The sequence below is a fragment of the Martes martes genome (assembly GCF_963455335.1).
Source record: "Martes martes genome assembly, chromosome: 4".
Taxonomy (NCBI): Eukaryota; Metazoa; Chordata; class Mammalia; order Carnivora; family Mustelidae; genus Martes; species Martes martes.
The window spans coordinates 128,939,948-129,172,239 of record NC_137891.1 but is presented as its reverse complement, the minus strand read 5'-3'; the positions used below and the strand labels follow the sequence as shown (position 1 = coordinate 129,172,239).

The 232,292-nt window shown below is 36.6% G+C and overlaps 3 protein-coding genes and 2 pseudogenes across 6 annotated transcripts; 2 read left to right on the top strand and 3 right to left on the bottom strand.

The window, feature by feature from the left end:
- The first annotated feature begins 10,126 nt into the window (after positions 1-10,126).
- Positions 10,127-18,503, top strand: RABGGTB (Rab geranylgeranyltransferase subunit beta). Of its 2 annotated transcripts, none has more exons than XM_080802993.1 (9): positions 10,127-10,210; positions 11,281-11,388; positions 12,470-12,667; positions 13,489-13,594; positions 14,439-14,491; positions 14,574-14,684; positions 15,549-15,674; positions 17,675-17,824; positions 18,187-18,503. In XM_080802993.1, exons 1-9 carry the CDS (start codon positions 10,142-10,144, stop codon positions 18,325-18,327), a joined length of 1,062 nt encoding a protein of 353 aa, XP_080659119.1. In that variant the 5' UTR covers positions 10,127-10,141; the 3' UTR covers positions 18,328-18,503. The 2 variants fall into 2 exon arrangements, with proteins under 2 accessions (XP_080659119.1, XP_080659120.1); XM_080802994.1 differs by having other exon boundaries at positions 10,132-10,210; positions 14,472-14,491.
- Positions 18,504-20,416: 1,913 nt separating this feature from the next.
- MSH4 (mutS homolog 4) lies at positions 20,417-119,067 on the top strand (the record flags this gene model as incomplete). The annotated part of the gene is made up of 20 exons (XM_080801809.1): positions 20,417-20,651; positions 24,559-24,741; positions 31,415-31,575; positions 33,359-33,469; positions 37,199-37,314; positions 38,324-38,497; positions 44,094-44,266; positions 52,488-52,555; positions 81,377-81,451; positions 88,421-88,485; positions 89,829-89,998; positions 92,449-92,585; positions 93,580-93,683; positions 95,045-95,169; positions 97,116-97,316; positions 101,062-101,180; positions 102,549-102,677; positions 111,388-111,562; positions 113,141-113,229; positions 118,876-119,067. The coding sequence occupies 20 exons, from the start codon at positions 20,417-20,419 to the stop codon at positions 119,065-119,067; spliced, it is 2,802 nt and encodes a 933-aa protein (XP_080657935.1).
- LOC308340722 (tripartite motif-containing protein 60-like) lies at positions 61,683-72,333 on the bottom strand (annotated as a pseudogene). The gene is made up of 3 exons: positions 72,291-72,333; positions 63,428-63,640; positions 61,683-62,895 (listed from the first exon to the last, which is right to left on the bottom strand). The product of its transcript is annotated as a tripartite motif-containing protein 60-like (transcript).
- LOC308340721 (endoplasmic reticulum membrane-associated RNA degradation protein-like) lies at positions 105,897-106,848 on the bottom strand (annotated as a pseudogene). Its single transcript has one exon. The product of its transcript is annotated as an endoplasmic reticulum membrane-associated RNA degradation protein-like (transcript).
- A 5,788-nt stretch (positions 119,068-124,855) lies between the features above and the next one.
- ASB17 (ankyrin repeat and SOCS box containing 17) lies at positions 124,856-143,833 on the bottom strand (the record flags this gene model as incomplete). Its single annotated transcript, XM_080802128.1, has 3 exons — positions 124,856-125,062; positions 126,580-126,859; positions 143,433-143,833. 3 exons carry the CDS (start codon positions 143,831-143,833, stop codon positions 124,856-124,858), a joined length of 888 nt encoding a protein of 295 aa, XP_080658254.1.
- Positions 143,834-232,292: the final 88,459 nt, after the last annotated feature.

Here is a 232,292-nt window from a genome sequence, read left to right as displayed (position 1 = left end):
ATAGAATATATATATTCAATTTGATATATATGTATCAATTGATACATATATAATATAAATATATATATTCAATTTGATATATATGTATCAATTGATACATATATAATTTAAATATATATTCAATTTGATATATATGTATATCAAATTGATATATATATATATTCAATATCACATCTTCTTTATCCATTCATCTGTTGACAGATACCTAGGCTTTTTCCCACAGTTTGGCCATTGTGGACATTACTGCTATAAACATTGGGGTGCCCATGCCCTTCAGATCACTACATTTGTATCTTTGGAGTAAATATACAGTAGTGCAATTCCTGGGTCATAGGGTAGCTCTATTTTCAACTTTTTGAGGAACCCCCATACTGTTTTCCAGAGTGGCTGCACCAGCTTGCATTTCCACCAACAGTGGAGGAGGGTTCCCTTTTCTCTGCATCCTCGCCAGCATCTGTCATTTCCTGACTGGTTAGTTTTAGCCATTCTGACTGGTGTGAGGTGGTATCTCATTGTTGTTTTGATTTGTATTTCCCTGATGTCAAGTGATGTGGAGCACTTTTTCATGTATCTGTTGGCCATTTGGATGTCTTCTTCACAGAAATGTCTGCTCGTGTCTTCTGCCCATTTCTTGATTAGATTATTTGTTCTTTGGGTGTTGAGTTTGATAAGTTCTTTATAGATTTTGGTACTAGCACTTTATCTGATATATCATTTGCAAATATCTTCTCCCATTCTGTCAAGTGTCTTTTGGTTTTGTTGACTGTTTCCTTTGCTGTGCAAAAACTTTTTTTCTTGATGAAGTCCCAATAGTTCATTTTTGCCTTTGCTTCCCTTGCCCTTGGCAATGTGTCTAGGAAGAAGTTGCTATGGCTGCGGTCAAAGAGGTTTCTGCCTGTGTTCTCCTCAAGGATTTTGATGGATTCCTGTCTCACATTTAGGTCTTTCATCCATTTTTAGTCTACTTTTATGTGTGGTTTAAGGGAATAGTCCAGTTTCATTCTTCTGCATGTGGCTGTCCAATTTTCCCAACATCATTTGTTGAAGAGACTGTCCTTTTTCCACTGGATGTTCTTTCCTGCTTTGTCAAAGATTAGTTGACCATAGAGTTGAGGGTCCATTTCTGGGTTCCCTATTCTGTTCCATTAATCTATGTGTCTGTTTTTGTGCCAGTACCATACTGTCTTGATGATTACAGGATTTTCATAGAGTTTGAAGTCCAGAATTGTTATGTCACCAGCTTTGGTTTTCTTTTTCAACATTCCCCTGGCTATTCAGGATCTTTTGTGGTTCCATATAAATTTTAAGATTATTTGTCCAAATTCCGTGTATGAAGTTGTTGATATTTTGATAGGGGTTGCATTAACTGTGTAGATTGCTTTAGGTAGCATAGACATTTTCATAATATTTGTTCTTCCGATCCATGAGCATGGAACATTTTTCCATTTCTTTGTGTCTTCCTCAATTTCTTTCATGAGAATTCTATAGTTTTCTGAGTATAGATTCTTTGCCTCTTTGGTTAGATTTATTCCTAGGTATCTTATGGTTTTGGGTACAATTGTAAATGGGATTGACTCCTTAATTTCTTTCTTCTGTCTTGCTGTTGGTGTATAGAAATGCAACTGATTTCCATGCATTGATTTTATATCCTGACACTTTATTGAATTCCTACATGAGTTCTAGCAGTCTCGCAGTGGAGTCTTTTGGGTTTTCCACAAAAAGTATCATATCATCTGCAAAGTGAGAGTTTGACTTCTTCTTTGCTGATTCGGATGCCTTTTATTACTTTTTGTTGTCTGATTGCTGAAGCTAGGACTTCTAGTAATATATATATATATATATATATATATATATATATATACACATATATATATATATATTTTAAGATTTTATTTATTTATTTGACAGACAAAGATCACAAGTAGGCAGAGAGGCAGGCAGAGAGAGAGGAGGAAGCAGGCTCCCTGCTGAGCGGAGAGCCCGATGCAGGGCTCGATCCCAGGATCCTGGGATCATGACCTGAGCTGAAGGCAGAGGCTTTAACCCACTGAGCCACCCAGGCACCCCCTTCTAGTACTATAGTGAACAGCAGTTGTGATAGTGGACATCCCTGCTATGCTCCTGACCTTAGAGGAAAAGCTCTCAATTTTTCCGCATTGAGAATTATATTCACTGTGGGTTTTTCAAAGATGGCTTTATGATATTGAGGTATATATACCCTCTATCCCTGCACTGTGAAGAGTTGTTTTTTTTTTTAATATTTTATTTATTTGACAGACAGAGATCACAAGTCGGCAGAGAGGCAGGCAGAGAGAGAGGGGGAAGCAGGCTCTCTGCTGAGCAGAGAGCCTGATGTGGGGCTCGATCCCAGATTCCTGGGATCGTGACCTGAGCTGAAGGCAGAGGCTTTAACCCACTGAGCCACCCAGGCGCCCCTATTGTGAAGAGTTTTAATCAAGTAAGGATGATGTACTTTGTCAAATGCTGTTTGAGAGCATTGAGAGGATAATAATCTATTGAGAGGATAATACGGTTCTTGTCCTTTCTTTTATTAATGTAATGTATCACACTGATTGATTTGTAGATGTTGAACCACCCCTGCATCCCAGGAATAAATCTCACTTGGTTATGGTGAATAATCCTTTTAATATACTGTTGGATACTACTAGTTAGTATCTTGGTGAGAATTTATGTATCCATGTTTATTAGGGATTTTGGTCTTTAAATCTCCTTTTGGGTGGGGTCTTTGTCTGGTTTGGAGATCAAGATCATGTGGCCTCATAAAATGAATTTGGAAATTTTCCTTCCATTTCTATTTTTTGGAACAGTTTCAGAAGAATAGGTATTAATTTTCTTTAAATGTTTGGTAGAATAGGGAAGTTCTCTGCTATAATTTGCTCCATATACCTTTTGTTCCTCTATTTCTTATTCTGGGATCCCAATTACTCTAATATTGTTTCACTTTATGATATCACTTATCTCTCAGATTCTCCCCCCATGATCCAATAGTTTGTCTTTTTCTCAGCTTCTTTATTCTCCATCATTTGGTCTTCTATATCGCTAATTCTCTCTTCTGCCTCATTTATCCTAGCAGTTAGAACCTCCATTCTTTACTGCACCTCATTAATAGCTTTTTGATTTTGACTTGGTTAGATTTTATTTCTCCAGAAAGAGATTCTCTAGTATCTCCCATGCTTTTCTCAAGCCCAGCTAGTATCTTTATAATCATTATTCTGAACTCTTGTTCTGACATCTTACTAATGTCCATGTTGATTAGCTCCCTGGCAGTTGGTACTGCCTCTTGTTATTTTGAAGTGAATCTTCCATTTTGTCATTTTTTCCAGAGAAGAATAGATGAATGAGAGAACAAAATGCTAAAAGGGTAACAAGGACCCCAGAAACATATACACTAAAAAAATTAGAAGAGACCCAAAACCGGGTGGAACAGGAAAAAAAAAAAAAGAAAGAAAGAAAAGGAAGAAGAATATGATCAGGCTGGTGAATAGAAAAGAGCCATACACTAGATTTTTGGTGTATTTTGGTCTGTTAGAAGAAACTGCCTCTCAAAATTTTAAAGAAAGAAAAACTTATATATATACAAAAATAAGGTTAAAGACAATGGAGGAATGGACTATGAAGTTAAAAATGAAAATTTAAGAAGATTTTAGGAAAAGATAAGTTGGTTGAAAAAATAAAGAAGAAAAAATAAATTAAAAAAAGAGAAATATTATGATCAAGCAGGTGAATAAAACAAAGTCATACACTAGACTTAGGGCATATTTTAGTTAGAGGAATCTGTATCCCAAAATTTTGAAGAAAGAAAAACTTACATATGTACAAAAAATAAGGTTAAATACAAGGAAGGGTTAGAATATGACTGTAAGAATGGAAAAAAAAAAAAAGATGTTCACTTGATCTTAGCCAAAGGCCGAGAAGCGATGAAAAAAAAAGATTTTAAAAAAAGGAATTGATAAGTTGGTTGAAAAAGGAAAGAAGATAAATTAAAAAAAAAAGAAATAGAACAAGAAAGAAATAAAGGAAAGTAAAGTAAGAAAAAAAAAAAACTTTGAAAGACTAAAGGATCGTGGGAGGGAAGAGTCATGAATTCTGTGTGCTGTATTCCCCTAGCACTGGAGTTTTACAGTTCTCATTGATTAGTAAACTTGGTCTTGGCTGGATGTTTCTGATGATCTTCTGGGGGAGGGGCCCACTGCAGTGATTCTCAAATGTCTTTCCCCAGGGTGGAATTGTGCTGCCCTTGCCAGGAGCTGGGCTAAGGAATCTGCTCAGTAACTTTTGTCCCCTGGGGTCTTTCTGTATAGCTTTAGAGGTCAAGAATGAAAATGGTGGCCTCCCAATCTCTGGCCCTGGAGGAGCAAGAGTTCAGGGCCCCAGTCATCAGTGAGCCCTCAGAGAAAAGCAATCACTCCTCTCTTCCTGGTCTCTGGTCACACTCCATGCTCACCAGGCCTGTGACTGAGCATTTGTATCTCTGGCATATGGTCCTGTTTGGAGTCTCCAAACCATGTAGATTCCTTCAGTGCACTCTCCTACCACTCCTCCTGGGAGAGGAAGGATAGTCTCCCCAATCTGTCACTGTTGGGTCCCTGCTCAACAAGTAGTGGTCTGACTGTGCTGCAGATCATGGTTTATGGCAACCCTGAGCTGAGAGCCCACTCCTTGGCTCACTCTTTGCAGCCAGCTTGGCTCTAATACTTGGGAGCTCTGCTGCACTCAGGTTTATGGGTCTTTCTGTGACCCTGAGGATTCTGAGGCCACACTGTCCCGGGGGGGTTCCATCCCACCTCCCATTCCCCCCCAACCTTCACCCCCGCTTAGCTGCTGGAGTGACATACCTCACCAGAGTAGACTTCTAAAAGTTCTGAATTTGTGGTCCGCTGCTCTATCACTTGCTGGGAGCTGGCTGATGGAGGCTCCCTCCCCTTCATGGTCTATCTTCCCATATATCACCTCAGAATCATTTCTTGGCACATCCTACCTTCCAGAAAGTGGTCGTTTTCTGTTCGTATTGTTGGTGTTATTCTTTTCTTCGATCTCCTGTTGAATTTGCAGGTGTTCAGAATGGTTTGATACCTGTCTAGCTGAATTCTGGGGACCAGAAAAAATTTAGGTCTCCTACTCCTCTGCCATCTTAGATCCAAGTTTTTCCATTTCCATGTTTTTGGCAATGTTTCTTTCTTCTTCTTCTTCTTCTTCTTCTTCTTCTTCTTCTTCTTCTTCTTTAAGATTTTATTTATTTATTTGGCAGACAGGGATCACAAGTAGGCAGAGAGGCAGGCAGAGAGAGGAGGGGAAGCAGGCTCCCTGCTGAGCAGAGAGCCCGATGCAGGGCTCAATCCCAGGACCCTGAGATCATGACCTGAGCCAAAGGCAGAGGCTTTAACCCACTGTGCCACCCAGGTGCTCCTTGGCAATGTTTCTTTTTCTTTTTTTTTTTTTTTTTAAGATTTTATTTTTTTATTTGACAGAGAGAGATCACAGTAGACAGAGAGGCAGGCAGAGAGAGAGAGAGAGAGAGAGAGGGAAGCAGGCTCCCTGCCGAGCAGAGAGCCCGATGCGGGACTCGATCCCAGGACCCCGAGATCATGACCTGAGCCAAAGGCAGCGGCTTAACCCACTGAGCCACCCAGGCGCCCGGCAATGTTTCTTGACTACCTCTTCCTTATGATCATAAATAACCTGTCAAGATTTTCCTTGATACAAAAATAGAGATTTCATTATGTTTGGCCAGATTATTGCCACAGTGTTAATTAACTATGTTAGCTTCCTGGAATTTACTTTGCAAATCCAGACATACTGTGCTGAATAATTACCAAAGGTGCAGGACTAACTTCTGTCTGCAAGTTTTCATGAGGACACGAAGTTAGACTTTTAAAACCTCTATAGGGGCACCTGAGTGGCTCAGTCAGTTAACTGTCCAATTCTTGGTTTCAGCTCAGGTCATGATCTCATGCATCATAAGATCAAGCTCTGCATCAGGCTCTATACTCAGCAGGAATCTGCTTGTATATTCTCTCCCTTTGCCCCTTTCCCTGCTCTCTCTCTCTCTCTCCTTCTCTCTCTCTGTATCTCATTCTCATTCTCTCTCAAATAAATAATTTTTTTAAAAAATTAATAAAATAAAAGCCCATATAGTTTGCTATATTAAGGCTATGGAACCAAACCCAGGAAACTCTGCACCAGGATTCTCTACTAGTACCTAAGATTTTGGGTGAATTTCTCTCCTCAGCATCTCTAAAATTTACTAACATTCCTGGTTTGCCAAAAAGGGCCCTTCCTTACCACCTATAAGACTGGAAGCCTGTGCCATTCCAGTTTTACGGGAACAGTGTTGTAAGCATTGACTCACCATACACAGTCAACTTGTTTGTGTGGGTTTTTTTTCAATAATGTGCTTGCCAAACATGTTTACATGATAATTATTCTCAAATATGACATTCCAGGTATAGCCTTGGTTACATAACCAATTTGTTTAATTATATCCTAGTAAACAGGAGTACAATTTCATTTTGAATATTGCCATAAAGTGTAAGGAGGTTCAGAAAATGTTTCTTAATTCTAGGGAGACAGTGAGAATCAGACACCATTTTAAACTTTTGGTTTACAAAAGCACAATCCACTAAATTGAGGAGAGCCTAAGAATGAAAAAGGGCTTCCTCATATATCCATAGAAGCAGAACATCACAAATGCATGAACAATATTCCAAATTATGTAACCCTGATTAAGCTCCCCTCATTGGCTCATTCGGTTCTCTATAATTGCTGGCTCTTGAGTCAGTAAACTGCTTTCAAGAAGCTTCTCCTTCCAGACTAAAGAGTCTTAAATCCTGACAGTCTAATGGTATGTTGTAAAATTTGTCTAAGCTATGTCCACTTGGAAGTCTGTACCCAAAAGACTAATCTTAGAAGTAGCTATCAATTGTTCAAAGTAATGGATTTTTCCATGAGGCTTTAAGACTCTCCCTGAATGTACAAACTTTGGCCTGTAGCTTATAGTAGATCCTTCAAGCTGGCATCAGAGTAAAACAGAAACTATCTGCAGATGACTGTCTTAGCTCAGGCTGCTATATTAAAACAACAGATTGGCTTCAACCACCAATGTTTGGTGTCTCAAAATTCTGGAGGCTGGAAAGTCCAATATGAGAGCACCTGCCCACATCTGTGCTGTAGACTGTTAACTTCTTATATCCTCACATGGCAGAAATAGGGTCAGAGAGCTCTCTGGGGTCTCTTTGTACAGGCACTAATCCCACCCATAAGTACTCCACATTTCCATGACTTAATTGCCTTCCCAAACCCTCACTTCCTAATACCATCACATTGGGGACTAGAATTTCAACATAAAAAGTTGGGAGGGGGGACAGATACATTTACTCTATTGCAATGACTAAGACTGAAGGTTATAGGTAATAATATATCCAGTAATAGAATGGAAGTAGAAAAAAAAAATCTCTATGAAAGCACAGTGCATAACTGTTTCACAAGAATTTAACCATTATTTCCCCTGAGGGAAATGACATTGGCATATCTCCAGGTCCTCTTCATAAAGTATACAATTTTGGCTATGTTTATATTAATAACATTTTAACTACACAAATATTTAAGCTAAGGAAGAGTGAGTTGATCTGATTTATTTATCAACTTTTCCTATGTTGCTCACACAATAGTGCTGATAATTAAAAAATAATGGAGCACATAAAGTAAACTTAATTATTTCTAACATCTTTTCATGTTTTAAAGCTTTTATTTATTTATCTGACAGACAGGAGATCACAAGTAGGCAGAGAGGCAGGAAGACTGAAAGGAGAACATTTTTTAATTTTTAAAATATTTTATTTATTTATTTGACAGAGAGAGAGAGATTGAACAAGCACAAACAACAGGTAGCTGCAGAGGGAGAGGGAGAAGCAGGCTCCCCACTGAGCAAGGAGCTTGATGTGGGTCTTGATCCCAGGATCCTGAGATCATGACCTGAGCCAAAGACATATGCTTAACCAACTGAGCCACCCAGGTGCCCCTAATATTTTTCTTTTTATAAAGTAAAAGAACAGATTCCCCCACCCTGGTTCTCCCTCCCCCAGGAAATTTCAAAGAAATATTTAGGTGTAAAATAGATCCTGGTCTCTGGGTCCTTGGGATCTAGCCCTGCATGGGAAAGCCTGCTTTTCCCTCTCCCTCTGCCTGCCACTCCCCTTGTTTGTTCTCTCTCCCCTCCTGTCAAGTAAACAGATAAAATCTTAAATAAAAAGAAAAAGATTGCTGCTTTGAATATTCATGCACATAAGTCACTTCATACTCAAAGGACTGTATGTATTTGTAGGATAAATACCTAGAAATAGAATTGCTGAATGTAATTACAAGAATTGCTAGAACATACACTTCCTTTACAGGTAACATTTTATTCACCATTGTACCCCTAGAACCTAGAATAATATTTGGCACATTCTAGACATCCAATACTTATTTGTTGAATGAATTTATAAAGTAGGAATTGAGGCTTGTTTTTTCATTCTTTCAGCAGTTACTGATTTAATCTGAATGGTACTTTTTGGATCTGATGCTTGTATTATTACTTTGAGCATTTCTTTTTTAGGAAGTCTGACCACTCCTTTTCTCCCTTGTTTTTCCTCCCTCTATCACATCCCTCCCCCATCTGACTTAGAGGCAAAACAAAGCTGGGGAAATTACACTAATATTTAGGGCAGTTTTGGTTTTTTTTTAAGACTTTTGAGAGGTATTTGAGAGATAGTGGGAGAGAGATATAGAGCACATAAGCAGGGGGGAGGACAGAGGGAGAAGGCTCAGCGGACTACCAGTTTAACTATGCTCAGCAGAGAGCCTGACAGGGTACGCAAGGCAGGGCTTCATTCCAGGACCCTGAGATCCTGACCTGAGTCAATGTCAGAGACTTAGCCCACTGAGTCACACAGGCATTTAGGGCAGACTTCTTCTTCTCTTTTTTTTTTTTTTTTTAAGATTTTATTTATTTATTTGACAGGGAGAGATCACAAGTAGGCAGAGAGGCAGGCAAAGAGAGAGAGGGGGAAGCAGGCTCCCTGCTGAGCAGAGATTAGGGCAGACTTCTTAAGACAAAAAGTATTAGGGCTAGAGACAGTCATCACTTAATGGTACAAGGATCAATTCACCAGAAATAGATGCTAAACTTACATGCATTTAATAAAGTAGCTTCAAACTATAAATGAGAATATCGATTACAGGGAGAAAAAAAAGAAATCACCATAGCAGATTCAACACTCTTAATTATTGATAGCCCGTATACGTCATTGTGTCAGAACACTTCTCCAAATCGTTACTGAATGTAATACACTGTAAGAGTATAGGGTGCCAATATTTTCTAATGGGTGCTCAAAATACTTAAGTATGAAAGTTCCAAGGAAGCACAAATGAAAATACCTGTTATAACACCCCTAGCAAATCTGAATGTAGTGGGAAGTTTGTGAAAAGAACATGGATAGTTTTATTTATTTATTTTTTTTCAAAAGCAATTTACAAAACTTCCGGCTAGTAGCACTTGCTGAAGAAGTGAAGGGAGTGAGAGAGCCACATTCGTAACAGAAAAGGCAAACAGGAGGGACATGTAAACATTTTCCTTAATATTTTACTTATTTATTTGACAGAGAGAGATCACAAGTAGATAGAGAGGCAGAGAGGGAGGGAAGCAGGTTCCTCGCCAAGCAGAGAGCCCAATGCGGGGCTCGATCCCAGGACGCTGAGATCATGACCTGAGCCAAAGGCAGAGGGTTAACCCACTGAGCCATGCAGGTACCCAGGACATGTGAACATTTTAACATTCACTCAGAAAACATTGAGTACTTCCTACATGCAAGAATTCTACTAATTACCATCCACTCCAGATCTGCAGAGTTCAAGAGCCTCAGGAACAAATTATTTTTTAAAAGTAATTCAGATACATATTACTTAAAGCTTTTTGACACATCAAGGTCACCACAGGACAAGAAAATGACCGCCAGAGAACTTGGGTTCAGGCAGCGAGGACAGCTATGAGCATTTGGCGGGGTCCTAGGGTAGCCAAGCAACTGCTCCTTCCTACAGGCGGGAGTGTGGTCAGCTATGCCGGGAAGGGGCCTGGGGGGAGCTCATGCGCAGGCGCGTGCCGCCTAAATCTACCCAGGAACGGAGTAAAGTTCTCTTTTCTGTCTCAGACATGGTGAGTGCGGCTGTCTCTTACTGTGACTGCGCGGGTGGCGTTTAGGTGGAGTAATACTAAGCAACTCAGTCATTCTAATTGTTTAGCAAGTATTGGAGAACGCTTGGGTTAAGACACCGGCCGTGAAAGGGTTTTGTTTAGGGTTCAGAGAGAGTGAAGTATTACTCAGCGTTTTCTGCAGACCTCGCGGTCGCACGTATGGCTTCTAATTTTATCTAGGCTTCCTCCTAAGAGGCAGGCCTCAAGATTCAACCGCCCGATTTCTTAATTTCTGAAAAAAGCCGGATCAGTCGGTGGTTCTTTTTTTTCCCCTTTCCTTTTTTCCCTATATTTTATGGCTCAAAGTCATTACTGATACATTTTTTGAAGATGCAGTAAATTTTAAGTGGGATCTGATGGAAATTCACTAAATTTTTTTCGGTAATGGTCATGACCTACTTAGAATGAGTTTTAGCTGTCTTGATTACAGTAAGAAATGCGGGGAACCAGAGCAGTATCCTCATTTCCTGAGGGCTTGTTGCAAATGAAGAAACTAAGACTAAAGCTGGATAAGATGAAACTAAAGGAACTTATTGATAAATTGATAACCTAGGATTAGTAAAATTTAGTTTAAGAACTTAACTGCGAATTATGGGCTAGCTGTATTTTATATATAAATATTTTACATTTTAATTTTAATGCTTCAGTTTTCTGCTGCATGTAAACTAAGTTCTGAATTGGCAAGATGGGCTGTTTGTGGTGTTTATTTTACTTTAAGTGAAAGATGAGCAACAACAGATGAGGGTAATAATTTTTCGGGTCAGTGATGAGCTGGCATGTATTCTGAATCCGAAACTGATTATTACTACTTTAGCTCTAGAATTACTCTGAGACCTGAAAAATACCCGAATCTTTAGAAGGGCTTTAGTGCCTAATTTCTTTCTGGTCAGATATCTAGTTTTTATATAGAAAGTTCTGTGTGGCAAGGTGGAATTAAAGTGAAAAGTTCAGATGTATGTTGAATATATACACTGGGGTCAAGCAATAAAAAAATGAACAGTTACAAAGTCACTGCTTTTTTATTTTGAAAGGGCACACCGCAGAAGGATGTTATTATCAAGTCAGATGCACCTGACACGCTGTTGTTAGAGAAGCATGCAGATTATATTGCGTCCTATGGCTCCAAGAAAGATGATTATGTATGTATGATTTTGTGTTGAAAAGTTCGTTTTATTTTGAAGAAATGACATTACGCATGAACAGTAAATGGGTCAGTATTTGTGGCCCCTGTTACTTAAAAACGGTAACTCTTCCATGAGGAGGACTGAAGTTCTCTCCATGAGTGCAGTGAGTGTACCTTGGTATCAGAATTAACCATAGTTCTCAGAGGCTTTGACAGATAAAATAGATTCCCCATCTGCCTAGATTCTTAAGAGGTTTGAGGTAGAGAAGAGATTTGTATTTTTGTCCTTGAGGTATTACTTCCAAGGTCAGTGATGTGTTGGCATGTATTACCTGAATATATGGCTGATGTGTAGTAACACTTTAGCTCTAGAATTACGCTGAGACCTTGAAAAAGTTTTACCTTAAGTTTCAAACCTTGAAGAATAGTTATCCTCTCTGGGGCCAAGTAATGAAACTGAAAGTAAATTTTTCCCTCTAGTATCCAAACAACTGAATTAATTTACCATTTTGGGAAACATTGATGAATTGGTGACTTGTTAAATTCCCTAAGACTTACTCACCAGACTGAAACTTTAACATGTATTGCATTGGTGACTAGCAAAAATTTATTTCTGATCTAGTCTCTGTACCAGTTTTTATGCTCTGAGTAGCTACTGTTAGCTATTTAAACTTTTGCATGCCTTGGCTATTTTGGTTTCAAGTTGTTATACCATTTACTAATAGGTAGTAGATAGGCTTTGTACATAGTCCATATATTAATAGAATTGATACTTGATAAATATGATGTAGGTACTCTGAAAGAAATACTCTGTTCCCAAACTTGAAAAAAGTTGGTATATTTTTTTACTTATACGTCTGGTTAGATCTTAAGAGAGATTAAAGTCCTGTTTGTATTGTTAGTTGCAGGTGAATTTATCATATGCATTGCAGATACTACCCCCTCCTAACCCCCAGTATTGATAGCCACAATTTAAAATTAACACTGATGTTAGGATGAATTGAATTAAACAAGTATGGCTAGTTTTTACGTGTTCCATCACTTTAATAACCCTGCATCAATTCAAACTGGCACATTAAAATAATTGTGTATTTTAGGAATATTGTATGTCTGAGTATTTGAGAATGAGTGGTATCTATTGGGGTCTGACTGTAATGGATCTCATGGGACAACTACATCGGATGAATAGAGAAGAAATTCTGACATTTATTAAGTCATGTCAACATGAGTGTGGTGGAATAAGTGCCAGTATTGGACATGACCCTCATCTTTTGTACACTCTGAGTGCTGTCCAGGTAAATACTAAAATTTAACAGTCTTGGTAGTGTATTCTCTTACCTGAGAATGGAGAAAGTGAACTGGGTATTAGGAACATGACAGAATTGGTATCTGTCAAAAAAGTTTTCCCTAATCTTTTCAAATGAAACCTGTATTTTACAAGGTCAATGATGTGATGGCATGTATTAGCTGAATCCAAAGTTGATGTAAATTGTAAAATTACACTGAGACCTTGAATGATAAAATGTTTATTTTCAGTATATGTAAATAATTTGAAAATCACCAGGTAGAGCTAAGTGGTTTAATTTTGATAATAGTGAAGATCCACGATTATGACTTGAAAGTCTACTTCTGGGGGCGTCTGGGTGGCTCAGTAATTAAGTGTCTTCCTTTAGCTCAGGACTGAGCCCTGCTTTGGACTCACTGCTCAGTGGAAGGCCCACTTCTCCCTCTCCCATTCCCCCTGCTTGTATTCCTCTCGCTGTCTCTAACTCCTGTCAAATAAATAAATATAATCTTCTAGAAAAATACTATAAAGTCTACTATATATGTAAGTTAGTATATTTAAAAGTTTGGAATATGAAGTTAAAATTTATATGGAGGAAATAAATTCTTTGTTACTGGTTTGGGTTTGTTGATAATGCCTGTGGCATAGTAGAAGATAGTCTGCACCTTTGCAAAAAGGTCACAATTTGCATAGACAGAGGACATGCTTGCTTGACAGTTTAAAAGGTAGTTGAGGAAAAAAAAATAAAAGGTAGTTGAGGAAGAACATCATTAGAACAAACATAGCAGTGTTGAAGAAGTATTTACTTAATTTGTTTTGTTTTTGTTACAGATTCTTACTCTGTATGATAGTATTAATGTTATTGATGTAAATAAAGTTGTGGAATATGTTCAGAGTCTACAGAAAGAAGATGGTTCTTTTGCTGGAGATATTTGGGGTAATGTCAGTCTCATTTATGCTACCCAAAGTACCAATATTAAAACCTGTTTGGGTGTTTATTGTAGTGATAAGATTTGTCGAAAGTTTTTAAGTACAATGAGTTGGAGGCTTGCTAATAATGATAAGGAGATTTTTTTTAAGTTTTTGATCTTTTCAGGTCCCACTAAGCAGCTGGTCTTACGGAAGTTAAATGGTCTGCTGGAAGTTCCAGCATGCACTGTGTTAGTTTTATCAGCATACAAGAGAACTGGAACAGAGGGGGCCAGTCTAAAATTTGAGGTAGGTGAAATTTTTTCCCCCAGTATTTGGTGGCTTTGTAAAGTTTTTTTTTTTTTTTAATAAACTATTTAATGAAGAGGGAGAGATATTCAAAAAACTTTACAAACTTACTGGATATTTGAGTGGAGGGAGGGAATAGTACTATACTTGATAAATGTAGATAATCTCTGCTTTAGGGCTGAATACAGTGCAGGCCGGAGAGACCAGCTGCTTCATGGGATGTGAAAATCTACTTTTATATAATAGGGTAAGTTTATTGTCATTGTTAGAAATTGAGTTGTCTTTTTGATTTCTGTGTTACCTTCCCTTTCTGGGTACTCTAAGCAACTTAAGATAATTTTGCTGTATTTTTGGCAAATTTTCTAGTTCTTGGATTTCTTAGAAGTGATTTCACTTCAGATTCAGCTTTCGTCCTGCTAATTGAAGAGTAAATGTTAATCTTGAACTCATGGAAATTTAAACATGGTAGTTGTACGGTTTGTTTTCAGTTAATTGGCATTATATATTAGGATCAGATGCCTCTGGTAACACTTAGTTTTTATTTAATTTCCTTTTTCTTTTAGGAGAAATTGATACAAGATTCTCTTTCTGTGCAGTGGCAACCTTGGCCCTGTTGGTAAGTTTTGAATATTGTATTGGAGTAATTAAGTTCCCATGATTATTCTGGAATTCAGTTGGCTTATTTTTTTTGTTTGTAGGGGAAGCTAGATGCTATTAATGTGGAAAAGGCAATCGAATTTGTTTTATCGTGTATGAACTTTGATGGTGGATTTGGTTGCAGGCCAGGTTCTGAATCCCATGCTGGGCAGGTAATTTATTAATGCAGATTAAAATATGTAAGTTTTGAGGGGGTAAGTGAAAAATTGGGAAAAAATATTAATAGCGGTTTCAGTGTCTGTTACATATGACTGAAGTTAATTTAAATGTAATATGGGATGTTACATAAGAATTGCTTAAATGCAGATAAAGAAAAGCATTTTTATAGTAGTTGTGTATATATTCCCTGTTGGTGGAGGCCCCTGGCCCAGGCAGCATAAGTAGGTTTATTATCATGAAAGATACGTTTTTACTTTCCACTACTTAACTGCCCCCCCCAAACAAAGTTTTGTTTATTTAATCTCTATACCCAGCGTGGGGCTCAAACTCATAACCCCGGGATCAGGAGTTGCGTGTTCTTCCAACTGAGACCACTTTTATTTTCCATTAGTTTTTAACTAAGTAGATGGAAACATTCTTTTCCCTGCCTATTCTGAATACCTGTTTGCTTGTGCCAGAGAGGCAGTTGTATTTGTAAGTAGTATTTGTACTATTGTGCATTGTATCTGTAAGTAGGTGTCCAATAGGCTCTGTAGGTAGAGCATAAGATCTTCATCTTGGGGTTGTGAGTTTGAGTCCCATGTTGGGTATAGAGATTACTTAAAATTTTTTAAAAAAATTTTTGCTTTTTAGCTATGAAGAAATGTTGACAATAGTATTTCATTATAGAATTGGATCCTGGAATTAGTATGTTTGGATTTGTTCAGTTAGGTATGTGATATTTATGTGTTTGCAATTCTGACTTGTTAATAGAAAGCAAGTTTTTAGATATAAATGGCATTTTAATTGAGTAGTTTTTATTATTACACTACTGTTGAAAATTGTTATACACATGTACTTTATGTCTGTAATTTTAGATCTATTGTTGCACAGGATTTCTGGCTATTACTAGCCAGTTGCATCAAGTAAATTCTGATTTACTCGGTTGGTGGCTTTGTGAACGACAGTTGCCATCAGGTGGACTCAATGGAAGGCCAGAGAAGGTATTGATTCATAAGATACTATGTTCTAATAGCTTTATAACTACTATAGCTTCTTGTAAATTGATAATGTGCTTTTACCCCTCCCCCAATTGCAATTTTTCAGTTGTACTTCCTAAAAAATGCTCTTGGCAAAAGTAAAACAGCTGGAATGGAGATACTTATTAATTATGGTATCCATTTAAAAGACTTGAGGAAAAGATGTGTATGCTGCCTTCTGATGTTCTTTCTATGACAAAGCTGTCTTCTGGTCTTTCCAATCATGAAGTGGATTCTGGAGTTACCTGAAGGAAAACAAAAAAATAGCAAATATGCTAGCTTAGAAATACATTTATATTCAGACATAGTATGTATTCTTAAAGGGTCTTTTTCCCTATCCTGAGGATCTTATATTTTCCAGCCATTGAAATGAAGCTGTTTCTTTAAACTTTTAGTTATAGACCTATACCAGGGAAAATTAGTCCTGCATTAAAAGCTTTCTTTAGGGGCACCTGGGTGGCTCAGTGGGTTAAAGTCTCTGCCCTCGGATCGGGTCGTGATCTCAGGGTCCTGGGATCGAGCCCCGCATGGGGCTCTCTGCTTGACAGGGAGCCTGCTTCCCCCTCTCCTTCTGCCTGCCTCTCTGCCTACTTGTGATCTCTCTCTCTGTCAAATAATAAATAAATAAAATCTTGGGAAAAAAAAGCATTCTTCATATCTGGGACCCAATGAGTAGTGTTAAATGAATACATGTATTTTGTACAGAAGTCTCTGTGTCTACTTCGTGGGTGTGAAAGGACAATTAATTTACCAAATCAATGACTTTTAAAAACTACATTGCAAAATTTTTATTTAAAATCCTTATTAAAATTTTTAAGAAAAACTCAATTTTTGACATTTTGATTTGGAGAAAAGGGAATCAAATTTCCCTTTGCACATCAATAGTTCTTTTTCGCTCTCACATACTATGTTCTAAATTGGGTCTGTAAGGGCCAGGTAGTAAATGTTTTCAGTTCTGTAAGATCTGTGAGTCTTGGCAAGTACATAACTACCCTAAAGAGTAGATGGTGCCATAAGAAACCAGTGGGGATAGCTGTGTTTAAGTAAAATAACAGTGGTTACATTTGAATTTGATGTGATTTTCCTATCACAAGACTGTGTTTTTTGTTTTTCTGGGGGTTTTTTTGTTTGTTTTTGTTTTTTAGACTATTTTTAAAAACGATTTACACATATATAAAGAACTTCTTCGGTTGTAGTCTATGTTAGACTTCAAGGGCTATAGATTGCTGGATCCTTGACAGAAAATAAGATAGGGCATGGTGGTGCTTTTGTCTGGGTCATTGTATTTTTATTTTAGATTTGCTTGTTCAATATTTATGAATAAGTTGGGTAGGGAAATACCCACAGGTGGTTTCTAGCTACTTACAGTTCAGTGAAAAACCTGCAACAGTTAGAAAATGGGTCAGGGTTGGGATTGCCAGGAATCTGCACTTACAGTGTAGGACAGTTTTTTATGTGCTTATGAATCACCCAGTGATTTTGTTGAAATGATTCTTCAGTCGAAGGTGAGATATTCTGCATTCTTTAAACCCAAATGACCTGTGTTTGAGGAGCCAGGCTTTAGGTTATTTTTAAGCAAATTACATACATACATACAAATTACATACCTTCAACATAAAGCACTTGTTGAAAATGCTCTGACTAGGGAAATAGAACATATATCACCATGGAGTTCATGAGTGTTAACCACCAGCTTTTTGGATAAGGGGCATTCATTGAAGATAAAATAAAGGTACAGGGATAGTTGTTACTGAGTGCCTAAACTCTGAAACATTTAGTGTGGGTGTCTGTGGATTGAAATGTTTGGTCTTATCCCAGTGATTATCTTTAAATCCAAGTAATTGTATTTATGAATTTTAGCATCTCTAACTGTATGTCAGTATATCCCTTAGTCTCCTCCAGCACCCCATGTTTGGACTAGAGAATAAAATTGTGGCAATTGCTTGTGGTTTTTTCCCTCCTAGTTACCAGATGTATGCTATTCATGGTGGGTGTTGGCTTCCCTAAAGATAATTGGAAGGCTTCATTGGATTGATAGAGAGAAACTTAGAAGTTTCATTTTAGCATGTCAAGATGAAGAAACAGGAGGATTTGCAGACCGACCAGGAGATATGGCAAGTATATTTCTGACATGTTCATGTAATAGTTACATTGCTTTGAGTTACCTTTATGTCATTTCCAGACTTAAAAATGGATGATATTCAGCGTTTTACTTTTTAAGCAGGATACTTTCTAGGTAACTTTTGAGAATATATGAAGGGAAAACAAGTTTGCAGAAATTTCTCATCACTTAATTGTCAAAAAAATTATGTATGGTAAAAGGTCCTATGTTAAAAAAAGTTTGAAGTCATTTTAGAAAACTAAGCATTTATTCAAGTTAAGAAAATACAATGGAATCCAATATAACTTGTTCAGAAGTAGGGTTTTAGAAGTTTTCATTTTTGTAATACTCTATAAATTCTTATTTTTTAAATAGGTAGATCCTTTTCATACTTTATTTGGAATTGCTGGATTGTCACTTTTGGGAGAAGAACAGATAAAACCTGTTAGTCCTGTTTTTTGCATGCCTGAAGAAGTACTTCGGAGAGTGAATGTTCAGCCTGAACTAGTGAGCTAGACACTGATGGAGACGTGAGACATTGCTTAGTATAGTTTTGCCATCTTAACATTCCTGTAAAGTGCTTAACAAACTTAAAAATGACTACTGTGTTAACTATTTTGTACATGAATTGTATTAATTTTAATAAATTAATTATGCATAATGTAAAATAAAGATCTTTATCTTCAGCTTTAGATTTCCTTCCGCAATGCTATTTTTCTGAGTACAGTATTTCATTTCTGCTTCATTGTATTTATTTGTATGTTTCCTTAACAGCAAACTCAGTTTTAAAGAACTATCAAGAAGTCTTTTGTTCTACTTGTTTTTCCTATGTGCTTCTTTCATGTTATATGATAATGGCTAATGTAAATTAATCTATATCAGTGAGAATGTTAATTGATTAAAAATTGATAAACCCATCCATAAATGAATTAAAAGATGCACCAGAATAAACGGCTGTTGAAATTTGGGACTGTTTCATAAGTTTATGGTTACTTTGAATTGATCACAGTAATTTAGGTAAATGGCACATTGCACCATTTTAGAATAGGACAGCATTCTGGACTACATCTTATTTTTTAAACATTTCTATGTCAGAATGCCAGCAACCTATCCAAGGAATTGTTGGCCTTTAAGGAAATAGAAGTTCATAGTTTCCACAATATTTTTTGAAACTTCCAAAAGACTGGAATGAGCACAAGTATTCCGGTACTTTTACATTCTTGATGAAAATAAAGTATCTCAATGAACATTTTTCTTGAAATGGAAGTTGAAATTTTCTCAAGCATGTTGGCAAATTCTAGAAGTTGTTTCAAGAATGATGATCAGTGGGGCTCTTGGCTTGCTCAGTTGGTAGAGCATGCCACTCTTGATCTTGGGGTGGTCAGTTCAAGCCCCACAGTGGAGGTGGAGTTTACTCAAAAATGAGTAGTGGTGGTTTGCTTAGAGAAAATGCTTACATGAGATTCTTGAAATGTCTACCATTATTTTGACAGTTTACTGAAGAGTTTAGGCTGAATTGCCACTATTTTTCTGAAAGTTTGGAATTGGATGGAACATAATCTTACTTAAATGGTATCACTGGAAGTATTTGAAGGAATTTTGAGGATTCCAGTCATTGCATGTGGGTGAACTGTGCTGTTAGACACCTGACTTAGGTAACTCAGCAATTGCATGGATTCAGTTTATCTTACTATTGAAGTATAGTTGGCAGTGTTCCATTAGTTTCAGGTGTACAACATAGTGATTCCACAAGTCTGTTAAGTTACAGTCAGTAATGTTTGAATATATTCCAATAGCAGTATCCAGAGTATTTTCTCAATCCTAGTTTCTCTGGGAAGATGGTACTATTTCTATTTTCAAGAAAATAGGCACAAAACTTAATTTCATGGAGGTAATTTGTTGCAAAGCTAGAGTTTGGATTTATATAGTCTGTTCTTAACTAATTTGTACCTACAGTATGAGAAACTGGGAGCTGTCCAAGAGAGATCTCATCCATTGACCTGCTTCTTAGGTTATTGCAGATAACAATAATATGCTTAATGGGTGAATATTATCTTGTGATAAGGACAACATCCTTGTGGATATTTAAACTGCAGGAGGTTAATGGCTCCTTTTTGTGTCTGCAAGAGCAATGTTAGGTGGGCTGAACACTGACATTTGTCTACACCATCATAGGTGTTCCGTGTCTAGTGGTGGACAGTTTGTAAACTTAAAAAGCTAAGTGTATTTGGGGGTGTGGGAGATGTTCAAAAGCAAACACCCTTAGTAAAATACAGTGCCGTGAGACTAACGGGGCTACCAAATTTGATGGTCATTGATAGGCTCTGCAAAATTCTATTCAGCTGATCGCTGCAGATGGAGGAGAGCTGTACTTCAGATTAAGCTCAAAGCCAAATCCTGTGGTGGGTGAAAGGACGGGGCACCGGTAGGAGTAGGGCCCCCAGGCATGGGTGGGGGAAAAGCTGGGGCTCGCTGCGCCTGCGCACGGGGGCTCTGTGCGTCTGCGCGCCGTGCTCGGGCCTTTTCCTGCGACGCTTCTCTTAACTTCGGGTCAGTGAAGGGACGCTCAGCAATCTCAAACTTCTGCTTGGGAAGATTGGTGAGAATGCGGAGGCCTGAGGTCTCAACAGTCTCGCCGTCGGTCCCTGCGGCTTCCCTCGCTTTGGGAGAACCTCGGTCTCAGGGTCCTTGCTATAATTTCGGACTCCAGGAGACTCCTCAGAGCGGGCCTTCAGCGCAGGCCTCTGCGTCCACGCCTTCTGGCACATCTGCAGCAGCCGGCGACCGGAGCAGCAGCACAAGCCTCCCTCGCCACCCGCCTGGCGCCGGGCCAGCACTAGGCAAGGAGTATTTGGACGGATTCACGGGTAGCTAGAGCGCTGCAGCTCCGGGAGGTTTCCCAGCGCGGTGGCGGCTGTTACTTCAGAAAAGTTTCACTTGTGATGTGGTTGAGAGGATGGGAATGGGGTGCTCTAGGAATTTGATGGGTTTGAGTGAGTGAAAGCCCGGACTCCTCAAGTTGGTGTATGGTTTTTTTTTCTTTCCATTTATAAAGCATTTTTAAAAATTATTTTTTAAAGATTTCATTTATTTGACAGATCACAAATAGGCAGAGAGGCAGGCTCCCCGCTGAGCAGAGAGCCCAACACAGGACTCAATCCCAGGACCCTGAGATCATGACCTGAGGCGAAGGCAGAGGCTTAACCCACTGAGCCACCCAGGCGCCCCTAAAATTATTTTTATTAACATATAATGTATTATTTGCCCCAGGGGTACAGGTGTGTGAATCGTCAGGTTTACACATTTCACAGCACTCACCATACCACACACCCTCCCCAATGTCCATAACCCAGCCACCCTCTCCCTACCCCTCTCCCCCAGCAACCCTCAGTCTGTTTTGTGAGATTAAGAGTCTCATGGTTTGTCTCCTTCCCTATCCCATCTACAAATTGGTTTTATTACAAGGTGGGGATGGTAAATGGCTCAGTTCTGAGGAAGGCTGCAGTAAAACCTTATTTAATACCCGTCTGTCTCCCTCCCAAAAGTATATGACAAATGACAGAATTTGTGGAGTTTGGTGATAGGAGTGGTTCCTCTTGGCTTCTGAACTAGGATGAAATGAAAATAGATTCAATCCAGCATTTCATCTAATTCAGTTGAATAATATGTTTAAGTATTTAACAGTGTATGTCTTTCAATTCAAGTTCAACCCTTTTATTTTATATTTGGACAACTCCCCCTTTGTGGAAAAACTATCACTGTTTTCACACACCATTTTAGCACAATAATAAGGTAAATGCCAAATCCAGTGCTCACTTTTCAGTTCACCTGTGTTTAATGTTCTTGACCAGTCTTCTCTTGAACTCTTAATTTGGTTTCCCTAATTCTACTCTTCCCTGTTTTTCTCCTGTCTTTCAGAGAACTGCTTTGCCTACCGTTATCCGTTCCCAAATTATGGTTTGTCCTTAGAGTTTGGGGGTTTTTTTCTAGGTCACTTCTTGGATGTGATTATCACTGCTGGGATCTCCCTATGCTCCAGATTCCTATTTCAGACTGTCTTCTGAAGTTTCTAGGGGGAGAGACCAATGCACAACTCAGACTCACTATATGATTAGTTGAATTCATCTCTCTACAGTTCCTTGAGCTGTTTCTTAACTCTGTCCCTGGATTGTCTAAATCTTAAACCTGTAAGACTTCAACAAATTTTTGCATCATCCAGTTAATAAGTCCTATCTTTTATCTTTTAAATAATTCTTTCCTCTCTGTTTCTGTGGCGTTATAGGCTCTCATTATTTTATGTGTGAATTATTGCATCAAACTCTAGCATCGGTGACTGGGTAAATGGTAGTACTACTTCCTGATAAAGTGGGTTTTGTAGGAGAACCAATTTTTAGAAGGAAAATGAGTTCTGTATGGACATTGTAAATGTGAATAACCTCTAGGATATCCATATGATCACTCTGAGGCAATTGAATATATGGATCTTGGATTAAGAAGAGAAACTTAGGAGAGATTCAGACTTGAAAGACACCAGTATATTTGAGGCCAGAGGAGAGAAGATAAAGAAGACACAGCAAAATAGAGGTCAAGGAAATTGGAGGGCAACTAAGACAAGTGATTAAGTTTCCAGAAGGAGCTTAAAATCTAAAAGTAACCTGAGGACAAGAAACATCCCTCTCTGTCTCTAGTTCTGGTAACCACTCCCTTCCTTAGTTGCTTTAAGTCTGTGGTGGAGCACACGGGTTTTATATGCTTCTTTATGATGATATCTTTACACTGTGTCCACATCTTTGTAAATACTTTCTTTATCAAACTTCTCAAAGTATCCTAGTTTGAATGTGTCATCCGGTTTCTGCTGGTACCTGTGTAAAGGAGTCTGATTTTATCCCATGGTGGATATGGAGAGACAGTGAGGAATTGTGAGAAAGGAAATTTCTTTTTTGGAAAGATCATTGGTGATTATGTGAAGAATGGATTAAAGAGGCATAATACTAGAAGCAAGGCCTGAAGAAGATACAGGCTTAAGATGGGCCAATAGGAGTAGAGATGGGGAGAAATTTTAGTGGTATTAAATTTTTTTTTTTACTAGACTTACTGATTGGGTGTTAAGATTGATGAAAGTGAAATTAAGAATGGTTCCTTAGTTTATGACTTGAGTGACAAGGTGCAAGATGTTATAGTTGGCCACAACTGGTAATAAATAAGCTTTGAGGAAAAGATAGAGTATATTTTTGAACATTTAAAAGTCTGGAAAGAGGGGCGCCTGGGTGACTCAGTGGGTTGAGCCTCTGCCTTCGGATCGGGTCGTGATCTCAGGGTCCTGGGATCGAGCCCCGCATGGGGCTCTCTGCTTGGCGGGGAGCCTGCTTCCTCCTCTCTCTCTGCCTGGCTCTCTGCCTTCCTGTGATCTCTGTCTGTCAAATAAATAAAATCTAAAAAAAAAAAAAAAAAGTCTCGAAAGATCTCTAAAAGTTTGTATCCAAAACGTAGTTAGATTGAGGGACCTAGAGCCGCACTGATAGAACTTTCTGTGATGACAGAAATATTTTATATCTGTGTTAATATGGTAGCCAATAGCCAAATGTGGCTTTTGAGCATTTAAAATGTGGCTAGTGGGTCAGAGTTTTTAATTTTAGTTATTTTTTATTTAAATAGTTACATGCAGTCAGTAGCTACTGTATTGAACAGTGCATTTATAGACCTAAGAATGGGTCTTGCATTTTTAAAGGGCTGAAAAGTAAAAGAAGAATATTTTGTGATGTGAAAATTATGAGAAATTCAGATTTTAGTGTCTGGAAGTAAAGTTTTATTGAAACATAGCCATGCTTATTCATTTACTGTTGTCTATGGCTGCTTTCCCAATATAGTGTCTGAGTTGAGTAATACCAGCAGAATGTATGGCCCACAAAGCCTAAAATATTTACCATCTGGCCCTTTATTTAAAAAGTTTGCCAAAATGTGCTTTACAGTTTAAGAGAAGTTAGGGCTTTATATGAAGGTTGAAGGGTATGAGTAACTAGAAATAGATATTACTAGAGACCAATATAATAGATGAGATGCCCAGAGAAGATGTGTAATGCTAATTTGTGAGCGAAGGTAAAAAGTTGTGGAACCTTGGGAAGCCAACAGTTAAGAGGCAGACAGAGGAAAAAGAATCTGGCAAAGTAACCTAAAAGCAAGTGGTATAAGGAGAAGCAGAGTTGTCATGGAAGTGAAGGGGAATAGGAGAAAAGAACCCCAATATATATTTTTAAGAACTTTTATGTGCCAGGACATTAAGGTAGGCTGCTTCATGTATATTCTTTCTGATTTTAAGGCAATTCTGTTAAGTAATGTATCAGTAGGAAAGTGCCTGGACAGGGAAATGAATCCAAGTGAGTCTAAAACTCTTTTTATACATTTGTATGGAAGGAAGGAGTTTCAATGAAGTTAAATCAAACGAGGAAAAGAGGTCTTGTAATTGCTATATACAGTAAACATAAATGATGTATTTGAAGATTTAGAAGGTAGTTTATGATTCTATCAAGAGTAGTCTCCATTTGAAGAAGCATATTAGTAAGCGCTTTTCCTTATATTTTAGTACAAGATTATTTATCAATAGTACCATTAAATTTGTCATAATTTGCTGTATTTTTAGAAGTCATCAGATAAAGTTTTATAGAAAGTAAACATGATATAAATTATATTGATTAAAGTATTGCATAATTCTGAAACTTTAAGAACTGATATTTAATTTTTTGAATTTAGGTTCACACTTCAGGAATAAAAGATCTAATGCAGAAAACACATTTGCATCAAATTTTAATTTTGGTACAAGCTCATCTTCCACACGAGATAGTAATTATCCTCATCTACTGAAAACTCCATTGTCTGCTGGAAATCCCCAGAGATCAAGTTATAAAAATTGGACACCACAAATGGGATATTCAGGTAAAATGAAAATGAGTGGAATGTTGATTGAGATGACTTTGAGACCTTTAAGACTTGTCAATTGTAAATTAGGGTGGTTAAGTTCATTTGAAGTTATTTGTAACTAATACAGATGGCTGAAAGAAAAATATTTAGTTTACCCATATCCATAATTGGAGGTTAAGTTAATGCTACATGTTTCTGATATTATTTGTTAACAAGTGCAGGTCTGCATTATTTTAACTATTCTGACAAAAAAAAAAACACAAAAAGAGAAAACTCTCCCTTTTATACATAATATTTACTGAAATCTAGAAGTTGATCCTGATAGTACTATTGTACAGGATTTTTTTTTTTAATACTTAAATTTCAGTTTTTGTCTGAATCTAGTTTCTCTTGAAGGGAAAATGGATGAAATAGTTCTTCATGTGTAAGTATTCTCTAAGGTACATGCAGTGGAATTTCTTGGATACAGGATATATGAATGTATACATTTACAAGATAATAACAAATTGTTTTTCTAAGTGCTTTTACCAGTGTACACTATTACTAGCAACATATGAGAGTTCTTGTTGGTCTGCATCCTCTCCAACAGTTGGTATCATCAGACTTCTTAATATTTACCAGTCTAGCAGTTGTAAGACACTAACTATAGTCTGAATTTGTATTTTCCTGGTTATTAATGAGGTTGATTACCTTTTGTGTACTTTTTGACCATATAGCTTTCATTTTTGTGTGTGTGAAATGACTGTTCATGTGTATTATCTACTTTTCTTTAGGTTTATTTTTCTGGGTTTGTAGAAATTCTTTATATATTCTGAATATATATTCAGAGTATATATTCTTTTGATAAGTACATATATTGTGTATCTCTTCTCTAGGTTTGTGACTTGTCTTCCTCCTTTTCTTATGATGTTCTTGGATGAACAGAAGTTCTTAATTTCATACATTTTTAGTAAATGTTCTGTCTCCACTTCTTAAAAAACTTTTACAGTTGTGTTTTTTTATGCCTATTAGGTTTCTTTCTTTCTCCCTTCCCTTCTCCCCTTCCCTTCCCTTCCTTCCTTCCTTCCTATTTCTTTCTCTCTTTCTTTCTTTCATAAATTACACCCGTTGTGGGGCTTAAACTCATGACCCTGAGATTAAGAGTCATATGCTCTACCCACTGAGCCAACCAGGTACCCTATTAGGCCGTTTCTTTCATTGTGTTGTTTACATCTGTATCACTAAAGACTTTTTTGTACTTATATTAAAAACCCCCAGTATGATTGTGGACTTGTCTGTTTCTCTAGTAGTTCTGTTAATCTTTTGTTTTGCATATTTTGAAACTATTTTAGTAGGAGCCCAAAAATTTAGCATTGGTATGTTGTAGTATGAAATGACTCTCTTTGGGGCGCCTGGGTAGCCGGCTCAGTGGGTTAAAGCCTCTGCCTTCAGCTCCGGTCATGATCCCAGGGTCCAGGGATCGAGCCCCGCATCGGGCTCTCTGCTCAGCAGGGAGCCTGCTTCCTCCTCTCTCTCTGCCTGCCTCTCTACCTCCTTGTGATCTCTGTCTGTCAAATGAATAAATAAAATCTTAAAAAAAAATTATTAAAAAAAAATTACTCTTCATCTCTAAATATACTTTTTGCTTTAAAGTTTATTTTGTCGGCTATTAACATAGAAATTCCTTTTCTTTAGGTTAGTGTTTATATGATACATATTTTTGAAATTTTTGACTTCCAAACTTCCAGCCTTTGTACCTGGTATTTCCTATGCTTAGGAACACTCACTTCCCCTTTTCATACAGTCAATTCTTATTTATTCCTCAAGTTTAAGCTTAAATGTTATACCTTTCAGAAAGCTTTCTGTAATCCTATAAGTTTAGGTTGAATCTCTCTGCTGCCTGCTCCCATTTCACTTCACATTTTACTAATGATATTGGTATTTTAATTGTCGTCTTTCTCCACTGCACTGTAAAATCCATGAAGGCAGAGACCGTAGCAGTCTGGATCTAATTTGAAAATAGAACCATATAATGATTTAAACAAGGGTGATTTAATATAAAGAATTATTAAACTATGATAAAAGACTCACTGTAGGATAGAAGAAAAGTCTGTAAAGTACTCTAAAACTGAGGGGAGGCCCAAGAGGTCATATTTGGAAGCAGGCTCTTTTCAGGACTCATCTCCAAGTCTGGGGTAGAGATCTCCTTGGAGAAAGTGAAGTTGAACCTACTAAATGGCAGAGGCTGCAGGTTTGCCATTTGCTCATTTTACAAGATAGTAACAAATTGTTTTTCTAAGTGCTTCTACCAGTGTACACTATTACTAGCAACATATGAGAGTTCTTGTTGGTCTGCATCCTCTCCAATGGTTGGTATTGTCAGGCTTCTTAATATTTACCATCTACTGACCTCCCGGGAACTGTTGCTACATGGGGAATTTAATGTTGATCTCTGCTGTTGGTAGGTTAGGTACTCACAGTGTGGTTGACCAGGTCAGCCTTGGTAAGAGGAGGTTCATGATGTTGAGCCCATGCATATCCTTGCCACCATGGCTGCTTTGTTCAAAAATTTACTAAAGAAGCACTGGGTTGGCTGGGAAAAGAGGCTGGTTGACATCCATTGAGTGTATCATTTTGTCTACCTGATTATTAAGAGTTCCCTCTATAATAGTTGCCCTTTAGTGGGCATTCACATGAGACACAAATATTTTCAAAGTTTATGCCCATTCAAAGAGGTCCATCTGCATACTTTCACCCCAGCTTTCCTTCTTATTACCTTCCAATCCCATTTCTTCCAAGTCCCTGACTATCCAGGTAGACCATTACCAACTGCTTATGAATGAGTCTAAATCTGTACTTCTGGTATAGTACTACCTTATTCCAGACATGGTAGATAACCAAAGGTACTGGTCAAAGTTCTGCTCAACAAAAGATCAAAGTGAACGAAACAGCTAAAAAAAATTAGAATAAAATACTAATGCATATCAAATATCTCAGTGAGAGAGTTTTATAACAGAAAAGCAAAGGAAGAAATTATAAAGTAAAAAGATTATCTATACAAAAGCAGAAATCTTCAAGCTATCAGATCAAGATTGGTAGCAACTATAAATCATTTTCATTGATTTACAAAATTTTCATAAACAGATGGAAAACATGTAGATTTAATAAAAACTGTAGAAAAAGACATGAACATCTCAAAGAAAATATAGAAAATGAATGGATATGTTAAATCTGTTCAATTTTGACAGTAATTTTCAAAAATACAAATTTAAGTGTCAGTAAATTAAATTAGGACTATAGGGGAGGGGAGGGAAAACTGGGAATAAATCAGAGAGGGAGACAAACCATGAGGGACTCTGGATTCTGGGAACCAAACAAAGTTACAGAAGGGAGAGGAGTTGGGGGATGGGGCAACTGGGTAATGGGTATTAAGGAGGGCACTTGTGATGAACACTGGGTTTTATATGCAACTAATGATTCATTGAACATAATAATAATAATAAATAAATACAAGAGAAATGAATTAGTAATAATAATACAATACATTTCAGAAGTTAGTAATGGTAAAGACATAGTAAAATTGATTTTTCTCATATACTACTGATGGAATCAAAAATTGGAAAAAAAAAAAAAAGAATTGATACAGGGGCACCTGTCTGGCTTAGTTGGTAGAGCATGTCTCTTAATATTCAGTGTTGTGGGTTTGAGCCCCACGTTGGATGTAGAGATTATTTAAATAAAATTTTTTTAAAAATTGGTATAATTCTGAAAGAAATTTGGTAATACATATGCGATCCTTAACAAATGGTTTTCTTTTGTTCCAATAATTGACTTCTAAGAATCTACAGTAACGAAATAATAGATCCACAAAAAGCGTTAGGCACTAGAGTGCTCCTTATATTATTACTTACATCAGGATAACAGTATAAGCATTCTTTTAGAAGTTTAAGGGAGATATCTTCTGAGTCTACTAAATTTCTATTGGAACTTGGTATTTATTTTCCTATTTAAAAATAGGAAGGTCATATTTTACTGCAGAATTTAAACTGCCTTAGCTCTAATATAAACTCATATATCTAATATAAACTCAATCATAATGTATAAATAAGATGGCTTTCATAGCAAAGAGGGTTTGGAGATCTAGACATAATTTTTTTTTTTAAGATTTTATTTATTTATTTGACAGAGAGAGTTCACAAGTAGACAGAGAGGCAGGCAGAAAGAGAGGGAAGCAGGCTCCCTGCTGAGCAGAGAGCCCAATGTGGGACTCGATCCCAGGACCCTGAGATCATGACCTGAGCCGAAGGCAGCGGCTTAACCCGCTGAGCCACCCAGGCGCCCCTAGACATAATATATTTTTAAATGAATTCTTAAATTGACTATTCACTAAGATTACATAATTGTTTAATTTTGTAGGCATTATAATAGAAGAGTAGGAAAAAAGACGAATCTAGGCCAGGGAGGTAGAAGAGAGAAGAAATGGGTTCTGTTGAAAGATTGACAAGGGAATCAAAAATAAATTTGCTTTTTGACAATAAAATATTAGGTATTTTTGTCTGACATTTCTGACATCCATGAATAATGCCTCATATTTAAATAATTTCATATACTTTACCAAAAAACCCTTTTATATTATTGCATTTCATTCTTACAACAACTTTGTTAAAAAGGTTTGGTATTTCTACTTTCAAGATGAATAAATGGTAGCTTTATAAAGGTTTAACAGTTTACCTGAATATTCATTGTTTGTAAGGCATAGATCTCAAAATTGGTAATAATATGTAAAGGTTAGGAGCACCAGATCTGGTGTCAGGCTGCCTGTGTACAAATTCTGACTTTACTAGCTCCATCTGTGCTTCAGTGTCCTTGTAGGTAAATGGAGTAAATAATGATATCTATTTGATAGAATTGTGACAATTAAATGAGTTAATTCAAATAAAGAATTAGAACATTCTTAGCACTTTAATAAAGTATTATAATAAATATATAATACACATAATTATATATAATATATAATAAAGTATAATATATAATAAATTATATATATATAAAATAAATAAAGTATAATAAAGTATAAATTATATATAATATATAATAAAGTATATAATTAAGTATAATAAATAAAGTATTAAAATATAATATATAATAAAGTAAAATATATAAAATATATAATATATAATAAAATATAAAATAATATAATATATAATAAAATATTATATAATATATAATAAAGTATAATGAATATTATATAATATATAATAAAGTATATATAATATATAATAATATGTAATATAAAATAAAATATAAAGTAATAATAAAGTATAATAATATATAATAAATATATAATAAAATATATAATATATAATAAAGTATATAAAATATAATATATAATAAAGTATATATAATAAATTATATGTAATATATAATAAAATAAATTATATAAATATATATAATATAATATATAATAAAGTATAATATATAATAAATATATAATACACATAGTTATATATAATATATAATAAAGTATAAATAAAGTATATAATATATAATAAAGTATATAATATTATAATAAAGTATAATATAAAATATATAATAAAATAGTATATAATAAAATATATAATGTATAATAAAGTATAATATATAATAAAGTATATATTATAAATCTATAATAAAAATAAATTATATATGATCTATAATAATATAATATATAATAAAGTATAATAATATATGATAAAACATTACACACATAGTTACATATAATTGGAATTTATAGTTACATAATACTTTATTCTTTTTTTTTTCAAGATTTTATTTATTTAATATGAGAGACAGAGGAAAAGGAAGAAACAGGTTCCCCGCAGAGCAGGGAGCCAAGTGTAGGGCTGTATCCCAGAACCCTGGAATCATGACCTGAGCTGAAGGCAGACGCTTAACCCACTGAGCCACCCAAGTATCCCTATAATATTTTATTCTTTATAAAATGCATTCATATATATAATCCCATTTGATCCTTTCATACCAGTTCTTGAGTTAGGGCAGTTATTATATTTTGTGATTTTTGATTATTTATTATGAAGTAATTTGCTCAAATTCATATAGCTTTTAGATCCTAGAGTAGGATAAATAATCTAGGTTTTCTCATCCCAAATTCAGTTTTCCTTCATAACTCCATTCCAATAAAATGCAAAATAGGACAATGTATAAGTTACTTCTAATTTTGAAGTTAAGTTTTGGCAGAATACTTTGAGAATTAATATTGTTATTTGGTCTGGATATGAAAAGTTGTTTCCTGATGAGGAAAAAAGGGTTATTTCCTTGGATATTAAGAGCCATGTCCTGAACTTGATGCTTGAGATCTTATTAAAAAGAATGAGATCAATTGCGGAGGACCACGGGAAGGGAAGGAAAACTGAATGGGAAGAAATCAGAGAGGGAGACAAACCATGAGAGACTCTGGACTCTGGGAAACGAACTGAGGGTTACAGAAGGGAGAGGGGTTGGGGGGATGGGGTAACAGGGTGATGGGTATTAAGGAGGGCACCTTGTTATGAGCACTGGGTGTTATATGTGACTAATGAATTGTTGAAAACTATGTTAGAAACAAATGATGTACTATATGTTGGCTAAGTGAACATAATAAAAAAAAAAGTAAGAATGAGAACACACTGTTACTAATGTTTATACATTTCTTTTAAAAAAAACTTAACAGCTCCGTCGTCATCTGCAGTTTCAACAAACTCCCCATCAGTTGTTGCAGCTGTTGTAGAAGGTAGAGGACTTGCCAGAGGTGAAATAGGAATGGCAAGTATTGATTTAAAAAGCCCACAAATTATATTATCTCAGTTTGCAGACAATACAACATATGCAAAGGTAAGTATGTATACTCTTAGAAAATGGTTGACCTAGTGAGCACTATGTAGATTTTCAAGTCCCTGCTTTCCTAATTAGTTTACTTTTTCATGGAATAAAAGTTATTTACAATTGCACTAATGTAGGCTACTCTGAATTAAAATTGTTTTACATCTGATTTTAATTTTTGAATGTATTTTGTCCTAAAAATAATGTGCTTTGCTGTTATATGAATGTTTCAAATTACTGTTAATTTCTAAAATTAACCTCTTCAAGTTAATAGTTCCTGCACTCATTCCAAAGATTATATATTAATAATGCTATTGCCAAAGGGTTGTTTCCACTGAACAGTATTTGAATTTTATTTTCCAGAGTTCAGGGAAACTGGTCTTATAGGCCAGTCATAATTTAGCCTCTTCTTCCTTTCACTTCCTATCACTTTATCATTAATTTGGGCCACTAGCCTGTTGTCATGGAAATTTCTGTCACTTACCAGGTAGAAGTAATCTGCTTCTAATCTCTATACTCTAAAAAGTTATTTGACCCAATTTCTATTATTAAATATGTATATGCTATGTTATTTTTAGCATTTTATTGTTTTTTTTTTTCCTTTTCCTAATTCTTCTTTATGGTTTCTCAGTACATTGGTTTCCTTTTCCTACCTAATAATTAATTTTTTAACATAGCTATCAAACTACATGATACTAGTACTGCGTGTAACTTTATCTCTGGGTATTTCACATTTTTATGCAATTTAAGAAAACATAGGAAAAGCTTTTTTAAAAACAAATGTTTGGGAGATTGACTAAGAATTTCTGTGTCTGGGGCGCCTGGGTGGCTCAGCGGGTTAAGCCGCTGCCTTCAGCTCAGGTCGTGATCTCAGGGTCCTGGGATCGAGTCCCGCATGGGGCTCTCTGCTCAACGGGGAGCCTGCTTCCCTCTCTCTCTGCCTGCCTCTCTGCCTGCCTCTCTGCCTACTTGTGATCTCTCTCTGTCAAATAAATAAATAAAATCTTTAAAAAAAAAAAAAAAAAGAATTTCTGTGTCTGGGGTGCTGGGTGGCTCAGTTTAAGCATCTGCCTTTGGCCTCAGGTCATGATCCCGGGACCCTGGGATCGAGACCCACATGGGCTCCTTGCTCCGTGGGGAGTCTGCTTCTCTTTCTCCTTCTGCTCTTCTCCCTCACTCGTGTTCACTCTCTCTCTCTCTCTCTCTCTCTCTCAGATAAATAAATAAAATCTTAAAAAAAAAAAAAAGAATTTCTGTGTCTGGGATAGTTCCAAGAAATGCACCTGTATTGTGAAAAGAATAAGTTGTAAAATATGAGTTTCTCATCTGTGTTTCTATACTGTTCAACTTCTAAGCTTTATCAGTGTGGTCATATTGACTGAATCACCGTAGTTACACTTTTGAATGTGTTTATGTTTTTTATGGAGATGGATAAAATACCAAATAGAAGAATTTATTTTAAAACATCTTATTTTAGGAATATATATCTGATAAGTTCAAATTAATTTTTGAGCTTAGAGCTGTTACAAATTATTGTGAGGTAAAATATAGCCTATGTTTATGATATTTTATTTATATGAGATATATATACGAGATATATATACATATAGAATATATGTTTAATATATCACTATTAGAAATATATTTTAACTGACATATATAATTAGAACCATTGTAATTTTGTGTATCTGTGAGTTAATTTTAAGTACTTATCTCTCAGAAAAATATGCCGCTTGTTTGGTTTTGGAGAATCCTAAGCTTACATTGAAGGAATTATTTATTCAAATGATTTTAGGTAATCACTAAACTCAAAATTTTATCACCTTTGGAAATAATAATGTCAAATACTGCTTGTGTTGTGGGGAATTCAACTAAGTTGTTTACTCTGATCACAGAAAATTTCAAGGTAAGTGATTTTCATTCTCTATAATAACATTCAAATCTTACCTTATTTAAAATCCATTCTATATTAGCTTTCTGGAGAACAATAATTTGTCTCTAGGAATGCATCCATTTCTTTCAGATTGTCAAATTTGTTGGCATAGAGTTGCTCATAGTATGTTCTTAAAATTGTTTGTATTTCTTTGATGTTAGTTGTGATCTCTCCTCTTTCATTCATGATTTTATTTATTTGGGTCCTTTCTCTTTTCTTTTTGATAAGTCTGGCCAGGGGTTTATCAATCTTATTAATTCTTTCAAAGAACCAGCTCCTAGTTTCATTGATTTGTTCTATTGTTTTTTTAGTTTCTACTTCATTGATTTCTGCTCTGATCTTTATTATTTCTCTTTTCCTGCTGGGTTTAGGCTTTCTTTCTTGTTTTTTCTCCGGCTCCTTTAGGTGTAGGGTTAGGTTGTGTATTTGAGACCTTTCTTGTTTCTTGAGAAAGGCTTGTATGGCTATATATTTTCCTCTCAGGACTGCCTTTGCTGTGTCCCACAGATTTTGAACCGTTGTGTTTTCATTATCATTTGTTTCCATGAATTTTTTCAGTTCTTCTTTAATTTCCTGGTTGACCCATTCATTCTTTAGAAGGATGCTGTTTAGTCTCCATGTATTTGTGTTCTTTCCAACTTTCCTCTTGTGATTGAGTTCTAGCTTCAGAGCATTATGGTCTGAAAATATGCAGGGAATGAACCCAATCTTTTGATACCAGTTGAGACCTGATCTATTCTGGATGTGATCTATTCTGGAGAATGTTCCATATGCACTAGAAAAGAATGTGTATTCTGTTGCTTTGGGATGAAATGTCCTGAATATATCTGTGATGTCCATCTGGTCCAGTGTGTCATTTAAGGCCTTTATTTCCTTGTTGATCTTTTGCTTGGATGATCTGTCCATTTCAGTGAGGGGAGTGTTAAAGTCCCCTACTATTATTGTATTATTGTTGATGTTTCTTTGATTTTGTTATTAATTGGTTTATATAGTTGGCTGCTCCCATGTTAGGGGCATAGATATTTAAAATTGTTAGAATAATTTGAACAATTATATATTTATCCTAAAGTACTCACTAAACACAAGTCTGAAGCTAAAGAACAATTAGTACATAAAATAAAAATGACAGGGCTTCCACTTACTTGATTTGGCACCCTCGATCTACCTTAAAAGGGAAACTGTTAGCACTAATAAGGAGGCTTCTCAGACTATACAGGAGGCAGACTCTTAGCAAAAACAGATTTCCTTAGGTATAGCTGTGTGGAAACTAGATATTGTGCTACCAGACTAGTTGAAATTGAAATTTTTGTTCTAGGAGATAGCACTATCAGCAAGTACTTTTTTTTTTTTTTTTAGGGAATTTGATTTGTATTACAGAATTGTCTTAGCTTCCCCTGGTACCATGTGTTCTTTACAGTCAACCTACTATTCTAAGCCTCCGTATGTGGGACTGTGGCAGGTTAAGTGTTCTGGAACTTTATCTAATGAATGTTCTCTCTGCAAGTGAGAGCTTTTCAAACATGCAGTTTGCTTCTTTCCTCTAGCAAATGTTTTGGGCAATGGGGGCTGTAGTTCCAGACCAAGTAGGCAGCATGGCAGTTGGAATAACCACCTGAGGAGTGCAACTTATTTTCAGAATATACTATACTTTTTTATGTTGGTAGCCTTAACTTTAACACATTTGGTATCAATCTGAGATTTAGAATCCAATGAGTTCTTTATTGTTCTTAATATATTCAGCATTTGCAATTATATAAGATTTCTTGTTGTGCTCTTAGAGATCCTGTGTGGTTCAGCTGTCTTTGACTTATTGCTAAAAATGACCCCTATTGTCAATCTCTTATTTCTATGATACAGGTCTCTTTATCTGTTACCTCTTTTATTCATTACTTCAAACTTCTTTTCATTACCTTTATTTATGTATACTGTTTCAACTTTTGTTATTTTGCTTTGCTTAAGCATTTTAAGTCTTGGGTTGTAACAGTAATTCAACTTAAACTAGCTTAAGTTAAAAAAAAAAAAAAAAAGAAAGAAAGAAAGAAAGCAAACAAACAAACAAAAAAAAACCCCAGAAATGTATTGGCTTATGTAACTGAGAAGCCAAATTGTTGGATAAATCTTACCTTACTCATTCCCACCACTTCTTTTTTTTTTTTTTTAATTGTAGGTAGGTTATTTCTGTGAAGCTTAAGATAATTATGATGGCTACAGATTGATATGATATCATCTTATCCAATTCAGAGAAAAATGTATTCTTCCTTCCAGTTTCCATATATAAATTCCAGGGAAGGACCCCCAATGGGCCCTGCTTTGTTCATATTCCTACATGTTAGACTAATCACTATTTCTCAGGGTAGAAGCACTATGATTGATTAATCCCTGGTCATTTGTTTTCTATGGGACACAGCTCTGTAATCGACAGTTACGAAAACCACATGGAGTGTAAAATAGATGAGTCCTTCAAAGGCAAAAATAGCACATATTCACTACACTTGAGATGTAGGGCAGTATGGCATAGTGCTTAAGAATAGAGGAATCAGACTGCTCGTTTCAGAATCTTGACTCTAAGTGATCTTGTGCAAGTTACTTAAGTTTTTTTTGTTAGTAAAATAGGGACAATAATCTACCTCCTAGAGAACTGGTATTTTATATAATGTAATTAGTGAGATGACCTCATTGATTAAGGTTACATTTGGGCAAAGTCCTAAAGCAAGTAAGAGACAGAGCCATAGAAGTATTTGGATTAAAAGTATTATAAGCAGAAGGAAAAAACTAATATTATTATCATTATTACCACACTTACAATAAAAAAAAACCTTCATTAAAAGAGAATCACTATGAAATGGAAGGACTTTGTAGCCAGAGAAGTCTAAATTCAAGTCTCAACTCTGGCACATATCAAATGTATGATGTTAGAAAAACTACTTGACTTTTTAGAATTTTACTTGTAAGAAAATTGTAGTTAAAACAAGACTTACATTATGGAATTATTGTGAAGATTGACTGAGATAACTTAAACACTCTTGGTGCATAATAAATTCCCTGCCTCCTCATGAGTTGTTTTTTTTTTTGCTGTCTTATAGCTCTTTCATAGTTCATTGCTACTATATTATTTTTCTTATGTATTATTTTTATTCAGAGTAGGTAAACCTTTTATTCTATAACTTCATGCTTTTTCCCCCTACTCCTTTAAAAAAGTTCCATTATCTCTTTTTCTTCTAAATAAATTTACCTCATGTATATAGCATCTTATAGATTTGGTAGCTGGAATTGATGTTTTCTTCCTCTGCAGCTAATACATTATAAAGATCTGCTCTACCTCAATTATGATGGAATATGTAACACCAAATATATAACCTGGGTGGTGGTGGAGCTGTAGAATAAAATTAGTAGAAGGCAGAGACTCTCGTGTTTATTTTTTATTATTGTATCTACCACATCCAAATAAATATCATGTGACTATGGTCTAATAAGAGCTATAGACTGCCATAATTCACTTAGCAAAACAGATAATCATTCTCTTTTTCTTAAATCATTAAGCAAATATTCTGTTTAACTTTGGAAAATAATAAATAATAAAAAAGAAACTTTATACGATATGAAGCCACCTACACATGTACCTGCCTGCATGTGTTTAAGAAAGCAGTTTTGGGCAACTGCATGAAACTTAAAATTTATTTTGGAATTAAAACTTTTTTTCAGAATGTTAATTTTACTACTATCCAAAGGAAATATTTCAATGAAGCAAAAGGACTAGAGTACATTGAACAGTTATGCATAACAGAATTCAGCACTGTCCTAATGGAGGTTCAATCCAAGTAAGTTATCATTTAAGGAAAGTAATCTATAGAGTGAGTTCCATGAGGACAAGGTCTTTTGTCTATTTTGTTCTCTGCTGTATCCCTAGAAAAGTGCCTGGTTTATAATACATAGTCAGTAATTACTGAAATAGTAAAATAGTTAACAAAATTTATATACAAGGCATATTTTGCTAACTTAATTTATATAGAATTTTTCCAAATTGGTCATAATCTATTGCTGTTGTGGTTGCTGCTCACTTTACTCAAGTAGCCATGGTAACCTAGAAATGTGAGGTACAGAGCTGTAGTCCTGTTATTTCATGCATGTACTCCTAAGAGATTCAGCTAGGACCTGGAATGATATTTTCAAAAAGGATATGTTTTTTTAAGATTTTATTTATTTATTTGACAGAGAGAGAGAGTGAGCATAAACAGGGGCAGCAGCGGGTGGATGGGGAGAGAGAAGCAGGCTCCTGGCTGAGCAGGGAGCCCCGCATTGGGCTCCATGCCAGGACCCTGAGATCATGACCTGAGCCAAAGGCAGATGCTTAACAGGCTGAGCCACCCAGGCATCCTGGAAAGGATATTTTTTAGAACATACTAAATAGATACTTTCTTTGAGTTAGGTTGTACTAGTGACTAAGCTCACCAAGATCCTAACATACTTTTCTATACATAGGAACCTCCTAACTCTGTCAGACCTTTTCAACATTATTTGAATTCTTAGAATGGTGTATTGACACATACTACCACTGAATATTGTTTGCCAACATGTGATTTATTGGCATTCTTAAGTGTCAGACTTCAGAAAATTGTCTGTTCTATGAACTTTTATGGTTTAGAGGTTATTTAGCAAGTTTTCAAAAGTAAAGAGCACTGAGTGTGTGTTTTCCCTTTGAATTTAAGCAGTGCTATGCAAATATTTATAATTTTCCTAATAATGAGGTGAAATAAATGTTTTCTTTTCTAGCAATACTTTTTATTTATTCTAAAGATTTATAGTGATGTTTCATTGGTCACCTTTCAGGTATTACTGCCTTGCAGCTGTTGCAGCTTTATTAAAATATGTTGAATTTATTCAAAATTCAGTTTATGCACCAAAATCACTGAAGATTTGTTTCCAGGGTAGTGAACAGACAGCCATGATAGATTCATCATCAGCCCAAAACCTTGAATTACTAATTAATAATCAAGACTGTAGGTAAGATCATCTAATTTTTTTCTTACAAAATGTATCAGTATATTTTATTATGTCCTGTTTTTCTATGAATAGTTACTTTACATTTCTTTAAGTTGTTTGATGTAGAAATAGTGAATAAACATACCTTTAATTATTGTACCATTGTTGCTGAACTGCTTAGATGTTTCACAAAAGTCAAATTTTAAAAAGATATTTGTATGAAACAACAAAAAACAAACAGTCCATTTCAAAATAGGCAAAGACTTGAATGGACTTTTCTGCAAAGAAGATATACAAATGGCCAATAAGCACAGTCATTATGGAAATGCAAATCAAAACTACAATTAACTACTTCACACTCATTAAGATGGTTATTATCAAGTAAGTAGAAAATAACTATTGGCAAAGATGTGGAGAAATTGGAACCCTGGTACATTTATCATGAGAATGTAAAATGGTACAGTCATTTTTGGAAACAGAATGGTGACTCATCAAAGAAGTTAAGCATAGAATTACCATATGATTCATCATTCCACTTCTAGGTGTATATACTGAAAAGAATTGAAAGCAGAGACTCAAAGAGATACTTGCATACAAGTGTTCATAGCAGCATTATTCACAGTAGCCAAAAGGTGGAAATAAACCAAATGTCCATCAATGAATGACTGACTAGATAAACAAAATAAGGTATATACATGATGTACAATGGAATATCATTCAGCCTTAAAAATGAATGGAATTCCAGGGGCACCTGGGTGACTCAGTCTGTTAAGTTACTGCCTTCAGCTCAGGTCATGATTTCAGGGTCCTGGGATCGAGCCCTGTGTTGGGCTCTCTGCTCAGCAGGGAGTCTGCTTCTTCTCCCTCTGTTCCCCCTGTTTGGACTTTCTCTCTCAAATGAATAAATAAAATCTTAAAAAAAAATGAGTGAAATTCTGATAGATGCCACAAGATGTATGAGCCTTGAAAACATTGTACTAAGTGAAATAAACCAAACACAAAAGGAAAAATATTTTTTAATTCCACTTAGATATCTAGACTAGGCAAATTCATAGAGACAAAGTAGACAAAAATGATCACAAACTTGGAAGAGTAGGGAGTGAGTTGTTACCGTTTGGTGGATTCAGAGTTTCTGCTTGGGATGATGAAAAAGTTCTGGAAATGGGCAGTGGCAGTGGTTGTACAATATTGTGGGTGTATCTAACAACACTGAATTATGTGCTTAAAATGATTAAAAAGGTAAAATTTATGTTATGTGTGTTTTACCACAATAAAAAGAAGATATTGTATCTAGATTACCACAAAATTAGAATAAGCATCTTTAAAAGCATCAAGTCCAGGAAATTTAAGGGGCTATGTAATTATTTGAGAAGGTAAAAATAGTTGAATCAACTTGGTCTATGGTATGACTAGATTGCTGGTTTTATTGGTTTCTTATTAACTTTAGTTAGAGCACCAGGAATATTGATGGTGGGCACAAGAGATAAAGAGATAGGGAGAGGCGCGCGCACACACAGACACACACACGCATGCACACACACAGTGTTTGTAGATTTCATAGTGGGTTACTTAAAGTAGAATTAACACGTTAATAGAAAATAATCAACATGGTGATGATCAGGCAGAAATGCATTAATAAGGGGTCAGTTTGGGACAAAGAATTAATGAGCTATGATTTTTCTCCTTGAGGAATTACAGTCTAGAGGAGGAAACACAAAGACAGTATTATTAACGTGTACTAAGTATGGTGATAAAATTTGCATAAAAATGATGGGATCATAGCAAAGAGAGGGTTAAGGGTAAAAAGGAAGTAATTAGGAAAGGCTTTCTAGAGGAGATAATACCTGAGGTAAGTTTTGAAATATAAAAAGTCATCCAGATGAAGTAGAAAAAGTGAAAAGTTAAGTCTTAAAAGCATGATTTTCTTTCCTTTTTTTTTTTTTTTAAAGATTTTATTTATTCACTAGAGAGGGAGAGTGAGTGTGAGAGAGAGAGAGAGAGAGAGCACAAGCAGGAGCCCGGGGGTTGGGGGGTGAGGGGAGAGGCAGAGGGAGCAGCACATTCCTTGCTGAGCAGGGAGCCCAACATGGGGCTCGATCCAGGGATTCTGAGCTCATGACCTGAACTGAAGGCAGACACATAACCGACAAATGCACCCAGGCATCCTGAAGGCATGACTTTCTTTTCTTTTTTTTTTTTTTTCTTCCAGATTTTATTTATTTATTTGACAGAGAGAGAGATCACAAGTAGGCAGAGGCAGGCAGAGATAGAGGGGAAAGCAGGATCCCTGCTGAGCAGAGACCCTGATGTGGGGCTCGATCCCAGGACCCTGAGACCATGACCTGAGCCAAAAGCAGAGGCTTAACCCACTGAGCCACCCATGCACCCCATGATTTTCATTATAACAGTATGATATGTGCAAGGAAACTAAAGCTATTTAGTATTATTTATTGGTAAAGTGCAACTTCAGAGTAAGTAAGCTTGGAATAAATAATCAGCTTCTGGTAATTAAATATAACATTAGACATCAATGAAAGGGATAAAGTGATTATGATTTTTAGTATTAAGAATATTGAAGGGAATAACAAGCATTTTAGAGAATTGAAACCTTAAGGTGCTCCGTGCAAATTTAGAGCCATAGTTGTTTCAATATCTCTTGTTACTTTGTGTATTCTTATCTTGGCTTTACTTTGCCATTATGTGGAATTGCCAGACATTATTTGCTGTTGCAAACTTAGAAACAAAAGCTGTCTAATTTTGTTAATCACTTATACTGTAATCATCAAGAGCAGTTTAAATCTATCTAGGTGCTGTTGATACTATTTTAGTAAGATTATTACTGTATATAATGCTTTTAGTTATGCATCAGTATAGTGGCCTCAGTTTCTTTGCAGTTCCATTGAATAATGATGGTCTAAAATTACAGCTGTAATTTATATTTAATTGTAGCTTTATTCCTTTTCAGTTTAGTGAATAATATTCTTTTCTTCTTCCTACTTAAAAAGAATTAAAATAATATTATCTGGAAAAATTACTCTTGGCATTTACTTTCTATGTTATAATAACATAGATTAAGATAGAGAGTCAGCAACCAAGGCTGATAATTACCACAAAGTGTTTTATAACTTTTCCTCATTTCATAGTTCATCATTATTTATTATTATCATTGTTAAGCATTGCTTGAGTTCCTGCTATATATTACATGATAGGATCTTTGACCTCTAAGAGTTCATATTATTGTTGAAAGTGAAAATTGAGAAGTCTTTTCGCAGATTTGAACCAAAGAATATCAGGTTAAAAGATGGATATTCGACCTGCTGAACTATCTGAATAGCTCTAACACTCCTGTAGACTTGTCACCTACCTGTTCAGAGCAGTTTCACCCTTTGATTTCTATAGCAAGTGGCAGGTTTGGGTATGTTGCTCACTTCCTTAGTTCCTGTAGATGTCCAGTTCTCAAAAAGTGAATGCCTGTGATGACCCCACCCCCACCCCTGAGCAGGACTTGATTGGAGTAGTTTTCTAAAAATTTGTTTAAATTGATATACCAGGGGCCCCTGGATGGCTCAGTTGGTTAAGCAACTGCCTTCAGCTCAGGTCATGATCCTGAAGTCCTGGGATCGAGCTTCCTACTCAGCTGGGAGTCCACTTCTCCCTCTGACCCTCTCCCATCTCATGCTCTCTCTCTGTCTCATTCTCTCTCTCTCAAACAAATAAATAAAATCTTTAAAAAAAAAAAATTGATATACCAGGGCACCTGGCTGGCTCAGTTGGTAGAGCATATGACTCTTGGTTTCAAGGCTGTGTGTTCGAGCCCTAAAAGTTTACTTTAAAAAAATTGAAATACCAAAAATCTGCTAGTCTGATGACTAAGTTAAGAGTTATTCTTGTTTTCTACCCTCTCGCAACCCATATTCAGTCCACTAGTAAATCCCCTTGACTCAACCTTTGGAATACATACCAATTCTGGATCACATCTTACCATTTCCAAGGCTACAACCCTAACCATTACCTCCATCATTTTAGCCTGGACTACTATAATAGCCCCTAACTTGTTTCTTTGCCTTCTTTTTACCCTCCTACACTTAGTCTTTTCTTGATCCAGTGGGCAGACTGTGATCCTTTTAAACTAGAAATCAGATGTTGGAACTCTGCAGCTGAAAATCTTCCAGTGGCTCCATTACATGTAGAATAGAGTCCAGACTCTTTACCATGCCCTACAAGGACTTCTGTGTCCAGGCCTCTATCAGCTTCTTCATCTTCCTCCATTTCCTTTCACTTGCAAAGTCCACCAACCTTGATCTTCTTTCTGGTTCTAGATCCAAAAAGCCTTCCTGGGCTTAAATTACTGTTCTACTTGCCCCCCTCTTTTAAAAAAATTTTATTTATTTATTTGATAGAGAAATCACAAGTAGGCAAGAGGCAGGCAGAGAGAGAGGGGGAAGCAGGCTCCCTGCTGAGCAGAGAGCCCAATGCGGGGCTCAATCCCAGGACCCTGAGATCATGACCTGAGCCGAAGGCAGAGGCTTAACCCACTGAGCCACACAGGTGCCCCCATTTGGCCCCTTTTAACTACTAACTCTTTTCTTGTTATTTAATTATGAGGAAACCTTGGACAAGTTAGTTAATTTCTTTGCACTTCAGTTCCTTATAAAATGTGGTTAAATATAACATTAGCTTCACACTGTGGTTATTAGAATTAAATAAATTAATAAATGTAAAGTGCCTGGATTATTGCCTGGCACATACTTAGTGTTCAATATGTTACCTACTCTCAACATTGTTGTCAACATCATTTGCATCCCATCATCATCTTTGCATGGATACCTTTTGAACTCAACTACCAAATGTACATATAGGTCTCTCTCAACCAGCTTAACTAAAGAACCCTCCTAGTCATGCTCTATGCAGTCCTGTTCTGTTTGTTTGTTTAACACTTTCTGTACCTGAAATTATTTTCTTTCTCTTTGTTTGTAATTCTCTAACTTCTTCAATTAGAACAAAGTGACTATATTAAATATTTATTTTTTTCAGTGTGAAAGCTCTTTGCCCCTATAAAGGATACATTACTGATATCTTGCTATTATTGATGGAATGCCATGGACTACAACATTTTATATTAGTCTGAATATTCTAGCTGATCTATGAAAAAAATCATTTAATACAAAAAGATATTGTCTACCCTTTGTTAATTAAAGCATTGTCCATTGATAGCATACTTGGGAGCTTATTCGAAATACATATTCTTAGGCCTCATCTCAGACTTAGAATTCCCTGTGTGATTTGTATGCACATTATAATGTTTGAGAATCACTACTGTAGATTAAAGGATTATTTAGAAAGTTAAATGGTCGGGGTGCCTGGGTGGCTCAGTGGGTTAAGCCTCTGCCTTTGGCTCAAGTTATGATGTCAGGGTCCTTGGATCAAGGCCCATATGGGGCTCTCTGCTCAGCAGGGAGCTTGCTTCCCTCTCTCTCTCTCTCTCTCTCTGCCTGCCTCTCTGCCTACTTGTGATCTCTGTCAAATAAATAAAATCTTAAAAAAAAAAGTTAAATGGTAACTTCTTTGGATTTTATTTTTTATACTTGATGAAATTTCCTTATTTGTGTTTTCAAAGGAATAATCACACACTCTTTGGTGTCCTAAATTATACTAAGACTCCTGGAGGAAGTAGAAGACTTCGTTCTAACATATTAGAACCTCTAGTTGATATTGAAACCATTAACATGAGATTAGATTGTGTTCAAGAACTACTTCAAGATGAGGAACTCTTTTTTGGACTTCAATCAGGTAAATGAATATCACCTAATTTTATGAATATGAATTATTAAAAAATACATTGTCTTTTTATAAGAATACTAGTCATTTTGGATTAAGGCTCAGCCTAATAACATTATCTTAACTTGATTACATCTGCGAAGATCTAATTTCCAAAAAAGATCACTTTTAGATACCAGGACTTGGGACTTCAAAATATCTTTTTGGGGGACACAGTTCAACCCCCATAACATCAGGTAAGAGAGTCGCCTTTGGCACATGGCGATTTGTTCACTTGCATGGCAATACAACTCTCTTCTTAAATCTGTAGGTAGAAGGACAGTAGATATGCACTGCTCCTAGTTCAATTCCTGGTTCCTAGCAGTTTGATCTATCTTTCATACCTCTACTTTCCCAACCATTCCACCTGGTATTCTGGTACATGAAAATCTAGGAGGCATTGAGCAAGCTACAAAGAGGCCATTTTTTTTAAAGTTTGTTTTCTAGTAATCTCTATACCGATCATGGGGCTCAAACTCACAACCCTGAAATCAAGAGTTGCATGCACCTCTGGAGGACTAAGCCAGCCAGGCACCCCACAAAGAAGACATTTTTAACCATATTCCTTTTCTTGTTCATAGCAACATCTTTTTGGCCGACCTATACCTGGCATTCCATGTAATACATAAATGCCTAAAATATGAAGTTATTTAATTATGTAATATCAGTCAAACTCCAACAATAATTAGCTTTTTAAACTTTCTGCGACCAAATATGCAGTTGCCCTTCTCCTGCTTGTAGTTAATTGCTCCACCTATGTTCTGGATACTGTCTTTGTACTCATTTGTCTCCCATATCTTTAATATTTTTCCTCTCTTCCTCCTGTCTTTCCTATCTTTGTAAAAAAACAAAAAAAAAAACAAAAAAAAAAACTCACTGGACTTTACCTTCTCCAGCTACCACCTTATTTCTCTGTTCTCCCAATTCATAGGTAAACTTGTCGAAAGACAGATTTTCTGCAGTCACTATCTTCTTTTCACAATATTTCAATGTACTGTTTCTGTGCTCACTCTGTGAGATTCCTTTAGTCAAGGTTACTGTAGCAAATGTTACTGGTTCTTTGTCAAGATCCTCTTGTCTTTTTACCTTTCTGTGTACCCCTTTTCTTGCTCTGTGTGGCTTTTGTTTCTCCTGGCCCACACTTGGAGTCTCTTTGGAATCCTGCCCCCAGACTATTAGCATTTTGCTTTCAAGAAGCATGCCAAAAGAGCCTTGCAGCCCTTAAATCCACAATTCTTCTATAGGATCAGTTGAAGTTATCTTCCATAGGACTTTGCCTGAAATTATACTTCTGCTTGACTTTTTTTTCCCTTCCCCATCCTTCTCTCTTCTCCCATTTTCTCTTGGAAGCATTTAAAAAAAAAATTTAATTTTAGTAACATACAGCGCAATATTGATTTCAGAAGTAGAATTCAGTGATTCATCACTTACATACAATACCCAGTACTCATCACAAGTGCCCTCTTTAATACTCATCACCCATCTAGACCATACCCACCTCCCTCTATCAACCTTCAGTTTTTCTCTGTTGTTAAGAATCTCTTGGGTGCCTGGGTGGGTCAGTCGGTTAAATGTCTTTCTTGGCTCAAGTCATGATCTCAGGGTCCTGGGATAGAGCCCTGGGTCATGCTCCCTGCTCATCACTCCTTGCTTCTCCCTCTCCCTCTGCTGTTCCCCACCCCATGCCTGTACGCGTGCTCTCTCTCTTTCTCTCTCTCTCTCAGATAAATAAATAAATAAAATCTTAAAAAGAATCTCTTAGTATTGGTTCCCCTCTCTCTTTTCTCCCCCCTCCCGTATGTTCATCTATTTTGTTTCTTAAATTTGGAAACACATTCTTTTTTTCCCCTTTTTTCACTTGCACTTATGACCCTGAGATCAAGACCTGAGCTGAGATTAAGAGTTGGACATTCAACCGACTGAGCCACCCAGATACCCCTGGAAGCACATTCTTGATAAATCACTTGCACATCAACCCTCATGTCAGGATCTCCTTCTGAAGAACTCAGCCTAAGACAGTCACCTAAAGATTCATTGTTAAATTTAATGGACACATATTAGTTCTCTTATTTGAGCTCCAACTTACATGATACTGCTAAATATCTCTTTTTATTGAATTACTGCCTTTCTTTGTTTTTGCAATTATACAGTCTCCTGATTTTCTTCCTACTTCTTTGGAGTTTCCTTCCTTTTTAGCTCTGAAACTCATTTTTTAAAAAAAAGTTTACATGACAGGAAACAACAAATATTAGCGAGGATGTGGAGAAAGGGGAACCATCTTATAGTCTTAGTGAGAATGCAAGCTGGTACAGCCACTCTGGGAAAATCGTGTGGAGGTTCCTCAAGATGTTAACAGTAGAGCTACCCTATGACCCAACAATTGCATTACTAGGTATTTACCCCAAAGATACAGATGTAGTGAAAAGAAGGGGCACATGCACCTCAGTGTTCACAGCAGCAGTGTCCACAATAGCCCAACTGTGGAAGGAGCCAATGTCCTTCAACAGATGAATGAATAAAGATGTGGTTCATATATACAATAGAACATTATTAAGCCATCAGAAAGGATGAATACTTACCATTTACATTGACATGGATGGAACTGGAGGATATTATCTCTAAGGAGAGAAAGACAATTATCATATGGTTTTACTCATATGTGGAACTTAAGGAATAGCACAGAGGACCATAGGGGAAGGGAGGGAAAACTAAATGGGAAGAAATCAGAGAGGGAGACAAACCATGAGAAACTCTGGACTCTGGGAAACAAACAGAAGGGAGAGGGGGTTGGAGGAATAGGGTAACAGGGTGATGGGTGTTAAGGAGGGCACGTGTTGTGATGAGCAATGGGTGTTACACACAGCTAACGAACTGTTGAATACTACATCAAAAATTAATGAGGTACTATATGTTGGCTAATTGAATATAATTTTTAAAAAAAGTTTATGTTAATATCCAGTCAGAACCAACTGGTTATCTCCCTCAAACTTATCTATAGGGATTTCCAAATAGACCTCAGGACTGTATACTTACTGTCTTGGAATGTCCTCAGAAAGCTCCGTCATTGATCAGGTAACAGAGTAAAAACATTAGAGTCCTTTCTTTCAAATGGAAAAGGGAAAGACTTATGAGCCTTTTCTTTTCTCCCTGCGTCGTCTTTATAGATTTCTATTCCTTTGCTTATTCCCTAAATGCTAAGCCTCTTCAAAGATTCGTCTTAGGGGGTGCCTGGGTGGCTCAGTGGGTTGGGCCTCTGCCTTTGGCTCAGGTCATGATCTCAGGGTCCTGGGATCAAGCCCCGCATCGGGCTCTCTGCTCAGCAGGGAGCCTGCTTCCCCCTCTCTCTCTGCCTGCCTCTCTACCTACTTGTGATCTCTCTCTCTCTGTCAAATAAATAAATAAAATCTTAAAAAAAAAAAAGATTTGTCTTAGGTTGTTTTTTTACCCTGTGTATTCAAATATGACTTACCTTCCTGGTTTTATAATTATCACTCACATATTCATGACTTCCTAATCTGTATCTCATACCCACGTATCTCTACAGACCTTTAGCCCCATCTGTCTTATTGCCTACTGGGCACTTATTAGATGTTCCTCTATCATTTCAAATTCCGTGAACCCAAACTGTACTATCTTCCCTTCTGAGTCAGTCTTCCCGATTTCAGTGAAGAGCTCTACATCCAGCCTCTTTATCAAGCCACATACCTGGAAGTCCTTCTTTTTTTTTTTTTTTTAATTTTTAAAAAAGATTTTATTTATTTGACGGAGATAGCACAAGCAGGGGGAGTGGCAGGTGGAAGGAAAGGGAGAAGCAGGCTCCCAGATGAGCAGGGAGCCCAACTCAGGGTTCAGTCCTAGGACCCTGAGATCATGACCTGAGCCAAAGGCAGGCACTAAACCAACTGAGCTACCCCCCCGCCCCGGAAGTCATTCTTAACACTTCTCTTCCCTGAAATCAGTCATCAAATTCTGCAAAGTTCTTTCTGTATATCTCTTTTTTCCTCCATTTTATTTTATTTTATTTCTTTTCAGTGTTCCAGCATTTATTATTTATGCATCACACCCAGTGCTCCATGCAATATGTGCCCTCTTTAATACCCACCACTAGGCTCACCCAACCCCCTACCCCCCTCCCCTCCAAAATCCTCAGTTTGTTTCTCAGAGTCCACAGTCTCTCATGGTTTGTCTCACCCTCCCAATTTCCCCCAACTCACTTCTCCGCTCCATCTCCCAATGTCCTCCGTGTTATTCCTTATGCTCCACAAGTGAGTGAGACTATATGTATATCTCTTTGAATGCATTGCTTTTATCCCCAGTGCTGCTGGGCTGGGAAAAATTTATCTATATTTTGATTTATTGCAATAACTTCCTATTTGATCTCCCTCCTCCAGTCTTTCTTTTTATGGTGTCTTCTCTATACTGCAGCCTGAATGATCTTTTGAAAATATAATTCTGAGAATATCACTCTGTATTTATTTCTTATTGTTAATATAACAAATTACCACAAATTTAGTGGTTTAAAACACCATGAATTTATTATCTTAGGTTCTGGAAGTCAGAAATCAGTTTTACTGGGAAAAATCAGTATGTTAGCAGTCCACATTCCTTCTGGAGGCTCTATGGACAAATCTATTTCTTGCCTTTTCCAGTTTCTGGAGTCCGTGTAGATCAGTTGATGGCTCATGGGCCTTCTTCCATCTTCAAAGCCAGCAGCATAGTATCTTTTCTACTTTCTGACCTCTGCTTTTGTCCTTGTATCCTCTCTTTGTCACTGATCCTCCTACAACCCTCCTCAAAGGACTCTTGTGATTACTTAGGGAACCAACAAATAATCCAGAATAGTCTCTCCATTTCAAGATGCTTAACTTAATTCCATCTTCAAAGTTTCTTTTATCGGGTAACATATTTGCACATTCCAGGAATTAAGACGTAGATATCTTTGGGGGCTACCACATAAACACTTGCATAAAATTCTTAAATTTCTTTTCATTACTTTTAGGATAAAATCCAGACTCTTCTCTATGACTCTTTCCTTGTCATCTCCCACAGCATGTCTTGCTACTCCTCACTTTCCATTCTGCCTTTTAATAGAATTAAACTTCTTTCAGTTACTTGAGCAGATTCTCTCATGTTTTTAGTCTTAGTCTTTAGTCTGTACATTTGCCTAGACTCTTTCTTCTTCCTTCCCTGTGACGCCTCCTCCCAAGCACTCCTTAACTAACGACAGTTCATCCTTTACCATTCCAGCTTAGATGTCACTCATGTGAGAAGCCTCTCTGACTCCCCAAGTTTGTGTTAGGTACCTTTTCTACATGTTTCCTGTAGTGCCTTGCTATGCCACTTATCTTACTGGATTGTAAGTGCATGCTTTGTTGGAGAATTCCTGTACAAGGCTAGGATATAACGGGTATTCATATTTGTTAAACTATTGATTTGTTGTTGAACCTCTTGAAAATTGTATTTTATTGTTCCCAGGGTTATGTTTTATAGGGTGTGATATTAATGAAAAACTTGAATTTTCTTTGAAACTTTAATTTTGATATATTTTATAATTTCTTTTAACTGACAGTTTTAAATTTGCCTCTACAAATGTTAAACACTTGTATGTTTTCTATATCTTGACAGTTTATAATTTATCTCAACATGTAATGAAGTAGGGGAGCAGGAACAGAGCAAGGTGGGAGCGTAATTTTTATAGCTTATTAAAATAGGAGAATCTGAATCTCATTAAAACAACAACCTAGGAGCACCTGGGTGGGTCAATCAGTTTAAGCGTCTGACTCTTAGTTTTGGCTCAGGTCATGATCTCATGGGTTGTGAGATGGAGCCCCATGTTGGGCTTGATACTCGGTGGGGAGTCTGCTTCTCTCTCTCACCCTCTCCCTCTGCCTTTTCCCCTGCTTCTATGCATTCTGTCTCTCTGGAATAAATAAATCTTTAACAAGAACAACAACAAAAAACCTCAACAACCTAGTACTGACTTTATTGTAGGCATTCTATAGGTATTAGTGACAAAAAGATGAGGAAGATTAAGCTATAAGCTTCTGTCCTCAAGGATCTTACACTCCTGTTAGAGAACAGAATTCTAAATAAATAATTATGATACAGTGCTATCAGTGCAATAATAATTGAGTATTTTATGGGAACACAAAGAAGTGAACTGGGAAAAAGGCAGAATACAGGATCCGTAAATAATATTTCAGTTCTTTTTTTTTAACATTTATTTATTATTTATGTAATCTCTACACTCAATATGGGGCTTGAACTTGTGACCCCAAGATCAAAGAGTCACGTGCTCTCCCGACTGAGCCAGCTGTGTGCACAGATAATATTTCAGTTCTATATTAGGGAATGGGTAGGATTTTGACAATAGGAGAATCCTAGAAATGATATTCAAAACAAAGGGAACCTGCCTGTGCAAGGTATGCTGATGCACATAGGGCAACAACAATGTTTTTTTGGATGTAGTGGCTGGGATAAATATCTGATATGTTGCCATTGGCTGTGATCTTGAGCAGTCATTACTTTCTAGGGAACATTTTTTTTCTGGGAAGGTGGGGAAGATAGACTGAACATAAGCTTCTGCCATCGTATTTAATATTGATATGAAAGAGCTTGTTGTATTCAAGGCATGGCCAGTAGTTACTTATGACTTGAAGCCTGGCAGAAAATGAGGACTGGGGCTAGCTTGCGAAGGGCTTTTATATAATGGTAAGAAATTTGGGATTTTATCCTGTATGCAATAGGGAGCTGATGATATTAAATCAGGAGAATAATGTGATCAAACCCTTATTTTAGAAACATTATTCTGGTTGTTATGATAGACTTAGGGAGGTGAAGAAGAAGAGACCAAAAAAGAGAGAGGCCAATCTATATGAGGGCTTACGAGAGTCTGGTTAGTGGAATCACATGTAAAATGTCGTAATAGTATTATGTCTTACTGAACAGTATAATATTAGTATACTCAGTCTATTTACTGTGATTTTTTAAACATTCTTTTAACATAGCTAATTACTGTAGAAGCAGCAACTTAGAAAAGGACAGAGTTCTAGAGGTAGGCAAACTGAAAAATACCACAAGATACTTGGCATTTGAACAGGAAGAAAGTGACATAAAATTTTTGTCTTTGTGGATTTTTTAAAAGTAGCAGGTTGAAAAACAAAAAAACAAAAAAAGTAGGAGATTGGATCCATTTTGTGGAAGTATCAGTTAAGTCTATACAAAACTTTGAGGTCATACACTTCAGTGATGATAATAATAATGAGTTATTAAGAGAAAATTAGTATAGCTTACTGTATTTTCAGTATGAGGAAATAAGTTCATCCTTAAAAGTTCTGTTAAATGGCAAGATCAGAAAAAACTGGAGATACTTAAAAGGAGTAGATTACAGTTATCTATGAATTTGTTTTTATAGAATACTTTAAGCTAGAAAATGAGTTGAGAAGAACAATAGAACAGTTTTGAGCTCTAGTGTGTGCCAGGTACTTTACACATATTATCCAACTTATTCCTCACAACAACCCTGGGAGGTAGATGTTACTATCCACATTTCAAAAATGAACACAGCCAAAGTTCAGAGAAGATAAGTAAATTCTGGTAGGTTACATGGTTAGTGGTTGAACTGGGTTTTTAAATTAATCTTAAGTATCATGAAGAAAAGTTACAAATCAAAAAGGTGGGAAGAAAATTATAATAACATCTAAAGGCCAGAGAAGTATAGTTTTTAGAAGGAAAAGATGATCAGCAGTGTCAGATTTTTGAAGACAGCTTATAACTAATAAAATTAAGAAAAGACCATTATAATTTATTGTTTTATTCTTGACATATATAAGATAGATAAAGACTATTTTATTTTTATTTGTTTTTTATTTTTTTAAAGATTTTATTTATTTAGTTCTCAGAGAGAGAGAGAGAGAGTGAGCACAGGCTGAGTGGCAGAGGAAGAAGCAGGCTCCCTGCAGAGCAAGGAGCCCGATGTGGGACTCGATCCCAGAACGCTGGGATCATGACCTGAGCCGAAGGCAGCCGCTTAACCAACTGAGCCACTCAGGCGTCCCAGATAAAGACTATTAAAACAGATAAAAGTTTATAGGTAGAACTGTTCTGTTTTATTTTTTGAGGATAATATTTTACATAGTTTATATTTTGAACTGTAACACAATGTTTAAATGCACATGTTTTTTATTTGTTTCAGTTATATCAAGATTTCTTGATACAGAGCAACTTCTTTCTGTTTTAGTCCAAATTCCAAAGCAAGACACGGTATGTATATATGTGTTATATTATTATACTTTATATAATTTGTCTTAATGTGATATAACATTTGGAATATATAAAAATATTTTGGAAGAGTATTTCATTGTTAATATCTGGAGCATTTTTATGCCTTTTAAAGGAAACGTTTTTTTCCCGAATTTCCTATTCTTATGTTATAGGAAAAAAAAAAAAGTTTCCTAGTTGAGGAATTGGCATATTTTCATTAATCAAATATTTATTTAAAAAGTTTGTAATCTTTTTAAAACTTATATAATACTTATAGTATTATACTTATAAAACTTATAAAATACTTATATATAAAATAACTTATAAAATACTTACAGTATTTGCTTCATAAATAACTAGATAAAAATTATGTTAGATCCAAAGATTATGGGTGCTTCTTAAAAGTGAATATTATGTGACGTTTGATTAGCCTTCAAATATGGTTAAACTTTAAGATGAAACAATGTCTTTGGATATTTTTCAAAATTAAATAGTGCTTATGGGCACATCCTATGAAGAAAGTGATAGGTGGTTTTTATTCTTCTCTTTAAGGTGAATTGAAATTTGTTACTCTGGAAATCCATTGAAATCTAACTAATTTGTTTCAGAAGTGTTTCCTTATTGTAGAGATAACACTCTTGAGGTTCATTTATAATAAAAACACCATCCAATGGATGGAAAAGCTTTGGCTGTTGGATAGGCACAGAACTAGAAGTTTTCTTAAATAATTGAAATACCTTATATACATCTAAGAAGTATATATATATATACACACACACACACACACACACACACACACACATATATACAATTCAATATATACATGTAAGAAGTAGCCAAAAACAACTGATGTCTGGAACAAAATTAGTTATGTTCGTAACATGAGTTTCAAAGTATTCCATCCTCTTTAACTTCCTACTAAGTTTGTGTGGAACTGGTATTATTTCTACCTTAAATGTTTGGTAAAATTCACAAACGAAGCCATTACAACTTGAGATTTTCTTTCTAGGAAGGTTTTTGACTATAAATTCCACTTATTGACAGATATGATACTATTCAGATTACCTGTTTCTTGTTGAATGAGCTTTGGTTTGGTAGGTGTCTTTCAAAGAATTTGTCATTTCACCCAACTTGTTGAATTTATTGACATTACATTTTTATAATGACCTCTTTACTATCCTTTTATATTTGTACAGTCTGCACTGATACACCTCTCTTATTCTTGATGTTGGTAATTGAATGTTTGTTCTCTCTTTTTTTTCTTAGTCATTCTGGCTAGAGGTTATCAATTTTTTTGGTGTTTTCAAGAGACCAGTTTTTGAGGGGTACCTGGGTGGTTTAGTGGGTTAAGCCTCTGCCTTCAGCTCGGGTCATGATCTCAGGGTCCTGGGATCGAGCCCCACATCAGGCTCTCTGCTCAGCAGAGGGCCTGCTTCCTCCTCCTCTCTCTCTTCCTGCCTCTCTGCCTACTTGTGATCTCCCTCTCTCTCTGTCAAATAAATAAATAAAATCCTTAAAAAAGAAAAAAAAGAAACCAATTTTTGATTTAATTGATTTTGTCTTTTTTCCTTTTTCTCCATTTCATGGATTTCTGCTTTTATCAGTCTTTTTTTTTTTTATTGAGCGAATATTTATTTGTTTGCTTGTTTTCTTCCAAGTTTTTATTTCAATTCCAGTTGTTAATGTACAGTGTAATATTAGTTTCAGATGTGCAATATAATGATTCAGCACTTCTATTCAACACCTGGTGCTCATCACAAGTGCAGTCCTTAATCCCCATCACCATTTAACCCATCCCCCATCAACCTCCCCTACAGAAATCCTCAGTTCTCTATAGTTAAGAGTCTGTTTTATGCTGTTTTATGGTTTATTTTTCTCTCTCTTTTTCTTTCTTCTGCTTACTCTGTGCTCAATTTTCTCTTCTTTCTCAGGGTTCTGAAGGTAGAAGCTGAGACGGTCAATTCGAGACCTTTTTTCTTTCCTAATATGGTCATTTAGTGTGATAAATTTCCCTCTGAATAATGCTTTAGCTATATGTCACAATTTTTTTTTTTTAAGAGAGCCAGGCAGAGAGAGAGGGGGAAGCAGGCTTCCCGCTGAGCAGAGAGCCTGATTCGGGGCTCGATCTCAGGACCCTGAGATCATGACCTGAGCTGAAGGCAGAGGCTTAGCCCACTGAGCCACCCAGGTGCCTCTATATTTCACAATTTTTAAAAAAGATTTTATTTATTTGAGAGGGACTGAGAAAGTGAAAGAGATAGAGCACAAGCAGGGGGAGAGGGAGAAGCAGACTCCCTACTGAGCAGGGAGCCTGATGTGGGGCTCTATCCCAGAACCCTGGGATCATGACCTGAGGTAAAGGCAGATGCTTAACTGACTGAGCCACCCAGGTGCCCCAGTATTTCACAGTTTTTGATATGTTGTGTTTTTTATTCAAAAAAGTTAAAATACCTTCTAATTTCCTTTTTAATTTCTTCTTTAACATGGGTTATTTAGAAGTGTGTTATTTAGTCTCCAATATTTGGAATTTTCCAAATGTAATTCTGTTGCAGATCTCTAATTTAATTCCATTGTGGTCAAGGATGTATGTTGTCTGATATGGATCCTTTGCACTCTATTGACTCTTGTTTTTATGGCCCAGAATATGATCCTTCTTGGAAATATTCCATGTATGCTTGACAACAATGTATATTTTACTGGTTTTGGATGGAGTTTTCCATGAATGTCAGTCAGTTCAAGTTGATTGATAATATTCTTGAGTCCTTTTAGTTCCTTTAAGATTTATTTATTTGTTTAATTTTTTAAAAAAGATTTGTTTATTTAGTTTAGAGAGGGAAGTAGAGAAGAGAGTGCATGAGCTGGAAAGGGAGAGAAGCAGACTTCCTACTGAGCACAGAGCCCTATGAGGGACTCAATCCCATGACCCAAGACCATAACCTGAGCTGAAATCAAGAGTTGGTCACTTAACCAGCTGACCCATCCAGCAGCCCCCATCTCTCAAGCAGACTTCCTGCTGAGCTCAGAGCCCACTGTGGGGCTCAATCTGATGACCCTGAAATCATGACTTAGAGCCAAAATCAAGTCAGACGTTTAACTGACTGAGCCATCCAGGCTCCCCTCTTTAAGTCTTCTATATTTTTATTGTATTTTTTTGTCTATTTGTTCTATTAGTTATTGAAAGAGGGTGCTGACAACTCCAACTATAATTGTGGATGTGTCTATTTCTCTTGGAAGTTCTTTTTTGTTTTGTTTTGTTTTTTTTAGTGGACACTCTGTATGTACTATTAATTTGCTTACATAAAGTTCAAAACCATTTCCTCCTCCATCATTCATTTTTTTTTTCTTTTTCAAGTTTTTATTTAAATTCCAGTTAGTTAGCTTAGTCATTAAGCATCTGCCTTCAGCTCAGGTCGTGATCCCAGGGTCCTGGGATGGAGCCACACATCAGGCTCCCTGCTCAGCAGGGAGCCTGCTTCTCCCTCTCCCACTCCCCCTGCTTGTGTTCCCTCTCTCTCTGTGTCTCTCTCTGTCAAATTTTAAAAAATACCAAATAAAAAATAAATAAATTCCAGTTAGCATACAGTGCAATTTTGTTTCAGGTGTAGAATTTAATGATTCATCATTTACATACAATACCTAGTGCTTATCACAAGTGCCTTCCTTAATAACCACCACCCATTTAACTCATCCCCCTGCCCACCTCCCCTCCAGTAACTCTAAGCTTGTTCTCTATAGTTAAGAGTCTGTTTTATGGTTTGCCTCTTTTTTTCCCCCTCTAGATTCATCTGTTTTTTTTACATTTCACATAAGAGTGAAATCATATGGAATTTGTCTTTCTCTGACTGTTTCACATAGCATAATACTCTCTAGCTCCAACCACGTTATTGAAAATGGCAAGATTTCATTCTTTTTTTATGGCTGAGTAATATTATATTTTGTGTGTATATATACACATATATATACACCAACTCTTCTTTTTCCATTCTTCAGGTGATGGACATTTGGGCTTTTTCCATAATTTGGCTATTGTTGATAATGCTGCCATAAACATTGTGGTGCATGTACCCCTTTGAATCAGTATCTTCATATCCTTTGGGTAAATACCTAGTAGTTTAATTGCTGGGACATAGGATAACTCTATTTTTAACTTTTTGAGGAACCTCCATACTCTTCTCCAGAGTAGCTGCACCAGTTTGCATTCCCACCAATAGTGAAAGAGATTTTCACTTTTTCCATATCCTCAGCAACACTTACTGTTTCTTGTGTGTTAACTTTAGCCATTCTAACTGGTATGAGGTGATACCTCATTTCATTTTAATTTGTTTTTCTATGATGAAAACTTATCCTGAGAATCTTTCCATGTGTCTTTTAGCCATTTGTATGTCTTCTTTGGAAGAATGTCTATTCATGTCTTCTGCCCATTTCTTTTCTGGATTATTTGGTTTTTGGTTGTTGAGTTTGCTAAGTTCTTTATAGGTTTTGGATACTAACCCTTTATCAGATATGTCATTTGCAAATATCTTCTTCCATTCTGAAGGTTGCCTTTTAGTTTTGTTGATTGTTTCTTTTGCTGTGCAGAGCCTTATCTTGATGAGGTTTCAGTAGTTTATTTCTGCTTTTGTTTCCCTTGCTTCAGGAGGTAAGTCTAGCAAGAAGTTGCTACTGCCGAGGTGAAAGAGACTGCTGTCTATGTTTTCCTCTAGGATTTTGATGGATTCCTGTCTCACATTTAGGTATTTCATCCATTTTGAGTCTATTTTTGTGTGTGGTGTAAGGAAGTGATTCAGTTTCATTCTTCTGCATGTGGCTGTCCAGTTTTGCTAACACCATTTATTAAAGAGACTATCCTTTTTCCATTGGATATTCTTTCCTACTTTGTTGAAGATTAGTTGACCATAGAGTTCAGGGTCCATTTCTGGGTTTTCTCTTCTGTTCCATTGATCTATGTGCTTGTTTTTGTGCCAGTTTCATACCGTCTTAATCATTACAGCTTTGTAATATAACTTGAAGTCCAGATTTGTGATGCCTCTAGCTTTTTCTTTTTCAAGATTGCTTTGGCTATTTGGGATCTTTTGTAGTTCCATACAAATTTTAGAATTATTTGTTCCAACTCTGTGAAAAATGTTGGCAGTATTTTGATAGGAATTGCATTAAATGTGTAGATTGCTTTGGGTAGTATAGAGATCTTAACAGTATTTATTCTTCCAATCCATGAGCCAGCAAATGTTTTTCCAATTCTTTATGTCTTCCTCAACATCTTTCATCAATGTTTTATAGTTTTCAGAGTACAGATCCTTTACTTCTTTGGTTAGGTTTATTCCCAGGTTATCTTATGGTTTGGGGTGCAGTTGTAAATGGGATCAGTTCCTTGATTTCCCTTTCTTCTGTCTCATTGCTCATATATAGAAATGCAGCTGACTTCTGTGCATTGATTTTATGTCCTGCCATGTTGCTGAATTCCTTTATGAGTTCTAGCGGTTTTTGGGTAGAGTCTTGGGTTTTCTGCATAGAGTATCACATTGTCTGTGAAGTGGGACAGTTAGTCTTCTTTGCTGATTTGGATGCTTTTTATTTTGTTTAGTTGTGTGATTGCTGAGGCTAGGACTTCTAGTACTATGTTGAACAACAGTGGTGAGAGTGGACATCGCTGTCTTGTTCTTGATTGTCAAGGAAAATAACTTAGTTTTCCCCCATTGAGGATGATATTAGCTGTGGGTTTTTTGTATATGGCCTTTATTATGTTGAGGTATGTTCCCTCTATTCCTACTTTGTTAAGAGTTTTTATCATGAATGGATGTTATTCTTTGTCAGATGCTTTTTCTGCATCAATTGAGAGGATCATATGGTTCTTATCCTTTCTTTTATTAATATGGTGTGTCATGTTGATTGATTTGTGAATATTGAACTACCCTTGCAGGCTAGGAGTAAATCTCATTTGATAGTGGTCAGTGATTCTTTTAATGTACTATTGGACTTGGTTTGGGAGTATTTTGTTGATGATTTTTACATCTGTTTATCAGGCATATTGGCCTTTAGTTCTCTTTTTTAGTGGAGACTTTGTCTGGTTTTGGAATCAAGGTAATGCTGGCCTCAAAATAAGTTTGGAAGTTTTCCTTCCATTTCTATTTTTTGGAATTGTTCCAGAAGAATAGGTATTAACTCTTCTTTAAATGTTTGGTAGAATTCCTCTGTGAAGCCGTCTGGCTCTAGACTTTTGTTTGTTGGGAAATTTTTTATTACTGACTCAATTTCTTTGCTGGTTATTAGTCTGTTGAAGTTTTCTATTTGTTCCTGTTTCAGTTTGGTAGTTTATACGTTTCTAGGAATTTATCCATTTCTTCCAGATTGTCTGATTTGTTGGCTTATAATTTTTCACAATATTATAATTTCTGTAGTATTAGTTGTGATCTCTCCTCATTCATTTGTGATTTTATTTATTTGGGTCTTTCTCTTTTCTTTTTGATTACTCTGGCTAAGTTTTTATCAATTTTATTAATTCATTCATAGAACTAGCTCTTAGCTTCATTGATCTGTTCTACTAGTTTTTTCTATATCATTTACTTCTGCTCTAATCTTTATTATTTCCCTTCTTCTGTTGGCTTTAGGCTTCATTTGTTGATCTTTGTCAACCTCCTTTAGGTATAAGTTTGGGTGGTTTTATTTGAGATTTTGCTTGCTTCTTGAGGTAGGCCTGTATGGCTATATACTTCCCTCTTATAACTACTTTTTTCCCCATATTCTGAAACATTTTTAATTTAAATTCAATTGATTAACATGTAATATATTATTGGTTTCAGAGACCTGATTCATCAGTCTTATATAATATTCAGTACTCGGGGCACCTGGGTGGCTCAGTGGGTTAAAGCTTCTGCCTTCGGCTCAGGTCATGATCCTAGGGTCCTGGGATCGAGCCCCGCGTCAGGCTCTCTGCTCCTCGGGGAGCCTGCTTCCCCTCCTCTCTCTCTGCCTGCCTCTCTGTCTACTTGTGATCTCTGTCTGTCAAGTAAATAAGTAAAATCTTTTTAAAAAAATAATAATATTCAGTACTCATTACATCATGCACCTTCCTTAACATCAATCACCCAGTTACCCCATCTCTCCACTCCCCTCCCGCAACCTTGTTTCTTCCTATGATTAAGACTCTCTTAGGGTTTGTCTCCCTCTCCGGTTTCATCTTGTTTTAGTTTTTCCTCTCTTCCCCTATGACCTTCTGCCTTGTTTCTTAAATTCCATTCATCAGTGAGATCATATGATAATTGTCTTTCTCTGATTGATTATTTCGCTTAGCACAATACCCTCTGGTTCCATCCACTTAGTTGTAAATGGCAAGATTTCATTCTTTTTGATGTCTAATACTCCATCATATACACATACATACAAACTTCTTTATCCATTCATCTGTTGATGGACATCTGGGCTCTTTCCATAGTTCAGCTATTGTGGACATTGCTGCTATGAACACTGGGGTGAAGGTTCCCCTTTTTTTGTATCTTTGGGGTAAACCCCAGTAGTATGATTGCTGGGTCATAGGGTAACTCTATTTTCAACTTTTTGAGGAACCTCCATACTGCTTTCCAGAGGGACTGCACCAGCTTGCATTCCTGCCAACAATGTAGGAGGGTTCCCCTTTTGCCACATCCTTGCCAACATCTGTCATTTCCTGACCTGTTAATTTTAGCCATTCTGATTGGTGTGAGGTGGTATCTCATTGTGGTTTTGATTTGTATTTCCCTGATAATGAGTGATGTTGAGCACATTTTCACATGAAATTGCTGTTGGCCGTTTGGATGTCTTCTTTACAGAAATATGTGTTCATGTCTTCTGCCCATTTCTTGTTTGGACTATTAGTTCTTTGGGTGTTGAGTTTGATAAGTTCTTTATAGATTTTGGATACTTGCCCTTTATCTGTTAATGTTTTTTGCAAATACCTTCTCCCATTACGTCGGTGTCTTTTGGTTTTGCTGACTGTTTCCTTTGCTGTGCAAAAACTTTTGATCTTGATGAAGTCCCAATAGTTCATTTTTGCCTTTGTTTCCCTTGCCTTTGGAGACATGTCTAGCAAGAAGTTGCTGCAGCCAAGATCGAAGAGGTTGCTTCCTGTGTTCTCCTCTAGGATTTTGAAGGATTCCTGTCTCACGTTGAGGTCTTTCATCTATTTTGAGTCTACTTTTGTGTATGGTGTAAGGAAATGGTCCAGTTTCATTATTCTGCATGTGGCTGTCCAATTTTTCCAACACTATTTGTTGAAGAGACTCTCTTTTTTCCATTGGACATTCTTTCCTGCTTTGTCAAAGATTAGTTGACCATAGAGTTGATGGTAATCATTACTGGGCTCTTTATTCTGTACCATTGATCTATGTGTCTGTTTTTGTGCCAGTACCATACTATCTTGATGATTACAGCTTTGTAATAGAGCTTGAAGTCTGGAATTGTGATGCCACCAGTTTTGGTTTTCTTTTTCAACATTCCTTTGGCTATCTGGGGTCTTATATGGTTCCATAAAACTTTTAGGATTATTTGTTTCAGCTCTCTGATAAAAGTTGATGGTATTCTAATAGGGATTACACTAAATATATATATTGCTTTAGGTAGCATAGACATTTTAATAATATTTGTTCTTACAATCCATATCATGAAATGTTTTTCCATTTCTTTGTGTCTTCCTCAATTTCTTTCATGAGAATTCTTTAGTTTTCTGAGTAGACAACCTAACCTCTATGGTTAGGTTTATTCCTAAGAATCTTATGTCTTTCAGTGCAGTTGCAAAAGCACTCCTTAATTTTTTTTTTCTTCTGTCTCATTATAACCACATCTTTTTTTTTATAAAAAAAGTAAACTCTACCCCCAACATGGGGCTCAAACTTACAACCTGAGATCAAGAATTGCATGTAGTGCTGGCTGAGCCAGCCAAGGACCCTATATCAACATTGTTTAGAAGCTGCTGAAACTAGGATAAAATCATTCTGGTTGTTTAAAGGAAAAACTAAAACAAAACAAAAACAAAAAGTCAACAACAAAATCACAACAGAATTGTTGAGACTAGATTCACTGGCTTAGTTTTGTCCACCACCTGAATAAAAGAAACAAACAACAACAACAGCAAAAACAAGAGTTTTATAATAATTCATCATTCAGAATCTGTTAGTGTATAGATTTTAAGAGGTTTTGAGTCCATTTCAGTATAGAAATAAGGCCAAAGTGTTTCCATAAAATAATAGTTAAAAATACAGAGAAGGGATCAACCACTCAAATTATAAAAGGAAACCTCATACAATTCACAGTCTAAAAAAATGCCAATCTTTCTAGGTGTTACTTTTGGTAGAAGATTAATTTCTTTAGAACCCAATGCAATCTAATTATTCTGACTACATTGTCCAACACCCCATAATCCATCCTGTGCTAAAATTGGTTGCATCTTATTCTTTCTCCTTCTGGGAAGAGTGTCTTCAAGATCACTCATGATCCATTCAGGCTTGTCTTTCAGTTTCACCTCCCAATATTGTCTGCCAGAATTAAAACCCCTAGAACTCAGAACAGCTGGGCAGAGATAGAATCTCCTTGGGTTATGAGGTAATTTATGCCTTTTATTTCCATATTGCACATTATTTCTATCTTCTGAGACAATAAGCTTACAATGTGCTGTTTCAGGGTCTAGAATTAGATCTAGAATTAGGTCTACTCAAAATCTGTTGTTTCTTTTATTTAAGCCAGAATATTGTGAAAAAAGATGGTAACCATATTCCTTTCGTTGAAATGAAAAAGGTTCAGGGGTTTTTAAGATTTTATACCTATGGTAGATACTTTTAACATCTGTCAGTAATTCCAGCTCTGACATCATAGATTTGCCCTCTATCTCCTTTGATATTTTAATGTGGAAAGATGACTTGAAAATGTTGTTAATTTTTCATTTCGTTTTGTTAAAATATCCATTTTTTCATCTTGTAATTGCTGAAGAACAATTTCTTGCTGGTTTTTGAGAAACAACAAAATTTGCTCAAATTCAGACTTGATTTCTTCTCTCCACATTGTACTTTCTTCTTCAGTTCCAGTGATTTTCTGCTTTGCATAGTTACCACCTTTTCAACTTGTTCTACTCTCTCCCTCCATGGTTTAATGCAATTCTGCAGTCTTTTCCTAAAATAAGGAGCAGCCTTCTCTAGGGCCAAATACAGTGATTCCGGTGATGAGTGGAGAAACCACACTGTGGACATAAAACTTCTAGGTCCTTCTGGCAGAAAAAGGTCAAAACCTATTTATGTTTTCACGTATAAGCTTCTCTTTCTTCCTCTTCCTCTTGCTTCTTCTTACCCATAGTAGCTTAGCAATTTCAATTAAATTGCAAAGATACAGATGTAGTGAAAAGAAGGGCCACCTGTACCCCCTTGTTCACAACAGCAATGGCCACAGTTGCCAAACTGTGGAAAGAACTAAGATGCCCTTGAACAGATGAATGGATAAAGAAGATATGGTCCACATATACAATGGAGTATTATACCTCCATCAGAAAGGGTGAATACCCAACTTTTATATCAACATGGACGGGACTGGAAGAGAGTATGCTGAGTAAAATAAGTCAAGCAGAGAGAGTCAAGTATCATATGGTTTCGCTTACTTGTGGAGCATAAGGAATAACACGGAGGACATTGGGAGATGGAGAGAAGTGAGATGGGGGAAATCGAAGGGGGAGACAAACCATGAGAGACTGTGGACTCTGAGAAACAAACTGAAGGTTTTGGAGGGAAGAGGGGTGGGCGTTTGGGTGAGCCTGGTTGTGGATATTATAGAGGGCACGTATTGCATGGAGCACTGGGTGTGGTGCATAAACAACGAATTCTGGAACACTGAAAAGAAATAAAATGGGAAAAAAATTGCCCAGTTGGGGATTGTTCATGAATTTCCTTTCTGGAGAGTAGTAGTGGCAAAAGGGGCAGGGGAAAGTATCATTTAGATCCTTCCAGAACATACTGATGCAGGAGAGACAGAAGTTATACCCACAGTTGATGGTCATTGGCTCTTTCAAGTAGTCCAGACAGATGGGACAGCTAGGTCCTGTTTGGAGACCTATCAGGACTGTCACAAACTCCACTGAGCCATGAATAAAGGTGGTAGGTAAGGTAATATGTCCTTTAGTAAAGCCTGGCTCTCTACCACACAAAACCCAGCGAACAGTGAATGATATCCTCCCATAGACATTGAAAACTGACCAGCTTTCAGTTTCACTGGATTGGCATATTGATAGCCTATATAAAACTGTTTATCCCCCTACACCTTAGCTCTAGAGTCTGTTGCCAAAAATACTCCACAGACTGAGGTCTGTTGCATTCTAGAACATATTAGCTGGGCTACTGTTCTTCCCACTCAATGTTGTAGAGTCAGGCTTAATGACTTTCCTGTTCAAGAAAGCAGCTGTAGTACCCCTGGAATCGATGACTCATTCAGCACCTCTCCGGCCAGAAACACTGTGGCCCCTCTTATGACTACTTTTAATGCATCCCAAAGGTTTTGTATTTTCATTTTCATTTGTTTACATGTATTTTTTTATTTCTTCTTTAATTTCCTGGTTGACCCATTCATTCTTTAGTAGGATGTTCTTTAACCTCCATGTATTTGTGGTCTCTCCAAATATTTTCTTGTGGTTGACTTCAAGTTTCATAGCATTGTGGTCAGAAAACAGGCATTGTATAGTCTCTGTCTTTTTGTATTGTTGAGGCCTAATTTGTGACCTAGTTTGTGATCTTTTCTGGAGAATGTCCCATGTGTGCTTGAAAAGAATGTGTATTCTGCTGCTTTAAGATGAAGTATTCTGAATATATTTGTTAAGTTCATCTGGTTCAGTGTGTCATTCAAAGCCATTGTTTCCTTGTTGATTTTTTTGCTTAAATGATCTGTCCACTGATATAAGTGGTGTATGAAAGTCCCCTACTATTATTGTATTATTATGAATGAGTTCCTTTGTGTTTATTATTAATTGTTTTATGTATTTGGGTGCTCCCAATTTGAGGGCATAAATATTTACAATTATTAGATATTCTTGTCGGATAGACCCCTTTATTATAATATAGTGTCCTTCTTCATCTCTTGTTACAGTTTTTGGTTTAAAATCTAGTTTGCCTGAGGGGCGCCTGGGTGGCTCAGTGGGTTAAAGCCTCTGCCTTTGGCTCAGGTCATGATCTCAGGGTCCTGGGATCGAGCCGCGAGTCCGGCTCTCTGCTCAGCAGGGAGCCTGCTTCTCTTCCTCTCTCTCTACCTGCCTCTCTGCCTACTTGTGATCTCTGTCAAATGAATAAATAAAATCTTTAAAAAAAGTCTGGTTTGTCTGATATAAGTATGGCTACTCTGGCTTTCCTTTGATGTCTACTTGCATGGTAAATATTTCTCCATCCCCTCACTTTCAATATGCAGTTGTTTTTAGGCCTAAAATGAGTCTCTTATAGGCAACATGTAGGTGGATTTTTTTTAATCCATTCTGACATGCTGTGTCTTCTGATTGGAGCATTTAGTCCATTTACATTCAGATTAATTACTGACAGATATGTATTTAGTACCATTTTATGGTTTGTTTTATTGTTGTTCCTGAAGATCTTCTCTGTTCCTTTCTAGTCTTTGTTGCTTTTGGCCTTTCCTTCCCACTCAGAGACCCCTTTAATATATTTTATGAGGCTGGGTTAGTGGTAATGAACTCCTTCAGTTTTTGTTTGTCTGGGAAACCATCTATCCTTCTATTCTGAATGATAGCCTTGTGAGATAGAGTATTCTTGGCTACATATTTTTCCCATTGAGCACATTGAATATGTCATGCTATTTTATGTGAAAGATCTGCTGCTAACCTTATTGGTCTTCCCTTGTAAGTTAGGGACTTCTTTTCTTATGTCTTACTGTTTTTAGGATTTTTTTTTCTTAATTAGTATGTTTTGCAAATTCAACTACAATGTGTCTTGGTGTTGACCTGCTTTTGTTGATTTTGATAGAAATCTCTGTGCCTCATGGATTTGGATGTCTGTTTCCTTCCCCAGATTAGGGAAAATTACAGCTATAATTTCCTCAAATAAAACTTCTGCTCCCTTCCCTCTCTCTTCTTCTTCTGGGATTCTTATGATATGAATGTTATTATGTTTGATGGAGTCACTGAGTTTCCTGTATCTGTTTCCAAGATCCAAAATTTTTCTTTCTGTTTTGTTCAGCTTCATTATTTTACATAATTTTATGTCATATTCTATTTCCTCTAGAACTAAAGCTTTGTAGAACCTTGTAGTCAATAGACACGGTGTGTGTGGAGGTTTGTGTTGGTCTTCTGGGGGAGGGTTGTTAGGCACACTTGCCTGAGAAAGGCAGTCCCAGCAGAGCGCAGGATGGTAGGACTTGGGATAAGCAGGTTAGGCAGCCATTGTTGGTGCTATACTGTTTACTGAAATTGGTTTATGGTGAGGGGCAAGGGGTGAAAAATGGTGTCAGTCTTCCTCTTTGTCCCTGGAGAGGGGAGTCTGTGCTTACTACTTTCAGAGGAGTAAGTAATTTCCTCTTGTGTGTCACAGATATTTTTCAGAGCACTGATTTCACACTGTCTGTCTTTGGGTCGCTTGCCTGCCTGGAGCAGCAGAAAACACCTTGGGCTCCGCCCTAGCCAGGTCGGCTGAGTTTTAAAATTTCAAATTTTAGGGATCTGGTGTGGCAGACATCTGCTCTTTTCCTGTAGGAAAAGGTCTCACCATGCTAGGATTGATGCAGGTTTGATCCTGAAGAGCCATTGTGGCAGAGTGCAGGACTGTGGATTTTGGAGTAAAGCACAGTGAAGTTCCAATATCCAGGTTAGCCACCCTCAGCAGGTGTCTCTGCACCTATGCTGAAGGATGAGAGAGGAAGATGGTTCCTGCTTGTTCTTTTGTCCCTGGAGAGGCAATGCTGCCTCTCACAGATGCTCTCCAAAAAGTACAATCTTTCCCTATGGCTCTTAGGCATTCCTCAGATCATGCAGTTTTCCCCGGGGTTGTTTGCCTGCCTCTTCTCCAGGAATAGTATAGTTTCCTCAGGTCTCTATCCCACTTAAAGCTGGGGACCTCTAAAACTGAAGTCTTTGAACCCTGCTAGGTGTAAAAACTTAGGAAATTCAGTCCCTTTCATTTTTCCAGCCAAAGGCTTTGGGCAAGTGTTCTCTTTGTGTTTATCCCTGTGCACTCCACTCTCTCTTGACTTTCTCTGTGACAAGGGCTCCCTCCCCTTCACAACACCTGCAATCATTTTCTCTCCTAAACCATGGCTCCATACTTGCTATCTTCCTCAAAGGGGCTTCTTCTCTCCCTCCATTGTGCAGTATATTCTGTCAGTCCTCAGATCAATTTCTTGAGTATTCAGAATGATTTGATAGTTACGTATCTGTGTTCAAAGGACAGGGCAATCCTAGGGCCCTCCTACTACACTGCCATCTTAATTCGTTATCCCTTCTCTTTGAAGTTATACCAGTTTTTATCTAAAGTGTTTTAGACTCACCCAGATACTAGCTAATAGGATCCAACAGCACATTAAAAGGATTCTTCAGCACAACCAAGTGGGATTTATTCCTGGGATGCAAGAGTGGCTCCATATCCCCAAATCAATCAACGTGATACACCACATCAATAAAAGAAAGGACAATAGCCATATGATCCTCTCAATTGACATAGAAAAAGCATTTGAAAAAGTACAGCATCTTTTCTTGATTAAAACTCTCCACAGTGTAGGGATGAAGAGAGAACATACCTCAATATCATAAAAGCCATATGTGAAAAGCCCACAGTGAATATCATTCTCAGTGGGGAAAAACTGAGAGCTTTCCCTCTAAGATCAGGAACATGACACAGATGTCCACTCTCACCACTGTTCAACATAGTACTAGAAGTCTTAGCCTCAGCAATCAGACAAGAAGAAGAAATAAAAGACATTCAGACTGGCAGAGAAGAAGTCAAACTCACTCTTTGCAGATGACATGATTCTATATGCAGAAAACCCAAAAGACTCCACCCAGAAATTTCTAGAACTCATATAGGAATTCAGCAATGTGGTAGGATATAAAACAATACACAGAAGTCAAAGCATCTCTATGCACTAACAGTGAGACAGAAGAAAGAATAACTAAGGAATTGATCCCCTTAATAATTGCACGAAAAACCATAGGATAGCTAGGAATAAACCTAAACAAAATGGTAAAGATCTGTACTCTAAAAACTATAGAACACTTGTGAAAGAAATTGAGGAAGACACAAAGAAATGGAAAACATTCCATGCTCATGAATTGAAAGAATAAATATTGTTAAAATGACTATGCTACCTAGAGCAATCTACACATTCAAAGGAATCCCTATCAAAATACCATTGACATTTTTCACAGAAGTGGAACAGATAATTCTAATATTTGTATGGAATCACAAAAGACCCCAAATAGCCAAAGCAATCTTGAAAAAGAGAACCAAAGCTGGTGGCATCACAGTGCTGGACTTCAAGCTATATTGCAAAGCTGTAATCATTAAGACAGTATGGTACTAGCAGGAAAACAGATACATAGATCAGTGAAACAGAATAGAGAAGCCAGAAGTGGACCGTGAACTCTATGGTCAACTAATCTTTGACAAAGCAGGAAATAATATTCAATGGAAAAAAGTCTCTTCAAATGGTGTTGGGAAAATTGGACAGCAAAAGAATGCAAAAGAATGAAACTGGGCCACTTTCTTACATCATACATGAGATTAAACTCAAAATGGATGAAAGACCTAAATGTGAGACAGGAACCCATCAAAATCCTAGAGGAGCACACAGGCAGCAACCTCTTTGACCTCAGCCACAGCAACTTATTGCTAAATATATCTCTTGAGGCAAGGGAAACAAAGCAAAAATCAAGTTTTGGGATTTAGTCAAAATAAGAAGCAAAGGAAACATTCAATAAAACTAAAAGGCAACCTATGGAGTAGGAGAGGATATTTGCAAATGACATATCAGATAAAGGGCTAGTATCCAAGATCTGCAAAGAACTTAATCAAACTCAACACCCAAAACCCAAAAAATCCAGTCAAGAAATGGGCAGAAGGCATGAACAGACATTTCTCCAAAGAAGGCATCCAAATGGACAACAGACATTTGAAAAGATGCTGAGTTTCACTCATCATCAGGGGAATACAAATCAAAATAACGATGAGATAACACCTCACACCAGTCAGAATGGCTAAAATTAACAAGTCAGGAAGCAACAAATGTTGGCGAGAATGCAGAGAAGGGGAAACACTCTTACTGTTGGTGGGAATGCAAGCTGGTGCAGCCACTCTGGAAAACAGTATGAAGGCTCCTCAGAAAGTTAAGAATAGAGCTACCCTATGACCCAGCAATTGCATTACTAGGTGTTTACCCCAAAGATACAGATGTAGTAATCTGAAGGGGCACATGTACCCCATGTTCATAGTAGCAGTTTTCACAATAGTCAAACTATGGAAAGATCCCAGATGTCCATCAACAGATGAATGGATAAAGAATATGTAGTATATATATACAATGGAATATTACTTAGCGATCAGAAAGGATGAATACTTACCATTTACATCAATATGGATGGAACTGGAGGGTATTATGCTGAGTAAAATAAGTCAGAGAAAGATAATTTATGGTTTCACTCATATGTGGAATATAACAAAGAGTGCAGAGGATCATACTGGGATGGAAGGAAGACTGAATGGGAAGTCATCAGAGAGGGAGAAAAATCACAAGATTCTTAACTATAGGAAACACTGAGGGTTGCTGGAGGGTTACTGGTGGGGGTAGGGTAATTAGACATTAAGGAGGCAGGTGAGGTGATGAGCACTGGGTATTAAATGCAACTGATGAATTATTGAACTCTACATCTGAAACTAATGATGTACTATTATTGACTAATTGAATTTAAATTTAAAAAATAGTGTTTTGGAGCTCTGTTATTAGGTGTATAAACATTTAAGGTTACTGTGTTTTCTGCTTTATCATTATAAAATGACCTTTTTCCCTAGTAATATTTTTTTGCTCTGAAATCTGCTGTGTTTAATATTAATATATCCACTCCAGCTTTCTTTTGATGTGTTGGCATGATACAACTTTTACCTTTTTTTTTTTTTTAACTTATTTGTGTCTTTATATTTAAAGTGGGTTTCTTATATTTGGAATATTTCTTATATTTGGATATATATTTTCTTATATTTGGAATATTCCAAATAGTTCAAAGATTTGGATCTTGTTTTTTATATACAATCAGAAGATATCTTATTTGTAATTGGGGTGTTTATTTCATTTACACTTAATGAGATTTTTGGTATGTTTTGATAAAATCTGCTATCATATTACTTCTTTTTCTGTTTATTTCATCTATTCCCTTTTTTCTTTTCTCCTGCCTTCTTTTGGATTGAGTATTTTTTATGACCCTATTTTGTATCTTTTGTTGATTTATTAGAATTCCTTATTTTGATATTTTAGTGGTTGCTTTAGGAAGTATACATCTTTAGCTGAATTCAGTCCCCCTTCAAGTAATATAAGATCACTTCACATATGGCATAAGAACCATACACTCTTGGTAGCAAAAGCAAAAATAAACTAAAAATCTTTCTCACAGCAAAAGAAATGATCAACAAAATGAAAGGCAACTACAGAATTGGAGAAAATAATTGCAACTCATATATCTGATAAGGAGATAATATTAAAAATATGTAAAGTACTCCTGCAACTCAGTTGCAAAAAAAATCTTGATTTTAAAATGGGCAGAAAGACTGACAAAGCAGACATTCAAATGGCCAATAGGTATATGAAAAGGTGCCCAACATCAGTAATCATCAGGAAAATGCAAAAGTACTCTGGTGGAATTATCACCTCATACTTGTTGGAATGGCTCTCATCAAAAAGACAAGAGATAACAAATGTTGGTGAGGATGCAAGGAAAAGGGAAACGTTGTTCACTCTTGGTAGGAATGTAGATTGGTATATGGAAAACAATGTGGAGGTTCTTCAAAAAATTAAAAATAGCACTACCATATGATCCAGCTGTCCCACTTTTAGGTATATACCTAGAGAAAGTGAAAATAGGACCTCAAAGAGATAATTCCCATGTTCATTGCAGTGTTATTCACAATAACCAAGATATAGAAACCATCCAAGTGTTCACTGATGTTTGAATGGATAGAGAAAATGTAATACACACACACACACACGCATACACATAAAGATAATGGAATATTATGCAACCATGAGAAAGGAAATCCATCAGCAGCATGTATGGACCTTGAGGGCATTATGCCAAGTGAAATAAGCCAGATAGAAAAAGATAAATACTGTATATTATCAATTATATGTGAAATTTAAATGCATGGTGTCAGTTATATATGAAATCTGAATAAGTCTATACATATGTGCATACATAGGTACATACATACATACATGTGTACTGCACAAACACACACACAAAGACCAAACTCATAGATACAGAGACTAGAAAGGTGATTGCCAGGGACTGGGGTGTGGGGGAAATAGAAGTTGGTAAAAGGTTTAACTTTCAACTGTAAGCTGAATAAGGTCTGAGAATCTAATGTAATACGTGGTGACTATAGTTGGTAATACTATCTTGTTTAATTGACATTTTCTTAGAGAGTAGAACCTAAAAGTTCTTACTCCCCCCAAAATTGAGGAGCTGGATGTGTTAAGTAACTAATTGGGGGAATCCTTGCAACGTATGTGAGTATTAAATCACCACAATGTGGGACGCCTGGGTGGCTCAGTTGGTTAAGCAGCTGCTTTCGGCTCAGGTCATGATCCCAGCGTCCTGGGATCGAGTCCCACATCAGGCTCCTTGCTCCGCGGGGAGCCTGCTTCTCCCTCTGCCTCTGCCTACCACTCTGTCTGCCTGTGCTCGCTCGCTCTCTCTCTAACAAATAAATAAATTTAAAAAAAAAAAAAATCACCACAATGTATACTTTAAATATCTTATAATTTTATATGTTCATTGTTCCTCAATAAAGCTGAAATAAAAAGAAAAGAACTTTACAATAGTATGCAGCCATTCCCCGTTCCTTCTCATTGGGCTATTGTTGTCATATATTTTACTTCTACAAATATTGCACAGTCCATTATTTTTTAAAAATATAACAGCTTAAGATAGAATTCACAAATCATATATTTCACCTATTTAAAGCTTAACATTTAGTAATTTTTAGTGTGTTCACAGAGTTGTATCACAATTAGTACAGTCAATTTTAGAACATCTTCATCACCCTAAAAAAGCAACACTGGACCCATTAACAATCACTTCGCATTCCTCTCAAACTTCTTCCCTGCCTTGTTCTTGGCTTTTAGTAATCTATCTGTCCCTATAGATTTGTTCATTCTGGATGTTTCATATAATTGGAATCCTACAATATGTAGTTTTTTGTGACTGTCTATTTAATTTAGCGTAATGTTTTTAGGGTAATTCATATTATAACATATATTAATACTTGATTATTTTTATTGACAGATAATATTCCATTGTATAGGTAGAGCACATTTCATTTATTCATCAGTTGAACATTTGAGTTTCCACTTTTGATTATCATGAATACATTGTTATGAATATTTATGTACAAGCTTCTGTTTGGATGTAAGTTTTCATTTATTGTGGGCATATATATAGGAGTGCAATTGCTGATATGATCATTCTATGTTTAATTGTTTGACCAACTGCCAGACTGTTTTCTAAAATGACTGTATGATTTTGCAGTCCCACCAGCAGTCTGTGAGGTTTCTGATGTCTCCACACCCTTGTCCATACTTGTTATTATCTCACTTTTTGATTCCTAGGCATCCTAGTGTGTGTGAGGTATTCTCTCTCATTTAAAATTTTCATTTCCATGATGATTAATGATGTTGAGCCTCTTTCTGTGTGCTTGTTGGCCATTTGTGTATATTCTTTGGAGATTTGTTTATTCATATGCTTTTCCAGTTTTAAAAAAGATTTTATTTATTTATCTATTTTATTTATTTACTTACTTATTTTAGAAAGAGAGAGTGCAGGGAGGGGCAGGGGGAGAAAGAGAATTTCAAGCAGGCTCTGTACCAAGCCTGGAGCCAGATGTGGGGCTCCATTTCATGACTCTGAGATCATGACCTGAGCCAAGAGCATGACCTAAGCCGAAATCAAGAATTGGATGCTCAGCTGGCTGAGCTATACAGACACCCCACATTTTCCGAATTTTAATAGGTTGTCTTTTTAGTATTGAGTTTTGAGAGTTCTTTATATATTATAGATATAAGTTCCTTATTTTGGATATATGATTTGCAAATATTTTCTGTTGTTCTTTAGTTTTGTTTTGTTTTTTTACTTTCTTGATGATATCCTTTGACATTCTGTGTTAATTTCTTGGCAGGAGGATGAATATTTAGCTCTCTTTCTTCTCTTCTCCCATAAACATGGACATTTCCTTACCTCTCCTTATCCAGTAGGGTTACAACATAATTTTAGTTCGATCAAAATTATTATGATTATCCATTCTACACAGAGTTGAGCTTGCATAACTTTCTGTGTGTTTTTTTCTCCAGAATAAATAACTGTTCTTATATTTGTACGGTTTACTGTGTGCTTTCACTAATTCAGGCATAGATATTTCCACCAGTTATCTAAATATCCTCTCAGTATTATGTTCTCAGTATATTTATTCACTGCAGAAAATCAAATTCAACCTCTTGAAGATGTCTCCTCCATAAGTTTATGAACTGTTCCAATCTGTACTGGTTGCCCCTCTTTGTTTAGTATACAGCTGTGATCCCAAATTTCTCTTCAGCATTTTTCCTGACTTTCTTATGTTGGATCTCTTATTTTTTGTGTCCCTACTAATCTTCTGTTTTGACTTACTCTCTCCTTGTGGAGCACATTCTCTACCAACTTTCTGAGCAAGAGTAGGACTGCATTTGGGTGCCTGGGTGGCTCAGTGGGTTAAAGCCTCTGCCTTTGGCTCAGGTCGTGATCCCAGGGTCCTGGGATCGAGTCCCATGTGGGGCTCTCTGCTCGGCAGGGAGCCTGCTTCCCTTCCTCTCTCTCTGCCTGCCTCTCTGCCTACCTGTGATCTTTGTCTGTCAAATAAATAAATAAAATCTTTAAAAAAAAAAAGTAAGACTGCATTTCTGAAATGTTTTATTATTCTCTCTTAATTTATTGATAGCTTACCTGAAAACAGAATTCTAGTCAGAAAAGAATTTTTCTTCAGAATTTGGGAGACACTTCTCCACTGTCTTGTAACCTATAATGTGCCTATTGAGAAGTTGAAACCATTGAGATTTTCTGAATTTTAGATAAGACTGACATTCCCCCTCGCCCCCCACCATTCTCTGGAAACATGTAAAATTTTTTGGTTTCAACCTTTTTAAAAAGTGAAAATAAAATTTAAATAAAATCTCAAGCCTTCAGAAAATTTGCAAGTATATTACAAATAACTTATTTTTTTTTAATTTTAAGAGTAAGTTGCCAACATGATGCCCTATCACTCCCAAATAAATGAGGATTTCTTAGAAACAAGGATATTCTATTCAACCATAATAAACCTTGAAAGTAAGGAAATTAACAATGATAATACCATTTAATCCTCAGATCCCATTCAAGTTTTGCCAGTTGTGCCAATAGTCCTTTATAAAAAAGGATTCAGTTGAGAATCAAGTATTACCTTTAGTTTTTTGTCTATTTAGTCTTCAGTCATGATCTTGACATTTGAAAAGTATGGGTCTGTGTTGTTTTCTGTCAGTATGGGTTTATCTGATATTTTTCCTCATTGTTATATTCTGGTAATGTATCTTTGGTAGGAATATCACAGAAATGGCGAGTGTTTTTATTATACCTTATCAGATGGCTCATGATTTTGATTTGTCCCACTATGATGTTAACTTTGTGCGCTTGATTAAAGTGGGGTTCTCTAGGCTTTTGCACTGTAAAATTACTATTTTCCTTATATAATTTTAAGTATTCTCTGAGGAGGTAATTTGAGACTCTGTAAATACACTGGTTCTTATCAAATTTTCATTTTATTTAATCTCTATGGACTCCTGGTTTCATATTTATTCAATTGGTTACAGTCCTTTACTACCAACATTTATTTTGATTCTCAAATTGTTTAGATTTGACCAACACAAGCCCTTTTTAATTGGTCTTTCAGTCCTTTGGAAATACGCCCATCATTCCTTGAGAGCTTTATCACTTTTGGCTCAGAAAAATGAACCAGGCTTTCCTTTTACTTTCTCTGCCTAGCCTTTTAGTCAGTCATTTCTCCCAGGAGCCTTGGTTTGTTTCAATGGCATATGGTATTTAGAAATCAAGATCTGGGCACTGGGCACACTCTTTGCTGTTGTCACTGCTCCCAAACCTTCACATGGCTAAGGAATAAGTGTATGTCTATGAGTAAATGGATAAATATATACATGTTTATCTCCATATTAAATATAATTATATATATATATATATAAAATATTTATGTCCATCTGTGCAGTTGAAAACTGAGTCCACACCAGTACCTTCTATTTCAATTCAACATCCCAAGGTTCACTTTAGTCTTCTAACCTTCAATATTAGTATCTCCCTTCTCTGACAATGAGAAACCTGGCTCTTAGTATCCTTAATATATTATCATATTTGACCCCCCGCCATGTGACCAGTCTTTGATTACTGCCACTCTCTATCTTATGCATATGTCATCCTCACTCTTGCCTGTGCTCCAGCATTCCCTGCTAAATCATCTTCCTATCCTCACCTGTCTCAGGCTATGATACTCTGCAGTAACGTGGCCTCCCACACACAGACTTTAGGGTTCTAAAACCTACACCAGACTACCTTGTCTCCTCTTGCCTGGATACCCTCTTGACCTTGTTCAGGTTCATATAATCTGTGCTGGGAAGCCCTTCATTATGGTACTTTCCTTATCCTTCTGTACCACCTCTCCATTCTCGCCATGTTCTGATTTTGCTTCTCCCATACCAGTGATGCTCTCTTCTTCCAGTTTGGACCCTGACAACTGATATTAAATCACGGTGTTCATATTAAAATAAAATTATTTCTGAATATGTGGGAAGAGTTCTTCATTTTACTTTTGGATATACTTTTGCTAGTGTGTGTTATTGACCTTTCTTTTTTAGTTTTTTCTTGTTTAGCAGTCTTTTTGGAGCCATCAAATGTTTTAGGACTTTCAGAGACTTAAAATGAATAATCATTTATGAATATAACATAAGCCACACAGTTAGCCTGACTCGAATGATGTTTTCAAGTGAAAAATATCTTAAATAACTTGAAGAACAGTTTTACTTATGAATGACATATTCTACACAGAAAAATGCAATGTAGTATAGGAATAGGATGTGGCCACTTTATAGTGATAGTTAGTATATATTATAGTTCCCTATTGTTTGTGACAAAATACTATATACACTGTGTGGCTTAAAGCAAGATAAATATATTGTCTCACAGTTCTGCATGCTTGAAATCTGACATCAAGATATTCATAGGGCCATGTTTCCTCTGAAACCCATCAGGGAATCTTTTTATTTTTTGCCTCTTCCTAGCTTTTGGTGGTTTGTTGGCAGTCTTTAGTGTTCCTTGGCTTGCTGCTGCATAACATGCAGTCTCCCTGTGTGTCTTTTGTCTTCACATGGCTATCTTTTACATGACACTAGTCATATTGAATTAGGAGTCTGCCCTACTACAGTGTGATATCATCTTAACCAATTACCTCTGCAATGATGCTATTTGCAAATAAGATCACATTTTGAAGTACTGAGTTTTTAGACTTCAACAAATATTTTTGGGGGGGATACAGTTCAACCCTTAGCAGTACGTCAAAACTTTGTTTCACTTTTATTATAGGAAAGAATCACGAGATTATACCCGAGAGCAGTCTCTTTGTTGTCAACTCATTAATGTTTAGTATTATAGTCATACAACTTCATAATTTAGTGTCACTAGCTGTAAGAATTAGAAACATACATTTTTTTTGCATTAGACTTTTTCTGGTTATATTGAGAAGGAAACATCAGTTTGGCCAACTAGCTCTCTCAGAAATATCTGTGATAAGCCAGTTTCTATAATCAGTTTGACTCTCAGACTTTAGAAAAGTCGTCTGGGGCAGGTTTAAGATAATTCTTTAAGCTGAGAATCTGGAATCCTTTTTTCCTGTCCAAAAAAGGCAATCTATAGCTACTTCCATAAGATTCTTAAGGATCAGTCATAACTGATCCATAGCTGGTAGTCTGTTAACTTCCCATCCTTTTTAGTTTTGGAGGGACTAGTCATAGCTGTAAATACTTTCCTACTTAGTATATCTGTCCTTTGTGGAGGCTTTTAAAATACTTTTCAGATTAACTAACTTCTGAAGAACCCTAAGCAATATATTGACTTCATACATGGTTCATGAATTTCAGAATTCCCTATACTGTTTCTTAGTTGCTGTTTTCTTAACCATCTGGAGATCTACTTTAAATTAGGCTCTTTCCCCATTTGATATAAGCGTATATCTCTTAATTAAACACAATATTCACTAAATTAGTTCAGATTTGTACTGGTTAAATTGCATAATTTGCTAAAACTTGTGAATGAACTAAATGTTTTGTTGGCTGAATTATATGATTATCTTAAACTTCTAAATGAACTAAATTTTCTCTAAAAATTTCCAGTATGGAATTGTTTGCTTAAGATGAATTCTTATACTTTCTTCTTTAGAATATTGATTTTAGAAAATGCTGTTTTATAGGTCATAAATATTCTCTGAGAATAAAACTTAAATTTCTTATTTTTACTAATCTGAAGGTCTTTTCTTATTTATAACCTTACTTCTAATATACTACATTAAGAATGCTTGTATTTTCTATTACAAACATTCAAAATACTTCCTTCAACATTTGGAAATTTTCGTATTAAACAGGTTTTTCTGGGGCATCTGGCTGGCTCAGTCAGAGCATACCACTCTTGATCTCAGGGTTATAAGTTCGAGCCCCACACTGGGTATAGAGTTCACTTAATTAAAGAAAAGACTATTTAAACCTTTTTATTTTTTATTTTTTAAAAAGATTTTATTTATTTATTTGAGAGAATAGAGAGAGAGCACAAGTAGGCAGAGCAGCAGGCAGAGGGAGAGGGAGAACCGGGCTCTCTGCCAAGCAGGGATCCTGATGCGGGGCTTAATCCCAGGACCCTGGGATCACAACCTGAGCCGAAGGCAGCTGCTTAAACAACTGAGCCAGTGAGGCATCCCTCATGGGTATTTTTAATATGTGGCTTCATCTCACCAACATTGTTTGTGAGACTTAATTATATTATTGCATTTAGCTGTAGCTCATTTATTTCTATTGGTATATAATGTTTCACCATATGAATATGCCATTATTCATTTAACTGTTAGACTTTTGAGTTGTTGACAGTTTCTAGAAATTAGAAATAATATTGCCAAACAATATTATAATTGTTTCTTAGTATAATTGTGCATACGTTTTTATTGGGCACATAGTTAGGGTGGAATTTCTGGGTCATGGGGAATGAATATCTTCAACTTGAGTAGATAATGACAAAATATTTGGAAAATGTTTTTCAGAATTATCATTTCAACTTATACTCCCATCAGCAGTGTATGAGAATTCCCATTACTCTTCCTCCAAACCTAATATTATCAGTTATGATATTATTATTATAAAATATTATTATTATAAAATATTATCTCGGCAGAGAGCCATAATGTTTGGTAGCTAATGGTATTTCATTGTGGTCTTAATTTCGCATTTTTCTGTTAATAATTAATGAGTTTGCAATCCTTTCGTATATATATTAACTATTTGGATACCTTCTTTTGTGAAAGTCTTGTTCAACTCTCTTGCCCATTTTTCTATTGGGTTATCTTCTTTTTTGATTTGTAAAGCTTTCTTGGCTCCTTTTTTGATTTGTAGAGCTTTTTATGACTCCTTTATGGTTCTCTGTGTTGCACATATCTTTTCCTACTTTGTAGTTGGATTTTTTACTCGGTATTGTGGAGTAGATGCTTTTGCTGTGCCACCCACATCCTTTGGCATTCACTTTTGTACAGAGAACTCTTACTGTAAGCAGTTGAAACTCTCCACCTGAGGACTTTATCTAGCCACATGAGAAACTGGAGGGAATTCAGGAAGTGACTGCCCAGCAATACTGAACCAATACTTTAAACCAATACTGAACTGGAGTTGGTTAACAAATACACCATTTCCTTACCTCTGGAGATAGCTTCTGAAGTTTACTCTATACCATCTCTGAGAGGACTCCAGCAGGAATGAGCCACAGTACCAAGTAGCAATATCCGGATCATCAGTGTATCTTGTATTGCTGCCCTTTCCTATTCTCTTGCCTGTACTTACTGGAATTACTTTTCAAATAAATTATTTGTCCTCAAATTCTAATTTCTCTGAGTTGGCTTTTGGAGAACCTATCCTAGATCAATGCTGCCTTTTGATAAATAGAAGTTCTTTTTTTTTTTTTTTGAAAGATTTTATTTATTTATTTGGCAGAGATCACAAGTAGGCAGAGAGGCAGGCAGAGAGAGAGAGAGGGAAGCAGGCCCCCTGCTGAGCAGAGAGCCCAATGTAGGGCTTGATCCCAGGACCCTGGGATCATGACCTGAGCCGAAGGCAGAGGCTTTAACCCACTGAGCCACCCAGGCACCCCAGAAGTTCTTTTTTTTTTTTTTTATGATTTGTTATTTGTATGTATTGTAAAATGATTGCCACATTAAGTCTACTTAACACCCATCCCCATATATGCTTAATTTTTTTTTTTCTAGTGGTGAGGACTTTTAAGATCTACTCTTCTCAGCAACTTTCAAATATGCAATATAGTATTATTAACTGTACTCACCATGCTGTCCATTAAATCCTCATTACTTATTTATTTTATAGCTGGAGGTTTGACCTCCTTCCATTTTACCCACCCCCTACCACCTACTTCTGGCAGCCCCATTGTGTTCTCTGCATTATGAGCTTGTTTTTTTGTTTTTAGATTCTACATATAAGTAAGATCCTCATTGTCTTTCTCTGCCTTATTAGAAGTTCTTAATCTAAATGTAGGCTAGTTTATATTTTTTCTTTTATAATGGTTGTTGTATCCTGCATAAGAAGTCTTTACCTACCCCAGTGGCTTGATTGTACCCAGGGGATTTTAATTTACGGAAATGACTAAGTGATGACATGGAAAGGCTGAGGCCATTAAAAGATTTTTATTACTTATAATTTTGAGAGGAGAAATCATGCCACATAGGGTCACACGGTCAGGAGTCAGAAGGAGTGAGGGGAAAACATTACTACAGTAGTGGGTAGTTATTAGGTGGGAATGTCCCCTACTGAGTAGGAAGCAAAACACAGACGTTGGAGTTTGTGATTGCAGGGCTTGTAATATGGTAATCTGTGCATTGACAAAAGCCAGACCATAGGAGAGTTATAAATAACTTTGGCTATTAGTTTGGCCCTGTAATTAATATATGTCAGATCATTAGTTATCAAATTTATTAAAGTTGATAAGACCACCCAGGATAGTGAAGATACTTTTCTTTGTTATATTCCAGATGTTTTATTGTTTTACCTCTTGTATTTAGACCTATAATCCATATGGAATTGGTATTTGTGTTTGGTGTGAAGAAGGGACCACATTTCCTTTTTTTCATACAGATTCATAATCTAACTGGCACCATTTGTAGAAAAAACTGTCCTTTCTCCATTACTCTTTAGTCAACCTTTGTTATAAATGAAATGTTTGGCTGAAATCATATGTTTGAGTCTGTTTCTAGATTCCTTATTCTGTTGCATTGATTGTTCTGCCTCTCCTTATGCTGATACTACCATTTCTTAATTGGTCTAACTTTATTATAGGCTGATATTTATTAGAGTTAGTCCTTCTATCTTGTTCTTCAAAGGTAAAATGGAATTTTTGTAAGATATTCTCCTTTGGTAACAGGGGTGATAGTTGTCTTCTGTTTGGTGAACATTATTTATTTTTAATCTTCCAGTTTCAGAGATCCATTGTAAGAAAGTTTGCAGTAACTTATTTTGGGGCTAGCAAAATTCTTTTTGGTATTTCTTCTAAATTGGTTCATGTAGTCACCAAACAGTCTAGGTATTGTGCAATAGGGATATAGGTCAGGAGACTTCAAAAAGAAAGAACACTATATCAAGTACATTATTATATCATAATGTAATATCCTAAAACTCCTTGTCAGTATTGGTAGATTTGTCCATTCACAAAATATTCTTCATTTCCCAAGGTTTAATACCACTCTTTCGTTCTAGAGATACTACAATCTAATTTTTTTTAAGTTTATTTATTAAATTTTAAATGTTGATATTGCTTTATTTTGAAAACCTAATTAATTTGGACAACTGGAACTCTGAAAATTGTTTTACTCATGCAAACAGGAACCAGTGAGGGAGATTTGTGTTGTTCTGTAACTGCCTGGGAGTTTCAGATTAAGCTTTTCAAATATCATCTTTCACAAATACCGTTTGTGCCTTCTTCAATTAACATTAGTCTCTTAGTACTGCTCAGGATTGAACTCTACCTCCTATCACCACTGTAGGTTAAGCTGGACCCGAGGGGCTGAAGTAGAAATGGAAGTTGAATACAATGAGGTGAACTCTTCTCATTGTCAGACTTCCAGGAAAATAGTGCACTAGGCTTATTGTGATGAGTCAGTAACTGTAACTACTGTCTATGCTGGCGTACTGGGTAGGCTGATAAATAAAAATGTATGAGCATGGTAAGTGTAGAATGTTCAAGAGAAAATCCATTCTTGTATATTTATGGTGTCCACATTTGGATCTTTATTTTAATAGGTTAATGCAGCGGAATCAAAGATAACAAATCTAATATACCTGAAACATACCTTGGAACTTGTGGATCCTTTAAAGGTAATTTATATGGTGTATATTGTACAAAACGTTGGTAGCCTTAATTTTTTAAAAAAAACTTTTTATTTCGAAAAATTTCAAATTTAGGTAAAGTTACAAGAATAGAATAATGAATTCCCAAATTCTTTCCATATACACACAGCACTCACTACATATTATATTATATACATATTATATTATATTACTACATATTATATTATATTATATACATATTATATTCTTCTTCTTATTATTATTATTATTACTCTTATTCAACTATTTGAAAATTGCAGTACCTAAATACTAACATGTGTATATCCTAAGATCAAAGGTGTTCTCTTACATAACCACAATATAATTTAAAAATTTAGGATATTTAAAATTGATCCAATATAGTATATATAGTCCATACTCAAAATTTCTAATTGTTTTACTAATTTTTTTAATGGATTTTTTTTCTTGATACAGAGTCCAGTCCAGGACCATACATTGTACTTAATGTCATCTTTTAACATCTTAATTTAATTTTATTTTTTTCAGTGTTCCAAGATTCATTGTTTATACACCACACCCAGTGCTCCAGGCAGTACATGCCCTCCTTAATACCCACCACCAGGCTCAACCATCCCCCCCTTCCAAAACCCTCAGTTTGTTTCTTAGAGTCCACAGTCTCTCATGCTTTGTCTCCCTCTCCAGTTTCTCCCAATTCACTTTTCCTTTCTTTCTCCTAATGTCCTCCATGTTATTCCTTATGCACCATAAGTAAGTGAAACCATATGATAATTGACTCTCTCTGTTTGACTTATTTCACTCAGCATAATATCCTCCAATCCTGTCCATGTTGATAGAAAAGTTGGGTATTCATCCTTTTTGATGGCTGCATCATATCCCATTGTATATACGGACCACATCTTTATCCACTTGTCTGTTGAAGGGCATCTTGGTTCTTTCCACAGTTTGGCAATTGTGGACATTGCTGCTATGAACATTGGGGTACATATGGCCCTTCTTTTCACTACATCTGTATCTTTGGGGTAAATACCCAGTAGTGCAATTGCAGAGTCATAGGGTAACTCTATTTTTAATTTTTTGAGGAATCTCCACACTGTTTTCCAAAGTGGCTGCACCAACTTGCATTCCCACCAACAGTGTAAGAGGGTTCCCCTTTTTCCACATCCTCTCCAACACTTGTTGTTTCCAGTCCTATTGATTTTGGCCGTTCTAACTGGTGTAGGGTGATATTGCAATGTGGTTTTGATTTGAATTTCCCTGAGGGCTAATAAACTTTTGGGACTTCATCAAGATAAAAAGCTTCTGTACACCAAAGGAAACAGTCAACAAAACAAAGAGGCAACCCATGAAATGGGAGAAGATATTTGCAAATGACACTACAAAGGGCTGATATCCAAGATCTGTAAAGAACTCCTCAAACTCAACACCCAAAAAACAGATAATCATGTCAAAAAATGGGCAGAAGACATGAACAGACACTTCTCCAAAGAAGACATGCAAATGGCCAACAGACACATGAAAAAATGTTCATCATCACTAGCTATCAGGGAAATTTAATGTCATTTTAAAAAAAGATTTTATTTATTTATTGAGGGAGAGTGAGTGAGCAGGAGAGAGCATGAGCAGGGGAGGGGCAGAGAAAGGAGAAGCAGACTCCCTGTTGAGCAGGAAGCCTGATGTGGGGCTAATCCCAGGATCCTGGGATCGTGACCTAATTGGAAGGCAGATGCTTAACTGACTGAGCCATCCTGGAGCCCCTAATGTCATGTTTCTTTATACCTCTTTTCAGCTTAAAGTTTCTCATCCTTTCTTTGTCTTTCATGATATTAACATCTTGAAAAGTATCTGTTATTTTATAGAATATTCCTCAATTTGTGTGGTTATTTTCTCATGATTAAATTCAGCTTATTATATTTAGCAGTAATACTCTATGAGCAATGTTGTATTTTTCTCAGTACCTCACATCAGGATGCACATGATGGCATTCCCTATTCTGGTGATATTAACTTTGATCCATTTCTTCACTGTGAAGTTATTAAGTAATCTGTGGAGAGATACTTTGAGACTATGTAAATATCCTGTTCCTCATTAAACTTTCACTCAGTGATTTCATTCATTGATTACTCTTACCTGAAATATTTCTGATGTGATTTTCTAATATGTTTTTAAATATTCTACTGTGCAAAACCTTTTTTTAAAATTTATTTATTTAAGTAATCCCTTTACCCAACATGGGTCTATAACTCACAGCCCTGAGATCAAGAGTCCCCATACTCTGCTGACTGAGCCAGCCAGGAGCCCCTGTGCAAAACATTTTTTAAAACTTAAGGTGACAAGGAAGAACTGCTTTTTTAAAAGAAAAAATAATGAAAAATCTGGAAGAATTTGTTGTAGATTTCATTCTAAAAAATATATAACTAAAGCAATTTGACAAAAGATGTAAAAAATGTCATCTTTCTTAGAATGAGAGAGGTATAATAAATCATCCCCCAAAATTGATAGATTCAATAAAACACAAATTTGAAGCTTTTTTTAAAAAAAGATTTTATTTATTTATTTGACAGACAGATCACAAGTAGGCAGAGAGGCAGACAGAGAGGAAGAAGCAGGCTCCCCGCTGAGCAGGGAGCCCAATGCAGGGCTCGATCCCAGGGCCCTGGGACCATGACCTGAGCCGAAGGCAGAGGCTTAACCCACTGAGCCACCCAGGCACCCCAAATTTGAAGCTTTGATATGTCAAAGGAAAGTAAAGGCCAAAGAAAGTTAGGAAAAATTTGTAGCGTTTGACAGATAAAATATTAATTTCTGTCATAAAACTCACATACTTTCAGAAGAGAATACTGGAATACCAATAGAAATACAGAAAATGCCCCCAAAATGAAAATCAAAGAGGTTAATAAATAGTACCAAACATGTTCAACCTTACTATTAGTCAAAGAAATACGAATTAAAGTCATTATTTTAATATACAAAAGAAGCAAAGTTTTAGGTTTTTTTGTTTGTTTGTTTTTCCCCTTAATGGATACAATTTACTGCTAATGAGAGAACAGTGAGGCAGACTTCATAGACAGCTGGTAGGAGTACAAATTGTACATACTTCACAGGGAAGTTTTACAACATCTATCTTTTGATGGTGTTACAATACTAGAAATCTGTCCAAAAGAACTCAAGAAATACTGACCATGATTTATGCCCAGTTATGGTCATTGCAACATGATTTATATTAGAAATTCTAAGTAGTATAGACCTCTAATAATTAGGGGAAGAGACTGTTTTCTAAAGGGTAAAATATTATGACTTATTAAAATCTATGCTATTAAAAGTTTCTAATTCTTGTGATGTAGTATTAAGTAGGGGAGAAAAGGAATGTGCAATGATAATTTTTTTTAATTTGAGGAAATGACAGGAAATATACCATAATATTTAAGTAATTTATTTGGAAAGGTGGTAGAATTATAAGCAATTTAAATATTTTTCTTTATGCTTTTATGAATTGTATAGCTTTTATTAGTATTTAAATATTTCCTGTTCATAAGCAAAAGAAAATTATTATTGCCGTTGCCTCAAAGCAAACTAAAATAGTAGGTAAAAGTCAGGTTAATTGACTCTGGAAAACAGTATGGAGGGTCCTCAAAAGTTGAAAATAGAGCTACCCTATGACCTAGCCATTGCACTATTTTAATGTGGTTTTGTTTTGTTTTTACTATTGTAAAAAAAAATTGCACTATTTTACTTTGAAAGATACAAATGTAATGATCCAAAGGTGCATGTGCACCCCAATGCTTATAGCAGTGTCCACAATAGCCAAACTATGGAAAGAGCATAGATATCCACCAACAGATGAATGGACAAAAAGATGTAGTAGATATAGATGATGGAATATTATGCAGCCATCAAAAATGAAATCTTGCCATTTGCAAGATGTGGATGGAACCAGATCTAAGCGAAATAAGCCAATCAGAGAAAGACAATTATTATATGATCTCACTGATATGATGAATTTGGGAAATGAGACAGAGAATCATAGGGGAAGGGAGGGAAAAATGAAACAAGATAAAGCCAGAGAGGGAGACAAACCATAAGAGACTCTTAATCTCAGGAAAAAACCTGAGGATTGCTGGAGTGGAGGGGGTTGGTGGAGGGATGGGGTGACTGGGCGTTGGATATTGGGAAGAGTATGTGCTGTGGTGAGTGCTGTGAACTGTGTTAAGACTGATGAATCACAGACCTGTGCCCCTGAAACAAATAATATGTTAATTATACGTTAATTCAAAATGTCAGGTTAACTACATATGAAAAACCCATGGTGAATATCATTCTCAGTGGGAAAAACCTGAGAGCTTTTCTCCTAAGGTCAGCAACATGACAGGGATGTTCACTCTCATTACTGTTATTCAGCATTGTACTGGAAGTCCTAGCCTCAGCTAGGACAAGAAAAAGAAGCAAAAAGTATCCAAATCAACAAAGAAGAAGCCAAACTTTCACTCTTTGTAGATGAAATGATACTCTGTTGAAAACCCAAAGACCACCTAAAAATTACTAGAACTCATATAGGAATTCAGCAACATGGCAGGATATAAAATCAATGCACAGAAGTCAGGTGCATTTCTATACACTAACAATGAGACAGAAGAAAGAGAAATCAAGGAGCTGATCCCATTTACAATTGCACCAAAAACCGTAAGATAACTTAGGAATAAACCTAATCAAAGAGGTAAAGAATCTGTACTCTGAGAACTATAGAACACGTATGAAAGAAATTGAAGAAGATACAAAGAAATGGAAAAGCTTCCATGCTCATGGCTTGGAAGAATAAATATTGTTAAAATGTCTGTGCTACCCAAAGTAATCTACACATTCAATGCAATCCCTACCAAAATACTATCAACATTTTTCACAGAGCTGGAACAAATAATCTTAAAATTTGTATGGAACCAAAAAGGCCCCAAATAGCCAAAGCATTCTTGAAAGAGAAAACCAAAGCTGGTGGCATCACAGTGCTGGACTTCAAGCTGTATTACAAAGCTGTAGTGATCAAGATGGTATGGTGCTGGCAGAAAAACATACACATAGATCAATGAAACAGAAAAAAGAACCCAGGAGTGGACTGTGAACTTTATGGTCAACTAATCTTCAACAAAGCAGGAAAGAATGTCCAGTGGAAAAAAACAGTCTTTTTAACAAATGGTGTTGGGAAAATTGGACAGCCACATGCAAAAGAATGAAACTCAGCAACTTTTTTATACCTTACACAAAAATAAACTCAAAATGAATGAAAGACCTAGGAATCCATCAAAATCCTACATGAGAACACAGGCAGCAGTCTCTTTGACCTCGGTTGCAGGAACTTCTTGCTAGACATGTCTTCAAAGGCAAGGGAAACAAAGGCAAAAATGAATTATTGGGACTTCAAGACAAAAAGCTATTGCACACCAAAGGAAGCAGTCAGCAAAACTAAAAGACAGCCTATGGAATGGACGAAAATACTTGCAAATGACATATCAGATAAAGGACTAGTATCCAAGGCCTATAAATCCAAGAACTTATCAAATGCAACACCCAAAAACCAAAAAATCCAGTCAAGAAGTGGGCAGGAGACATGAATAGGCATTTCTCCAAGAAGACTTCCAAATGGCCAACAGACATATGAAAAGATGTTCATCAGGGAAATACAAATCAAAACCACAATGAGATACCACCTCATACCAGTCAGGATGGCTAAAATTAACAAGTGAGGAAACAACAAATGTTGGTGAGAATGCAGAGAAAGGGGAATCTTCTTAAACTGATGGTAGGAATGCAAGCTGGTGCAGCCACTCTGGAAAACAGAATGTAGGTTCCTCAAAAAGTTAAAAATAGAGCTACCTATGACCCAGCAATTGTACTACTAGATATTTTTCCAGAGGATACAAACAGTGATTCGAAAGGGCACATGAACCCTGATGTTTATAGCAGTAATGTCCACAATAGCCAAACTATGAAAAGAGCCCGGATATCCACCGACAAATGAATGGAGAAAGAAGATGCAGTGTATATACACAATGAAATATTACTCAGCCATCAGAAACAATTAAATCTTGTCATTTGCAACTGTGTAGATGGAATTAGAGGGTATTACCCTGAATGAAATAAGTCAGTCAGAGAAGGACAAATATCATATAATTTCATTCGTGTGGAATTCATGAAACAAAACAGATGAACCTAGGGGAAGGGAAGGAAAAGTAAAATAAGATGAAAAAGGAGAGTGAAGCAAACCATAAGAGACTCTTAACTACAGGGGACAAACTGGGGGTTACTAGAGTGGAGCGGATTGGGGGAAGGGATAATTGGGTGGTCGTTAAGGAGGACACTTGATGTAATGAGCACTGGGTGTTACATGCAGCTGATGAATCATGAAACTCTACCTCTGAAGCTAATAATACACTGTATATTAATTAATTGACTTTAAATAAATGAAAAAAAATTAAGTTAAAAAAAGTTAACTGTTTTCCTCTTGTTTCTAGTTATTTAAATAGTGACCACTTATAGTTTCCATTAAGCAAAATTAAACTTCTACTTTTGCCATATGAGAATGGAGAAATTGCTCTATTTATAAATATACAAAGCACTTTTTTAGTTTAATGCATATTTAAAACCCACATTTTGGAATGATATGCAGAATACTCTAAATGTACAATGATAGCTGTTTAAATTCCTAACTTTAATAAGTAGTTGAATGCTAAAAATTAGTTGAAAGACAGGAAAAACTAAAGTCATAATTGTAAAGCAGTGGATGCCCTTTATTAGGTGCACTTTATCTGGAAAATGGAAAAGGTACCATCTGTCCTCACCTACATACCTAAAATATCTTTTATGAGTATACAAATGAGATGAAGCACGAAAACTCTTGGTAAACTGCAAGTGTTAAATGTAAAATGTTATGTTTGAATAGTGTTATAATTTATTATTTTTAACCAACTTTATTTTATTTTTTAACAGATTGCTTTGAGGAACTGTAGCACACCTTTATTAAGAGCTTACTGTGGTTCCTTGGAAGATAAGAGGTCTTTGTCACTCAACTGTTAATTAAATACCCATGCTAATTATTCCTTTCTTCCTGATCATGAATGATTTTAAGGACTCTAACTGTAATCAATAGAACAATTACTTGAATTCTGGTTAACAATCTTTATTCATCAAAGTCCTAATTATACATTACATCTTATAAGTACCCATAAATAGGGTAACAGCACATTGAGTTTTTGTGTTAATAGGCAATTAGAATAATATTAAAAATTGAAATCATACACAATTTTGATATTTCTTCTTTTAGCCATTCCCCATGGAAAGACTTGCAAATATGAAAGTATGTATTTCTCTTGTAAATCATAAAGGGCTTGATGTAACCAAAAAATAGTAGGTATAAATATTGAATAAGAGATCTAAATACAGTTTAATTTTAATATTGTTTTTAGCAGTGACATCTAGCTTCTGGACCAAAAAGACTTGTGATACTTAAGAACTGTTATTTTACCGATTCAGGATTCACATCTTTTGTGAGCCACAAACTGAGGTTAATAATAAAACAGAATTACAAATAACATACAGAACAGGATAAAACAGAAGGTTAGGAAAATAGGTGTTACCAGAGTTTTGGTTTGCATGATCCCTGTACTTAATTACTGATTATTGTGAGGTTTCTGTTATACTGTCTTACAATATGTGTTTAGTTTGTCTGGCCCCACCTGAAGGCAAGAACCAAACACTTAATCCTTTGGATCTGTACACCTAACACAGTGATGATCATATATGCTATAAGTAAATGCTGACTGAGTTAATGAACACAAAGCCAGAATTTTTATAACAGTTCTTCAGGGATATATTTTATACTCATAGGGACAGTCAGGGGTATAATTTGGGAGATTTTTTAAAAAAATATTTTATTTATTTGTCAGAGAAAGAGAAAGGGAGAGAGCAACAGCAAGGGGAGCAGCAGGCGGAGGGAGAAGCAGGCTCCCTGCTGAGCAAGGAGCCTAATGCTAGACTTGATCCCAGGACTCTGGGATCATGACCCGAGCCAAAGGCAGATGCTTAACTGACTGGGCCACCCAAGTGTCCTTGGGAGAGCTTTTTATTAGCCGTTACAGAATTGTTCCTGGTGACTTCATGTTACTTTAAGAGACCAGTCCTGATTGACAGAATATTTTAAAATTTTTATAGTCACGGTTCTAATTTATGTAATGTAATATACATATATTGCTAAATTATTTAAATAATTTTCAATAGATTTCAAGAAAAAGTTGTTATATTTAAAATTGTTTATTCCAAGAAAATATGTCATTAACTGTGACTCAAATTACAAATTAAAATAATCATTTGCCTTATTGCCTATAATGTTCTTTTTTAGGTTTGGAATCATACTTGAAAAAATTAAAACCATAATTAATGATGATGCAAGATACATGAAAGGATGCCTGAACATGAGGACTCAGAAGTGCTATGCAGTGAGATCCAACATAAATGAATTTCTTGACATAGCTAGAAGAACATATACAGAGATTGTAGATGACATAGCAGGTAATTTAATTACTTCACTGTATTTTTCTGTTTTTTCTTAAATTAAACCTTTTTAGAACATGTGCTTTTCTGCTGGTGATAACTAGCCACGCATATTTTTAAAATTTTATTACCAAAAGAGATAAGGTTAACACTGTCATTTAAAATATATTAAAATAGGATTTTGAAAATAAGTATCTCTAAGTGTTAGAATGTGTCTCTTTTTTTCTCCAAACTTAAATATAGAGTTTCTTCAAACTTAGAGTTACCTGAAGACCAGGACGTGTTTGTCTACCTTCATATAACATTGTATATAAATTATATGAAAAATGCAGGCTGTCAGTACTAAGTGATTTGAGAGGAAGAGATATATTTGTCTAGAAGAGGTGGCATTTGAGCAACTACCACTGTATTTAATTTCTAGTTAAGTACTACTTCATTTTAACAAATTTATGGAATTTCTTGTAAATATAGACACTGTTTTGGGTACTAGGACTATATTGTGAACAGGATAAAGTCCCTGTCATCATGGAGTTTATGTTATAGTAGGGAAGACAGACAAGAAAGAAATGCATGTGTGTGGAATGTGTTATGTGTGAGTGTGTGTGTGTGTGTGTGTGTGTTCGTATGTATAGATAGATGCGTATATCAGTCACATAGATCGTATAATATCAATGGGTATAAGATACATGATGAAAAATATAGCAGGTTATAGGGGTCAGAGAGTGATTGGGTGTGGAAGCATAGAGGATGGGAATGTTTTTAGTAGACAGAATAGCCTAGAAAGGAATCCCATATACTGGCAATGGTACAAACCAAAGCACAAAGGCTAATGAAACCTCAACGGATGAGGAAGAAAATTGGTTAGGATGGAATGGGGCATTCCCTGACAGAACTTGCAAGAGATAAGATTGGAAATGTAGGCTGGGGACCAGAATTTGTCTTTGAAGACTGGGCGTTTGGGTTTTTTTTTTTCCTTAGAGAATGCAGAAGCACTGAGATGTTTTTGCTCTGTAGAGTGAAATTGATCAAGATTGGTTGAATGAATTTGAGTAGAGCAATGGAGACAGGGAAACCATTTTAAACTATTACAAGCTAAAACATTTGAGTGATAGCAGTGTATATGAGAGAAATGCAAATGTTGAAGGAAGAAATGATGAGTTAATAATTGAGTAGTTATGGCCATAGTAAAGGGAAATGTAGCTATTGGTGCTAATTGAAATTTCTAGCCTGAAAGTGGTGGTATCACTGAGAGAAGCAGGAAAATTGTTGGAAGAACTATTTTGAGGAATAAAAATGTTAATTTTCACAAGTAATTGTTCCAAGCATTAATGATCATCAAGTTAAAATTAAAATTTACAGGGCACCTGGGTGGCTCAGTGGGTTAAATCCTCTGCCTCAGGCTCAGGTCATGATCCCAGGGTCCTGGGATCGAGCCCCGTATCGGGCTCTCTCCTCGGCGGGGAGCCTGCTTCCTCCTCTCTCTCTACCTGCTTCTCTGCCTACTTGTGATCTCGTCTCTCAAATAAATAAATAAAATCTTTAAAATAAATAAATAAATAAAAATTTAGAACTCTGTGGTAAGTTTGAAGTTGATAGGAAAAATTGGATTTTTTAAGTATTTGTTGTATCACCATTTCCTTTTTGGAATATTTTGTTTTGCAAAATATGTTTTGTAGAGAGAATTTCTTACTCTGAACTAATGATTATAATAATTTACATGACTATTTATATTTTAAAAAGTTGAATGAAAACATATTCTAATAGAGTATGAAATAGTTTAATTTTTAAGTGTTTTTTTTTTTTACTTTCAAACTACCTATAAAATGACGATCTTTGTACTACCAATTTTTTTCTTAAAAGAATACTTGACCACCATATGTGTTAGACATTAAAAATCTTTACAGTGGATAAAGAAGATATGGCCTATGTATACGATGGAGTATTATGCCTCCATCAGAAAGGATGAATACCCAACTTTTGTATCAACATGGACGGAACTGGAAGAGATTATGCTGAGTGAAATAAGTCAAGCAGAGAGAGTCAATTATAAGGTTTCACTTACTTGTGGAGCATAATGAGTAACACAGAGGACTTTGAGAGAAGGAGAGGAGAAGGGAGTTGGAGGAAATTGGAGGGGGAGATGAACCATGAGAGACTGTGAACTCTTGAGAAACAAACTGAGGGTTTTGGAAGGGAGGGGGGTGGGTGGTTAGATGAGCCTGGTGGTGGATATTAAGGAGGGCACGTATTGCATGGAGCAGTGGGTGTGGTGCATAAACAATGAATATTGGAATGCTGAAAAAAAGAAAATAAAGTTAAAAAATGTGTAAATAAAGAAAAAAATCTTTACAGTTTAAAAGAGTAGCAAGACCTTCCTATTTACATAGAAAAAAACAAAAAAAGTGACTTTTTAAAAACAGTAATGTTCTCATTAAAATTCTTTCTGTTTTTCTTGTTTCTGGTACTAGGAATGATATCGCAGCTTGCAGAAAAATATAGTCTTCCTTTAAGGACAAGTTTTAGCTCTGCTCGAGGATTTTTCATTCAGATGACTACCGACTATACAGCTCTACCCAATAATCGACTTCCTTCAGAATTTATTAAGGTTCATTTTAGAGTTTTGGTTTGGAAATTATTATTTCTGAAATGCATTTTACATTTTTCAGACATTCCTTGAATTTTACATGCCAAATTTTTCAAATGTTCTGTATATTGCTTTCCTACTCCTGTCAATCTAACAGTTATGCTAATTTAAGAGTGAGTTAGAAACTTCTAATTTTCTTATTTTTGGGGGGAAACACCAAACAGTACATCCCACAGTTCTTGAAGCTTGGTATGTATAAAAAAAAGGAAATTAAAAAAGTCCAAAAGATATTTTGATCAAAGGAATTTGGAAAATATTGTACCATCTCCTGTCTTAGGTATTTCTCAATGCACATTTGCCTATTAAAGGTTTAAAAATCCTGAAATAAAGAAATCTGCTAACTTTTTAAAATCCAATATTGCCATACCTTTGAACCAGGGAAATATCTTTTCTTAAATACATACCCACATCTTCATGATATACCAGTTTGGGAAAAGTCTAACCCACTCTAATTTGTTTTCTCTGCTCTCAGGGGGTAACTTCTGACAAAAACAAACCATTTAACTTTTAGGGCTTTTAAATACACACTGTATTAACAGGTAATGGAGGATGGAAAAAGCAAAGAATCGGTTGAGATATGGTAATGGAATTAGAAATTGAGTGAGATTCAGATATGGGGCAAGGGCTAAGATGGGTCAGAGATGGAGTGAAAATTACTGATATCTGTCATGTGTATTACTGGGTAATAAGATGTACTGTCTGACATTTCTGCAGAGCTATTTTAAGACCTGTTCAAATAGTTGTGCCAAAATACTGTAGGTTAACTTTGAGTGCTTTAACTTTAGAAGTGTTCTTTTCTTTTTTGCAGACATTATTTGAGACTTTATTTGTGATGCTTTATCTCCAAAATTAATTAACCTAAATATCTATACTGTTTAAAATCTGTATGTTTTATTTTATAGGAGTGTACACACATCTTGATAGTTTTAAATTTTGTTTATTAATTTCCTAGCAGATATCTAAAGTGAAAAGTTCTTATACCTTTACATCAGCAGACTTAATTAAAATGAATGAAAGATGTCAAGAATCTTTGAGAGAAATCTATCATATGACTTATATGTAAGCCCATTTGAAATTTTTGGATATTAAATTGGTTCAACTTGAAGCATTATAATAAATTTTCATTAATTGACTTTTTGTTTGATAGTAGAAAATTGTAAAATTACGATTGTTAGCAAAGAAAGAACATTTTCTGGAAGAACAGTTAAAACTTTTAAAGTCTGTCATTGCGATTGGGATTGCTCAGCCTTACAGAAGATTCAGGGCAAATCTATTGCAAAAACAAAAACAAAAAAATCATTATACTTAATACTTCTGTAGTATGCATTCCACCATGATGTAGAATTTGGCACATGATGGGCTTATCTTGGCCTTCATTCAGTTATTCATTTCTTATGGTATGCAAGCCTTGAACTTCATTTATATATGTATATGTATATGTATATGTATATGTATATGTATATGTATATGTATATATGTATACATATATAAAATTACAATAGTGCCAGTCTTTTGCTGATCATGAAACAGTAGCAGTATAGCTGGAAATAAGAATAGATCACTCATGGGTGGGGTGAGGGAGGGCCTAGCAAAATAAAAAATGATCATTCATAATCAATGAGCTGAGATGATAAAGACAAATGTTGGACTTTCAAAACAATTTCAGGCCATAGACCACAGAGATTATGCTTGGGGAACATATTTCTCCTTGTAAGGGAAAAACCAAGACCTTAAGCTAGTATCAAGAGTCAGATGCTTAACCAGCTGAGCCACCCAGGCACCCCTTAAAACTTGTTTTTTGTTTTTTGTTTTTTTTTTAAAGTAATCTTTACACTCTTTCTCTTGAACTCATAACCGGACCAAAAGTCACATATTCTACTAACAGAGCCAGCCAGGTGCTCCAAGGAAAACGTTTTATATTATGTCACAGTGTAACACCTCTGCTACATAAAAGCTTAAATAATTACATTGTTAGGGTGTGTGTGTGTGTGTGTGTGTGTGTGTGTGTGTGTGTTGTGAAAGAGAGAGAATATAGTAACTTTTATGTTGAATTTAACATTTACAAAAAACACAAAGTAATTAGCAGGTGGGGTCTGTTCAAGTATATTGAGGTCTTGTTTGACCTATAAAATAATTTTATTAATGAAAATTAATTTTATTAGTATTTAATAATAGCAGTCATTTCTAAAACATGATGTTAACATACCAGAAGATGCATTCTTGCTACAAATTCCTTGAACTCAAGGAACTTCAATTTCCTAATCTCTAAAATGAGGCAAAAGAACAATAGATTTACCTGTGGAATACAACTGAACTGTGAATGGTATTTTACCTTAGGCAATACATTTGATATTGTTTTACAATTATATTGTATGTCCCTCTTTAAAATCAATACCTGACTTCCAAATGTATACTTTCAGGATAGTGTGCAAACTGCTTAGTGAGATTTATGAACATATTCATTGCTTATATAAACTATCTGATACTGTGTCAATGCTGGATATGCTACTGTCATTTGCTCATGCCTGCACTCTTTCTGACTATGGTAAGTTACTTTCTTTGGAATAAATATGTTGTGTACTGAAATTTGTATTTCATCCAAGCAATTTTATATAACAATTATGGATGCTTTACATTTTTTTACCTGAAATATAGTCTCTTGCCTATGGTCTTAGACTAAGACTTAAAGTAGAGGAAGTAAAATTACTCTTAAAATTTATTTATTTATTTATTTATTTTTAAAGATTTTATTTATTTATTTGACAGACAGAGATCACAAGTAGGCAGAGAGGCAGGCAGAGAGAGAGGAGGAAATAGGCTCCCTGTCAAGCAGAGAGCCCGATGCGGGACTCGATCCCAGGACCCTGGGATCATGACCTGAGCCAAAAGCAGAGGCTTTAACCCACTGAGCCACCCAGGTTCCCTAAAATTTATTTTAAAAGTAAGAAAATTGTTTACTGAGAAATTGACAAGTGAGAAAGAAAATACTGCAAGAAACTTTAAAGTTTCCCCAAATAGGAAAGACTGAAAAGCTTCCTCCTTGGTGGAAATAACAATGATCCAAACTGATAAAGTTCAAATCTGAAGACTCTCCTGAGAAGTAGTGTGACAGAAGCAGATGAGAGAAATGAATCTCCAAGTGAACATTTTCTAAACTAGCTCTTTAGATGTGAGCATCTTAAGATCAGGGATTATATCATATATTTTTAATAGTTTTCTTAGCTATTAAGATATTTGGTGTTGCAAAAAAAAAAAAAGATATTTGGTGTTGCTCCATTTTAATTTGAGAGGGATCATCCTGAAACTCCAAACTTATAAATAATAACTTCTGGTGTTAAAAATACTTTTAAAGTAGTTTAGAAATTATTTTCTAACCAACCTCTCTCTCTTATAATGAATGCTTTTGAGTTTATCCATGTGTTTCCTCTAGAAGCATATAGGATTTTTTTTTTTTTAGAAGCATATAGGATTTTAGTGTTTCCTTGTCCCCATGTCCTGTCCCTTTACCGTGGAAGGTATTCATAGAAACCTGATCTTTATTTATTTCTATAAATTAATCATGTATTTTGTGTCTGTTTTGCCTATCATCTGGGTATTCTTTTTAGACAAAATTTCTGTAAGTTTCTGGACATAAAATTATATTTACATTTGGTTCTACTTTATATCCATACATTACTTGAAAAGCTAAGTATGCCAAATTTGAAAAAAAGCCTAAGATGGGAATTAAGTAAATGTGTAATTTTGTAGTACTGGTAATTAATTGTTATTTTAAAAGTCCTGATAATTCAGGATGCCTGGGTGGTTCAGTTGTTAAGCGTCTGACTCTTGATTTCAACTCAGACCATGATCCCGTGGTCATAAGACTGAGTCCCATGTTGGTCTCCACAGTCAGTGGGGAGTCTGCTTGAGATTCTCCTTCTGCACCCCCCCCCCAACCTCACACTCTCTCTCTTTCTCTCAAAAAAAAAAAAAAAAAAAAAAGTATTATCAAGGTGCCTGGGTGGCTCAGTCAGTTAAACGGCTGCCTTCAGCTCAGGTCATTCATCCCAGAGTCCTGGGATCAAGCCCCACATCAGGCTCCCTTCTTGGAAGGAAGCCTGCTTCTCCCTCTTCTGCTCCCCCTGCTTATGCCCACTCTTTCTTTCTCTCTCTCTCTCTCTATGTCAAATAAATAAAACCTTTTTAAAAAGGTATTATCAATGGCTAGTTGACTCTTTTTAATCTATATAAATGTGGAAATGTTACACAGACTATTTTGGAGCTCAGGACAATGACAAAGAACTAAATCCTAGGGTTCCCTGGAAGTGAATAAAAGTTGTGATGGTGATTAGAATGCGTCAGTTACAATCTAGAGGAATTTTGGTAGAGATTTAAGATAAAATAGTACCTTAATGCTTTGTCCCAAATTGACCCTAGTAAAATCACACATACACACCACACAGACCATTAAACATAAATATATTAATCTTATGAAACCGTTCTTTTTTTTAGTTCGGCCAGAATTTACTGATACTTTAGCAATCAAACAAGGATGGCATCCCATTCTTGAAAAAATATCTGTGGAAAAACCTATCGCCAACAATACTTATATTACAGAAGGAAGTAATTTTTTGATCATAACTGGACCTAATATGAGTGGGAAATCCACATATTTAAAACAGATTGCCCTTTGTCAGATTATGGCCCAGATTGGTAAGTTATGGCTTTACTTCATACTTAGCAATTCTGTTTCCCATTTAAAATGCTTTGTGCCTAATATTTTAGATCCAGGTACCTTAATTAGTTTGGAGTAGGTTTCCTTACCTAAAAATATAATAGGGTCTATTATGTAGATCATAACTTTTACTATTTGGTAGATTAAGCTCCATCCAATTTGGATTGCATTGTACTAAAAATTTTATGTATGATGTAACAGAAGTAAAAACTACCTTACTATAACTGTTAATGTTGTATCAATTATTACTAAACTGAATCATATGTTTATTTCTGATTCAAAACCAAACTTTGTTGTGAGAAAAAGTAAAATAAGTAGAAAAAGCTGCTGCCTTTAATAACTCATTTAAGATTTTTCCAAATTATAACATTGGGGAAAGAAACATCTTTTACTTAACTTAAGGGCTACCAGTAACTCAGGCACAGCACTTGATACACATTATGTGTGCATACGTACACATTGAAATAGCTGTCATTGGCGCCACAATGTCATGTATTTCTTGGTGTAGGGGTGTAACTTAGCTCTGAAAACAAGGTTTCCTTGAGAACTCTATGAATCAGAAATGAGATGATTTGTTCTAATGTAGTGGTTCTCAACCAGGGATGATTTTGGTTCCTCCGCCACTGCACTCCTGGCCCCCAAACTTGGCAATGTCTGGAGACATTTTTAGTTCTTAATGCCGAGGGAAGTATAGAGTCCAGAGATGTTGCTGAACATCCTACAATGCACAAGACATTACTCCTCCCTCTGACATATGTAAGAAAGATTATCTAGCCCAAGTTGTTAGTAGTGTGGTGGTTGAGAAATCCTGGCCTAATGTAATAAACTGTAAGTGGAATACAACAATAATAATATTGGTGATACAGTGCAGATTTACCCTTACTACTGGGAAAGAAAATCAGAGGTGAACGGGTGAAGAGTAACTATTTTATTGGGTTTATAGTTGTACTGGAATGAAAAGGACATCTAATTTCCCTCCTCTTATAAAGAAACTGATTCATATGTGATAATAACCTTATTTCTATTTTAATTTGTGAGTAGCTCTGTCCTTTTAAAAAAAACAAGCTATGCAATTGTTGGACATCTGTAATTGTTAGAGCACTCATTATACTGACGTGAAATCTGACTTTCTATAACTTCTGCTCAGTAGTCCTAATTTTTATCTTCTATGCATCACAGAATAACCTAATCTCTTTTGATAATAGCCCCTCAAATATTCGAAGAAAATTATTCTACTTCCCTTGTCACTCATTTTAAACTTTTAGAATACCTAAAAGTATATACAGTATCTCATATAATGTGGTCATAAAGGAAACAGTAGAATTTGAAAGGCATGGAAATTAAGACCATAGGCTTTGGAGCTAGACCTCGTTTGTCTAGTTACTAGCTCTGTGATCTAAGGCAAATAACTTAACTTCCTTGGTGTTCTTATCTGTAAATGAAAATTATAATAGTACCCAATTCTAAGAATTGTTGTAAAGACAATGAGATAAGGTGCCCTTTGGCTCAGGTCATGATCCCAGGGTCCTGGGATCAAGCCCCCCATGGAGCCGCATCTGGCTCTCTGCTCAGCGGGAAGCCTGCTTCTCCCTCTCCCATTCCCCTGCCTGTGTTCTCTCTCCCTGTGTATCTCTCTCTGTCAACTAAATAAATAAATAAATGAAATCTTTTAAAAGAATGATTAAGTGAGATAATTATATAAAATACTATGAATGTAGGGAAGGGTATAGGAAAGAAGGAGATTTTCCAGGCAGAGGTAAGAACATATTCTTCTTTTTTTAATAATTTTATGAATTTTTTAATAAACATATAATGTATTATTAGCCCCAGGGGTACAGGTCTGTGAATTGCCATGTTTACACACTTCACAGCACTCACCATAGCACATACCCTCCCCAATGTCCATAACCCCAGCACCCTCTCCCTACCCTCCCTCGCCCCCCCCTCAGTTTGTTTTGTGACATTAAGAGTCTGTAAGAACATATTCTAAAGCAAAAACAAACAAAGACAAACCAAAAAAAACCCAGTGTGATGTGCCCACAGAAGTACACGAAGTCCAGATTCCTTTGTAGAGCAAACAGTGTCTGAAGCCAGAGACATGGGCAAAAGCCAGATCATGAAGGCCTTAGGTACTTCACTGAAGAGATATAAACTTTATCCAAAAATCTGTAGGGAACTGTTGAAATTTAAGTAAGAGAATCCCATGATTGTATTTGCCTTTCACATAGATCATTCTGGCTGATATATTGTTAGAGGAGAGCCAGACCAGAAGCAAAATATCAGTGTGTGTGTGGCGGGGGTGGGGGCGTGCTTCTGTAATAATTTTTAGATTTAAAAATGTCAGAGGGCCTTTTTGGTGGCGGTAAATACAAATGAACTAAAGAAAAAGTACGAACATCTACCATATATGCTATATCCTCTCCTTGGTACTTTCACATTTATTTTCCCATTTAATCCTTCCAGAAATCCTGTGAGAAAGTTGAATTTAAGAGATCTGCTTGTCAGGTGCCTGGGTGGCTCAGTGGTAAGCCTTTGCCTTCCACTCAGGTCGTGATCTCAGAGTCCTGGGATCGAGTCCCATGTCAAGCTCTCTGCTCGACAGGGAGCCTGCGTCCTCCTCTCTCTCTGCCTGCCTCTCTGCCTACTTGTGATCTCCCTCTGTTTGTCAAATAAATAAATAAAATCTTAAAAAAAAAAGAATTAAAAAAAAAGATCTGCTTGTGAGGTTACTATTGCTATTATTGTTACTTTTATTTTTATTAACATTATCCTGACTTTTGCTTTCTTTTCCTGCTGTTTCCTTAGATGTTAATGCTACTCTTCATCCTTATCTTGGTTTTAAATCCTGGAATAATCAGGGGTTTGTTTCCTTTATTCTCATTATTTCACCATTTTGTTCTATATGATTGATAATTTTCCCATTCAACTATTTGTGTATTTTTATCCTTATGACTTTAGAATGCCTTTTATGTCCCATTCTGTATAGAGATAGTTGTATTAATCAGATTGACTTGCTTTCAAAAGGTAAATATTTTAGATTATTTAGTATGATAACTTCTCAAGTAGAAAAATCCTCAGAGATGAAAACTCACCTTTTTAAAAAAATTCAATGTTTTGCTTTCATTCTAATTCTGAGTGTTTTGACACATTTCTTTTTTTTTATAATTTAAAAAAATTTTTTATAAACATATAATGTATTATTAGCCCCAGGGGTACAGGTCTGTGAATCGCCATGTTTACACACTTCACAGCACTCACCATAGCACATTTTCTACACATTTCTAATAGATATTTCCTAATACATCATTCTGTAACAGTTTTATCAACTTGAACTTCATAAGCATTTCCTTCGAATTTTCCTATTTTGAGTTTTTTATCTAACCATATTATTTAACATTTTTGTGAAGTTTATAGTAAATCTTTTTAATGTACTTGGATTTATACTGTCTTACTTGAACTTCCAGATAACTTTGTACAATAATAAAGTCAAGTATTTCCATTTATATGTGAGAAAGATGAGACTGGGAGAATCTAATTACTGCCCAAGGATATATGATAAGTGACAGAGCTGGCGCCATGTTGTCTGACTGTATATCCAGTGATCTTTCCACTATGTAATCCTTAGCAAGGCTAATAAATAATCTAAGTCGGTGAAAAGTACAAAATATTAGTACTTATATTTTATAAAAGCATTTCAGTTTACATTGACCTTATATTTTACAGGATCATATGTTCCAGCAGAATATTCTTCCTTTAGAATTGCTGAACAGATTTTTACAAGAATCAGTACTGATGATGAAATTGAAACAAATTCATCAACATTCATGAAGGAAATGAAAGAGGTACCCAAACTAAACTTTTCCTTATGTAAAATACACGTTAAATTCCTCCACTAATGGTCAATTATTATGTAAGAAAGTATCCTTATATTAAAACATGCAGATGTGCTTATGTTCCTCTACAAGAGCCAGAGGGCAGTCAAAGACAGCTTCTAATTTCTTTCTTATGTGGAAATGGGAGAGATGGTTTTATTGAAAAATACAGTTTTAAGGAAAAAGCTAGTATTATTGAACAAAAAAACATGCTTTCATGTTTTTGTATGGGATATATAAAAGACTTTCAGAAAACAATGACCTGTTCAGGACCATTGCATTGTATCTATTGTTCCTGTTAGGTTTGATTTTAAAATAATAGATCACTGTGTTAGAATGCTTTTAAAAATCATCCTCTTGTGTGCCCCTTTAGAATCTTCACTTTGTATAACAAAGTATGTGTCATCACCTTTTTCTGATCTGGGCAAATATCAAATAGACTTGAAGGACTAAATGTATTGAATATAGCTCTTGGGCTGTCTTCAGTGGGTAGGAATTAATGGATCACTGTAGAGTTGGATAACTTTTTGTAAAAGGGCGAGAATAGTTATTATTTGTGCCACCATATGTGACTTTTACATAATTATTTAGTATGTATTGCAGATTTTGGCTCTCTGAGGTGTACTGGGGTAGCTGTGGGAGAATATAGCAATGTACTAGGTGCTCAAGGTATATTTTTAAATGGTCCCAGCTCTCAAGAAGCTTAGCCATATAGAAAGGTAAAAAGCCATGAAATTTACTATTGTGTCAGTACATAACAGGTGTAATTATAATTTTTGAGAAAGAAGTTAATACTCTTCAGTGGAGAAGGAACATTTCTGTCAATTAAAGTCTTGGTCTTTGTTGAGTATGGATTTATATTTACTTGTTTAAATAGGAATCAATGGACTTGGATACTTTTTTCTCAATTTTTCTTTCTTTACTGGCTATCGAGATGTTAAAATAAACCTGAGAAATAGTTTTGAGTATAATATGACGATTAGTCATTTGTGGAGAAGAAAATGACAATCTTTGTGCATTATTTAAACATTTAATTCATTGCTTAGTTTTATTTCACTGTTTCTAAAACATTAATATTTTAGATAATGGTTATTTACTCTTTGTTGTCTCATACACATATGCATGTGTCTGTTACATACATATCAGCTGTTCTATTGAAATTATTAGTCATGAGATTTTTTAAAAGAAAAGCAATGTGCTAGTTTCTACTTAGCTGGATAGCTTTATAAAAATAAGTTTCAGATGAAGTAATTAAGAGACTGGATTTTTCCTCATTTTTTAAGTTGGTAGTGACAGCTGTTTGGTTATAATGAATAATATTAAAATTATATTTTTCAGATAGCTTACATTCTGCATAATGCTAATAACAAATCACTCATATTAATTGATGAACTTGGCAGAGGTACTAATACAGAAGAAGGTATTGGCATTTGTTATGCTGTCTGTGAATATCTGCTGAGCTTAAAGGTATTCTTCTCTGTTTCTTTTAAGTGTATTAATTTTGAGCCCTTTTTTAAAAAAGATTTATTTATTTGAGAGAGAGAGCTCACACATCCCTGAGCAGGAGGAAGGGCAGAGGGAAAGGGAAGGGGAGAGAGAAATTTCCTGCAGACTCCCCACTGAGCACAGAACTTAAATATGGGGCTTGATTTCACAACTATGAGATCATGACCTAAGTGGAAACCAAGAGCCTAGTGCTCAACTAACTGAGCTACCCAGGCACCCCCTTCACGTATCCTTTATATATGTATCATGATTGGATTTTATTGGCACATACAAATAGTTCTTTAAACAATTTTAGGTAATAAAAGTATACCATAGTATTTATATTTTTGTTAGTTGCAGGAACAGCTAGTATGATAGCCATGTAGACAGCTAAAGGAGGAAATCAAGAAATACAAATAATATCAAGACTAGTCACTTGGCTTTAATTTAATCAAATTAAAAGGCAAAACATGAAAGCATTTCAATAATTGTCTCCATGGATAATAACATTGGCTATGATGTTACAACATGAAGTGAAAAACTAGGCATCTGAGGTCACTTTGTGGAAAATTATTTTACTTACCCACCTAAGAGTCATTCCTTTAAAGAAAACAGGTTTTCACAAGTCAAGTAAAAGAGACTATAATTTTTGCTGTTTTATTAAGCTGATTTGTAAAATATCTTTTTAGATAATCTCTCAGAATATATGCAGGTGTGAAAAAACTTAAAATTTTTTTCCATATTTAAAGTACTTTGAAATAGGGTTCTGGGATCGAGCCCCACATTGGGCTGTCTGCTCAGCAGGGAGCCTGCTTCCGCCTCTCTCTCTGCCTGCCTCTCTCCCTACTTGTGATCTCTGTCTGTCAAATAAATAAATAAAATCTTTAAAAAAAAAAGTACCTTGAAATATCCCTAAGATGATCTTCTTTACCTTAAGTGACAGTCCATAATGATTTATTATAAAGAATGAGAAAAATCTTATTTTTGTGATAGATATGTGATAAATCAAAAGTAATATTGAGAGATAACATTAGTCTTTGTAATAGTGAATCTATGTCAGTTGATCTGTGTCAGTTGATCAGAATTTCTCATAAAAATAAGATATATATATTAAGTGTTAGGATTAAAATCTAATTTGTGTCTGTGATGGTTAATTTTGTATATCAGCCTGACTGTACTACAGAGTACTGGATATTTTGTCAAGTAAGATTTTGGGTGTATCTATCAGGGTTTCTGAATGAGATTTGTATTTGAACTGGTAGACCCTTCCTAGAGTGAGTGGGTCCCATCCAGTCAGTTTCTTTGTATGTTTTTTGTTTGCTTTTTTTCATGGGCTTGGTAAATATCAGTTCTTTTTATTTCCTCTGTTCCATTCCAGCTCTAACATAAGGAGGGTTAAGAGTAGTTAATCCTATAAATCATCATTTAAATTAGAGTGCAAAGGAGACACTGCAAAAGAAAATGTCCCAGGAGCAGAAACACAACATATGAGAACTGGGGTCTACACTTGGACGAGAGAAGTCTATATTACAGGGGCAAAAGCTTAGTGCTCTGTTTTTGCATAAGAGTTTAGTTTAAAAGGGGGTGGTGGGTGTTGAGTTGGCAAAGGGATGGATAGAGTGAGCTAGAATGTCTGTTATTGCACAGAACCACCCCTTCCCTTTGAAGTCTCCTTGGCACTATTCTCTGACAGCAGAGAAGCCAGAAACACATATGGTGAATGGCCTTCCTTGGAGAGATGTGGGCTAGAACCTGCCAGGGAGGTTTGGAAGGTAGAGAAGGGGCTGTAATTCACTGTGTGCAGCCTAGAGCATACACAGACCTGGGGTCCAGGACAGCCTCAGAGGGGTTCCTGAGAGCTTCTGGCTATGCTGCTGCCCCCTAAAAGAGATGTCAGGGGCTTTCCAGCTGTTCCAGACAATTGCAGTGGCCCAGTGAGCTCTTGAGAATTGCAGATTTTGGCTCTCCAAGGTGTACTGGGGTAGCTGCAACCCTGACCCTTGCTCTGCCAGCTCTCCCTCCTCCTTTACAAAACCCTCCATACCCAGACACATGCCAGGGCTCCTGTTTTGCTGGCTACAAACGGACCAGCAAACCGGCTGCCTGGTACCACATCTGACCACCATACCTTCCAGGAGCTGTTCCTCTTCAGCTCTGTCCTATGGGATCTGGATCATCCAACCTTATTTTCAGCTCCAGGGATGAGGCCAGACTGACTCAAACTTTTTCTCTGTGCCTCGGTGATGGCTCAGGAGTGGATGCCTACCCAGACTGGCCAGTGAGTATAGGAGGAGGGTCCTGGCCACAGTGACAGTTTCCAAGAGCTTTCTGGGTGACATCTGGGTAAAAAGTTCCCCCTCCTCTGGACACTGTGTCATGGTGGAGGGACCAAGCTGCTGTGGCCACTTGGTTCCAGGAGGGCACGCAACCGGAGGTTCACACAAACTCAGGAACAGCAAATGAGAAGGCTATCGAGAAACAGAACTTGATCCTTAGTCAAACAGACCTTGGAACCCACCCTGCCACTGGATTTTCAATTTCCATGTTGTTAAAACCCATTCAGCCTGGGTTTTTTGATGTAGCCAAAAACATTCTTGACTTATTAAGTATTTTCATAAGACACCTTTACTTGTGGATTTCTTGGCTAAATGTATTAACATTTGTTTCTTCTCACTAAAGGTCAAATTTTCAACAGGGCTGTCCATGTAAGATTGATAGTTTTGTTCCATTTGTTCTTCTGTTGGCTGATGTAAGCCACCAGGTTCTCCATGTACTGCAAGAACAGCTTAAGAACTTTAGATACTCTTAAGAATTTTTTCCATGAACCACATGAATGTTGCAATCAGCGATAAAATTGGACAAAGCACAGGATACAGAAGCTTAATATTACTTCTTTTGCCTGGAACACAACCTTCTTTCTACCCACTGCTGATGTCTCAATTCCGTGGAGTCAGTAACTTGGCTGAACATGGTGTGCAGTGTGTGCTGATGTTTCAAAGCATGATGAGCACTTCCAGAATGGTTCTAGAACTGAAGAGTTAGGATGGGGGTGCCACAGAGTTCACAGATTACCTGGGCCACTTCTCAGCAGGAAGACTGTCCAAGTCACTAACAGCACAGTGATTCTCAGACATGTGGTAATGCAACTCTTACATGATTTTTGTAATTAAAGAGCTGTAGGCATTTGTTTCAGAATTCCTTCTAATCTGGCTGCTTCCCAGCTTCTTCAGGCAAAGGCAGGAGAGGCCAAATGCTTATGATGCTCTTCTCACAGCTTAGCACATTTTTTTTTTTTAAGCTGAGAAACCGGATGGAAGGAAACACTCTAGCCTGCAAGACCAACTAATGATTTTATTACTGCTTTTTCCTTAAGCCTTGATAATGGATCTTCATCAGTGAAGATGAATGAATGAGTAAAAGTACAATGGAAGATGCAAGCAATTGATTTGTTGCTTCTTTTGGAAATTTGGATAAGTTGATTTCCCCATGGCTTAAATGACCTCTTCTATGGAGACTCTCCCGATGGTTCAGGAAACCCCAAAGAAATTCTATTGCAGGAATTTGATTTTTACCATCATTCAAGTGTTTTGCCAGTATTTCCTCACAGGTGGTATAAAGAGCTGTTGACTCAGCAGTCAGAAGTCTTTGCAGACATTTGTTAATGGCAAAACTCTCCTAAGTCTTGTCTCTAGCTGTGTCAATAACAACATGGCACAGTTGGCAAAGCTGTGTAGCTTGAACTTGATTCATGTGACTAATCAGTATAGGAAGAGGACTTTTAATATAACAGTGTATTTCTTCATCACTTCTTCTATTACTGTAAGTACCTCAGAAGTAGCAGCAGGGAAAACAGCCAAATCCTCCAGGTTTGTAAGAGCTAGGAAAGGTCAGTGTGCCAGTGCAAGATTAGTTTGTTGCAGGTAACTCTTCAGCAGCTGACCCAATCCTGCTGTCAACAGTGTCATTACTGAACAATAGTTTGGAAGTATTTCTTGAGGGGACACAAACCCATGCCACAAGATGTTATGTAGATTGAGTCCACGTGGAGATCCAATGAAGATTCGTAGTATATCTGCTATATATTGGCAAGCTCCTCAGATGCAAGCAGATCTCTTAAAAGGGGGTTTCCTGGGGTACCTGTTTCATTGAGCATCCAACTTGATTTTGGCTCAGGTCATGATCTTAAGGTCTGCGATAGAGCCCTGCATGGGGCTCTGCACTCAGGGCAGAGTCTGCTTGGAATTCTCTCCCTCTCCCTCTGCCCCTACTCCCCCCCCCCACATACACCCCGCTGCATGCCCTCTCTCTCTTAAAGGGGGGACATTCCTTCCTGTTCAGTAAAAATATATCACCCGAAGCCTGTTGTAGACATGCTGTCAGTTTCATTAAGCTAAAAGAAATAGCAGGAGATTCAAGGCTTTCCAAAGCATCAGATGTTTCAGGAAATAACTCTACAAAAGCTGTCCACCTCAGCCATGGTGTATATTGAATTTCAAACTGCACCTTGGTCCGAGATAACAAATATGAGTGGACAGCCTCACACACGGCCCAGCAGCCTCACACTTCCCCAGTAATCCAGACTCTGGGCTGATTCTTTGTAAACCACATAGTCTGTGATTGTCTTCTAACATACTTAACCTCTCTTACAGTGCCATTGATAATCACAGTTTTCTGTGACTTCAAACCTGAGTTTACAGATCATATCATAGGACTGAGGGAGAAAGATAAGTGGTAATAGGATCCTCTGTTAGCATACTATATGTTTGGGAATTACAGCCTGGGACCTGGAAGATAAGGGAACTGGCCCCTGGACAATCTGGGGGTAGGTTCAGCACCAAGGAGAGGGAGGGCAAGGGGTATGTCTTTGGGGTCAGGGTCAAGGTGCCTTCTGTAGTTGCCCACTAGGGGGCTGGTAGGCCTACCTGCTTCTGCAGTGATGCAGTCATAGTGGAGGCCGGGGAGTGGTGGCCTAGAGCCCAAATCAGGGCCTGCCTTCCAGCTCACTGCCAGGGCCATCCTGTCAGAAGGGTGTGGCCAATGCCGCACCTCCTCCCACCCTTACTGTACTGGGCCTAAACACACCAGGTGAGTGCTCATGTGTGCATAGGCACCCTGGCTCCCATCTGCTCTATCTCCATGACTTCTAGCTCCGCCCATCCAATCAGTTTTGCATGGAGCCCAGTTGAATACCTGAATAAAACAAAAAGGCTGACCTTCCTGGGAGTGAGAGGGTTACTTCCTATCTGAGTGCCTTCAATATAGAATCATTTTTCCTGCCTTTGGAATAGAATTGAAACATCAGCTTTTTCTGGATCTTGAGCCTGCCAGCACTTGGACTGGAACTATACCATTTGCTCTCCAGTTCTTAGGTCTTAAAGACTCACACTGGAACTATAGCATCAGCTCTCCTGGGTCTCCAGCTTGTTGATTGCAGATCTGGAATTCTTAAGTCTCCATAATCATATGAACCAATTCCTAATAGATAATCTCTCTCTCTCTAGACACACACGCACACACGCGCACACACACACACACACACACACAGTATTCTATTTCTCTGGAGAAGACTGACTATTACAGATTTTGGTATTGAAAGTGGTTCTAAAGCAACAGAATTATTTTTAAATAATTTTTTAAATGTTTTAATAAACATATAATGTATTATTAGCCCCAGAGGTACAGGTCTGTGAATCACCAGGTTTACACACTTCACAGCACTCACCATAGCACATACCCTCCCCAATGTCCATAACCCTACCACCCTCTCCCTACCCGCCCCCCCGCCCCCGCCACAACCCTCAATTTCTTTTGTGAGATTAAGAGTCTCTTATGGTTTGTCTCCCTCCTGATCCTGTCTTGTTTCATTTATTCTTTTCCTACCCCCCAAACCCCCCATGTTGCATCTCCACTTCCTCATCTCAGGGAGATCATATGAGAGTTGTCTTTCTCTGATTGACTTATTTTGCTCAGCATAATACCTTCTAGTTCTATCCACGTCGTTGCAAATGACAAGATTTCATTTCTTTTGATGGCTGCATAGTATTCCATTGTATATATATATATATATATATATATATATATATATATATATATATACTTCTTCTTTATCCATTCATCTGTTGATGGACATCTAGGTTCTTTCCATAGTTTCGCTATTGTGGACATTGCTGCTATAAACATTCGGGTGCACGTGCCCCTTTGGATCACTTCATTTGTGTCTTTAGGGTAAATACCCAGTAGTGCGATTGCTGGGTCATAGGGTAGCTCTATTTTCAACTTTTTGAGGAACCTCCACACTGTTTTCCAGAGTGTTTGCACTAGCTTGCACTCCCACCAACAGTGTAGGAGGGTTCCCCTCTCTCCGCATCCTTGCCAGTATCTGTCATTTCCTAACTTATTAATTTTAGCCATTCTGACTGGTGTGAGGTGATATCTCATTGTGGTTTTGATTTGTATTTCCCTGATGCCGAGTTATGAGGAGCACTTTTTCATGTGTCTGTTGGCCATCTGGTTGTCTTCTTTGCAGAAATGTCTGTTCATGTCCTCTGCCCATTTCTTGATTGGATTATTTGTTCTTTGGTTGTAGAGTTTGATAAGTTCTTAATAGATTTTGGATACTAGCCCTTTATCTGATATGTCATTTGCAAATATCTTCTCCCATTCTGTCAGTTATCTTTTGGTTTTGTTAACTGTTTCCTTTGCTGTGCAAAAGCTTTTGATCTTGATGAAGTCCCAATAGCTCATTTTTGTCCTTGCTTCCCTTGCCTTTGGTGACATTCCTAGGAAGAAGTTGCTGCGGCTGAGGTTGAAGAGGTTGCTGCCTGTGTTTTCCTCAAGGATTTTGATAGATTCCTTGCTCACATTGAGGTCCTTCATCCATTTTGAGTCTATTTTCGTGTGTGGTGTAAGGAAATGGTTCAGTTTCATTTTTCTGCATGTGGCTGTCCATAGAGCAACAGAATTTTAACGATTAGTTTTCTGAATCAGTTCTGGGGTTTCTGGAATTGACTCTTTAATCTGATTAGATTTACTTTATTTTTATTACTTAACTCAAAGACTTGTTTTATTATAGCACATGGGTTGGGACCAATGGGAAGGGGTAGATATAGTGGGCAACTATGGCCCTAATTAGTATTGGATGCCCATCCTGATGGCCGTGAATGTGCTAAAGATGCCACCACTCTGCATTATGGTTTTCCTGATGCCACCCATCAGCTCCCAACCCCACATTCCAACCCTGAGCAAAAAAAAGAACCCAAGAGCACCCCAGCTGCCATGCCCACTGCATAGCCCATCATAAAGCCCATCTACACGTGGTTGAAGCAGCTTGGCTTGGTGTGTCTGTAGGGCCCTATAACCACTGGCATCCTATTAGTGTTCAGGTCCCTGTACCATGGTGCCCCCACCTCACCTCTAATCTGATTAAAGATACTAATGACTCTATTTCTAGTAATAGAGTATAATAGTTTTGTTTGAACCTAAATTTTTTTTTAAAGATTTTATTTATTTATTTGACAAACAGAGATCACAAGTAGGCAGAGAGGCAGGCAGGGGATGGGGGGAAGCAGGCTCCCTGCTGAGCAGAGAGCCCGATGCGGGGCAGAGAGCCCGATGCGGGGACCCTAGAATCATGACCTGAGCCGAAGGCAGAGGCTTTAACCCACTGAGCCACCCAGGCGCTCCTGTTTGATACATAAATTTTGAGGACATTAATGTTATTATGAACATAGTCCTTACTATACTAGTTTACTGAATTTCTTAATTTTTTCTGTTGCTTTATAAATTTGGTTTTATACCCCTTTTAATTTATTAAGTAGTTGAGCCTTTTCATTTTTCTGTCCTGTACCTCTTGCCACACCCCCTTAATGGTTGATGCCATTTGCCAGCCCAAATATTTTCTTTTTAATGTCTTAAGACTTTCTTTTTCCACCAATCACATCTTTAAAGGTTTTTTTTTCTGGTAATATCTTAAAACATAACCAATTATGCAAATCTCTAGTTTAGTAACTCAGGACTGGAAACCATGTGCTGGTCATGTCACTTGAACCATCTGCATCAATATCACCTAAAATACTTCTGGAAAATGGAGTTTTCTGGGACTCCATATTACAATAAGTACCAAGAATTTGCATCTTTAACAAGCTCCCCAGGGGATTACTAAAGTTTGAGAATCATTGTCCTAAGCATTATTCTCTACCTTTTCTTTCTTACTTTTAAGTACCTAACCTAAACACAATGCAAATCTAAAACCTGAAAATCTTTGTGATTTTGAATACCTAAGACAAACCATTGATTCCACTTTCCAAAAAATAGTTATATGGAAGGAAGCTACTTTTAAAGTAAGTTTTTTTAAAAGTTGAGAGAAATGTTATGATTTTATTTGTAGATTACTTTTCTAATAAATGATTACCTCATTTAGCAGCTTTATTTCTGGTAAATCTCATCTTTTGAATATCTTCAGTTTTTTTTAGGATTTTATTTTTAAATTTGTTCTCGTTTTTGTAATATAACATATGTGTGATGTGTAAACATAATAAAATGTCTCTTTCATTGAATATAAATTTGCAAAACATTTTGAAATGAATTGACCAGTATTAGTTTCATTCCTACACTTTTGCCAAGATACCTGAAAAATCAAACTAATTTTTTTTCTAGTTCATTTTAAAAATACATTCATTGTTATATATTCTAGGCATTTACACTGTTTGCTACACATTTCCTGGAACTATGTCATATAGAGGTCCTGTATCCTAATGTAGAAAACATGCATTTTGAAGTTCAGCATGTGAAGAACACTTCAAGGAATAAAGAAGCAATCTTGTATACCTACAAACTTTGTAAGGGACTCACAGAAGAAAAAAATTATGGTATTGCATATGGAAATTATATCTATGTAATATCTATTGAAACACTACATATTCTCATAATTCTTTTCCCCTTTACTTGGCTCTTAATCTAAGCAACTTTTCCTGTCATTCTTTTGACTGTTTATGCTCTAAGACTGTATTTTCTTTCTTTTTTTTTTTTATTTTTTTTAAAGATTTTATTTACTTGACAGACAAAGATCACAAGTAGGCAGAGAGGCAGGCAGAGAGAGAGGAGGAAGCAGGTCCCCTGCTGAGCAGAGAGCCCGATGTGGGGCTCGATTCCAGGACCCTGGGATCATGACCTGAGCCGAAGGCAGAGGCTTTAACCCACTGAGCCACCCAGGCGCCCCTAAGACTGTATTTTCTATGTCAAGCTCACATTTTATGTATATTAAGTTTATATTTAAATTTATATTAATCAGTACTTATGTAGAATTACAACACATTAAAGTCCCAGAAGTATTAGTTTCTATTCTGAGGAAAATGTAATTTAGGTTATATTTGCAAGTTATAAATGAATTGAAAATTGTATATTTCTTATACACTTTTTCAGTAACATCTGTTTTCTTCAGATGTAAGGAACTTGATCATCTAAAGTCTTAAAAGGGAATGTATTACCAAACCATATGATGCTTGTAAACTGGGTTAGATATTTTCTACCTAAATCATTATATGACGTGTAAAATCTCATGGATTCAGAAATTTTTAAATTGATCCATAAATATAAATTTCCTAAAATAATTTTAGCTATGAATGTGACCCTCTGTGGGGCGAGAAGCATCTTTGTTTTGCTATTTGGAATGAGAAATCAACTGCATAACTTAATTTGTATCAGATACTCTATTTTTATAAGCTTTAATTTCATCTATTACATGGGGATAATTTTCCATATATGTAGGGCTTATGAAGATTAAATGAATTATCAAACATCTGTTTAATATAGTACCTAGCAATTAGCAACTTCTCAGTAAATGTGCTAGCGTTTTCTATTGCCTCTAAAGTAGTACATACAATAAACTGTTAACACACAGTAGAAAGCCTATGTGGCATTTATACAACAAAATTAGGCCCAGGGAACATGAGAATACTAGGTAGTACTTTGAATTGCATGAAGAATAGTCATCTATAGTTATATCTTGTGAGAAATCCCTCTCTCAATGATCTGCTAGACAGATGAATATTCAGCTCTAGGGTTATCTCTGTGACTAGGGTTATCTCTCCTCCCTTGCAAAGCTCATATTCTTTGACCTTCTATTAACCAACTGCATTTGTAGTTGGAATTTCATTGTTATTATTCAGTTTTCTAGTTACCTCTTTTCTTTTCCCTATCATGTTTTCCTGTCTCAGATATATGTTGAGAGGTAATTGATATTCTAATTTGTCATACATCTTGGACAACTAATTAAATCTTATGATTGGTAAATTGTCATCCAGAACTTTGGAAAACTTAATTTTGAGAATAGCTAAGTTCTTCATAAATGCCTATAGGATGGAAGTTTAAATCTGTGAAGAAAAGATTATTACTGCTTAAAATAAACATAATACCTGCCATAACAAGCCCATTGTCTATAATTTTAGGATTAAAAGCTGCAGAGGTGTCATCACTCCCATCATCAATTGTCTTGGATGCCAAAGAAATCACAACTCAAATTATGAGACAAATTTTGGTAAGAAACTTTTTAACAATAAGAATTGGTTTTCCAATTCAGGAAAATACTTTTAGTGTACATTATTATAATGGTGTTGTACCTAAGTATATAATAATATTAATGATTAAAACATTTAAAATAAAACCTAATTTAAAAAAAAAAAAGATTTTATTTATTTATTTGACAGAGATAGAGAGCATAAGTAGGCAGAGAGCAGCAGGCAGGGAGAGACAGAGAAGCAGGGTCTCCACTGAGCAGGAATCCCGATGTGGGGCTCAATCCCGGGACTTTGGAATCATGACCTGAGTCAAAGACAGCCACTTAACTGACTGAGCCACTCAAGCCCCTAAAAACCTAGTTCTAAATAAGGCAAATCTTTTTTTTACTTCTCACAATTTTTTTGGTTTGGTCTATTTCAACCTTTCCCAACAAATCAACCAGTAAATTAGTAGACAAAAGTTAAACAGTTCAGTTCCTATAATACTTACTGCTACACTAACTTTATGATGAAAAAATAAGTCTATATAAAGTAAGCATTAAAAATAAAAATCACTCTGATGAATCACAGACCTGTACCCCTGAAACAAATAATACATCATATGTTAATTAAAAATAAAAGAAAAAAATAAAAATCACAGGTTGCCTGGGTGGCTCAGTCAGTTAAGTATCTGACTCTTGATTTTGGCTCAGGTCATGATCTCAGGGTTGTGAGATTAAGCCCCAAGTTGGGCTCTGCACTGGCTGTAGAGCCTGCTAAAGATTCTCTCTCTCCCTCTCTCCCAACCCCCACTCATACTTGTTCTCTCTAAAAAATAAATAAAAATAAAAAATAAAAATTACTATGCACCACACTTTAGCATCTTTTTTTTTAATACTTTATTTATTTATTTGACAGACAGAGATCACAAGCAGGCAGAGAGGCAGGCGGAGGGAGAGGGAGAAGCAGGCTCCCAGCTGAGCGGAGAGCCCGACGTGGGGCTTGATCCCAGGACCCTGGGATCATGACCTCAGCCGAAGGCAGAGGCTTTAACCCACTAAGCCACCCAGGCACCCCACTTTAGCATCTTTTAAAATAGTATTTAAGACTCTTATCCATTATCATATATAAGCCTCCTGACTCTTCATGAAGCAGTTAGGTCTGTCTAGTATAAGATTAATAAGCTGTTACTTATACTCATGTTTTTGCAACTGAGGTTCACAGAGGTTAAGTGTTTTGCTATTGAACTCAAATCTATTGACTCAAAATTTGGAAATATTTTTTTTAATATGTTTGCTTTATGTTTTAAGAATACAGTGTGTTCAGTAAACTAAGCTATGTTCATTATGAAATTTTCTTCAGTAGTAACAGTTTCCTTTGTCTTTCTCTCTTAACCTGCTTTTAATTTTTATTGTATCCCGTTAGTCTCTTGAGCTTCTAGACTATCTTCATGACTTTACTTACCTAATCCTCCATTTGAATCTCTTCAACAATTTTGGCAACGTTGGCTTCTGAAGAATCTCTCATTACCTAGTTCCTTAGTCTTCATCTTGCAAGATTCCAATTATGTCAAACCTTCTTGAGTTGCCTTCTAGGCTTTGGCTTTCCTGATAATGATTCTCAAAATATATTCTAGACAAACTAATCTTATCTACAGCAAATTGATATATTCTACCTTTAGTCAAATATTTTATTGGATAGTTTTTTCCTCTTTTATTGTTCTGTATAGTTTCTTTAACTCTCAAAACATTTCTGCTCTTCCCTAACTTTACCCTCAATGTCCTCCCTCTACAGAAAATTCACTTCCTATATTTTTTGAGAGATTTGAAGTTATCTTGATGAATCCTTGAACTTCTTGAAAACTCTATTTTGGAATACCTGTTTTTCACCCAGTTCTCTTCTTTTCTATCTCAGAGAAAAAGATTATCTTTCAATTTATTCAAGGCTAACTTTTCTACCTTCTTTCCATATCCAATAAGATATAACTTCATCAGATTCCTTTCTTCTCTCTCTCTCTCTTTTTAAAGATTTTATTTTTAAATAATTTCTATACCCAACATGGGGCTCAAACTCACAATCCTGAGAGCAATAGTCACATGTTCTCCTGACTGAGCCAGTGAGGTGCCCCATTTTTTTAAAAAGATTTTTTAAAAGTAATTTCTATACCAAACATGGGGCTTGAGCTTACGATCCTGAGATCAAGAGCCATATGTTCTACCAACTGAGCCAGCCAGGTAACCCTTGTTCCCCTTCTTCTCTTTGCATCCTTAGTGTTTGTTCACTGGCTTTTCCTTTTCCTATGAATATGCTTAGGTTTTTCCTAAGAAATCCTTCTTTATTACCTTACTTCTCAAAAGATATTTCTCTCTTCTTTTTTTACTGCCAACTTCTTAAGAGATTATAATAATGATTTACTTCTTCCGTTTTCCACTTGCAAACTAGATCTTGTCATCATGCCACTGAAACTTTCTTTGTGAAATACCAACTAATGATTAACTCTTAAGGCCTCTTTTTTTTTTTTTTTCTCTTTTCATCTTCCCTGGTCTCTGTGATATTTGATACTACCCTTCTTTCCCTTTTCATAATTCTTTTCTGTCTTGGCTACTGTGAAATGGTCCTCTCCTGGATGTCTTCATTTTCCTACCTCCAATTACCCCTTTTTTTCTTTTTTCACCAGTGCTTTTTTTTGTTCAAATTTTATTTAAATTCTAGTTAATTATACAGCGCAATATTGGTTTCAGGAGTAGAATTCAGTGATTCACCACTTACTTACAATATCCAGTGCTCATCACAACAAACACCCTCCTAATACCCATCACCTATCTAGCCCACCCTCCCTACCTCCTTCTATCAACTGTCAGTTTTTACTCTATTGTGACTAGTCCCTTATGGTTTGTTTCCTTCTCTCTTTTTTTCCCCTCCCTCCTATATATTCATCTGCTTTCTTTCTTAAATTCCACAAATGAGTGAAATCATATTATATTTGTCTTTCTCTGACTGATTTATTTTGCTTTAGCATAATATACTCTAGCTCCATACATCCATCTGTCTTGCAAATGGCAAGATTTCATTTTTGGCTGAGTAATATTCCATTGTATATATATACCACCTCATCTTTATCTGTTCATCTTTCGATAGACATCTGGGCTCTTTCCATAGTTGGCTATTATTGATAATGCACATAGCCCTTCAAATCTGTATTTTTGTATCCTTTGGGTAAATACCTACTAGTGTAATTCCTGGGTCATCGGGTAGTTCTATTTTTAACTTTATGAGGAATCTCCATACCGTTTTCTAGAGTGACTGCACCAGTTTGCGTTCCCACCAACAGTGCAAGAGGGTTCCCCTTTCTCTTCATCCTCACTAACATCTGTTGTTTCCTGTGTTGTTAATTTTAGCCATATATGGATTTTAGCCAAATATATGGATTCATATATTTTTCTTTGTATTTCTTCTTGAAATCTCAGTTTATGTTTTCATTCTTTAATAGGACCAAAATTAAATTCATAATATGAAAAAATCTCATTTTTTTGCTCCTAAATTTCTTAGCGACCCATTATAATCATCTTTGAATCCTTCTTAATCACCTCTCATTAACACTATGCAGTACATTCTCTTTTTCAATCCATCATATATACATATACCAGATTATCTCTTAAGCATGACTTTTATCATGTTTTCCTGTTCAGAAACTTTTGGTTGTTTCTTACGAAATTAAAGTGAAACTCCTTAGCCAGGGACCATCCTAAATTTTTGAGGATTTCCTGTGGCTTAGGGATTTACATTTTTAACCAGTCTTCAGATGATTCTTAAACACACTAAAGTTTGTTAACTACTGCTTTATGATCTCCCTTTGTTTACTACCCCAACCTTAGATAACATTTCTCAATTTAACTAAAACCTACATTTCTGCCACATTGAATTACTTGTCATTTCATCATTTTGACCTGTGTACCAGGATTTCTAATGTGTCTGCTCTTGCTCTTTCCTCCATCCAGAATGCCCTTACTTCTCTGTTCTTCTGTCCATCAAGAGTCATTCCAGGGGCGCCTGGGTGGCTCAGTGGGTTAAGCCGCTGCCTTCGGCTCAGGTCATGATCTCAGGGTCCTGGGATCGAGTCCCATGTCGGGCTCTCTGCTCAGCGGGGAGCCTGCTTCCCTCTCTCTATCTCTCTGCCTGCCTCTCTGCCTACTTGTGATCGCTCTCTGTCAGATAAATAAATAAAAAAATCTAAAAAAAAAAAAAAAAAGAGTCATTCCAAATATTCTATCCTACTTAAGCTTTTCTTGACCTGAGCTGGGAATGAGTTCTCCTTCCTCTAAACTTTGAATCTCTCTCCTGAGACTTATCATAATTACCTAAATCAGCTGCTTATGAATATGTCTCTTTCACTATAATAATATGTCTCTTTCTTTGAGCCTCTTGAGTTCCAGTGGCATGTCGGATAGACATTTTTGTATCCCCAGTAGGCATAAACACAAGGTTGGGGGCCTGGAATATAGATGATAGATACTCAGTAAATGTGTATTATTTAGATAATAAACTGATTGTTGATCATTCAATGTATCAAATAGATGGGTGAATATATGATAATATGATAATTTTACTTCATGGAGTTGGATTCATTTTACTTACAGGGAGAGAAGAAAAATATCTTGAATTGCTTTCTATTGAGAAAGAGTTGGAGGGATTTTATTTCCCTTAGTAAACGGAAACTCACTAACTTTACATTAACAGTTAAGACTGAAAATGGTAATTCTTCTTTTTTTTTTTTTTTTTTTTAAAGATTTTATTTATTTATTTGAGAGAGAGGGAGATCACAGGTAGGCAGAGAGGCAGGCAGAGAGAGAGGGGGAAGCAGGCTCCCTGCTGAGCAGAGAGCCCGAAGCGGGGCTTGATCCCAGGACTCTGGGATCATGACCTGAGCTGAAGGCAGAGGCTTTAACCCACTGAGCCACCCAGGTGCCCCCTGAAAATGGTAATTCTTCTATCTAGCTCAGAAAACGAGGTGGATGAAGAATTTTCCAGCTGTATTCCCATCCCTTTGAATAGTAATTCAAAGACTGACTGAGTAAAGACCTTCTAAAATATTAGAAAATTCCCCTTTTAAACATTATTTCTTGGGCATCCTAACTATAGATTGTTAAGAATTGGCATAATTTCAAGTAGCTATTTATAGCACTTATTTTCAAAATGTAATCTACTCCTCGGGCAATATATTGTCTTAGACTCTAGCAGTTTCTATACATTAAATCTCTCCGAGGGACAAGCAATTTACTGTTGACCCATTCTGTCTACCAGTTTTATCTATTGGGGAATTAAAGTAGGAGATAGCAGAGTAGTACTCTTGGGTGACATTTAAAATGAATACTGAATAGCAATGAGCAATTATGTTGAGTGAGAAATTTGACCTATTTAGCAGATCTTTTTTCATTGAAAAGCGATTTTCAAGAATATAGGAATCCATGATAAAGTAAATACTCATGAAAAATTTTATTCTTTCAAAACAATATTTCTTTATTTTTGCTGGTATGTTCTTTGCTAGTTGAATGGAATTGATGTATCCAAAGGAATTAGTTACCTTTGAGTTCTGTATTTCTATGAAAGGAAAGAGAAAATTGCCAAAATTTTAAAACAAAGTCATACTAATCATATTTTAATTTTTATCTATATTTTTTCAATAACAGCAAAACCAAAGGAGTACCCCTGAGATGGAAAGACAGAGAGCTGTGTACCATCTAGCTACTAGGCTTGTTCAAACTGCTCGAAACTCTCAGTTGGATCCAGACAGTTTACGAATGTATTTAAGTAATCTCAAAAAGAAGTATGAAACAGATTTTTCCAGGGCTGAACAAGTTTCAGGAAAGACTGAAGAATAGTAACAATTTATATCATGTACAAATCAAATAGTATATGTTAATGTAGGGAAACTAGGATTCATTTTTCCTAAGAGCAAAAGAAAATATTTGCTTAATTTTATATCTTAATGGAAAATTATATTACATTATACTAACCTCAGAATTATCATCTATCTATTGTATATAAAAAATATTTGTCATAACTTAAAATATGAAAACCATTGAAAGGACTTTGTTATGTTAGAAAAATGTCAGTATAACATTACAGTTTTTCTCATTTATGAAAATTCATGTTATTAAGTCTTAAGTGTATTTATACCAAGTTATGGTTTAAAATCTTATTGTAAATGCCTTAGTTTTTGGAAAAGAAAAAACCACCTTTTTCTTTTTTCCCAGTCTGGAAATTTATGTGAGTTATTTTGCACTCTCTTTTGAAGCAATAAGACCCTATGGCTCAATAATTGCTTAATTAGTACCCCCAAATTCCAACACTGGATACTTATGAAGTTTATTAAAATGATATTGGAAGTTTTAAAGTATTTTTTTTTACATTGAGTATAGTTCTAAAGGGTGAAAATAAACAAATAGATATTTTGTAATGCAGAGAATGTTTTTGGAAGGGGGAGTTGTCATCACTCACCCTTTCAGTTTTCCAAATATAAGGCATTCCATTTTCTACTCACCAACCCCTTTTCCAAGTTTCAGTTTTGGCATCTTTATTAGGTGAGTAACCAAAGCAGCAAAAAGGTAATATTGATTCATTTGCCTCAGGGAGCATTTTATAGAACTGTTTTTCCATAGGCATGTGGCTTACACCATCATTTCAGAGCTTACCTGAAGGTCATTCTTGTTTCATAAATGGACCAAAAAAAAAAAAAAAAAAAAGGGAAGACAATCGGTTGGTCAGTAACTATAAAGAGCAGGGCTATTGTCTTCTCAAATACCTTATTTCTACAATTCCATCTCATTAGATGACTTATATATATAATCTTAGCACAAAGGCCCAAAATGGGGAAGTTATTCTTTTCTTGGACAATTAAGTATCTGGAACTCAGGGCATACATTCAATAAGCTGCGGAATTCATACTAATTTGGCCAAAAAAATATATTCACAGACTGGTTAGGGCCCTATTTTTTTTGTTAATGTATTTGTATTTTGTAAAATCTAATATTTTTTACTTTATTAAATTCTAAGTAATAGTGAGATATATTGAAAAAGTATAATTCAAATGACATACGTTTTGAAATGTGAATGTAAATTGGTGTTCATATTTTAATTTGATACATGTTAAACATCCCATTAGACTACTTATATTCCCTATTGTCATGTTTTAGAGAGTACCACAATATCTGAATTTGACCATTAACCATGTTTTAATTCACAGTCTTTAAAATGAATTATATTGTATGTAGTCATTCCTAAAAGCAGCTTGATAACTTAGGTTTGCCCCAAATTTCTAAAAGGGACTGAGGATGAAAAGGGCGTGGCAGATTGGGAAGAAAAGGGAAGAAGCAATAAAAGGCAGAAGGGGAGTATGCAGTGGGAGAAAAACAGGCAAGCAGAGATAAGAGCAAAGTATTAAATATGCAGAATATCATTTCCTTAAATATATTAATTTCACTTTAGGTTTAACCCTAATATTAGATTCTACCAGACTTTTAAGAAATTTTTCATGATTTAGAACTTTTGGTGCAGAAACTGTAGCCAACTGATTAATCCCTTTTGTTTTAGTTTAGAATACTGAAATAAAAATAGGTTTATATCTTCTTAAAATTAAATTTTTTTCTTCAGTTGTTTTGTGTGTAGCCCAAACACAAAAAAGCAAATTAAATGAAGATATAATTATTATGTTATGGCACTATAGAATAGAAATGAGTACTAGGGAGATAATTCATTCTTTAATTTTAAGGTCTACTTGGTCTCCTCTTCAGTACCTTTTTGCTTTGCCTTTCTTTAAAATTATAGATCATTATCTCATAATCCAGCCTTTTAAGAGAAATATTCATTATGCTGTAAAAAACTCCTTTAATTTCCACCTCAAAGCCATTCTTTTAATCTGTTCCATCTTTCTCTTCACATAAAGTTGTCTTTTTCAAGTCTAGGGTTAAGGTATGTGGGAGTAGAAGAAAAAGGCAGCTTATACTCATGCTTAGGAAATAGTGCATTTGTTTGTTTTAAAATTTGCATATAATACAATTAACTCTTTTTTTGATGTAAAATTTTATGAATTTAGCACATTTATGGATTCAGGGAACCAGTATGACAATCAGTTTGTTCACCTAACAGTTCCTTCACCTTCACATCATTCCCTTAGTACTGTCCCTTTGTTGTCAAATCCATCCCTGACCCCTAACTTTAACCCAGCAATCACTGGAAATTAAGCATTCCATCCCTATAGTTTTGTTTTTTCCATAATGTTCAACAAATGGAATCATATAGCATGGGATCTTTTGATACTGGCTTCTTTTACTCAGCATAATACTTTGTAGAATTTGTCCATGTTGTTGTGTCCTTTTATTGCTGACTATTTCGTTGTTTGTATGTGCCATAGTTTACCCATACACTCTTTGAAAGACAATTGGGGTTCCATTTTTGGTGATTAAGAATGGAGCTGCGGGCGCCTGGGTGGCTCAGTGGGTTAAAACCTCTGCCTTCGGCTCGGGTCATGATCCCGGGATCCTGGGATCGAGTCCCTCATCGGGCTCTCTGCTCAGCAGGGTGCCTGCTTCCTCCTCTCTCTCTGCCTGCCTCTCTGCCTACTTGTGATCTCTGTCTGTCAAATAAATAAATAATAAAAATCTCAAAAAAAAAAAAAAAGAATGGAGCTGCTATAAACATTCTCGTATAGATTTTTGCATATTAAGTTTTAATTTACCCACGTTAAATAGGAGTAGAATGGCTTTGTCATCTTGTAAGTGTGTGTTTAACTTCATAAGAATTTGCCAAACTGTTTTCTAAAGTGGTTCTTAAATTTTGCATTCCCATCAGCCATGGCTGAGAATGTTCCACATGTTCTCTAACACTTGGTGTTATCAGTTTTTTTTTTTTAAATTTTAGCCATTCCAATATGTATATAGTGAGTAATGCATTTTTAAATTTTAAAGCTGTTCTGCTAATTCTTTAGCAAACAAAAACTATTTTGACTTTTTAAAAAATATTTCATTTAATTATTTGACAGAGACATAGCAAGAGAGGGAACACAAGCAGGGGGAGTGGGAGAGGGAGAACAGTCTTCCCACAGAGCAGGGAGCCCAGTGTGGGGCTCAATTCCAGGACCCTGGGATTGTGACATGAGCCAAAGGCAGACATTTAATGACTGAGCCACCCAGGCACCCACCTATTCTGACCTTTTTAAGCAAATTATATCACTGTCTTATATGCTAGTGTTAAAAAATATTCAAATGTCAATAAATTGTGTGTAGTATGGACTTCCTACATGCTTATTTATGAGCTTAAAATGTGCTCAATTATAATTAAATATACTTTAGTTAAATGTATGAATTCAATTCTATAACGCATTTCTACCTCACAGGAATGAAAATGGAAGGAAAAGAAAAGCAAATGATCTAGTTATATTGCTGCTTTGCTATTTCCATTCTATTATTTAGAAATTTAAATCACACAGTTGTTTATCTTACTATAGGACCAGAATGAAAACCCATTTCGTATAAATTGTCAAAATTTTGAATAGTCCCCAGATTGCAAGTAGAGAGTGAAAATGGCTACTAAGTGCCATAATCTACCAAAATTGATCCTAGAACAGACAGTGATGAGGTGAGAAACAGATTTTATTGTCAAGAACTGTGAAGGTGTAACTATGTATGGTGATGAATATTAACTAGACTTATTGTGGTGATCATTTTGCAATACATGCAAATATTGAATAACTATGTTGGATATCTGAAACTAAAATAATGTTGTATGTCAGTTATACCTCAACTAAGAGAAAAAAAAAAAAAAACTGTGAAGGGTCTGGGATTTTTACCTTACTTGCAAACTAGCAGTTTAGCTTACCACAGTTTCATGTGTGCTATCAGAAGGCAAAAGATTCTTGGGTCAGAAACAAAAGACTTTCTTGCTAATGGCACATCATGCATTGTGAGTTTCATGTTTGTGTTGATTTCAGATATCCCCATCCTCTAAGATATGGAGTGGTCCAGTTAGATATGTACAGAGTGGATTTACACTATAGCTGAGGAACGCAAAGCTAGGGGACCCTTTTATTATATTGAGCTTCTAGCAAACCTGCTTGACTTTTCTTTCAGAGGAAGACATAAGCTTTATTATATTAGACCCTGAAGAAATTTGCCACTGCTCAGAGGGAGACACTATCTCTGTCTTGCAAGGCTGTTCATTATACAAACATCCTTAAAAAGGTAGTCAAATATAAGACAGTGCCTCTACTCAAAAGACAGACAGAAAAGTGAGACACCTGTGGAAAATTGTCTTCCAGTTCTCTTCTGTGTATTGTAGCAGCTTGACCACCTTGTTATGTAGAGAAGTCTAGTACCCTACAACTCGAAAAGAGCTGAAAGATTGCAGTAGAATAAATTTTATTTTTTAAGATAATAAATTTCTTTGCAACTAAACATACAGATTTAATTAATATTTTCATTTTGATGTTATGTTGGATCAAAACTATTCTTTGCTTTCTTTGTATCAAAATCCATATAGTTTAGGCATAGGTGAAATGGGTAAAGGCAGTATACAGGTACAAATTTCCAGTTATAAAATAAATAAGTTCTGGGGATGTAATGCACAGCATGGTAACTATAGTTAATAATACAGTGTTGCATATTTGAAAGTGGCTGAAATTAGATTTTAAGTGTTCTCATCACAAGAAAAATATTTTAACTATGTATGTTGATGGATGTTAACTAGACTTATTATGCTGATCATCTTGCAATATATACATATATTGAATCATGTTATGCACTGGAAAGTAATATATGTCAATTATATCTCAACTTAAAAAGCACTACTGATCTAGTATTTAGAAGTATCACACACCAAAACACTAAAGCTCCATATTGTTTTGGGGGGCTAATTATTTCCAAATATTATCCATTTCTGTCCTTTTACTACTGACCCCTACCCTTTAGGTGACTAATTCTTCACCTTGTATTTGTGACTTCGGCTTCTCAGGGAAGGGATTGCATCTTAATTTCCTTGGCTATTCCTCACCACCAAGCACAATATTTTATTTGCAAAAGAACTCAATAAATACTTGTTAATAGGAATACACAATGTAAAATAATATTTACCTAGCTTAGAACATATAAATAAAAGGAACTTCAGAACATCAATATGACCAAAATTTCCACAGGTAACAATTATGCTGTAACACAAAATAACTTTTAAGAGCAGAGTAAAATGGTAAATCTCAAATATAACAAAAATCTCATAATTTGTCCCATTGTATAGAAAGGTAATGGGCAGAGTCATATATTGATTTAAAATGGATTCATTTAGGGTGTCATGTGAAATTATATATATTTTTTAAGATTTACTTATTAATTTTAGGGAGTGAGCATGAGGGGGAGGACCAGAGAGAGAGGGAGAGAGAATCTCAAGCAGAATCCTGCTGAGCGTGGAGTCCAATGCAGGGCTCAATCTCATGACCCTGAGATCAAGACTTGAGCTAAAACCAAGATTCGGACACTTAAATGACTGTGCTACACAGGCACCCCTGAAATTATATTTTCTAATGAAATATCCAATGCAATGAAAATTTTCATGAAGTTAATAGTTTATTAACTTCTAAACCATACAATGGTGAGTATCCTTAACTCAGGACAAAGATGTATATTAACTTTCTAAATGCAGGTAGTTCTGTAGACGAACCGGTATTAAAAGTGAAAATATTCCATTTGGGAGCATATTGTTGGTCAATAGTTGAGCCCTGATGGTTATTCTGCAAAGATGTAATAGTTCACATGGATCTTTGTATCTTGTTGAAGGAATGTAGTCCAGCCAATTAGAAATAATTGGACGTCTTCCTAAACTTAGCTGCGTCTGAAGAAAGGGGAAATATTTTAATTTTGTAATACTAATCACTGGTTAGTCCAAATTATTAGCATTTTTATTTTGTATTTAAATTCAGAAAATAGATCTTAAATTTATATAATGCTTATAATATTTTTTACAAAGCTTTTTAACGAGGCAATATTTTTATTCCCCTTTTATTCTCACAGTGATACATAAATTTTAAATATGTCTAAGGAAAAAACATTATTTCTTACAACTACGAATCTGTATATGTTTTTCATTTTAGACAGATCACACACTTATGTTTTATCAGCTTCTCCTTCCAGAGTAGTGTTGTCAACTTGGCTATATACCAGAATTATCCAGGGGACTTTAAAATATACAAATGCTAAGGTTTTACTCCAGAAATTTTGATTCAATTCGTCTGAGGTTGGGTACAAACAACATAAATCTTAAAAGTCCTCCCAGGTGATTTCAAACATTGTAGAACAAAATTTCATACTGCTAAACTGTGAGAAGTCTTGATAGGAACCTATCTATATGAAAAGATAAATTTTCAAGTTTTAGTTACGATACCCTTTTAAAGATTTGATTCTAGAAGCTAAATGTTAATTAAGTTGATTTAAGAATAAAGAATACAGACATTTCTGTATTATAGAGATATTTCTCCAGTAGAACCTGTAATCTATAGACTATATGGTACTTTTGCTTAAATGATATATAACTTTATTATTTATTCCATATTTAGCTATTCAAAGAATATCTGGTATTTGCCTTAGCACCTTAGCACCAAGCATTTAGCTCATTGCTTGGGATCATTGCTAGGGTATAAGAAATAGTCTCTGCTCACAGAACTGAGGGATATATATATGTATATATACATATATATACATATTCAAGATTTTATTTATTTATTTGACAGAGAGAGACACAGCAAGAGAGGGAACACAAGCAGGGGGAGTGTGAGAGGGAGAAGCAGGCCTTCCGCTGAGCAGGGAGCCCGATGCGGGGCTCAATCCCAAGACTCTGGGATCATGACCTAAGCCGAAGGCAGACGCTTAACTGACTGAGCCACCCAGGTGCCCCAAGGGATAGATATTTTTAATCGCACAAATATTTTAAGCCTTTATATTTTTATTTCCTGGCATGTGATTATATTTGTGAGGAGAAATGTAACTCATTTTCAAATATTCTGTAAAGAATTCTGTTAAATTTTTCGTTTATGATGTTCTTAAGACATAGAAATCCTAATAAACACTACTGTGTAATTAGAATATAATAATGACATACATCTACTTAATTACTACTAAAAAAACTATAACTTTTTAAATAATTTATTTAGAAGACAAAGTCATGAAATGAAGGACTAATGTTCAACATAATTTAGATTTTACCTATTTTAATTTGTAAGCCTACACTCGAATTTTAATTTTTCACTGGATATAATTCATAGATAAAAAAACAAATTCAATCTTGTTTCACAATTTTATCTTAAAATTATTGTTCAATATTTGAGCCCAAACCCAAAGAACTATTTTGCTTACCTCTATTTCCCTAATTGAAATGGCAGAAAGCACTCTGGAACATAGCACTAAACATGTTTTGGCATCTTCCTGGATGTCTACCAATTCATGATCAATCATTATTCTCACTCTTGAAGGGTAGAGCAATATTGTTATCACAATATTGATGGGGTTTTTTTCTCTTTCTAAGATTCCATATTGCAGGAGTATTTTCAAGATATTAGATTGTCTTGTCTGAGCTACATAGAGTAGAGGTGTGATGCCACTTAGTGGACTTGGACAGTATACTGGTGTGAAAGTTCTGTAAATCAAACAAATGAAAGCTTCACTGAATACAGAATTAAGAATTGTGGTAACCACTTTGTCTTAATAGTAATGGGGATGTAATAGTATTATCTTAAATATTAAATGTTTTAAATGACTTTTAATGCAACTTTACCTTTATGTATGTCTTAAAAAATGAGTTTTCTATTCTATGAATCTAGACCAAACTGAAAGTTAAAAAAAATAAGAAAATTCCTATTACACATTTAAACTTTGCACTTGTAAAAACAAAGATTTAGATGTATGGAAAGTTTATTTTTACTTTTTTTTTCCAGAATATTTTTGTTGTGTTATGTTAGTCACCATACAATACATCATTAGTTTTTGATGTAGTGTTACATGATTCATTATTTGCGTACAACACCCAGTGCTCCATGCAATCCATGCCCTCCTTAATACCCATCAGGCTCACTCATCACCCCACCCCGTCTCCCTTCTAAAACCCTTCATTTGTTTCCCAGAGTCCATAATTTCTCATGATTCATCTTCCACTCTGATTTCTCCCCGCTTCATTTGTCCTTTCTCCTAATGTCCCCCATGCTATTCCTTTTGTTCCACAAATAAGTAAAACCATATGGTAATTGACTTTCTCAGTTTACTTTTACTACTAAACATAATTTTACAATTATGTTTCTCACTGGAGAAATCCTATTGTTATCAGAACCAGTATTATAAAACTGAGGTAGCTCTGGAAAATTTAAAACAGAAAAGGTAAAAAGGCTCTTTTTAATTTCACTTTATTAGTAGAATAGTTATGTGACCATTTTGATACCTTTTTATTTGTTTTCTTCTTGGTCAGTCATGAATTGAGTTTGGAAATTAGACGAGAAAGGAATAAGTGCAACTAACGTAATTTTATTTTTTTCACTTAAATAAACTTAGAATTAGTATTTGTAGGTTTAAGCAATGAAAATTTTATTTTTTTCTAATTTTATGTAGTCCTTTCAATTGAAATAGATATGTTTGCTAATGAATTGGTCTCTATATGTAGATAGGACATGGTATAACCAACCACAGGGATTTTATATTATCAAGTCTTGATTTGGCCGAATAAAAATGTCTTTCAGTACTAAAGAAAGTGAAGTTTTATTCATAATCCTTTGTTTCTGGAATTCTCTTGATTGGTCTAATAAAATACTAATATGTTTTGTAGAACATCATACAAACTATAAATACTGGTTTTGGACAACTAGGAGAGCATTATTCAAAAAGAGGAATTTTAAGATTTCATATATTTAATTAATGAGGGAGGCAACACAGTACAATGTGCTACATTGCTACAATGCTACAATGCTACAAACAATGGAGATTTAGGGGTTCTAGATTCGAGGTTTGGTTTTTCCTAACTAGCTCTATGATGTTGGGTTAGTCAGCTTCTTTGAGTCTTAGTTTCTTTATGCACTTATGTTTTCATTTGCTGATTAATTAATTAATTGAACACTTGCTTGCACAGAGTGTACTGAATACTAGATACAGAGAGATGAAGGATACAGTCCTTTATATCAAGATGCTTATTATAGTCTAGTAAATGAAATGGACAAATAATTCAATGATACAGTACAAAATTATAATTGCTATGATAGAAACATGCTTGGTGACTGTAGAAGCACTGAAGAGAAGCACTTAACTCTACCTGGAATAACCATTGTTCAGAGATTATCTTGGGGCTAAGATTTGAAGAGTTAGTAGGTTTTTATCAATAAAAAAGTTAGAAGTAATGTCTCATTTACAAGCATATAGCAACATCAGAGGATTGTTGAACTACCTATATAAAAAGAATGTTTTGTATTAGATATGTTCTCTGTTGAACTGTATTTAGAAGTCCTAAAACCCCCCCCTGTAGTGATTCCCTTGTCAGAAGCTCCAAAGAGAACAGTTTGAAATCCTTAGACCAACTAGTTTATCTCCAAAGCTTCATTGAGTGTTGAAATGCCAAGATTTTGTGATTAAAAAAAAATAGTGTGGTGTAGTGAAGAGTAGCATCTTAGAAATTAAGAAGTTTAGTTTTTGTTGTAACTCTGCCAGCGTTACTATTTATATCTTTCTAAATTCTGTATATAAATATACACATTCTCTGTTGGAATAATCTCCAGATCAGTATTTCCCCAGACATCTCATCTTTTTCATACATACTTCCAATATATATCCCAAATTGAACTCCTAAACTGCTTCTCCTTCTGCATTCCCTGTCCTGCTTATTGGTATTCACTTTCCCAAACCACCATTGCTTCCAACTTTTTCACAGTTTTTGATTTGTATATGTCCTTTCCCTCCCTTTTCAGTTCTGGCAAGTCTTGCTCATCATATAAGATTCCAATAAAAGACTGCTTTTGACCTGATCTTTCTTTTCTCATGGTACTGTGTACATTGCTCTAGTAAGCCCATACCATTTTGGACAACTTAAAGTCTCTAATCTTTCATTTTCTTATCTTCAAAATAAATGGGTGAGCAATATGTGCAATAAAAATTTAAGCTCCAAACATGCTTTAAAAAAAAACTTAAGCTCCACAAGGACAACAATTTTCATGTGTTTAACCTACTATTATATCCCTAAATGCCTGGAATAATGCTTAGCCCAGAGAAGACACTCAAGTATTTGTTGATTTTTTTTACTATTTCCAGAAAAATATATATATATACATAATTAAATTTATTTTGTGGCTTTTGGACCTAACAAGACTGTTAGTGAAGTGCAATCATTTAAATTTTTCAAAGACAATCTAATTTATTCATCTTGCTCATTCTTTTTTTTAATCAGATATGTCTTTTTATTGAAGTATAACTGATATAACATTATATTAGTTTCAGGTCTGCAACATGATAATTCAATATTTATATACATTGTGAAGTGGTTAATATAAGTCTAATTACCATCTGTCCTCATAAAAAGAAAAAAAATTTTTCTTGTGTTGAGAACTTTCAAGATCTACTCTCAGTGCCTTTCAAACATGCAATAAAATATTACTGACTATAGTAATCATGCTGTAAATTACATTACTATGAGTTATTTGTTTTACAGCTGGAAGTTTGTACTTCTTGACCCCTCTTACCCATTTGACTTAGCCTCAACCCACCTTCACTCTGGCAACCATCTTTTCTCTGTGTCTATGAGTTTTTTGTTTGTTTTGTTTTTTAGATTCCATATGTAAGTGAAACCATGTTATTTGTCCTTCTGTGACTTACTTCACTTAGCATAATACTCTCAAGATCATTCCATGTTGTCACAAATGGCAGAGCTTCATTCTTTTTTCATGTCTGAAATATGTATATACATTGTGTGTATGTATATAAAATCACATCTTCTTTATCCATTCTTCCATTGCTGGACATTAGGTTGTTTCCATATGTTGACGATTGTAGATAATGCTGTAGTGAACAGTGGGATGCATGTATTTTTTGTATTAACATTATTTTTTTTTCAGATAAGTACTCAGAATTGCTGGATCATATGGCAGTTCTGTTTTTAATCTTTCAAAGAAATTCCATATTGTTTTCCATCGTGGCTGTACCAATTTACATTCTCACCAATATTGCATAAGGGGTTTCCTTTTCTTTATACCCTTGACACAACTTGTTATTTTTTGTCTTTTTTTTTTTAAGATTTTGTTTATTTATTTGACAGAGAGAGAGAGAGATCACAAGTAGGCAGAGAGAGAGGGGAAGCAGGCTCCCAGCTGAGCAGAGAGCCCGATGCAGGGCTTAATGCCAGGACCCTGAGATCACAACCTGAGCTGAAGGCAGAGGCTTAACCCACTGAGCCACGCTGGCGTCCCTATTTTTTGTCTTTTTTATAACAGCCATCCTGACAGATGTGAAATGATATCTCGTGGTTTTGATTTGCATTTCCCTGATTACCGATGTTGAGCATCTTTTCTTTTATTTTATTTATTTATTAGTTATTTTATTTTATTAATTTTTTTTTAGAGAGAGAGTATAGAGGGGGAAGGGGCAAAGGAAGAGGATGAGAGTATCTTAAGCAGGCTCCATGCCCAGCATGGAGCCTGATGTAGGGCTCTATCTCACAACCCTGAGATCATGACCTGAACCAAAATCAAGTATTGAATGCTTAACCAACAGAGCCACCTAAGTGTCCCCTTTTCTAAATTTTTAATTTTTAATTAATTGTTTAAGTAGATTTCATGCTGGGCATGGAGTCCAATGTGGGGCTTGAACTCACAAACAAGCCATCCAGGGCACCCCTTGAAACATCTTTTTACATGCCTGTTAGCCATCTAGAGATCTTTTGAAAAATATCCATTCAGATCCTCTGCCCATTTTTTAATAGGATGTTTTTATTGAACTGATGAGTTCTTTATATGTATTTTGGGTATTAGCCCCTTATTAGATATATCATTTGCAAATATTCTTTTTCCCATTCAGTACCTTGCCTTTTCATTCTGTTGATGGTTTCCTTCACTGTGCAGAAGCTTTTTAGTTTATTTTTGCTTTTGTTGCATTTCTTTGGAATCAGATCCAAAAAATACTGCCAAGAACAATGTCAGGGAGCTTACTGCCTATGTTTTCTTCTAGGAGTTTCATGGTTTCTGTCTTGCATTCACGTCTTTAATCAATCTTGAGTTAATTTTTGTGTGTGGTATAAGATAGTGGTCTAGTTTCATTCTTTTGCATCTGACCAGTTTTCCCAACATCACTTATTGAAGAGACTGTCCTTTCTCCATTGTATATTCTTGTCTTTTTAAAAAATAATACTAATTAACCATATATGCATGAGTTTATTTCTGGGCTCTCAATTTTGTTCCATTGATCTGTGTGTCTATTTTTATGTCATACTGTTGTGATTACTATCTTTTAAATATAGTTTTAAATCTGGGAGCGTGATGCCTCCAGCTTTGTTCTTCTTTGTCAAGACTTCTTTCGTTATTCAAGATCTTTTCTGTTTCAGCACAAATTTTAGGATTGTTCTAATTCTGTGGAAAATGCCATTCAAATTTTGATAGAGATTGCATTGAGTCTGTAGATTGCTTTGGGTGATATCAACATTTTAATAATGATTCTTTTATGCTGGCGAGGATGTGGAGAAAGGAGAACCCTCCTACACTGTTGGTGGGAATGCAAACTGGTGCAACCACTCTGGAAAACAGCATGGAGGTTCCTCAAAAAGTTGAAAATAGAGCTACCCTATGACCTAGCAATTGCACTACTGGGTATTTACCCTAAAGATACAAACGGAGTGATCCAAAGGGGCACGTGCACCCGAATGTTTATAGCAGCAATGTCCACAATAGCCAAACTATGGAAAGAACCTAGATGTCCATCAACAGATGAATGGATAAAGAAGAGGTATATATATACATACAATGGAATGCTATGCAGCCATCAAAAGAAATGAAATCTTGTCATTTGCAATGACGTGGATGGAACTAGAGGGCATTATGCTTAGGGAAATAAGTCAATCAGAGAAAGACAACTCTATATGATCTCCCTGATATGAGGAAGTGGAGATGCAACATGGGGGGTTTGAGGGGTAGGAAAAGAATAAATGAAACAAGATAGGATCAGGAGGGAGACAAACCGTAAGAGACTCTTAATCTCACAAAACAAATTGAGGGTTGCTGGGGGGAGGGGGGAAGGAAGAAGGTGGTGGGGTTATGGACATTGGGGAGGATATGTGCTATGGTGAGTGCTGTGAAGTGTGTAAACCTGGCGATTCACAGACCTGTACCATGGGGGCTAATAATACATTATATGTTTATAAAAAAATTTTTTTTAAATTATTGAAAAAATGATGATTCTCAGAGAAAGACAACTATCATATGATCTCCCTGATATGAGGAAGTGGAGATGCAAAGTGAGGGATCTGGGGGGGTAGGAAAAGAAAAAATGAAAGAAGATGGGATCGGGAGGGAGACAAACCATGAAAGACTTAATCTCAAAAAACAGACTGAGGGTTGCTGGGGGGAGGGGGGACGGGAGAGGGTAGTTGGGATATGGACATCGGGGAGGGTGTGTGCTATGATGAGTGCTGTGAAATGTGTAAACCTGGTGATTCACAGACCTGTAACCCTGGGGATAAAAATAAATTATATGTTTATTAAAAATTTTTAAAATTAAATTTAAAAAAGTAAAAAAATGATTCTTTTAGTCCATGAGCACAAAATATCTTTCCATTTGTGTCTTCTTCAATTTCTTTCATCAGTGTCTTATAGTTTTCAGAGTACAGACCTATCACCCCCCTTGGTTAAATTTATTTCTAGGTATTTTATTCTTTTTGGTGCAGTTATAAATGAGATTGTTTTCTTCATTTATTTTGCCAATAGTTCATTGTTAGTATATAAAAACACAACAGATTTTTGTATATTGATTTTTTTACACTGCAACTTTCCTGAATTTATTTAACTATTTTGGTGGAGTCTTTAGAACTTTCTATATATAAAATAATGTCATCTATATATAGTGACAGTTTTCCTTTTTCCTTTCCAATTTGGATGTATTTTATTTTATTTTTTAATTTATTTCAATTTATATTTTATTTGACTAATTGCTATGTCTAAGACTTCTAATACTATGTTGAATAAAAGTGGCGAGAGTGGGCATCCTTGTGTTCCTGATGTTAAAGTAGTGGCTATATTGTTAGTTGTGTGTTTGTCATACATAGTATTTTTGATGTTGAGGTACCTTCCATCTATACCCTTCAATTGATGGTTTTTATCATAAATGGATGTTAAATTTTGTCAAATACATTATCTTTATTAAAATGATCATATAACTTTTATCCTTCATTTTTTAAATGTAGTATATTATGTTGATTGATTTGCAGGTATTAAACCATCCTTACATCCCTGTAATAAATCCTATCATGGTGTATGATCCTTTTGATGTATTGCTGAATTTGGCTTCCTAATACTTTGTTGAGGATTTTTGCATACATGTTCATCTAGGATATTAACCTGTAATTTTATTTTACTTATTTTTTGCAGTGTCCACATCTGGGTTTGCCATTAAGGTAATTCTGGCCTTATAAAATGAGTTTGGAAATGTTCCCTCCTTTTCAGTTTTTGGAAGGGTTTGAGAAGTATGGGTATTAAATCTTCTTGAAGATTTAAGTATTTAAGATTTGTTAAAGATTTAAGATTTGGTAAAACCCACCAGTGAAGCTGTCTGGGCCTGGACTTTTGTTTGTTGGAGAGTTGTTTGTTTGTTTTTTTTTTAATAAAGATTTTTATTTATTTATTTGACAGACAGAGATCACAAGTAGGCAGAGAGGCAGGCAGAGAGAGAGAGGAAGGGAAGCAGGCTTCCCGCTGAGCAGAGAGTCCGATGCGGGGCTCGATTCCAGGACCCTGGGATCATGACCTGAGCTGAAGGCAGAGGCTTTAACCCACTGAGCCACCCAGGTGCCCCTGCTGGAGAGTTTTTGATTACTGATTCAATCTCTTTACTAGTAATTGGTTTATTCAGACTTTGTATTTCCTCACAGGTCAGTCTTGGAGGATTTTATGTTTCTGGGAACTTATTTCTTTTAGGTTGTTGGATTTTTGGTGTATAATGGTTTATAATTGTCTCTAATGATCTTTTTTTTTTTTTTTGGTATCAGTTGTAATTTTTCTTTCATTTCTGATTTTATTTGGACTCTTTCTTGATGAGTCTGGCTAAAGGCTTGTTAGTTTTATCTTTTCAGAGAATCAGTTCTTAATCTCATTGATCTCTTCTATTTGATCTTTTGTTTGTATTTCATTTATTTCTGCTCTGATTTTATTTCATTCTTTCTACTAACCGAGCTTCATTTGTTTTTCTAGCTCCTTTCAGTGTAGTTTCTTTTGTTTGTTTGTTTTAAAGATTTTATTTATTTATTTATTTAATTGAGAGGAAGAGAGAGCACAAGCAGGGGAAGGGGTGGAGGGAGAAGCAGACTCCTGGCTGAGCAGGGGGCCTGATGGGAGGCTCTATCCCCAACCCCTGGGATCATGACCTGAGCCAAAGGCAGACACTTAACCAACTGAGCCACCCAGGCATTTGTAATTTTCCAGTATTATTCTTATTCATTTCTAGTGTCATACTATTGTGTTTGGAAAAGATAGTTGATATGATTTCAGTCTTAGATTTATTGTGAGTTGTTTTGTGGTCTAACATATAATCTATCCTGGAGAATATTCAGGGTGCACTTGAGAAGAATGAATACTTCACTGTTTTTATATGTAGTGGTCCACATATTATATATATTAAGTCCATCTGGTCTAATGTATCAGCTAAGGTTAATATTTTCTTACTGATTTTCTGCCTGAAGTATTAATCCATTGATGTAAGTAGTATATTAAAGCCCCTTTCTATTGTTTTATTGTTGTCAATTTCTCCCTTTAGGTCTGTTAATACTTGCTTTATATATTTAGATGCCTCTATGTTGGGTGCATAAATATTTACAAATGTTATATCTTATTATTGTATTGACTCTTTTATTTTTATATAGTGCCCATTTTTTGTCTTTTATTACAGTCTTTATTATTTTTTAAGATTTTATTTATTTATTTGACAGAGAGATAGAGATTACAAGTAAGCATAGAGGCAGACAGAGGGAGAGGGAGAGAGAGGGAGAAGCAGGCTCTCTGCTGAGCAAGGAGCCCAATGTGGGGCTCGATCCCAGGATGTGAGGCCATGACCTGAGCCGAAGGCAGAAGCTTAACCCACTGAGCCACCCAGGCACCCCACAGTCTTTATTTTAAAGTCTGTTTTATCTGGTGTAAGTGTAACTACTATAGCTTTTCAGGAGGAGGGAGTTCCCATTTGCATGAAGCATCTTTTTCTATCACTTTACTTTCAGTCTGTGTGTATCCTTACATATGAAGTAAGTTTCTTGTAGGCATTAAGGTGGAGGGGTAGTGCAAAGATGGTACGTATCATGCCAGCACTAGCAAAGTAGAGGGAGAATGCTGAAAAGATGTCCACTGGTGCCTTGTTACTGGAAAGTCTCAAAAGGATCTGTCCCTCCAGCAGATACCTTAAGGTTAGCAATGATTCTCTTTCATATATGGTCTAAACACTTTTCAATCTGCTGCTTTTGTACTTGGTCCCAAAGTGAACGTGTTTGCTTGCAAATCCTCTAAGAGTGGATCTCCATTTCCTATAGCACTATTTTTTTCTGAATGTAAGTCCTGTTGGTTTTAAAGCCAGGTGTTTTGGGGCCTTATCTCTCCAGTGCAGGTCCCAAGGGTTGGAGTGGCTGATGTGGGTACAAAACCCTTGCTTCTCAGCGAGAAGCTCTGTATTTGTGAGATCACTCTCGACTCCTTCTGTTTGTGGGCTGGTGTGCCAGGGGTGTGGTTTTTGGCAAGACCATGTCTTTGCTTCCCCTACCCATTTAATGTGGTTTGTTAATTTTTTTTTTAATTTGTTTTTTTGAGTGGGGCTGGAGAAAGGCAGAGGATGAGGGAGGGAGAGAATCATAAGCAGGATCCAGGCCCAGCCTGGAGCCCAGTTCAGGGCTCTGATCTCACAACTTGGAGATCATAACCTGAGCCAAAATCAAGAGTTGGGTACTTAACCAACTGAGCCACCCAGGGACACCAGTCTTTTAATATTTTGCTCTGGATGATCTGTTCAGCTAATTTGGGGTTTTTTTTAAGGGGGAATTGTTGCATATATAGATACAGATTTGTTGTGTGCATTGGAGGAGGTGAGTTCAGGATTCTTCTATACTACTGTCTTGAACCACCTCTGATCTTGTTCACTCTTAAGATATTTGACTAAGAATATTGTTAAGTATAGGCATTCAGGAGACTTGGGGGACAAAGATACCACAAATGGTCCTTGGTAAGATTTGGGGGTATTAGTTGATTTTAAAATATTAAGATTGATACTACCTTTAGAAGTAATTTTGGACCAAAAATGTTGAAAAACATAACTAAAAGTCAAATAGGCTTAAAATGAGATTTAAAAGTCTAATCTGTACCCAAATGACATGATTAATCCTCATGTTTAAAGAGCATGTTACTGTAAACCAAAATTTGCTTAATCTGTACTGACAGTTAATTATAATGGTACTTAAATGGATGGAGTAAGGCAAGCACAGCAAGAATTAGTTTTTAAATGTGAAGTTAATGAACTGAACCCTCTGTATCTGAAAACCTGTCATATATGCTTATGAAATGGGGCATAATATTTCCATATAGACATGAAGAGAATGATTCAGTTTTGTAGCTATACTAATTATTTCTATTTTTCTACTCCCCTTTTAATTTTTAACCACCAAATTTAAGGGATGCTTCTCTATAATTTTATTTCTGATATTTAAGACAGTTGACTTTCTTGGAACCATGTTTTATGCTAACTTAGTAAGGCTATTTTCTCTGTTATCCACCTACCTCTTTGGCTGTTCCTTTTCAACCATCTTTTACTGGTTTCTCTTTCTCTGCCCTTAACATCTAAGTAAAGAAGATTTGGCCTTTTGACTAATTTTCTTTTGACTTATTGTTCTCAGGCAATTTCATCCATGACCATAACTTCCATTACTGTCTATTAATTTATTCAACAAATATTTATTGAATGCATACTGTATACCAAGCTCTGTTTTAGGAGCTTGAGATATGTGAATGAACATAACAAAGATGGCTGTTCAAATTTTAGCAAGGTAAAACAGCACAGAATGAAAATAGGGGAAAAAAAAGCAAATTTTATAATATGTTAGAAGATTTGCTAAGAAAAAAGAAAAAGTAGAGCAGTATAAGAAGTTTGGAAATGCTAGGGGTGTATATGAGGGCATTTTCCAATTTTAAATAGGATTATAGGAGAGGACATTACTGAAAGGTGACATTTGAGTAAAGAAGAAGGAGATGAAGAAGTTAACTATTTAGATATTTAAGGATCCTAAGGCAGGAGTGTCCCTGGAGTGGTGAAAGAGAAGAGTGAGGTAGCCATTGTGGCTGAAAGAGTGAAAAGGGTGAGGACCAGCAGGAAACAAGGACAAAGATAATGGGATGCCACATCATGTAGATCCATGCAGATCACTGAAAAGACTTCCATCTTTTACTCTAAATGGAATGGAGGAGCCATTGGAGATTTTGAACAGAAAAGCAGTGTGATCTTACTTCTGTTGAGAATTTGTTATGTGATAGGCGGAAGAAAATTACTTAGTACAAGGCAATAACAGTAGAGATGGTCGGATTCTGTATATTGTTTGAAGGTAGAAACAACAGATATCCTGACAGATAAGATGCGAATGTAAGAGAAAGACACATCAAGGATGATGCTATCTAGGTATCTACTGTACATGGATATCCCTTAGGCCATGTAAACTCTTATGTCCCAAACTGAATTTTTAGGTCCTTCGTTATAATGTTGATAGATTTGTGGCATGACCATTGTGGTAGGCTGGATAATGGCCTCTCAAATTAGCAAAAGTGATTTTGCAGATGTAATTAATAAAGGTAATGATCTTGAGATGGGAGATTATGCAGGTGAACCCAGTATAATCACAAGGACCCTTATATGATGTGTCAGAGAAAAATAGAATCAGGGTCAGTGAAGGAGCTATGAATCTACAATGCTGGCTTTGAAGATGAGGAAGAGGTCATGAAACAAGGAATGCAAGAAGCCTCCAGAAGCTGGTAAGGAAACCCATTCTCCCATACAGGCTCTAGAAAGAACTAGGCCTGCTGACCTCTTGATTTTAGCCCAGTAGCTTCATTTTGGACTTCTGACTTCCAGAACTAAAAAATAATACATCTGTATCATTTCAAGCCACTAAGTTTGTGGCAATTTGTTACAACAAGAGGAAACTAATATAACTATCAATCAGTCTTAAAATTTAGAAATTCGAAATTAACTCTTTCTCTGATGGTCTGCTTCTAATCACTCACTGTTTTGTTATTCTATTTAATAATATCTCTTCCTTCTCCTATTGTTATTTAGGTTTTTTTTTAAAGATTTTTATTTATTTATTTGACAGAGATCACAAGTAGGCAGAGACAGGCAGAGAGAGAGGAGGAAGCAGGCTTCCTGCTGAGCAGAGAGCCCCATGCGGGGCTCAATTCCAAGACCCTGAGACCATGACCTGAGCCAAAGGCAGAGGCTTAACCCTCTGAGTCATCCAGGCACCCTGCTATTTAGTTTAAGTTCTCATTATGTCTTACCTGAACAGTTGTGCTATCAAAGAATAGTCAGAGTAGGAGAAGATGGTGACAGAGAAGAATTAGTTCTTTCTCTTAAAACTATTATAGATATACATGGAAAACTATTATAGATATACACAAAGAGTGCCTAGTATGCAAATTCAGTTTCAAGCAACTTCTCCAGTCACCTACCTCTTTTCAATAAAATTTTTTCCATAACCCTTTTTCTGTGGAAGTTCTGGAGTTGCTAATGTACCTGGAGTGTTTGAGCAGTCTACTGACTGGTCTCCTTGCTTCTAGTCCCAGCCTCCCTTTCCAGTGTAATCTTCAAATGGGAGCTGATGAATCTTTTCATACTACAAATCTGACTTTCACTGGTTAGGCATCACTTATGGTATAAATTTTAAATTGCTTAGCATGGCATTTCAAGTATTAAGTATTTCAAGATTTCACTTCTAGGCTTCATCTTTAACTATTACCCAATTTCCTATCTTACTTTTTAGCAATTGCAGAATTATCTAGACAATTATTGTTATAGACAATTCTGATAATCACTGGATGCAACATGTTGTTTGTATCTCCTTTGGTTTTAGTCATCTGCCTCTGCCTAGATTACTTCAAGAGCTAAAGGAAGAGAAAACTTCATTTCATCTTTTAAAAATCAATTTAAGACATCTTCTGTTCTGAGAGCTTTCTTAGGTGTCTGCTCCTTTCCAATAGTGTTAACTTCTTTCTCTGTTCTACCTGCACATGCTTCTAATTTTGCATTTATATAGTATATATAATTTTTATGGTTCACTTACTAGTCTGTGGACTTTCCAAAATCAGGAAATATGGCTATTTGGCTTTGTATTCCCCCAAAATAACACAGTGTTTGGCACTTAAGAAAGTGCTTAGTAAATGATTATTGTTATTTTAGCTGAATGGTATCATCTCTCTTTAACCACTTATGGTCTGTCATACAGTGGCATTTAGATTATTATTGCAGTTTTGTTGTAAAAATGAACAAACTTAAGTTCCTTTCCCTCGTGAGTTCTATCTCCTCTCCTCCAGGGACCTATTTACACACTTCATTATTATAATGGCGAAATTATCATGTTGGAGTGTATCCTGGAGATGGTGACCAAAAGATGCTGCTGCTGTAAGAATAAAGAACAGCAGATAATAGGAAACGTAAGGTATTCATTATGGGGACATAATAGCTGTGTTCAAATATTTGAGAGGTTTTCATGTAGGAGAGAAAATAAATTGACTTTGTTCTCTGTAGCTCAGGGTGCAGAATTGGAGAAATGGAGACAGATTTCTGTGCATGATGAATAAGAAGAATCTAATAAAGCTACATAAAAATCCACTTTCTATTTCAACAAAATCTTGATTGAACTCTTGCAATGTATCTATATAGTTCTAGACACTGAGGGTTCAATGTTGAGGAAGTAATCAGGGTTTTTCCCTTCATGGACCTTACTTTTAATGACAATGGATAGTGAGCAAACAAATCAATGAAAAAAAAGAAAACAACAGCAGCAAATGAACATATAGTGATCGATGCTGTGCAGAGAATTAAAATAGTGTGACAGTAATGAATGAGTGGCTTCTTTAGATGAGACCAGAGAAGGCCTCTTTGAAGAGATGACACTTATACTGTATTCCACCTTATAAAAAGGAACTAGTTATAGGAAGATCTGAGTGAAGAGATTTCTAGGTAGAGAGACCAGTTATTATTATTTTATTATTTCTTAATTTTAGTTTTAAAACTTTGAGTATAGTTGGCACACAATGTTTCATTAGTTTCAGGTGTACCACCCAATGACTCGACAAGTTTATACACTATGCCGTGCTGACAAGTATAGCTACCATCTGTCACCATACAATGCTGTTACAGTATCATTAACTATATTCCCTACCCTGTGCCTTTTATTCCTGTGACTTATTCATTCCATAACTGGAGGCTTCTATCTCCCATTCCCCTTCACTCATTTTACCCATCCCCTTAACCCCCTTCCCTCTGCATCCATCAGTTTTTTCTCTGTGTTTATGGGTCTGTTTCTGCTTTTTCTCTATTTATTCATTTGCTTTGCTCTTGAGATTCTACATGTGAATGAAATCATATGTTATTTATCTTTCTCAGTCTGACTTATTTTGCTTGTAGGTAATCGTCATTACAGGACCATCAGGCAGGAATGAAATTGAAGATATTCAAGAAACAGAAAGGTCTGGGTGGCTGGAATATAGTGTTTAAGGGGAAGAATGACATGAGATTGGATTTGGTTGATATAGTGAGAGACCAGATTATGTAGGACTTTTAAAAAAACGGGTATTGAGTTTGAATTTTATTTCACTTGTAGTGGGAAAGATTTGGAGGATGTTAAGCCTGGGTGATATAACATATTTCACATTTTTATAAGGTTGTTCAGGCTTCTGAGTCACGAATAGATTATCGGGGTTGAGAGGGAAGAGTGGAAGATGAAAGACTCTTTATAGTCTATAGCAGTTGTACAGGTAAGAGATGAATGTGGCTTCATCTAGGTTAAAAATGGAGGAAAGAAAAGTGTAATTGGGGTGTGTTTTAGAGACAAAGTCAAAAGGACTTGCTAATATGTTGATGAAAGAAAGAGATGAATCAAGAATAAATCCTGGATTTCTGTCTTGAGTGAAGGATAGAACAAAAGGGACCATTAGTCAGGTAGGGAATTCAGGGGAAGGAGCAGTTTGACAGGGAGAGAGTGAGTTAGATTAATATTCTGTTTTATTTCTGTTAAGTTTGAGATGCCTTGTGGAGATGTTGAGTAGACAACTTTATATAGAAGGAATCCGGAGCTCAGAGGAAAGGTCAGGGCTGGAGAGAGAGACTGGGGTCATTGGCATACACATAATATTTAAAGTCACGGGACTGGGTAAAATCTTTGAAGGAAATGGAACAGGCATAGCTGGGAAACAGAAGGATCCCTGGGCAAAGGAATGGTTTACCTCACAAAATAGGTAACTACCACTAGAATTATTCAAGTAGAGACCATATTAGCATCAGACAGAGATGTTCAACATAGAAATGCTGCCCAGGGTGGAAGTTTGCTAATGAATTCATAGATCCTATCTGAATCTAAGTAAGATTCCATGATTCTGAAAGATTCAGATGATGTTGTGGTCCATAGAATTGGATAGTAATGTATTTTACTGTGTGGATGTATCTAAGTCAAGATTTCTTGATTTTTAAAACTGTCACTTAAGATAGTTGTTAATGGCACTGTCTCATATCCCACTGTGTGTTTCTCTTCATTTCGTTTTCCTTCCACTCCTTTCAGTTTTCCCCTTTTGCTTCCCATTTAAAAGTTTTAAAAATGTATCTTCTCTTCCTCTGTTTTACTCCATTTTTCTTTTCCTTGGGCCTGCCAGGGACACACATAGGCATTACTTAGCCCAGCTAGTGACACTAGAACCTGCTGCTCTTTGCAAAAGTTACAGATATAATGGTCCTTAAGACAACCAAAAGGTGTTATTTGAGGGTTTTATTTACTGATATTCCAGACTGCAGCTATTAGTTCGTGTACTTGGGTGATCATTAAGCAAAGCAATCTAGTGGTTCTCCGATATCACAGTGATACACAATCAAGAGAACAGCTGCTTCAGGCAGAATCTAAATTGGTTTAGACTTTAACTGATCTTATCTGTCTTGTTTTTTACTGCATTCTTGCTCCTGTCATTGTGCTTAGCTAGTATAGTGCCTTATACATAGTAAGGTGGTATATAAATAATTTGTTGAATGAGTGAACAAATAAATGCACATTGGTTCTAATCAAACTATTATCCAATACCATAGAGTGAGTTAGAGATACTGCAAACTAAGTAACTTTAGAATCTATATTATGGAGTTTCCAAAGAGTACATTGAATATTTAATCCAAAAGATCCTCAGTAGTATTCATTAGCTAGCTTGACATTTCAGAGTACGTGAAAATTTTGTTCTAGGACAGACTTAATCAGGTATTTGACTTCATTGTGCACACTCTTGAAGAATTTGGAGTTAAATTTATCAATGTTTAACATACGAAAGGGAATTATTATGTTTAATAACTATTTCTAAGTGAATATATGTGTATATTCTGAATTATACTTTGAAAGTCATGTTATATATACATATATATATGTTATCGGTATGCTCAAGAAGAAGAGATCACAGTATTACCCAAAATAGTGTCTTTGTCTAGTTAGAGAAATCTAAGTTGTTGAACATGCCATTACCTTGAGCACTAACGTGTAAACTTTATATAGCACAGAACCTCTAGAAATTTATTGGTACATAATAATGTGTGTAGAGGGGGAATTATTGAATCAATAATGAAGGAATGAAGGAGCAAACAAATGAATGAGCAATCAAGTCAGGATTCCTTATCCATATATATCCACTATGCATATTCATTTTAGAAAAAAAGAAGTAAAATAATCTCCTAAGGAGAAAATTTCTCCTTTTATGGTGAAAACATGAGATTATTACCTCCATATCAGTGCCAGGTTACAACTTCTGTCTTGAACATAGTCCTTTGTCTTCTTGAGAAGCAGTTCCACAAAGTCAGGGTTACCTTTTCTGGCAAAAACCCAGTACAGAATTGTATTCACACATATTTCAGTAAATTCAAGATTAAAATTTAGTTCAAAACGGTATCCTGATTTTTCCACAAATGCAATATAATCTGAGAGTAGTATGTCAAACCCATCCAAATCGACATACCTCAGAATTTTTGCCAGGGTTCTGTAAATCCTAGGTTCATAACAGTGATATCCCCACTGACCCAAAAACTGCAAGGATGGTCGTTTAACAATTTTGTCAATGAGATTGCAGAATATATTGCTTCTTGGACAAGAAGTCTTACGGCATAATTTAGAAGATTTACTCATTGCTATTTATGGCAACAATATAGAAATAAAATCACAGGCAATCATACTGTAATCCTTCAGTTACATATTTTGATAATGTGATAGGCTTTACTCCGTAGACAGGAAGTGCCCCTTAAACTGTAGCCAGAAAAAATATCATAAGAAATATTACCATAAAGTACTGGCTGACATCACAATAGATGGTGATCTGTCATCAACATAGGCCAGAAATTTGGGATCTTGTATGTGACTGGTGACAATTGAGAGAGACATATTGGACATAAATGGCATGTGTAATAGCTAAGAGCTAATATTTTTAAATCTAAAGCTTCAGCTCAAGCCAGAATATATTTTTGTGAAGTACTGAAAGCACGGTCTATACATTTGACAAAATATTAATAACCAGGTTCATTATTCCTTTTAGGCTGTCATGTTCAGCATGAGTACTGCATGTTCTCACGTAAACCTCATAGGATATTTTCTCTACTTTATAGCTGAGGAGATAGAGACATAGAAAGTTTATGACATCTGCCAAAATGCACTATATTTCTTCTCAGAAAAGCTGCCATTTAATACTAAACAACATTTGGAAACTTTGCTTTAGAATTTAGAAATTTATAGAACTTATTCTTTTAAAAATGAGGCAGAATATACACAGCTTGGACATCAAAGGTGTTTCAAGCTTGATGTGGCATGTGGCATATGGTTGTTTTGTAGTTTGTGCTTCAGCCACCTTTCTGTTAAATTTAATAACTTTTGGTGTATTTATTAGCAATTTTAAAGGTACTTAAGTGTTTTCTTTTTCCTTTTGAATATTTTTCATGAAATCAGAGAAAATAATGTCTCTTTAGTAAACAGAAATTATAGCTTTGGGTTTACTATAATTTACTTCCACTAATAGCGAATTTAGTTCTCTAAAAGCTCTAAACTCTCTTTTCCCAGGATTAACAGGAAAAACTAATAACTATTGCCATCTTTCTGAAAACCAGGAGTATTGTTATTTTTCTCTATTTTTGTTGTCTTTTTATTTTTTCCACTTCAAAAAATATATTTTTTAAGTGAAATATTTTTATTGATTTCTTACATAAGGGTCTTAAAAAATTGCAACATAATAGGACCATTGAAAATTATTCCTGGGGTAATCATGTTGACAGTTTTATGCATAATCTTAAATATTTTAATCTTATATATATAAATAGATATATCATTAGACACTTCACTCTCTTTATACAAATGGAATAATATTATAACTGGTTCTATGAACTGCTTTATATTTATGGAATAATGTATCATTGGTACCTTTGTATGACCATTTATAGTAATAGTCAACTGTTATGTGTTACTTACCATATGCAAGGAACTGTTTTAAGTACTTTATTAACTCCTTTAATCCTTATATCAACCCCACAGATAAGGAAGTTAAGATGCAGAGCCTAAATGACTTTCCCAAGATGATATGTCTAGTAAAGTGGTTAAGTTAGCACTTGAGCACAGGCCGGATGGTGCCAGACCTTTTACCTCTACTTTCTCCGCTTCTCAAAAAAGAGAGACCTACTCTTCCATTTGTATGGCTAGTTTATGAATAGTGGTCATGAAATAAGAGCTCTGCACTTATATTTCAAAAACATAAAGACACAGATAGTAGATTCATGCTGCTTTTGGGGGGAAAAAAAGTGCCATTAACATAGTAACAGTGTATATCTCTGCATGTATAAATTTCACTGATTTTTCTTTGTTTTTCATTTTAATTTTCCTTAAGATTTGAATGTCAATGAATATGTATTTTTTTTTACTTTTTAAAAAAATTAAGATATAATGTATTATTAGCACCAGGGGTATAGGTCTGTGAATCATCAGGCCTACACATTTCACAGCACTCACTATAGCACATACCCTCCCCAATGTCCATAACCCAACCACCCTCTCCCTACCTCCCTACCCCTGGCAACCCTCAGTTTGTTTTGTAAGATTAAGAGTCTCTTATAATTTGTCTTCCTCCCAATCCCATCTTGTTTCATTTTTTCTTTCCCTACCCCCAAAACTCCCACTTTGCCTCTGAAATTCCTCATATCATAGAGATCATATGATAATTGTCTTTCTCTGATTGACTTATTTTGCTCAGCATAATACCCTGTAGTTCATCCACATTGTTGCAAATGGCAACATTTCATTTCTTTTGATGGCTGCATAGTATTCCATTGTGTGTATGTGTGTGTGTGTGCGTGTGTGTGTGTATGTGTGTATATACATATATATATGTGTGTGTGTATATATATGTGTATATATATATATATACTGCTTCTTTATCCATTTATCCATTTACATATATATGTATATATATATATATATATATACACACACACATATATATACCGCTTCTTCTTTATCCATTTGTCCATTTATCTGTTGATGGGCATCTAGGTTCTTTCCATAGTTTGGCTATTGTGGACATTGCTGCTATAAATATCTGGGCCCTTTCGGATCACTGCATTTGTATCTTTAGGGTAAATACCCAGTAGTGCGATTGCTGGATCGTAGGGTAGCTCTATTTCCAACATTTTGAGGAACCTCCATGCTGTTTTCCAGAGTGGTTGCACCAGCTTGCATTCCCACCAACAACGTAGGAGGGTTCCCCTTTTTCTGCATCCTTGCCAGTATCTGTAATTTCCTAATTTATTAATTTTAGCCATTCTGACTGGTGTGAGGTGGTATCTCATTGTGGTTTTGATTTGAATTTCCCTGATGCCCAGTGATTTGGAGCACTTTTTCATGTGTCTGTTGGCCATCTGGATGTCTTCTTTGCAGAACTGTCTGTTCATGTCCCCTGTCCATTTCTTGATTGGATTATTTGTTCTTTGGTTGTAGAGTTTGATAAGTTTTTAATAGATTTTGGACACTAGCCCTTTATCTGATATGTCGTTTGCAAATATCTTCTTCCATTCTGTCAGTTGTCTTTTGGTTTTGTTAACTGTTTCCTTTGCTGTGCAAAAGCTTTTGATCTTGATGAAATCCCAATAGTTCATTTTTGCTCTTGCTTCCCTTGCCTTTGGTGATGTTTCTAGGAAGAGTTGCTGTGGCTGAGGCCGAAGTGGTTGCTGCCTGTGTTCTCCTCAAGGATTTTGATGGAATCTTTCCTCACATAGAGGTCTTCCATCCATTTGGAGTCAATTTTTGTGTGTGGTGTAAGGAAATGGCCCAGTTTCATTTTTCTACATGTGGCTGTCCAATTTTCCCAACACCATTTATTGAAGAGACTGTCTTTTTTCCATTGGACATTCTTTCCTGCTTTGTCAAAGATTTGTTGACAATAGAGTTGAAGGTCGATTTCTGGGCTTCCTATTCTGTTCCATTGATATATATGTCTGTTTTTGTGCCAGTACCATATTCTCTTAATGATGACAGCTTTGTAATAGAACTTGAAGTCTGGAATTGTGATGCCACCAACTTTGGCTTTCTTTTTCAACATTCCTCTGGCTATTTGAGGTCTTTTCTGGTTCCATATAAGTTTTAGGATTATTTGTTCCATTTATTTGAAAAAAAAATAGATGGTATTTTGATAGGAATTGCATTAAACGTGTAGATTAATTTGAACACAGCATAGGTAGCATAGACATTTTCACAGTATTTGTTCTTTCAATCCATGAGCATGGAATATTTTTCCACCTCTTTCTGTCTTCCTCAATTTCTTTCATGAGTACTTTATACTTTTCTGAGTACAGATTCTTTGCCTCTTTCGTTAGGTTTATTCCTAGGTATCTTACGGCTTTGGGTGCAATTGTAAATGGGATGGACTCCTTAAATTCTCTTTCTTCTCTCCTGTTGATGGTGTATAGAAATGCAACTGATTTCTGTGCATTGATTTTATATCCTGACGCTTTACTGAATTCCTGTGTGAGTTCCAGCAGTTTTGGGGTGGAGTCTTTTGGATTTTCCACATAAAGTATCATATTGTCTGCAAAGAATGGTAGTTTAACTTCTTCTTTGCTGACTTGGATGCCTTTAATTTCTTTTTGTTGTCTGATTGCTGAGACTAGGACTTCTAGTACAATGTTGAATAGCAGTGGTGATACTGGGGACATCCCTGCCATGTTCCTGACCTTAGCGGAAAAGCTGTTTGTCCTCCATTGAGAATGATATTCACTGTGGGTTTTTCATAGATGGCTTTTATGATTTTGAGGTATGTACGCTCTATCCCCACACTGTGATGCGTTTTGATCAAGAAAGGATGCTATACTTTATCAAATGCATTTTCAGCATCTATTGAGAGTATCATATGGTTCTTGTCCTTTCTTTTATTAATGTATTGTATCACATTGATTGATTTGTGGATGTTGCACCAACCTTGCAGCCCTGGAATAAATCCCACTTGGTCGTGGTGGATAATCCTTTTAATGTTTTGTTGGTTCCTATTGGCTAATATTTTGGTGAGAATTTTCGCATCTGTGTTCATCAAGGATATTGTTCTGTAATTCTCCTTTTTGATGGGGTCTTTGGTTTTGGGATCAAGGTAATGCTGGCCTCATAAAATGAGTTTGGAAGTTTTCCTTCCATTTCTATATTTTGGAACAGTTTCAGGAGAATAGGTATTAATTATTCTTTAAATGTTTGGTAGAATTCCCCTGGGAAGCCGTCTGGCCCTGGGCTCTTGTTTGTTGGGAGATTTTTGATGACTGCTTAAATCTCCTTACTGGTTACAGGTCTCTTTAGGTTTTCTATTTCCTCCTGGTTCAGTTTTGGTAGTTTACAGATCTCTAGGAATGCATCCATTTCTTCCAGATTGTCAAATTTGCTGGCGTATAGTTGCTCATAATATGTTCTAAAAATTGTGTGTATTTCTTTGGTGTTGGTTATACTCTCTCCTCTTTCATTCATGATTTTATTAAATTGGGTCCTTTTTCTTTTCTTTTTGATAAGTCTGGCCAGGGATTTATCAATCTTATTAATTCTTTCAAAGAACCAACTCCTAATTTCATTGATTTGTTCTAATGTTTTATTGGTTTCTGTTTCATTGATTTCTGCTCTGATCTTTATTATTTCTCTTCTCCTGCTGGATTTAGGCTTCCTTTGTTGTTCTTTCTCCAGCTCCTTTAGGTGTAGGGTTAGGTTATGTACTTGAGACCTTTCTTGTTTCTTAAGAAAGGCTTGTATCACTATATATTTTCCTCTCAGGACTGCCTTTGCTATGTCCCATAGATTTTGAACAGTTGTGTTTTCATTATCATTTGTTTCCGTGAATTATTTCAGTTCTTCTTTAATTTCCTGGTTGACCCATTCATTCTTTAGTAGGATGCTCTTTAGCCTCCCTGTATTTGGGTTCTTTCCAACTTTCCTCTTGTGATTGAGTTCTAGCTTCAGAGCATTTTGGTCTGAAAATATGCAGGGAATGATCCCAATCTTTTGGTACTGGTTGAGACCTGATTATGACACAAGATGTGATCTATTCTGGAGAATGTTCCATGTGCACTAGAGAAGAATGTGTATTCTGTTGCTTTGGGATGGAATGTTCTAAATATATCTGTGATGTCCATCTGCTCCAGTGTGTCATTTAAAGGTTTTATTTCCTTGTTGATCTTTTGCTTGGATGATCTGTCCATTTCAGTGAGTGGGGTGTTAAAGTCCCCTACTATTATTGTATTATTGTCGATGTGTTTCTTTGATTTTGTTAATTGGTTTTATAGTTGCCCACTCCCGTGTTAGGGGCATATTTAAAATTGTTAGATTTTGTTGGACAGACCCTTTAAGCATGATATAGTGTCCTTCCTCATCTCTTATTATAGTCTTTGGCTTAAAATCTAATTTATCTGATATAAGGATTGCCAACCCAGCTTTCTTTTGACGTCCATTAGCATGGTAAATTGTTTTCCACCCCCTTACATTAAATCTGGAGGTGCCTTGGGGATAAAATTAGTTTCCTGTAGACGGCATATTTTTTTTTAAAGATTTTATTTATTTGACAGACAGAGATCACAAGTAGGCAGAGAGACAGGGGGAGGGAGAGGGGGAAGCAGGCTCCCTGCTGAGCAGAGAGTCTGATGTGGGGTTGAACCCAGGACCCTGAGGTCATGACCTAAGCCAAAGGCCTAGGCTTAACCTTTTGAGCCATTCATTTGCCCCGGGTTTTGTTTGTGTGTGTGTGTGTGTGTGTGTGTTTTATCCATTCTGATACCCTTTGTCTTTTGATTGGGGCATTTAGCCCATTTACATTCAAGGTAACTATTGAAAGATATGAATTTAGTGCCATTGTATTGCCTGTAAGGTGACTGTTTTGTATATTGTCTCTCTCTCTTTTTTTATTTTTAAGATTTTATTTATTTATTTATTTATTTGACAGGGATTACAAGTAGGCAGAGAGGCAGGCAGAAAGAGAGGGGGGAAGCGGACTCCCTGCTGAGCAGAGAGCCTGATGTGGGGCTCAATCCCAGGACCCTGAGATCATGACCTGAGCTGAAGGCAGAGGGTTTAACCCACTGAGCCATCCAGGCACCCCTGTCTCTATTCTTTTCCAGTCTTCTACTTTAAGGCTCTCTCTTTGCTTAGAGGACCCCTTTCAATATTTCCTGTAGAGCTGGTTTGGTGTTTACAGATTCTTTTAATTTTTGTTTGTCCTGGAAGCTTCTTATCTCTCCTTCTATTTTCAATGATAGCCTAGCTGGATATAGTATTCTTGGCTGCATGTTTTTCTCATTTAGTGCTCTGAATATATCATGCCAGTTCTTTCTGGCCTTCCAGGTCTCTCTGGTAAGTCTGCTGCCAATCTAATATTTTTACCATTGTATGTTATAGACTTCTTGTCCTGGGCTGCTTTCAGGATTTTCTCTTTGTCACTAAGAATTTTAAGTTTTACTATTAGATGATGGGGTGTGGACCTATTCTTATTGATTTTGAGGGGGGTTCTCTGCACCTCCTGGATTTTGATGCTTGTTCCCTTTGCCATATTAGGGAAATTCTCTCCAATAATTCACTCCAATATAACTTCTGCTCCCCTCTCTCTTTCTTCTTCTTCTGAAATCCCAATTATTCTAATGTTGTTTCGTCTTATGGTATCACTTATCTCTCAAATTCTCCCCTCGTGGTCCAGTAGTTGTTTGTCCCTCTTTTGCTCAGCTTCTTTATTCTCTGTCATTTGGTCTTCCATATCACTAATTTTCTCTTCTGCCTCATTTATCCTAGCAGTCAGAGCCTCCATTTTGGATTGCACCTCATTAATAGCTTTTTTGGTTTCAACTTGGTTAGATTTTAGTTCTTTTATTTCTCCAGAAAGAACTTTTATTTCTCCCAACAGGGTTTCTCTAATATCTTCCATGCCTTTCTCGAGCCCGGCTAGAACCTTGAGAATTGTCATTCTGACCTCTAGTTCTGACATATTACCCATGTCTGTATTGATTAGGTCCCTAGCCTTCGGTACTGCCTCTTGTTCTTTTGTGTGTGTGTGGTGAGTTTTTTCTGCCTTGTCATTTTATCCAGGTAAGAATCTATGAACGAGAGAATAAAATACTAAAAGGGTGACAAAGACCCCAGATAAATGTATGCTAACCAAATCAGAAGAGACCCCAAATTGGGAGGAGAAGAAAAGGGGTACAAATAAGTTTAAAAAATTTTTTTAATTAAAAAAACATATATATGCATTAGACTGGTGAATAGAACAGAGCCACCCACTTGATTTTTGGTGTATTTTGTTCTCTTAGAAGAAAATACCTCCCAAAATTTTAAAGAAAGAAAAACATATACATATAAAAATAAGTGTAAACACGATGAAGGGATAGAATATGACTGTAAAGATGAAAATTTAAAAAAAATTTTCTAAAAAAGGAATTGATAAGATAAGTTGGTTGGAAGAAGAATGAAAAAGAAAGTGGAGAGAATTTGCTCAGGCTGGAGACTAGAACAGAGCCCTGTGCTAGATTTAAGGTATATTTTGATCTATTAGAATAAATTGTATCCCAAAATTTTTTAGAAGAAAAAAACCCTATATGTATACAAAAAACAAAGTTAGATATAATGAAGGATAAAATATGACTATAATAATGGTTTAAAAATATTTTTTAGAAAGGTATTGTTAAGATAAACTAGTTAAAATGTGTTAAAAGAGGAAAGAGGAAATGTTTAAGAAAATGAGAATAAGAAAAAAAAACTTTTTTAATGTAATTAGCTTTGCAAGACTAAAGAATCATGGGGAGAAAGTCATGTATTTCATGTTTTGCTTTCCCTTCCTCTGGAATTCCACTGTTCTCCTTGATCAGTGAGCTTGGTCTTGGCTGGATGTTCTTGCTGATCTTATGGGGGAGGAGTCTGTTGTAGTGATTCTCAAATGTCTTTGCCTGAGGCAGAACTGTGCTGCCCTTGCCAGGGGCCAGCCTAAGTAATCTGCTCAGTTTTGCTCTCATGAGCTTTTGTTCCCCAAATGCTTTCTGTAGAGCTGTAGAGGATGGGAATGAAAATGGCAGGCTCCCAATCTCTGGCCCAGAAGAGCTGAGAGCTCAGAGCCCCACTCCTCAGTGCACCCTTGGAGAAAACCGCTCAATCACTCCCATCTCCCTGGTCTCCAGCTGAAGCTCATCTGGCCTGTGATTGAGTGTTTCTGTCTCTGGCACACAGACCTGTTTGGAGTCTCCAAACCCTGCAGATCCTGCCGCTCTGCTCTTCTGGCAGATGGAGGTGGGTCTCCCCAGATCTGCCTCCTGTGGGGTCCCTGCTTTAGAAGCAGTGATCCAACTGTGCTGCAGATCACAGTTTAAGGTAACCCCAAGCTGAGAGCTCACTTCTTGGCTCCATCTCTGTAGCTGGCTTCCCCTCTCTGATACCTGTGAGCTCTGCTACACTCAGACACCCCCAAACTTTCAGTGATCCTGCAGGACCTGAGACCACACTGTCCCCGCAAGAGCTCCACCCCCAGTTAGCCTCTGGAGAGATGTCCCTCAGTGGAGCAGACTTTTAAAAGTTCAAGTTTTGTGCCCTGTTGCTCCACCGCTTGCTGGGAACTGGCCCCTCCCCCTGTAGTCTATCTTCTCGTAGCTTTGGATTCACTTTTCCACACATCCTACCTTTCAGAAAGTGGTCGATTTTCTGTTTCTAGAATTGCTGCTCTTCTCTTCGATCTCCTGTTGGGTTTGTAGGTGTTCAGAATGGTCTGACAACTATCTAGCTGAACTTCTACAACCTGATGTCATCTCAGTCTGATCCTCCTCCGCCATCTTGACCTGAATATGTATTTTTTAATCAGAAAAATACAAGTCATTTTCACTGAATGAAATAACTGGAACATATTAGGCCAAATAAGTATTGCTTTTTTTTGTTGTTTTAACTTTTTAAAAATTATAGCCACTGCTAATAGTAAACATCAAAGACATATTCAGGAGACAATTTACTGATTAATAATTATAGCTAACATATACGGAGTTCTTATGTACTTAGGCTATACTAGACAGGTGCTTTACATGTAAATACATGTAAATATAAATATTAAATATAAATACATTAAAATACATTGTATTTTACATATAAATACATTTTCTCATTTAATCCTCACAATTCTTTACTATTATGTCCATTTCATGGTTGAGGAATCTGAGGTTTAAATTGGTTAAGAGAGAACTAGTGAGTAGCAGTGATTTGAACCAAAGCTAAGCTCACATGTCCTTTGTCTCTGTGCTTGGCTGCTTTCAGGCTTTGGTATAACTGTAACATCTGTTCCTGAGTATAATTTATACGTCTCATGTTCACAGAAAGCCCTCAGTAAAATCATTTGAAGTCTAGTGACACTGAGATCATGTTCAACAGCTTTAATAAATGTTCTGACTTAAAGAAAAAGGTTCCATATATTACACACAGATAATTGAGAAATTGTGTTTCAAATAAATACCTTACTGTTCTTTTCAGTACTTAAGATTGAATAACCTAGGCATGGATTGCATGTTTGCCACTATGTATTGTGAGTAAGCCAAAAGCTTCTGGATCCCAAATGCTGCCTAAAATTCGTGCTGAGTTGTCTTTCAGATAGATCATTTCAGTCCTAAGCATTGTCTAGAAGGCTTATACTTGAAACCCTTATTCCTCATTAACCTTTAAGTAAATTCATTTTTATTAGATGCCTAAACCCATAATCTGACTGCACCCAGCATAACTACATTTTGTTAAATGGAAAGCATATCAGGATAATCCTAGAGCAATGGCTTAAGGATTAGGAAAGTACAAAGGATGTAGAAAGACAGTAGCAAGAGAGTGACAGGGGAAGTTGCCAGGGACAAATTTGGCTTGTTAGGGAGTTTCAGCAAAGATGAGTTCTATATGTAAGTCATAGATGAGGGATGTTTTTGCATAATATTGGCAAAAGTAAAACAAACTTTGGTAGGTAAGAATGGCCTTTTGGTGGATTCAGTAATAAATGCAATTTCTACACAATAATATAAAATTATTGCTTGTAAAGATTCTAGCTACTCTCTAAAGTTTATGTTAGCCCTTTTGCTAGGCTTTACTATTCATGTCTAATATTGATTTACCTATTTAAAAGAAGATAGAATTGAGAGAAGAGGAATTTTCTGACTTCTAAATATGGTTAGGAACAGTGTATTTTCAAAAAGCAGAATTAGAAGTACATGTCTATATTATGTAATACTTTAAATGTATATTTAATAGCTCTATGCCAGTTTTAAAGGGTATCTTAAAATACATGGCAAATTGAATTTTTACTCTTTTATTCATGAATTGAGACAACCTTCCAGAAACATGTAGACTTATAATTCTGGTTCCCTCAAACTTTGGGTTGCACAGAGCTACAGTTTGTCAGACTTATCTCTACCCCATGGTGTCCACTCAAATTTTTCTCAACATTTAATTTAAATTTTTGAGGTAGTCTATTTTAAGTCATAGATCCCTGGCCAACTTAATATACTATCACTTGGACTGTGTCTACCATTTAGGCTAGTCACCTGTGGCTGGGGTGGCAGACCCCACAAAGTATCTAGTATTACAATTAAAACTTAAATGTATAGATTATTTATATCAAGCATATTAGAAATATGATTACTTACAGAAGAATACTAAGAACATATATGCAATTATAGCCCTTTAAAAATTAAAATCGAATGTTAAGTCCCTCTAATTTATTTATTTGCGAATTAGTCTATTTAAATTTCATCATGGTACATGTTCTAGGATTTTGAGGATATGAGGGCTGTAAACAGATTCTTATCTGTCATTCTTTTGTTGAGCTATATAAAACTCTTTCTGATTGAACATATCTAATAGAAGGTATCAAAGTACATTTTGTTTTATTTTATTTTTGTAGGGGTACCTTATATATTTTGGGTATTAACTCCTTATCAAAGATGTGGTTTGCAGGTATTTTCTCCATTCTGTAGGGTGCCTTTTTACTTTGTTGATTTTTTTCCTTTGCCACACAAAAGTTGTCAAATGTGATGTAGTCCTCCTCATCTATTTTTTTCTTTTGTTGGCTCTGCTTTTACTGTCAAATCCAAGAAATCGTTGTTAAGACCAATGTGTTAAAGCTTTTCCCCTATATTTTTTATAGGAGTTTTAAGTTTTAGGACTTACATTTAAGTATTTGTCTATTTTGAGTTGATTTTTGTGTATGGTGTAAAATAAGGATCCCATTTCTTTTTTGCATGTGGATTTCCTGTTTTCCCAACACCATTTGTTGAAGACACTGTTCTTTCCCCATTGTGTATTCATGGCATACTTATTGAAGATTTTTTTTTAATTTAATTTAATTTTTTTTCAGTGTTCCAAAGTTCATTGTTTATGTACCACACCCAGTGCTCCATGCAATATGTGCCCTCCATAATACCCACCGCCAGGCTCACCCAATCCTCCCACCCTCATCCCTTCCAAAACCATCAGTTTGTTTCTCAGAGTCCACCTTCTCTCATAGTTCGTCTCCCCCTCCGATTTCCCCCAAAACTCTTCTCCTCTCCTTCTCCCAATGTCCTCCATATTATTTCTTATGCAGCACAAGTAAGTGAAACCGTATGATACTTGACTCTCTCTGCTTGACTGACTTCACTCAACATAATCTCTTCCAGTCCCGTCCATGTTGATAGAAAAGTTGGGTATTCACTTTTTTGATGGCTGCATCATATCCCATTGTATATATGGACCATATCTTCTTTATCCATTCGTCTGTGGAAGGGCATCTTGGTTCTTTCCACAGTTTGGCAACTGTGGCCATTGCTACTATGAACATTGGGATAGAGGTGGCCCTTCTTTTCACTACATCTGTATCTTTGGGTAAATACCCAGTAGTGCAATTGCAGGGTCATAGGGTAACTCTATTCTTAATTTCTTAAGGAATCTCCACACTGCTTTCCAAAGTGGCTGCATGAACTTGCATTCCCACCAATGGTGTGAGAGGGTTCCACTTTCTCCACATCCTTTCCAACACTTGTTGTTTACTGTCTTGTTAATTTTGGCCATTCTAACTGGTGTAAAGTGGTACCTGAATGTGGTTTTGATTTGAATCTCCCTGATGGCTAATGACATTTTTTTTCATGAGTCTGTTACCCATTTGTATGTCTTCTTTGGAGAAGTGTCTGTTCATGTCTTCTGCCCATTTTTTGACATGATTATCTGTTTTGTGTGTGTTGAGCTTGAGGAGTTCTTTATAGATCATGGATATCAGCTCTTTGACTGTAGCGTTATTTGTGAATATTTTCTCCCATTCTGTGGGTTGCCTCTTTGTTTCATTGATTGTTTCCTTTGCTGTGCAGAACCTTTTGATCTTGATGAAGGCCCAAAAGTTCATTTTTGCTTTTGCTTCCTTGCGTTTGGAGATATATCTTGAAAGCATTTGCTGTGGCCAGTGTTGAAGAGGTTACTGCCTATATTCTCCTCTAGGATTTTGATAGATTCCTGCCTCATGTTGAGGTCTTTTATCCATTTAGAATTTATCTTTGTGTACGGTGTAAGAGAATGTAAGAGAGAATGTAAGAGTTTCATTCTTCTACACATAGCTGTCCAATTTTCCCAGCACAACTTATTGAAGAGTCTTTTTTCCACTGTATATTTTTTCCTGCTTTGTTGAAGATTATTTGACCATAGAGTTGAGGGCTCATATCTGGGCTCTCTACTCTCTTCCACTGGTCTATGTATCTGTTTTTGTGCCAGTACCATGCTGTCTTGGTCATCACAGCTTTGTAGTAAAGCTTGAAATCAGGCAACATGATGCCCCAGTTTTGTTTTTCTTTTTCAACATTTCCTTAGCAATGCAGGGTCTCTTCTGGTTCTGTACAAATTTTGGGATTGTTTGTTCCAGCTCTTTGAAAAATACTGGTGGAATTTTGATCGGAATGGCATGGAAAGTATAGATGGCTCTAGGCAGTATAGACATTTTAACAATGTTTAGCCTTCCAATCCATGAGCATGGAATGCTCTTCCATCTTGTGTCTTCTTCAATTTCTTTCATGAGTGTTCTGTAGTTCCTTGAGTACAGATCCTTTACCTCTTTAGTTTACTCCCAGGTATCTTGTGGTTCTTGGTGCTATAGTAAATGGAATTAATTCCCTAATTTCCCTTTTTATATTTTCATTGTTAGTGTCTAAGAAAGCAACTGATTTCTATACATTGATTCTGTATCCTGCTACATTATTGAATTGCTGTGTGAGTTCTAGTAGTTTGGGGGTGAAGTCTTTTGGGTTTTCCATATAAAGTATCGTGTCGTCTGTGAGGGGAGAAAGTTTGACTTCTTCTTTGCCAATTTAAATACCTTTTATTTCTTTTTGTTGTCTGCTTGCTGTTACTAGGACTTCTTGTACTATGTTGAACAACAGGGGCCAGAGTGGACATCCTTGTCATGTTCCTGATCTCAAAGGGAAGGCTGTCAGATTTTCCCCATTGAGGATGATATTCACTGTTTTTCGTAGAGAGATTTTTATGAAGTTGAGGAATGTTCCCTCTATCCCTATACTTTGAATCATTTTAATCAGGAACGGATGCTGTATCTTGTCAAATGCTTTTTCTGCATCAATTGAGAGGACCATGTGGTTCTTTTCTCTTCTTGATTTGTTCTGTCATATTGATTGATTTGCAACTGTTGAACCACCCTTGCATCCCATGGATAAATCCCACCTGGTCATAGTGGATAATCTTTTTAATGTACTGTTGGATCCTGTTAGCTAGAATCTTGTTGAGAATCTTGGCATCCATATTCATCAGGGATATTGGTCTGAAATTCTCCTTTTTGATGGGGTGTTTGGGGATCAGGGTAATGCTGGCTTCATAAAAAGAGTCTGGAAGTTTTCCTTCTGTATCTATTTTTTGAAACAGCTTCAGGAGAATAGGTACCATTTCTTCTTTGAATGTTTGGCAGAATTTTCCAGGGAATCTGTCAGGTCCTGGGCTCCTGGTTTTGGGGAGGTTTTTGATCACTGCTTCAACCTCATTACTAGATATTGGTCTATTCAGGTTGTCATTTTCTCCCGATTCAGTTTTGGAAGTTTATGGGTTTCCAGGAATGCATCCATTTCATCTAGGTTGCTTAACGTACTGGCATATAACTGTTGATGATAATTTCTGAATATTGTTCCTATTTCCTTGGTGTTAGCCATGATCTCTCCCTTTGCATTCATAATTTTATAAATTTGGGTCTTCTCTCTTTTCTTTTTTTTTTTTAAGATTTTATTTATTTATTTGACAGAGATCACAAGTAGGCAGAGAGGCAGGCAGAGAGAGAAGAGGAAGCAGGCTCCCTGCTGAGCAGAGAGCCCGATGTGGGGCTCGATCCCAGGACCCTGGGATCATGACCTGAGCCGAAAGCAGAGGCTTTAACCCACTGAGCCACCCAGGCGCCCCTCTCTCTCTTTTCTTTTGGATTAGTTTTGCCAGTGGTTTATCAATATTATTGATTCTTTCAAAAAACCAGCTTCTAGTTTCGTTGATGTGTTCTTCTGTGTCTCTAGTTTCTATCTCATTGATCTCTGCTCTAATCTTGATTATTTTCCTTTTTATGTGTGGGGTTGTCTTAATTTGTTGTTGATTTTCCAGTTCTTTAAGGTGTAAAGGTGTATTCTGGATTTTTCAATATTTTTGAGGGAGGCTTGGATAGCTATGTATTTTCCCCTTAGGACTGCCTTTGCTGTATCCCAAAGGTTTTGGACAACAGTGTCTTCATTCTCATTGGTTTCCATGAATTGTTTAAGTCCTTCTTTGATTTCCTGGTTGATCCAAACATTCTTAAGCAGGGTGGTCTTTAGCTTCCAAGTGTTTGAATTCCTTCCAAACTTTTTCTTGGGGTTGAGTTCCAGTTTCAAAGCATTGTGAGAATATGCAGGGAATAATCTCCATTGTTTGGTATCGGTTGAGCCCTGATTTGTGACCCAGTATGTGGTCTAGTCTGGAGAAAGTTTCATGTGCACTCGAGAAGAATGAGTATTCTGTTGTTATGGGTGGAATGTTCTGTATATATCTATGAGGTCCATCTGTTCCAATGTGTCATTCAATGCTCTTGTTTCTTTACTGATTTTCTTCTTGGATGATCTGTCTATTACTGAGAGTGGTGTGTTAAGATCCCCTACTATTAATGTATTCATATCAATATGACTCTTTATCTTGATTAACAGTTGTCCTATGCAGTTGGCTGCTCCCATATTGGGGGCATAAATATTTACAATTGTTAGATCTTCTTGGTGGATAGACCCTTTAAGAATGATGTAGTGTCCTTCTTTATCTCTGACTATAGTCTTTAGCTTAAAATCTAATTTATCTGATATGAGAATCACTACCCCAGCTTTCTTTTGAGGCCTATTGGCATGAAAGATGCTTCTCTATCCCTTCACTTTCTGTCTGGATGTATCCTTAGGTTCCAAATGGGTCTCTTGTAGACAACATATGCACAGGTCCTGATGTTTTATCCAATCTGCAACCCTGTGCCATTTTATGGGAGCATTTAGTCTGTTCATGTTGAGAGTAATTATTGAAAGATACATTGGTTTTTTGTTGTTGTTGTTGTTGTTGTTGTTTTAAGATTTTGTTTATTTATTTTACAGACAGAGATCACAAGCAGGCAGAGAGGCAGGCAGAGAGAGAGGGGGAAGCAGGCTCCCCACTGAGCAGAGAGCCTGATGCGGGGCTCGATCCCAGGACTCTGGGATCATGACCTGAGCCGAAGGCAGAGGCTCTAACCCACTGAGCCACCCAGGTGCCCTGAAAGATACGTTTTTATTGACACCATGTTGCCTGTGAAATCTGTTTCTGTAGATTGTCTCTGTAAATTTTGTTCTATGACACTCTTGGGTTCTTTCTTCTTTTATAACCCCCCCCCCCTTAATATTTTTTGTAGTGCCAGCTTGGTGGTCACATACTCTTTAACCTTGCCGGTCTTGGAAGCTCTTTATCTCTCCATCCATTTTGAATGACAACCTTGCTGGATAAAGTATTTGTGGCTGCATGTTCTTCTCATTTAGTGCCCTGAATATGTCTTTCCAGCCCTTTCTGGCTTGCCAGGTTTCTGTGGACAGGTCTGATGTTATTCTGATGGACCTTCCTCTGTACGTAAGGAATATCTTCCCCCTAGCTGCTCTCAAAAGCTTTTGTCTAGCGGCACCTGGGTGGCTCAGTGGGTTAAGCCTCTGCCTTTGGCTCAGGTCATGATCTCAGGGTCTTGGGATTGAGCCCCACATCAGGCTCTCTGCCCGGCGGGGAGCCTGCTCCCCCCCCCCACCTGCCTCTCTGCCTACTCTCTCTGTCAAAAAAAAAAAAAGTTCTTGTCTAAAATTCTGATTCATCAGTGTCACAGTCATGCGCCTCAAGGTCTTTCTCGTTGATCTTGGGGAGTGTTCTTTCTACCTCTAGGACATGAATGCTTGTTCCATTCCCCAGACTGGGAAAATTTTCATTGAGAATTTGTTCAACTATATCTTCTAGTCTTCTTTCTTTCTCCTCCCCCTCAGGGATCCCAATAATTCTGACATTGGAACATTTCATGGTGTCAATTATTTCCCTAATTCTGTTTTCATGGTTTCTAAGCTATTTGTTCCAGACCTCCTCCTGATCCTTTTTCTCTATCAGTTTGCCCTCTAGATCACTAATTCTATCTTCTTCCTCAGTTACCCTAGATGTCAGGGTATTTAGATTAGATCAATCTCACTGATAGAATTTTTTAACTTCTTCCCTGGTGGCTTTCACTTCTGCCTTAGAGATCCCATGTTGTCACTAGTGGTTTTCTCCAACCTAGCCATTGCCTGGATAATTGTTACCCTGAATTCTGTTTCTGACATACTGTTCATGTCCATATCCAATAGTTCTGATGGGGAGGGTACAGTCTCTCAATTTTAATTCTGTTGGGTGTTCTTCCTCCTATTTCTTTTGGTGAGAGGTGGTTGAGGGGATGTGTAGCTGAATATATCAACCATGATCCAGGCAAGGTGCACCCTGGAATGCTTCTGAGCAATTGGAAGTCACCACCAAACAGAAAGAAAAAAGAAAAAAGAGAGAAAGAGAGAGACAGAAAAAAAAAAAAAAGAAAGAAAGAAAAAAGAAAAGACCCAGCCAGAATGGGCCCCAAAGGTAACATTTATAAGGTATACAAACAAAAACAGACAAACAAAAAGACCAACAAAAGTATATGACAAGAATTCTGGAACACTGAAAAGAAATTTTAAAAAGAAGTAAAAATTTAAAAAAAATTATAGAGAACAAACTGATGGTTACCAGAGGGGAGGTGGGGGTTGGGTGAAATAGGTGATGGAGATTAAGGAGTACGCTTGCCATGATGAACACAGGGTATTGTATGGAATTGTTGAATCAGTATATTGTACACCTGAAACTAATATAACATGGTATGTTAACTAACTGGGATTAAAATAAAAACTTCAAAAGGAAAAAAAAGTAAATGAGAAGAAAAAAAAACAGCCAAAATGAACCACAAGGATAAGATTTATTTAATACCAGATCAAAAACAAATACACAGAAATACTGACAAAAGAAAAAGATGAGAGGGTGATTATAAATCCTCAATGCGGATGAGGAAGTTTATTTTGATTCTTCCTGGGTGTATCTTAATATCTTTGTTAAAGGACTCAACTTTCTAGAGATAAAGGGAGATTAAAACTGGTTTATATATAGGGGTAGTATTGATTAGGGAAAGAGGATTACCTTGAAGCCTTTATCTATATGTATATTTAAAAAAATAGAAAAGAAAAACACAGGTATATGTATGAAAAAAGTTCAAGTTAAAAGGTTATTATGGAATATGTTGTATTAAACCTCTAGTTATTATGGTAAGTAGGTTAAAAAATTAAAAAGAACAAGAATAGTGAGAATGAATTAAAAGTAAAAGTTGTATCTATGAAATATACAGGTTAAAAAAAAAAAAGAAATATACAGGTTTTAGGGCTATACCGGGAGCTTAATATATTGTTTTTCCCTGATATTGGGGTTTTACACTTTTATGGGGACCATGTGATGGTTGTCCTCTCATTTTTTTGGCTTGCTTTCTGGGAGAGGGGACTGCTGCATTGTTTTTCAGGCAGTCTTGCTTGGGTTGAGTCCTCCTGCCCCCTATGAAGGGGCTGGGCTCTGTGGAAACCGGTTTTTCAGGCTTTTGTTCTCTGGAGGTTTTTTTCCTTTGGCGGCTTTTTGCAGTGGAAAGCAAACTGCACCCAGACCTCCATCTTAGAGAGAAGCCTCAGTCTGCTCTCCTTTGGGTGGTCCAGAACACACAGACTCCCCCTCTGCAAACTCTGCTGAGCCGTGCAACCTCCCACAGGCAGAGCATGTCCCCAGCCACTGTCTCAGGGGTTGCCCGAAGCTCCCATTTGTCTCTGTACCCCTGTGCCACTAAAATCATGAGTGATATTGGTCTAGGGAGCCTGCTTCCATTCGCTTCCTTTACAGGGACTGCTGTCTGGGGTCCAGACCTCAGGTTGCCACCACGGGATCGTGACTTGGCAGGTCCTAGAGACTGCAGGCTAGGGCCTGTGCAGACTTTTCTCAGGCACTGGCGGGAAGTGGATCATACCCCAATCGCGCAGTGTACAAAAGTTCTAGGGAGCACAGGCTGGAGCCATCACCAGACTCGCTCATGCGGGGGCCGGGAGTGTGCCCAGCTGAGCAGTGGTGCAAGTCACGCAACCCTGGGGCTCCGCCACACTCTCTCTGGCATGGGACCTGGGGCTTAGGCCCGTCCTGATTCTACCTGTTTCTACCACCTGATTCTACCAGTTGCCCCTTAAGATCTTTTGCTCTTTTTGAGTGATTTTAACCAGACTCTGAGTTAATGCTGGTCCCCAACCACAGGGCACTTTCATATTGGGGTATTACTTTCCAAAGGGTTGCTTCTGGTAGCTCCCTCCCCCTTCTGTTTATCCTCCAATATCAGTCCGATCATTCCCACTCTGCTTTACATTTTCACTGTTGTCTTCTGCCTCTGTAGAAATCCAGAAGTGTATAATGCTACATCTCAGGTTGATTTCATGGGTGTTCAGAGTGTTCTGGTACATAATTAGCTCACTTTAGTGGACCAGTTGAAACAGGGTCTCCTACTTCTCTGCCATCTTTCCCCACATCCTCCTCCCCTCACTGAAGATTATTAGATCATTCTTAGACTACTTCCTTTGGTCTTTATGTCTGTCTTTATGCCAGTACAAAACTGTTTTGATTACTGTACTGTTATAATATATTTTGAAATCAGGAAGTGTGAGGGCTTCCTGCTTTGTTCTTCTTTCTCGAAATTGTTTTGGCTATGTAGGATCCTTTCTGGTTCCATATGAATTTTAGGATTTTTTTAAAAATTTCTGTAAAAACCAACATTAACATTTTGATAGGATTACATTGAATGTGTAGATTGTTTCTGGAAATATGGACATTTTAACAATATTAGGCCTTTTAGTCCATGAATATAGGATGTGTTTCATTTATTTGTTTCATCTTTAATTTCTGTCAGCAATGTCTTACAGTTTTCAATGTAAAATGCTTTCACCTCTTTGGTTGAATTTACTCCTAAGTATTTTAATGGTATTGTAAATGGGATTGTTTTCTTAATTTCCTTTTCAGATTGTTCATTGTTAATATATAGAAACACAGCTGATTTTTGTATTCAGTATATCCTGCAACTTTACTGAATTTGTTTATTATTGCTATCATTTTTTTGTAGAATCTTTAGGGCTTTGTAAACATATAAAGTTATGTCATCTGCAAGCAGAGATAATCTTACTTCATATCCCATTTTGACACATTTTATTTCTTTTTCTTTACTAATTATCCTAGCTAGCGCTATAGTACTATGTTGAATGGTAGTGGTGAGGGGAGGTATTCTTGCCCTGTTACTGCTCTTAGAGGAAAAACTTTCAGTTTTTTACCACTAAATATGATGCTAACCATATGGGCTTGTCATATGTGGCTTTTATTATGTTAAGGTAGTTTTTCTCTATTCCTAATTTGTTGATTTTTTTTTTTTATATCATGAAAGGGTGTTGAATTTTATCAAATACTTTTTTTCATCTATTGAGATAACAGTGTGGTCCCCCTCACTTTGTTATGTTAATATGGTGAATCACATTGATTGATTCTTATATGTTGAACCATTCTTGCATCCCAGGGATAAATCCCAATGGGCCATGGTACTATAATTCTTCTAATGTGCTATTGGTTTTAGTTTGTTGGTATTTTTTGAGGACTTTACATTTATATTCGTAAGAGATATTTGCCTGTAATTCTATTTTCTTTGTTTGGTTTTGGTATCAGGGTAATACTGGCTTCATAAAATGAGATTAGAAGTGTGCCCTCTGAGACAGACCAGACAGAAATCAGTCCCTGGGACAGCCCCCCAAAAAGTCAGAATGTTGGATATATTCTCCAACTTTTTCCTTCAGGGGGCAGAACTCTGGAAAGTGGGTGCCATGTTTTTTTTCCATCAGCTTCATTGCAGCTGGTTTCATGCTTGCATGTGGTATAGGAGTTTCTTGTTTCTGGATTTCTCAAAAAGGAAATTGGTTTGTGTATTGTTAAGTCAGTGTCTCAGTGGGGAAAGAAGAATTTAGTGCTTCCTCTTCAACATCTTGCTGATAGAACCTCTTACTTCTTTGTCTCATATCAAGCACTTACCATAATAAGTCAGCAGTTTAAAGAATTTAAGCATGAAATTATTGGGACATAGCACATAACCAATAGTCAATTGAGAGCTGATATTTAAAAGAGAGAAAATTCTAAGGGACAAATTCATGATATATTTCTTCAGGTTATTCTAACATTATGTCTGCATTTTAAATAAGCAGGAATTAAAGGTTCCAGATATTTTGTTAAGGTACTATTGTATGGCTCCTGTTGATAATGGACACTAAATAGTGTTAACAAGCAATTTTTTACAAATTGAAATGTAATTCATATGTTATAATATTCACTCTTTTAAAGTATAATGGACAATGTTTTTGGCTAGAATTTTATGAAAATCCCCAAACTTTATATATATAAATTTATGTGTTTATATATGTGTACATGAATAAAATTTGTATATATTTAAAATTAAATATATATAATATTATTAAAATATATATGTATTTCTCACTTAACTGAGATAGGCTAACCTATCCAAAACCTAAGCGTGAAGTGAAAAAAAGTTTTTTCAGTATCAAAAAAAAAAAAAAAAAAAAAGAGTCCCTTATAAAGCCAGTGCACTTTAAAATAGTCAAAGGCCAGATAACTTACTATACAAAACATTAAGGCTAATGACTTAAAAAACTTTATTTGTTGTTCTCAGGTAACTTTCATGATTGACTTATTTTCCAAAATTGTAAATTATATTATGGTGGCAGTAAGTACAGCCAGACAAGTATCACTGGAAGGTTCTGCTTATATAGGTAGAGCTAATATATAAGAGACTCCAATTATTAGAGAGGTTGGGGTTGTTTATTGTGGAGGAAAACACAATTATACCTTGAAGCTATTTTGTATTATATAATAACTGATACTGATATTTATGATAATTATTTCTTCATAGGCTCATTTTAGCTAGTAGATATATATATATATTATATGTATAATATATATGTCTATACATTATTTATTTATAACTCTTGTGATTATAAAATTAGTCTCTGTCATAGTATGAAGGAAAATCACCTACAGTTCAACACCAGAGATAACAAAATGGCTTGAATATAATCAGGTATATATCTTTTGAAAAATATGTATTATACTATATGTATGAAGTGTTAAGTGCCTGACAAGCTCTTTTGATTGTAATATAAGTGCCTGATGTTAAGCTTTTGATTGCTGAGGCATCCTTTTCAAAGACCTCCATCTTGGGTACACCTGGATGGCTCAATTGTTTGAGTGTCTGGCTCTTCATTTTGGCTCAGGTTATGATCTCATAGGTTCTGGGAAGGAACCCCTCCTCAGGCTCCATGCTCAATGGGCAGTCTGCTTGAAGATTCCCTCCCCCTACACTCCCCCACTCACTTTCTCTCAAATAAATTAATAAATCTTAAAAAAAAAAAAGACCTCCATCTTGAATAAACTTATTGCTAGCAATATGACACAGCTACTAGCTGAAGAACTACTAGCTACTAGCTGAATAACTAGATAAAAACAGGCTACCCTCACCCATGAAGTTCCCTTTTAGGAAGCCCTGGTTGACCTAGGTAAGTGACAGCTTGAGTGAACACTTTTCCCTTCCCACACCCTAATTCCTGCACTTACGTTTAAAATTTACCATTAAAGAGTAAACCTGTAAAACCCTAGGCACCTCACTCTTGACCCTAATAAAGGTAGAACCCCAGGTCCTTGCTTTTTCCTTCTCCCTGTGTGACCCTCAACTATGCCAAGACTTCTGATATAATAAGCCTTGACTTTTTAAAGTTCCCTAGTAGTTGTTGCTGAGGTCCATCTTAGATCCATAACTAGAGCCACAAATGTAGGTTCAGCCACAATGTTGGCCCTGGTCAAGAAATATATGTAGGGGCTTACCACAACTAGTACAGGCACAGGTGAGTGCCCCAGGCATTCCTAGCCAATACAACCACTAGTGATAGATTGAGACAGACATGAAACTGTGCAGTTTGTAAACTATTTTTTAATGTTATTAACATATAATGTATTATTTGCTTCAGGGGTACAGGTCTGTGAATCATCAGTCTTACACAATTCACAGCACTCACTATAGCACATACCCTCCCCAATGTCCATAACCCAACCACCCTCTCCCTACACCCATCCCCCCAGCAACCCTCACTTTTGTTTCCTGAGATTAAGAGTCTCTTATGGTTTGTTTCCCTCCCAATCCCATCTTGTTTCATTTTTTTCCTTCCCTACCTCCCACTACCCCCCACCTTGCCTCTCAAATTCCTCATATCAGAGAGATCATATGATAATAGTCTTTCTCTGATTGACTTATTTTGCTCAGCATAATACCTTCTAGTTCTATCCACGTTGTTGCAAATGACAAGATTTCAGCTTTTTTATGGCTCCACAGTATTCCATTGTATATATAATATATGTATCTCATCTTCCTTAACCATTCATCTGTTGATGGACATCTAGGCTCTTTCCACAGTTCGACTATTGTGGACGTTGCTGCTATAAACATTCGGGTGCACGTGCCCCTTCGGATCACTACATTTGTATCTTTAGGGTAAATACACAGGAGTGCGATTCCTGGGTCATAGGGTAGCTCTATTTTCAACTTTTTGAGGAACCTCCATGCTGTTTTCCAGAGTGGTTGCACTAGCTTGCATTCCCACCAAAAGTGCAGGAGGCTTCCTCTTTCTCCACATCCTTGCCAGTATCTGTCATTTCCTAACTTATTAATTTTAGCCATTCTGACTGGTGTGAGGTGGTAACTCATTGTGGTTTTGATTTGAATTTCCCTGATGCTGAGTGATGTGGAGCACTTTTTCATGTGTCTATTGGCCATCTAGATGTCTTCTTTGCTGAAATATCTGTTCATGTCTTCTGCCCTTTTCTTGATTGGATTATTTATTCTTTAGGTGTTGAGTTTGATAAATTCTTTATAGATTTTGGTTACTAGCCCTTTATCTGACATGTCATTTGTGAATATCTTCTCCCTTCTGTCAGTTGTCTTTTGGTTTTGGTTCTGTTTCCTTTGCTGTGCAAAAGCTTTTGATCTTGATGAAATCCCAATAGTTCGTTTTTGCTCTTGCTTCCCTTCCCTTTGGTGATGTTTCTAGGAAGCGTTGCTGTGGCTGAGGCTGAAGGGATTGCTGCCTATGTTCTCCTCAAGGATTTTGATGGATTCCTTTCTCACATTGAGGTCTTCCATCCATTTGGAGTCAATTTTTGTGTGTGGTGTAAGGAAATGGTCCGGTTTCATTCTTCTGCATGTCCAAACAGCATTTGTTGAAGAGACTGTCTTTTTTCCATTGGACATTCTTTCCTGTGTTTTGAAGATTAGTTGACCATAGAGTTGAGGGTCCATTTCTGGGCTCTTTGTTCTGTTCCATTGATCTATCTGTCTGTTTTTGTGCCAGAACCATACTGTCTTGATGATGACTGCTTTGTAATAGAACTTGATGTCTAGAATTGTGATGCCACCAACTTTAGTTTTCTTGTTCAACATTCCTCTGGCTATTCAGGGTCTTTCTGATTCCATATAACTTTAAGGATTATTTGTTCCATTTCTTTGAAAAAAGTTGATGGTATATTCGTAGGGATTGCATTAAATATATAGATTGCTTTAGGTAGCATAGACATTTTCACAGTATTTGTTCTTCCAATCCATGAGCATGGAACGTTTTTCCATTTCTTTGTGTCTTCCTCAATTTCTTTCATGAGTACTTTATAGTTTTCTATGTAGAGATTCTTTGCCTCTTTAGTTAGATTTATTCCTAGGTATCTTTTGGTTTGGGGTGCGATTGTAAATGGGATGGACTCCTTAACTTCTCTTTCTTCTGTCTTACTGTTGGTGTATAGAAACACAACTGATTTCTGTGCATTGATTTTATATCCTGACACTTTACTGAATTCCTGTATGAGTTCTAGCAGTTTTGGGGTGGAGTCTTTTGGGTTTTCCACATAAAGTATCATGTCATCTGAGAAGAGTGATAGTTTGAATTCTTCTTTGCTGATTTGGATGCCTTTTATTTCTTTTTCTTTTCTGTTTGCTGAGGCTAGGACTTCTAGTACTATGTTCTAGTACTATGTTGAATAGCAGTGGTTGATAGTGGACAGCCCTGCCATGTTCCTGACCTTAGGGGAAAATGTCTCAGTTTTTCCCCATTGAGAATGATGTGTACTGTGGGTTTTTCATAGATGGCTTTTATGATATTGAGGTATGTACTCTCTATCCCTACACTGTGAAGAGTTTTGGTCAAAAAAAGGATGCGGTACTTTGTCAAATGCTTTTTCAGCATCTATTGAGAGTATCATATGGTTCTTGTTCTTTTATTAATGTATTGTGTCGCATTGATTGATTTGTGGATGTTGCACCAACCTTGCAGCCCAGGAATAAATCCCATTTGGTCGTGGTGGATAATCCTTTCAATGTACTGTTGGATCTTACTGGCTAATATTTTGGTGAGAATTTTCGCATCTGTGTTCATCAAGGATATTGTTCTGTAATTCTCCTTTTTGATGGGGTCTTTGTCTGGTTTTGGGATCAAGGTAATGCTGGCCTCATAAAATGAGTTTGGAAGTTTTCCTTCCATTTCTATTTTTTGAAACAGTTTCAGGAGAATAGGAATTAATTCTTCTTTAAATGTTTGGTAGAATTCCCCTGGGAAGCCGTCTGGCCCTGGACTTTTGTTTGTTGGGAGAGTTTTGAGGACTGCTTCAATCTCCTTACTGGTTATGGGTGTGTTCAGGTTTTCTATTTCTTTCTGGTTAAGTTTTGGTAGTTTATACATCTCTAGAAATGTATCCATTTCTTCCAAACTGTCAAATTTGCTGATCTATAGTTGCTCTTAGTATGTTCTTATAATTGTTTGTATTTCTTTGGTGTTGGTTGTGATCTCTCCTCTTTCATTCATGACTTTATTTATTTGGGTCCTTTCTCTTTTCTTTTTGATAAGTCTGGCCAGGGATTTATCAATCTTATTAATTCTATCAAAGAACAGCTCTGAGTTTCATTGATCTGTTCTACTGCTCTTTTGGTTTCTATTTCATTGATTTCTGCTCTGATCTTTATTTTCTCTTCTCCTGCTGGGTTTATGCTTTCTTTGCCATTCTTTTTCCAGCTCCTTTAGGTGTAGGGTTAGGATGTGTACTTGAGACCTTTCTTGTGTCTTCAGAAAGTCTTATATTGCTATATACTTTCCTCTCAGGACTGCCTTGCTATGTCCCAAAGATTTTGAGCAGTTGTGTTTTCATTTTCATTTGTTTCTGTGAATTTTTAATTTCTTCTTTAATTTCCTGGTTGACCCATTCATTCTTTAGTAAGATGCTCGTTAGCCTCCATATATTTGGGTTCTTTCCAACTTTTCTTTTGTGATTGAGTTATAGTTTCAAAGCATTTTGGTCTGAAAATATGCAGGGAAGGATTCCAATCTTTTGGTATCAGTTGAGACCTGATTGTGACCCAGGATGTGATCTATTCTGGAGAATGTTCCATGTGCAGTAGAGAAGAATGTGTATTCTGTTGCTTTGGGATGGAATGTTCTGAATATATCTGTGATGTCCATCTGGTCCAGTGTGTCATTTAAAGCCTTTATTTCCTTGTTGATCTTTTGCTTAGATGATATGTCCATTTCAGTGAGGGGGGTGTTAAAGTCCTCCACTGTTACTGTATTACTGCTGATGCGTTTCTTTGATTTTGTTATTAATTGGTTTATATAATTGGTTGCTCCCATGTTAGGGGCATAGATATTTAAAATTGCTAGATCTTCTTATTGGACAAATCCTTTAAATATGATATAATGTCCTTCCTCATCTCTTATTATAGTCTTTAGCTTAAAATCTAATTAATCTGCTATAAGGATTGCCACCCCAGCTTTCTTGTGATGTCCATTAGCATGGTAAAATTTTTCCACCCCCTTACTGTAAATCTGGAGGTGTCTTTGGGTCTCAAATGAGGTTTTTGTAGACAGCTATCAGTAGGTCTTGTTTTTTTAATCCATTCTGATACACTGCATCTTTTGATTGGGACATTTAGCCCATTTACATTCAGGGTTACTATTGAAAGATTTGAATTTAGTGCCATTGTATTGCCTGTAAAATGACTGTTACTGTATATTGTCTCTGTTCCTTTCTGGTCTGTTACTTTTAGGCTCTCTCTTTGCTCAGAGGACCCCTTTCAATATTTCCTGTAGAGCTATATTTCGTGTTTGCAAATTCTTTCAGTTTTTGTTTGTCCTGGAAACTTTTTATCTCTCCTTCTATTTTCAATGATAACCTAGTTGGATATAGTATTCTTGGCTGTGTATTTTTCTTGTTTAGTGGTCCAAATATATCATGCCAGTCTTTTCTGGCCTGCCAAGTCACTGTGGATAGATCTGCTGCCAATCTAATATTTGTACCATTGTGTGTTACAGATTTCTTGTCCCGCTGCTTTCAGGATCTTCTCTTTGTCACTAAGACTTGTAAGTTTTACTTAGATGACAGGGTGTTGACCTATATTTATTGATTTTGAGGGGAGTTCTTTGTGCCTCCTGGATTTTGATGCTTGTTCCCTTCGCCAAATTCTCAGGGCAATTCTCTGCTATAATTTCCTCCAATATACCTTCTACTTCACTCTTTCTTTCTTTTCTGGGATTCCAATTATTCTAATATTGTTTCATCTCATGGTATCATTTATCACTTGAATTCTCCCTTTGTGGTCCAATAGTTGTTTATCTCTTTTTCTCAGCTTCTTTATTCTCCATCACTTGGTCTTCTATATCGCTAATTCTCTCTTCTGCCTCTTTTATCCTAGCATTAAGAGCCTCCATTTTTTATTGTACCTCATTAATAGCTTTTTAAATTTCAACTTGGTTAGATTTTAGTTCTTTTATTTCTCCAGAAAGGGATTCTCTAGTATCTTCCATGCTTTTTTTGAGCCCAGGTAGCAACTTGATAATCATCATTCTGAACTCTAGTTCTGACATCTTACTAATGTCCATATTGATTAGGCCCCTAGCTGTCAGTACTGCCTCTTGTTTTTTTTGGGTTTTTTTTTTAGGTGAGTTTTTCTGCCTTGTCATTTTATCCAGATAAGAATAGATGAGTGAGAGAACAAAATACTAAAAGTGTAGGAACAACTCCAGAAAAATACACACTAACTAAATAGGAAGAGACCCAGAATCAAGGGGAGAAGAAAGGATATAAAAGAATCTTTAAAAATATACATATATTAGACTGGTGAATAGAACAGCCACTCACTTGATTTGGGGTTTATTTTGGTCCTTTAGAAGAAACTGCCTTCCAAAAATTTAAAGAAAGAAAAATTATACACACGCACACACACACACACACACTACATATGTATATGTGTATGTGTGTGTGTGTGTGTGTATATATATATATATATGTATATATATATATTACATTTATATACACACACACACAAAAAAATAAGGGTAAACATGATGAAGGGATGGAATATGACTATAAAGATGAAGATTTAAAAAGATTCTAAAAGAGGAATTGATAAGAAGTTGGTTGAAACAAGCAAAAAAAAAAAAAAAAGAAGAAGAAAAAGAGGAAAGAATGTGATCAGCCTGGAGACTAGAACAAAGCCATGCACTAGATTTAGGGTGTATTTTGATCTGTTAGAAGAAACTTTATCCCAGAATTTTAAAGAAGGAAAAGCCTATATGTATATAAAAAATAAGGTTTAATGTAATGAAGAGAAAGAATATGACTATAACTATGAAAATTAAAAAAATTAAAAAAGAGTTTTTAAAAAGGCATTGATAAGATAAAATACTTTTTAAAGTTTAAAATAGGAGAGTGGAAAATTTTTTTTAAAATAGAATAAGAAAAAAATAAAATAAATTTAACTTTGAAAGACTAAAGAATCATGGGAAATGAGCCATGAATTCTGTGTTGCTTTCCCCTAGCTCTGGAGTTCTGCATTTCTCATTGATTGGTAAACTTGGTCTTGGCTGGATGTTCTTGCTGATTTTCTGGGGGAGGGGCCTGTTGCAGTGAGTCTCAAATGTCTTTGCTCAAGGTGAAATTGCACTGCCCTTGCCAGGGGCCAGGCTAAGTAATCTGCTCGCATTCATTCTCAGAGCTTCTGTTCCCCAAATGCTTTCCGTACTGCTGTGGAGGATGGGAATGAAAATGGCGGCCTCCCAATCTCCCTCCCAGAGGAGCTGAGAGCTTGGGTCCCCACTGCTCAATGTATCCTCAGAGAAAAGAAGTCAATCCCTCTCATCTCTCGGTCTCTGGCCACATTCGGTGATCACCCAGCCTGTGACTGAGCATTTCTACCTCTGGTGCACAGCCCTGTTTGGAGTCTCCAAACCCAGCCAATTCCTGCAGCATGCTCCCATGCCACTCCTCCCAGAGAAGGAAAGTGAGTCTCCCAGATCTGCCACTTGTGGGGTCCCTGCTCAAAGAGCAGTGGCCTAACTGTGCCTGTGATCACAGTTTAAGATAACTCTGAGCTGAGAGCGCAATCCTCGCCTCTGTCTCTTTAACTTGCTTCCTGGCTCCAATACGTGGGAGCTCTTCCCACAGACAGACACCCCTGGTCTTTTTGTGACCCCACGGATTCTGAGACCACAGTGTCCCTGTGATGGCTCTGTTCCCCACTTAGCCTCTGGAGCAACGCCCCTCAGTGAAGCAGACTTCTAAAAGTTCCAAGGGGCTACCCCCCCACCCAGGTCTATCGTCCTGTATATCATCTCAGATTCACTTCTCTGCACGTTCTACCTTCCAGAAAGTGGTTGCTTTTCTGTTCCTAGAGTTGCTGTTCTTCTTTTTGATCTATTAGATAGCTGAACTATCTTCTTTAAAAAAATTTTTATGACAATTTTCCAAGTTCTCTATATTTTTTCCAGCAGGTAATTTGTAACTACCATGTTGCATGTTTTTATTGAGGTTATATAATGGTTTATTTATTAATTCCCCTACTGTTTGACACTTATGTAGTTTCCAGTTGTTAATAACTATAAATAGTGTTGTAGTGCATGCAATTTATTTAGCTATATGTATTCTCTTTGATATTTTCTTTAGGATTAGTTCCTAGAAGTTGCTCTCCTAGAATAACTATAATTTTAAAGTTTTCCATTGCTCTTGTATGAGTTTCCTGTTGCTGCTATAACAGATTATTGCCACAAACTTGGTTTAAATTTTTAAAAATGTATTGTCTTCTAATTCTGGAGGTTAGAAGTTCTGATTTCAAGGAGTAAGCAGGGATGCATTCCTACGGGAGGGTTAGGGAAGACTGTTTCTTTGTCCTTTCTAGCTTCTAGAAGACACTTGGGATTCTTTGACTTGTGACACCTTCCTCCATCTTCAAAGCCAGTAGTGTAGCATCTTCAAATTCTTTGATCTCTGCTTTCCCCCCTCATCCTGTCTCCTTCTCTGATTTTGATTTTATTACCTCCATCTTTCCTTAGGATCCTTGTGATTACATTAAGCCTACATGGTTAATCGAGGATAATCTCCCCATCTCAAGGTCATGAATTTAATTATACCTGTCAAATCCCCCTTTTACATGTAGAGTAATATATTCACATGTTCTGGGGATTAAGGTGTGAATATTTTGGAGGACCATTATTCTTTCTATAAACATCTTCCAAAATGTTTTACCCATTTTTTTTTTTTAAAGATTTTATTTATTTGACAGACAGATCACAAGTAGGTAGAGAGGCAGGCAGAGAGAAAGGAAGGGAAGCAGGCTCCCTGCTGAGCAGAGAGCCCGATGCGGGGCTCGATCCCAGGACCCTGGGATCATGACCTGAGCCGAAGGCAGAGGCTTTAACCCACTGAGCCACCCAGGCGCCCCTGTTTTACCCATTTTTAAAAAAACTTCATTATAGTTCACATACAGTACTATATTAGTTTCTTTGCCTAGACAAGACTTCTCTTTCCTATTTTTTCATTGTTTTTTAAAATTTCATTTTTTAAAAAAAATTTAATCCCAGTGTAGTTAACAGATAGTGTTACATTAGTTTCAGGTGTACACTATAGTGATTCAACAATTCCATATATTACTCAGTGATCATCTTAATCCCCTTCATCTATTTTACCCATCCTTCCAACCACCTCCCCTCTGGTAACTATGTTTGTTCTCTTTAGTTAGGAATCTGCTTTTGGTTTATCTCTTTTTTTCCCCTCTTTTTTTCCCCTTTTGTTCATTTGTTTTATTTCTTAAATTCCATGTATGAGTGAAATCATATGGTATTTGTCTTTCTCCAACTGGTTTATTTCACTTAGCATTATACTCTCTAGCTCCATCCATGTTGTTCCAAATGGCAAGATTTCATTCTTTTTTCTTGGCTGAATAATATTCCATTGTGTATATATACTACATCTTTATCCATTCATCTATTGATATACACTTGGTTAAGTTTCCGCTCCCCCCCTTTTTATTGATAGATACTTGGGCTGCTTCCATTATTTGGCTATTGGAAATAATGCTGCAGTTAATATAAGGGTGCTTATATCTTTTCAAGTTAGTGTTTTTGTATTCTTTGGGTGAATATCCAGTAGTGCAATTACTGGGTCATAGAGTAGTTCTATTTTTAACTTTCTGAGGACACTCCATAGTGTTCTTTTTATAGATTTTGGATACGTACGCTTTATGAGATGTCATTTGCAGATATCTTCTCCCATTCAGTAGGTTGCCTTTTAATCTTATTAATTTTCTCCTTTGCTGTGCTGAAGCTTTTTATTTTGATATAGTCCCAATAGTTTATTTTTTGCTTTTGTACCCTTTGCCTCAGGAGACTTATCTAGAAAAATGTTGCTACTGCTGATGTCACAGGAATTGTTGCCTATGCTGTCTTCTAGGAGTTCTGTGGTTTCAGGATTTTGATGGATTCCTGTCTCTAGTTAGGTATTTGTGTATGGTGTGAGAAAACAGTCCAGTTTCATTGTTTTTCATATGGCTGTCCAGTTCTCCTAATACCATTTTTTTTGAAGAGACTGTCTTTTCCCCATTGCATATTCTTGCCTCCTTTGTCAGAGATTAAGTGGCCATATAATTGTGGATTTATTTCTGGGCTCTCCATTCTGTTCTATTGAACTTTGTGTCTATTTTTGTGCTAGTCGCATACTGTTTTGATCACTACAGCTTTGTAATGTATCTTTAAATATGGAATTGTGATACCTCCAGTTTTGTTCTTTTTCAGGATTGTTTTGACTTTTCAGGGTCTTTTATGGTTCCATACAAATTTTAGGATTGAGTGTTCTAGTTCTGTGAAAAATGCTCTTGATTTTACATACTTATTTCATTATCAGATAACTTTTTTAAAAAGATTTATTTATTTATTTATTTATTTGACAACAAGAGAGACAGCGAGAGAGGGAACACAAACAGGGGGAGTGGGAGAGGGTAAAGCAGGCTTCCTGCTGAGCAGGGAGCTTGATGTGGGGTTTGATTCCATGACCCTGGGATCATGACCTGAGCTGAAGGCAGATGCTTAACAATGAGGCACCCAGGCGCCCCTTGTTATCAGATATCTTACTAGACTCTCTTACTAGTTTTAATCTTGTCTTCCATTTTTAGTTGGATAATGGTATCATATGAAAATAAAAATAATTTTTACCGTATACAATAGCTATATGTCATATTTTGGTGTTTTGGCTTATTTATTGTACTGGCTTGAAATTTCAAGTCAGTGTTTAGTAACTGTCACTATTGGACTTCCTTGCTTTGCTACTGACTTTAAGGAAACTGTCTTCAGTGTATCAACAAGGACATTTTATTTTATTTTTTTTAAAGATTTTATTTATTTATTTGACAGACAGAGATCACAAGTAGGCAGAGAGGCAGGCAGAGAGAGGGAGAGAAGCAGGCTCCCTGCTGAGCAGAGAGCCTGAAATGGGGCTTGATCCCAGAACTCTGGGATCTTGACCTGAGCTGAAGGCAGATGCTTTAACCCACTGAGCCACCCAGGAGTCCCAACAAGGACATTTAAATGCTCCAGTCATACTCTTCTCTTTTAGTTTACTCTTTCTGCCACAGGGCATTTTCATAAGCTGTTACCTCAACCTGGAATGATATCTGCCTCTTCATTTCACCTAAATAATACTAATTATTTAGAACTCTTAGTTTAACCATTATTCAGAGAGATTTCATTGACACCCATATGGGGAGATCATGGCACTATTTCCTTCTGAATCTGGAAGAAGCTTAAGATTCTCCTTTCTAGTACTACTTCTGTTAGCCACTACCAGGTGGTTGAGGCATGGCTGATAAAATCTTTCTATATTTATCCTCTCCTCTTGTTCTGTTTCACTATAAAGTATAACTTTAGCTATAACTAGTCAATGAAATTTTTTTTGAGATTTTTGTTTTTTGTTTTTGTTTTCTATGAGGGACATGTACTAGATTTGCATCAAATGTCCTTTCCTGTGCATCTATTGATCTCACTATATGGTTTTTCTCTTTTTGCCTGTTGAAACTATATTACTGTATTTCTTAAATTTTCTATTCTCTTTGGATTTCTTTTTTTTTTAAAGATTTTATTTATTTATTTTACACAGAGAGAGAGAGACAGCAAGACCAGGATCCTGGGATCATGACCTGAGCCGAAGGCAAACGCTTAATGACTGAATCACCCAGGCACCCCTATTTTTGAATTCCTGAGATAAATCCTACTTGGTCAGGGTTGGTTATTTATTTATTTATTTACTTAAACAGGGGGCAGTGGCAGAGGGAGAGGGAGAGAGAGAATCCTAAGCAGGCTCCACTCCTACATGGAGACCCAACTGTGAGATCATGACTTGAGCTGAAATAAAGAGTTGGAAGGTTAACTTACTGAACTACCCATGTGCCCAAGGTACATTATTCTTTTAATATTCTCCTATGATTGAGTTGACAGATTTCCATTTAGTATTTTTACTGCTATGTTGATAATTGAGATTGAATTGTTAAGATCTTTTTTTGGTATTATATTTGTTGTCTCTAGTTCTTAAAGCTAGATTATGCCAGCTTTACAAAATTGTATTTGTTCTTTGAATGTTAAAAGGATATTTTGTAGGGGCGCCTGGGTGGCTCAGGTCATGATCCCAGGGTCCTGGGATCGAGTCCCGCATCGGGCTCTCTGCTCGGCAGGGAGCCTGCTTCCCCCTCCTCTCTCTGCCTGCCTCTCTGCCTACTTGTGATCTGTCTCTCTGTCAAATAAATAAATAAAATCTTTTTTAAAAAAAAAAGGATATTTTGTAGGGATCATATTTGAAAAACTTTAAAAAATTTTCCCTGGCTATTGGATTATTTTTCTTTGTATAATTTTTTTTAAAAGATTTCATTTATTTACTTGACAGACAGAGATCACAAGTAGGCAGAGAGGCAGGCAGAGAGAGAGGAAGGGAAGCAGGCTCCCCGCTGAGCAGAGAGCCCAATGCAGGACTTGATCCCAGGACCCTGGGATCATGACCTGAGCTGAAGGCAGAGGCTTTAAGACTGAGCCACCCAGGCGCCCTCTTTGTATAGTTTTTTTATCATTTATATATTTCTAGGAAATTATTGATTTACATGAGATTTTAAAATATGGTTACATAGACTTACATTTAGTGATCTCTGACAATTTATAAAATCCTTTTAACATATGTTCTTTCCTTTTTTCATTCTTAATTTTGTATATTTGTAGTTCTTTTTATATGTGGATTTAAATTTCTGGGAAGTTGTATATTTTATTGTTTTTTTTTTCTAATACTTCTTCCATTCATTTATTTACTTATGTACTCATTCAATGTAAATGTCTTTAGCTGATACTATATGAAAACACTATATAGTGCACTAGAAGTTCTGTGGTGAAATAGTCAGATATGGTTCTTGCCCTGATGAGTTTATAATCTAGCATTGAACAAGTAATCAAAGGTGTGATAAGCACTAGATTCTGTAGATACATACTTGAGAAAGAATTAACCCATATGGTTGTCAAGGAAATCTCTCTGAAGAAGTGTTGTTTAAATTGAGATATCTAAAGACTTAGTATTATTTAGGTGAAAGGAAGAGGCAGTTACCATTCCAGGTTGAAGAAACAGCTTATGAAAATGCCCTGTGGCAGAAAAAAGAAACTAAAAGGACCAGTATGGCTGGACTATAAAAAGTCCTACTGTTGTCTTTCACTAATATTTTGATTTCTACTTTTATTAGTATTATCCCTTTACTGTAGTTGTTTTTTAAATAGTTTCCTGCCTACTAATTTTTCTTTATTATTATCTTTTTAGTTCAGCTTACTAAAAATATTTAAGATTATACATTTTCCTTTGAGTACAACTTAGCCTGCAATCATAATTTTTAATTTGATGTATTCTTGTTATTTTATTTTCTAAACTTTTTCTATTTGTAGTCTTAGTTTCTTATTGTATTAAGAAATGATTAGCAAATAATTTAAGGTGATACATGTATTACAAAGAATTTATGGTGAGAAAATACTACTGGCCCAGCTTGGTAATGTTTTGTGGGTATTTACCTGAATCTACATAAAATAAGAGAGATCTTCTTTTTAAAACTGTTTTGTCTGAGATGGCTAAATTTTTTTTCACAATTTATCCTTTTAGACCTCAGAAAGCTTTTGTTGTGCCCCCTCAGATAATCCTTAACTACAAATTTTCATTGTTGCCAACTAAAATAATTACTGAACTATTGTATCTCTATATTTTTATCACATTAATTCACATGTGTATACTGATATTATACCAAATAATATCAATTATTGGATAACTTTATAAGTTTTTAGATTTTTCAAAGAAAAATTGTCATTATATAAAGGTAAATCTAGTGGACCATTATATATACATGAACCATTTTTGTTATGTTAAGTAATACTAAAATTCTTTTCCTTTTTCTACTATGAATGAAAAGAGATAACTTCAGTGACTTTTCTATTATAATTCAGTGAGAAGCTGGCTTTAAGCTATGTTTAAATGCAACTCAATGTGATGTGCCTGCCTGAGGCAAATGACATTTCAAATTGTGATTCTTTTCACCCCAAAAGCAAGAAGGTCTGTTCTTTACTGTGGCAGGACCTATTTAAATGAAAATTTAAGAGGTCAGAATCCAACTTATGACTTCTCAGATTCTTTCATTTGCATTACAAATCATCTGAGAGAAATGAAGCAATTGACTAAAATATTGAAGAAAGACTAGAGTAAAATGTTAATTTGAAATCTCTTATTTTTGAATATCTGATCATCTACACAGAGGGAATACAAGACATTGGACAAAATAATTTACAGTGAAAATCAATAAGTTTTATAGGGGAGACTAAATTATTCATTCAAGCAGACTTTTTAAATAAAGATTTTATTTATTTATTTGACAGAGATCACAAGTAGGCAGAGAGGCAGGCAGAGAGAGAGAAGGGGAAGCAGGCTCCCTGCTGAGCAGAGAACCCAATGCTGGGCTTGTTCCCAGGACTCTGGGATCATGACCTGAGCTGAAGACAGAGGCTTTAACCCACTGAACCACCCAGGCACCCCTCAAGCAAATTTTTTAATCACTATCAGGACCTGAGAAGCAAGTACCAGTTACATTATGCCCAATTCATACTGAGTTACTACGCCTTGTTTTGCAGGACAGGGAGTAAAAGAAGTGAGGCTAGTGAGTCTTGGTCATTTGGTGTCAAGTAATCATTTTATTGGTCAGGTTCACTGGTTAAATAGAGCCTTGAAGCCATAGATTGCACATTACCTAACCTCAACCAAATATAAAAATTCTTCAGTTAAACTTAGTTTCAAACCAAAATATTATATTTTGTTAAAATAATCTCCATGTTCACATGACGTCCTTCCCTCTGTGTCTGTGTGTGTTTAACTTTTTATCATTTTATAAGTATATCAGTCATTGAATTAAGGCCTCCATAATTCAGCATGATATCATTTTAACTTGATTGCAGCTATCAAGACCCTGTTTCCAAATAATATCACATCCACAGATACCAGATTTTAGGACTTGAACATGTATTTTTTAGAGTCACACCTCAACCCACAATAGCACCCATCCTTATTTTTTGTTTTTTTCCTCCCCATAGCCTTCCTGTTTTGTGGGTATTTCAGGTATTTCAGGATATTTCTCTCAAATTTGTCCTCTTTCTTCTTAGTGACCTTGTCCAGGTATCATTTTCTTTTCATGTCTTTAAACTTGATCTCTTTTCTGGCTATTTCTCAACATATAATCATATTCAAGACTCCTTCATCTTAGAAGCAACAACAGATCGCACCTATCTCACCCGTACATTTCTTCTTATCTCCTTCTCCTTCTTTCTGCATCCCAGAAAATGTGTCACATATCTCCTCTGAAATCTGGCTTCTGTCCACTGAGCTTCCACCACTGAGACTGCTCTTGTCAAGATTTTTTTAAATTAATTTTTTAATTTATTATTATTTTTTTATAAACATATAATGTATTTTTATCCCCAGGGGTACAGGTCTGTGAATCGCTAGGTTTACACACTTCACAGCACTCACCATAGCACATACCCTCCCCAAAGTCCATAACCCCACCCCTCTCTCTCAACCCCCCTCCCCCCAACAACCCTCAGTTTGTTTTGTGAGATTAAGAGTCTCTTAGGTTTGTCTCCCTCCCAAACCCATCTTGTTTCATTTACTCTTCTCCTATCCCCCTAAGCCCCCATGTTGCATCTCCACTTCCTCATATCAGGGAGATCATATGATAGTTGTCTTTCTCCAATTGACTTATTTCACTAAGCATGATACCCTTTGGTTCCATCCACATCGTCACAAATGGCAAGATTTCATTTCTTTTGATGGCTGCATAGTATTCCATTGTGTATATATACCACCTCTTCTTTATCCATTCATGTGTTGATGGACATCTAGGTTCTGTCCATAGTTTGGCTATTGTAGACATTGCTGCTATAAACATTCGGGTGCACATGCCCTTTCGGATCACTACGTTTGTATCTTTAGGGTAAATACCCAGTAGTGCAATTGCTGGGTCATAGGGTAGCTCTATTTTCAACTTTTTGAGGAACCTCCATGCTGTTTTCCAGAGTGGTTGCACCAGCTTGCATTCCCACCAACAGTGTAGGAGGGTTCCCCTTTCTCCAGATCCTCTCCAGCATCTGTCATTTCCTGACTTGTTAATTACAGCCATTCTGACTGGTGTGAGGTGATATCTCATTGTGGTTTTGATTTGTATTTCCCTGATGCCGAGTGATGCGGAGCACTTTTTCATGTGTCTGTTGGCCTTCTGGATGTCTTCTTTGCAGAAATGTCTGTTCATGTCCTCTGCCCATTTCTTGATTGGATTATTTGTTCTTTGGGTGTTGAGTTTGCTAAGTTCTTTATAGATTTTGGACACTAGCCATTTATCTGATATGTCATTTGCAAATATCTTCTCCCATTCTGTCAGTTGTCTTTTGGTTTTGTTAACTGTTTCCTTTGCTGTGCAAAACCTTTTGATCTTGATGAAATCCCAATAGTTCATTTTTGCCCTTGCTTCCGCTGCCTTTGGCGATGTTCCTAGAAAGAAGTTGCTGTGGCTGAAGTCGAAGAGGTTGCTGCCTGTGTTGTCCTCAAGGATTTTGATGGATTCCTTTCTCACATTGAGGTCCTTCATCCATTTTGAGTCTATTTTTGTGTGTGGTGTAAGGAAATGGTCCACTTTCATTTTTCTGCATGTGGCCGTCCAATTTTCCCAACACCATTTATTGAAGAGACTGTCTTTTTTCCACTGGACATTCTTTCCTGCTTTGTCGAAAATTAGTTGACCATAGAGTTGAGGGTCTATTTCTGGGCTCTCTATTCTGTTCCATTGATTTATGTGTCTGGTTTTTTGCCAGTACCATGCTGTCTTGATGATGACAGCTTTGTAATAGAGCTTGAAGTCTGGAATTGTGATGCCACCAACTTTGGCTTTCTTTTTCAATATTCCTTTGGCTATTCAAGGTCTTTTCTGGTTCCATATAAATTTTAGGATTATTTGTTCCATTTCTTTGAAAAAAATGGATGGGATATTGATAGGGATTGCATTAAATGTGTAGATTGCTTTAGGTAGCATAGACATTTTCACAATATTTGTTCTTCCAATCCAGGAGCATGGAACATTTTTCCATTTCTTTGTGTCTTCCACAATTTCTTTCATGAGTACTTTATAGTTTTCTGAGTATAGATTCTTAGCCTCTTTGGTTAGGTTTATTCCTAGGTATCTTAGAGTTTTGGGTGCAATTGTAAGTGGGATTGACTCCTTAATTTCTCTTTCTTCTGTCTTGTTGTTGGTGTAGAGAAATGCAACTGATTTATGTGCATTGATTTTATATCCTGACACTTTACTAAATTCCTGTACAAGTTTTGGAGTGGAGTCTTTTGTGTTTTCCGTATATAGTATCATATCATCTGCAAAGAGTGATAGTTTGACTTCTTCTTTGCCAATTTGGATGTCTTTAATTTCTTTTTGTTGTCTGATTGCTGAGGCTAGGACTTCTAGTACTATGTTGAATAGCAGTGGTAATAATGGACATCCCTGCCGTGTTCCTGACCTTAGCGGAAAAGCTTTCAGTTTTTCTCCATTGAGAATGATATTTGCGGTGGGTTTTTCATAGATGGCTTTGATAATATTGAGGTATGTGCCCTCTATCCCTACACTTTGAAGAGTTTTGATCAGGAAGGGATGTTTTACTTTGTCAAATGCTTTTTCAGCATCTATTGAGAGTATCATACAGTTCTTGTTCTTTCTTTTATTAATGTGTTGCATCACATTAATTGATTTGCAGATGTTGAACCAACCTTGCAGCCCTGGAATAAATCCCATTTGGTCGTGGTGAATAATCCTTTTAATATACTGTTGAATCCTATTGGCTAGTATTTTGGTGAGAATTTTCACATCTGTGTTCATCAAGGATATTAGTCTGTAATTCTCTTTTTTGGTGGGATCCTTGTCTGGTTTTGGGATCAAGGTGATGCTGGCCTCATAAAAGAGTTTGGAAATTTTCCTTCCATTTCTATTTTTTGGAACAGTTTCAGGAGAATAGGAATTAGTTCTTCTTTAAATGTTTGGTAGAATTCCCCTGGGAAGCCGTCTGGCCCTGGGCTTTTGTTTGTTTGGAGATTTTTGATGACTGTTTCAATCTCCCTACTGGTTATGGGTCTGTTCAAGTTTTCTATTTCTTCCTGGTTCAGTTGTGGTAATTTATATGTCTCTAGGAATGCATCATTTCTTCCAGATTGTCAAATTTGTTGGCGTAGTGTTGCTCATAGTATGTTCTTATAATTGTTTGTATTTCTTTGGTGTTAGTTGTGATCTCTCCTCTTTCATTCATGATTTTATTTATTTGGGTCCTTTCTCTTTTCTCTTTGATAGGTCTGGCCAGGGATTTATCAATCTTATTAATTCTTTCAAAGAACCAGCTCCTAGTTTCGTTGATTTGTTCTATTGTTTTTTTGGTTTCTATTTCATTGATTTCTGCTTTGATCTTTATTATTTCTCTTCTCCTGCTGGGTTTAGGATTTCTTTGTTGTTCATTCTCCAGCTCCTTTAGGTGTAGGGTTAGGTTGTGTATTTGAGACCTTTCTTCTTTCTTGAGAAAGGCTTGTATGGCTATATATTTTCCTCTCAGGACTGCCTTTGCTGTGTCCCACAGATTTTGAATTGTTATGTTTTCATTATCGTTTGTTTCCATGAATTTTTTCAATTCTTCTTTAATTTCCTGGTTAACCCATTCATTCTTTAGAAGGATGCTGTTTAGTCTCCATGTATTTGTGTTCTTTCCAACTTTCCTCTTGTGATTGAGTTCTAGCTTCAGAGCATTGTGTTCTGAAAATATGCAGGGAATGATCCCAATCTTTTGATACCAGTTGAGACCTGATTTATGACCCAGGATGTGATCTATTCTGGAGAATGTTCCATGTGCACTAGAGAAGAATGTCTATTCTGTTGCTTTGGGATGGAATGTTCTGAATATATCTGTGATGTCCATCTGGTCCAGTGTGTCATTTAAGGCCTTTATTTCCTTGTTGATCTTTTGCTTGAATGATCTGTCCATTTCAGTGAATGGAGTGTTAAAGTCCCCTACTATTATTGTATTATTGTAGATGTGTTTCTTTGATTTTGTTATTAATTGGTTTATATAGTTGGCTGCTCCCACGTTAGGGGCATAGATATTTAAAATTGTTAGATCTTCATGTTGGATAGACCTTTTGAGTATGATATAGTGTCCTTCCTCATCTCTTATTATAGTCTTTGGCTTAAAATCTAATAGATCTGATATAAGGATTGCCACCCCCGCTTTCTTCTGGTGTCTATTAGCATGGTAAATTGTTTTCCACCCCCTCACTTTAAATCTAGAGGTGTCTTCGTGTCTGAAATGAGCTTCTTGTAGGCAACATATTCATGGGTTTTGTTTTTTTATCCATTCTGATACCCTATGTCTTTTGATTGGGGCATTTAGCCCATTAACATTCAGGGTAACTATTGAGAGATATGAATTTAGTGCCATTGTATTGCCTGTAAGGTGACTGTTACTGTATATTATCTCTGTTCCTTTCTGATCTACTACTTTTAGGTTCTCTCTTTGCTTAGAGGACCCCTTTCAATATTTCCTGTAGAGCTGGTTTGATGTTTGCAAACTCATTTAATTTTTCTTTGTCCTGGAAGCTTTTTATCTCTCCTTCTATTTTCAATGATAGCCTAGCTGGATATAGTATTCTTGGCTGCATATTTTTCTTGTTTAGTGCTCTGAGTGTATCATGCCAGTCCTTTCTGCCCTCCAGGTCTCTGTGGATAGGTCTGCTGCCAATCTAATATTTTTACCATTGTATGTTACAGACTTCTTTTCCCGGGCTGCTTTCAGGATTTTCTCTTGTCACTAAGACTTGTAAATTTTACTATTAGGTGACGGGGTGTGGACCTATTCTTGTTGATTTTGAGGGGGGTTCTCTGCACCTCCTGGATTTTGATGCTTGTTCCCTTTGCCATATTAGGGAAATTCTCTCCAATAATTCTCTCAAATATACCTTCTGCTCTCCTCTCTCTTTCTTCTTCTTCTGGAATCCCAATTATTCTATTGTTGTTTCGTCTTATGGTGTCACTTATATGTCAAATTCTCCCCTCGTGGTCCAGTAGCTGTTTGTCCCTCTTTTGCTCAGCTTCTTTATTCTCTGTCATTTGGTCTTGTATATCACTAATTCTTTCTTCTGCCTCACTTATCCTAGCAGTAAGAGCCTCCATTTTTTATTGCACCTCATTAATAGCTTTTTTTATTTCAACTTGGTTAGATTTTAGTTCTTTTATTTCTCCAGAAAGGGCTTTTATTTCTCCCGACAGGATTTCTCTAATATCTTCCTTGCCTTTTTTGAGCACAGCTAGAACCTTGAGAATCATCATTCTGAACTCTAGATCTGACATATTACCAATGTCTGTACTGATTAGGTCCCTAGCCTTCAGCACTGCCTCTTGTTCTTTTTTTTGTGGTGCGTTTTTCCGCCTTATCATTTTGTCTAGATAAGAGTATATGAAGGAGTAAATAAAATACTAAAAGGGTGACAAAGACCCCAGGAAAAATGCACTTTAACCAAATCAGAAGAGACCCGAAATCGTGGGGGGGGAGAAAGGAGATAAAAAGAAATTGAGAAAAAAAAAATTAAAAAAAGAAAAGAAATAAAGAAGAAATATAAAAAAGAAAAAATATATATATATTAGATAAACTAGTTAAAAAACGTTAAAAAAGAAAAGGGTAAAAGTTAAAAAAAATTTAGCAGAAGAAAAAAAATTTTTTTTTAATTTTAATTAACCACAAGACTAAAAAATCATAGGGAGAAAGCCATGAGTTCCGTGCTTTGCTTTCTCTTCTTTTGGAATTCTGATGCTCTCCTTGGTAGGTGAACTTGGTCTTGGCTGGATTTCTTGTTGATCTTCTGGGGGAGGGGCCTGTTGTAGTGATTCTCAAGTGTCTTTGCCCGAGGCAGAATTGCACCGCCCTTACCAGGGGCTGGGCTAAGTAATCCGCTCAGGTTCGCTTTTGGGAGTTTTGTCCCCTGAATGCTTTCCATAGAGTTCTGGAGGATGGAAATGAAAATGGCGGCCTCCTAGTCTCCCGCCCAGAGGAGCTGAGAGCTCGGGACCCCACTTCTCAGTGCGCCCTCAGAGAAAAGAGCCCAATCACTCCCGTCTCCCTGGCCTCCAGCTGCGCTCCGAGCTCACCCAGCCTGTGACCGGTTCAAGGTAACCCCAAGCTGAGCGCTCCCTCCTCTGCTCTGTCTCTGTAGCTGGCTTCCCTGCTCTAATACCTGGGAGCTCTGCGACACTCAGACACCCCGGTCCTTCTGTGACTGCATGGGACCTGGGGTTACCCTGACTCCGCGTGGGCTTCCCCCCGGTTTAGCCTCTGGAGCAATGTCCCTCAGTGGAGCAGACTTTTAAAAGTCACGATTTAGTGCTCCGTTGCCCCGCCACTTGCGAGGAGCCAGCCCCTCTCCCCACGGTCTGTCTTCCCGTCGCTTTGGATTCACTTTTCCGCATGTCCTACCTTTCAGAAAGTGGTCGATTTTCTGTTTCTAGAATTGCTGTTCTTCTCTTCAATCTCCTGTTGGATTTACAGGTGTTTGCAATGGTTTGATAAGCTATCTAGCTGATCTCCTGCTACCTGATGTAGTCTCAGCCTGCTACTTCTTTGCCATCTTGACTCCTCCCCCTCTTGTCAAGATTTCTTAATGCTGCCTTTGTTCAGGCAGTTGAATCAATGGACATGTCTTAATTCTTCTATTACAGGGGCACCTGGGTGGCTCAGTGGGTTAAAGCCTCTGCCTTCAGCTCAGGTCATGATCCCAGGGTTCTGGGATCGAGCCCCACATCGGGCTCTCTGCTCCGCAGGGAGCCTGCTTTCTCCTCTCTCTCTTTCTCTCTGCCTGCCTCTCTGTCTACTTGTGATCTCTGTCAAATAAAAAATAAAATCTTAAAAAAAAAATTCTTCTATTACAAAAGTTAATGCCTCATTAGATTTTTTTTTATCACTCCTATCTTCTCCAAACCAACCTCTTCAAGTCAAATCCCTTGATTTCTACAGTATTTCACCTTCCAGATGTTTCTTACTTCTCTGCATGCTTAGCCTTCCAGGAAGGTTTTCTTCCCTACTCTATAAATTTTGATGTCCCTTTAGGATTAATTGATCTTTTTCTCCTCAATCTAAAGATTTTTTTTTTGATTAGTCCTATCTCTTTACATGCCTTCCATATCACTTATATTGCTAATCATATATTTTACAACTGCCTGTTATAAATCACCTTTTGGATGTCTCATGAGAACTTTGGATGCAACAAGTTGAAATTGCATTCACCAGTTCTTTCTTCTGACCTTACTCCTTCTTTTATATTATTTTCTTTCTTAATGAGTAACACTACCTAGTCAATTACCCTATTGGGAAACCTTAGCATATCTGTAAGCTTTTTTCTTTCTTTTTTCTCCTCCTCACTCCTGTATTCAGTTTTCCTCTATTATGCCCCCATAATCTCTTCCAAATTAGTCCTTTTCCTCCCAGCATCACTTGCCCTTTATAGTTTATTTTTGGATTCTTTAATTATTGTAACATATCTAATTCAAACCGTTTTCCATGTGTTGCCAGTTTGATTTTCTAAAATGCAATCTGATGATGGTAGTCCACTGAAAATCTTTTTGAGCCTCATCATAGCCTTTAAGATAAAGTCTCAAACTCTTTTATATCCTTCCTTAGTCCTGTCTCTCACTGTTTCATCTCTGTAAACTTCACCCATGTTGAAATATGTGCACCAGCTTAAATGTGCCAAACTACTTCTGTGTGGAAAATCTTCCCTCCTACTCTTCATCCACTAATTCCTATTCTTTTCTTATGTCCTTTAAGGAAGAAAGTCTTCTCTGACCCTAAATGCCTCCATATGATTAAGCTTTGGTGTTCTTTGATGAGATTTTTATATACCCCATAGAATCAGGTGTTTGCCTCTATGTAGCAACATAGATGAGATCTTATTTTTAAAAGTATCTCCAGAAATGAGCACAGTGTTTGTCATGTAAAATCCACTCCATTTTTTTTTAAAGATTTTATTTATTTATTTGAGAGAGAGAGCATGAGAGGGGAGAAGGTCAGAGGGAGAAGCAGACTCCCCATGGAGCTGGGAGCCTGATGCGGGACTCGATCCTGGGACTCCAGGATCATGACCTGAGCTGAAGGCAGTCGCTTAACCAACTGAGCCACCCAGGTGCCCCTCCACTCCATTTTTTTAAGTCATGGATATGGCGAAGATTGAACTGAATATAAAGTAATAAGAGGTGACAAAGATTGAATTCTTAAAGGAAGACAAACATTAGGCAGAGGAATAAACTCTGTTATAGAGACCAAAAGGTTGTCAAAAGTTCCCCCAAAGAGAAGAGAACCAGGAGATAGTGGCACTACTTGATTTATGTGCCAGTGTGTAGGACAGTGCTGAATTATGCCTGCTTCTGATTCTTGTCCAGTTTAGCAATGTTCCAGGTTTTTCATTTTCAATAGGGAATTATTATGAATAGTTGCACTGAGATAAGCTGGAATGTGTTTGGAGAAGTAGTATGCTGAAGTATGCCACTCCGATTCCTCCAAGAACCAAAGCACCTATTTCTCCAGCTGCTAAGAGTGGTTAACAGATCTCTCTCAACTGAATTCCTTTCTAAACGCTTAAAATATAAAATTTATTAACTTAATTCCAAGACTTTTCCTCAGATACAGCCACCTTACCTCATCCAATGATTGATAAATATGATCCCATTTTAGGTACTACATCCAATGACTGATAAATGTAGAGGTCTGTACTCTCCTCTAATTTTTTACATTCATAAGAACCATCCCAACTCCAAAACTGCCCTTGGGATCAGCCAGGGCCTTTGTTGTGACTGCATTGCTTCTCAGCTCTTCCTCAGCCCAGTGGTATTTCTTTTACCTCTACCACATGTTTTGCTTCCAAGAATACAGTCCTGTAAACTTCCTGTGTACTTGGGAACCTGGGTTGCTCTGTGAGTTAAGTGTCCAACTCTTGATTTCTGCTTAGGTAGTAGGATTGGCCCTGCATCAGGCTCTGCTCTAGGTGCAGAGTCTGCTTGTCCAACTCCCTTTCCCTGCTTGTGTGTTCTCTCTCTCTCAAATAAATAAATTTAACCTTAAAAAAAAAATTCCTGTGTACCAGTCCTCATCTCCCTGTCTGCTTCATGAGTAAACTGATCAGTGGCAGTACATCTCCACTTTTCACTTCCATGGTTTCATCTAGTAGTATATGGGATATATGTGTAGTTAAAAGATTTCTCACTTTGACACATAGCAAAATCCAAAAGATGGCCAGAGATAACTTGAGTCTGTATCTTGACCCTTCCCAAGTGCAACAAAATAGTACTTCCCTTTCCAAGATAGCATAATGGTGCTCACTGATAAAATGAAACATTTCAACACATGATTAAATCTATTTCCCTGTAGTCTAGAAACAGGTAACTCTTTCTTGGCACTGGTGGTGGTATTCAATGATAATGCCCCTGACAACACCTAGTTTCCAGCCACTTGTGATGTCACTTATGCTACAACATGCAAGACATCCAAGGCCACTAAGGCACTAGTAGACACAATTAGTTCGCTGGGTATTAATGAAATAAGTGCATTAAATAGAGGCTGATTAGTCTTATTCTAGAGCAATAAGACCTATGAAAGCTCTTTTTGTTATTGTTTTGTCATTTATTGTACAATGAAATTACTTTCTAATTTGATTAATATAATATTTTCCAATGCACTTTTTCAGCAGTAATGATCTAAGTAAAGTACATTCCTTATTTAACAGTAAATGAAATACAAAATTTCCATTTCTCAAACTGATGATCAGAACGTATTGTGCACAAAATGGTTGTCAATATTATAACCCACATGGGGGCCATGTCTTGTCACTTGAGAACCAAGAGACACAAATCTGCTGAAGAAGCAGTATCATTTATTTCAAAAATTAGTAGTTGTGTGAAGGAGACCATGTCCAAAGTTGATGGCTTTACACATGCACTTTCAGGACGTGCATTTATATTTCACCCTAGGAAGCATGATTCTTTCATCTAGTTCAAAAAGCAATTTTTCAGGGCACCTGGGTGGCTCAGTCATTAACTGTCTGCCTTTGGCTCAGGTCATGGTCCCAGGGTCCTGGGATTGAGCCCTGCATCGGGCTCCCTGCTCAGCGGGAAGCCTGCTTCTCCCTCTCCCACTCCCCCTGCTTGTGTTCCCTCTCTTGCTGTTTCTCTCTCTGTGTCAAATAAATAAATAAAATCTTTGAAACAAAAAACGAAAAACAAAAAACAATTTTTCTAATATAACTTACTATTTTTTATTCCATTTTATGTGTGGGTATGAAAAGTGAAGTGATAGTTTACTTTGTCAGTGAATAGTATTAGAGACTTAAAAGTAAGAAGCTATTCCTCATTATTCCAATGTAAGATCAGTTAAATTAATTAGAATGATGGTTCACTTTTTCATCCAATTCATGGAATTAAAGTAAAGCTTTTGGGAATTTATTTGTTAAGGTGAAATACTACAAATGTTCTGGTAAGGTCAATAGTAAAAATTCTCATTAAAAAGAAAATCATCAGGTTTATGATGGTGCTGCAGATTTTATTAAGAAGTATAGCCTTTTGGTAAAAACAATGTTCTTAGTAAATTAAGAATCCTATGGAATAGAAATATACTAGAAATTTGTTGTGGAATACACATTACATGCAATTGCATCCAAAGAAAGCTCTGATATTCGAATAGTCTAAATAGAAGCTTTGGTGCCAAAATGTAGACATACCTGTGTACACAAGGCAAATAACTTACAGTTTTTGTGATGAATCCCTGTGTTGAATTATAAAACATACTTCAGAAGGTATGCATTCTCTTGAGCTATCACCAGTGAGATTTTAGAAATGCTCAAGGATTTGAAGAACTATTTTATAAATCAACCTAAGCCACCACAATGATATTGGACAGTTTTTAGAAATAAGACTTCCAGGATCACCTGGGTGGCTCAAATGGTTAAGCATCTGACTCTTGATTTTGGCTCAGGACATGATTTCAGGGTCATAAAATCTAGTCCCGTGTTGGGCTCTGTGCTCAGCATGGAATCTGTCCTCCCTTTGTTCCTCCCCCTGCTCACACACACTCTTTCTCTGAAACAAACAAATAAAATCTTTTTAAAAAAATAAATAAGCTTTCCAATTTTTGTTGCATTTATTCAAAATCAGTTTAAGTTCTTTATTTATGGGATGCCAGGGTGGCTCAGTTGGTTAAGTGTCTGCCTTTGGCTCAGGTCATGGGGTCCTGGGATCTAGTTCTGCACCTGGCTCCTTGCTTGATGGGGAGCCTGCTTCTCCTTCTGCCCACTGCTCTCTCTGCCTTCTGCTCCCCCTGCTTGTGCTCTCTCTCTTCTCTCTGACAAGTGAATAAATAAAATAATTTAAAAATTTTTTAATCTTTATTTGCTTATGTATTTATTTTAACATATAATGTATTATTTGTTTCAGGAGTATGGGTCTGTGATTCATCAGTCAGTTTAAGATCTTTAATGAAAGCATTCAATGAACGGAGGACTCAACAACTCCAGTTTTTGAAGCTTTTAGAAAATTGCAATTATTAAATAAAAAAAATTACACAATGGAAGATGTTAAACTTTACCTTCGCCAGCAAGGGAAAGTACTAAACAAATTAAACAAGGACAGGTCAGTGTATGAACTTTGATTTATAAATTACGTAACTCCACTATGTAAAGTTCAACTTTTGGGAACTTTAAATTGGATAAATTTATTATATGTCTGGAAAAAAATAACATTTAGAAGGCAGTTTGCAGCATCTAAATATTGTGAAGTATTGAGAAGAGTCATTAAGTGACTTATTTGACAGTTGTAATAGAAAGATACTCTGACTGGTGGCAAAAAGATGGTGTTTGTGGAAATGTTTTGACTGAAATGTTTATGTATTTGTGGTGGCCATGAGTTGTGCATCCTCTCTCAGCCTAGGTCCTTCCCTCCTCTCTTTCATTCAGCATTAGACTTCCATTGCCAGTTCTCCCAGCCTTTTTAAATCGTCCCCCAATTTCTATCACAGTATACTTTTTTTTTTTAAGATTTTATTATTTATTTGACAGAGAGAGAAAATACAAGGAGGGGGAGTGATAGGCAGAGGGAGAAGTAGGCTCGCCGCAGACCAGGGAGCCCGATGTGGGACTCAATCCCAGGACCCTGGGATCACAACCCTATCCTAAGGCAGACACTTAACCTACAGAGCCACCAGGTGTACCTATGGTTAAGAAATTTAAAGTGTTGAGAACTTTAGTCAACTTTTTTCATAAGCCAAAATATTAATTAAAAAAATACTCTAAGGATGCTAAAACACCTGATAAACTCAGGGCAAGAGCAAAGTATACTAAATGGAAGATATTGTCAGTTCTATTTTTTAAAAATGAAATGTGTTAGTCCCAGTTCTCTAAGAAGCAGACATCAATATGAGATTAAATTTGGAAAGCATTTTTTTTGTAATTTTAAAAAAGATTTATTTATTTATATTAGAATGTAAGCAGGGGGAAGGGGCAGAGGGAGAGGAAGAGAGAGAATCCTCAAACCAACTCCCTGCTGAGTGAGTGCAGAGTTCCACATGGGGGCTGATCCCAGGACCCTGAGATCATGACCTGAGATGACATCAAGAGTTGTTTGCTTAACCAGCTGAGCACCCGCCACCCCAAACATGGGAGTGTTTTATTAAGGGTATATTGCTAGAGGGTTCCATTGTCAAGAACACTCTATCTGAGATCTATCCTCTTTATATATTTTAAAGTGTGCAATAGCATATTGTTAACCAAAGGTACTATGTTGTACAACAAATTTCCAGAACTTACTAATCTTGCATACAGAAACGTTATATTCATCAAAAAATAATTTCCTATTTTCTCCTCTCCCAAGCCCCCAGCAATGACCATTCTATTCTGTTTCTATGAGTTTGACTATTTTAGATACCCTATATAAGTAGAATCATGCAGTATTTGTCCTTCTGTGACTGGCTTATTTTACCTACTCTAATGTCCTCCAAGGTTCATCCATGTTGACACAAATGACAGGATTTCTTTAACTGGAATAATATTCTATTGTATTGTATAGACCACATTTTCTTTATTCCTTCATTGTAGATGGACATTTGGATTGTTTCGATATCCTGGAATAATGTTGCAATAAACATGGGTGTGCAGATACCTCTTTGAGATCCTTATTTCAAGTCTTTTGAATATATACCCAGAAGTGGGATTGATGAATTAAAAGCACAATATGAAATATCATCTCATACTTATTAGGATGGCTGTTATATAGATTTTTTAAAGTGTTGGCAAGGATGTGAAGAAATTGGCACACTTGTGCCCTGTTGGAATGTAGAAGGGAACAGTCACTCTAGAAAGCAGTATGGAGGTTCCTCAAAACATTAAAAATAGAACTATATAGTGATTTTTGAACATTAGAAAATAAAAGCAGAACAATTATATTTGATACATATTAACATTTTTCAGAGGAGGAAGGAGCCAAGGGAGAGGGAGAGAATCTTAAGCAGGCTCCATGGCTAGCACAGAGCCTGACACAGAGATTGATCTCATAACCCTAAGATCATGACCTGAGCCAAAATCAAGAGTTGGACACTTTATCAACTGAGCCACCCAGGTGCTCCCATATTAACATTTTTGAATAGTTTCTGAGACTTACCTGTTGCTGAAACTATATCAATCATAAATGTTTTAGCATAAGTTTTAATGCCTGCTCCTCGGAACCCTGAGAATCTGTAATTGTGGTTCAAAGGCCACTGCAGGGAGAAGTAGATACCAACAAGAGTATGTCTGGGGCCTGCTCCCTATGGTTTGAACTAAAGCAGCCCCCTTCATGTGTTTTATGTGTCAGTTTGTACGAAGATTTTTTTTTTCAAAATAAATTCTATTTAAAATATTTAAAAACTACTGACCTAGTGTTCTTTTGAATTTTAAAACAAAACCCAGTGTTTAAAAATATTCTACAATAATACTTTCAACTCTTTGTAAAGTAGGCTGGTTTTTGGAGTTTTTCCTCTTCTTATTCTAAATTAATTTTATTATTTGGGGTTTTTTTTAAAGATTTTATTTATTTATTTGACAGACAGAGATCACAAGTAGGCAGAGAGGTCAGGCAGAGAGAGAGGAGGAAGTAGGCTCCCTGCTGAGCAGAGAGCCCGATGAGGGGCTCGATCCCAGGACCCTGAGATCATGACCTGAGCTGAAGGCAGAGGCTTTAACCCACTGAGCCACCCAGGTGCCCTTTATTATTTGGCTTTTATACCTACTTAAATGAGATGAGTTAGAAGGCTTCAAAATGGCTTTATAAAGGCAGCGACTTATAAAAATAATAATGTGTATTTTAATATAGGAATATAGTGATAATGAAAAGAAAACATGTGCTCATGAAAATTAGTACACAGAGACTTACGGTGGTATTATATTCTATTTGGAGAAGGTGGCAATACTAGAAAGAACACAGACCTTCATGTTTTAAAATTCTGTGAAATTCTGACTACCAAACAGTGTTTAAAATAAGAGATAAACTCTACATATAGAAATATTAAAGCAAAAGAAACAATATAATCACAATTAGAGTTTTAAAGAGTAACAGAAACTGATATTGGTTATTTCTTTTTTAATGTGGTTAATGATGATTTTAATTTTTTTATCATTTTTTGTTCTCTAAATATTTTCCCAATGTGCATCCATTTCTTCTGTAATCAAGCAAACAAAACCAAAATAATTTTATTTTTAAATCAGTATTGTAACTTTTAAAAAAGATTTTATTATTTATTTATTTTGAGAGAGAGAAAATGAGCAAGGGGGAGGGCAGAGAGAAGAGAAGCAGGCTCCCCGCTGAGCAGGGAGCTGGATGTGGGGCTTGATCCCAGGACTCTGAGATCATGACCTGAACCAAAGGAAAACACTTAACCGACTGAGCCACCCAGGCACCCCGGTGAATTTTTTGTTATACTGTGGTATGTAAACAAATAGAGCTGCAATTGAAATGTTCAACAGTGGTATCTGGATCAGGTTAGGAAGAAGGAGAGGTCAGGAAATGTTTGGACTGGGAGGAAATGGGACTAAATTTCTCCATGTCCAAAGATGAGGCGAAGCAGAGTGAAGGAATGAAAGATCTGGCATGATAGATAGTTGGGATCAGAGAGTGCAATATTGAAGTTTAATATATTTGAGGTAGAAAAGTTCTACTGAAGACAAGAATCTGCACTAGAGTCTGGGAGTAGAGTTAAGGTTTATACAGTTTAAGAGTCGAGCGATTTTAAGACAAAGTCATTATATGAGTTGTCCATGTTGATGTTGATATGAAGATTGCAGAATTCAGGGTAGATAAAGAATGCCAAGTAAATTTCCAAAATCTTCATTAGTAAAGGGGAGTAGAAAGGAGGTCAACACATGATGGCAATGAAGAATGGCTTAAATTTTAGATAAGAGTGATTTGTCATCTTTTATATATATATGCATATATATGTAAGTCTCATTTTATTTATTTGTTTTATTTACCTAACAATTCATAGAATAAAAAGTGTTGATAGAGATAGTACTTATGTAAAGCTTTAAGGAAAATAAGGCTATACTTTCTTGTTGCTTAATCAGTACTTTTACCAAGATGTATAGACAATATATTAAAAAAAACAGGCTGCACACAAACACATGTCAGCAGTATGCATCCAGCATTTCCTAGAGTGTTGTGAATCTGAATTACATGAGCATAAAGATCTTTAGAGTCTGTCTCTGTTATGAGGCAGGAACTTTTCATCAGGTTTCATCAGACTATACCCCCTGGATAAATCCTTTCTTTGTTCTAATTCCCTGCTAAGCAATCAATTTTCAGACTACTCATTCTCCTTTCAAGTAGTCAATTCTGATATAATGCCTTGTTTGAAAGTGTGAACTTGTTCCGACACAATTGATACATTAAGGAAAAAATGAAATTAATGTGAATTATGAATTTCACATTTAGTTGCATGTGATATTATCCCTGAGAAACACTAGATCCACCCTCTGGCCACCTTCTTGTGATAGTTCACAACCCTTTCATGTGAAACATTTACTCATCCCCACCTGTAAATCCTGCCCCTACCCCCACCACCAAAGTATTATCTCATTACAGCAACAGCTCGAAATTAAGGATCTTGCCAGCTAATCAGGTCTGGGTATAGAAGGGGCTCTGAGGGTGTGGTTCCTTAAGTACCTTTCCTTTGAAGACCTGAAAATTAATGGGATTATTTTTCTGAACAATGCACTTAACATACACTGGGAGGCACAGGAAAACCCCTTTTAGATAAAGAAGGAAAACAGAAGGCACACAGCAGTTACTGGTCCATAGCACTTCTGAAACCCAGCCAGGCACGTATTGCCAGTTGTTTGTTTGTTTGTTTTTTAAATAAATCTCAGTCTTAATTCCTGGAAGTTGTTTTGTTTTGTTTTTGTCATGACTCTCGGCTCTATCCCTGAAATCATGGCTCCACTCCTGCCTTTTGAGTCATCCCTCCTTTTCCATAAGACCTTGTCTCTGTTTGCAACATAGCCTGTTCTTGCCATCTTATATAGGTTTTTTTGAAGCATGGAGTTCAGGGATTGGTGAATTTTCACAGGTATAAATGGTCACCTGTGACATCATCTATAGAAGTAGTTTGTAATAGTCCAAACACTTGTTTTTCACTGTCTCTTTCCCTTTCAATCAGAGCTGGTAAAATTGTTAAAAACAAAAACAAAAACAAAAACAAAAAAACACTGTGGGATTTTAATGTATCAATTTATAGTCTGCTTCTTTAGATAAAAGAGATAAAAGCCACAAACACACTTATTTTGAGACGAGCTCTTCTCTTCTTCGGGCTCCTGTGAGATTGTTGAGGGGAAAGCCTTTAAGATAGTTAGAAGTCTTTTCTCTGTCTGAAACACCCTATGAGATATGGTTTTAGGTTTTTCTGAGGTCTTAATAAAGGTCTTACAACCCTACTCTGGATTCAACCTTAGCCTAGAAGCTAGGGATGAGAGACAGTTTTATCTTCAAGCCCAGTGAATCCTGTATCCTTTATATTTAACAACTTATTATTTAACTCATTTATTATTTATTATTAACTCATTTAACTCATTTATTTCCTTTCATATTGTATCACAGAAGTCAGGTGGCATTTTTAATACTCTTCCTGGAAATCTCCTTAATTAATATTATTAAATTCTCCATGTACATTTCGATATATATTTGGTACATTTCTATGCTACCAAACTTTCTAATACTATATTAAAAGCGTTTCCCTTTCATCCAGATTCCAGTAACATATCCCTTACTATCCTTTGAGTCTTTATTAAAACCCTCTTTGAAACTAACTTTGAAACTAAGTGGCTACTAACACTCTCCTCAAAGCCATTCAGCTTTTATCTGGTCCCAAAGTCAGCGCCACATGTTTTAGGGTTTTGGTATGAAAATCTCCACTTCCAGGCTTAAAATTTTTTCTAGTTATCTTTTGCTGCATAACAAAGCTCCTCCAGACTTAATGATATAAAACAGCCATTTTATTATACTCATGGATCAATCAATTGTCATTTGGACTGCCTCTCTATCTTGACTATTGTAAATAATGTTGCTATATACATAGGGGCCAAGTGTTTAAGGCATTAGGCTGAAGATCACTGCTATTTACATAAAAGATATGGTCTTTCTCTGCTTCTCAATCTCTGGGGACTCCTCTGGTAAGGCTTAAAGCCTGAGGGTGTCTTGACAACCAGGGAATGGAGTCATCTTGAAGTGTCTTCAGTCACGTCTGGCATTTGATGGTGGCTATTGCCTGGCAAACCTACACGTGGTCTGTCCTTTTAGCCTGGGCTTTTTCACAGCATGTGGCCTCAGCCCTCCTACATGATGGTCTAGGGCTCCAAAGGTGAGTATCCTAACACAAGTTGGAAGTGCATGTCATTTTTATTACTTAGCTTAGAAAGTCAAACTGTTTCACTTTTCTTGTATTAGCTTATCAAAGGAGTTACACAAAGATCTTCCCGGGGTTCCTGGGTGGCTCAGTCATTAAGCATCTGCCTTTGGCTCAGGTCATGATCTCAGGGTCCTGGGATCAAGCCCCAAATGGCATCTGGCTCCCTGCTCAGTGGGGAGTCTGCTTCTTCCTCTTCCTCTGCTCCCTCCACCCCCGCAGCTCATGCACTCTCTCTCAAATAGATAAAATATTAAAAAAAAAAAAAAAAAGATCTTCCCCAGTTCAAGGGAAGGGTACATAGATCCATCTCTTGATGGTAAAAGTTTTAAGGCCACATTATAAGAACATATGAGATGTGTTATATTGCTATGGCCATCTGCAGGAAAATAAAATCTGCCACACCCTATCAGCCTCAATGAGGAGCTGAACTATTGACAACCTATCATTGACCCCTGAATATGGACGAAACAAAGTGATTGTTCACAAATGAACAAGACAGTTTTTGAAGGATATCCTAGGAAAATATTGACTAATCATCTTTTTCACAAATGGATTGCCAGTCTAAAGGATCTTCATAAGACTAGCTTCATGGGTGTATAAACTGGGCAGTTCCACAGGGCTCCATGCTTAGAGAAGCTCCACACTTGCTTTAATTTTCTGTTGTAGCTATCTTGAAATTCTTAATTTTTAAACTTTTTCTTTTTCTCTGTCTCACAAATTATTTTGTTAGTTCTGGACTTCCATCCGTTAGCAGTCAGGGCCACCTTGGATTTTATTAAGGATGTATTAGGCCTACATCTCTACATATTCTTCTCAAACACTGTGTCATACACTTAACAGAAGCAAGGCAATCTAGGGACAAAACAAAAACATATGAAACAAGACCATCGTACATCTAGACAGACACATGCACACACACAAAGAAAAAAATAAACAATGGAAAAATAAGTAGGTGAATGACAAAATATTAATCAAATGTGTATCTTTACAGTGAAAAGGTCTAATTACTTTATTACAATGGCATACTTTTAATTCCTTTATTTAAATCTGATTACAAATCCTAAAGAGAAAAATTTGCATCAAGAGCTTAATGAAATTAGAACTCAGATCATGGTAGACCTACCTGGCAACAGAAGGCAAAGCAGTATGGGCACAAGGGGACCCAGTGAGTATTTCTGTTAGCCGGTGGTCCTTTGGAGTGTTGCCAAGCGAGAGTCTTCAAAATGATCTTGAGGGAGGCTTAAAGTAATGTTAAATGATGAGGAGGCCACAATAAAATCTGAATAAGGAGAGAAAGCTGAATTTCTTGCTTACTATATGAAATCTATGCTGGTCAGAAACAGTCACTCAGTAGAACAGACTGCTGATTTTATACAGGGCTTTTGGGGAAGCTTTGAGTTCAAGGATTGATGGACTTTCAGAAGTGCAACAGCTGACATAATCTGCAGAAGCATGGCTACTTGGGTGAGACTGTTAGTTGTTCGGCACTCAGAGACAGTTTCTTATTGTCTGTTCCTGACTAGGTGGCTTTCTGAAGCAAGCAGATTGGTTGCTTTGAGAAAATATTTTCACTGACGCATATTGCCATTGATATACTGAAGAGGTTTAAAACTGGTTCTGGTGGCTACTTATTACTTTCTGCTTGCCACCCCCTGACAATCTATTTAGCCATTTCCCCTAGGTCTAATCTATTTCCTACAAATTCTGAATTCCTCCAATTTCATTGGTAAGATATTTCATTTGTAGTTGGCCTCAAAGCTTTCATCCCTTTACACAAACGGAGAGGCAGCCATCCTTGCATCAAATCCCGATCTACAGTCTGATGTAGTACAAAGGATCAAATTGTCAGATCAGACTCACATGAATCAAAGATCTTGTCCAGAATCAAACTTTACTAATAATTTCAATAGGCAATCAAGAAGCAGTTCTAACACATGGAAGGTGGCTCCTCCTGCATGAGGTAACTGCACAAGACCTTACGGCTGGGCCAAAGAGTTGCATGTCTGCTGTAGGAAGAAAGCATCTGAGAGCCATCCTCAACTGCATGGTTTTTCTTCTTTGATTTATTAGCATGAAAAATATTTTACTAAATTCCTAATGATTGAACTATGTTTGCTTAGTAATGATATTTTAATATTTTTAAGTGTTTTTATTTTCTTTGAATTTTTATGATTTTTTATTTATTTGAGAGAGACAGAGTGAGAGAGAAAGAGAGTAGGAGCAGAGGGAGGGGCAGAGAGAAAAGCAGGCTCCCGACTGAGCAGGGAGTCCAAAGTGGGGCTCTATCTCAGGTCCCTGGGATCATGACCTGAGCTGAAGGCAGACGCTTAACCAACTGAGCCACCCAGGATCCCCAAGTGCTTTGAATTTTTGAATTAAAAAATTATTACTGGATTTATTATATATTTGTCTGAGAATATGACTCATTTAGTTTTTGCTTTTTCATATGTCTTTTGGTTATTTTATTGGCCAATTTATAAGCAATATTTTCTTGACTCTGCTTTGGTGATAAAATGTACTGTTTTAGATTCACATTGTTGTTATTTCTATTCTGTATTATCAATGTTATGTAACAATTTTACTTTTATGTGTGTTCTCTAAATCATTACTTCACTACTTCAGACTTTTTTATGCCTTACCATTATCTTTTCAATAGCTATTTAGACAATATGTATTTAATTGGTGTTAATACCCTCCACAAGTCTTTTTTTGTCTTCTCAATCCTGATTTCACTATTCTAAAATTAAAATAACCCCTAAAGTAAACTTCTTTTAAGTAAATATTTTTAGGAAAGTTAAGTTTAGGGGTATATGTTCCATATCTTTGTATAATTAGGACTATCTTTCTCTTTGTACATAAACAATAATTTGGTTGGGTATTGCATCATCTTTCTCTCTCAAAGTAGGGTGAATCCTGCACAATTGTCTTCTGACATTACTTCTGGACAAATATTTCAGATCACATTTTGTTTGCTTTTGTATTTTAGTTTTCTAAATACTTTAGGATTGCATTTTCACCCTTGAAAATCTTAAATGTCATTGAATTGTGGCTAGATGGTTATTATTTCTCTGTGAATTCACTCCTGGTCTCACTATTTGCCTACAATCCTCTTTTGTTCTAGGATTTAAGAATCTTCTCAAGTCTGTCCTTTACTTCATTGTTTATTTAGCCAGTATGTATTGAATGCCAACTATTTGTCAATGTACTAAGTCTTGGGAATAAAATGAGTAAAACAGATATGATCCCTTTCTCTTGGATCTTCACTTTGGGTAGGGGAAGTATAGAGATATACGGAGAGAGTCCTTCCTTTACGTAATCAAAGATGCCATGTCCTCATCATCAAAGATGATGTGCAGAGACACAAAAATGGGATTGGGTCTAATTATTTTACAGGGTTTTTCTCATTCAGGTTTTCTGCCTCAGGACCCTGGCTGCATTTTGCTTTATGGAAATTCTTCCTGGGTTCCAGTAGATTATAAAGCATCACTGTCTTTTCTTTATTATATCATGAGAAGATGGTTCTAAGCAAATCTACTATCTCTAGCTATCACCCAGTGTCCCTATTTGGTTATAGTTTTAGTTGATTTTTTCATCTCAATAATACAGTAAGAACTATGATTTGATTTGGCGTATCAGTTCGTCTATATACCTGAGACTCAATCAGAGGACAGGTTTTTGAGCTAAGTGGGGAGTTTGAATATTTGCAGATCTATGACTATCCCTTCTGACTGTTGGTTACAAAGCCTGTATATTATTTAGGCTTCTTGTTTTCTCTTTTTTGTCTCTCCAGGTCACCTTTAAAAATTTATTTTAAATTTTATTTTATTAAATATTTATTTAATACAATATTTAATACAATATTAAAATCAATAAATATTTATTTAATACAATACTTAATAAAATATTAAATATTGTATTAAATAAATATTTATTGACTATAGGAAGCATCTAGTAGAGAACATAAAATAGAATCAATATGTTTGGATGCTTTCTTAAAGCTAATTTTGTTTTAAAAATAAAATATTTGGTCAAAAGTGTATTATAAGTATATTCTTTGGTGAAATATCACTGAGTTTTGTCAATTCTTGTTATTTCAGTGCATAAATGAGAAATGATCATATGTATGTATTTCTAAAAATTGTCTTGTAAACAAATGGAGGAACAAAAACTTGCTCTCTCTGAAAACAAGCAAGCAAGTAAACAAAATTTCAAGCCAGTAACTAACAAATAAGCATGTCCACAGCTCTAGTTAGCTCCCTGATGAAAACAACATGAGTTAGAATTTTAATTGTGTTAGGCTTCTTTTTTTTTTTTTTTTTGTCTACCTGTGTTTGAGTAAGTCTATCATATTGTGGGTATGTATTCATGTACAAATGACCATTCCCTCAGTATTGAAAAGAATTGAATATCAGCTGTGGAGGGAGATAGAACAACAGTAATGGACAGACTATAAAAGTTTTAGGCTGTGGATTATTGTACATCTTTGTTCTTGTTCCAGCTTTTCATTACATTTGTATTTTTCTGGGAGACGGTATACAATTTTATAATTAAGAAGGACAAGATAGAATCCTTTGTGTTTTCTGCTGTGGTTTTCTCAGTTGTGGTTTTAATTGTTGGACCAATAGGAAAAAACAAGTCTTTCAACTTAATTTTAAAGGATTGAAAAAGCAGTTAGCAATACATGGATGCAATGAGATTGGGGCTGGAGATGCTTCTCACTGAGCAGAGAACTAATCAGCCCTCACACATATTTCCAGCCAATGAATAAAACCCACTGGTAAAAGATAGCCAAGAAGGAGCATTTCTTTCCATATCTCCTATATGGTTAGTTATTTTTGTTTTCCCATTATATATAGCATCTGTCCCTACTAGTGGAAAGAGCTTAGTAGTGGGAATAAGAAAACCCAAGCATGGTCTGTGGTTAATTAAATGTAGTTTTGTGCAGGTCTCTTGTAAATTCCCTGGGCCTTAGTTTGTTCTTCTGTAAAATGAATATATTATACCACATGCTTCTTAATTCTCCAGTTCATCTCTAAGTCATCTGGTATATAGTACTCACACAAATTTCCCCAAGTCTAGATGTGGTTTTAGAACTTTTGGAGAAATACAAATCCAGTAGAAATTCATACATGGCATTTAATTATTTGTTTCTTTGAACTTTGAAACAGTTTTCCAACTCTAAGAATATTCCATATTCTGCATTTGTCGAATTGTTCATACTGAGATTTAACTTATTTATCTTTAAAAATTTCATATAATCTAACTTTATTAGATTCAGTATAAACATCCTGGACAAGATTTCTTTATACATGATATTGAAATATGTTTTGCATCATACCAGAAGGTACATTATGTTGGAATATATGTTATGTCTTGAATCTCCTAAATGTATATTTATACTATCAGTAGCTGCCAGATAAGTCTTCTAATTACTTGCATTATTTTTGTGGGTTAAGTGCTCTTAGTTTTTTATTAGTCTCTAAAATCCTGGAGTGCCTAGGTAGTTCAGTTGATTGAGCGTCCTCTTGGTTTTGGCTTGAGTCATGCTCACAGGGTCATAGAATCAGGGCCTGCCTGGGGCTCTGAGACTGACACCTTGGCCCAGAGCCTGCTTCTTCCTCTCCCTCTCTCCCTCTGATCCCCAACCCTCCTCTCCACTCATGCTCTCTCTCTCTTTCTCAAATAAATAAATAAATAAATAAAATCTTTTAAAAAAAATAAAATCCTTGAGCTGATAATCTCAAACACCTTATATTTTTTAGTCCCTCAGCAAGGCCCTTTCTGCCCCAACTAAGTTTGTTTGATTTTTATCTTCTACATATGATCTTGTCATTCCACCCTTTATCTCCTATATCCTATTGTCTTCCTCTAAAATCTGTATTATGATTTCTGCTGGTTTATGTTTATCTCGCTTTATGATTTATCCTGCACCACACAAATCATTCCCTTTGTTTTGTTTTGTTTTTAACTGATCACATATTTAATTTTTGGCATACACTTTTGTAATTTTCAATACAATGTTTTTTCTTTCCCCCAACTGGAAATAACAGCTTTTCTTTTTTTTTTTTTTTTTTTTTTTTTTTTTTTTTTAAAGATTTTATTTATTTATTTGACAGACAGATCACAAGTAGGCAGAGAGAGAAGGGAGGAAGCAGGCTCCCTGCTGAGCAGAGAGCCCGATGCGGGGCTCGATCCCAGGACGCTGGGATCATGACCTGAGCCGAAGGCAGCGGCTTTAACCCACTGAGCCACCCAGGCGCCCCTGGAAATAACAGCTTTTCAATACAGGGATTATGTTGATTCAAAGTTATAGTCATTGAAAAGCTGAAAAAAATTTTAAACATGTGACAAACTTATTTAAAGAATAACTTTTTTTCTTTTGATGTCCACAGCCACCATCTATTAGATGAGAATGTGAGTCAAACATCATAATGATGACTGAAGGTACAGCTTTTTGTAAAGTCAAAGAAGCCACCCTGTGAGACGAGGCTATTATTCACCAGTGTTGGGAGTTTTCTCTTCTAATTTCAGGTAAGGAATGATTTTTATGTGGCCTATATTTCTGGAATTGGGTAGTTTGTTCCAGATGGAGCTTTTATGGCTATGGTTTGCTAGGATATATTGCTGTGCTTACAGATCATTCATTCACTGATAAACTGAATTGACTTTCTCATGTATTTAACTCAGTTTTTCATTGTGATATAGTGAAAAAATACTGGATTTGGAGCCAGAAGACTTAGGTTTAAGTACTGGCTCTGCCACTTACCTTATGTGTGACCCTGAGCCAATCTTTAGCCTCTCTGAACTTTGTCTTATCTGCAAATGAAAAAAAGAAAATCCTATCATACCTACTTCACAGGGTGTTTATCTTGCAAGAGATAAATTAGATAATATGTGAAAATCCCATGTGACTTATAAAGCACCATCCAAATGTAAAGGATTATTTTTAAACTTATTAAGGAGATAAATAGCTTCTTCTAGGAAAAATTTTCTATCTTCTACCTAAAAATCATATTATATTTTTCTCTTTTTTTACTGAGAAAGATATGATTATGTTTTTTAAAAGAAATAGTATTAGAAATGAAGAGAAAAAGAGAGAATTAATTTTTCTTTTAATTCTTTCTACTCATATATTTTGCTCATTTTCTCTGTTATCCTCATTTCTTTTGTATTATGGTATTCTGTCTTTTTGGAGATACCCAGTAGAATCTTGCTAATTTTTTTTTTTTTTAAAGATTTTATTTATTTGACAGAGATCACAAGTAGGCAGAGAGGCAGGCAGAGAGAGAGAGGAAGAGAAGCAGGCTCCCTGCTAAGTAGAGAGCCCGATGCGGGGCTCGATCCCAGGACCCTGAGATCATGACCTGAGCCGAAGGCAGAGGCTTAACCCACTGAGCCGCCCAGGCGCCCCGCTAATTTTTTTATACTGATTTAATTCCTGGCTTCAGGGCTAGTTTTACCCAGTTGAACAAACCTCTCTATTCTTATATTCTTTTCTCTTTGTATCATTTTTTGCTGTAAATCATGTTCCATCTATCAATCAATCACACAACCAAAACTTATGACATACCTGCTATGTAAAAGTCACTCTTCTTTTTTTTTTTTGTTTTAAAGATTTTATCTATGTATTTGACAGAGAAAGAAATCACAAGTAGGCAGAGAGGCAGGCAGAGATGGGCAAGCAGGCTCCCTGCCGAGTAGAGAGCCTGATGCAGGGCTTGATCCCATGATCCCAAGATCATGACCTGAGCCAAAGGCAGGAGCCAACCCACTGAGCCACCCAGGCGCCCCTAAAAGTCACTCTTCTGTTATTAACTTAAAATTTTAGAATGTGTAATATCTGTTTTGGATTTCATTTATTCAAAAAATAAGCAATTTTGGTCACCTACTATATGCAAAATATCATGGTTGTATAGAAATGGCTCCTATTTTCAAGAAGTCTTCATATTATTCTGGGAGATGACATAGTAATAACTTCAACAATAAAATTGTAGGCATGGAGAGGAGAAATGAAGTATTTACAGAGAAGGGATCACTCATGAGTTGTCTCAAATGAAGGGAGAAATGTGCTTTCAGTAACACAAGATTCTGATTTGTATTTAGGAATAGTATTATGATACTGCTTTGGAAGGAGATTTGTCTATTGCTGTGGAACAAATTACAATAGACAGTGGAAGTCCATTTTATCTCTTCTTCCATTTTCTGTTGATTAGAAGTGAGTCGGGGCAACTTGTGACTCTTGATCTCAGGGTCATGAGTTAGAGCCCCATAATGGGTGTAGAGATTACTTATATAAATAAATATTAAAAAAAAAGAAGTGAGTCATTAAATCGAACCCACAAAGAAAGGGAGGGGAATCAGTTTCTACGTTTGGAAGAGAGAAGTATTAAAGAGTTACAGACATGTTTTTAAACCAGTGCACTCTGCCCTTCAGCCAAAAATCAGTTACATTCCTCCTACATGCAGCATATACTCAGTCACTCCCAGATCCTCTCCACAAAGACTCGTCCTTTACAGCATCACCTTAGAGTCTAGGACCCCACCATCTATATTACATCCAGGTATAGATGAGGCTTCTCTGGTGTAGTTCCTTAAGTACAGTTCCTCAAATATAGCTGCTCTTGACCTGAAGACCTATGAACCAAAGAGACAAGTTATTTGTCCCACAAATGCCAAACACACAGTGATGGGGCAGGCATAGAATAAGTGCTTTAAATACCCACATTCTGGAAGACTGAAAACAGGAGGCTTACAAGGAAGTCCATAGAAATTCCATATTCTAGCAGAGCACTAGTTGGTAGCTCCTTGACTTGGGAATCTAGACCTGGGACTCATTCTCCACACCTGTTGGCCTGCATCCTGGTCTCTTGGTTTCACCTTCTGAGTCATTCCCTTTTCCGTGAAAGGTAGCCTATACCTGTAGTTGAGTAGTCTCATAAGCCTGCTTCCTGCAAGAGGTTTGGGAACCCAAAGATCTCTTTTTATTGTTGTTAAAGGAACAACAAAATATGTTGTTCCTTTAAGACCATGCTGGTAGTATTCCTGCCCTGTAATTCTCTTTAAAACTTGTGGGTCTCCTATGATTCTTGTTGAGGGTTCATTCTATTGACAGAAGACACACCTCTGAACATTTTTGAGATATGCTCTTTTTTACTTAGTCTTCTGCTGAGACTGCTGAGAGAACAGACCTCAAGTTTCTTAGAGGCCTTATTTGTTAAGTAAAAGGTTCTCTGAAGCAGCTCCCTACATCTTTTTGAGCTTCAGTCAAAGGCTTTTATGGCCACTCCCTCAGCTTCATCGTTACCAGTTTTTCTGACAGTGTCCTGGGTTTGATGTCTACCTAGGGACATTTCTTTAATTTTAGTATAGTTTGCCATCTGGAGAGATTGGGAATTTTCAAAACCAGCAAGTCCTGATTCCTTTATGTTTTAATAGTCTTTTTCTGAGCTTATCTCTCTTCTCTCACATTTGATTATAATCAGAAAAAAAAAACAGGTGATACCCTCAAAACTATTTCTGGAGATCACCTTAGTTAGATAATCCAGTTCATTAGCACATTTTCTACTTTTCACATAACTAACTGCATGTTACAGTGTCTGTTAAGCTTTCGGCTACTGCATAATAAGGATTCCCTGTCCTCCAGCCTCCAATAACATTTTTCTTACTTTCCGTTAAGCCTTTGCTAGTAGCCTCCACAGAGGTCATCAAGATTTTGCTAAACCTGCCCTCAAAGTCCGCTCAACTTCTTCCTGCTTCCAGGTTCTAAAACCTTTCCCACATTTTAGGTCTTTATTACAGCATCATATAATTTCTAGTACTAAAATCACCATTAGTTATCTATTGCTGTATAACAAATTGCCCAATGTGTACCAGCTTAAGACAAAAATAAGCATTTATTATTTTTGAATTTCTGCTGGTCAGGAACTCAGGAGTGCCTTAGCTAGGCAGTTCTAGCCCAGGGTTTCTCAGGAGGTTTCAGTCAAGATGTTGACCAGAGCTACATTCACATGAAGGCTTGACTGGGGCTGGAGAATCTCTTGTCAAATAGCTCACTCATGGGGCTGGTGACTTGATGCTGGTTGCTTTGTTGGAGGCTTCCATTCCTTGCAATATGAGCCTGTCCACAGACTGCATGTGTGTCCTTATGACATGGTGTCCAGTCTCATCTAGGGTGGGAAATCTAGGAAAGCAAGATGAAAGCGACAATGCCTTTTATGATTCAGTATCAGAAATCACAAACTTACTTCTCCCCCATTCTATTCATTACAAACAATTCACTGTGTCCAATAGACAATCAAAGGGAGGTGAATTTGGCTCCACCAAGGATCTTAGGGCAGCTATAGCATTCTTATCATTCCAGGCTTGTGAAAGAAAAGCCCCAACATATATATCCTATGATATTTACTTAGTAAAGTGACTCTCCCCAGTAGTACAGTGGCCGGCCAGTATAATGCCCTTAAAACTGATCAGATCGTAGCAGCAGATACCTCTTCTTTCACAGTATAGCAACTTGGGATAGGGGGAGGGCAACAGGTAAGATTAATATTCCCCCACTTTTTTGTTTTTTATCCTATTCATCTAGTTGACTTAACCACATGAGGGGTCAATCTAGAATGTGTTCATGGCTCTCATGGGGGAAGGATTAGCAGCACATTTAGGTAAGTCCCAATCATACCTTTGTGGGACTCCTTTAGCAACAACAATTGAGAGCTAATGTAAGGGGAATCTGGGCCCCAAGTTCTTTTATGAGTGTCTCTCAGTGTTGCCCCTAGAAGTTTCTGAGATGGATTAACTTGGAGATGAAATTTATCCCAAAACCACCATATGCCCTAGGCTGAGATTTCATTCCTCAGTGAAATCCTTCATTCATTCCTGTCATCTCAAAAATGGTCTACCACACTGGACCAGCAATGTTAAAATAAGCAACATGAAAAAAGAAAAAAAAATAAGCAACATGAAAAGCATAATGCCAAATACAGTTATACAATAAAAATGCTCCAAATTTATTGCCACCATAATAAATCTTAAAAATCCCTTCTCTTAATCCACTACTAATTATTCTGTTGCCAGGGCCTTTTCCAAGGGGTATTTGCCCTGACCTACAGAAGAAGCTCCAGCTCCAAATGCCCACTAGCCTGTGGCAATGGCCAAGACAAGCCTCAGATAGCATGTTTGAGATCCTAAGATACAATAGTTCATAATTTAACGAGAAAGTTTAAACTACTGCATTGTAGGGAATATCAACTTTCAAGCTGGAGTCAAGGGGGAACCCTGCTGCCCACAGCACTCCTTAATTGAGCAAATACTATACTTCAGAGTCTGTCGTTTGCAACATCCCACTTCCACATACCTATTTCCATGTTAATCATGACACCTGGTTACAATTCAGAGACCCAAGTCGCTAGATGAGAAAAGGGAAAGGAAACAGATTTACCAATTAATATCTCAGTCCCAATTCAGTGCTTAGAAATCTAATCTTGTTATTAAGATCTCAGTCTCGTCTCCAGCAAGTTTTCTATCTCCACCTAGTGAGTAGGTTCTGTGAAGGACACAAAAGGGTGTGGCCTCCTCCCCCTCCATCACTCCCCACCCATCTTATGTGATTAGGCCCCTCATGGCATAGATGGGGTTGGAGTAGGGAGAGAGAGGAATACACTTAGGTGATTGCTTATACCTTAAAGATAAGGAGGTGAACCCCTTTCTGTCAGCTAATTTTGCTTCTTCCTCAGACGCTTAGTGCCATGAGAGTTGCTCATATCCCCAGATATCTCCACCTGAGTGTGGTAGGAAGCAGGCTCCCCCTCGTCCATTGGTCTTAGTATAGGTGTGCCCCTGATGAATCTTCAGACCAGGGGAATCCCAAGAGGAAAACGCTCCCATCTCACTTCAGTCCCCCCACTCAGCAGAGTGTACCACTTACCCCCTCCAGCTAGGCAGGTGGCTATCCTAACAGAATGATGTTTCTCTGAACTCGTCTCCAAATCCTCAGTACCAAGCAGTCAGGAAACCTTCTGTTTCTCCTTTTTGGGGCCACAGAGTACTCTGAATGCTTTGTATCAGCTCTCAGCTACTCCAGACACAAAACAGGCCCTTCCCCCATGACCTGGAATGATCCCCAGACCCTGACTGATGGTTCTTCTGGAACTGCAAGCTTTTTCCAGGGTGAAAGAGGGAAGCAAATGGAACATCACCTTTTCCACACCCTTCTTCACCATTAGGAAAAAGGTAAAATGGAGAAAAGATCAAGTATATAGCTGTAATTCCTTCCCCAACTCCCTTTTTTCCCTCTCCGCATGTCTAGCTCTCTTTATACAGTTGATAAAGGAAGTACTATTATCAAATAGTTTCTGCTAGAAGACCTCAGTAAAGCAAATCATGTGCTGGGTAGTCTAGCACTAACAGACTAGTCAACTTGAAAGGTGAAGGAGGTATCTTTTGTTCTTAGCAATAGGTGTTATTAGTATATTTTAAACCATCATATTGGATTAATACGAATGAGTTAGGTGACCCATCTACAATGCTGTGCTTGACACTGAAGAGCTGCCATATTCTGAGCACCATCTATCACATCTGTACTGTTCTTCCACCTATCCCCTCTTTGAATCACAAGAAGCATCTGTTTGCTTACCACACATCATGCTGTTTTTATCCACTGGCATCTTTTCATGCTTTCCTTCTCCTTAAGACCCCTGTTCCATCACCTCTCCTGTTCTGTCTATCACCATGACAATGTTGTTTCTCATGTTATCCTTATGTTCCAAGCTGAGAGGACCAGTTCTTCCTCATCACTTCAATACATTGCGGACTCCACATTGACTGGAACCTAGACAGTGATCTCCTTGAGGTCAGAGAGCACATTTCACTCACCCTTATACACCCAATACCAACACCGTACCTGGCATAAAATAACCGTGGGATACATAGTGAACAGAATTGAGTTTCTTTTTTTTTAATTTATTTATTTTTAAATTAACATTAATGTATTATTTGCCCCAGGGGTACAGGTCTGTGAATCATTAGGCTTACACATTTCATAGCAGTCACCATAGCCTATACCCTCCCCAATGTCCATAACTCAACCACCCTATCCCTATCCCCCACCCAGGAATCCTCAGTTTGTTTTGTGGGATTAAGAGTCTCTTATGGTTTGTCTCCCTCCCAATCCCATCTTGTTTCATTTTTTTCATTCCCTACCTCCCATTACCCGCCACCCTGCCTCTCAAATTCCTCATATCAGATAAATCATATGATAATTGTCTTTCTCTGATTAACTAATTTGCTCAGCATAATACCCTCTAGTTCCATCCACGTTGTAGCAAATGGCAAGATTTCAGCTTTTTGATTGCTGCATAGTATTCCATTGTATGTATATGTGTGTGTGTGTGTATATATATATACCTCATCTTCTTTAACCATTCATCTGTTGATGGACATCTAGGCTCTTTCCACAGTTCGACTATTGTGGACATTGCTGCTATAAACATTTGGGTGCATGTGCCCCTTCGGACCACTACATTTGTATCTTTAAGGTAAACATCCAGGAGTGCGATTCCTGGGTCATAGGGTAGCTCTATTTTCAACTTTTTGAGGAACCTCCATGCTGTTTTCCAGAGTGGCTGCGCCAGCTTGCATTCCCACCAACAGTGTAGGAGGGTTCCCCTTTCTCTGCATCCTTGCCAACATCTGTTGTTTCCTGATTTGTTAATTTTAGCTTTTCTGAGTGGTGTGAAGTGGTATCTCACTGTGGTTTTGATTTGTACTTCCCAGATGCCAAGTGATGTGGAGCACTTTTTCATGTGTCTGTTGGCCATCTAGATGGCTACTTTGCCGAAATGTCTGTTCATGTCTTTTGGTCTTTTCTTGATTGGATTATTTGTGTGTGGTGTAAGGAAATGGTCCAGTTTCATTCTTCTGCATGTGGCTGTCTAATTTTCCCAGCACCATTTGTTGCAGAGACTGTTTTTTTTCCATTGGACATTCTTTCCTGCTTTGTCAAAGATTAGTTGACCATAGAGTTGAGGGTCTGTTTGTGGGCTCTCTATTCTGTTCCATTGATCTACGTGTCTGTTTTTGTGCCAGTACCATACTGTCATGATGATGACAGCTTTGTAACAGAGCTTGAAGTCTGGAATTGTGATCCCAACCACTTTGGTTTTCTTTTTCAACATTCCTCTGGTTATTTGGGGTCTTTTCTGATTCCATAACAAATTTTAGGATTATTTGTTCCATTTCTTTGAAAAAAGTTGATGGTATTTTCATAGGGATTGCATTAAATGTGTAGATTGCTTTAGGTAGTGTAGACATTTTCACAGTATTTGTTATTCTAATCCATGAGCATGGGATGTTTTTCCATTTCTTTGTGTCTTCCTCAATTTCTTTCATGAGTATTTTATAGTTTTCTGAGCACAGATTCTTTGCCTCTTTGGTTAGGTTTATTCCTAGATATCTTAGGGTTTTGGATGCAATTATAAGTAGGATGGAGTCCTTAATTTCTCTTTCTTCTGTCTTGCGGTTCGTATATAGAAATGCAACTGCTTTCTGTGCATTGATTTTATATCCTGACACTTTACTGAATTCCTGTATGAGTTCTAGCAGTTTTGGAGTGGAGTCTTATGGGTTTCCACATAAAGTATCATATCATCTGCAAAGAGTTAGAGTTTGACTTCTTCTTTGCTGATTTGGATGCCTTTCATTTCTTTCCATTGTCTGTTTGCTAAGGCTAGGATTTCTAGTACTATGTGGAATAGCAGTGGTGATAGTGAACAGACCTGCCATGTTACTGACCTTAGGGAAAAATGTCTCAGTTTTTCCCCATTAAGAATGATGTTTACTGTGGTTATTTCATAGATGGCTTTTATGATATTGAGGTATGTGTCCTCTATCCCTACATTGTGAAGAGTTTTGATTAAAAAAAAAAAAGGATGCTGTACTTTGTCAAATGCTTTTTCAGCATCTATTGAGAGTATCAATATGGTTCTTGTTCTTTCTTTTATTAATGTATTGTATCACATTGATTGATTTGCAAAGGTTGCACCAAACTTGCAGCCCAGGATAAATACCACTTGGTCATGGTGAATAATCCTTTTAATGTACTGTTGGATTCTATTGGCTAACATTTTGGTGAGAATTTTTCCATCCGTGTTCATCAAGGATATTGGTCTGTAATTCTCCTTTTTCTTTTTTTTTTTTTTAAGATTTTGTTTATTTATTTGACAGAGATCACAAGTAGGCAGAGAGAGAGGGGGAAGCAGACTCCCCACTGAGCAGACAGCCTGATGCAGGGCTCAGTCCCAGGACCGCAGGATCATGACCTGAGCCAAAGGCAGAGGCTTTAACCGACTGAACCCCCCAGGTGCACCTGTAATTCTTTTTGATCGAGTCTTTGTCTGGTTTTGGGATCAAGGTAATGCTGGCCTCATAAAATGAGTTTGGAAGTTTTCCTTCCACTTCTATTTTTTGGAACAGTTTCAGAAGAATAGGTATTAATTCTTCTTTAAATGTTTGGTAGAATTCCCCTGGTAAGCCGATGGGTCCAGGGCTCTTGTTTGTTGGGAGATTTTTGATGACTGTTTCAATCTCCTTACTAGTTATAGGTCTGTTCAAGTTTTCTATTTCTTTCTGGTTCAGTTTTTGTAGTTTATATGTCATTAGGAATGCATCCATTTCTTCCAGATTGTCAAATTTGCTGGCCTGCAGTTGCTCATAATATGTTTTTATAATTGTTTGTATTTTTTTTGGCATTTGTTGTGATATCTCCTCTTCCATTCATGATTTTATTAATTTGGGTCCTTTCTCTTTTCTTTTTGACAAGTCTAGCCAGGGGTTTATCCATCTTATTAATTCTTTTAAAGAACCAGCTCCTAATTTCATTGTCTGTTCTACTGTTCTTTTGGTTTCTATTTCACTGATTTCTGCTCTGATCTTCATAATTTACTTCTCCTTGTGGGTTTAGGATTTCTTTGCTATTCTTTCTCTATCTCCTTTAGGTATAGGGTTAGGTTGTGTACTTGAGACCTTTCTTGCTTCTTGAGAAAGGCTTGTATTGCTATATACTTTCCTTTCAGGACTGTTTTTGCTGTGTCCCAAAGATTTTAAACAGTTGTGCTTTCATTTTCATTTGTTTCCATGAATTTTTAAAATTCTTCTTTACTTTCCTGGTTACCCATTCATTCTTTAGTAAGGTGCTCGTTAGCCTCCATATATTCGAGTTCTTTCCAACTTTCCTTTTGTGGTTGAGTTCTAGTTTCAAAGCATTGTGGTCTGAAAATATGCAGAGAAGGATCCCAATCTTTCAGTACTGGTTGAGACCTGATTTGTGACCCAGGATGTGATCTATTCTGGAGAATGTTCCATATGCACCAGAGAAGCATGTGTATTCTGTTGCTTTGGGATGGAATGTTCTGAATATATCTGTGATGGCCATCTAGTCCAGTGTGTCATTTAAAGCCTTTATTTCTTTGTTGATCTTTTGCTTGGACGATCTATTTCAGTAAGGGGGGGGGATGTTAAATGCCCCCACCATTACTGTATTATTGTCAATGTGTTTCTTTGATTTTGTTATTAATTGCTTTATATAATTGGCTGCTCCCATGTTAAGGCATAGATATTTAAAATTGTTAGATCTTCTCATTGGACAGACCCTTCGAGTATGATACAGTCCTTCCTCATCTCTTATTATAGTCTTTGGCTTAAAATCTAATAGATCTGATATAAGGATGGCCACCCCAGCTTTCTTTTGATGTCCATTAGCATGGTAAATTATTTTCCATCCCCTCACTTTAAATCTGGAGGTGTCTTTGGGTCTAAAACGAGTTTCTTGTAGACAGCATATCGATGGGTCTTGTTTTTTTATTCATTCTGATACCTGTGTCTTTTGATTGAGGCATTTAACCCATTTACATTCAGGTTAACTATTGAATGATATGAATTTAGTGCCATTGTATTGCCTGTAAAGTGTATATTGTCTCTGTTCCTTTTGGTATGTTAATTTTAGGGGCTCTCTTTGCTTAGAGGACCCCTTTCAATATTTCCTGTAGAGCTGGTTTGACGTTTGCAAATTCATTTAATTTTCTTTGTCCTGGAAGCTTTTTATCTCTCCTTCTATTTTCAATGACAGCCTAGCTGGATATAGTATTCTTTGCTGCATATTTTTCTCGTTTAGTGCTCTGAGTGTATCATGCCAGTCCTTTCTGCCCTCCAGGTCTCTGTGGATAGGTCTGCTGCCACTCTAATATTTTTACCATTGTATGTGGCTAACCTCTAATCCTGAGCTGCTTTTAGGATTTTCTCTTTGTCACTAAGACTTGTAAGTTTTACTATTAGATGATGTGGTGTGGACCTATTTTTATTGATTTTGAGGGGGGGTTCTCTGTGTCTCCTGGATTTTGAGGCTTGTTCCCTTTGCCATATTAGGGAAATTCTGTACTATCATTTGCTCCAACATACTTTCTGCCCCTCTCTCTCTTTCTCCTTTTCTGGGATCCCAATTATTCTAATATTGTTTTGTCTTATCGTATCACTTATCTCTCGAATTCTCCCCTCATCATCCAGTAGTTGTTTGTCTCTCTTTTGCTCAGCTTCTTTATTCTCCATCTTTTGGTCTTCTGTATCACTAATTCTCTCTTCTGCCTCATTTATCCTACCAGTAAGAGCCTCCAGTTTTTATTGCACCTCATTAATAGCTTTTTTAAATTTCAACTTGGTTGGATTTTGGTACTTTTATTTCTCCAGAAAGGGATTTTTTTTCTCCAGAAAGGGATTCTCTAATATTTTCCATGCTTTTTTTGAGCCCAGCTAGCACGTTGATAAATCATTCTGAACTCTAGTTCTGACACATTACTAATATCCATATTGATTAGGTCCCTAACCATTGGTACTGCCTCTTGTTCTTTCTTTGTGTGTGTGGTGAGTTTTTCGACCTTGTCATTTTATCCAGTTAAGAATAGATGAATGAGACAAGGAGATACTAAAAGGGTGGCAAAGACCCCAGAAAAATATACGCCAACCAAATCAGAGACCCGAAACTGGGGAGAGAAGAAAGGGAAAAAATAAAAAATAAAAAATATATATATTAGACTGGTGAATAGAAAAGAGCCACCCACTTGATTTTGGTTGTTTTCTGGTGTCTTAGAAGAAACTACCTCCCAAAACTTTAAAGAAAGGAAAACTTACATATATACAAAACTTACATATATACAAAACACGATGAAGGGATGGAATATTAAAGATGAAAATTGAAACAACTCTAGACAAGGAATTGACAAGATAAGAAGTTGGTTGGAACAAGAAAAAAAGAGGAGAGAATGTGATCAGGGTCAAGATTAGAACAAAGCCACACACTAGATTTAGGGTAGATTTTGATCTAGTAGAAGAAATTGTATCCCAAAGTTTTAAAGAAAAAAAACCTATATGTATACAAAAAATAAGTTAAATATAATGAAGGGATACAATTCAACTATAACAGTGAAAATTTAAAAAGATTTTTAAAAAAGATATTGATATAATAGTTTAAAAAGTTAAAATAGGAAAGAAGAAAGTTAAAAAAAACAGAATAAGAAAAAATAAAATTAAAAAAAATTAACTTTACAAGACTAAAGGATCATGGGGAAAAAAAGCAATGAATTCTGTGTTGCTTTCCCCTAGCTTTGGAGTTCCACTGTTCTCATCAATTGGTGAACTTGGTCTTGGCTGGATGGTTCTTCCTGATCTTCTGGGTAGGGGCCTCTTGCAGTGATTCTTTGCAAATGTCTTTGCCCGAGGTGGAATTGCACCCTCTTGCCAGTGGCCAGGCTAAGTAATCTGCTCGGGTTTGGTCTTGGTAGCTTTTATTCCCTGAACTCTTTCCATACAGCTTTGAAGGAGGGGAATGAGGATGGCAGCCTCCAAATCTCTGACTCTGTAGGAGCTGGGAGCTCAGGGCCCCACTCCCCAGTGCACCCTCAGAGAAAAGTAGTCAATCCTTTCCGTCTCCCTGGTCTCCAGCTGCACTCCAAGGCCACCCAGCCTGTGACCGAGCATTTCTATCTCTGGTGCACAGCCCCATTTGGCGTCTCCAAACCCAGCAGATTCCTGCAGCGTGTTCCCACATCTCTCCTCCTGGAGGAGGAACGTGAGTCTTCCCGGATCCACTGCTTATTGGGTCCATAGCCAAATAGCAGTGGCTTAACTGTGCCTTGGATGATGGTTTAAGGTAACCCAGAACTGAGCACACACTCCTTGGTTCCATCTCTGCAGCTGGCTTCCCCACTCCAATATGTGGGAGCTCTGCCACAGTCAGACATCCCTGGTCTTTTTTTGACCCCGTGCATCCTGAGACTACACTGTCCGCATGAGGGCTCCACCCCTAGCTTAGCTTCTGGAGTGATGTCCCTCAGTGGAGCAGACTTCTAAAAATTCCAATTTTGTGCTCTGCTGCTCTACCACTTGCCAAGTTCCTGCCCCTCCTTCTCTGGTCTATCTTCCTGTGTGTTGCCTCGGCTTCACTTCACATGTCCTACCTTCCGGAAAGTGGTCAATTTTCTGTTCCTAGAATTGCTGCTCTTCTTCTCTTCTATCTCCTATTGAGTTTGTAGATGTTCAGAATGGTTTGATAACTACCTAGCTGAATTCCTGGGACCTGATGATATCTAGGTCTCCTACTCCTCTGCCATCTTGCTCCTCCCTCTGACTTGAGTTTCTGAAGGAAATTTGTTCATTGGTCTTGCAAGGACTCCTATATCTACTCTTCTGTTTTTTTCTTAGAAGTTTCATTTTGGGAACAGGTCATTTAAGACCACTTACATCATGTTCTGTCTGTATGCTCTAATTGCATACCTTTCACAGTAATATTTTATAAACAGTAATTATTCTGTCACTCTTTTGATATAGGTTAGTATCACTGTATTGATTGAATAGCTTATTTATCGAGCTGCTATTTGTCTCAAAGACTCTCTTTCTTTCAGAAAAATTCAGGTTTAAAAGATAAAGGACTTAAAGTATCTGTATATGAGCAAAGTGAGAAAAAAGAGATAGTTGGCTGCTAAATTCCTGACATCGTAATAAGCCAACTTTCATAGCGTTGATTTAAGAACTAACCCAAGATAGATCTTAAAATCAGCCAATCTGTAGTTTCTTTGAAACAAATAATTCAACCAACGAAGCCCCATGAAATGAATGATAAGCAATGATGATCAATGCTATCATATTCATTCTGTGTTTTGAGTCACAGAAGAATGGTCCTGGAATATTCTCTCTTCATAAAGAGGCCAAACCAGTTTATGTAATATGACTATTATGAGTGAGGCCATTGCATAGTGGTTTGTGCTACTATGTGCTGGCACCCTACTAAGTAAATACTTTATTTCATTGCCACATTTAGATCTTACTACCCTCTTGTATTAAGGTTCCCCAGAGAAACAGAACCAATAAGATATATACACATAAGGAATTAACTCACGTGATTTTGGAAGCTGGCAATTCCCAATATCTGCAGAGTGGGTTGGCAGGCTGAAGACTCAAAGAGTTGATGTTTTGGTGTGAGTCTGAAGGCAGGAAAGAAGCTGATGTCCCAGTTCAAAGGCAGTCCCAGGCAGGAAGAATCTTACTTGGGGGAGGGTCAGTGTTTTGTTCTCTTCAGGCTTTTAACTGGTTGGACAAAGCCCACCATGTTAGGGAGGGCAATCTGCTTTACTCAGTCTACTGATAAAAATGTTAATCTCTTCCAAAAACAACCTCACAGACACACCCACAATAATATTTGACCAACTATCTGAGCATCTTTGGCCCAGTCAGATTGACATATAAAATTAACCATCACACTTGTGTAGTAGGTTCCATAACTCTCCTGCTTTTTAAATGAGGTGAAAGAGAGAGGTGATATAACTTCCTTATCATATACAACTGGTAAATGAAAGAGGCTCAGACCCATTCTTTCTCAACTTTATTATATCAATTACCCGAGTCTGACTGGGCAAAACATGGTATTTTAAGTAACTTTTTTTTTTAAAGATTTTACTTATTTATTTGTCAGAGAGAGTGAGCACAGGCAGACAGAGAGGCAGGCAGAGGCAGAGGGAGAAGCAGGCTCCCTGTGAGCAAGGAGCCCAATGTGGGACTCGATCCCAGGACCTTGGGATCATGACCTGAGCCAAAGGCAGCCACTTAACCAACTGAGCCACCCAGGTGTCCCAAAACATGGTATTCTAAAAAGAGGACAAGATTTGGAATTTAGACAGACCTTGGTTTGTATGAGAATTAAATTTTTTTAAATGAATCTAAAAGCACCTATCACTGTGCTTGGTATATAGATTCAGTATATATAACTAACATTATTAGTATTAGTGGTAGTACTAGTATTATTATTAAAAGGATTATGATTATAAACAAACCTTTGTCCTTAGAATACTTTGTAGTGAAAATGCCAGAATGTACTTTAAATGAAGATATATTTGACCTTTATTATTCTCTGTTCTTTCCCTTGGTTCTGTGATATAAAGATAAAAAATAGTAAGTGACTAGATAGTTAATTTCTCCAACATATCCTCTTGCAGAAATAACATTACCTTTGGCAGAGACATACCTTATTCCTGCTGATGTCATTAGAAAATGGCAAGGTCAACCAAAATGAGAAATTGACAACATCTCTGTCTTTCCAGTTTTTAATAAGTATTGTCAAAAAAAATAATAATCAGATTTGAACTTGTTTGTCCTTGAAGTGCCTTTTTCTAAAAGGCCTCCTAGCAAATCTAATGTAAGATCAAAAGCAGCTAGGAAAAAGTAGAAATCACTTAAATGTACTTCTTTACTTTGTTCTCTGGGATAAAAATAAAATACTTATTCACTTTCAGTGATTCAGGCACTGGGGAATTTGCCTCCTTCTTTTCCTGGGGTGTAGGGAATGTTGATAAAGGGAGCTCTAATGAAGTAATAAACCAGATTTTCCAATATGTAAATAAAATATAGACTTCTAGGGAATAAGTGGTATTTAAAGGCTTAGTCCCCTACACCCCTCACCTCATTTCTAGGGCAAAACTCCAAGCAAAATTGAAATTAGTTCTATTTTTTTCCTTCTTTTTCTTTTGCCATGAGGCCTCCTATCTTCCATCCAAAATCCTCATGTTCTTTCATCTCCACATTTTGTGTTCTTAGCAAAGGATGAGATAAACTCACAGCTATTAAGATACAATGACTTATAAGAATTATTGTGCTCTTTTTACCCATCCCCTTTAGAATTTAAAAAGCTTCATAACTTAAAAAGGTTTAATTTTAGGTATCAATGCAATTGAGGAGGCATTTACTACAATCGGAGGGACCTTGCTAGAGTTGCTGAAATCATACCATGTAGAGAATGGGATCTCTCTGCTTTCCTAGATGTTAAGGGCAACCTTGCTGTTTTCTCATCTTCTCTCTAATGTGGGCTCTAATTCCACCCATACTAATCACAGTGCTAATCTCCCTTACCTGATTCCTCCTAGTGCTCTCCTCATTCTGTCTCTGTATGATGTTTCAGTGCTGTTGTCTCCACTCAGAATGCCTTCCTCAACCCTCTTGGGCAACCCATGCCTCTGACTTCACATGAGCCCAGCTTAATCAAAATTCTCTATTCAAAGTATAAGGTTCACCTGAGGAAATGAACCATCCTCTAAAGAAACAACGATGAAAGAGTATAAGATAATATACAACTAATAGCCATTTGTGCATGCGCTGGTGATAGAATCCTAAGTAAACATCGTCCTGCCCCCAAGGAACTTAACTTCTTGTGAGGGACAGAGAGAAACAGAAAAGTAACACACAGTGAAGATGATGCAGTAGGAGCAACAGGCACAGAGCATTATGGGGAGGGGAAAGGAAGGTACTCATCTGCAAGGGAGCATTGTTGTCACCTGGGTGGCACTGAGAAACTGCATTATCTCAGGAGCTGGGACACACGGTTGCCACACAATTTAGTTTTTTGAACTTTGCCAACTAACCACTACATTCCTGGGGGAGGAGGATGGCAGGGGAGAGAAACATTTTACTGTAGTAGAACCAATGAAAACACATATCAGAAGGAATTTTTCCAGCAAAGGGCAGTGGTCAGAACTTGAGCACCATTAGATGCTAGTAGCTCTTCATGTCACTGTTTCACGCTAAATGAAGGAATGGGCTGCTGGGTCACTTTCCTGATCACATGCATCCAGCTTCCTCCACTTAGCATGGAAAAGTGCTCACTGAAGATTCTCTCATGCCGGTGAGCCAGTATGCTGCATTTAGCGCATACTTGCATATGGTAACAACCATACGAAGGGTTAAAATTCCTAAGGCAATTGGAGATTATAGAAAGCAGTGGTTAAGAACCAACCTGCTTAGGTTTGAGTCCAGGCTCCACAAGTTACTAATGGTTTGATGATGGGAAAGGGGCTTAAACTCTTGATGCCTCAGTTTCCTAGTCTATGTAATGGGAATAATAGCATTACCTCATAGGACTGATATAAGAATTAAACGAGATAGTAAGGTTAAAGTTCTTCACATTGCACCTGAAGAGTTTTAGTTACCTAGGGCTATTGTAACAAATCACCATAAACTGCTTGGCTTAAAACAACAGAAATTTATTCTATCACAGTTCTGGAGGCTAGAAATCAGAAATTAATGTGTCAGAAATAAATATGCTCCCTCTGAATAATTCCTTGTCTCCTAGCATCTGGTGGTTGCTGGCAATTGTTGATGTTGCTTGGCTCATGACATATCACTTCAATCCCTGTCTCTACTATTACATGTTGTTTTTACATGTTCTTTTCCTTGCGTGTCTCTCTGTGTCCAACCTGGCCTTCTGATAAAGACACCAGTAATTGCATTTAGGGTTCACCTTAATCCAGTATGTCTTCATCTTAATTTAACTACTTATACCTACAAAGACCCTATTTCCAAATAAAGTCACATTCACAGGTTCCAGACAGACATGAATTTTGGGAGAACACTATTCAACCCAGAATACCAGTAAGTATGTAATAAATGTTAGTTAAAAACACACTCACCCATTTTACCACACACACCCACAAACATAAAACATAAAGCACATACTCACAAACACAGAGGGGATTCTGGAAAGATTATGGTTTCAATATGGCTTTATTCTAACTCTTTATTCTCAACTCTAGTCTCTGTCTATTTCTGACCCAAGTGGTTGGGAGCTTTCCAGAAGAAGGCTTTGAGGATTGGCATGCACCCGTTTGAGAGAACATGTGCAGGAATATCTTCCCTCTGGGTCAATCCCAGGGGAGAGTTGATACCAGGTTCCATAGTTTCCTGGATCTTAAGGAGTTGAGGAGTAGTTGAACAAATGGGCTGAATCTTCTTTATTCCAGAGAATGAGCAAATGGGAGGAAATTAAAGGCAGAAATGATGAATGGAGACTGACTGCCTGCGTGCTGCACCCTAAAGAGCAGAGACCCGTGTGTCTTCTTCTATTTTCAGACCTTTGGCCATGTAAGGTACCCCAGCAGCTGCATCTGAGCCCTACTAAGCAGGCTAAGGAAAATAAGGCACATCAGGCACCCAGGTAGAGAGAACAGGACTGAGCACGACTCTTGGATTGAACTGCTATTAAAATATAGCTGCTGGAGAAGGTAAAGAATAACAGGAATAAAACAATGAAAAGAACACTCAAAATACACACGGAGAGCACAAAACAGACTGTCTGGAACTAAAATGTGGCTTATAAATGAAAACATTCGGGATGCCTGGGTGGCTCAGTTGGTTAAGCAGCTGCCTTCGGCTCAGGTCATGATCCCAGCGTCCTGGGATCGAGTCCCACATCGGGCTCCTTGCTCGGCAGGGAGCCTGCTTCTCCCTCTGCCTCTGCCTACCACTCTGTCTGCCTGTGCTCGCTCGCTCTCTCTCTCTAACAAATAAATAAATTAAAAAAAAATTGAAAACATTCAGTAGACGAAGAAGAACATCATTCCAGTCAAGAGCTGTGTATTGGTCTGAAAGATTAAATTTATCAGCACAGAGAAAACTTTCAAAGAGATGGAAATTATAATGGATAAGAGAACAGACTTTTTTTTTTTTTTAAAGATTTTATTTATTTATTTGACAGACAGAGATCACAAGTAGGCAGAGAGGCAGACAAAAAGAGAGAGGAAAGGAAGCAGGCCCTCCGCCGGGCAGAGAGCCCGATGCGGGGCTCGATCCCAGGACCCTGGGATCATGACCTGAGCCGAAGGCAGAGGCTTTAACCCACTGAGCCACCCAGGTGCCCTGAGAGAACAGACTTTGAGGAAAGATATATGAAAAACCTAATATGGGTATTATAGGAATTCAAAAAAAAAAAAAAAGAAAGAAAAAGAAACAGAGGGATGAGAAAGCTAAAGAAAGTCCTGACTATAGTTTGGAAGTCCATACCATGCACAGAGGAGGCAAGATCTATTTAGGCAGATCCTGCTGAAAGTCCTAAAAACCAGGATAAAGAGAAACATCAGAATTCCCAAGGAAAGAGCAAGGTGGTTAGAAAGACAAAATAGTCCTACTGACTTTGAACTTCAGCAGTATTTGAAGTGGTAGATGACTTAGAGAGAAGGACTAAAACCCAAGGATCCAAGGCAGAATCAAGATATAATTTGTTTGTCAAGCTGAAAGTAGGATGTCTGTGGCTCTGCCCCAATAAGGAAGATATATGAGAAAGAACCCCAAGCAAACAAAGGAACTAAAACAGAAACTTCAACATAAAAGAGGATGAAAGAGAGAGAAGAGTGTTTAGAGGTAAGGAGGCTTAAGTGCAGTTTCAAAAGATACTATAGATACAGTAAAGAGAGAATACAATGTGCTATTTTTTTAATTTTTTTAATTTTTTTATAAACATATAATGTATTATTAGCCCCAGGGGTACAGGTCTGTGAATCGCTAGGTTTACACACTTCACAGCACTCAGCATAGCACATACCTTCCCCAATGTCCACAACCCCACCCCCCCTCCCTCCCCCCCTCCCCCACCACCCTCAGTTTGTTTTGTGACATTAAGAGTCTCCTATGGTTTGTCTCCCTCCCAATCCCATCTTGTTTCATTTATTCTTTTCCTACCCCCAAACCCACCATGTTGCATCTCCACTTCCTATCAGGGAGATCATATGATAGTTGTCTTTCACCGAATGACTTATTTCGCTAAGCATAATACCCTCTAGTTCCATCCACGTTGTCACAAATGGCAAGATTTCATTTCTTTTGATGGCTGCATAGTATTCCATTGTGTATATATACCACCTCTTCTTTATCCATTCATCTGTTGATGGACATCTAGGTTCTTTCCATAGTTTGGCTATTGTGGACATTGCTGCTATAAACATTCAAGTGCACGTGCCCTTTCGGATCACTACGTTTGTATCTTTAGGGTAAATACCCAGTAGTGCAATTGCTGGGTCATAAGGTAGCTCTATTTTCAACTTTTTGAGGAACCTCCATGCTGTTTGCCAGAGTGGTTGCACCAGCTTGCATTCCCACCAACAATGTAGGAGGGTTCCCCTTTCTCCGGATCCTTGCCAGCATCTGTCATTTTTTGACTTGTTAATTTTAGCCATTCTCACTGGTGTGAGGTGGTATCTCATACAATGTGCTATTTTTTGGCAATACAGCAGTCCCTCCTTATCTGTGATTTCGTCTTCTGCAGTTTCATTTGCCCCTAGTCAACCATGGTCTAGAAACATGATCCTCCTTCTGTCATTAGAAGGTCAGTAGTAGCCTAAGGCATTGTTACAATTCCTACGTTAAGCTCCTCACTGCATGTCATCATGTAGGCATGTCAGCGTCTCTCATCATCACAAGGAGAAGGATGAATACAGTACAATAAGATATTTGATAGAGAGAGACACTACATTTACATAACTTTTACCATAGTATATTGTTGTAATTGTTCTATTTTATTATTGTTGTTGTTAATCTCTTACTCTGCTTCATTCATAAGTTAAATTTATAATAGGTATGTGTATATAAAGAAAAATATCCATAGTATATATAGGGTTTATTACTACCTGCAGTTTCAGGCATCTGCTGGGAGTCTTGGAACATTTCCCTTGCAGATAAGGGGGGGATTCCTGTGAATTTGAAAACCTAGTGAAAATAAGTGTTTTTCTAGTAAAATACAAATCACCAAAGTTGGCATAAGAAGAACTGGAAAATTTGAATAGAACAATGTTGATAGTAGACATTGGAAATATGGCTAAAGATTACTATTTTAAAAAGACAATGGAATCAAAGTTTCTCAGCTGAATTTCAGCTGATTTTTAAAGAACAATTCCAGTGTTTTAAACTATTCCAGACATAGAAAAAGACAGAAAGTGCCAAAAGACAAAAAGACAGAAATTCACTTAACACTCATTTTATGAGTACCACTTAACTTTGATATCCAAACCTAAAAAAAAAAAAATAGTAAAAGTAGAAATAGATAGGTAGATAGATAGCTACAGACAGACAGACAGGTAGACAGACTGACTAACATAGTCCCTCCTATGGTAGATGGATGGTTGAATGGATGGATGGATAGATTTTATTCACACTTTCTGAAAGACAATAAGATATTTATTTCTCAGCTTATTGGCTTTTATTTTTATTTTTAACATAATTTAATATAAATATCATACTCCTGCTTTAAAATCCTTCATTTATTCTCCATTTAATATGTTTTATGAAAATTTAGTATGTTTTATAAAAAGATCATAGACATCTATTTTTTCTTTTTTTGAGGTTGTAATAATTTTTTAATTTAAATTCAATTTAGCTAACATGTAGTGTAGTACTGGTTTCAGGAATAGAATTTAGAGATTCATCACCTACATGTAACACCCAGTGCTTATACAACAAGTGCCCTTCTTAATGCCCATCATCCATTTGCCCTATTCCCTCACCCACCACCCCTCCAGTAACCCTCAGTTTGTTCTCTATATTTCAGAATCTCTTATGCTTTGCCTCTCTCTCTCTCTGTTTTTATCCTATTTCATTTTTCCATCCCTTTTCCTATGTTCATCTGTTCTGTTTCTTAAATTCCACATATGGGTGAAATCATATGGTATTTGTCTTTCTCTGAATTACTTCACTTAGCATAATACACTCTAGTTCCATCCATTATAGAACATCTATTTAATTTGGCAAGTTATTTGATAGTTGTAGGAATATGAGGTTTTGTACCATTTTATATGTATTCTGTTTATTTTTAAAAACACTTCCTTGACGTTTACCTTGAACCACACTGTACTAAGTACTTTACATTCATTAATGCATTCAGTCCCACAGTAATCCCCCGAGATTTGCACCATCATTGCTTCTGTTTTAAAGACAAGGAAACTGAGGTTTGGAGAGAATGGGCAGCTCACACAGGTCTGCAGAAGAGCCAGGCTCTTCAAGTCAACATCTTACTGTTTATGTGTCTCATTTCGTGGTCCAGACCAGAAGGTCCTTTGGGAAGAGGCTGTTTTATTTTGTGTTCCACATGGCACCATCATAGTTCTTCGAACATATCTAAGTACAAGTAAGTATTTGTTGAAATTAATTGAATGAGTGGTACTTTTTGTTTGTTTTAAGGTAGGGAAAACTTGGACATGTTTCAAGGTATCAAATATGGGTCAATGTAGTTACTGAAGATGCCACAGAGGAATGTATTAATGGATCATGGTCAATTCATCAATAAGTTTATTGACTATCTTTTCCTGCCTAGTAATAGAAAGACAAAGTAGCACAGAGCTCACAGGAAAGCGTAATCTTCTGAGAAAGATGGACATTTCTCTTCTGAGAGCACAGGGGCAAATAGACAAGGAGAGTTGAAGCAACATAGATATGCAGAGAAAAACATAAGCAAGAGGAGAGCTGAGGGCCTGCCCAATCTGTTATCAGAACCCAAAGGAAACTATTGGGGAAATATTTTCTAGACTGTCAGACCTTATCTTTGCAATTTAGTAAAAACAGCAACTGAAAAATCCACCTGCTGACATGACTTTCATTTACAATTAAGGTCTGGGGGCAGGAACTGGCTTGAATAAGGCCTTTGTTTTACTGAAACAACTTGGTTGTTCTATATTGGAGTTCACTGGTAGGTCATATACTGATAAACCAGTAAGCTCCCCAAACTTTAAATGATTGCTGATCTAGAAATTGAAATAGAAGTAGATTTGGAAATGGTCTGAAAACGAACAGTGAGAAATATTCTGTGTCAGTTTTCAGATAAGCTTGACTGTCTATTAGCAACTCTAGTCATTTAGTGAAGCTGGGCTATTGCCCTAGAATGCTTTCTCTGCAGGGTCTTTGGAAAAGTGAGCTGAGAGTTCTGTATGGTTGAATGAGCTGAAGAGTAAAATGTCCATTGTCTACATGCCCCAAGTTCATCTGCAATGTCCAGTTTTCCACCTGACCACACAGAAAATGGGTTGCCTATAAATTATTGTTTCAGTGTGGGCAGATAAAGTTATCATGGAGCATATTTCTTTTATCCTGGGTAGAGTTGTTTTTTTTTTAAAATCTTTGCATAGTATATTTCTTTTTTTTTCTTTTCAGTAAATACTGGAAGCTTGGAATTACAACATCCTCTACTTTTTTTTTTTAAGAATATTTCCAATTTCTTGCTGCATTTCATGAGAGTCCTAATATCCTCATCTAGTCACAGTACAATGATTTTCATTTATAAAATAAAATTGCGCCCATAGCACCAAATTAAATTCTTTTTAAATGAAATCAGTGGTTAGAAAAATTAACTCTCCAAACAATAAAAATGTATATTTCCTATATATGTAATAACTAACCTGTATTTAACAAATCAGTTTTTAGTGCCTATTTATGAATGTTTTAGTAAACTGTCACTACTATTCTGTGAAGGAGGTGTTATTGTCTTTTCTGTTTTAAAGATAAGAATTGGGTCCCAGAAAGAATAAGTAACTTGCCTGTGATCACATACTAGTAACTGGTGGAAATAGAACTCATGCCCATTTTTTCAGATTCTAAATCCTGTGTCTTGTCTTCAGAGGGAGAAGTCCATATTGATTCACTCATTTTTCATTTACTCAAACATTCAACTAACATTTATGAGCGCTATGTTGGCTCTTGAACAAGGGTAAATAGGACATAATCCCTGCTCTGATGAAGCCTACAGTCTAATGGGAGAAGATAGTCAAATAAATAGGAAGGAATAATATAGGATGATCTGTGCTCTTGTTAGGAAAAATATAAGAAATGATGAAAGCCCCAGTGGAGTGGGGAGGGGGCAGTATAGGGTAGTCAGGGAAAGCTTTCTAAAAGAGGTGATGCCTAAGGTGAGACAGAATAAATAAGTAGGAATTTGTGATGGGGAATGGGGAATAACGTTCTGAACTATGAGAACAGCATGTGCAAAGGTCCTGAGTCAGGGCAAATCATGGGTTGGAAGGAAAATGTTAAATAGTGGCCCCTTCAGCCACTAGCTCAACACTGAGTGTTGGAGAGATGAGGGAAAACTGAACAAGCTGGGTCTTGGAACTAAGAACAATCTTGGAAAATTTCTAAACTGGGAAATAGTGTGTTGTTTTATTACATTGAAAAAGTCACTCTGGCAGGAGTGTGGAGAATGAGAGAGAAAGTAAGACTAGCATAAGGAAGGACAATTAAGAAGTTATAATGATGAAAGAGGTGATGGATAAGAGTGGCCTGAAACGGGGCACCTGGGTGGCTCAGTGGGTTAAGCCTCTGCCTTTGGCTCAGGTCATGGTCTCAGGGTCCTGGGATGGAGCCTGCATTGGGCTTTCTGCTCAGTGGGGAGCCTGCTTCCCCCTCTCCCTCTGCCTGCCTCTCTGCCTACTTGTGATTTCTCTCTCTCTCTGTCAAATAAATAAATAAAATCTTTAAAAAAAAAAAAAAAAGAGTGGCCTGAACAGCTGCGTGGTGGCCACATCTGGGTAACTGTGACAATTCCATTTGGAGAGTGAAAGACAGGGCTGCCTAAGCACTCTCTGAGGGTAGCAAAGAAACCAAAGGACTCCAGGTACTTAAAACAATGACAACAACTACAGGACCCCCAGTTATGTAAATTCCACTCAGTTGGCAGGCCACTTAACCTGTCTTTGTATTGATTGACCCACACTCCTTGATGGTATTTCCCCTCCTTGGTTAAAAGCACGCTACTGATATGCAGTAGACATCATAGCCACTCTGACTGGTTTTATTTGATTGAGTTGTAGTTATCTGCGGATTAGACAGATATTGATTCATGTCATGTTCTGTGCCTTGGATTCTCATCTAATCAAAACATTGCCAAAACATTGTCTCCTAAATGTGAAATTACTCAGTGAATAAATCATAATGTGAAGCTTTCAGGCAAGCCCTGCTTAGAAATGAAATTTAAGTAGGAGAGATTACAAAAGGAATAGGGCAAACAATTGCTATTCTGAAGATAATCATTTACCTTCTCCTGGTACTTGGCAGTGGGGCAGCAAGGTGGCAAATAGAAGGAAATGCAGATTGGGAGAGTCTACTCAATTAACGGGGCTATCATTTGCTGCTCTTTACAGAGGACAAAATCTCACCCGTTTAGCATGGAATACAAGGCCTTCCAGGATTGTTGCTTGCTAGTCTGTTCAATCTCATTTTTCCCACACGCGTTTTCCTCTTCCTGGAATGCTCTCTCCTTGTTTACCTGTAGATCCAATTCCTGTTCACATTATAAGTCTTCGCTAAATATTACTTCCTTTCTGATGGCTTTTCTTCCTTGGGCCATCCCCACCCACCAAATTCTTTTCTTCCTCTGCATTCCCATTGTACCCTGTCTGGGCTTCCGTTACAACATTGGTGTGTTATGGATATAATACACAGTCTCCTCATTTATTCACAGTTCGATATTAGTGAATTTTCCTACTTACTAAAATGTATCTCTAATCTGCAAATCAATACTTGTGGACCTTTCATGGTCACTTGTGGGTATATTCACAGAAGCAAAAAATTTGAGCCACTCATTGTGAATGTTCCCAACTGAGGTGACACTAGCAATGCTTTGCCTTCTTGTTTCAGCTCCCATACTGTGAACAAGTATCCTTTTGTTGGTATAATCTGTAATATATTTTCATGTTTTTGTGCTTTCTTGGTGATTTTATTGTTCGAAATGCCCCCCACCAATCATAGTGCTGAAGTGCTGAGTAGTGTTCCTAAGCACAAGAAGACTGTGATGTGCCCTACAGAGAAAAACACGTGTATTACATAAGCTTTGCCAAAGATTGACCCATGAGTTCGATGTTAATTAAGAAACAATATATATTGAGTAAGTTGTCTTGAAGCAGAAACACACATAAAACAAGGTTACGTATTAACCAAATGACAAAAATACAACCAGAGGCTTGCAGAAACATAACCCCGTATTTCTTAGGAGCCGTAGCTCAGTATTCACTAAGTCAGTGTTTGTGGTGACTTTATAGAATGTACTAATGACAAATAATGAGAATCAACTATATTTGTTTGTTTAGGTATCTGTAGAATTCCTTGAGAAATGAGACCATCATCTTTGTATACTTAACACCCAGAATGATGGCTAACATTAAGAATATGGTTGGTGCTTAATACTCTTGACAATAGTACGAAAGGATATTTCAAATATAATTTCACTGGTAATTTAAGTGGATTCTTCCTTATTCCAAGTCAACTAAGAATGCCTGCTCAAAGGCCAGATGCTTATAATTCACTTTTTAGTATTAGTTTGAGCATTAACTCCTAAGGAACTGTGAATGGTCTTAAAACATTTATTGACCTAAAGGGATTGTGGGATTATTGCATTGAAGTTATGTAACTCTAAGAAAAATCAGAGCATATTATGTGGCATACTCAACAGAAATAAGGCTCCTTGAAACCAGATTTGCTAAAGCAGTGAGTTTCAGTGGTAGGGCTTAGGGATTTGGATTTGAAAATAGACTCTAGTGGTTCTAATATAATGTGTTCAAATGCCACATTATGAGAAATACTGCTATTCCAGGAGTTTCTTACCTGGAAATTATTCTCTCTGGGCATCCCTAAAGGGATCTTTAACTCAGTTCTTTTTGAAGATAAAGGTTTTTGTTTTGCTTTGTTTTGTTTTGCTTTGCTTTGGTAATGAGTGGCTCCCTAAACTGTATATCTTTTACTACAGATGTACATTTACAATAAACTCAAGCCTATTTCACCTCTTCTTTCCTAAGGAGCAGGTGCTGATCAGTGTGCTAATGAAGAGTTCGGGTTCATTTTAGGCTGCTCTTCTCACACATAGTCCAGTCTGAGCTGGGATACTAACTTCTAGTTTCAGGGCTCTCATAATGCCAAGTTTTAGGGTATTATCAGAGTAGGCTTAGGGTACTATCAGAGAAGGTTGGTAACAAACAACCTTCAAACTCTGTGTTTAGAACAACCAAGTTTTCCTCTCCCCCACCCCCCAATATTATATATACTAACTTGTATTGGCAGGGGACAGTGTTCTCAATGGTCATCCAGGGGACCAGGCCCATGAAGGCTTTATTAACTTCTAACATTGCTATTTCAACACAAGTTCTCAGGGTTTGCCTTGACAGGGGAAAGAAGCATGGATG

Coding starts and splice junctions, on each gene's coding strand:
- RABGGTB (XM_080802993.1), top strand. CDS start 10,142: ATGCGCAGGCGCGTGCCGCCTAAATCTACCCAGGAACGGAGTAAAGTT. Junction 11,389..12,469: donor GCTCCAAGAAAGATGATTAT/GTATGTATGATT, acceptor TGTGTATTTTAG/GAATATTGTATGTCTGAGTA. Junction 15,675..17,674: donor TCAATGGAAGGCCAGAGAAG/GTATTGATTCAT, acceptor TTTCCCTCCTAG/TTACCAGATGTATGCTATTC.